The sequence below is a fragment of the Electrona antarctica genome (genome assembly GCF_951216825.1).
Source record: "Electrona antarctica genome assembly, chromosome: 12".
Lineage (NCBI taxonomy): Eukaryota > Metazoa > Chordata > Actinopteri > Myctophiformes > Myctophidae > Electrona > Electrona antarctica.
Genome location: NC_136793.1, coordinates 32,271,559 through 32,559,916, shown reverse-complemented (window position 1 = coordinate 32,559,916; position 288,358 = coordinate 32,271,559). Strand labels below are relative to the sequence as shown.

Here is a 288,358-nt window from a genome sequence, read left to right as displayed (position 1 = left end):
CTTCATTGTGCTTGCTTTTTTGTCAGTGGCAGCGTTCTTTATTATGTGTAGATAACAACAAGGAAGGGTCAGAGACTCCACACCCACTGCTGATATAGGGAACGTTCTGATAAAGTTATTATCCACAAATGGTTTTGTCATGAAATATACAGTTACATATCATATTTTCTTAAAGTTGACAGTCATTGTTAGTAGTTTACAGGGACAATTGTGTTTGGTTACTTTAGACCAGTATTTTCAGGACATACGGTTTCAGCATGGCCTCTAGCTCAGATATTACTAATAGTTTAGTAAATACTAGGGGTGCACCGATGTGGAAATTCTTGGCCGATGCTAAAAAAAACAATCTAGCCGATGGTCACAGATGCCGAACTTTGTATACCGTATTTTTCCAAATGGTAGCCCGGGCTGTTAATATGTGAAATCGATTTGGACCCCGGTTTTTATAAGGAACTAGGCTGCTATTTGCAGTAGGCCGTTATTTATTTTTGCACCGGTCTGCACCGGGCCATTATTTGGTTACAGTTCCTGTCGAGCATGTTTTTAGTGCAAAATTAAAAGGTATGATAAACATACATAGCAGGCAAAGTCTTTTTGATTTAATATGAGAATATGGGAGCTTATAGGCAGCTCCTGCTGCTTAACCCATTCTGGGCGGGAACCCCTTTTGGTGTTAGCATTATGTTATACTTTAGCTATTGAAAAATAGCAGATCTACAAGCTCAACGACTGACATAGAAACATAGCTTTTTCAGAAAACCTTTCAGGATGTAGAAGACATTTTTAGAATCTGATCTCAGGTCAAAATGGGTTAATTGATTTGACCCAGATTTGTGCAAACAGACTGATGTAATTAGTTTGGTAGCACAGCTGTGTAAAATTCTAATATTATAAAGATTTTAAAAGGCTGTCATATACTCTGAATATATTCTTTCAAATGAGGTTTGGCCTTATAGATCAAAAATACATGTGCTCAGTTTTTTAATGAATACATTTTCAACTATTTGAATAAAGGTTGTACACATCAGTGAAATTAACTTCTGGGAAAATCCCTAATTGAGAGAGTGTAGGCCTAGCAAGCGCACCACAGCTCATATAGGCTGCATGGCTAACAGGGCTTGGGCACTACCCTACCTTCTCTCTATATCATTTGATAAAGGCATATAAAAAACATGACTTGTACACCCAATGAAAATATAAACTTCACTGAATATATACCACTTCGAATTATAACAATCGGTTGAGGATTGTCTGAGTATCACACAAGTTCAAGTTTTCTTTTGCGCAACGGGCCATTGCGCTGAGGACTGGCAGTGTTTTACCTATACTTGTGAGGACCTCTGCTTGGATTCATGGTGAGTGGGGCACCGGCGATCTGTAAACTCACAACGCGCTGCATGTGGGCGCAACACTTGGAGCTTGTAGATACACGGAATGACAATAAACATTTCACAGAAAGACAGAATATATACCACGTTCCAGATCCCCAGGAACGCGCCCAGGGGGCCGGGCCGGTTCCGGCGTGCCACGCCGTGTCCGAAGCAGTTGAGAAATGACAGAGTTACCGTGTGGCAGTAATATATACAGTTAATACGTCGGCCGATGCATCGGTGCACCCCTAGTAAATACTACTAGTAATAGTGAATACTTGATAGACAAAATGTGATATACCAGTAAAACGCCTGAGGGCGAGAAGCGTCTTGCTGAAACAACAGAGCTTCTTAATATGGCACAGTTGAGAAGCAGGAGTTAAAGAACTTCTGCTGAGGTGTGGTAAGAGGTGTCTGATGCTTGAGGCCGGCGTGTGCACGCATCCGCTTGGGTGACCAGGCAGGGGATCAACTTTGACCAAAAAATGCACAATGAAAAACGGGTATGGCCAGGGTTAATTGCCTTGGGCAGGGTTCATGGCCATATATAGCGTGAGTGTAGAGGGTTTGATGATGTCAGACTGACATGCGTGATCATATATGGAGACGTGATGTCACAATGCGTGACCATAATGGAGACGTGGGTGACTAGACGAGTAGACGTGATGTCACGATACTTGACCATATATGGAGGCGTGGGGTGACGGATTGACTGACTGACTGACTGACGGGAAATGCAAGTTTTCATAGTAATGCGACTTGCGGTTGCAATAAGTCATATTCATTTGTGTAACTTTTTCAGTTAAACACTACACATCCCCCTAGTGATATACCAAATGTTGATATTTGGGTCTAGTTCTAAACGGTACCAATGGTGAAGATCCAACAACGGTGAAGTAAATGGCAGAAGCTTCCTCCTCCTGGTGAGCATTGTCAGGCTACAGCAATGAATGACACCCACTGCTGGCCAAGCTTCACTGTCTGTTGCACAATCAGCAGCACACCCCACCCAAGTCACTTATGTATCCTTCTATAGTTGTAAAAGCTCTACCTTCCTCTATAAATGTGTATATAATGCCTCTAATTCACTGTATCACAAACAGTGGGTCACGACCCATTTGTGGGTCATAGAACAATTTGTATGGGTAACGACAAAAATCCCAATTTGTCATATATGTCATATATATTTAAAAATAATTATTTTTGTATACATTTTTTATGAATTTTCAAGTTTACTAAGAAATCCCATAAATTAAATATATATATATAATTAAGAAGTAGTAAACAACAGTGATACTTGGTGGTGAAAATATGCTATTTCCGTGCTCGGACACGGGGACACGCATGGCTGTTTATAGGAGTGGTTTGCACCACTTGTAGATCTGATATTTTCAGTTTTCACTAGTTTGGGTCCCAGGCAAACGTTGAATCTCTCTTCCCGACTTTTGACCTGAAAAGTTTGAGAAATTGTGAACCACTGCTCTAATCTATCTTATTGGGTCATTTTCCCAAAATCCTCCTTGATGGGGTTCTTGATCTTCAATGGAAGATTATGTTTAGCTAGCCTGGCTTTGGCCAGACACCACCTCCCCGGTATGAGTCTGGACTTCGGCCCATAGGCAGAAAGTATGCCTATATGAGAAATCAGAAAATGATCGGGGCCAATCAGTGACTGCGTTTCAACTGCTGTGCTGTCCAACGCAACAAGTTTAAATTTCCACAGAAACGATAAAAAAAGTGCAGTTATTTCAGATATAGACTCAGACATGTATATCTGACATAGCTTGCTCATGTTTATGTAGAAAGTAGAAACTAAACGGTCCAACAGACCTTGTTTTTTAGCACGGTATCTTTCAAGCACTAGCGCTAGCACTGTCAGCTTGTTGTTATGCTGATTGGCTAGATTAGTCTGTCTGTCAAGGCAACTACTTACGGGACGAAGTCCAGACTGATACCGGGGAGGAAGCGAGAGTGAATCCACGTTATCAGTCTGACTAAAGCCAGGTATGTTTTGCCTGGTTGCCATACAAATAAAACAAACATTTAAGTAGCATCCAGTATGATTTGATCTGTCTCTAGGCAGAAGGCACATACTTTTGATGATCAAGCCATTGATCTTAATGATGTGTCAAGCCATTGACACTCTTGAATGATCATCTTGTATAGTATATATAGTATAGTTTAGTTTGTATAGTCTTCGTTCGGGGTGAGAATTGTCATAATTTCTGTTTATTTATTCAGCGATAAAAACACAACGTTTCCGCCTCTAACGGCTTTTGGCACGTGTTATTACCACTGAATGAATACATATTTTTGGGAGCATTAAAGCACAAATATAACTGCTTTTAATATTTAATATCATATTGTCTATGTCCCTCAAAGTTATTTCTAATGGTTTGAGCCTCAATCACCACTCTGATATAACCAGTCCATGACATTTCTTTCTGGACTTTGAAAGCAGTTTTAGCTGCAGTACCACAATGTCCTGAGTTGGTGGGGGTGCTGATATGCAGATTATTTAATATTTGAGTCATTATAATACTGATGCTAGATAAAACCAGGCTTATTTCCATTCCATGCCTGCTTGGAAAATCAACAATGGTGGACATTGTGAACAAATTTGGAACTGAAGACTGAAGAAGAGGAGGAATTATACAAAGTAGGGTGACATTGATGACATCACGATGAGGACAAAATCAGTTGAGCTGTTCCTGAGAGCAATTTCCATTAAAGCACCCATATGATATGAAAGCCTGATTGTTCAAAAATGGTTATTTGTGGGGATAGAAAACACATGGGAGCCCCAAAAACACAAAATAAATTGAAAAAGTTGAATTTTATGTTATAGGTCCTTTAAGACATCCTTCTCTAAAGTGTTTTCTCGAAATAGCCTACCTGCACTCTTGGACTGCTAATAATTTCTGTTTATACTTTTTCCTCTACAAAAATGTTGTTTATAGTATATAGGTTTGTAGTTCGTCACTGAATATTCCTCAGTCTTTGCATTGCTATTTATTCTTCAATCCAGTTCTTAATTACTTACTTACTTAGGCCTTTGTATTCCTTTTGGAACATAGGCCATTGATGAGTCGTTTCCACCCTCGTCTGTCTTGCGCCATCCTCTCCAGCTGTTTCCATGTCAGTCCCTTCTGTTTGACATCTAGCTCTGTGCTCCTTCTCCAGGTGTTTTTGGGTCTCCCTCTGCTACGTTTTCCTTGTGGGTTCCACGTTAGTGCCTGTTTAGTTATTGCCTGTTTAGTTATTGCCGTTTTGTTTTTTCTTAATGTGTGACCAATCCAGCTCCACTTTCTCCTTATCAGCTGTATCTCTATTGTTTCTTGTTTGGTGCGTTCCCATAGGTTGATGTTGTTGATGCGGTTTGGCCAGAAGATCCTGAGGCTGCGTCTTAGGCTTCCAATCCAGTTCTTGCATAGCCATAAACCATGATATAATACAACTGCAGGTTCAATATCAGAATGTAACAGAACTAACCGAATTGGCCCAGGTTTGTTCTTCTGTCAGTGGTTGGCTTGGCTTTTATAGCATTATAACATATGATAATGATAAGTAACATATCCTCTTCTATTTTGTGTAGTGCTGTGTTTGGTGTGTCTGCCTGGTAAACCTTGTGCAGGCCCATTTGACCTCAAGAATGCAGATTGTTTTGTTGAGACTAGCTAAACTATTGTGATAAAATGTCGTTAAGAACAGTGCACAAAGACAATGCCCTCCTCACATACAATTTTATTGCAAATTAACAGGCAATAGCATTCCTATCCAGACTGTAGACATTATGGTAACAAGACAGTTTTCATTAGCCAGTACTAAGAATCCTCCCATGGCAGGGTGACCAATAAAACGTGTTTGTTTGGATGCCGGTTTTTTCCTCAATGCAAAAGTCTTACTTGTGCTGTTCTCAGTGCCTCTTTTGATCTCTGTTAAACATATTCATGACTTAACGTCACATTTTTACTGGCAGGGGACGAGGTTGATATTGGACAAGCAATTATATTCAGGTTGTTGAGATCAGTAGTTTACAATCTTTGTTGGCTTCAGTACCCCCTTTCCTTGATTTCTGAATCCAAGTACCCCCACATTACCAACTACAATATTTTGTTCAGAAATCTGCAAGAGAAAGCCATAGCTGTCATGTGATGCTATGAATGAATGAAAACCTAACTTGTGAAAAATATAATTCAGTATTACAAAGAAGAAGAAAAATGGTGAGTGAAAGGTTTGCAATTAGGTCTTCCTCAGCATATTTATTTTAGTGGATTAGTCAGAGAGGGAGAGAGATACAATGAGTATCTGTGGCTATAACATTTCAGTTTTAACTGTTTTGATCTCAATATGTTCAAAATAATATAGGGACAAATAAGTACTGCTTTATATTCAATAACGGATGTGCTACTTAATTTGGTTTAAGACTTTACAGTTCAGCAAGTTCACAAAGTTTGTTGACGGTAAAACAAAGTCTTCCATTTTCCACTTTATCTTACGTACGCCCGTAAGTCTGTGTACCCCGAGGGGAGCACACACACGTACACCAATTTTAGAAACACTGGTTTAACAGTTGTTAACAGTTGTTCCAGACTCCTTAGTGATTTCTTGTGTTTTATGTCATGCATTTCAGTTTTCCATTATTTTCCCTGTCTATTTATTTAAAGGACTTCGACAACTACTTGCCTTCTGATACTCTAACCTTACAAGGCATAATTTGTGTTGCTGACAGTGTTTCTTTTTTTTAATGGCCATGCCTTTTTAGTTTTGACCATAACACGTTATGTTTCTTTTTTACATTCCTGTGCTGATATTTTCCTGATGTTGCTAAGCAGCAGCTCTAAGTTAGTAAACATGGCCTGGAGACCTCTTTGCAACTTGGCAGAACCATTAGCATAGTCGACTCGAGTCCGAGGCATGAGTGAGTCACGGCTTGACACTGACCAACCCAAATGCATTTTCCTGCAGTACAACCTCAGTGAGGTGAATCTTCCACAAATGACACTAAGCCATTGATGTTCTTTTGTCATTTTCTAATTTTCGCTCCTTTTACTAACTATGTCACTCTAGTGTTGCTGCGATTACATTTTTATTTTGAGACATATCGTGTTCTGTTCACTGTATTCACAAGAAAACTACAAGAGCATGAATGACAGGGGACAACGTGGTAATTTGCCAGTGGTAAAGTTTAAGTTTTTGAATAGCTTACCTTACCTTGTTTTTGAACAAGCATACCTTGTAACATTTGTGAGCATGTCTGTGACTTCAAAATGATGGAATCATTTAAGTTGAGTTTAAGTTTGTGTCGATGAGCGGCTGTATTTTTCGCAAACATAAATTACAGACCTAATAATTGGTAATATACCAATAATGAAAAGAAGAGCACAAGGAGCTTCTTTTGGTGGTATTTACTAGGCATGTAATTACTTCATTTCTGTGCAACAACTGTAAACATGCTTTCTTGTTTAGAACCTAGCTCGAGTTAACATGTAAACAAAAAAGCTTTCTTTGATGGCATTTTAGGATGGGTGTAGACCTATTTGACAGTGCAGAAACATAATTTCCTTCCTGCATGTATTAACATCAACGACTATCACCTGGGCACAGACACACACAGCTCCCCTCTGCAGGCTTCTACTACTGAAAGTGACTGCATGGAGTGACTGCATTTCTCTCCAAAAGCCCTTGAATATTATTAAATAGTAAATTTAATATCACACACATCATAATTTACTAGCCCCCCTAAAAAAAAATGTAATCGATTAATATCGGCGGGATTCACGACGATAATCGTCGGGATTAATATTGATATACGATATATCGTTACATGCCTAGTATATTTACTACAAGTAAGACGCGCGAATGCGGGAAGCGAACGCAGCTCGTAAATTTAAGTTCTCTTTTTCAGTTTTTTAAGTGTTTTTTTTAAAGATTTTTTTGGAGTGTGCGTGCGTGCGTGTGTGGTTTTTTGTAAGTTTTTTTTTTAAGTTAAGTTTTTTTTAAGTTTTGTGTGTGTGTGTGTGTGTGTGTGTGTGTGTGTGTGTGTGTGTGTGTGTGTGTGTGTGTGTGTGTGTGTGTGTGTGTGTGTGTGTGTGTGTGTGTGTGTGTGTGTGTGTGTGTGTGTGTGTGTGTGTGTGTGTGTGTGTGTGTGTGTGTGTGTGTGTGTGTGTGTGTGTGTGTGTGTGTGTGTGATACAGCTGCGCCCTCTGGTGGTGGGCGGGTGGTGTTACAGCGTGACACACAGACATGTTCTGCTAGGTCTCATAGTTAGTGCTCACTGCGTACGCAATCACTGCGTTCACAACTAAAAGCACTTGCAAGTTGGGAAGTGGAAAAAGTACAAATACTGTACACGTTCAAGTGTGAAAATAAGTGAAAAGGTGTGAAAGCGGGACAAAAGAAAAGTAGGCTTTTCAAAGGGAGACAGTCCGAGACTGTAGAGAGCAGCAAGGTGCTTGCCTGAGGTTCACTGGTTGGGTCAGGTCTTGAGCAAGCCAGGACACCTGGTCATCTGAGATTCCAGACATCACAGTGCACTGCCTGTAGTAGACCAATCTGCACAGTACACACTACACACCCAGTGTCATTTCAGTGTACCATTTTCTCTTGTAAAATATTTGTTAAAGGTACTTGTGGTTTCAGATATAGGAGTCAGGACCCGCCCTGTTGTAGGCCTAATTAAATAGCACTTAACCTTTTAAGACCTGAGGCCGATTCTATAAATGCCTTCTAAATCAGTAGTTCTCGCACTTTCAAGATCTTTCTAAAACTTTCAAAATGAGTATATGTACAAGCTTGGAGCACGGCAAAAAGTGATGCTCTGTGAGCTTGTATATCTGCTATTTTTGAATAGCCAACGCTAAAATCTAAAATTACCCGGTTTTAATAGGTTAAATAAGAGGATGATTACTTTGCTTTCTTTGGCCAGATTACCAGTCAAGGTTTTACACATTGTCTACACAAGTCTATTGTTGTGTAGTCCTTCCTTTCCCTTACTCCTCCCTTTGAGGGAACACTATACTCCAGCCAAGAGAGCATAATAGTCCCATCGGCAAACCCAGTAGCAGATAGTGCTGATTGAACACTTGAAGTGACCCTTGTTTAGCCTGTCATAGAACCACGTGCCTGTCAGACAATCAGTTTAATATTAATGCCATGGCTTGTGACGTCTAGAATTTATGTGGCAAATACTATATTTTGTCAGAAGCAGAACACTTTAAATTATTTGTGAAATTATGATTTTTGTTTTTAGAAAGATGAATTGTTAGATTTCCATGTCATATAGGTCTATGCATGCTTATTGCTTTGATTTAATGAGTGGAAATATACCCGTGTTTAATATTTTTTTAATTTTAAATACTATTACTGAAATCTGGTTGCAATGCAATCAGGGATATAATGGCAGTGTTCTCTCCTCCGCGTCATCAGCGCCCATACCCTTGGTGAGGTTGGCGAAAGGGCCTTTCTGAGAGTTTGCATTCCCCTAAAAAAAACATGCAATAATCCTGGTCTCTATACTGCCTCCCCCTGGTCAGCCTGATGGAAGGGAAAGGAACTGGTTGGAATAGCATGTTCCTTCCATGCACTACGTCCTACCGGGGATAAGAAGTGGCCGGCTCACTCCTCATGCATTGAAGAAAGCATGAGCTCAATTCGGGGCTCTCCGGGTTGGCAGAGGGAGAGTAGTGCCCAGGATTACAGTTTAGGCAATTGGCAGGTGAAAAACTGGGTTACAAAATAGTGGGATAAAAAATGTGAAAAAACAAGGCTAGTATGTGATGGATGTAACTAAGCTGACTGATGGGTGTGTGTGCGCGCCTTTCCTACACAGGGAAATCCTGGGAAAAATGTGAATAATTAAAAAATGTGTGGTAAAATTGTTCCTTTAACATAGCCAAACTGCCATGACATTTCTAAACATGTTGTTCAAGCACGTGATTTGAGACCCAGTGAGTCTCTTAACTCTAGGCTAACTGTTATCCTTGCACAGCTTCTACTACTGTAGTAGGCAGTGCTTGAGTTTCATCTCTCGTGTTAGATCTACAGCACAAGGACTGCTGGTCTCTGTAGTAGTATTCAAATTCAATAGCAAAATGTTGGCCAATGGCAACAATTATGTTGCTGGATATAGGACCAAAGGACAAAGCTAATGTAAGATAATTTAGGAGTTGAAAAGGTCAAGTGAGAAATTTTTGGAGGTTTTTGACTTGGTGTCAGTTGGCCTTTGACGTGGAGGGCAGGATTGTTGATTTAGGTGTGGGTTCACATGCAACTTCCACTGCAGCCCAGCTACCTTTGGTATATTATCTATAGTTACTGGTGGACAGTGGGTAAAACAGACCTCAGGTTGCTCAGCCCTTAACATAAAGATGTCCTCATTGAGTGTTTTCTTTCCTTAGAGACTATACTTTGATTAAGAAAGAACAAAGTACAAACCTTTCCGTGGTTGTGTTTACATGAAAACCAAACATGAGTACTGTGAACAAAGGGGAGTGGCTTGGTGAGAGGTCCTCTAAGCAGTGGCAACGAGTAGGCCTTCCAATTGTATGCTGTGCAACCAAGAGGTATTATTTATGAATTACCTTTGAACTAATTAGCCTTTCTCTCCAGTGGCATTGGTCTGCAATGGACAGAGGGTCTTTGATGCATGGGTATGATAGGAACATTTAATGTCACAAATTGATTACCTGGCCAAAATAATTGTGATTATCCCTATAATCATCATAATTTGCTTAAAAGTCTTAAAGGAGATTTCCATGCTAGAAGGCTTTCTTACCTTTATTTGTAGTTCTGTCCCCACCAAAGAGGTCCAGGTGTTATTTTGTGCATTATTGGCTATTTCCCCTAATATAAGCCCTCAATGGGGGTTGGGTTTTTGTGCTAATTCGCTTATTTCCATCGAAATAAGTAGTAAAGTGTGCCGCTTGGGAAACTATTTACATTATGAAGAGAGGATATATACACAACATTTATTTTTGAGCGATGGAAATAAGCCCCATTCAATTCAATTGAATTCAATACATTGAGGGCTTATGGTAGGGGAAATAGCCAATAATGCGCTTTTGCACAAAACCTCTTTGGTGGGGACGTAAGAACTACAACAAAAAGGTAAGAAAGCCTTCTAGCATGGAATTCTCCTTCAAAACAGTACTGAAAACGCATTACTGGTACTCCTTACATTTAGTTATAACCGGCTATATGCTTTGTCGACCGGGTTCCCCTCCTTTTTCCCCTCTACACCAAATCTTTTCACCAAAACTAGCCAATCTACAAGTTCACAAAGCGTTGCACTGTGACAAGTTTTTTTGTGAGCTTGTAGATCTGCTATTTGGCCAAATGTATCCCTATTAATAGTCTCTCAAGCAAGACAACAATTCCACAACTGAATACTATAGAGTCTGGAACAGCGCCTCCTGAGTCCTGAAAGCTGATCTATGTGTGAAGGGCTGATCTATATCAACTAGAAAAAGTGCCCTTCTGGGCACAGGTCTCACTCTCCACCAGGAGGATAGGAGTGTGTGTGATGTTTGGCAAACTGTTTAGGAGTAAAGTTGTACACAGGTCTCCACCAGGAGGACAGGAGTGTGTGTGATGTTTGGAAAACTGTTTAGGAGTAAAGTTGTACACAGATCGATGCAGTTATAGTTCAAAACAGGAATTGCCCTGTTATAGCGCCACCGTGAGGCTGATTTGGAATAATAAGTGGCATGTCGTCCTCGGCCTAGTGGAAATGTGTGTGTATAATTTCACGGAAATTGCACACTGCATTTGTGATTTGTGGCATTTTGTTTGAAACCAATCATGCGAGTTTTGGAAGCCAATCTTAGTCAACCAGGATGGGAAATGGTGCAGATCCGTGTTGATCACATGACTATATACTGAATTGTGTGATGTATGGATAAAATGTGTAATGTACGAGTAATCTACAGAAATGTGTTTTGCCTCATCGTGGCGCTATTACAGGCCGTTGTGGAACATTTGGGGCAGAGGTTCGTCGTTGGCATCCAGGGAGTGTGTGTGAGTGTGGGTGGCAGAGATTAGCTTGTAACCGACGGACGGGCGCACACACACACACGCACACGCGTGGACGTGGTTGTGGTCGTGTTTTCTACTTCTTCAATAAGGTAATCTATCTATAAATGCACCATGTGTCTGTACGTAAGTGTGTACGGCTGTAATGCACGTAACTCGAGAACCGTTATCCCAGCAAATTCGATACACGCGTTCCACACCCCCACAGGGAGTGCAGTGCCTGGTGTCGAGTCGGTCGGACCCACGGTTGTCCAGAACCGCCACAAAAGGCCTCTGCCCGGGCTCTAGACAGGGCCCCTGCCCATGCTCCATAAGTCCATATATGGAGCTGGCCTGTTCTGACACCACAACACTCGTACACTCGGGTATTGCATAGCCAGGTGGGGCATGGATCTTCAAGCACCAGAAACGGCAATATCCTCAAAGGCTTAAAAAAGGATAGATAAATAAAATAAAAAAATACAAAATAGAAACTTGTGTCTGTTCTTTAAATAAAAAATATGTGAAAACTGTATAATAGCGTATGTGTAATAAATGTGTATCTCGCACATTATATGGACAACCTACGACATCATTCATTTAACGCCTGTCATCAACATATTTGGGCAAAGTTTCAGCCTAATCCCACCTGCAATTGACTTGCAGTATAACATTTCAGTTCTAAAAAATACAAAATCTTCATAATATGTGAGGGATATTAGCCCTGGACAGACACACACACACCCCATACTGTACACACACAGACACTCTAGATGGCTTGCGTCCAAGGAGCCACACTGTAACCCGAACAACACTGTGTCATCAAACACTACTGCTAGACTTGTGGCCTAGAGAGTGAGGCATGCCAAACCTAGGTCTTTTTCAACATAGATTGAACTCATTGAAGTGAAAAAAATGTCAGCATGTTCACTTTTTATGGCTTTCTAGTTTCTGCCCACAGGCACTAAATACTAAGAATGAACACTGGTATGTTTTGAACCAGACAGCGTTTTCAAGTCACTTGTGAGGATATTCACACAAATCTGAGCATACGATCATCCCTATAATGGAAACTCACCATGATAAAATGATTGAGTGTTATTTTTAAAAATAAGATCAAATCTTATACGTATCCTCCGAATCTGCTGTGCTGTCTAAGATGAAACTCAGTTTAACTGCTTGTCTGTTCAGACCTCTGCTGGAAACTTCTCATTCAGAGATTAGCTACACAAAACATTTGCAAACCTAATGAAACAGTGGCTCAGGAAGTAGAGTGGCCTCTTGGGAATCGAAAGCTTCCTTGTTCGATCCCCAGCGCCCCCTGGGTTAGTTTCAAAGTGCCCTTGAGCAAGACACTTAACCCCTAACTACTCTCGATGAGCAGGTTCGTGCCTTGCATGCGTGCTGCATTTGATAACTTATTTCACAAAGGAAAATTGTTTAGAATGCTTGCTACAGCGCCATATCTCTACAGGATGAACTTCCTGTTTGGGATCGGATCCATCCGCACGCAGTAGGAAAAACATGCCATGCATTTCATGATTGTTCTCTATCTCTCTCTGTCTCTGTCTCAGACACCTTGAAAACCAGCAATCTGTGTCTTCCTACATCACATTTGTGAACCACAGTCAAGAGTATCAATGAGGGTTAAATGAGCTTGCCTTAACATTCATTTTAGATGAGACTGGAACTTGGTTTGGTTTTGTACACTGATCTTAAACTGCTCTTTCTTCTGTAGTTTGAGGTGGTCTGTTATTGTAGGCTGAGTAATGGCTCTTCTTGTAGCTCTTGGAATAGGATTTTTTTTGCCAAACCCCTCTTGTCTGCCAACAGATTTCTTCTTTTTTTTATGTCTGTGGATGAGAATTTCAGCAGAAACGGCAACACAGTGTAGTAGCAGGTATATTCAGCATCCGGACCCTCCGCAGTTTGCACCATTTAGCCAATTATTATAGCTTGCAGCTAGTTCAGTTTAGGTTAAGGTTATTAAGCACGGTTAGTAAAATGAAGGTTGTGCATCAGTCTGGTGGTGTGGTTATGGTTAAGGTAAAGGTATGGATTACACAGGGCCCGCAAACTTTGGAAGTCAGCCATAGTCTAAATGGAATAGGGAAAATCTTGTACCGTACATCTTGATCACCAATGACTCCAGAGATAATGTATACAGAGAGTGTGAGTTTTGAACATCATCAGTAGTAGTAGTAGCAAAAGGTGTGTTTATAAGTGGCAGAAATGACCGTGGGAGTTGAGTTGTGTGATGATTGTGATCCAAGGAATCCAGGGGATTTTATTTATATAAGAGTTTTAGGCCAAAACATGAAGCAACCTGTTAGCATCACTATGAGGCTGATTTGAGAAATCTGAGATTTGAGTTTCTTCGTTGGCCTACTGGGAGTGTACATGCACACAGGCGGATGGATGCCTGATCTTCTGATGTATTGTGGTGTTTATTTCTATATGATATTGTATTACTCGACGACACTGAAAATGAGTTTGATTACTCAGTGTAAGTTCGAGAATAAAAACTTGAATGAATGAATGGAGCAAAACCATAATCCCGGCCGCCCTCATCTGTTCTGGCCTGGTGGAGATAATATAGCATTTGCAAGCTCATTTAATTTGTATATATGGCTAACTGTTATAAAATACACTGTATTTGATCATAGCTTCATTCATTACTCATTGCTCTAATGCATACACACACTGCATTTAGTAAGTTAAATGCTTCTTGTTCGTGTATCCTGTCGATGCGTGTTGTTGAAGCAAAGCAGTGATAACCGCCCCATTCTTGCAGCTGAGCCATGTGCTAATTGGTAGCCACATTAGCTCATGTCTGCTGACAGTTGGTGGTCTGTCAGAGAGGAGAGGCAAGGGGAGCGTCTGTTACGACACAACTTTGGAGTCATAGAGCCTCAAACATCTGGATGGGGAATGTTTAACACAAAAAAGTTCACAGATGATCTCAAGCTGTAGTAGCAGCTGCAGTGCATACTGTATGTATTGGGATGTTTTGCACCCTAAAGTCTCATAAGTTGTAAACTAATTTTATTCCAGTACCCTGGGTGTGTTGCTGTTCATGTTGCAGCAGCAACACATATGTAGTAAGACTACGTTCATAGTATGTTTTGGTTTTGAAGTAGACACAACATACTGAACAGTGCTCTTCATTGATAAAAAAGGTAAAGTTTGTCAACAAACAATGCTGAATTATCCTCTCACCTCTTCTCTGCACAGATATGTTCAGACGAGTTGTTCGGGCGAGCAAATTCCGTCACGTCTTTGGCCAGGCGGTAAAGAATGACCAATGCTACGATGATATCCGGGTATCAAGGGTTACATGGGACAGCGCTTTCTGTGCAGTCAACCCCAGATTTGTTGCACTAATCATTGAGGCCAGTGGCGGTGGAGCTTTCCTCGTTCTTCCTCTTCATAAGGTAAGTTTGACCTTGTCCAATAAAGGGTTTGATAAATCATTTCATTCATAAATAATTGTTTTTGTAATTTTTATTTTGAATGTTTTTGGGATATAAGGTCACATGGCTGACTTTGGCCTACTACTGTACATTGTGTTGTTTTAACAATACCTCAGGCCTTCATAAGGTCCACATACCGTACCTGTGTGGCTTGAAATCCTATCCTGCCACTGATCCAGCACAGACAGTAATAAGACAGTCATACAATGCACTATTTAGTTAGTATTTACTGCTTTGCAGTGCACTGAGAGTTGCACAGCAGGAAATCATACATTGATCAGACATGCTGCAGTACTAATGCAAAACTAGTTACAACCTGTTGCTTATCTTGCTTACTGTATTCATTTACAAAGAGTACATTCTCCATCCATTCTTTAAAGAGCCGTGCCTCAGGTTGTGATTTAGCAGAGCTTCTAGGTGTGTGTGTGTGTGTGTCCGGTTGGTTTGCTCAGCTGTACCAGACACACAGGTGATCAGTGGACTGAGTGGAGACATGCAGAGCTTCTAGGTGTGTGTGTCCGGTTGGTTTGCTCAGCTGTACCAGACACACAGGTGATCAGTGGACTGAGTGGTCAGCTGTACCAGACACACAGGTGATCAGTGGACTGAGTGGTCAGCTGTACCAGACACACAGGTGATCAGTGGACTGAGTGGTCAGCTGTACCAGACACACAGGTGATCAGTGGACTGAGTGGTCAGCTGTACCAGACACACAGGTGATCAGTGGACTGAGTGGTCAGCTGTACCAGACACACAGGTGATCAGTGGACTGAGTGGTCAGCTGTACCAGACACACAGGTGATCAGTGGACTGAGTGGTCAGCTGTACCAGACACACAGGTGATCAGTGGACTGAGTGGAGACACACAGGTGATCAGACACACAGGTGATCAGTGGACTGAGTGGAGACATGCAGAGATTGCAGACCTGATGTGGAGTGGACTATAACCCAGGTGTGTCACCTTGTTCGCTGTGGTTTAGCAGGACATACTGTAGCAGTGTACGCTTCCTGAACAAGGTGTGTGTGTGTGTGTGTGTGTGTGTGTGTGTGTGTGTGTGTGTGTGTGTGTGTGTGTGTGTGTGTGTGTGTGTGTGTGTGTGTGTGTGTGTGTGTGTGTGTGTGTGTGTGTGTGTGTGTGTGTGTGTGTGTGTGTGTGTGTGTGTGTGTGTGTGTGTGTGTGTGTGTGTGTGTGTGTGTGTCAGGGGAAGAGAGGATGGTAGGAATAGTTTTAACTTTATAGATGGATCAGTAGAATTAATTCTAATGCAGATTGTATGTATGAGGCCTACTTTGTTATGCCTACTCCTATACACTACTTGACATGTCAGAATACGAGAACTTTGTCCCTCACAAAATTCCTAATCATGATCAAGAGATCATTCACACTTCACAGAAACGGAGATGGATAGTATACTAAACTAGCAGGCAGACAAACACAATGTGGAAGGGGGAAGATAAATAGACATGGAACAGAGAGATTCGTAGAAGTGGAAAGACACGTTTTTCACCGTTTTTCGGAAAACCGATGGAGAAACGCTGCTAAAAATCCGAAAAACGTGCTGTGTGCGCAGGGACCTTAAGGCCTTGAGACTTGCGAGGCGCACCTGAGCGAGCCTCCAGGGGAGCGAGTGTGAATGTTATGATGACCAGTGGCTATTCAATGTGTTGCTGCAGCGTCATTCAAAACCCTGATAGGGTTTGCGTAAAGACCCTGCCTGCCTCTTTGCTCCGTGGTTACCAGACAGTCCAGACTGTCCAGTGTCCTGAGGTGGAAAGTCTGGTGACACTGTCACTGATATGAGGTTACTACAAGTCCGTGGTGGGAAATATTGCTCTGTGTTGGCTCTTAATTAAAGAAAATAAGGCTATATGGGGCAACACAAAGAAACAAGCAAAACGAACTAAACCTAACCTTAAAGGTATATTCAGTGATTTCACTTAATTCAAATATCTTTTTAGTTTTTTTTTTGGATAATCCTCCCTACTATAGTGTGTGCTGACCATATAAGCCAGGAGTTCCTTCCTGTCCCCAGTTAACCCCTGGGGTCAATAAAACCGTAGGTTTCGTTTTTTGGCTAGGGTTAGCCAGCGATGAGAGGGGCCTTCCTCCAATCATGATCGAGTGGGGGAGGGCCTTGGTGCACGTGCTGTTGGCCTGTTGCGTGTCCCCCCACTGTAGAGCGTGTGCATGTGCACATCTTGTTACCGGGGTGGACCGGGGGGTTTTCCAAATCACCCAAATCACTGAATGCTCCTTTAACTCAATAACAAATACTAACTAATCCTATGAAACATGAAAAATAATGGTTACATTATGATTGTGCCTGACCAAAAGACGTTTACAAAAAGCAAGCTCAGATATTCCGCTAAATTATGCATAACATAATTCTTTTTTAAACTTAAGCATGACTCAATGTAACATTATCACTACTGAGGCAGAGAAATATCTACAACTCGGGGTGCTGCAAACTTTTAGAGTCCCAGAGTTTTGACACGGCAGCAATGCCCTGGACAGCGTGTGCACACAGTACAGACAGGCAGGGGCGGGTCTTTATACGAAACCCTATCAGGATTTTGAATGACGCGTTGCTGCACATGCACCACCAGTCCTTCACATTCAGCTCTGCTGCTAGTAGAATCAGTCAGATCAAGGCTCACAGTCAATACAGTCACTCTTACTCCCCAAAGCCTCCCCACTGAATGCCTGTTTGGCTCCAGAATGGATGACGTGTACAGTGTACTGTAATCTGATTCTGAAGTTGCTTACTTGCTTTAAAGATGAGATTGTGTTTGCTGCTCGGGGATCAAGGAGAAATTGTTTTCTGTAACTCCTTTTAAAGGCTTTGTATCACTTGCCAGAGTGACGTTCCGCATGTACTGATGCATATGCAGATGATGTAGCAGGATTACATATGGGTATTTTTGAGTGGTGCAACCACTCCAAGGAACAGCAATGTCCGTGTTAACCTATGTGTGTGACTATGAGTACCAGTAGGGGCAAAAGTGGCGCTGTTGTGCCAGAAACAGAGAGAGAGAGATAGTGCTGCACTGTTGCCTGCTAATGAGAGAGAGAGAGAGGGGGGGGGGGGGGAGGGGGCAGAACTTGAACTAACAAAATGTGGATGCATAGCATGTGACAGAGAAAGTCCCCCACCCAGCATTATAGCCAACAGAGATTTCAATTTGCTTTTGTCGTTAAGTCTTTTGTCCATGTCGATTTTGCGTACAGACTGAGACTTCTGTGAGCAGTGCTGCTGACTCTTTGAGTCCCTATATACCTTTGGTCTTAAAGATGGAGTGCCGTGATTCTTGTATTTGTTTCTAGTTTTTCATGTATTTATGAGATGACAGTACTTCGTTAGACTTTGCATTACTCTATTCCAACCACAAAGCGTGTTTGGAACAAGGCAGTGTTTATAGAGCATTGTCCTATAATCAAGTTGTTTACACCTGTTGTCATCGTAAGCAAACACCTGTTGTCATCGTAAGCAAACACCTGTTGTCATCGTAATTCGTAAGCAATGTTTTTTTTATATTCAATGGGTCAAAACTCATCATAACCACTAAGGCCTTTAACCACTCTGGACCCCCTGACACTGCTCCTAGGAAATGTTATGATGACCAATGGCAAATTGCTTGTTAGCTGCAGCAGCAGCACATTGCCAATGTCTCCGTTTGACCCCCGTGTCCCAGCGTCAAGACGCGACACCATGAGTGACACGAGTGCTTCTGTGGCGTTGACAGAGCCAACCTGGGCCTGTAATTACTGCCGTGTCATATGAGTCTGCTCTGGCACGGGGTACCGGATCCCCTGGCCTGTCATCACACAGCTTACGCCTCTCAGCACCTCACTGAATGCAGAGCCTTGTCCCAGAGTTGGAGCCGGGAGCTAGATTAGCTAGCTTCACACTCCTTCTGTCCTCCTCTCTGTGTCTCCGTCTTGGAAATGGACTGCCCTCTGCCTGACATGTCTCAGTACAGTGATGGTGTGTTCATAGAACAAAGTCTGCTTTCAGCGCTGAATTAAAAGTGGTCGGAGACTGATGTCTTTGTGTGCAAAGTAAAGCCTGTTCAATTTCCTGCAAGTGAGGCACAGAAAAAAGCTCTTGATTTTAGATCTGCCCACATACAAGCTGTCAATTTATGTATTGTATTTTCCAGGACTGAAAGCTAATTTGCCTTCAAATCTAGTCCTATATGCGCTGATTAGAGCAATGGTCACTGAGTTATGGCCATTTGAAGCGTTAAACATTGCTGTAACACTGATGTAGTGGCCCATATGATTTCTTTCTTATTTATTTTTGATTGTGCGACCAATCTAGTGTCAGACCCCTGGCCTGAACAGTGTTGGTAGCAAGTTTGGTGCGGATTCGAGCATCAGAGCACCTGTGGCCCCTTGGGTGTGACTATTCTCATGGCAGAGCCCCTGAACAGTGTTATGTCAGGTTTGGTACTAAGGATTGGAACAACGGTGTGCCTGCCCGGTGTGGCTATTGTCATGGCATTGAATGGTTTGGTGCGGATCAGACCTTACAAGTCTCGATGTTACGTTTGTGACATGCACCATCCAACCATTAGGCAATTTTAATATAAGATTGCGTACAGAATGGTATATTATTAGTATCACAGATTACGATTGAGCAAAGTATTTGCTTTTGTAAAATCAACTAAAACACAGACTTTATCGCAATTTTGGATTGAATCAAACTCTGGTATTATTATTATCTTTTTGTTCAAGGTTTCTTTATTGGTATTTTTAAAATCACATACAGGTCAATAAGACAAAAGATCTCTGGTATTGTAAGGCTTTTATTACCATGTTATCTCCAAATAACTCCTGGGTGTAATGTTTCATAAAATAAGGCAGGTCCATCTGGACATCTCTAGTGCCTATGCTGACAGTGCAGATCTCTGATTGACTGAGAGGAGAGGCTGTTCTGAAACTAGACTTCTGTTACAGATACACTGCAAGTGGTCAGTATAGTATTACAGGGTTGCCCTTCAAAAATGCAGTTCTTTAATATTTAATGTATACATGGATGTTGCACCATTGTATAGATTTGTTTCAAAAATGTATAGGATGTTTCTATGCCATGCATGTGCTTTTGTGGGATTGAACCCTGTGCCATGGTCAAATCTCTGTGCATCTCTGCAGGGCACATGGATTTCAAACCGATTATTGGGTATAGTTTTACTTTTTGTTGCAAAGACACGCAGCCCTCCCCCAGTGTGAGGGTGCATCTGGCTGGCTAGTCCATCTGCCCATGCTGTGCTGCTCTCAGCCTATGTGGGCAGCCAGCTGCTCAAGGCTTTTGTCCTACACTCGCTCCCAGCCAGGCCCTTTGTCATTGCCACACTCTGGCAGGGGGGAGGTGGAGGTACCATGCTCCTATCCCCCTGTCAGGGGGGAGGTGGAGGTACAATGCTCCTATCCCTGGCTGTCCCACACTCTGGCAGGGGGGAGGTGGAGGTACCATGCTCCTATCCCCCTGTCCCACACTCTGGCAGGGGGGAGGTGGAGGTACCATGCTCCTATCCCCCTGTCAGGGGGGAGGTGGAGGTACCATGCTCCTATCCCCCTGTCCCACACTCTGGCAGGGGGGAGGTGGAGGTGCCATGCTCCTATCCCCCTGTCCAAATGGGGGGAGGTGGAGGTACCATGCTCCTATCCCCCTGTCCACTCTGGTAGGGGGGAGGTGGAGGTACCATGCTCCTATCCCCCTGTCCAAATGGGGGGGAGGTGGAGGTACCATGCTCCTATCCCCCTGTCCAAATGCCTCACAGTATGTCAATTGTGTGGCCAAAGATTGTACAACTCTGTTCTTTTAACAATATAATGGGAGCGCAAGAACATTTGATTTCACTTTATCGAATCGTCCACAATGGGATTCTGTTTGTTTGCATACCTTTTATTATAGGCCACTGTCTGTTGTGTTTACTGTATCTCTGTCGTGTCTAGTTGGACATAGAAAGCATCTCTTGCAGGGGCAGAGGTTAATGTTGTGTGTGTGTGTGTGTGAGTCTTGCGCGTGTGAGATTGGTGTTGCAGTCCAGCATGACTCAACTCGGCTATGAGCATTGTTGCTGCCTCCTGTCAGAACACATAGGGATTTGTGGAGAGGGTGTCAGGTGTCTGGCTAAACACATGTCATGCCCTTCTCTTATGCTTTCAATCTCCCCCTTTTTTTTCCTTAGATTCGCACTAATTTATTCCCTTTATTTCCATATGAAGGAAGCTGTGGGATTGTGAATGCAGCAACTAGCAAGCATGCAGTGAGACATTCCTGCACCCCCCCCCCCCCCCCCCCCCTCTCTGTCTGGCCATAGATGGATGATAGATAGATATTATTTGATGCAGGCAAACATGACATGGTTCTGTTCTTATTTCTTGAGTATTTTCAAGTGTTAGTTACTGTGTAATATATTTAGGGCAGTATTATCTGTGGCTTCCGCTTTGGGCTTTTCTTTTTTAGATGGTCTAAAAGTATGGCCATAACACCAAATGGTGTGTATTGCGTACTGTAAAAGGCATGTTCCATGCTAGCACCTCTGACACCGCCTTCATACAAACTGGTCAATGGAATTGGAGTGTGTGTGTGTTTTATTTGGATCCATTCCCTCAATCCTCCATTCACCTTTACTCAACCTTTGGTGTAAGTAAATCCCTGGGCATGTGCATAAACACACTCTTTCTATTTCCCTCTCTCAAACATACACGGTTGGCTACTTACTAAGTCTCTCATTATACACAGAGAAGATGCACACATAAAATTAATTTACCTTGTTTAACCAACTTAAGACCTATTTACTTAGTCATACTACAAGCAAAAATACAAGCGCACAAAGTGATGAGATGCGACCCACTATAGTGAATTTGTAGATTAGCTACTTTGCTATTTTCAAAAATGTGAACGTTTTGGGACATTTTTAAAGATGTTTTGCTTATAATTAATGACATGCCCAAGATAGGGATTGCAGGGTTAAAGTGCTTAATACAAAGGGTCTTTCCCCATACTCTGCTCAATCTGTATTCCAGGACCTCTATATACTGCCTCGCTGCCTCTGCCTTCACCACTGCTGCCGCTGAGTCCTGCTGACTGCAGATTTTACCATATATGGTCATTCACTGCTCCCTGCCTGACAGCCTTCCAAGACCATTTCCTCCCTGCCTTGCCATTGGCTGCTACTAGCAGTGCCGGTACACATGTGATAATACTGGGATAGGCTGAAAGAGGAAGCGCGGCCAGGATGAGAGAAGTGTTTCTAGTGTCATGTGTTGCCTGTGTGTCACAGTCATTCACTGACTTTCAATGCCACATTATATATTCTCATTGATTTAAGTCTGTTTTCTTCTGTGAGATCTGGTAATTTGTAGGGTTAGGGTGGTCTGTGTAGTTATTTGGTGGTTTAGTGAGTTGTATATAATTTCCTTGAGCATTTTAACAGCGTATTCAGATAACCTTGTCACCCAGCAGACAGATATGCCATTGACATGTTGCACCAATATTCCCCGGCTTCAGAATATCTATTCAAATCAGTGTTTTTGTGTCCATTGCTATCATAGAATGAAACTATTTTTTTTTAAATCAAGTGTCCTTTCTTAGGGAGCAATTGTATTTTCATTCACCATTGTCCTGTGCAAATGTATAAACCAGTGGTCATCAGTAGTGTCTGTCCAAGAAAAAACACCAGCTGTCAGTCAATATTGAATACTTTCTGCTGGTTCCCAGCTGCAAAACCAGTGATGTTAGAAAAGAGAGAGACAAAGGTAGCGTATAATTAGCTGCTGCTGACTGCTAATCATCACCCTCCATGGCCCCTGACGAGTCATAACAGTGGCCTTATAGTTCTAGACACTAACTTTGTCACATTTCAAGTATGTCGTTCGACTTGTAAATACTTAATTACCATTAAGTCTGCCCCTACTGTGCTGAACTGTATTGTACTGTACTGTAGTCAGTGTGCTGTGTAGGCCGGTCCCCTATCATTCAGAAGCTGTAAATCAAATATACATTTGTAGTTGTGTGTCTGACTGGGCAACTGTTACTGTTTCAGCTGTGTGTCTCAAGGCAACAGAGGCAAAGGAAAAGTGGAAATTTCCATAGAGCAATGAAGTGTGTTCAGCCACACTTGTGTGTGTGTGTGTGTGTGTGTGTGTGTGTGTGTGTGTGTGTGTGTGTGTGTGTGTGTGTGTGTGTGTGTGTGTGTGTGTGTGTGTGTGTGTGTGTGTGTGTGTGTGTGTGTGTGTGTGTGTGTGTGTGTGTGTGTGTGTGTGTGTGTGTGTGTGTGTGTGTGTGTGTCACATGTTGAGTTGTGAGAAAGTGTCCCGGCCTATCGTGTGAGTGAAGATTTAGTTCTCTATTGCTTCAAGGGAATTGCCCTTCTTCCTTATCAATTCCTTTTTTGTATCAGACAGATTTGCTTTTAGCCTATCTCCTGCAATGATATGCATAGTATTTGTGTACAGCCTCATGAGTTGCATAGCAACAAGTGAGTATAGCTGGCTGCAGACATTCCTCACTAGGATGTGAATGTCTGTAGTATAGTCTGTAGTGTAGTTATGGACATGTTTCCCCCCCCCCCCCCCCCCCCCCCAACAACACCGGAGATATCAGTTTTCTCTGCTCTCACCTCCCTCGTCTGGTCAGAATGATGCTCACTCCTACATCTAACCACACTCCCTCTGGGCTGGTTGCCTTGGTGATGATCAGTGCTCTGCCTTTCCTTGCTTGGCTGGTTTATTCTGTTAGCAGCCTTTTTTCCAGTGTTGTGAAAGTGTCCTGTGATGTCACCCACCACCCTGCCAAGTAACCCCTTCGTTCACTTCTAAGGCCCTGATGAATGTTAATTACTGCAAGACTCTTTATCCATGTCCGAAAAACAGTAGGCTACATGGTTAATGTTTAAAGATTTATTTTATGTTTTTTTATTAATTTTTTCAGCCTTATTAAAGAAAGTAGGGATAGGAAAGTGAGGGCAGACAGAGAGGTAGACTCCAAAGTCAGAATTGAAACGGGACATTGCAGTATTACGGCCAGCAAACTAATCAGTTGGTCACTGTCTGAAGTATGTTTAATGTTGTGTATATCAACATTGGAATGGGTTTACCTGGGGGCTCGTTCCTCTCCTGCATCACATCTTCTAGTGGGATTGGTAGGACACGCAGGTAAAGGGTAGAACATTCTTTAAGGCGCGAATCAGGGTGTGAATATGCCCCTTAGGCTTCCTGGGACAGAAAACGAGTGTGGGACAGGTTGCCACAGGCCAACTTGTCTACACGGCTCTCAATGTTGATCTCATTGTAGTAAACTAGCTCAGCATTATGAACAACATCTCATATGGCCTCTGTTACAACCAGTGTTTCGTGGCTGTATAAAACCATGCATTTCTAATATGAGCTTTGTTTAATTGGCATGGTGACACCTGCTCAACATCAGAGGTGTTTTCACAGTTTGATGGTTTATTGGCTTGTGCTAACCATTACGCTTACCTCACTCCATACGAACCACATTCCTGCCTTATGTAGATTATCACACTATTGAATAATGTTTGTCCAGGCCCAGGGCAAGATCCACTTGCTCAGTCCTAGGCATTCCTAATTGTGTATATCAGACACAAACATGATTAACACCTCAAAGGGTGCTACATTTGACACCCCAGCAGCCCCCATGCTCTCATTAGTCATAGCCATACCAGAGCTGCCTGGGGCCGAGGTGTGGAATGTGAGGAACGCCTGGCTCTCTGGTGAACTGGCAGGCAGCTGCCTCAAAATGCGGCAAGAGGCCTGGCGTGCTCTCTGGTCTGGGCCGGTCAGGATGTCAGATTGCAGCGCTTCACTTTAACATTGCTGGCCTGCATGGTTCTCTCGGCCACAAAACCACCATGTACTACAGTAGGCGGTTAACTTAAAAGCTTGTGATGTGCTTACCCAACATCTAAACACCACCAGATCATGTTGTTGAAACATACAAAATGCATATGGTGAGTTTTTGGCATCGTTTTTGGCATGATGACCATGAGCAATGGAAGTCGGTACATAAATTCATGAAATGAAATGATTACTATATTTACCCAGGGTATCTGGGCTAAGCTCAAGAACTTGTTTCCAGCCAGGCCCTGCTCATAGAACATTTCATCATAGTGGTTCAATGCCTATGTTCAAGGGGCCAGGGCACTTCAGCGGTGGTAATTTTAACGTGTCGGACCGCTGATTCGAACTGGCGACCTACCGGTATCAAGACCGCTCCGCAATCCGTTCGGCCACCGCTGCCACTATATACTGTCCAAAGTTATTCAGTGTGTCACTGTCTGCTCTTGACTGGATTTTCCAAGTGAAATGTTCTAACTTCTAAGATGTTAAGATATGATGTCCTGACTGAGGTCAGAAAACTGATCAAGCACTATTGAGCTTATTTTGTTATTTTATGTATTCTTATCCATCTTCATTTGGCTCTTGACACTACTCGTACCTATCTTGTGTTTCACTCTTTAGTATTATTGCTGCTATGACACCTGAATTTCCGCCACAGGGATAAATATACATATTTATCTTATCTTGTCTTAAAGGTGTCAGGCTGTCAGCCCTGATCTCCAAAGGCTGTGTCAGTCTGCCTTCTGTGAGGATAACATTCATCAGAGGAAAATACCAGACAGACAGGAAGTTGTGTGTGTGTGTGTGTGTGCGTGCGTGCGTGCGTGAGTGCGTGTGTGTCACCAAAAATCTATCAGCCACACAGTTGTACATCTATGAAAAGAAAAAAAAGTGCAGGCATATAGTTAGTATAATACATTCTGAAATCTAGAGCTTAGGTTGTGATGCGTTTCTACCTTGCACACATTAGCAATCAACACAGACTATGACACACCCTGGTCATAGCCTGCTGTTTTACTCCCATGTCATACTTGTTCATGATGGTTATAAAGCTCTGTAGTGCAACTTAACATGTAATCACCCAGTCTGATTAAACACCAAGAGGATTTGAGAAAGTGACATAATAAGATCAACAAAATAATCCTTTGGTCCTGTCATAACACAAACTGTAGCCCTGATTAGAATGTTGCTCAAATGGTTTTGATTGAATCAGCTTATCTACACTTACTCAGTTTTCTATCTGAGCTTTTTCTGCCTTTCCTGCCTCGACTATAACTGATGATCTGTAAAGTCAGCAATTCAGCATTCTCCCTGTTTTACTTCCTTTTTAAACAGCCTAAACAGAGGGGGGTAAAGGGGTGTGTCCTCTGGTATTCGTGCACTGTCAGGTCGGCACTCGGAAGTGGGCTGGCGGAGAGGAGATAGAGCTCTCTAGTTGGCTGCTAAGAACCCTTTATAAAATGCAGTGCATTTATTTTGTCTGAATACAGCGCATGTCTATGGTATATTGTATATTGGCTGCATGTGTGCTCATAAGGCAGACAAAGTGTGAGACGTGTGCGTGCACTCACGTGGCTCATCTCAAACAAACACCAGCAGTCAGCTGTCATATTTTTTTTAAATGAAACTAAGCCGTATCTTTAACTTATAAATATCATATCAGCTCTCTGGTGCAGAATCCAAAACCTTTTTTCAACGGACTTTGATCTCCAGGCTTGAAGTTATAGTATGTGTCACAGGCTAGCCCAACTCTGCTTCAGTCAGGTGATTGCACAAGGGACAGGCCCTCTATATTACAGATATATTATTGACGTGTGGCTCATAGGCCTCCAATGAAATACTGCAGCAGGTGAAATGTTCCATTCAGTCTAAATTGACTCTGGCAACCACAGTACTGCAGGAGTGTGTTGTGCTGTGGCAGAAGACTGGAGGCGACCTCTGCTAGGCTTTGTTGTCTGCTGTAGCCCAGGCAAGGAAGTGATGCCGAAAACTGGAAATCCTGAACAACGCACTGACTCATATCCTGGACAGGCCGTCTGATATTCAGGCCCAGATCACTGTTTACAGGGTAATTTATACTATAAGTGTTTGTTTAGCTCTCTTAGATGTTTGAAGAGATCTCCTTATTCTTACATTGGCAAATTTAGATCCTTGTCTACTGGTACTGACACCTACTTGTTGAGAAGAAGCCCTGTCTGAAGCTCCTAAGCCCAATATCTCCCCTGGCCAAGACGGCATTCCATCTTGGATGAGGATCACTCCTCCGGGAGACCTGGGTTACAGTTGAAGACGGATTCTAGCTTATACTTTTAGATTCTCAGTATCCCTTTTAAACATCTAGTTCGCCTTTTCTAATCTTTGAGTTATGGTCATTTCAAAGTTCATACTCTATGGTGGTGGTGGTGGGGGGGGGGGGGGGGGGGGTGTAGCTTGATTCAGTTTTATCGAACAACATTGGTGATTGTTTTCTGCTTATTTGTTCTCAAAAGTACATGGGAAAATCTGCACTTCCAGAGCATGAGTGAATGCATAGTGCTACATCTGGCACATTGACATTATTGTCCATGTGCCGAGTCTAATGGTAGAATGACTGTGGGCAGTGAGATTTATTTTAATTTCTTTATTAGGTAACCATTATACTTTAAATGGTGCTGCAGCAGTAGCATGGATCACTGTAGCTGACATCATCTATCGGGCCCTCGTATGGCCTTGTTATGGAATCAACCGCAAAGAACGGGGCGTGTCTCATAATACTCATCCATCCATATTCAATTCATCGCTGCTTTTCTCTCTCTCTCTCTCTCTCAATCATGAAATCTTATTTCACGATATATTGTCATACAAATAATTGTGATTAGAGATTTTTGTGCATTGGAAATTGCAACATTTCTGAATACAAATTACATTTCTGTTTGCATTTTAGGCTTTGTGGAAGAAAAACAATACATTGCAAAGGGCAGATATGACAATTAACTTAACCAGTAAGACGCCTGAGGGCGAGAAGCGACCTCGCCCTAAAGGGGCAACATGGAATGAATTCTGTACTGGCCATATAAGGAGCATGTCTTGAGTGTACAGGGTTTGATGATGTCAGATCAACATAATGGAATGATGTAAGGGTGTAGCGGCCGCGGACATTCACTTGAGTGTACAGGGTTTGATGAGGGCCCAGGTAGGACCGGGCCTTAATTTCCGGGCCTCTTGAGAACTCTAGTTTTCGCCAGCTGCCGGGCTGTGGTGTGTGCACCACAGGGGGTGCACACACCACAGTTTGGGAATCCCTGGATTAGACAATTTGATGATTATACGAATTATACGATTATGCAAAATAATTGCGATTATCTCAAATAATTGTGATTAGACGATTATGTGATAATTGTGACAGGCCTAATTGGTCTCAACAGTGTGTTGAGAAAGCAGCTGATATTCCCAGCTTTTAAAGTTGAAGGTCTGTAAGGACTAGAACAGAGCAAGTCATCTAAATGAGTGGAAAAGGACTTGTCTTGACACAGTTGGGTGTGCATGTCCTTGTGTGACGGTCCTTCAGGGCGAAGTGTATTTCTGGTTGTCTGGTCCAATAGTTGTACAAGTGCATTATATAAAAGGCTCAGTAGTGGTTCATTTAGACTTACAGTGATCATTTAAGAAAGGAACGGTTGCGGAAAACTAAGCATCTGCATCTGGGTGTAACTTTCCATAGATCCCATTCTCTTAATTGTCATCCCATACTATTTTTAATTTTATCCCCCAAACGGCCTTTCCTTTTAATGTTGACATTGTATTGCAAATCTTGTCAAGTTTCTTTTTTTTTTTTTAGTTTTATGTACAGTATAGCATAAACACTTTTGTGTGTTTATCTCTGCATGTCTGCATGCCTGCTCAGTATAGCACCAATGCACCCCAAGCTTCTATATTGGCTGAAAGAAATGGTGACAAAACTAGTCCAATAGTACTGACAAATGTCGGGTAGTAATCTTTGGGTTCACACACACAAACAAACGCCCCTCTCTCAGGGACCTTCTGTTTCACAGACTGCCTCTGTGCAGTCCATTTCCCAGATTGCACATAATGCGTGAATGGACCATGTAATAAGACTAATAACGTGTAGTTAGGCTTCGTTTACAGAGCTTCATGGGTGTGTTCCGTGTTTGGGGAATAGGGCTTTTACCTTAGGGCTTGATGGTTTCCTTTTTTGAAGAGAAGCTGTTTTGGCAGTTTTGTTTTATTTTAGACAGCAAAGTGAGACAAGAAACTGATGTCAGAGAGGGATAAAGACATATCAGATGCTACGTGTTCCAGGCAGCCAGTATTGAACCATCAACAGCTACCACCAGTGCACCCCAGAAAAGTGTCATCTTGTCCAGGTCACTGCTAACAGTGCTATGGGATATTTATATACTTTGATATGAAAATGTAAATTCCGGTAATATATACCAGTAATAGAATACCTACCTATAGATAGAATTTTTTGTCAAATGATTGTATGGTGCCATCAAGGCAAATATGTATACATATTAGGGCACATTTTAGCACGGTCAAATCATCAACCACTGGACTGTGTTTTTGTGAGTTATATATAGTTTGCCATTGGGATTATACTGGTAATTGTCATGTTTCACAACTTCTTCACAATTTCCGCATGGGCTGTTGTCTAAGCAGAACCAGCAGGAGACTAATCTCGTACTTGTTTGTTTATCTTCCCCTTTACAGACAGGCCGCATTGACAAGTCCTACCCCACAGTGTGTGGTCACACAGGCCCTGTGTTAGACATCGACTGGTGTCCCCACAATGACCAGGTCATTGCCAGTGGCTCAGAGGACTGCACAGTCATGGTAAGTTTGATGTCATCCTGCACACCTTAAGTGAGACAAGTCGTTCTTGTGTAACACACACACACACACGCGCGGACATGTACACGCACACACAAATACTTCAGCTAGTAACTGACTTGAGACTACATGTTTTGGTTGCGAAAGACCAGATTTTCATAGCCCCAGGATGGGTACAAACCTCACCCTCTGGATCAGATTAGGCACAAATATGTGTCACAGGAATCAGAGCTGGGCGGTGATTTAGCTGCTTTATTGGGCTGATGTCACCGATTTGTTTGAATCCAGTGCTGTACATACTTAACTGTGTCCTTATTTGGCCCGTAAAGGGGAGCTTGGCGGGTGACAGATGCATAGATTGGGCTGCTATAACCTGCTACACTACTTGAAAGAGTCAACTTCCCTGTTTAACCTGCTCAGAGCTATAAAACTACCCAGAATTGTGAATGCATGCAGTGTTTCCACAGGCCTGTATGTTTGCAGAAGTTGACCCATTGCTTGATTTATTTTCAGCATTTAGTTTTACCTTTTGGGGATGGACAATCTGAATAGGCTCTGTCTAGTGTGTGTGTGTGTGTGTGTGTCTGTGTGTCTGTGTGTGGTATAATTAATAGTCATTACAACTAGTGTGTTTGAGTTGTATAATTAATAGTCATTCAAACTAAATCAGGTCTTTATTATGCCGACATCAAATCCTATGGATTGACTTCTAAGTCTCTGCTGCCCCCTTCTGGATCTGTGAGAGAATTGTCATCTAATAATAATATAGTTCCCCCACTCCTTTAGAGTATTTTTGGTACATTCTTTCAGTACATTAGCACATATGTGAAAATGTGTCCTCTACATTTACCCATCTACTGTCTACAGCTCCCAGGGAGCAGTTGGGGGTTAAGTGTCTTGCTCAGGAACACTGACTCATAGAGCGGGGCTGGGGGGTGAACCAGGGACCTTCTGTTTCCCACACAGTCTCTCTACCTATTCAGCCCTCGCCGAATGACTAGACAGAAGCTGTGTGTTATGTTAGTAATAATGTGTTATTGTGGACTTGTCTTGACTTAATGGCCTTCCTATAACCCAGTGGTTCCCAGACTTTCATGTCAAGGACCCCCAAATTGACACTTATTAGAAGAGATTCTCAACCGTTTAATTTCAAGGACCCCCAGTTTGACATGCATTAGTCTACGGACCTCCATTTAATGGCATTTATATCTCTGGGACCCCAATTTATATTGTAAAATCAGTGTTAATTTAACTATGATTGTACACATGGAACCAAATGGGCCCCTTAGGATCCATTTGGTTCCATTTGTACACTCTCAGAGTTACAGAACCATAAGGGTTCCATTTGGTTCCAACTATCATTTAGCTGGGGACCCCCTGGAACTCCCTCAAGGACCCCTAAGGGTCCCCGGAACCACTGCTATAACCCACACACCATACACAAAAACCTTACGGGCTCTACTATGTATAGCTCCTTGTCTGTCTTTGTTTACTGATAGTGTTTGTCTGTCATGTTTCTTGCTAGGTATGGCAGATCCCTGAGAACGGTCTGGTCACCAGTCTGGCTGAACCCGTTGTGGTCCTGGAGGGCCACTCCAAACGGGTTGGCATTATCTCATGGCACCCTACAGCACGCAACGTCCTCCTCAGTGCAGGTAAGTGCCTTCCTCCTTAGGAGGACCAAAATAACACGTCTGAAAGCTACTGGGGTATAAAATATTATGTAATCATTCATTTGTAAGCTTGCAAAGCTGAAAATTAAATACAATAATTCACATTGGCCTTTTTTGTTTGCCTGAAATAAAATAGCATACGGTAGTTGGATTTATTTTTTAAATTGTGCTGGTGTTGTGGTTCTGGTGTGCTGCGTGCTTATGTGATCAAATCAAGTAACCTGCTCAGCTTCAAAGTCAGCATAGATCTCTAGGCTAGAATCTGGAATCGGCTGTCAAGTACTGTAGCTTTTAATGTGCGCATGCTACTTCTCTTTTTCGCCAGGTTGTGACAATATGATCATCGTCTGGAACGTTGGCACAGGGGAGGCCATGATCAACCTGGAGGACATGCATCCAGACGTTATTTACAGTGCATGCTGGAACCGCAATGGCAGCCTCATCTGCACCTCCTGCAAGGACAAGGCCATCCGAGTAATCGATCCACGAAAGGAAAAGCTTGTAGCTGTGAGTGGTGTTTTTGATTTGTTCATGTTTGCCATTCTTCCGTGTAGGACAAAGCATTTCACTCAGGAGATTAGAAGGATTACTAATAAGAATAACATTTAAAGAATGGGGTAGGGGCATCCAGGGTAAAGTCCCTGCCCACTGGGGTTTGAACCACGGTGCTAGCCTGGAAACCAGACAAATCTGCCAGTCAGAAAAATAAAATCACACCCGTGTGAAGTGACTGGTGCGCTCTTATGGTGCGTACATCATCATACATCATCTCACTCCGGCCAATCACAATTTGCGTCCTCACCTTCGTCATCAATGTGTTTACACAAACACTAAAAATTGCCCATTCATTGTCAATGGCATTTAATGTATGTGTTAGGACAAGATTTGGGTTACACACACCAAAAGCTGGACATTTTGAGGGGCTATCGCCCCTCAAAATTAGCAGTGATATTAGTCTGGCCTTGCCAGGCTACCACGGTGCATCCAGCTTGGCTGGTCGCTTCATGAGCACAGTTGGCATTCTCTGTTGCTGCACTAGTGACTTCTACAGGTTGTTGAGCAGGGAGTGGAACTGGAAAGGATAGCGTGTTCCTCTGCATGCATTACGTCCTCCCAGTGAAACTCCTCACTGTTGGGTGAAAAAGAAACAGCTGGCTGGTATTAGGACTAGGAGTCATGTCCACGACCCAGATCAACAGTTGGAATCGGCAGTGACAGCCGACAGGGACTATACACATTGGGGGGAATTGACATACAGTAACTAAATTGGAAGGAAAAGTATAGGGTGCTGTTCTATTACATTTTAATCGGGATTTAGAATATGAATATTAACCAGTTGTATTTTGACCTGTAACCTATACTTCACAGGAGAAGGAAAAGGCACACGAGGGAGCGAGACCCATGAGGGCCATTTTCATGGCTGATGGCAACGTCTTCACCACAGGTTTCAGCCGCATGAGTGAGAGACAGCTAGCCCTCTGGAACCCGGTAGGTTGCAATTTCCATGGAGACATGGAATAACATCACAGCATTACTTATATGCTAAATGAAGTCAAGAGAATGCAGTAGAGGGTTCCTTTCTATTGTCTTTAAGTCTGGTTTGGCCCGATTTTATATTTTATACCTCCCACTGCATCACTCCCTTGGGTCCTCCGCGATACGCACACAGAGTTTGATGTCAGTCGGCCATGCAGTTCTCCTGGGGGGACACGTACACAAACAGATTTTGGTGCATTTATAGAAGGATTTGTTTAATTGAAAACCATACAAGCATACAGCAGATAACGCTTTCAAGTCACAAAATGTATTTTCACTTTTTCAGGCAACCAGAAAGAAAAAGCTTGCTTACATTAAATAATTCTGTACAGTACATGAAACAAACATTCCTGCTGGTATGTTTGTTCCAACTGTCCTAAAACCTCTAGAGTTGAAGCTCATCAACAAGACCACTCTGACCACATGCTTAATTTTCAGCTAGCCATGGATGAGGCCATTTCTGTTCATGAAATGGACACCAGCAATGGAGTCCTCCTGCCCTTCTATGACCCAGACACCAGTGTGGTTTATCTTTGTGGGAAGGTATGTTGTTGTCTCTAAACAATGTTCAAATGGAGTTTTAAGTCAAATCCTATGTAGCGCAATGCTGAAATAATACCACCCCTTTATATTTTGTTGGTGTTTGACAGGGTGACAGCAGCATCCGTTACTTTGAGATCACGGACGAGGCTCCGTTTGTCCACTACCTCAACACGTTCACCACCAAGGAGCCACAAAGGGGTATGGGCTACATGCCCAAGAGGGGACTCGATGTCAATAAGTGTGAAATAGCAAGGTAAGCTTGAAGAAACAAAGAGTTTAATACAGTGATTTTCAAACCTTTGAGCACACGGCTCCTCAAAGGTCACGTCAGGCCTGTATTCATATCCATGGAAAACAGCTCTTATCTCTACAAATCAATAAGACGTTTTAAATATATCTTTGAGGTTATAGAATTTGCCACACCTGAACTGGTCTTAATGCACTCCATTGTGTCCCTGCAAACCATTTGGGAACCACTGGTTTGTTTATTCACACCATATTGGCATGAAATAGTTGGGTAACCAGGTGTTACCAATGATCCTGAATACGGTTGTGTTCCATTCAGGTCAAAATGTTGCTATTGTCATGGATTAAAGATCGGCGACGGATTTCCATTATTTGGATCCCATGGAGGCCAAACGGTATATGTGATCAGTGTAGATGTAGATCCACAAAAGAGAAGAAAAGTCTACAGCAATCAAACAGGCTACCAAGCATATCAGGCTTAATTTACAGTATCTTGCATCGCAGGATGTCGCCGACCTACACACAAATAATGTGCTGCAATGCAACATGGTGTTTTTGTAGCGCTGTTCCGTTTGGAAAGCAACATTGTCGTGCAGAATCTATAGGCTAGTTGAGGCGAGAGACGTTAGGATCATTGTTTACATTTTAGTGATGTACTGTATCATTGTAGCTGAGTCCGAGCTAGCTGTTTTTTCATCAGGGGCTGTAACTGAATTAAATATTGGGCATGATTCTTGTGTACTACTGTCTGGCTGAGCATTCTGAAATGTACTGTGGCTCTGCCGCCTCCTGTGCTTATCATAGCACAGCAGCTTAGATACACAAGCCGCAGCAGCTTTCAGTGTCCTTTGCCACAGCATTGTACAAAATTAAGAATGGATTGGCACACATTCACAGTGAAGACATTAGAGACAACTTTCTCTTAATATTGACGATTCAATGAATGCGAATCTGAAGAGAATATTGAGCAACGGTATAGCCTAATCCTATGAAATTGGGATGTGCTTTCCAGGATCCACACACTTTGTTCTGTTTCTGTTTAGGAAACAGAGTGCGGGGCTTCTTTCATGCTGATTCACAAATCACAGATTGGGACTTAGACTGACATTGCATTCAATGAGGAATCCCTGTATTTTGCATGTGGCAGGAAAGCTCTGCATTAAATGGAACAGAGCCTTAATTAGTTAGTATATTTATATTGTGAAGAATATATATTTACCTGTGAAGAATGTAACCTACTATTTAATGTTAATAGAGCTCCGAAGTCTGACGTCACTTTCAGTAGAGGTCGTCAATCTCCAGGTTCATGTATTTGTTTATTTGCATTGAGATCCCCAAACGGCGATTTTAGGTCGCTTCATATAAGAACTGTGTTTGAAAAATAAACCGACCACCTCGGCGTTTCTGTCAGGGGAGTGGCTGTGCGTCGTTAATGATGTCCATTCATATTTGATACAGCCAGTTTCTAGAGAAAATGGAATTAATGTGACCGCAAAAGCCTTGAAACTACATATGTCGCTGAGCATATACGTCACGCCCAGCTGTCAACATATTGCGTTCCTGAGATTCCTCGTTGACGTAAGCTCAGCTGGTGGTGACTCGACTCGTACTAACCACGATACATTATATATCAATAAAATAAAAATAAAAATAAACGTAATTAACGTTCAGTTTCTGTTGTGCGACGGGCTGCGGGCAGAAGCAGCCTACCCGGAAATGTAGTCTCTGGGTTGTTTGGCTCGTTTCTAACGCTTATTTTGTTACTCTTTGGGTATATTTGTACATTTCCACCTTCAGTCGATGCTTCATATCCATATGAGTGAAAAGGCCGGGGTGATCGGTTTATTTTTCAAACACAGTTCTTATATGAGGCGATCTAAAATCCCCCTATGGAGAGTACAATGCTTATAAAAACATACAGGAACCTTTGCGCTCACTGCCCTCTACTGGTAGTAGAGGGCAGTGACGTCAGGACTTCGGTGCTCTATATGGCTGCTGTGGAAAATATCTACTGGGTATCATGATAACTCGGAGGGGCCATGTACTGTAGTCAAGCTCCTAACTCTCTTACAGATAATCAGCTGATGGCTCAGCTGAGAAACTCCACATCAGCTGACAGCTCAGCTGATTCTCGCACCAATCAAATTGAATTATTCGGGTCTCTCTTCATGACAAATAAGCCCTTTTACCTTTTACTAAAAGGGGCAGCAGTTGGTCAGGACATAGAGCAGCCGACTTTAAAATCGTTCGATTTCCAGCTTCTCCAGGCTTTATGTCGAGGTGTCCCTGAGCAAGTAACTGAACGTTTAATTGAGCCACGATTCCACGTGTGCTCATTTGAACAGCACACTGCTCTAATAGGCTGGGTCAAATGCAGAACCATATCCCCAAGTATATGTATTGCTTTAGTAAATAATGTTAATAATAAACGTTAACCTTGACGAGAGTGGTCCTGACTTCTGAATGAAATTGGAAATATGTTTTATCTGACGACCAGAATAAATGTTTTTGTAATAATCATGCCTGGGTACTTGTTCCTACCATCTCCACTAGGAGGCAGCACTTCTTCACAATGTAATAAGTACGCTCTCTTGGCATACTCTAGTTACAGTAAAAACCCCATGAAATTGTATGTTCTTTTAATGCATTACAGATTGGGTAATCAGCCTCTTGTGTGTTGACAGATTCTATAAACTGCATGAAAGGAAGTGTGAACCTATCATCATGACTGTACCTAGGAAGGTGAGATTAAATCCTAAACCACACACAAACTGCTATTAGGCCTCTTTTCACCTCTCTTTTCTTTATTGCTGGTGTCCATGTAAAAAGCCAGGCATGTACCTAAATGTGATGTTCATGGTGACTCTGTCTTGCTCTACCCTCCAGTCGGACTTGTTCCAGGACGACTTGTATCCGGACACAGCAGGTCCAGATGCAGTTCTGGAAGCAGAAGACTGGTTTGATGGGAAGAACGGAGACCCCGTACTTATCTCACTTAAAAACGGCTATGTCCCCGGCAAGAACCGCGACCTCAAGGTGGTAAAGAAGAACATTCTGGACAGCAAGCTGACCAAGAACGCGGAGAACGCAGCCCCCCCCAACAAGCCTGCCTCTCCAACTCCATCCATTGTGAGTCGGCTAACCCACTCTAATGTACTCTAATGTAGTGATTTGTTCCATGCTGTACCAGATTAGTCCAGTCCAGACACACCCACTACATATTGGATGATTGTTCAATGGCTGTTGCTTTTGAACAAGGATAGAAATTAATTCATAGCATAGGAATTAATTTCTATGCTTTTCTTCTTTTTTTTCTTTTTACCACTACACTGCCCTCGGCATGCCTTTTTCCATCACTGCATCTCATTAACACGATGGACGCCAAAACGCTTCGGAACCCGTCAGATGACAGGTTCAGATTTAACCCTGGAGGTCGCCGAACCGGTCAGATGGCGGGTAGTAAGGTTTATATCAATACCAAGCAGCCGAAGCTCAACACTAACCTTTCGTGCTGTCCAGGCTGCTAGACAGCACCATACCTTCTTCCCACATGAGGATTAATGCGCGCGCCTCCCATAAGGATCCACTCATTGTCGTTTATTTGTTGCTTGTTTTCTCCGAAAAATACTACAAAGTTCTGTTTTAGTCCAATCCGCCCGACGTTCAGATGTAAATAGTGATTTGATTTCTGATCGTATAGCGCCAGCCATATTACTGCTTGTGGTGAAAAAAAAAAAATGCTTGTGCTCATAAAACTTTTTGCTCAGCCTCTCATTGTATTGGGCTGTGTGGGCGGAAGTGGTTGGCGCCTATATACACAGATATACCCTGGCTGCCTGCGGTCATTTCAAATTAACACCAGGGGGCGCTGAAAGTGTTAATACCCAATTAATCCTGGATGCATCATGTTGCAGTTGAGTCTCTAGACCAACAGAGTTTGTTAGGCTTAAGATTACAAACTGAATTCATGAAGTGGTTTTTAGATGTTGTCTCTGACCCACAAACTGAGGGTCTGCTGGTGCTCTGCTCACCCAGCCACTGGGCGTCCTGCCCCATCTCGCCCACAACACAGCCGCCCTCCCTGGGACCCAGCCCATGCCTCCACTGCTCTCTGGAGATTTGGCCTATAATCATAGCTCACTGGCTCCTGAAATGCAGGCTACAGGCCTGGCCAGGCGGTACATGTTAACCCTCACAGCTCTGCCACATGGCACTTGAAGATCCAGCTGTAGGTAGTGATAAAAAAGAGGAGCTGCTGTAAAGCCCCATTTACACTGGCAGCCAAATCCAGCCTGAATCAGATCTGAGCCATATCCAGATTGGAATCTGATTTGTCTAAATGAGTCATGTGACCATTTAAACCAATCGGATTTCAATCTTGATGTGGCACAGATCTGATTCAGGCTAGATTTGTCTGCCAGTGTAAATAGGGCCTTATTGACTGTTTTGTGCACAGGAATAGGTTTGACATTAATCAGAATATGATTTGCCTTCAGCATTTGTTGAAAGATTGATAAACGTAAAATAAACATTATCATGTCATTAAATAAAATGTCATACATACGTCTTCTTTTTTCCCCACAGAAAAGTGAAGCCAGGCTGGAGGAGATCTTGAAAGAAATCAAATCCCTCAAAGACCTGGTCAGCAGTCAGGAGAAGCGAATCATCAAACTTGAAGAGCAGATGTCCAAAATTGCCATTTAAGGACCCTCCCCAACCCGCTACAATTCAGGACGTTCCATTGGCTGGGAGGTGGGCGGGACCCGTCACTGCCAATCTCAATGACAGCGTTCCGCCTGATGCCTACCTAGCAACAATCCCTAGCAACATTCCAGACAAACTTTTTTTCTTAGCTAGCCCCTAGCCCTCAGTTAACACAGATGGATTAAAGAAGGACGTGTGACAGATTCTTTTTTAATGGAAAATATTTTTTTTTCTTTTTTTTTTGTATGTTGTTGGAAGAGAAATCTATTCCTTTTAATCTGTGGCAGTCATTTGTCATTTGTCCATAGGTTGTATAAACAGTCTTAACTATCCCATTCCTTTTAAATTTATGACCAAGAAAGAATCCTGTGTGAACAGTCATGTATTGGTATACTGAAATGTTGTTTTTTCTTCTGTTTTTTCTTTTTTAAGCAGGTATCAGTATTTCCTATCCTTTATAGGCTACCCCTACTTACGCTGTTGCCAAATTTTAAGTAACTTTGTTTACACCTCCTTGACAGTACTTTTGTCTTCTTTTTGTGGGAAGATTGAAAATGCGAACGGTGAGGGACAACGCAGTAGACTGCTAATGCGAGGAGGGGAGTTCTATCAGTGAATCACTTAATGCACAATATCAATCAAGGAGAATGTGACCGTTGGTCACCATAGGCTGACAACTCAAAAACTCTGCAATTCTTGGGATTTGGGAAGAAAATCAATATTGACCGTCTATACTACTTAAGCTGCCACAGTCTTTCACATCTGCGTAAACGTATTCCTACTCTTCTTGCTTTTCTCCACTTCGCCCTCCTCCTCTCCCCCAAGCTTATCTGTTCTACTATCACTGCACACAGCAAGTCATGTAGGCATGCAGTCCTTTCATGGCTGACATAATACCATGCCTCTTGTACTAATAGGAGTATAAAATGATCAATGGCTCAGATGAATCTCATTCGTCAGTTATTGGGTGAAAACTGAAAAGCAACACTTCGTACAATCCTCGCTCTCCTCTGTCAACACGTCACTGTGGTCCATAGCGTCGACTCCGCTACAGTGGTGGGCTGTTAGTGTGACTGTGAACTTTATGAGGTTTTGTGGACTTTTTCTCCCCCCCCCCCCCCCCTGCCCCTTTGTTATGCCCTTGGAAGGACCAATGACATTGTGGATTGTCAATTTTCCAAAGAAAAGGCCTGTTCGCTCTGCTTTGTTGTCATAAGAGGTTCAGTTACCAACCTCAATGTTTTGTATGTGTGAGGTTGCTTGTGTTCCAAGACCAAGGCCTGATTTATACTTGTGTTGTGCACTAAAAATAGCTGAGCTTGTAGATCTGCTATTTTCGGTGTAACACTGGCATGCAACAAGTATAAATCAGGGTTATAAGTATAATCAAGTGTGGTGGGGACTCTCTTGCCATCATTCTAGTCCATTATATGCCACCATTGGCTCATTTGTGTTATATGAACAACCCAGAACTTGTATAGAATTTGTGCAAAAATGAAGACCAATTAATCCCCCTTGATTATAACTAGGTATTGGCTGATGATCTAAATGCAAATTGCAGTGTCAAGTGTATGTGAAAATGTGCCTGGTGTTGGCCATTCGGGTGCAATGATGTACCTACAATGTTTCATGTGCTCCTTGTTTTGTTTTGTCTTCACACAGCAAATTGTGATGAAGCGGTTGGTTATGAAATGAACTTACAGTGGAATGTGACAGACTTGCCTGTAACTACAGAGAATTGAACCGTTGATTCCTAGCTACATTGATCATTTTAGTCTCTTTCTTGCTCTGTTGTACTTGTTTCCCTCTTAACTATCACATTTTTTATGGTTATGTCTTAAATGCCCCAATTTTGTATGGCCAAGTAATTAAAGCAACCAGGAAGCATTCGGATTGTTCAGTTAAAAATATTTTCATGTGTTTGCCAACTGTGATAAATGATTGTTTGTTTTGGTTATGGATGTGTTCTAGAAGGAAGGTGAGACTGTTCAGTCTGTTGTTTGCCTTTAAAGTTTGTTACCACTGAAAAGACCAGAAAGTGCCATAGAGGTGGTGCCATGGGAGTGATGAATAGAATTGGTTTGAGTTGCATAGGAGTGACATTAGATAGGTTGACCAAGTTTCATGTTGAAGGGCTGAAGAAAGTATTCGACACAAATCGTCTCCTTAATGGACTCTGTATTTTCCTATAGCGTGTCAGTCCCCTGGATGACATCATTCAGTCTTTCCCAATCCACATTCCAGTATACTGTTTGTACTACACAGAATTTATGCTAAAATATGGTTTGATGCATTCGTAAGTCGTATCCTTTGAGTGACAGTTGAATGCACCCAAAGTTTGATTGGTTTCCACCAAAACATGAATATGGGGGGGGGACAAAGCAAATACAACCCAGGCAGCTGCTGGACACTTTCAAGGGCAACTGATTCATGTTCTGTTTCAGCACCATTTGTTCACAGACCACTAGTGAAACTAAATCTAAAACATGCTACAGAATATTTAAGGAAATGTGTCATGTTGAATCTGTACTGCCCTATCTTGTACATTAGACTGCTAGTCTTTGGTCTCCTTATAGCACTCTTGGAACAGGAGCTATGATTTATTGAATTGAATATAATGAATAGTTTTTCAAAGGGACACTGTAGGTCGGAGGAATGTGCAGTTGCAAGGTAGAAGTATTTGAAATAAAGGCCTAGCAAATTATTGAAGGCTGTGTAAATAACCTCAAATGTTTTTTGTTTTGTTTTTGCTTTATATTTGTCTTTGTTTTATTTTAATTATTTTTGTTTCTTGTGGTTGTGCTGAAGAGGGTGTTGTATGGGAGTTGGGTTATTAACCATATTCACACAGTGGCCATTTTAATCTTATTTAATTAATTACTTAATACCCAAGTATTAAATAAAACAAAATGGCTTCCTTGTGAATGTTGTCAATGGCGTGTTTTAAATGTTTCCCCTTCTCTATGTTCCTGCGCCTTGCCATAACCCGTCATGCGATTACAAAAACGTCTCCACCTTATCACAGGTATTACACATATAGAAACAAGTCAGTCACAGAAGAAAACATACCAGGATTAAGCCTCATGTGGAGGTATGCTCAGCGTTTTTGTTCATTATTCCTGCTTCAAGTATCAAACGTTGATTATAAGAAATATTAAACACATTTTAAAAAAGTGGCTTTGCTGTATAAGTTTCAATTGTTTTAAGTTGATAAAAGTTGAAAATTGTTTTAATTTATCAAAAATGCTCTCGGCGTGGATTGCTTTGCTGTCCAATCACTTCATCAGATTATTGTCTCCCTATGGCCTGCTAACAGCCACTGAGGCGCGCACACCTGACTCACCACCAGCGTCCATCCTCCTTTTCTGCATAACTTAACAGTATAAACCTACACTATTATTAATAATTACATTGTATTGGCTATATTCATTAATTAATTTGTTATCCAGGCTCCAGCAGCAGCGTGAGCTCCAGGTGACTCAAAGCAGCAGCCGTTGCATGGCAGTAGAGCTGAGAGGCGAGGGGGAGGAAAAACAGACCTTGTGAAAACTTTGCGTTGTTCAATCCATTCTATGATGTGTTTTAGGGTAAAAATGCCCTCTCTGAACAATTATGCATGTAGATCGATAGACATAACTTTTATTTGTTAATCCAGTATCTGTGTCTGTTGTATGTCTGTACATCGTTTTTTATTTTTGGTGGAGATTTGCATTGGCCTTTATCTCATGCCAGTTCAGACAGATGTGACCACTGTCATCCAAATAACGGCACGCCTCAAAGTTGCACCTTTGACCTTCATGTCACCTTCATCTTAAGTTTTCCCAGTGGAATGATCCTCTTACCTGTGCATATTTCCAGTCTCACACTTGTGTTTCAGTTTCAATCTAGGGAAATGTTACTTTTACGGATATGATGGATAGTGCAGATCCAATATCCAGTTCTATTTTTAATGGCACTCCATTGATGATATGCACACGGCTGCCATCTTGCCAGCAAAGTGCTACCTAGGTGCAACTTCCCATAGACAGCCCATTCATCCAAACAGAAAAGTCATATTTAATTGTATTAAATAACGTCAAACTCACCAACATTGCAGCTGTACGAAAAGCTTGAATTATCGTCTTACTATCTGCAAAGTGTTTGTTTCATAAAAATCCACCGTAGACATGGTATGAGCTACTTCCTGTCAAGAAATTCCTTCTTTACTTGATTATTTTTCTAAGTGTCAGAGTTTGGAAGCACTCGTTATCAGTAAAGCAACCTCCTGCTGCCTCCTGCATTATGTGCAAATTCTAAACAGGTGGCACACATGGGCTGTTGAGTGATCAACTAGCACTTCCAAACTCCAGCACTTAGGGAAAAAAATCATCTGCAAGGAATTATTAAACAAACACATTGCAGATTTAAAGAAGATAATTCAAGCTTTCCGTACAGCCGTGGGGCCCTTCTCGGCCCCACCCCTCTCTCACTGTTTATATTGTGTTTAGTTTCCAAGATGGCCGCAGCACCAGGAGGGGTTGGGGCGGAGGTGAGCGGGCGGGGTCGACATATGCCCTTACTGAGCTGCATTCAACACACTTGCCTTGTGTCTGACACCTGACTTGTGTCTGAACACAGCTTTGATGGATGTGTTCTGCCCCCTCCCCCCATTAAACAAAATGTTTGGTCAGACCATATGGGCTTCCATTGGAACTGCATTGGAGCGGCCATTAAACACAGACACAAGACAGGTGTCTTGAATGTGTGAACGCAGCCCAGTAAGGGCATATGTCAACCCCACCCGCTCACCTCCGCCCCACCCCCTCCTGGTGCTGCAGCCATCTTGGAAACTAAACACAATATAAACAATTGGAGAGGGGTGGGGCAGAGAACGACCCTTATTAAATAGTAGGGGTGTGCAGAAATATTGATATTGCGATATATATCGATACGTCCTCCTGCGATAAATAATCGATTATTAAAATATCGATATCGAGAAAAATATATATATATATATATTATTATTATTTTGAGTGGTGTAAACCACTCCTACAACTGGCTTTGTTAGGTTGTATTATATAGAAATTTCACGAAATACCTTTCGTTTATGGGTAGGTTTCCTTCAAAACCTAGCTGCAGAACATTATTTTATGTACTCCCAGGACAGAAAATTCTAGAATTTTCGCTGTCCTGGGCTCTAAGGGTGACGTAGGAAGCCACGCCTATCCCGTATAGATACCTGCGTGGCTACGTCAGCCCTCATTCAACTTTTCTTCTGCTAAGCTGCGAGAACGAACTTTAACATTCCAGTGTGTGCAGGGTAATATATCTCGCAAACTCGGCCGAGAGATTAATTCTTTAGGACCGTGAGATCTCTGGCACACTCTCGAAGCAAACAGAAGGATACTTCTCGAGAAAAAAAGCCGAACTTCGACACAAGTGAGTTCTAGGCAACTTGTTGCTACGCTAGCTTGTCGGAAAAAACAGCTCGCGCCTCTTTTTCTCTCTCGCTAAAGCTAGCGTTTGTTAGCTTAAAGCTATCGATAGTTAGCTTAGCGCTACTAGGCAGATACGCCTGTGGTCTACTATTACACGCCACGAGGAAGATAAACCTGTGGCTGTTAAGCACTCGGACTCCTCTCTCTACAAGCAACCATGTCGCTGACGAGGGAGACCCAGCCCGGGGAAAGACGCCATCGAGGACAGCCGGTGCCCGCCGACTGTCAAGAAGGCCCCAAACAAAAGACGTGCTCCACCTGGGGATGCGGGAACACGATGTCGGGCAAAGACGGGCATGACGAGTGCATGTATTGTCTCGGCCTCACCCACACCCGTGAGTCCATGGAGGAAATCGGTCCCGTTTGCCTCCATTGTGAGAAAATGGACGACGACGTCCTAAACAACAGGCTCGGACGTGTCCAAAGGTATTATGACAACTTTGCCGCCCACGGACTCCGAGAGAGGAGCCCCACTCCTCCCCCGCGACGAGCTCGCATACAACGAGCTACCCCGAGACAGAGGCTCGACTACTCGGGCAACAGAGCCCCAACCGGAGCCTCTTCTTCAAGAGCAGCACCTGCCGGTGCTAGCCGAGACAGGTACGCTACTTCAGCCTCTGCAACCAGGGCTCACGAGGCCACTGATTACGAGGCTCATGGCGCGAGGCCAAGGGATACCTTCGCACCGCGCCGCTCTTCCCCAGCTCCACGTGCTCGACAACACGTCGTGCAGGCCACCATTGAGTGCCCGCCCAGACATACAGCTAGACGCAGACAGCCTGCCGTTGCACCCAGCTATATGGTGGACCGCCTGGACCTTTCCCCAGACCGCGCAATGTCTCCCGGTCGAGAGCATTGGACTACCAGGGAGGAAGGGGAGTTTCGTGATGACGAGCTCCCTTCCTTCCAGGAGCAACTCCAGGACTACCACGTCCTGGACGAGGCCTACGCGGACGAGCGAGATGGCCATGATGACCTCTCCCCCGGGGACTACGTCAGCACCACTCGTCGCCCCTTCGACGACCTGGATGCCATGGACATACAGGAGCACCAGCAAGCCAGGGCTCCTGTCCCCCCGCCTCCTGTACCCCCCATGGATGACTCCAATATTTACGAGATATACAGGAAGGCTAGTGCACGTTGTAACCACACATGGCCTAAGTCAACTGTCAAGGTACTACCATGGGAAGGCAGGACTGATGAGTCCGCCCCCCCCCCTGCACCTAGAAGACAGAAGCTCCCTATGGCACAGGGCTTCGAGGAGGCCATGATGCACGCCTGGGACGAACCCCTCCTGAAGGTGGATTTTCCCAAGGCCAGCGCCAAGGGGCCCAACGACATACCAGATAAACAAACCCTCGCCATAGACTTCATGCCAGCTATGGACAAGGCTATAGCGGCCTACCTGGCCAACCCTGCAGCTCCTAGAGTGGATCACCACGTAAAGGAACCGCAGCTCCTGTCCAGCAGCGTGAGGGAAGCCTCAAAACTGAACAAGTGGCAGTATGCACACATGTCCTTCGTGGCGAAGGCCCTCAATGCAGGAGCACTTCTCCAGGGTTCCATGAAGAGCCTCCTCATTGAGATGGGACAGAAGTCCATTAAAGTCCAGCTAGCGGAACTGCCAGAAGACCTGGCCGAGTTACGCCGCCTGAATCACGAGATGGCCACCCTCCAGAGGGACTCCACTCTCCACAACGCCAAGGCAATGGCATGTTCCATCCTCCAGGAGAGATGGCGTTGGGTCGATCAGACCAGCGCCATCTCCCTGGAGACAAAGAAAGAGTTTGTGGCTGGAAATATCCACCCAGACAGTATGTTTAAGGACGCTCTGGCCAAGATGTCAGAGACCATCCAACAGCTCGAGTCCTCCACCAAGACGATGAAGGCGCTCGAACCGCTGGCCAACCAGGCCGCCCCGGTAGGCCGCCCCAAGGCCAAGAAGGCACCCTGGAAGGCCAAGACCGATGACAAACCCAGGTCCCAGGACCGGAGCGGAGATAGACAGCGACAGCCTGCAGGCCGAGGCAGAGCAGACCGCCGCACCTCTCCGCCGCCCTACAAGGCCAGGAGCGCTCCCAGAGGCCGAGGCCAGGGGAAGCGCAAATGACCTGCCCGGGCCGGGTCATCTTCCCCACCACACTCAGAGTTCAAGGCCAGAGGTGGGGATCACAGATCTCACCTCAGAGCCTGCGCTGAAGCGCTTAAGGGGGCCTGTACACAGTGCTGTGAGCACCGTTGTACAGACCCCCAAAATTGTTATGTGCAATTCACATGTGTATGTTTTTCCACGTTGTTCAATAAAGAAAACAAAAAAACAAAAAACACAAAAAACAATAAAACCAACTCTGAAGGGCATAGGCCCAGTGGGAAAGATAACCCACACTGTGACAGGCCGAGAACTCCACGCCAATTTTTTCCAAACTCAATACCGAAAAAATTCACTAGAGGGAGACATTTCACACAAAGTAAGTCTTCCCCTAGGCAGGCCATGCACCACGCTGACAAGCACAGGGAACCCTTTGTCACGTCATCTGTCACAATGGCGGATATCCGGGGCTTCCCCGTGGATAATCCGTACAATTCAGACAGGATACAGGCTACAGTTCGCCTCCAAACCGCCCACTTCCAGGAAAATTATTTTCTCAGAAGCGAGCGGGCAAAAGGCCGCCATTCTGCAAGAGGAAATCAATTCATTAATGCAGAAAGGCGCCATCACAGAGGTGGCCCTCGACCAATCAATGAACGGTTTTTACTCCCGCTATTTCTTGGTAAAGAAAAAGGGGGGCGGACTCCGTCCCATTCTAGACCTGAGGGCATTGAATCGTCACTTAAAAAAGCTGCGATTCAAAATGCTTACTCCACCAGTCCTCCTACGCCTAATTCGCGAAGGGGACTGGTTTACGTCGATAGACCTGCAAGACGCATATTTCCACATTCCGATTTACCCGCCGCACAGAAAATTTCTGCGCTTCGGGTTCAGAGGAAAAGTGTACGAGTACACAGTCCTTCCCTTCGGAATGTCACTGAGTCCCAGAGTCTTCATAAAGTGCACCGCGGCAGCTATCGCTCCGCTCCGACAGCAAGGGATCCGTCTCGCTACATACGTAGACGACTGGATCCTACTTGCAGACTCTCCACGAGAAGCACTGTCGCACACACATCGTGTGCTCAGCCACCTCGACTCGCTTGGGTTTATAATAAACCACGAGAAGAGCATGCTTATGCCAACACAGTCAATAGACTTTATAGGCATAACACTGAACTCAATCTCTTACACGGCCCGCCTGAGCCAAGAGAGAATAGACGCAACACTGCAGTGCGTGGCGTCATTCAAAAGGGGACGCTCGATTCCTTTTCATGCATGCCTCCGGATGGCGGGGTTAATGGCCTCTGCGGTCTATTTAATCCGCCTAGCAAGGCTACATATGAGACCTTTCCAACGATGGATAGGCTCTCTACATGTACCAATGCACCGTCGGCACCAGAAGGTAACAGTAACATCACAATGCATACTAGCCCTTCAATGGTGGTCAGACAGGAAAACCCTCTCAGAGGGCGTCCCCATGGGAAAGCCTCTGATCAGGAAAGTCATCACTACAGACGCCAGCATGACAGGCTGGGGAGCCACGATGGAAGGACTCACAGCCAGAGGTTTATGGTTGGGGCCACTACGTGCCCTTCACATAAATTACTTAGAGCTCATGGCAGTCTTCCTCGCCCTGAAATACTTCGAGCAGCGCATCCTGGGTTGCCATGTCCTAGTCAGGACAGACAACACCACGGCCATGTGCTACATCAACAGACAAGGTGGACTCAGGTCCCCTCGTCTTCATCAACTGGCTCAGAAACTGATCCTGTGGTGCAACACACGCGTCCTCTCAATAGTAGCATGTCACGTCCCAGGTCTTCTGAACACAGGGGCAGACCTGCTGTCCAGAGGACCTCTCCGCTACTCAGACTGGTCACTACACCCTCATGCAGTGGCCCAGGTCTGGAGCAGGTTTGGGAAATCCAAGGTGGATCTCTTTGCCACAGAGGAGAACACGAAGTGTCCCCTCTTCTTCGCAATCAGGGGACCATCAACGTTGGGGCTAGACGCTCTGTCACACCAATGGCCCAAAACCCTTCTCTACGCCTTTCCCCCGCTATCCCTCATCAGCCCCACTCTGGACAGAGTGAGGACTCAGGGTCTGAAGGTGCTCCTAATAGCCCCGTCGTGGGGGGTCTGGAGGTCGGAAATAACCCCTCTCCTCTACGACCAGCCGTGGAGAATTCCCCTTCGAGCGGATCTCCTCTCTCAAGCGAGGGGGGAGATCTTCCACCCTCACCCCCAGGACCTAGACCTATGGGTCTGGCCCGTCAAAGGGTGATGTTGACTGCCGTGGGTCTACCTCCGAACGTAATCGAAACGATTCAGAAAGGCAGAGCCCAGTCAACAAGGGACCGTTACGACACAGCCTGGCGCGTCTTCGAGCATTGGTGCTCACGAAGACCAGACCAAACAGTCCCCTACCAGGCCTCAGTGATCGACGTCCTGTCATTCCTGCAGGAGCTCCTAGACAACGGTCTAGGCCTCTCCTCAGTCAAGGTCCATTTGGCGGCAATCTCTGCCTGCCACCCAGGCTTTGATAACCAGACGGTGTGGAAGCACCCGCTGGTAAAACAATTCATGAAGGGTGTACGCAGGGAACATAGGACATGCAGATCCCTTGTTCCCTCGTGGGATTTGTCCCTGGTTCTAAAGGCGCTGGCTACAGCACCCTTTGAACCACTACAAACCGTGAGCCTCAAGCTCCTAACCCTGAAGGTGGCTCTCCTGATCGCACTCACGACAGCAAAAAGGGTCAGCGACCTACATGCGCTCTCGATCTCTCCAGACTGCATGAGGTTCGATGAGGGGTCAACCAAGGTCACCCTAAAGGCAAACCCCGCCTTCATTCCCAAAAATGCTCTCTCAGTGTGTGTGCCAGTGAACCTACAGGCTTTCCATCCCCCGCCGTTCTCCTCTGACGAAGACAGCAGGCTTAATTGCCTCTGCCCAGTCAGAGCCTTACGCATATACGCGGATAGACTGGCTCCCTTCAGACAAGGAAGCCAACTCTTTGTGTCCTGGGGTGCCAGGACCAAAGGAAAGCCCGTCACGAAGGTCACTATCTCTAACTGGATAGTGGAAGCCATCCGTCTGGCCTACACTAGCCAAGGCGTGGATTCCCCTCAAGCCCTGAGGGCCCACTCCACAAGAGGGGTGGCAGCTTCCTGGGCACTCTACAAGGGTGTCTCCATTCAGGAAGTCTGCACAGCAGCAAGCTGGTCTACACCCTCGACTTTCGCCACATACTATAACCTAGATGTGGCAGCGCCTTCGCTAGCGCACGCGGTCTTGGGGGCCGCTGCTCAGTAAGGCAGCAGGGCAGCATAGCGCTGCCTCCTGCCCTCCACAAGGACTAGGTTCTGGACCCAAAAGGGTCCGAGCCCCTCCCAAAAGGTTTACCTGGGACCCACTGGAAGTTCAGGTCACGGGAGTTCATAAAGTCCCATAAACGAAAGGTATTTCGTGAAATTTCTATATAATACAACGTTAAAGGTTACTTTAGTAACCACGGTTGTATATATAAATTGAACGAAATACCTTTCGTGGAACACCCTTCTGTTCTCTAAAGCAGAAGAAAAGTTCCGAATGAGGGCTGACGTAGCCACGCAGGTATCTATACGGGATAGGCGTGGCTTCCTACGTCACCCTTAGAGCCCAGGACAGCGAAAATTCTAGAATTTTCTGTCCTGGGAGTACATAAAATAATGTTCTGCAGCTAGGTTTTGAAGGAAACCTACCCATAAACGAAAGGTATTTCGTTCAATTTATATATACAACCGTGGTTACTAAAGTAACCTTTAACGTTTTTGAGTGGTGTAAACCACTCCTACAACTGGCTTTGTTAGTTTACGTGTCTGTCCGTACCAAAAAAATCACACCCGTGTGAACTGAGTGGTGTAAGGTTTTATATAGCATGATCAGCTGTGGTCTGACGTAATGTCTGACGTCCGATGTGAGGTATTATATAAGGTAAGGTATTATATAGCCTGATCAGCTCTGATCTGACGTAATGAAATCACACCCGGATGTGATTTCACAACTGGCTTTTTTTGTGCAGAAAAAATGACCATGGTTGCTACGGTCATCCAGTTCACCCGGGTGTGATTTAATTACGTCAGAAATTATTTTGAACATAGCAACCATGCTCATTTTTTTCTGCACACAAAAGCCAGTTGTAGGAGTGGTTTACACCACTCAAAAATGAGCATGGTTGCTATGGTCATCCAGTTCACACGGGTGTGAATTCATCATTGTTAGTTTACGTGTCTGTTCGTACCGAAAAATGAGCATGGTGCATTGTGATTGGCCGGAATGAGACATTACGTCAGAGACCACAGCTGATCAGGCTATATAAGACCATGCACCACTCAGTTCACACGGGTGTGATTTCTTTTTAACAACATGTTTAGAAAAGGAGGAAATGCCAGCTAAAATAAAGCCAATCCCACTCTCAGATTCCACAGCAACCAGAAGTACTGAATTACTGGATGGTGATACTGATTTGTCCAAACAGCTTTGTGGGAATACAAAATGTAGAATGCATTTCCCCAGCAGTGGACAAGTCCACTGACACCAGTGATAATGTTCAGTTGGTGGTGTTTGTGAGGTATTATGATGATACCAGTGATAATGGTTGGTGGTGTTTGTGAGGCATTATGATGATACCAGTGATAATGGTCAGTTGGTGGTGTTTGTGAGGTATCGTGATATTATCATTATTGAGGGCCTAATATCGCGATATATATCGTATCGTGAGGTACCCATATCGTCCCACCCCTATTAGATAGGACTGTTCTGTTTGGATGAATGGGCTGTCAAGGGGAAGTTGCACCTAGGTAGCACCTTGCTGGCAAGATGGCAGCCGTGTGCATATCATCAAACTTAGGGTGTCAGCCGTTTGACTTCTGTCCTCATCTTCTGTGAAATATAACTCAAGACTGGACAAATTCTCTTCAATTGTTATCTGAATTTGTCTCTGTTACGTCTTGTACTTTTTTGTTCGCTTTTCCTTTTCACTATATATCACTACTTTGATTCACACATTTTCTGTATGTCCTCTTTAATGCACGTTCCGCAGGCCACCATAATATGGTCCATAAATATAGCTCTTTACTTGAATACATAGCATCAAGGGACATTATTTTTCCAAATTAGTTTAGGAAAATATATTCAACTGTGTATGTCCGGGGTGCCCAAAAGGTAGATCGTGATCTACTACTAGATCACAAAGGCTGTGCAGGTAGATCATATGGCATGGTCCTACAAATATATTTAAACTGTGCTACTTTGATTGACATCTATAAGGGCCTGTCAGCTCAAACCCACAATGCAATACTTTGTTTTCTAGAGTGTTGTACACAAACGTCAGTAGCATTACAAAGTTATAATACAAAAAAACCCTACCAATTCTATTTTCCTCTATTTCCCATTCCAAGTGTGCTTGTCTCATGTCTTACTGTATGTAACTATTCCAAAGCCACTCAGGTACATTTTCAAATTTCAGCAATGGGATCATCATTTTTTGGTGGGTAGATCTCGTTGAGCAGGTAATTTTGAAAGTGGCTCTCAAGTCAAAAACGTGTGGGCGTATATGTATAGATTTTGAAATCTAATGTTCTTAAAACCTTTTGATTCATATGTCATTGGCCCTATTGCTTGTAAAATACAGTTACAGTATGCTGCACACACTCAAGCTTACAGTCATTGTAGGCTGGCCAGCCATAATATCAAGATCCTCTGCCAATTGTGAACAAAGTTAAACATTTTACTTGTTCCAAACAGAAGTCCTACTGTCCTGCATACGTCTAGAGATAAAAACAGCGTATATGTTCACTCTGTACTGTACATATGTTTTGGGATTAAAGGCGTGCCTACTCTCTCTTCATAGGTCTTGTATGTCCAATCGAGGCAGGCTGTAATCAAGGGAACTTAATTAGAGAGGACTCAGTGGGAGGCAGAGAAATCTAGGGACTCGCCCTGCCAAGTACAGAAATACCCGCTAACCTTCACCATAGGAGTGATGCACAAAATGTTTTTTGGGAATCTCACATGGAAATCTCAAGTGGGATGATCTTCAGTGAACATATCATTGATAAAAATAAACAATAAAGATCAATTATATTGATATGACATTCATTTTATTTTAGTTCAAGACTTAATCATGTATGAGAATGTCCAATCGCTATGATATGGTGTGTCCTTCTACAGTAGTTTAGGAAAGAATCTGGTTGAACCTGGAATAGTTCCTGGATGCGGATGGAAGAAGGGGGAGAGTATAGTCTAAGAGGGAGGAGATGATGAAAATAGAGGGATGGACATCATTTTGCAATGAACAGGCTTTTTAGAGCTCAGGGAAAAAAACTCAGTATAATTTCCAAGCAAGGGCGTATGCTTGGAAGCTCTCGTCCACCCTCAGTTTCCTCTCATTACTCTCATCTCCCCCTTATTCTCTCTTTCTCCCTATTTCATTCAAGTTGTGTTCTGCTCAGAGGACAAGCCCAAGAAATCACATGCTGTAAGTACACATACTGACATTTTGTTTCATTTTTACACTATATATATTCAGATTTTGTTACATTTAATTGAACTTTCATTTAAGAGACAAGTGAAGGCAGATATGCATACAGTATTTTGGGTGATACTGTATCCCAAGTAAGAACATTTGCATTGCTGTTCTGATGTTCAAGAGTTCCTATGCTGTGACTGGTAATTGTTATTTGGTTAAAACTAACTTTTTTTGGTTTTGTTTTTTGTATTCTGATAGTAATCACTGTTTATAGAGTTTGTTCAGTAACTCTCCAGCTCTTTAATAAACAGAAAATAGGTGGGTTGCCACTTTCAGCCAATCAGGAGGGAGTACCCATTTAGAGCGTTATTTGTGTTTGTGTGTGTGTTCCTGTGTGTCATCATTTCCAATTTCATTTGTTTAATCTACTGTATATCTTGTGTGAGTTCTCTCTTCTAATTGGATCAAATTGATTTCTCTACCTCAAAATGCATTTTCTGTTTAATAAAGAGCTGGAGAGATATGGAGACTCCTGCTACTGAACAAATCTGAATATATAGCTATTTAACACCTATTTTAACAAAGAATATCACTTACGCTACCTTTAAGTCTAAGTGTATATAATTCATTACTTTTATAAGAAAACTACCAGTTTTATTCAGTGAATAGGCCTATGTGTGTTTCAATTATTATTTTTTGCATTCCTGATTCTGGTACAAATTATTTACTTAACCTTCTATCAATACCAACCTTTAGTCTATCTATATACTGTACAGTAGGCATATGTGCATGCATGCATGCATGTTTAAGCTTGTGAAAAAGTAATACTTGCATGTTTGCCTTCTCAATGTCGTTCATCTGTGAGTGATGTGCCAGCCAATCATCTGATTTAACAGTATATAAGATTAATATTACACATAGAACAGTACCCCCACACAAGTAGACATTGGGAAATGTATTCAAGGTAAAAAGAAAAAAGGGGGAAAAAGCAGTTGATTAGTCGAGGTTCGCTCTAACATGTTGATTAGTAGCTCGACTTTTGAGTTAAGCATTGTCTAATTACATACCATGTTAAGATCTACAGTAATGACTCTGCTATAGGTGGTCCCCAGCTAAATGATGGAGAGTTGGACCCTTATTAGATCTTTAACTCTTGAGAGTGTAAAATGAAACCAAATGGATCAAGAGTTAAATTATTGTTAAACATCTGCATTACTTAATTTACAAGAAATCTACACAATTAGCGAATGTAGAATAATTGTTATTTGGACAAAATCCAATCCGACGACAACAACATTCTAAGTTTTGGGTCTAAATCTCATCAAACAGTGGTCCGTGGCTCAAATGCCAAATAAATAATGGACCCTGATGTGAAAAGGGTTGAAAACCACTGATGTAAAACATTAAAGCCAGTTAATCGGTACAATAGCAGATTGAAATCCACAACACCCTCCTTGTATCCCATGCATTAATATCTACTGCTAGTCCAGTCTTTTGTACAGCAGCTGCTGCTCTGTGTAAATATAGAGGCCACAGCCACAGGTCTCCCACGCCTCTCTGCTCCTTGAGGAATATATAGCTTCCTCTTGGCTTTGGTGTGGTGGATGGGTGGCCTCCCTACACTTTACAAATTATAAGCCCTACAGCACCAAACTCACAGTCTCCACCCCGAATAAATGATACCTAGCCTACTCACTCTGAAAATAGCTGCAGGGAGAAAAGTCGTGGATGTTTGAATTACTTTATTCTTTTCTTTCTTTTTCTTTTTTTACAAACTATAACTAAATATTTTCTGAAACATGTACCATACATTTCTATATCTTGAATGGGAAAGTATGCATCTCTGACTAAGATATGGCAGATGTGGCACCTTCTTTGTGCATTGAATCAACACAGTCTCTTGTGTTTGTAGGATTGGGAAGAGAAGATGAAGTCCCACTTTGTTTTGAACCTGACGTGCGTGGCCCTGGTCTTGCTATGGGGTCATGGAGGTCATGCCTCTCCTTTATTCTACAACATCACCATGGATGGCAGTGGTGATGGAGGGGAGCCTGAGTTCCTGTTCCCGATCGCTGTCTCTACTCGCGCCCCCGTTGACATCACCTCGACCACTGATGCTCCCACACTTGTCAACACCATCACCACCACCATGATCCGACTCAAGGACTTTGTCCTCAGCCGAGTGGTGGACTTCTTACAGGAGAATCTACTCATCATTATTGTTGTGACCTCTCTCCTCATTGTCATGGTCTTCATCATCTGCTGTGCCTCTGCCATGAGTCATAAGCGCAAGCTGGAGGCCTACAAGGCGCCTGCTAATGCCCCCAAGAAACATGTGGCAGACAAGACTGCAGGTGTCAAGAATGCAAGTGAGCTCCAGGACAGGCCGTATGCTGTCGACCACGTCAAGAAAATTCAGACACAGAGCATGGCATCACCCAAGAATCTGCGCATGCCCTCAAAGGCACTGGTGGGCGAGAGGGGCAGGGATGTCAGGTCATCTCCTCGACAGGAGGTTCGAAAAGTACAAGAGGCAGTGGAGGTGGAGAAAAGGAGGGACGAGCCCAAGTACAAGCAGAGAGAGGAGGTGCACCACAGCTCCAGTCCAAGCACCAGCTTCAGTCAGCCTGTTGTCTGCACTTGCCATCTGAAGAAGGCCAACCACTAGGTTTTATACAGTGTACCAACCACTGCTGTTGACGTAAGAGATGGTATGTTGGGGATCCAACCAGGAAGTAAATAAACAAGGAGGATTTTGTTTACTACAACACACAGACATGGGCAAAAATACCTCAAAATGTATTATAGCACAAAGTAAAATGACCATAAAATGCAATTATGACTGCTCCAAGAATTAAAATGTTATTTGTATCTTAAACAAAAACCTAAAACATTGAAAGGGTGAATATCACTAGATAGATACTGTTTAAATCTGAGGTAAAGAATAAAAGAAAGAAAAAAAGAAAAATGCAGCAGACAGAAAATGGATACGATAACAGGATGTTTCTTGTCTGCCAGACCATAGTCCCCACATTTACAAGTAATACATATTTCAAATATGCCACATGTAAAGGAATTGTTGCATATTTCTGTCAACACATTGGATTCTTCTTAAACATTATAGAATTATACTGCTGTAACCCAATGTGTCTGCTGAACTTATTAACTTGGTTTTCTACTATATTATCTTATTCTATAGCCTACTGTATGTGCATTAGTGCTCAAAATGGTGGTTGTGTGTTATTACATTTGATCTTGAAATATTGATAGTTGTGAAAGGAATATGGTGTGTGTCCATATTGCTATTTGTGAAGATGTAGTGCTAGTTTTGGATCAATCAAATATGCATTTTGGTGCTGTAAATTATGCAAAATGAAAACACATACAATATGTTATTTGAATTGAGTGGCAGAAAATATTTCCTCATATTGACATTAATATTAACTTTTAGTTTTTATTTACATATTTGTATTTCATTTTGAGAGCCTAGGTCACAAAACTTTAACATACTAAAGATAGACCTGGTTTGTCTGATAAAATATTATTTTGCGGACATTTCCATTCCTCAATATTTATTGTGAATATAATTTGGATGTGTCCCCAAAGTATTATTATTTAATTTTCTCATTAGTGCTTTTTTGAATTAGTGCTTTATGAAACAGCGATAAAAAAAAAATCATAAATGACTAATGGGCATATTTATATACAAGATAGATTTTAGCTTTAGAATTGTTTTTATCTGCAGTCAAAAACATATACTAGGACTGGAGACATTTGCTTTTCTGTTTTTCTTTTTCTTTTAACCTTTGTTGGTTAAAATGACTCATGGAGGATAATAAAGACAACTAGAAACAGTTTTCTTCTTATTTCTCCTTTACATCGTATGATGGGAAATCCATGCGAAGTTACACAATGAATGAGTCTGCAGTGAAATCTGTTTGTCCCACAATACTGTTGACTGTCTGTAGGTATGTAAGTGTGTGATATTCTGGTACTGTAACAAGGGAGGCAATTGTGCTAATAATGGAAATTATTAATATTTTTTATTTTTGTAGTTTAAATCAATTTTTTCAACTGATATTTCCTTTTTTGTATACATGCTTAATTTAAAGTTTAATAAATTGTAAATCTTGATATATCTTTCATTTTTGAATTACATGGAAGAACAAATGTCACACTGAAAGACCCAGAACTACAGTTGGCCTTAAATAGGAGACCTGAGATTACAATAGGTTAGAAACAAGGAACAAGGGTTCTTAGTAACTAGTAGTACATGTTGCGTAGAGTGACCAAACCCGGGCTCCCCCAGAGTTAGTGTCAAAGTGTCCTTGAGCAAGACTCTGAACCCCTAATTGCTCCCGATGTGCAGGTTGGTGCCTTGCATGGTTTCCTCCGGCATTGGTGTGTGAATGTGTGTGTGAATCAGTGAATGTACTGCATAATCTCTGTCTTGGATCTTGGATAAGGGCGCTATATAAATGCACCATTTACCATTTAACTGGAATCTATTATTGCAAGCTTTCAATTCAAGAATAATTATTTTTAACGCCAATGTCAGATCTATCATTTTGTGAGACACATATTTTACAGCTAATTAACATTAACTTTCTCAATAGTGTGTTCCCTGTAATGTAATGTCATACTCTAAACAAAAGAGAAGAAGGCACTTAGAGCGAGCCTAGAGATGAAGAGAGCTTTTCTCCTGCTGTTGGTTTATGATTGCAGTACTAATTGAAACATGATTGTATACATGTTTCAACAGTGGTCAACCTACCATATAGGCACAGAACATTTTGCTCCTAAACATGAACTTTCCTATTATTTCTATATATGAAATGTGTGGGTAGACACATTTGTTTTGGGATTGCTATTATTTTTTAATGATGGGTGTCTTTTGAAGTGTGGGATCACTAGTGGTTTCAGTTTGATTGATTGATTGATTGAAGTATTTATTAACAGTTTTCAGAATTACAGTACATTTCAAGCACAACTCGCATGTCTTAATGACTGTTGGTAGGGCGTTCCACATTTTGGTGGCATATGAGCGAAAATAATTTAGTCCCTTGTTTGTGCCGAATCTGGGTTGCACATGGTTTGTTGCACTCTGGTGTTGTGGACCGAATCTTGTGGACCAGACCCATTCGTCATCAACCCTAATCCATTCCAGCCTGTCAAAATGGGCAGGGGTGAGGTGGGTTTGGGGCCAAGTAGTAGCCTGACCAGTTTGTTTGTCTTGTTTTAAGGGCCTTTGAGGTGCTGTGGTACCAAGAGGTGCATGCATAGTCGAAGAAACCTTGTACGAGGGCTCCTGTTAGGGTCTTCAACCACATTTAACCACATTAATCCCTATGGGCAAATATTCAGTGAAAATAGCAGATCTACAAGCTTATGGGCTTGTAGATTGGCTATTTTCTGTTAAGATATTTGGTGTATAGTGATAAAAGGAGGGGACATAGTAGGTTCTACTGTAGAACCTACCTGGGGGACTCTGTCAACAAAGTGTGGTTAATGCTGCCCTCAAGTGAACATTCCCCAGTATTGACAGAGATTGCACCAGTTCTAACCAGATTTAAGTTGATTTTAATGTCAAAGCTATTATGTATAATTTATCCTGACATTTTAGGTATTCTGATCTTCATCTACTGAAGCATGCTTCAAAATACATTATTTATTTATTTAAATCTATAGCCGATTTATTTTAATGTTAAAAAAAGAAATGTGAAAAGAGGGGGACTGTAATTGCATTTTCTTTTAAACATACCATCTGGTCCGGTCTGGTCCAGATAACCCCCAGTGTCAACTTACCAAAGAGCAAACATCAAAGATGAAGGCAGAACAGCTCAAAAGAAGGTGTAACCTTGTAGTGGTGGAAATGTGAGCTCAGACAGGGCCCTTGCACTAGGGTCAGATTCCCTACTCTTTTGTCAATGAGGTGCTAAATAATTCTGGAAAATACTACTATTACTTTCACTCTTCCCACTTCGCGATAGAAAGGCACACAACCACAGTACCACCCAACAAGGTTCTGACAAAGCCCAGAATGCTAATACTATTAGTTCAACTTATGGACCATCAAGCCGCAGTAGCCTTTAATATGATAAGAGTTAGGGAAACTGCTGTGTTGCTTTTTGCACAGCAACTATTGGACAATTCTTTGGTACATTTTAATGTATACCTCAACAAATAACGGCAAAGTGTGCATTCAGTTTGAATGATGAAGAGGATACAGTAGGCCGATAGGTAATAGAGAACCTTAAGGGTATGATTAAATTTTGATGAGCATCTGCTTGGAATTCTGTCTAAGTGGTGGTTATCTTTAGAAACTGACACAGTCTTATGGACTCCTGGGAAACTTGCTGTCTGTATCTTAGGAGGTGCAGATGATACAAACGAAGGATAATGGTAAGTTACGATGCTTTGTATGGTATTGAATCAATCCTTTATTATGGTTAGAATGTATCTGTACTGTGATGATACACTGGATTTCACAAGTATAATCAGTACACAGGGTGTGTAAAAGTCTACAATTTGGTAAATGTTATGCTTCTACTAGTGTCATCTTGTCTTCCCTTCACAGTGTCATGCCTTGGTACCCATGCAGTATCCTACTGGCAGGCCTGGCCAAGACTCGCACGTGTGGTGGCTTATGTATTTATGTTGCGTTGATCTGGCACACAAGTAAACATTGTATCCCTTCTTGATGCTAGTTTAATATGCAGATATATCTGGCCACTTGTTTTCATGTTTTGTTTCATAGATTAGTTAGTTCTCTACCACAAATAAGAATGTTATTTAGATAGCATGTTGTTTACACAGATACTAGATTCATTGTTTGCCTGGTATCTAATACTTTAAAATGTACAGAATGTTATTTAAATAGCATGTTGTTTAGACAGATCCTAGGTTAATTCGTTACCTACAGTAAGACACTGTTCTCGCTGCACTCTAGGGGACTATTGACCTTGTTATTTATTGACTAGAGGCTACAGATCATGCTTACTCTGCTTATTCAGATTTTGCACTTGTACACTGCTCTGGATAAGCATGCTTAAATTGTAAATTGTAATGGTTCTCTATACGTCTGTCCTTTAGCTTGCTCAGTGATGTCCCTCTGTCCTGCTGGTTGCTGCTGTCCTCGTCTAGGACTTCTTGTACTTTGTGACTCTTTGGGCCTCAAGTCCCTACCTCCCTTCGTCCCACTCAACACCTCAGTCCTCTCTGTGGCTAGAAACCAGCTTTGTAACATAGACCACATACTTGGGCCCTTCTCTGGTCTGCAGGAGCTCAGGCTCAGTCATAACCAGCTGGCCCGTTTCCCTCGTGGATTACCTCCAAGCCTGGAGACCCTGCAGCTTCAAGAGAACCACATCACTTATATCACCTCTGGTGCCCTGCGGCAACTGCATAACTTAACTCGCCTGGATTTGGAGGACAACCGCATTCGTGTCATACAGCCTGGAGCACTTCAGGGACTTGGGAGGCTGCAGATCCTGACACTGAAGGGAAACAAGTTAACAAGTTTACCTTTGAATCTGCCAGCCTCCATCACCCACCTAGACGTGTCCAAAAACTGTATCAATGCGCTGGACCTGCCCTCGCTGTCCACACTGATCAACTTGCAAGTGCTGAAGATCAACAGTAACTGCCTACGTTCAGTCCCGGAGAGTGCTTTTGACAGTTTGCCTCGACTTCGATCTGTGGAACTGGCAAATAATTTGTGGGTGTGTGAGTGCGACATACTGTATCTTTATCGCTGGCTATTGAGTGGCAGGCTGAAGATGGCCACTGATCTTGTATGTACTGAACCAATTCATCTTGCACATCGTCTTCTTCTAAACCTGTCGGTCATGGCCATCTGTCCCCGGGTCCTAAAGCCAAATGAGCAAGTCCCAACGTTTGTAGTCTCTAGACTGGAGAGAAAGTTGAACTCCATAGTGGAGATCACAACACCCGATGACCAATATTCATTAGTAAATAAAAGGCATTTGGGTGGTCTGATAAATATTCCATCACAGAAAAAATCGAATGAATCGTCCACCACCTCTGAACCTCTATTAGCTCAAATTAATTATACTAACCATGATGTTCGTATGACTCATATATTATCTGAACACAACTCTTTAGACATGCTTAGCTATGAGGATTGTTTGTCTCTCAATATAACAGTCACTAACTCCACTCCTAGTTAAAACCACAACCTCTATCTCCAATGAAGAATCACCAACGTGGATAGACAACATCACAGCACAGTACCCTGTGAGGAATTCCACCATGGTTGGAACAGGGTCTTTACTTTCCACATACAAGGCTGGGTACTTGCCTACCTCCAACCCTGGACCATTCTCTCAACAGTTATCCCCAGTAGTCATAGCCCTACTGGCTGTGTTGTGTGTGCTGGTAGCGTTCCTAATATTGGGAGTGTTACTGGTGCTGAAAATGGTTCTCCTTCACCACCAGCGGGTGGCTCCACTTCAACAATCCTAAAACAACTGACTCAAGGGTAAACATAATTTTGTAAATAAGATTGATGTCAGCACAAATATATAACACAATTGTACCTCAAATTATAAATGTTTATTAATATACCAAAGAGATATGCATTATAGATTCATGATACATTTGTAAAGTGTCTCTTATCCCATTCCTGATCAGAAGTATCAATTAGAGATGACAGATTTTGCTCCAAATGTATTGTGTACTCAACTGTATTATTTATGTTCATTTTCAACAATGGTCAAATTAACCTGAAGCAACAACACTCAGAAATTATATTCTGTAAAATGGGCAACCTGTTAAATTTACTCCAGCAACAAGTTTTATTTAATTTCTATATAAAGAGGAGTATGTGGAAGCCGTAAACCCATGCACCAAACCATGCATATTTAACACATTGACACTAAATGCTGACTTCTGCAACATCCTTCTTCTTGTCCACTTGTTTGAGTCTGTAGTCTGACAGTGCTGCTTTGATGGCATCTTCAGCAAGCACTACAAATAAATGAGTGAGGTTATGAACTTCAACACGTTACTGAATTTATATGGGACAATAACCATAGCAGTACAATCTATGAATGAACTAAACAAACAATGCAGGCAAGTTTGCTTTTGTTTCATTACGAACTTACTTGAGCAATGAAGTTTGACAGGAGGAAGACAGAGTTCTTTGGCAATGTCTGTATTTTTTATCTTAAGAGCTTCGTCAACCTGCATGAAAGAATATAGAATATGAAGAAACCCAACAACACAACTGCAGCATGATATAATGGGCTTTCTAAAACGGTTAGTCCCAATAATTGATTCTGATTGGCTGGTTACCGTTGTAGGAGACCCTACTATCGTGTCGGATCTGACTACGCCTCTCAGCCATTATAAAATACCCGGTAACCTGACACCTGTGGCTTATTGCTTTAATGGTTGCTTGTAACAGGGATAAGCCCTACGCCGCCCTGATATTCCATATGTTCATGTTTTCTATAAACACAGACATAGAACACTTGGTACATTTCTATGGAGGGACTCATCTCTGGAGAATTCTAAATTCATTTGTTGTGATGTTGCATGTGAACTTACCCAATAATTAATTTCTGCACCTTTTTTGTCATTTAGTATCAGATGCATTTGAAGGTTCTAGCAGGAAACGTATTTTATAAAATATTCCCTAAGATTCACACGAATGACATTCTCTGTACACAACAGGGTCAGGATGGCTTGGATTTAACACTAAAAACATGTAAACTTCCTTCAACAATCAGCTATGGGCACAAAATGATGTGTGAGCAATTACCACACACCAACGAATCCATACTTGTCAGGTATGGATTTTGTGAGTCCATAGCTATGTGCTCATTGAAGGATTACGGTATATGCGTTTAGTGCTGCTGTGAATGATACCCCGTTGCAGAGAATGTGGTATGTGTGAATCTCGTGGGAAAAGTGGAGATATTTAACTAAATACATGCTTTCTGCTACTAGATGACAAGAACTGACTCCAAGTTGCAGCAATTAATTCTGAGTACACACATGGTACATCATGCTACAAGTTAAAATCCCTTCACAGAAATGCAATGAGTGTTCTATGGCCTTATGGCATGCAATGTATGAAATATTAGCCATTCTAGGGACAGAATAACTGAATAAGCCATACTTACAGATTTCCCCTTCACCCACTCAGTTGCTAGAGAACTGGAGGCAATAGCTGAACCACAACCGAAGGTTTTGAATCTCGCATCCACAATCTTTCCATCGTCACCCACCTGGATCTTTAGACAAACAAGAGTCACTGTTTTGTGGATGTTAACAGAAGATGAATAGTTGTGGTTTATGGGCCATAAAATAAGACTGTGTGTGGATCAGTCATCTAAGGGCACAGGCATACCTGAAGTTTCATTACATCACCACAGGCTGGTGCGCCCACTAATCCTGTCCCCACATGTTTTGAGTTTTTGTCAAGGGAACCCACATTTCTTGGGTTCTCATAGTGGTCGACCACCTTAAGACAGTGAGAGAGAGAGACAAACAGAGAGAGAGAGAGAGAGAAAGACACAGACAGAAGAATATGTTGTTGTTTAACTTGTTTCTGCTGCAGCTATGTGGCTACTGCTAGTGTTCACCGTCGACAAAAAAAACAAATACACGCAAAATAGACGTTATTCAAGGTTCATGGCATGCTTGCGAACCTAAATTGTCACAACATGATTTTAGTTACCTTTTTGTGATATTGGCAAAGCGCCTTTAGCTCCGGGAACAATAACCTTCGACCAAATACTATCAAAGAGCCACACTTTCGTAAGCACACCGACGCCATGTTGTTGACAAACGACGATTGACGGAATCGAACGACTGTACACGAACGAATATCACAGGTCAGGTGCACTTGTGCTTCCGGTCTCCTAAAAAGGCGGCCGCCTACTTCACGCAGACTTACAAGTGGCAGATCTTTCTTCTATCTTGTATTGGGCTGTTTGCTACTCTAGCTTGTAGATCTGCGCAGGATCGCAGTAGACTGCGTTTTCGGCAGTGGCACGCGACACCGTCGTACTCCTTGCAGCGTGTTGTCATCAGGCTCCTGTTACCAGGCAGACCTTCCAACATGGCAGCGGCAAGCAGCAACGCAGAGGAAACGCACTTACAAGAGATGGAGGAGGAAGACGCAAGGATGGAAAGAGAGATGGAATCGGACGACGAGGAGGGCATGGGTATCGAAAATTCAGCCGATGAAGATGAAGGCGAATCATCAGAGGACGAGAAAGAAAATGAAGCCGAAATCCAACGTCTGGAGGAGCAGGTAACGGACAACGTTAGAATGAATGAATGGGTGGTAAACACACCAGCAGCTAGCAAAAGTTAGCTGTCCTAAACAGTAAACCGAATCTGAACATAATATTTTATGCAATCTTATCAGAGCAAACCAGTGCCACTGCCTGCAAGTGCATTACAGTTGGACCCACAAGACACTGAGCGGATAACATATTAGCTTTCTAGCTAATATCAATGCTAGCCCCCGGGTCCCCACCATAGTTCCTGAACAACCACGCGCCCTTTTTGATTAAAGACTTTGGACCTTTACAGTCCAAATAAAAATACAGTAAAATCATACAGTAGCAACGTCACAAGCATTGCTATTTGTATTTAGTCAGATTGCCAGACGTACTCCCGCAGAGATTTAACCTCGTCTGATCAGACGAGGCTCCTCTTATAAGAGGACGATGGAGACGCATCTCATTGTTTACGTTTGCCTTTAACGTTGGATTTGCCAAACTGTATTGATTATTTTTTGTGTGATTTCAGTTATCCATCAATGCGTTTGACTACAACTGCCATGTGGATCTCATCAAGCTACTAAGGCAGGAGGGAGATCTGATCCCTCTGCGCAGGGCAAGGCAGAAAATGAGTGAACTTTTCCCACTCACTGAAGGTAGGTGTATATAAAGTTCACTGTCTCGACAAAGTTGACATGCAGGTCAGACCAAGTTCAGTCATATATTGGAGCGTTTACCAAACGGCCAAAGAGTAAATACATACTTCATCACATGTCTGTGCCATTCACTGAAGATAACTGATTTCGAGTTATTTCAACAAGTAACACGGTTGTGCTAGTTCATTTGGGGGAACTGTCATAAGAAATAATACTCTGCATTAAACCCATCATTCTAACTATTAGGAGTAGTGGCTAAATGCCATTAATACCACACTTGGGGAGCAGTTAGGGCCAAGTGTCTTGGACAGGGATACCTAGGGCTGGGGGGCAAACCAAGGACCTTCTGTTTCCCAGGTGGCCTCACTACACATTCAGCTATCCCACCGTCATTTAACACAAAGTATTAATTATCTTCACCCTGCAGAGATCTGGTTAGACTGGCTCAAGGATGAGATCCGCCTAACCGAGGAGGAGCCTAACCGGGAGAAAGTTTATGAACTCTTTGAGAGGGCTGTGAAGGACTACATCTGTAAGTGCTTTATAGAGTTATTACTGCTTTTGGTTTGACACTGTCACTGAACAAGCATTATATTTATTTAGTTCATTGTCTTTACCTACAGGTCCAGATATCTGGCTTGAATATGCCCAGTACTCAATAGGTGGAATGGGATTACCTGGTGGGATGAACAAAGCGAGGTCCATTTTTGAGCGGGCCCTGACAGCGGTGGGCCTTCACATGGCCAAGGGAGCGACAGTGTGGGAGGCTTACAGAGAGTTTGAGAATGCCATACTGTCCACAGTACAGGTCTGAGTTTCCTTCCTTGGCATTGATTTCACTAAGTGTTCATTCAAGCATGCTTGTTTGTTTGTTTTTTTTAAGATATTTTTTTGGCGTTTTTGTCTTTATTGGTAGGGTACAGTAATTTGACGGGAAAGGGGAGAGAGATGTGGGGAAGACATGCAGCAAAGGTCGACGGACTCGAACTCGCGACACGCCGTCAGGCTGGATTACCGGCCTAGGTGCCTGGACCGCTCAGCTGCGGTCCAGGTCAAAGCATGCTTGTTTTTGCCTACAACCTTTGCTGCATGTGTAGGTCAAATGCAAGTTGTCAGATTTTGACTTAGAAGAATCATCTCAATCAAAATCATCTGGTGCAACCACTCCAAGGAACAGCAATGTCCGTGTTAACCTATGTGACTATGAGTAGCAGTAGGGGCAAAAGTGGCGCTGTTGTGCCAGAAACCGAGAGCGAGAGATAGTGTTGCACTGTTGCCTGCTAATAAGAGAGAGAGAGGGGGGGGGGGGGGGGGGGGGCGCAGGGGGAGAGGGGAGGTGCACCACTCAGTTCACACGGGTGTGATTTTTTTTAATTTTTAGAATGAAAACAATAATGTTGTACCATGTTTTGAATTTGTGGTGGCTCACCTTTGCTTAATAATAGAATATGCTAAATTCAATGTTCACGATTGAAATCTTAGACAAAGGTATAGTACTGATATTTTTATGACTTTTTACCTTCACATAATTTCAGCCGCCCCCCGGCAGCGTTCCCTCCCATGATCAGCTGGAGCTACTGAACACTCAGCTTGAGCGCATCCATACACTGTTCCGCCGCCAGCTGGCTATCCCCTTAATGGGTATGTATTCCAACTCCTCTGGTCAGAGTGGGTGCTCTGACCAGAGCTGACTTTGGCTGTCACGATCATGCAATTTTACCTGATGATTAAATGTCATACAGATAACAATCTCTCAAGAACAGATTCCGAGCTGCACTCTGAATCCGTCGGCAGGGGCATTCAGAACGTGTATACATTGTTGTTAGTGGGAATGAAAACATAGGTGCCCCACCGAAAGAGAAGGCCTGAGGGTGGACCAAATGTCCTGTTATCCACATTTTATTGGGCCCAGAGGCAAATTCAAAACTAGAAGAAGTGCCCCTTGGGGCACAGGTCTCCACCAGAATTGATATTTGGATAAAATCTGAAGGCCTCCTGGTGGCGCTGGAAAAGGCAGAATTGAAAAATGCAGGCCAGATGTTTTTCCTTCTGCTATAGGGAGTGTGCATACAACGATTTACACAGATCGGTGCAGTTATATGTGAAGACTAGGCATGTAACGATATATCGTATATCGATATCAACACAGCAAGAGAATGAGGAACTTATGCACACACAAACGCAAAGACTTATGGGCTATATGAAAAAGGTGGATAGAGAGACTACCAATTTGCATGATGTTTGGACAAAATCTGTAGGTGTACTGTCAAAAAATGTGCTCCTGGTGGCGCTATAACAGGCCAATGTGAACACTTTGGGCCAGAGGTTCAGCTCTGGCATCCAGGGAGTGTGTGTGCAGAGTGTGGCTGCGATCAAGCCAACAGTGCCAGAGATTAGCTGTCCACAGACGCCAGAAGGACACACTGACGGACGGAGTGCAAAACATACTCTTCCCCCCATGCCTTCGGCCTGGTGGAGACAACAAACAGCAGATTGCACTGTTCTTTCCTTTTTTTGTATGATGGTTCCCAGATTGTACAGCATTTTATTTATGGCGTTGAACATTGGAACATATGAATAGAGGGTATGTGCATGCATAAAGTGAGTGGCAAATCAAGTGGCGAAGTGAGTTTAATGTCGTTTAATGCAATCAGATAGGACTTTTCTGTTTGGATGTCTGTATCTGCTGTCTAGGCCAGAAAGCTGTTTTTTGCCAACCTTAACGCATGTTCCCCAAACCCTAATCCGATCGTTTTCCGGACAAAAGTCTGCCCCCCGTTGCCTACTGCCTTTTTTGGGTCCTGCCGAATGCCTACCAGAGGTAACCTGACTCCGCCAGATTGAAGAAGTTTGCTTCACACTCGTTTCACAAACTACTTCCATCTGGTATCTCTGCAACCCAATAGCTGAAGAAGGCGGGCCCTTTTTTCAACCTACTTGGCAGGTGATTGGCAGATCCTGCCCATAGCTGCCGCTGATTGGTCCGAACCGCGGCTGGTTCGGTTCATCGCTACTGCGTCAGCGATTCCAGATGGAGGCTGTGTTGTGAACTTGTGAATCAATACCACCCCCATCTGGTGGAGTCGGGTTAACCGAACGAAACCGTCGTTCTAATTTCTGGGGAAATTTCTGGATGCCTATCTTGTTAATAACCTGTGCCAACGTTCTGGTTATAGTCACTACTTATTTACTTTATACATGCCACTGGGTGAGTTTTATAGACATGACACCAAGATAATTTGAAAATAAATGTCCACTTATGTAGGAGTCTAAACTTATGTTTGTATTTTTTATTACTAATAATAATAATTTGCATTGTGTTTATGATCTTGACATTCTTGTAGACATGGATGCCACCTATGCAGAGTATGACGAGTGGTCTGAGCAGGGGGTGCCTGAGAAGGTTTCAAAACTGTACAAAAAAGTCCTGCAACAGATGGAGAAGTACAAGCCATATGAAGATGCTCTGGTACCTATTTTATAAAAACATTTAATGTTGCCTGTTTCAAAAAAACAATGTCTTGTTAAGCATATATTAGACAGAAATCTTTATTACATTTGACTCTTAAATTATATACTATGCATTGGCATTACAATTCTTTGATATGTCAATGTCTTGCTGCAGATGGTAGCAGAGCCGCCCAAGCTGGCAGAATATCAGTCTTACATTGATTTTGAACTGAAGGAGGGTGATCCGTTACGCATCCAGATAATCTTTGAGCGGACACTGGCAGAGAACTGTCTTGTACCAGACATGTGGGCCAAATACAACACCTATCTGGTGAGTATCCCCTCCCCCACTCTAAGCTGCAGTGTGGGGCTGTGTTTCACTGTGTTCATTTTAATTACACCGACATCTATCCTGCATCTCCTGCTAAAATGTATTCATGGGATTTTTAATTGGTTTAATGGGGTGATAATGAGATGCTAACATGGAGAACGCTAAACCCAGACACGATAGCCAATAATTCATCAAGATGCCTGTCATTTTACGTGTGACTGATTGTTGGAAAGATACTTTAATTCACTGGTTCTCAACGTTAGTCCAAATTGACCCCTTACATGTCCGGTACTCAATCCACACTGTAAAATCTGCAGTGTTAATTTAACTCTTGATAGTGTACAAATGTACATTTTCAGAGTTATAGACCTGTAAGGGCCCATTTGGACCACCCTGGTGCTCCCCGTACCTGACGTTGAGAAACAGTGCTTTAATGGAATGATCATAATACATTGCACTCAGTCAGTCAGTTTCACTCTTGGATTAAGAGCCATATGGTCACATACTGTACATGGGCCCCTCTTGTATGACAAAGGTTTCTAGGCATATGATGAAAGTCTCCTACCGATTACTGGGGGAAGTAATTCAATGAATGGGAGTACAGTATTTCCTAATTGAATTGCTTTAGATTAGTAATATAGTCATATTTCAAATTAAGTTCCGGTTTATCAGGCATTTGTATAATTTATTTCTTAAATAGGAGATAGTAGAGAGACGGTAAACCAAGGACAGTGAGAGAGAAGAGACAAGCGAGACCAGGAGTGTGATTTGAACGCATGTACTCGGGCTCCCAAGGAGCACATGGTCTGAGCCACCAGACCACATTATGATCCTGTTTGAAGTGTTAGGCCATTTCTCTTTTATTTTTTGGTAAAAGATATGGCCTAGTGGCCTACATAAATAAGCTGGAACTGAGGCCCTAAGATATCCATTTTAGAAATTTGCAAGAATATGTGGAATGTTAGAAAGTATGGCAATCCACAAATGAAGTAACGTAAACAAAAGGCCATTATTCAATTTATTTAATGACCATTAAAGGGACATTTCACCACGGGAAGAAACTGCAGTCACTCAATGTTAATATTAATTGTAGTAGCTAACCGTAGCACAATTTGAAATTTGCACTCTATGGCCAGAAAGATCTGTGTGTTTGACTGGATTGCTGAATTCCTACAATGGCCATAATGCTTTAGTTTATTGCCCTCTTTGTGGAGAGCGGGAGGCTGCATGGAGGTGTGACTTTGTAGTCCAGGAAGTCAGTGAGACCACATTTTCAAGACCGGTTTTTGGTAAAAAAAAAAACATATTACACACACAAAAACCCCAGGGAAGTGTTTCTTGTGTCCTAAACATAATTAAAATAAGCTCTAGTTGCAAATGGGTGAAGTGGCCCTTTAACAGTCTTTTTGTAATTCTGTTTCCCCTGGGCTCCGTAGGACCGCCAACTGAAGATTAAAGATTTAGTGCTTTCTTCTCATGAGCGTGCTGTCAAGAACTGCCCCTGGACCATGGGTCTGTGGAAGAGCTACTTGCTAGCCCTGGAGAGGCATGATGCAGATCATCAAATTGTGTCAGGTAACCAATAATCTCTAGGGCTATCATGGTGGTACATTTTAATTATAATCAGGGATGTAGTGGTCAAACCCCTTAAAGATGTGAGTAAAAACATAAAAAAACGGTTCTCTCCAAGTTAATTTACAGCATTTCACAGAAAGACGATCATTCCTAATCTTTTTTTAGAATTCTGTAGTAATTAGGGGAGGGCGATATGGTGATAAATATCGTCGGCACGATACAATCAGAGCCATAGAGTAAGACAGAGTTACGCAAACTGTTCACTTCATGGGGCCAATCCAATGGCGGCTCTTCTTCTATGGAGCATGGGGATAACCAGAAGTTTACGGAATGCATTGGAGTCTATGGGCTTGCGCGAGTACATGAACCACGTGACCTGGCTGTTTTCTGCCCCTCAATATTGCAACTCTTCTATTAGATGGCTCTGGATGCAATGTCGCCACATCCACAATATGCCTTTTCAGAGATATCGTATATATTGTGATACAGTTAATGCACATTCTATGATTTGCAGTTCTATGCCTTAATTTATACATATATACAGTATGTAGATAGAACGACGGTTTCGTTCGCCAAAAATAAGTATTTTGGTCTAAATGGTCTGTTTGTGTTAAAATGTCTTCCACTATGTAGGCTACTATTAATTCAGTAGGCTGGTTTCTTTACAGATGTTTTTGAAAAGGCACTGAATGCTGGTTTTATACAAGCGACCGATTATGTGGACATCTGGCAAGCATACCTTGACTACCTGAGGAGGCGTGTCGATTTCAGCAAAGGTGAGAGCAAATTGACCGGAAATAATAGATCTTTTTGGGATTTTGGGATCAGTCCCTTTTCTGATGCTTCTGTTACATTTCTCAGAATCAAGTAAAGAGTTGGAGGAGTTGCGGGCAGCCTTCTCACGGTCTCTTGACTACATGAAACAAGATGTTGAAGAGAGTAGGTTTTGATGTCACATTTTAATTTTATTTCATAATTATAGTTTTGTTCACTTCATTTCACTCACTGATGTGCACTTGCAGGGTTCAGTGAAAGTGGAGATCCATCCTGTACCATAATGCAGATCTGGGCAAGGATAGAGGTAAAAAATAATAATAATACTAATAGATATCATGTGTACATTACATGGTGATATATAGTTTGCTGTATACGTTTTGATATTGTAGCAGGGAAAGTATTTTACTGCACTAAATTGATTCTTGCATATCTCTAAATTCTTCTGCCTCTGAATACAATTACAATTTGCCATTTAGCAGACGCTCTTAGCATCTGTTTAAGGCAGCAGTAAATTGGGGGTGAGTCTGCAGTTCTGACTGCAATGGGGAGTTTTAGCTTAAGTATTTGTAAATGGTACAAATAATTTTTTTTTTCTTTCCTGTACTTGCCAGGCTCTGTATTGCAAGAACATGCAAAAGGCCAGAGAACTGTGGGACAGTATCCTGACAAAAGGCAATGCCAAATATACCAACATGTGGCTGGAGTACTATAATCTTGAAAGGTCAGCCAGTGTATGTCTTGATAACTAGAAATGAAGTTGCAGAAGCATAATGTGTGAGCAATAATGTAACTAGATGCATTTGTTTGTTTTTATTTATACATAGGTCTTATGGAGATCCCATGCACTGCAGGAAGGCCCTACACCGGGCTGTCCAGTGCACTACAGACTACCCAGAGCATGTGTGTGAAGTCCTGCTCTCTTTCGAAAGAGTAGAGGGTGAGTTCAGTTTGAAGATGAAGAATGTGTTTATTCCCCAGACACATCATAATGCCAAGTAATACTATGGTATGTATACACCAAAGAAAAACAAAGCAAGTACCACCTGCACTGTTCTGGCATCAACTTCCGGTGGAAGGTCTACTCTTTTTAGCACTTTCGGACAGGGACCTGATTTCTCTTTAGTTGGTCTGTACGTCTCACAAAGATTGCAGAGAAACTTATAATACTTGATGTTAATGCTAATGTCTCAACTTGACAACAGGTTGGTTGGTTAGCACTAAAAACAGGTCAGTACTTTTTACAGGTCTTCCTCAGTGGGCACAGCTTGACAGACTTTGGGCAAGCGGTACCCTGTATGTTATAGTATGAGCTTGTAACTGACTGGATGCCTGTTTTATTACCCTTACCAGCGAATTAGCCTTTAGTATTGCTCCAAACCTTTGTTACCTCACGTCACGTAACTTCGCAAATTCGTTTTCATTCCGAACTAGAGTGATCTGGTCTAGGCTAGATAGTGGATACTAGAGTTGCGCGCAGGGGTGAAAGTAGGCCGGGGCGGTCCGGAGCTCCGACCCGGTAAGACCTGACCCCCCCCCTCAAAATACTATATTAAATAACCTGCCACTGTGCCCAGAAACGCATGTCCAAGAGGAAAACAATCAAAACATTATATACTAACGTCAGAATCGGGCAGATTAACACAAGTGTTATTAGTTGAGTTTTCTTAATGAAGTGCTTCTGAATTGTAACAGTGTGTTTATGTCAGTCAGCGATGCGATCTGTTGTTATTAATCCACCACTGCACCATAACGCACGGACTGGAGAAGTGTTTCTCTCCCTTCGGCTCGCATGACTTGCAGGGAGTACCAGTTCACTTTGCAGGTTGAACATCCGGTATAGAGCGGATACGGAAACGGACGTTCATCTGCCTAAGATATGCATATGACCGGATATAGTAGGCAGGCTCTACGACCTTAGAGTATATATACTCTAAGTCTACGACAAATTAAATTCCACCAACGTTCAAAACAGTTTCTGGTTGGCTGACAGACTGACACAGCGAAATACTTAGTTCTGATTGGTTCAGAACGAAAAAAATAAAAAGCACAGGAAACGAAATAAAAATAGCACCGGCAACTTTTGTTGAATGAGAAGCCACTCAGAAGAATGTGATTTAAACAAATAATTTAATCAAAATGGCAATGCAACGAACAATAGCTCAACTGTTTAAGAGAAAAGATAGAGTTGAAAAAGCTGATAATGTAGTTAAAGAAAAAGTTAGAAAAACAATGCCAGGGGATGAAGATGCAGAGCAAATTGAGACCATCGAGTTGCTTGAGACTGAGTGAGACAGATGGGGAAGAGGCAGAGACCTAGCCTGGCTAATAAGCCAGCAGAGACCCTGCAAGTACTGACAGCAGGAGCAGATCCAGTAGCAAGCACAGGTAATAATAATAATAATAACTAGAAATATTGTTCCTGAAGAAACAATGTGGGGTCACTGCAATCCAAAAGATTGTAGGCCTACTATAAATAGTACTTTGCAGTCAAGGTCCCCCAAAAAATGTACTACAGTATGTTTTGCTCCATTCTCAACATCTTTTGGTTTCCAAAAACAGTAATTTATTGTAAGTAAACCCAAAACAGTAAAAAGCTGTTTAATGTGTGCTTATTTTTATTTTATTTGCTTTGATGGGGAAAATAGTTATCGGATATCTGATATCTTCAGAAGAAGACATTGCACATTGCAAGAGAGTAGAGACATTTGGACTAATGATTTGTAAGACCTGTTGTGTTTGTATTGTGTTATAGGTTAAGTATACTGTGCCAAAATGCAGTTCCTATGCATTTAAGGGGTATTGGGGGGGTTTGACCCCCCAAAATGTCACGTGTGCGACATGGCAGAGATTGAGAGAAGACAGAGAGGTTGCCTTGAGGGGAGAAAAGCGAGACTCACCCATGCGTCGCAGACATACAGTATAGTTATACAACAACGACTGGATTCACAGACCCTGAAGAAAACGCAACTAAAGACCTGAGAAACTCGTTCAGGGTTGTCCACGGCACGGCGCACACACACACGCACGTGCGCCGTGGAAGTATTCACAGTCACACTGTTTTGGAATTATTGGTGAAAGGAGGAGATCAACCAGCACACCTCCACAACACTCCGGTAGGCTGCGCAAATTTCTTCCCAGGGCACGTGGCTACAACAATCATTTGTAAAATTCCATTATACATTATTTGACCTGCGGGTTACAGGTCGGCCCACGCAATACTAGTGAATACATAGTTGGGAATTAGTACCCAATTAATATCAGCAATGTTGTTCCCCCAGCGGAATGCCAAATTGAGTAGCCTAGTGTTTGTATGAGTTGGAATAAAACATGGACAGTGGCTCAGGGGTAGAGAGTGGCTGGATGGGAACAGCAAGGTTCCCACTTCGATCCAGGGCTCCCCCAGAGTTGGTGTCCTTGAGCAAGACCCCTAATTGCTCCCGATGTGCAGGTTGGTGCCTTGCATGGTTTCCTGATTTCCCTCTGCCATCTGTGTATGAATGGTGGTTGAATGGTATGCACAATCTATGTAAAGCGCTTTGGATAAAAAGCTATATAAATGCACCTTTTACGGAGATGTAAGTATGTCCATGAAGAAGAAACTGGACAGATTAATATTATTTCAGAGGTTTATGGGTAGGCCCCTACCACTATGATGCCCCTGGTTTTTTGGGGGGTAAAGGGGTATGTTCGCACTCGCTGAGTCTCACTAGACTGCATCAGAAAACTAAGTTGATCCAAGTTTACTGGTCAAGTGTTGTTGTATGAATTTAATGCAAACTAAGCACAGTTTCTGAGCAGACTGTCACCGGATGAATACAAATAAAAATGTTGTAGGATAAAGATAGTGAATACATTGATCAGAATTTCATGTGCCCTCTTTCACCTTCAGGTTCTCTGGAAGAATGGGATGCAGCAGTGCAGAAGACAGAGACTCGATTGAACAAAGTCAATGAGCAGAGAGTCAAAGTAAGCACTCTTGCGTGCACAACACTTAACAGATGCCCTTTTTTCACTGTTGCCTGCTGATATTAATCTCCTGCACCCATCACAGGTGGCTGAGAAAGAAGCCACCCTGGCATGTCAGGAGGAAGGGAAGACCGAGCAGCGGCGGAAGGTTAGGGCAGAAAAGAAGTCCCAGAAGAAGGGTCAGCAAGGAAACCGAGCTGGGGAGAAAAGGAAAGCCAAGCAGGGGGATTATCATGATGAATGGAATGAAGACTCTGGTAAAGACATAGTCTATGTTTTTCCAATTATGCATTGTTTTTTCTCTAGAAAACACATTATCAGTGGAATTGAGTGTATATTTTAGTATAACAATAATCATTGTGTGACAGAACATGCTCCTAAGAGGCACAGAGGAGATGCTGACCCAGGTACAGAGGAGCAAATGGAGACAGAGACAGGATTATTTGGGCGGAAAGGGGCCACTGGTCACAGGCCTGCACCACCTGGTGCTAAAAGGGCCCAAATGGGATCAGCAGCAGTCACTGCAAAGAAGCAACAGGATGACAAGCCTGAGCTGCGCAATGATGACTGCAGTGTATTCATCAGCAACCTGGCATACACACTGCAGGAGCCAGAAAAGAAGCTCCGGACTCTGTTCGAGCCCTGTGGTCCCATCCAGCAGGTGCGCCTCATCTTCAGCTCCAACAAGGAGAAGTTCAAAGGTTATGGTTACATACAGTTTGAATGCCAAGCATCAGTCCCTGAAGCCCTTAAGCTTGACCGACGAGATGTGGAAGGAAGACCTGTATTTGTATCACCCTGTGTGGACAAAAACGCAAATCCTAACTTCAAGGTAATGGCTGGTAAATGTTGATTGTATTTGCACTGAACATGAGGGCTGTGTACATGTTGTGCAGTAATGACTACTTGATTATCTCTATAGGTATTTAGATACAATGAGACTATGGAGAAACACAAGATCTTCATCTCAGGCCTGCCTAACTCATGCACCCAGGAGCAGTTAAAGGAGCAGTTAAAAGAGATGTGCAAGGATCATGGCACTGTCATAGATGTCCGTGTGGTCACGTATCGCTCAGGCCAACCCAAGGTGAGCTGGAAGGACTGCATGGCTCTTGACCCTGCAGTGCTCTGTTCCATGATGGATATTTGTGAACTGTTATTGTTTGTATTAGCGGTGGACCTGGCATCAGGAGTAGGAAGTCCTTTAGTCGGCACTACAGTGATGTCACTGTACATTTTAGGGGCTTTTGAAGTTGACAGCCAGTTGTACATAAATTGAAAAGTAATTGTAGGATTATAATTACACAGCTATATCTGAAAGGTGTGTGTGTGTGTGTGTGTGTGTGTGTGTGTGTGTGTGTGTGTGTGTGTGTGTGTGTGTGTGTGTGTGTGTGTGTGTGTGTGTGTGTGTGTGTGTGTGTGTGTGTGTGTGTGTGTGTGTGTGTGTGTGTGTGTGTGTGTGTGTGTGTGTGTGTGTGTGTGTGTGTGTGTGTGATGCTGTATCCATAATATTGCTGTATTGTGGATGAATGGAGGTTTATGCAGGGAGGGGTTACTGTATTTACTATTTAGCATATGTGTTTGTACTTATACAGTATATATTTTTTAATCAGCTTAAACAAATTCAAATGATATACTGGACCATTGGCAATAGCTACTGGACTCCATTGAATGATAGGACGTGTTGTGCTGTGTAACCTGCATCACATTTATTTTGCATGGTTTTACAGGGCCTGGCGTATGTTGAGTTTGCCAATGAAGCCCAGGCTTCCCATGCAGTGTTGAAGTTGGATGGTATGGTTATAGATGGCAAGACTATAGCTGTGGCCATCAGTAACCCGCCTCGAAGAAATAAGGAAGCTTCTAGTGGGCCCATGACAGCCATGAAGCCTCGCCAGATCCAGATCTATGGATCGTAAGTTTGCTTATAACACACCTCATACTAAAACCTCTTCAATACTACTACTACTATGAAGAATGAAACAGCTGTTGTAGTATGAAATCTGATTAGACTGACTGACCAAATCTGACAAAATACAATTTAATCAAACCATAAACATGCATTATAAACAGATTGAAATCATATTGCTGAAACCGAGTTGTATTTGGCAACATGATTTCATTCTGTTTATGATAGTTTATTTACTACTCAAGATGCATTTAATACCAAGTGTAAACAAGGTATTAGACTGAGCTTCATCCTCAAGTCATTAGGAATCCAGGACTGGTACTATCTATAGACATTTGCTGGAGTTAAGAGTGGTATTGTCGGGGGCACGGTGGCACAGTTGGTAGTGCTGTCGCCTCACAGCTAGAAGGTTCTGGGTTCGATTCCCGCTGGGGACGCTGTGGGCGTGTTTCCTCCTCCGCGTCATCATGTTCTCCCCGTGTCCCCTAGGGTAGGTACCCTCACAAAAAACATGCAGTAATCCTGGTCTCTAAACTGCCTCCCCCTGGCCAGCCGGGGCGCCTGATGGAGGGGAAAGGAACTGGTTGGAATAACGTGTTCCTTCCACACGCTACGTCCAACCAGTGAGACTCCCCCCTGTCAGGTGTAAAGGAGCAACTTGGACACTCAGGCATGAAGGAAGCATGAGTTCAAGTCTGTTGCTCTCCCAATGTCCCCCATATATGGGGACTAGGTTGGCGGAGGGTGTGTAGAGCCCAGGATCACATTATTAGATAATTGACACGGGTGAAAAATGGGTTACAAAATCGTGGGATAAAAATTAAGAGAAAAAAAAAAGTGATATTGTCAGTCTTGCACATGGTAATGGTATTGTGATTTACTCTATTTTTCCAGGAGAGGGAGAGGACGCACACAGCTGTCATTACTTCCTCGGTCGCTACGTCAGAGTGGGTCTGCAAACAAAGCTGCGAATGGGACTGCAGCTAAACCCATACCAGGGACAGACGGTACAGTTGTCAATGCAACTGGAGAAACTGCGGTTGAGGCACAGACAAAACCATTGTCTAATTCAGACTTTGCCAGAATGCTTCTCCAGAAGTAAAAGGATGAAGGGGAGGAGGATGATAACCTATTTTACGGAAAGCCATCTTGTGTCCTTACAGATTAGTGATGGTGATTTTACTGTATTGAGCACACACTCTGAGATGTACTCTCCACAACTATGATGCAAGAGCAAAATGGTCACCATGTAACTAAATATGGCCAATAGGTTGATTGACTTCCCTTTAATCTAGTCCTGTCCTTATGTCAGTTCCTGTGAGAAAGCCTTAATCCCACTTGATTATTTCCTATTTAGAAATTCCTTTCGACAAAGATGGGAATTCTTTTTCACCAGTATGATAGAATGTGTAATGACCAATTGTTGTTGAGCTTTTTAGGGGCAAAATATATTTTATGAAGACAAAATATTGCATAATATTTGTGTAAATATATCAAATTACACGCCTCAAGTTGCAGGGTGTATTCTTCTGTTGTGCTGACTTAGTGAAAGTTTGGCAAATCCATAGGGGAGAGTATTTTTTTAAATGTTCACAGCCAAACATGATGTATGTATGTTAAGATGTTGTATGCAAAATGTTTGATATTTCAGATGTGATGTGTGAAAAGTGGTTTTTGTGTGTATACAAGTTGTATTTATTACAATAATGTAAATAAATACTTTCAGAAAATCCTCAAAGTTGTGCAGCTTATCTTGAACCCTGAGGAAGCAGCTAACATGCAGTTGTTTTGTCAGGCAATCTATATAATTTTTTTTTCTTCATTACGTAATTTCATGTGTTACAACCTGTATGACACATTGGAAAACTGCAAAGGAGTACAGAAAAATAAGTTAAATTCCTGCCCTATGTTGTGTTTTTAAAAAATGTTTGAATCCCAGTTATTTTTGCAGTTGCATATTAAGCCAAATACATTTTTACAAAGGATTGTATTATTGCTTACTGTATGAAGCTGCTGTCCCAGTGGGTAATAAGCTTGACAGCTCTGAAATATTCTAGAAAATAGCATGATTTATTTGGTCCTGCATAGTACACAATTAGAGGAAAGAAAACTATGCAGTATTACAAGTAAAAACACCCTTCCTTTTGTCATGGAAAACTTTGTCCTTGTATTGCTACAATAGCATCCCATGTACCATGGTCAGTTAATGTCCTTTGGATCAGGAAGGATATATGTTCATTGTTGTAATTTTCAACAGGTCGCGATAGTTTTGTAAACAATTTAGAACTTTCATAAAAGGAATAAAAGCTATATGTATTGATGTTATCACCACAGTGGCCTAATTTCAAAAGTATTCTAAACATCCTATAGAAAGGTGCATTGTTTTGGAATAATTTAAAGGTCTTTTTTTTCACTTTATATGGAAAAAGAGAGCTATTTTGGCCATGAACAGCCGAACAGTTAGTATTTGATAACTTAATATACTGCTCTACCCTTTGTTATAAAATGTTGTTTCTGGTCTAAGTTTTAATAAAACAAACCTTGATCACAGTATTCTGATTCCGAGTGAGCCATTACAACTGGTCTGGAAGCTAATAAAATAGTTTATTGAATAATAAAAATAGAAATATGAAAGTGCTTGACAGTGTAATGAGAAATGATCTTTAGAGAAAACCAGGAGCCAGTCTAAATGAGTACCAACTAGCAAATACACATTTTCAATACCATGTCAGTATTGTGAAGCAGCCCAAATTAAGAATAAATATATATATATATATATCCCTCCACATTTCAGCAGCACATAATTCTATTCTGAAAATTGATAGTGTCCTGGAGATGTATTGTTCACAAACAGCAAAAATGTAATTTCAGTTTGTGGCAGGAGTGGGACAGGACACCTAATACCATGCTATGGAGGTGCCAAAAATATGCCTGTAACAGTGTCAGACTCAAAAACAAATACAAACTATTTATTAAGCATAGGCAGGTGACTGGCCAACTTAAGAAACCAAATGTGTTATTAAAGAATCTTCAGACAATAGTATGAACAACCCTGCATGCCCTATTTGATCATGATACTTTTGGCTCCATCACATTTCCAAGGTGTGTACTGGGATAGTCTGTTTGCAGTCAGGGCAGGCCTCGTGGTGACTAGCTCCTGGCAAACCCACAGCATGCTCAGTAGTAGCAATCAACAGTGTGTCCAGAGTGATCTCTGTGCATTTGGCTATGAAACGAATGAAAGGTCGGACATCGCCCTCATTGGCCGTGTCCAGAGCTGCGTAATACTCAGCCCTTTGTTCTTTGCGAATTGTAATAGGTGGGTAACGTGCCTGCATGAGTACCAGGTTCATTAGCAGTCGTGATGTACGTCCATTGCCATCGACAAAGGGGTGTACATATACCAGTTTGTAGTGGGCGAGTGCTGCATACTCGACAGGGTGCATCTGAAGGGCCTCCTCAGAGTTGAGCCACTGGACCAGTTCTTGCATGTGTCGGTCAAGATCCTGAGGGTGGGGTGGAATATGGTGGCCTACAAACACCTGGCTGGTACGCAGCCTCCCTGCCTCCACAGGGTCAGCGTAGCCAAGCACTCTTCGGTGGATCTCCACGATGTCTGTGACGGCAATGTCTCCAGCTCTAGACAGCAGGGTGGTGTTAATATATTTCATGGCTGCATCTACGCCAATGGCCTCGTTCTGCTCCTGCAGGCTCTTGCCAGGGACAGCATAGCGCGTCTCAATGATGTGGCGGATCTCCGATAGGGTCAATGTGTTGCCTTCAATGGCCACTGTGTGGTATATATGGTGGTAGTAGGTTTCCTGCATTACCCGTCTGAGGGCAGAATTACCCTTGGGAATGGACATAAGCCTGCGCACCTTACTGTCGATGATACCAAAGTGACGTTGGTCAATCTCTTCCACTAGAGGGAGGGTGCGGTCTCTGCTCACCAGAGCCCTCTCATGACAAGGTGAGATAGCCAGGGCCTTGGTATACAAGTGGTCTGCTTGAACAACATCCTTCTCCTCCTCCAGAATGGTCCCAAGCTCTGTGAGGGCATCCACAAAGTCAGGGTTCATGTTGAGGGCATGCATCAGAAGCTTGTGAGCCTTCTCTCTCTTTCCTTGTTTTTTCATCTCCAACGCCTGCTGCAGAGCTGCTTTGGACTCCAGCACAGTCTCTGTAATAAAAGCAGACGATACAATAACATTCTTGGCATTACAATATTTTAACATAGAAAAGCACGCCCCTAATTTTGGAAATCGAAGTAACTGCTTACCTTTGCTTGGTTTGGACCTAAGAGGCAGGACATCAAGGGCAGTAAAGGGAACAGTGAGACTGGTTGACTGAACAGTGGGCTTTTGGGATCTCCCCCAAAGCTGGCAGCGTAACTGGGCAATGCCCTTCAGCATGGAACAGCACTGATCTTCTACCCCTACCATTGGCATCCAGAGTGCCACCAAAGACCCAAGAAGAACACACAGAAGCGGACCCCATCCACGAAGGACACTGCAGCCGGTGTAACGCCAGATCATTATAGCAGCCATCGCCGGTTACATACATTTTCAAATGACACATACCCCATCTACTACTCCACTTTTCCAGCTGATGGTATATAATACATTGCCTGTGAGAGGGGTACAAACACATGTAACATAACAGCTGTCAAGACTTCACCATCAACTCATTACATTTCTACTAAGCTTTGTAACAAGTGACAACTGGATCGTGTCGCTGTAACCAGTGACAATTGTTTGGATCGTGTGTACATACTGTGCACACAATATGTGAAAATATTCGCTTGGTCTATTCAGCACCGGGAAAAAGAAACGTAGCGCCGATCGATCGGTCCATGTAGTTTGCGAGATTAGCCGACACAGACACGTATACCCTCTTCTAGAGGGATCGCCTTTGCAACGCACGCCGTAATAATGAAAATAAAAAAAACAACCACTGTCTTGTAAAAATTGGACGGTAATGAAATAGTGATACACTAACTAGCCCTTCTGTCGAAGTCAAGGCCGTGTACTAAAATACACATCATCAACTTCCTGGAACTGAAGGCTGGACTTGTGAACATATTGCAACATCATTGGTCAGAACCATGATGAAAGGTGTTGCGGATTGGCTGAAAACGCAGCAATACAAGCAGTCGTAGCAGTCAGTGATTGGACGTAGCTGGGAACATATCTATGGCTGGGAAGGTGGAAACGTCACTTCAGCTCAGCAAAAGTAAACCAACCAAAACACACAGTGTGTGTGTGTGTGTGTGTGTGTGTGTGTGTGTGTGTGTGCGTGTGTGCGTGTGTGCGTGTGTGCGCGTGTGCGTGTGTGCGTGTGTGCGTGCGTGCGTGTGTGTGCGACTGTGTGTGTGTGTGTGTGTGTGTGTGTGTGCGCGTGCGTGCGTGCGTGTGTTTTTTATTGATTGATTGATTGAAGTATGTTTGCAGAATTACAGTACATTTCAAGCACAACGCAATAGAAAAACTGTAAATAAAGCAACACTTGTTTACAATAGTGTGAGGATCTACCATTTTCAATTCATCAGAACATTAATTTCAGAGACATACAAATATACACTTATATTTAGCCAAAGAACAGATCAGGAATTCATCATAAAGGAGGTAAAAAGGGAAAAGAAACAAAAGGGTGGGGTGGGGGGGGATTCAGATTTTACGGGGGCCAGTTTCGAATTGTAGCCGTCCGTAGGTGCCCTTTAAGAGCGGTTTTGAAGGAGTCAAGGGATTCGCATGACTGTTAGTAGAGCGTCTGAGCGTTCCACATTTTTGTGGCATAGTGAGTGAAATGAATTTAGTCCCTTGTTTGTGCCAAATCTGGGTTGCACATGGGTTGTTGAACTCCCTCTGGTGTTGTGGCCCTGGGTGTGGACGGTGTTGACATTACGGAAGTAGACTACTACACAGAGGTACATGGGTATCACTATCTTGGTGGTGTATCGAATCTTGTGGACCAGACCCATTTCAAGATGCTATAGCCTACTCTGTCGTCAACCCTAAGCCATTCCAGCCTGTCAAATGGGCAGGGGTGAGGTGGTTTCGGGGAATGAGGCCAAGTCTGACCAGTTTGTTTTGGGAAGTCTGGAGCCTTGTTTTAAGGGCCTTTGAGGTGCTGTGGTACCAAGAGGTGTATATATGCATAGTCGAAGAAACCTTGTACGAGGGCTCCTGTTAGGGTCTTCAAGGTGTTTTTGCAGTGTTCCGTTCACCTCCACCATCTAGGATTGCATCCAGCTTTATACTGATGTGATATTCAAAACCAATTGCTTTTAGCTTGTTAACCAGTATGGAGTGGTTCACGGTGTTCAAAGCCTTTTGGAGGGCACAAACAAGGGACTAAATTATTTTCGCTCCTATGCCACCAAAATGTTGAACGCCCTACCAACAGTCATTAAGACATGCGAATCCCTTGACTCCTTCAAAACCGCTCTCAAAGGGCACCTACGGATGGCTGCAATTCGAAACTGGCCCCCGTAAAAGCAGTATTTGCCAGCATCCACCTCGTGTTTGATGTGGTCGCTCAAATAGAGGAGGCATGTGTCAGTGGAGTGGGATGTTCTGAAGCCAGATTGGAATTTGAACATTATTTTTTTGTGGCAAGATACTTTTCAACCTGTTCATAGACTCTTCATTTTTTTCCATCACTTTCGAGATAGAGCTATAAGAATAGAAATAGGGCCGTATAGTTGCCTGGGTCTAATTTGCCCCCTTTCTTGTGCATAGGAATGCACAAGAAAGACAGGCTTGTGAATACATTCCAAGCATTAGTTTTGCACAAAATGCACTCCTTGGGCTAAAAACGGCCATAGACGTCATGACAAATGTGATGAGGTCAGCACATTTTGGGCACATTTGGGCACCTACAAAAAAAATCCCGCAAATCGTTACACACTATCTCTATAGTCATGTGTTCAAGACTGATCTGTCCAATATTTCATATTCCATCCTAAATGGCTTATATTGGCTTTCAAAGTTTGCAGGATTGGCCCGTTTTGAACAAAAAGCCTCAAATCATGAACGCAGCATGCAATTTATGTGAAATCTTTCACGCACTTTCCTACTATAGGCTGAGGAATATATCCCACCCTTTTCACATTGGCCTGTTATAGTGCCACCAACAGGTAGATTTTTGTAAAACACATTTTTGGAACAAAATCTTTCACAGACGCTCCTACTTAGCCTGGCTAATAAGCCAGACTAATATCACACAACACTGTCGCGGTAGGCAATTTTTTTTTGCCAACGGCTGATTCGGTCTGGTTTATTAACCAGGCTAGCTCCTACTAGGCTGAGGAATATATCCCACCCTTTTCACATTGGCCTGTTATAGCGCCACCAACAGGAGGATTTTTGAAAAACACATTTTTGGAACAAAATGCCTCAAACCATCCAATCCAAGGCGTAAGAAGAAATGGCACCCTTTTCACATTGGCCTATTATAGCGCCACCAGGAGGCCACAACCTGCCCTGCCTTGGTGGAGACCTAGCTGTGCCCCGAGGGGCACTTTATCTAGTTTTAGTTGTAAAGGCCAAGTATAATGTTTTAAGGCATATTTGTCTTATTAGCCAGGGATCCTTTTAAATGGAATCTTTACCTTCAAACACATGAGGGCAGTATTGCACTTTTTATTTTATTTAAACTTTATTTAACCAGTTAAAACCACATTGAGACTAAAGTGTCTTTTACAAGTGTGAATCCTGAACTGGTCAAGCGAAGAGGCAAATAATGTTACACATCTCTGCCAGTACCAACGTTACAGGACAACATTTTACGATTGGCTTCTAAACTTTTCAACGCAGCGTCCGATTGCGGTGAAACTGTGCATGCATATTCCCACTACTAGGCTGAGAAAGAAATGCCACTTGATAGTTTTCAAATCAGCCTCATGGTGGCGCTACAATAGGCCAAGCCGCGTCACACACACACACACACACACACACACACACACACACACACACACACACACACACACACACACACACACACACACACACACACACACACACACACACAGCAATATGCAGTAATATGCAATGACAGTAATATGCAATATGCAGTAATATGCAATATTATGCAATATGCAGTAATATGCAATGACAGTAATATGCAATATGCAGTAATATGCAATGACAGTAATATGCAATATGCAGTAATATGCAATGACAGTAATATGCAATGACAGTAATATTCAATATGCAGTAATATGCAATGACAGTAATATGCAATGACAGTAATATGCAATATGCAGTAATATGCAATGACAGTAATATGCAATGACAGTAATATGCAATGACAGTAATATTCAATATGCAGTAATATGCAATGACAGTAATATGCAATGACAGTAATATGCAATATGCAGTAATATGCAATGACAGTAATAAGCAATGACAGTAATATGCAATGACAGTAATATGCAATATGCAGTAATATGCAATGACAGTAATATGCAATATGCAGTAATATGCAATATGCAGTAATATGCAATATGCAGTAATATGCAGTGACAGTAATATGCAATGACAGTAATATGCAATATGCAGTAATATGCAATATGCAGTAATATGCAATGACAGTAATATGCAATATGCAGTAATATGCAATGACAGTAATATGCAATATGCAGTAATATGCAATGACAGTAATATGCAATGACAGTAATATGCAATATGCAGTAATATGCAATATGCAGTAATATGCAATGACAGTAATATGCAATATGCAGTAATATGCAATGACAGTAATATGCAATATGCAGTAATATGCAATATGCAGTAATATGCAATATGCAGTAACTTTTTAGTAAATCAACCTGCCTCCTGCATTATGTGCAAATTCAAAACAGGTGGTACGCAGGGCTGTTGAGTGATATCCAACGAGCACTCCCAAACTCTGACACTTAGGAAACAAAAACTTTACAGATTGAAAGAGGATAATTCAAGCTTTCAGTATAGCTGCAATGTTGGTGAGTTTGACGTGTTTTAATACAATTAGATAGGACTTTTCTGTTTGGATGAATGGGCTGTCTATGGGAAGTTGCACCTAGGTGGCACCTTTCTGGCAAGATGGCAAGATGTCTGAATATCGTCAAAAGCCGACTATTAGTTAGGCAACTACAGATAATGGGGATAATGATGTGTGTTGCAAGGAGTTGCATTGGTGTTGCAAGGAGTTGCAAGGAGTTGCAAGGAGTGGATTGCAAGGAGTGTTGCAAGGAGTTGCATTGGGGTGGATTGACAGGAGTGTATGCCTGATTGCACCATATCTCTGACACTTTTAAATGCATTAAAGATTAAAGTAATAGTAGTAGTAATTAAGCCTTGCCGAGCCATGAGGCCCATAGGGCAGGAGCCTATCTCCTGTTTCTAAATGCATTCAAGTAAAGTGGTGTTTATTGCATTCAAGTACAGAGGTGTTTATTTTGACAAATGGACACTTTGGGGGGAAAAAACTTGTTAAATGTGACATAAGACATAATGGGTATACCTTTTACTTTTGGTACTGATGCCAACTGTTATTGCGACCACGTGTCGCAGTTACTATGAAAACCAGCAGGAAGCTGTCACGCACTTCCTGTAACAGGAAGCATGTCACGCTTTCCTGTTACGCCCACTCACTCACACACACACACACACACACACACACCGTGCTATTGCAGTTTCGAGCTAGCCTGGCTAATAAGCCAGACTAATATCACACAACACTGTCGCGGTGGCAGGCAAATTTTTTTTTGCCAACGGCTGATTCGGTCTGGTTTATTAACCAGGCTAGTTTCGAGCAGCATTGAACGTGCACTAGGCTCCGCCCACTCCAGAAAGTGTCAGCTCCGGAGTAACAGCGGAGCGCTAAGTTAAGCGATTAAACCAGGAAATGTCGCATCAGGACTTTTGCTTATTCCTTAATAATCTGTGTATATAAAATATAGATTATAAAGATCGCTTTTGTCATTTTGAATGCCCTGGACTTCCCATTCACTTCCCATAGGCTTCTGTAGAACTCCGAGAGTCCGAATTCCAAAAACTTTTTTTTAAATAGCTGCAGGTTGCGTTACAGGCGTCTCTGTTCTTTCTACGCTGCTCCATGATTCTCAATTATGCTCAAATGCACGCAAACGTGTCCGCCCCCACCATGTCTCATGCACGCCACGGCTGTCTGTATTTATGTTGACAACCCCCCACCCCACTTCCACTTGCTCCTGCGGTCGCTCCTCGCCCTAAAGGCGTCTTACTGGTTGTACTTTTAGTAAACAAGAATACAAGAACCGCCTGCCGAGCGGTCGGCGTGAGTTCTGAAGAAAACAATGAGGGCGAGCGACCCGAGTATTTTTTCATTTCATATTAATATACCATCTGAAAATATTATATAGGCCTACTATATTCTCAATTGAAAATAACAGATCTACAAGTGTTGCTGTGATTTTTTTAGACCTGCTATTTTCAAATGGCCTATGTAAAGTTCTAAAACACAGCCGCTTCTTTTGGACTTGTTTTCATAGCACTGGCCACTTGTTTCTCTTGCAAAATCTGGCAACACTGGTCACAGCACAGCAACCTGTCAGAATGAAACACAGGACAGTAGTGGCTACAGCTAAGAGGAACACTGGAGGAACCTTCACCAAATTAGGTACAAATGGCCCAGTCTACGTGTCAAAGTGTCCTTGACCAAGACACTTGACACTTAACTGCTCCCCAAGCACATACTATCGCTCACTGCTCCTATTGATAGTTATAGGATGGGTAAATGGACACATTTACAGTGACAAAAATACCCCAAAACTAATTGTTATTATCATTAAATGGTCTTGTGAGACATGTGACAATAATTCATATACCTTTGTCTGTAATTGCCTTCCAAAATCTGTGAGAAGGCCTATTTCGTACAAAAAACATAATCACATGTTGAGGGGTATAGCGTGCATCTCCAAAAGTGATTTCAATAGGGGGGATGCACAAACATCAAAAGTTGCACCATCTGTCATACAAACTCTTTCCCTCCATAGTCTTGGGCCAAAACCCCAAACCCAGCCTGGTGGACCTTTGTGCACTTTTCTAGTATAAAAATACTGCTGCTGCTGACACCTGAATAATTTCCCCCTGAGGATCATTAAAGGTTTATCTTATCTGATCTTTTTATGTAGCATACTAGCATCTAGATTTCAATTATGTGAAATGTTTTTCACTGATGTGTTTTGGAAACTAATTTCCATCAATAAAATGAAATCTATTATCTCTGACAGTGAGTGCGGTGTTATAAGTCCACAGGTTCAAAACTGTTCAATCATTTTCAAGCTCCATTCATTGGAGTAATACATAATGATATAATCCATATAATAATTATATAATACTAGTCTATACCGTTTGGGGATATAATATGAGTGCATTGGGAGTTCATTTCACCCAGGTGAAGGAGGGTCCGGGATCTGTCCTCTATTGTCCTTCCTCTGCCAGTAAAACCTACTTGAGTATAGGTTAATAGATACGTTAACCTATTTACATATTTCAGCACCAATTTCATCCTCAAATTTTGAGCACGGAATATCTGGCACTTATATACTGTACTAGACCGATGCCCGGTTGTAGGGCACAAAGTCGGTAACGATGGAAGTTGAAGATCCATGTCTATACCCGGCTATGCAATACCCGTTGTACCCGTGTCAGAGTACCCGTGTCCCTTTTATGGCCATATATGAAGATTTCTGCATCTGTCTCCTTTATTCCTATATATGGAGTTCTGTGTCAGGCATGCCCAAATATGGAGTGTTGTGTCAGAACAGGCCAGCTCCATATATGGACCCTGGGCAGGGGCCCTGTCCAGAGCCCGGACAGAGGCCTTTCCGAGGCCTGCACTCCCTGTGAGGGTGTGGAACACGTGTGTCCCCTGCGGTGTCCCCTGCGGCACACCCGTTACGCAATGTTCAGCCAATCACAGCGCAGAATGGCTCACCTTGCAGCCAATGACAACGGCCAATCACAGCACCAATTTCGGCGCCATACATGGTAATTCTTCCGTCCTCAAATTTTGAGGACATTACTAAAATTATAAGTTAAATATAGTCTAGTTATATAGTTATAGTATATAATCCTCTTAACTAACTTTAAACTTAACAATGTACGTATAATACCTATACTCTGAACCTGTTGCATTTATGTCCTGCCGTATTGGTGTCACCCATATTCAATCCAAAATCATGACAAATATTTAAATTGGGATTTGAATAATATGGTAGGACTGGGATTTAAATAAGTAGGACAATTATTATGAGAAGAACTCCTGTGTTGCCTTTCAAGTCACGCAAGCCTAAGAGGCAGCTGGGCCATGACCACTGTTATCTGACGCATAGAATTGTGGAGAAGCAAATAGCGGCGCACTGGCACCCTGATTCCATGCAGGGACTTGATGTGTGAGTGTTTCAGATGTGATGCTGGAGGGCATGTATTTGCTGTTGTATTATACTGTATATCAAGAGGCAGCTTCCATCCAGATGGGAACCTCATGCATAATTACCACATTTTGGGCTTGCAATGATTAATCAAACCATTAGATGCCCCTCATCCACCATCTGCCAGCTGCTATACAAATAATATTTATTTTTTTACATTGCATGCTGTTCAGTAATAAATCAGTGATGCTAATAGCCTGCACCCTTAGACTCACTAAATTGAGAAAGGACGCAATCATGTCACCCTCCGGGGGTCCTGGGAATTGGGATGCAATACTGTACTAGTCTAATGTCATTGGTCAAGTAGGACTCATAAAAGACCACCCCTGGGTCCGGCGACCCATTACATTGAAAACCTATTTACACCACTGATAAATTATTAAAACTATTGAGATAAAAAAATAAACACTGATGTGCCGTGACCTATGAGAATATTGCAAATAATTGTCAAAACACTAAGATTTGAATTATAATATAACACAAAATAAATATTCAAAAGAAAGAGAGAGAGGGAGAGACAGGCAGACAGACGGTGTGGACTGGCCTTAACAACTTTCATAAAAACAGAAGTAGACCTTTTGTAATGTACCGTATGTATGTCAATATATGTTGCCACTGCCAATAATAGATGAACAACTTTCCTGAAAAACATATTGTCTGAGCTTTCTCACTTTATTTCTCTGTTGAGTTGACCCATGAGCCCAGGTCCTTGAAGTCCTTAATTGACTTCCTTCAGAGCAGTGCCTTCTGTTGTTGTCAGAGGTGGATGTTCCGATGGGATGTTATAGGTGATAAATTCCACCTCTTGGCGTTCAGCTGGAGGCCAACCTAGGCACACTCTGACTCCACTCTGTTCAGGAGCTCCTGAGCTTGAAAAAAATTGTACCAAATTATCATGAGCATTTGTGAGGACCAATTATATGAGGATAGGTGAAAATGGTTGAAGTCGTCGTCTTTTAAGTACAGGTTGTTACCGCTGCTAGGTCAGATGGCTGGTAGGCTGAGAATGTGTGTGTGTGTGTGTGTGTGTGTGTGTGTGTGTGTGTGTGTGTGTGTGTGTGTGCGTGCGTGCGTGCGTGCGCGCGCGTAATGTCTGCGAGAGGAGTATTTGGGCATCCTTTTCTTCAAGTATCAATTCACTTACTGTATATCATCAGTCAGGGTATGGGAACTTATGATATTGTCGCATTTATAATAAATTCAACATAAGGTATTTTATGGGGTCAAGGTTAAGACTGGCTGGGAGAGTGACTCCAGAGTCCAGTAATCGAAATGCAGTAGTGAAAGCATCCAGAGGATGGACATATTGTGAAACTGCTGTGATCAGCTGCTTATCAAAAAGGAGATGTAATGTTGATTGACATGTTGGGGGACAACACGGCTGAGAGCATAATGTGATCCAGACAGCATCAAGTCAGCAGCACACAACGCATTACAGTAAGTATGATATTGATTTAGTTTTATTTAACTATCAAACAAAATGTTTTGATCCTGTTCAAGTACATCCTCTGGGATGACAGGCTTGTCATTTTAAACAAAATAGTTTTCTTTTTACAGGAAATTTGACTCTAATACCATACCATACCACAATACCACAATACCATTGTGGTCACCACAATGGATTATGATCCAACACTTTACGATGACTATGAATACGTCTATGATAACTCTACACCACATGAGGAAGCCGTTGTCACGCACAATGCAACATGTTTCAAGGAGACCTCATGTATCACTCTGCTGGTGATCAATGTGCTAATTTTTCTCCTGGGGATCTGTGGCAATGGTGTGGTGATCTGGATTGCTGGCTGTAAGATGAAAACGACAGTCAACACTACCTGGTACCTCAGTCTTGCAATCTCTGACTTTATTTTCTGCACCTTTCTACCGTTTAACATCACCCACATTGTAACAAAAGACTGGAAATTCGGGCTAGTCATGTGCAAGTTCTCCTCCTTCGTGATGTTCCTGAACATGTTCAGCAGCATCTTCCTGCTGGTCATCATCAGTGTTGATCGTTGTGTGTCGGTCATGTGTCCAGTGTGGGCCCAGAACCACCGCACGATTAGGAAGGCATCTGTGGCTGTTGTCTTAGCCTGGCTTGTCTCCATTGTGCTAAGCTTGCCAGCTATGTTTTTTCGGGACATTGCTCCTTTTCTGGGGAAGACGATATGCTTCAACAAATATACAGCTCATGAACACAGCCACAAGACCATCGCAGTAAGCCGCTTCATTGGAGGGTTTGTTATCCCGCTCTTCATCATCCTAATCTGCTACTCCATCATTATGGTGAGACTTCGGTCTAGTAGGATGAACAGGTCTTCCAAGCCCTTCAAAGTCATGACAGCCCTCATCGGCACGTTCGTCTTGTGTTGGCTGCCGTACCATGTATTCGTTCTACTGGAGCAGAACCCCCATTATCACAATGAGAACATTAGGATCGGACTTACAGTGGGCACATCGGTGGCTACAGCCAACAGTTTCCTGAACCCGGTACTGTATGTGTTCATGGGTGGTGATTTCAAACAGAAGTTCAAGAGTTCCGTGCTGTCTAAGATTGAAAATGCTATAGGGGAGGATGGCCGCACAACCAGCCGATATCTCTCCAGGTCGAGCTCCATGGGCGGCAGAGCTTCCACACACATCTAGTATCAAACTGGCTAAATGGGGATCTGTAGTGCTAGTGCACACAGTACATGATCCTTTGATGCTATAACAGATGTCACACATTTTGTGTGACACCAAGTGTGACACCAATACATATTCACATTATGTTTTATAGGGATTTTAGGGAAATGAGCTGCACTAGTACTACACTATGTAGTTTAGATTTGGTGATTGGATTATAAGAGAGGAAGTCATTCAGTAGTGGAATGTTTGGCTTAAAGGACAACTTTAGTTTTTTTCAGTTCATATTTTAGGTTATTATTTGACAAAGTCAAAGAGCAGTGTTATTATTATTATTATTATCTTTTTTTTCATTTACAGCCTTCATTTACACAATTTTACGGTGATTTCTTTATTATTATTTACTATACTCCTACTAGACCCCAGGAAATTACATCTGGCCACAAAAGATCACAGGATCAATTGAATGTGAAGAAGGGTGATTCATACAGTAGGCTTGTTTACCTCAGTCACTGATACTAAAATCTGATATTTTATTTTTTCTATGAACCTGTGACTTGACACCCAACACACGTTAGACGTTTAGACCCTTAGAATTTTAGAAGATTGTTTTCTTCCTATATATGTGTGTGTGTGTGCGTGCGTGCGTGCGTGCGTGCGTGCGTGCGTGCGTGCGTGCGCGAGTGTTTTTAGAAATGGCAACAAACCGCTCCATTCACATTGAAAAGCTTTGGCAGAATCCTCCACATTAACAGAATCTTAATTCACGAAGACACCAATGCAATTGAGTTTTTACATTTATCTCTTGGAAATGTCACAAGAAGAATCACTTACGGTCATTTGTAGATAATTCAAATTATACATTTTGAGAGAGAGATTTGTAATTTTTATGATGAACATGATGAATGATTGTCCATTCATGATTTGATTGATATAATTTGTATTTTGGGTAGATGTACTTGCTGTAAATGTCTTCTGGATCAGAACACACACACACACACACACACACACACACACACACACACACACACACACACACACACACACACACACACACACACACACACACACACACACACACACACACACACATACTCTGTCATGGGGTGTAATATGTTATACTGTATAACATTATAATATAATTTATGTACCATGATGATGAATGATTGTCCATTCATGATTTGATTGATATAATTTGTATTTTGGGTAGATGTACTTGCTGTAAATGTCTTCTGGATCAGAACACACACACACACACACACACACACACACACACACACACACACACACACACACACACACACACACACACACACACACACACACACACACACACACACACACACACACACACACACACACACACACACACACACACACACACACACACACACACACTGTCATGGGGTGTAATATGTTATACTGTATAACATTATAATATAATTTATGTACCATTTTGTATTCCTATTGCGGAGTGACACATTAATAAAGGTTTATCTAGCTACAGTATCTATCCATCCATTCATCCATTTCTATGTAGGCCCACTTGAAAATCTCAAATGATATCTTTGACTCCTCTGTGAACATTTGGAGGCCCATTTGCAATATCATGTCACCCCCCGGGGGTCCTGGGATGCAACACTGTACTCTGTAACAGAATCCATGTTTAAAAAGAAATCGTGGTAAAAAAAAAGAAAAGAAAAACATCCACGGACACAATCATTTTGCATTGCATCAGTCTTCAATCCTACGTTATAAACAATAAAATCCATGTATAAATTGTCGTAGAAACACGATCGGAATGATAACACACAAACACACAACGTTGTTGAAGTGGGACTCATAAAATGTCCCTGGGACCCATCTAAAAGACCACCCCTGGGACCCGGGCAACAGAAAGCAACAGAAAAAAAAGGAAATGAACTGGGGTAAAATTTGAAGAAGTAAAAAAGTATGTAAGTACAGTGACATATCCTCTTCCTGCCTTTCATTTACTACTGCATAGCCAGATCTGTTCTGAAGTGAGCGGGTCTTGTGTGAGCCGATAGGTGAGTGATTTTATTATTATTTCTGCCTTGGTGTCATCTTCCACTGGTCCATGATTGCACTTTAAATTTAATTTTAATTTTAGCTCATTAAGCATGTTTTTTAAACGGTTAGAGGTGAAAATGACACAAAATATAAATATTAACTCAGTTTATCGTTTTAGTTTTTTTTTCCTGTAGCACAAAACGTGCAACTGAAATAAACATGTTTAGTGGTGTGACAAAAATGTACATTACTTGAACATATCAATGCCTTTCCTTTTCTACAGCAGTGCACCATTACATCTGTGTCGTCACTGTTACCTACTGTACCATGACATCTGGGACATCGCAAACTCTGTTACTTACCAGTAACGACGTTGATGACACAACTGAGGATTATGATTACTCTTTATCTACAGATGGGCCTTTCAATGGGCCTTTCAATGACACTTCACCATTGTGCGAAGCTGGGTGTGTCACCATGGCTGTGATAAATGTGATCATCTTCCTGCTAGGCATTTTGGGGAATGGTGTGGTTATCTGGGTTGTTGCCTTCAAGATAAAAAAGAAGACAGTCAATACAACGTGGTACCTCAGCCTGGCCCTCTCTGACTTCATCTTCTGTGCAACTCTCCCTTTCAACATCCATTTACAAACAACAGGATCTTGGAAGTTTGGACTTTTCATGTGCAAGTTCACCTCCTTTGTTTTGTTCCTCAACATGTTCAGCAGCATCTTCCTAATGGTAATTATCAGTATTGACCGTTGTGTGATTGTTGTGCATGCAGTTTGGGCCCAAAACAATCGTACACTGAGAAAGGCTGCAGTTGCAGTTGTTGTTACCTGGCTCTTTTCTATGCTGCTGAGCATTCCTTCCTTAGTTTTTCGTGTTCTTATCCCAGACCCAGTCAATGATGTTATGAAATGCTACAACGATTACAAGGACAAGAAAAGTACCGTATTAGTCTTTCGTTTTGTTCTAGGCTTTGTATTTCCACTGATAATCATCACTGTGTGTTATATGGTTATCATTGTAAGGCTACAGAACAAATTTGCCAAGTCCACTAAGGCCTTCAAAGTTATGACTGCCCTGATAGTCACATTTGTCATCTCTTGGCTTCCATACCATATCTTTATGTTACTAGATATCAACCAGACTCACAAGACTGGAATAGCTATATCGGTGACTCTTGCAGCCGCAAACAGTTGCATGAACCCATTTCTTTATGCATTCATGGGCAAAGATGTGAAGCAGAAATTGTTTAGCTGTTTTGCTTCAAAATTGGAAAGTGCTTTCAGCGAAGACAGGTCCTCCGGAAGTAGAGCAACGGGTAGAACATCTAATTCTCAGCTTTAGAGACGAGAATATTCTCATTTGATACATCAACGTCTTGCCAATATTGTTTGTATTCTTTTATTTATTTATTTTTTACTTGAAATAATTTAGCAAACAAATATTTGCATCAAATTTAGATCACTGTATTGACAAGCAAAGTGGGAATTTTAGGTCGGCCTGATCCATTTTTGCACAGATGCTTTGAGTGATCTGGCTCTGCATTTCCTCAACAAAATCATGGCCATCAAGGAATGAGCATTATCACACTCATTTATTCAACTGTAACATGGTCTAATGAGACTATCGTCTTCATTCAGTGCATGGAAAGCTAATAGCTACAATGTTGTTATTTGGTGCACACACAAAGACATATGTATTTCACACTACACACAAGTTAAAAAATCTGGTGTAATTGCCTTTCTCCAGTAAATGCATTAAATGACACCTTATTTTATACCAAGAATTGAGATACATGTGCACAATTGCAATACAAAAATAGGCACGGCAATTGCATCATCAAATATAATTTAATAACAGGAGAAACTTGGGCATAATATTCAAGTTAATTTGACAGAATATGATGTTTTCTCTTTTGAACTACAAAGTGTGTCTTCCTCCTGGTATTGTATTTCTGGTGTTACGCAACATGCCATTGAAATTGTATTGGTATTTTATTTCTGGTGTTACGCAACATGCCATTGAAATTGTAACTACCATAAACAATATTACACTAGGTTCTTCTCTTATTTATTGGGCTGTATCACATTACATTCATTCTATATAAAATACATTCAAATGTTACTCCCGTATTCCAAAAGTGCCAGCTGTGAGAGCTAGAGTCACGAAAAGATAAAGCATGTGTCAAAAATAGAAATTATTTCTCCCATTTTCTCTTGCATTAGAATGTTGTTTTTTTAGTTTGTTTTTCATGTTTTTGCAGACATTATAAAAATATACATATATGATTCATATGGAAGTCTTTAATCTTGCATGGCTGTGTTAGCTTTTTTAAGTGTATGGCATAAAATAATCCAAATGGCACAGAGAAGGGGCCTGCACAAACAAAATTAAATGCTTCGCACTTCTATGTACTGTTATAGAACTGAATATTACGAAATGGGTATTTTTTGTATAGTTATTTTAATAAAGCAACTACCAAAAGAGAACATAGTTATGCTCATTCTATATAAGGACAAGTCATCAAAACTACGATGGAATGAATACTACTACTAGAGGTAATCTCCTATTTATTGTTATAAATTGGAATATAATGCCAAATACTTGATCTTTGGGGTAAAACTTGCACAGTGAAATGTGTTTTGGATTTCTGCAGTTAGTCCAGTGTTAAGAGAAAAAAAAATCGAGATTAGATAAATTATGTTCTTAAAATTATTTCAACCCAATGCCATAGAGGGCATTCATGAATCATCTCTGAGGGGAGTTACAAAAAGAATAGTGTTCTTTACCTTTCCAAGACTGAAAATCTAATCCTTAGATTTTAATCCTGTAAATTCAATAACTTTACATTATAGTAAAATGGTTGCATATTGCATTTTGTTTTCTACCTAGCAAAAAGGTTGAACATTAAATTCAGAAGTTTGGAGGGAATATTATTGCATACATGTACAAACGAGAGATTGATGTCTATACCTGTGATAGCAGCAGACCATTTTCCATAATTGCAATTCATATTCTGCATATAAATAAGTTCATATAACACCCGTTACAGTGTTAATACAACTTCTAGATGAGGTCCACTTTATTTAACGGCTGAAAATAATCCAGCCATAATGAGTTTAGATGTGCTTCCAAAACGAGTCACAGCTTCTTCATGTTAAGGCATGTCCACATAGTCACATACCAATACAGTACATGTGCATAGAGCAGGAAATTAAGAGTTTCTCATTAAGTCCTTAAATGACCTCCCAATCTACAGCAAGTAATTACCACTCCTATTAGAATGAGCAGGATGAAGTTGCTGTCCAAATCAATCAAAAATTACATGGGAGGGAAGAGAGAATGAATTACTGGAAAGAAAAAAAAAGCTGTTTCCCATATATCACCTTGGCTTGTACTCTTCTGGAACCCCAGACATATTCCTTTTCTTCAAGGCAGAATCGACTGTCCTGATGAGTTCGTCAATGTCAGCACGCATTTCAGGAGTATAAGGGTCATACTTGAGCTTTCGTAGGCCGGATCGCTTGAAGCTGCCATCCTTCTGACCCTCGACACAAAGCAGACGGTCCTCTGAAACCTCCAGACCTAGAAACAGGACCATTCCCTTAAGCTTGGAGAACAAGTCCCTCTTGAGGTCCTCAAAGTGAACCACAAGGACGTTCTTCCCATGGTGCAGCCAGTCCAAGGTGTGGGACGCCCACCATGGAGCATAGTTCTTCACAAACTCAGGCCACTCTGTATAACAAAAAGAAAAATGAAATTCTATAAGTGTCTTGTTTCTCATGTAACTTCTATTTCTTGTATTCATATACAGAAGAATTACAAGAAATTAATAGAATAAAATTAAAAGAAAACAGGAAAGAATATCTAGGCCTAAAAAGACAAAACGAGAAGGGCAAAAACGCGAGAAACAAAACAAAAAATAGCTAAATGTCCAGTATTAATGGAGATAAATTATATAATGTGATGTTCACAGTCATTTCTTGTGAAGTTCTTCCTCAGACAGGTCACATTGAAGTTAGACAGTTTACTGATTCATGCTTATACTTGTGCGCCGGTGTCGCGCACAATAAATAGCTGAGCTACTGATAAAATGTGTTGAGAGCTAGTAGATTGGCTATTTTTGGTGCACAACGCGGCATGCAACCAGGTCTAAATTAGACCTTAGGACCACTTCTTGGAGAACCCCACCTCACTTCGTAATTTCTTTACAATAATAATGATCCACAGGAAGTGATGGGCCATAAAAGTAATGGCCAGCGAGAATTGTGCTCCATTAGCAAGTATCTGGTATTAAAAGGGGATATTAAAACTAAGTAAAACTTAAGGGTCTGCTGAGTTAACAAATCAGCTGTCTTTACAGAATAATGAGGGAGGTATCTTTTGCGCCATCCATGGTGAGCAGAATAGAATATTGGCCAGTTTTTGAGCAATTGGATATCACACTGTTCAGTCCACCTAGTCTGGGTGGCTCTTCTTTTCCAAATATCTCACCTACAGTATGCTTGTTGTAGAATGTTATTTTTATTTTTATCATTTTTTGTCATTGCCAATTCCCCTCTTGTTTTGTACTAGAGGTTCACGCTAGAGCCCTGTATCGGGAGCAGGAGGCCTAAAGATCTTATATTCACGTTAGCAAGATATGTATATGTCTGAGGAGAACGTAATATCCCCTAATCGCAAGTGGAGTGTCTCTCTCTCTCTCTCGTTCAATCTAGTGATTGAACAGAACACAACACGGATGTTCTGGGATAATTTCTGATGTTATGCTGTGTCGAGGTTACAATATTAACGCTTCTGAAGAGAAATACACGTTTTAGACGGATGCAGTGACTAATGGCGGCTTTCAGAAATGTAAGCAGGCGCGATGCTAGGAGGATGGGGTACTGGTACTGGTTGGCAAAATTGAAGTAAATAAAAGAATGCAAGCACATTGAAGATGGTGAAAGGAGTCTATGTTGGTGCCAGAGAACATATGAGGACCAGAAAGCACAGTGGGGAACAGCAGTTTCGCCTACGTCACAGTCTATGACTTTGCAATCTGAACTGGCGCACATTTTCCATCCGTTTCAAATGTAATATAAGATAGTCAATGTTGTACAATATGGACCATACAATATACTCCACAGTGGTGGGCAGGAACTTTACCCCTGCACCAGCCGGTTGTATGTCAACGGTGGCTATATTTGAGAAAAATAAATCAGCAGAAAGAAGTTAAGATAGTTTAAAATATAATAGCGGTATAATAACGGTCAGTAGCTATATCATTCCCTGTGGCCTACAGCCTCCCTTGACAGCACTGAGTGCACAGAGATGCCTCAGCTGGGGTCTCTTACACAATGTTACACTGACTCACAACAAGCTGCTCGACAATATTACAATATGTTCTCTTCATTCTTACATCATCACATCATCGCTAGACCAATAAATAAAGAAACCAAGGGTTTCCAAGGGTCAAGTAAAGTGTGCTGCTGTTTGCTTAGCATGTGAGATGCCCTGTGCATGCATCTCTTTTTCTCTCAGGCAAAAATTGAATTAACCACAGACACAGGAAGTCTGTCGCAGCCAGCAGGAAGGCTTACTTAATACTATGGTTACTGAAATACCGTGAGAATAGAAGAGATACAGTATACTGTGTGTGTATCTATCTATCTGTGTGTGTGCATCTGTGCATGCACAGATGCAAATCTTGTATCTCCAATTGAGCTGGATGCGGGTAAAGTGGTGATAGTATAATGACACTTGCAAGTAACTTACAATAATACAAAGTCAGAATAACAACTTTGATGATGCAGTATTGCTTTGTTTTAAAAATATAAGGTTTTCTTCATTTTCTGAAAAGAATATATTTCGTTTTTTCTGAAAAATGAACATTTTGGACTGGTTTCTTAGTGACAGCAGAGATATGGGACTATGGATGGAAATGAGCTTCTGAATCTATCTCAATCCGGCATGTTTACATGAGATCACTATATGTATTGTTGAATGTTCATTAATGTGCACTGTCTCCCTACCCCCCATGACTTCATTAATGTGCACTGTCTCCCTACCCCCCATGACTTCATTAATGTGCACTGTCCCCCTACCCCCCATGACTTCAGACATGAGATCACTATATGTATTGTTGAATGTTCATTAATGTTCATGTTCATGACTTCAGAAATTCACCTTTCCCTCTCCAATGGGCCTGTGAGGCAAAGCCAATGTGCCCGCCATATTTACGATTGAATTCTGCCATGAGGGCCTTGTAAGGGCTCCGGATCATCAGGATGCTGGAGTCAAAGGTGTCGATCTCCTTCTTTCCACTCTCATGTGTCTTAATGCAGATCGTCCTCCCACTACGCCAGTGATCTCGCTCCCCTTTAAAACCTGAGGAACAATGAATTATGCAAAATAAGAAATAACTGTATAATCCAGTGCAGTACAAGAGCAAATGGCCTGTTATAAATAATAATATTATGGTCTGTTGGTCTCATGTCATGTTCCATGTTGAATAAATGGAATGGTGCGCAGTGTCTTGACTCAAAGACAAGGAAGCACAAACGATAGTGTAAACTCACAAACCTAGACTCAAGGGACCTCATTCACAACAGCGTTTACGCTCATATCGTGAGCGGAGCGTGAGCGGACGGGCATTTACGAGGATTCCCATAATACGTGGGAATTCATGGCCATCGCCTTGAACTTGACGTTGACTTCCGTTGGTCGTAAACTCCGCTCAGTTCCACGTCTGCTTAGAGGGTAGTGTACTCGTGATCAAGGCATGCGTATATTTATTCAGAAGGCTTTAGTCTTCATGCTGAATCAATTAATAGTCGCCACCTCAAATAAAATATGTAGGGTGTGTCCCCAATATTGGTCAGCACATAAAAAAATGATAGCCAATATAAAAGTCGAGTATCACTTGTATGCCTATATGCATGCATTCTAGAGGCATTGGTCAAGTTAGCCTAGAGTCCCATACAGAAACTGCCCCCGCAAACCCGACAACCTTTTATTTATTTATTAGGATATTTCTAGCATGCGGCTCACTCTCAGCAGCCTTCTAGTCGCAGTGCAACGCGTTGTAATTTTAATATGACGACATCATGAAATGAACCACTTACATCTGACGAAGAGGCTACCCGCCATATGGTTGAAATTTTAAATAGCTATGTCTACGTGGCCATGATCAGAACAAATCCATTCTCCGCATGGCATTCAGACAGATGACAGTGAGATGATATTAATCTAAAAGACGGACTTCCCCGCATGAATCAATGCAGCTCTGATAAAAAAAATCGGATATCTATTTTACCTCTGCAGGCGAGTGTGCAATTGTTCAATAGAAATGGCTCTTTATAGGTATTTGCCAAGTAGGCCTATAGGATATAGCCTTGAGCTTGAATTTAAATCAATAAATGAAAGAGTTGGTCATGAGAGTAGCCTATACTTTATAACGTTCAGTCCGTTGACATTGCTGTCAAAATTAACTGTTTTACAAGCTCATGCATCGCGGAGCACCGCGTTCACTGGATCAGTGTATTTTGCAGGCTGTAATGATGACCTATTTCAGATATATTTCCTGTTGCCTTATATGGCGTGGATGTTCCATTAAACCAGGCGACACCAGGCGAATCGCTTGGGAAAGAGGCGGAAAAGGTACACCGGGCGATCCGCACAAATGCACTGATTACACCACCTTCGCTGAATGACACGGGAGCTTATCGCAGCTTGATCGGACGGATAAATACGCGATCATTACGCATCTCTCATTTACACCTGGGCGTATTTCTGCGTTGTGAATGAGGACCAATGTATTGGTGCACAGCAGTAGTCTGCTGCAGTGCACCAAAGGACCATCAAAAGGTCCCATGTTGAAGCCTACCTTTATTATACAGTGAGCCATCAAAGTAGTAACTGCCAGTGTAGAAACCAGTAGCTAGCTCTATGAGGTGTCGAGCCCAGGTGTTTCCAGCCCCAGGGAAACTGGCGAGGGCCAGCAACTGTTTGGAACGTGTGGGAAGGAAGCGTCTGTCCATGCATCGGTTATCTGAGGGTACATAGACGCAACGCAATTCAACTCAACATCATACAATAACATTTTATATTTTTATTCTCTTATTTTCCTGTTAATGTATACATTAATTAAGGAGAGACAGGAACTTTTACTGAACAAACTCTATAGCAATGATTATTATCTGAAATTGAATTTTAGTAGTTTTTGTTTTAACTCAAAATAGTACATTCACAACACACTATGATGATCGAAGTGTGAACATGCATAATTCAATTTTAATGCGAGGAGTACTGTACGCCGGGGCCTTTAATTACCTATGCCATTTATTTTTCCTAACCACAAAATGCTTTGGAAAGACATTAGAGGGCTTTGACTCAGCCTGAGCTCTGATCATCTGATGGTGGCTTGTGGTTTTAATGATTGTGAAATATTGGCAGCTGTTTAAAAAGATAGCCTATCCTACGTCAGTGGAAGACCTTAGAAGAAAAGCTCACATTAGCTATTAGTCAGTGAGTCAGAATGAAAGTTCTCCTTTTCCATCTTCCTCTTACAATGTCTCCAGTGTTGGTTTGTTATGTACTATACTCTGTTGTTAAGAATGTGAAAGGTTAACATGTACAGCCTATGTGCACTTCTCAATTGACTAAAGGGTCTAACTCAAAAATGTCTGCATAGAATATAGTATTCACCATTCACTTATGTTTGGGTTTTTCCTGTTGCAGTCTTTAGACTTGAGTTATCAAATTTGAGATTTGTACAAGACTTTACTTGAGACTTGTATAATCAACCATGACTTGACTTGATTGTTCTGTTGAAAGACTTTTTTTTTTCAACTTATTGTTTTTTATTGTCATTGCCGGGGTAGACAATACATTTTATACATATGCATCATATATCATCATTCAGTTCTTCAATACAGAATTGTCTCCCCAAGGAGACAGCGTTGAAAGACTTTTAAAGCATGACGTCAGTCCGTTGCTCTCCCAAGCTGGCAGAGGGAGTGTAGTGCCCAGGATTACACTATTGACACTGGGTGTTTTTGTTTTTGTTACAAAAAGTTACAAAAAAAAGCAAGAAAAAAAAGCAGCTCTGCTCAGGAAGCACTGCACCAGCCACATACATGCAAGGGTAGAATTAATATATTAGCGGAAATACCAGTAGGTTACAGAAAAAGTTTCTTGTTCAACCATAATTAGGGTGTCAGAAGCTAAATTGCCAACGTGTGAACATTGTCAACAGTGCTCTTGACTGTGACTACATCCATGGAATGTGGAGACAAACCACTAAACGCCCCTAGCCACCAAACTGAGTTGTCCTGTCTATTACAGACTAATGTCAGGGGATCAGTCAGATTAAATGTCAAGGTTTACACTACATGTGTTAAAAAAGTACACCGCACACAAACAGTCAGCTGATGGTGCTGCTGTGCACCTGTGCGAGAGGAAATGGCTCCATGCCATCAGTGCTCTGCTGGGTAATTGGAATGCCCGCCTTAAAACATGCTCGCCCTAAAAAAAATCTGCCGACCTCACACCGCCCGCTCGGTGGGTCGGTTCTTGCATTTGTTTTACTGAGAATAAGAAATAAGTTTAGGAATAGGGTTAGGTTGTGGCACCGTTTTATTGAGGTTAAGGTTAGGAATAAGGTTAGGTTTAACCGCTTAGGCATAGTTTACTGAGGTTACGTTTAGGAATACCAGGCAGAGCAGTTACGCCGACTGTACGTCTGGTGCCTCAAAGAGGCGAGCGTTCTGGTATTCGTCTGCAGAAATCTGCAGTGTAATGAAAAAACGGAAGAGTTTCAGGAGGCATTGCACGTCCAAAACAGGAATTCTCAGACTACACTCTTCTGAAACCTACACGTTTATGCATCTCTCTCTCTCTTTCCCACACAGACACACAAACACGCACGCACGCACGCACGCACGCACGCACGCACGCACGCACGCACGCACGCACGCACGCATGCACGCATGCACGCATGCACGCAAATGCATCACTACAGCCATGTACACACCAGTATCATAACTGAATTACAGCTTTAACACATAGCTGCCAGTGTCCACTACCACAGAGTCTTGGGTTTTGAATCCACCGTGGCGCATTCGGCTTTCTTGAGTGTCTATATGAACACAATTGGCCCGTGTTCGGTGGAAAGGAAGGTGGGAGGGCGGGGAGGGTAATTATTGTTACTGCATGTAATCCTACGGGCTGGGGTGGTACGCAGGCCCTACGTCCTGGTGGGGCTCTACACTGGCAGTCAGTAGGTACGCAGGCCCTACGTCCTGGTGGGGCTCTACACTGGCAGTCAGTAGGTACGCAGGCCCTACGTCCTGGTGGGGCTCTACACTGGCAGTCAGTAGGTACGCAGGCCCTACGTCCTGGTGGGGCTCTACACTGGCAGTCAGTAGGTAGTAGGTACGCAGGCCCTACGTCCTGGTGGGGCTCTACACTGGCAGTCAGTAGGTACGCAGGCCCTACGTCCTGGTGGGGCTCTACACTGGCAGTCAGTAGGTAGTAGGTACGCAGGCCCTACGTCCTGGTGGGGCTCTACACTGGCAGTCAGTAGGTAGTAGGTACGCAGGCCCTACATCCTTGTGGGGCTCTACACTGGCAGTCAGTAGGTAGTAGGTACGCAGGCCCTACGTCCTGGTGGGGCTCTACACTGGCAGTCAGTAGGTAGTAGGTACGCAGGCCCTACGTCCTGGTGGGGCTCTACACTGGCAGTCAGAAGGTAGTAGGTACGCAGGCCCTACATCCTTGTGGGGCTCTACACTGGCAGTCAGTAGGTAGTAGGTACGCAGGCCCTACGTCCTGGTGGGGCTCTACACTGGCAGTCAGAAGGTAGTAGGTACGCAGGCCCTACATCCTGGTGGGGCTCTACACTGGCAGTCAGAAGGTAGTAGGTACGCAGGCCCTACATCCTTGTGGGGCTCTACACTGGCAGTCAGTAGGTACGCAGGCCCTACATCCTGGTGGGGCTCTACACTGGCAGTCAGTAGGTACGCAGGCCCTACGTCCTGGTGGGGCTCTACACTGGCAGTCAGTAGGTACGCAGGCCCTACGTCCTGGTGGGGCTCTACACTGGCAGTCAGTAGGTACGCAGGCCCTACGTCCTGGTGGGGCTCTACACTGGCAGTCAGTAGGTACGCAGGCCCTACGTCCTGGTGGGGCTCTACACTGGCAGTCAGTAGGTACGCAGGCCCTACGTCCTGGTGGGGCTCTACACTGGCAGTCAGTAGGACATATTTGTGCTTTTACCTTTTTGTACTTTTGTGGCTTCCTTATAATATTGTATTCTCACTGTGTGTTTTTAAACTTTTGGGTCCACTAATATGACTTCTCTTGTCTTTTAGATATTGAAGACCTGGATGACTTACACTGTCATATTTTCCTTTGTGCTTTAGTGATGCCCTGACCCTGATAAATGGTGTATTTTGCATTATGGGATTGCATACACCTTTTTCTTTATTTAGGGTGGGTCTAATATGGTTTTGAGGGGAGTGACAGACTCACTTATGGGTTCTGATCATCTGTCCAGCCAATGACCTGCATCTCCATGACCTTCTCACTGGGGGTGTGGTCTATAAATGTTTGGTGGTTATTGTGCCCTGTATTGTCTGTCCTGATGAAGGTCTAATCGACCGAAACGCCGACCTAATAAAGAGCAACATTGTGGCAAGTGTCTGACAGTGTGTGGGACCTTTTCTTTGTTTTTCAAAGATACCCTTTTTGAGTGGTGTAAACCACTCCTACAACTGGCTTTTGTGTGCATAAAAAAATGACCATGGTTGCTATGTTCAAAATAATTTCTGACGTAATTAAATCACACCCGGGTGAACTGGATGACCGTAGCAACCGTGGTCATTTTCTCTGCACAAAAAAAGCCAGTTGTGAAATCACATCCAGGTGTGATTTCATTACGTCAGATCAGAGCTGATCAGGCTACATAATACCTTACCTTATTTCATTACGTCAGACATTACGTCAGACCACAGCTGATCATGCTATATAAAACCTTACACCACTCAGTTCACACGGGTGTGATTTTTAATATACGCACCTGTCACTAGCTTTCTGAGGTGTGCATCGGCCTTTTGCTAAGAAAAAGTCAGTAGGACACAACAGCAGTGCCAACACACAGACATGTATATGAGGAGGAAATAATTGAAACGACGACCCAAATTGGGGAGAAAAAAGGGGTAAAAAGCAACAACAACTAAAATAACACTAATACGGTCATAACATTTACCTTGAACCTGTGTCTGGTACACTACAAAGTACTCCTCATTGCCACAGCTCTCGAACTCCTCTCCTTGGCAGCGGTGAAGGCACATGTCCTCATCCTCCAACTCGTGAAGGGAGAAGTGTTTTGTCGGAAACCCACAGTGACACTTTTCTCCAGCTAGGACAGCAATTGACTGCTCCTAGATTACCGGGAGAGGAAATGGCCATTCAGAATACATAAACACATGAATGCTTTCCCTCCTCCTTACAGCCCTCACACATGCATAGGAATTCTAATGTTATAATGAAAGTTGTTAATGTGGCGTTGGAATGTTTTTCATTTATTTAAATTTAATTATTTTTTTTATTGTCACAAAACATTCATAAAACACATTTTGTTGTGTTTGATTCAATTGTTGTGTTTGATTCTACATTCAATGTCTGAAAACCTATCTTTGAAACCTCACATTTCACTAATATCCAACATTGCAAAAATATTGGTATAATTGACAGAATTATCTCTTAAACAGAAAAGTCTCCCTTAACTTTTATTGTGGGCTCCCTAAGACGAGCACTCTACTGTAATTTATTATTATTGTATTTTTAGTACTTTTTAAGACATTTAACTTTCTATCGCTAAAAATCCCATTCATCATCTGAATGGGTAAATGCAGTGAAGCCAGATGAGAATTTTGACAAATCTTTAGTCTATAGATAATATATTCTAATCTATACATCAAACAACATTTTAACATTACTACTTTAACACTTTTAACATTACCAATACTTTAACACTATCAACACTCTTGACAGTAATAACACTTTAATGATATCAACACCCTTAACACAAATACTTAAAATTATCGACACCCTTAAAGATGGAGTGCCGTGATTTTTTTCCACCCTAAAACATGATCATCAGGTCTTATTGTTATATAAGGAGGTATACTTTTTTCAAAAAAGTGTACAGTATTTGTTAAAATGTTGTTTTTATGTGGGCACGCCCACCAGTTCATTAAGTATGCCTGGTTTGCCTGGTGGGTGGTGATGGGTGGTGATCCACCTGAACTGAAGCCGCACCCACAGCTGTAGTTGTATGATAAAGGTGGAGGGGTTAGGGGAGGGGCTGATAATGTGATATCACTATATTACTGTTTATTTAATTGGCCCGTTTGACTGTCAAGGGTTCAGCCTACAGGAAGAAACCCTAAATACAAAGTTAATACACCATTGCACATAAAAACGACTCCAGGGTGTCTAATGAAGTACTGTCACCTAATAGACACATGAAAAACTGGAAAAATACAAAAATTGTGGCACTCCATATTTAACATTAATAATAATTAACACTACCAACATTCTAACTCTATATACTGGCTACCAACATAGCGAGCCCACAGTTTCTTCAGGAACAGTATTTTCTAGTTATCATTATTTATCCCTTTATCAGTTACTGAAATATTGTTTGGGTCAGTAAAACTAGTCTAAACTGAAATCCATTCACCAATAACGCTGTAAGACTCCTAAAGAAATCCACATACCCCTATGTTGCAAACTTGGCATCCTCAATGATGATTAAACTATTCAGAATGTCTTTACCGCAAATAAACAATTTCACAACTATAGCTGCTGCACAGCAATTAGTTAAGATGAGATAAGAGCAAAATAGGATGAGGAAGTAAACTAAGTGGGGATGTACAGGAGGATCGATCAGCAGAACTGTCTGGATAAAAACCTTGAAGTCACGTGTCTTTAATTCATACAGGCAGCACATGCTTTGACTTGAGGAAACGAAAAGAGGAAGAAGATGTACTTTAAGATGTGCACCACATTGAACTCTTTAACTCAACCTTTTAAACCAATCGCATGTCATGTTGAAATACCCATAGAAAAGGGAAATTCAGACATGGCTTCACACCAACTGTAAGTAAAACTACCCTAAAGATACCTACAGTTGGAGGCCATCAATATTGTCCTTTTCTTTTTGCTGAGGTTTGCGTGATCTGCGCAAAAGGACAGTTAACCCATTTTGGGCGGGAACCCCTTTTGGTGTTTTAAACATTATGTTATAATTTAGCTATTGAAAAATAGCAGATCTACAAGCTCATAGCGCGCCACCGAGTGGCGCGCTACGAGCTTGTAGGTCTGCTATTTTTGAAAAATCGTGAAAATATTTATTTCAGAAAACTGGAGGATTTAGAAGGATTTTTTTTTATTTTGAGGTCAGGCCTAAATGGGTCAAATGATAAGGGACAATATCGGTGGCACCCAACTGTACATAAAGGTTGATGGCCTAGGTTAGGGTTAGGGCTTTCTTTCATAGAAGAGCCAATGAAGGGGGTATGCCACTCACTGAGCGGGTACTGTATGTATCCCTACAGTTACTACAGGTATCTGTTTGTGTATAACAACTGTGAGCATGTATGTATTTGTATTTATACATACTTACTTGTACAGTTATGTAATATATGTGGGTCATGCTCAAGCGAGTGGCAGCTAGCAGCTATAGAAATCCATTGGTTTTGTCTTTAATTTGCAATCAATGCAACAATTCATTCTATTTTTGACTTGTATCTGTGTCCCCATTTTTGTCTCTTATAAAATCCAAATAAAGGAATGCCATCTTTAATGAAAAAGTGTGAGAAAATCGAGACACTACAAATTGAAAATGAGGTCTTAAGGGCTCACCCTTGTTCCTCACCTTTTCTGTGCACATGTCCACACACTTGTCCACAGACATGTTCTGGATAACTGTACTGATGGGAAGAGCCAAGGTCACATTGTCAGGCCTGTGGAAACATCCTTTGAATATTGCACTCCCATCTGAAACACAGAGAGCAGAGAAAAATAGCTCTAAATGGACAATAATGTCGTTTTAATAATTGAGGGTAGTTTCTTTGATGACCCCTCCCACTCTGCTTGTGTCTCTCGTCTCTGTTCAGACTGCAGGTAAATACTATTATTTTCTCAAACCTGACTTTAGGACTGGTATTCACAAGAGACCAGGCAACATTCATTCATATTATGGTGGGCATTTTTCTCCTACTGTATGTCGTCGGTCGTACTACTTCAAACATGGGCGGGTGGGAAAACTCCACCCCACTTTAAAGTCCCTCCCTAACATTTTAGTCTAGATTTTATTTGTTCACAAAATTGTCTGTATATTTAGTCTTAGTTTTAGTCATCATAGCTTAGTTTTTATTTAGTTTCCGTCTGTGAAAAAAGGTAGTCGACGAACATTGTTAGTTTTATATTACCGGTAGTTGACAAAATCAACATTGTTACCCAGCATGTCATTAAAAATACAGCGGGGAAAAAACATGTAGTGGCTGCATGAGTATTTGCTCTGCAAATGATACAACATTTTACACCTATCATATTGCATCTCCTTTTCCATGTACTCAGCAGGGCTCACATGACAATTTGGGTAAGGGGTTAACACCCAAACATTGACAGCTATGATCAGCGTTTTTCCTCAAAAACAACAAAAAAGGGAAATGAAAACACAGTGGTTCCACGCCACTCTTAAGTAAACAAACAGCAATAAGCAGGATGACAAGGGGTCGAGGCAAGGATGTATTTGTGGTGTGAGAAGAGTTGATGAGGATGTGCACGTTACCCTGATCTGGTGGGCTTGACTTCCTTAAACACAATAGCCATGATATCCATTTCCTTTCAAAGAGACAGTAACATGGTGCTAATCTAAACAAAACCACATCCACACCAGTCTCAAACTAAAGGAGCTCGGAATTGGTGTCTTTTATTAATGAGCTGTTCCTTCCTTCCGTCATTGATCCTGGGGTAGACAAAGTGTATTTATAATGCAGACCATGGCTAGGCAGCACAGCTCTCAAGAAGTAAACACAACAGAGCGGGTCATACCTAACTGTGACTTTAATCCAAAATGAAAAATAATATTCCAAAATCTAACTATGTTCTGTATTCAGTCAATACAGTCAATCATTGGACTTTTTTGTAGTTGGTCTGTATATAGCTGGATTATACATTACAGTGCTATCTTGTGTTTTTATAACTCACAGCGTCGCGCTGACTCATGGCTCAGCTCCATCCTGAAGATGGATAGGCGGTTGGCTCCTCCGCACAAGTTGCCCCTCTCGCCTTTACACTCCATGTTGCATTCACTCTCTGAAGCATTTGGAGCCTGGATCTTGTGGCCACAGTAGCACTCTGCCCCAAACTCCAAGCCTGCATACAGGTAACCTCTGGACACAGACAGGACAGGTAGGAATGGTGAATTAGCATTCATTGGAAAGAAAATCAGAGAGACTGTGCAGTTCGACCCTTAAATAGTCATTTGGAGTTGTCATCATACAGTGTCTGACCATGTATCCTTCACAGGCCCATCCTATTATAAATGTTCGAAATCTTTGCGTATGTGCATGTGTGTATCTGTTGTTCGTGTATCTCTCAATAATGAGAACCGCACAACCGATCAACTTCAGATTTGGTATGTGTATCCGAGTGAGTGCTGTGCTGTAATTGAAGTCGGACTTGCGGTTGTCCATGGAACGTCATTCCAACCGTTATGCCCATGTGTATGGAGATCCAGTTGTCCAGATCCCAAATCCGATCAGCATGCCAATATAAGGGCAGATACTGAAGACATCAGGGATCTCCATAGGGGAATAAAAGGGACAAGGACAGCCAGATACAGAGAACTCCATGTATGGGCATAAAAGGGGCACAGACAGCCAGACGGTACAACGGGTACTCTGACCATGGGTACAAGACATTACATTTCATTGTAGGGGAATGTAGGTAATCAGAAAGTGCCACTGCCATAGCAGATGCATTGGTTAATGCTCTATATAGACGTAAAGCACAGAATATCAGATATCAATATCAGTATATCAGTAGATACACTAACATCACTTTCAGACATACATCTGTATAATAAGGGAATATAACCGTTAGAATGCAGTTAGCCTCAAGGTCAAGGTCAAGTTTCTTCATATGTCCCAAGCTGGGCACTTCGTTTTACAGCAGATAATAAAAGCTCTTAAAGACATTACAAACAGTAGAACATACATAACAACAACAGACATACGTAAACATTATCACAAGATACAGATGTTACATTAAATATAAAGTGCAACTAGACCTAAAGTGCACCGAGTGTAACTACATCTACCTCCTCCTGCTTCCCTTGTTGATGGCCCGGATGGAGGTAGATATAAATGAGAATTTGTACCTGTTGGTTTTAGTAACAGGGGTCTTTAACCATTGGCCGGATGGCAGGAATTCATATTCCCGGTATAGGGGGTGAGAGCTGTCAGCTCTTTTTTTAGCACCTGTTCATCATATATGACTTTATTTTCGTCAGTGCAAAAAATGAAAGAGGTAAACGCGTTGGCCGCTCTGGTCTAGAAGTGGGAGTCAACCCTTCCGGGTGGGCGTCGCTCCAAATTATGTGATAGTGAAATGATAGTGCTGCACTAGGGGGGGAGAGGAGGGACCGGGGCTGACGGACAGATCGGTGAACCAATCAGGGCGTGCGCAAATCTCAGCCGCGACCTGCCCCTCTAGACCAGAAACCTAGATAGCCAGCACACCTATCATACATGGTAATTGCCCATGGTTGTCAATCAAGCTTCCACCACTGCTGCAAACTGTGCTCATCTCCCTCATTTGTTTGTTTTTGTTTACCTATTCACTGCTCCGAGGAAGGAATACGAGGGCCATTAGGGAGAAGCTCAAACCGCCCCCACACTCCCCCTTTCTTTACATTTTATTCGCCTTTCTCTGTGCATCTGTGAATCGCTGGCAGGTGTAATGGGAAACATTCGATGAAGGCTTCTGTTCCTCGGGGAAGAAGTCAAAGTTCTGAGTGTGGTGGCAGGGAGAGAGAGGAAGGCATGACGTGGAGGCTTGGAGCACAGTTGCACTGAGGTCCATTGATTTCCATATCCATTCGTGTTTACATGTGCTGTAGGTTTTATTTTTGCGTTATGGTGAAAGTGATGATTAAAGGAGAGACATTTCAAAGAGAAGGTGTATACTTTTGACTGTCACAGTCGTACCTTTCTGCACAGTTGTCCTGGCAACGGAAAACAGTCATTTTCTTGTAGTCCAAGAAGGATGTACCCCTCAGTGCTCTTTTCTGTATGTTGTCTATGTAGCAGCCAATGTACTTTGCTGGAAAACATTTTTAAACAAATCACAAGTTAATACAGTACATGACACAAGCAATACACTGTGAAACTACAATACAATAACACAATTTAAAAAGAAAGATGCAAGAAGCAATGGACCCTAAAATAATAAGACAAATGGCGAGTATATTAGACCATGATATCCACTGAAAGACCTTAACGGTATATAACACACAGTGTTACACAGGACAGTTCAGTGAACAGAGCCCTAACTGGAGCAGTGTCCTAATTTATTTATAGAGATCCAACCCCTTCTAGTGGCCCGTTTCTGTAATGCAGACATTTCCCTGGCAATGGTCTGATGTGTGTGGTGGGGGAGGGATAGCGAGAGACAATGTTCCTCCTCACATAGCAAACCTACCATGCCTTTCTTTCCTGCTCATTAAACCGCTGCTCTTTTCATTGACGTTACACAGGCTCTACAATTCAAAACATCATCAAACCTCTCTCACCATCTGTGCTCTGCCATCTTCCCATTACCCCCTTAAACCTCTGTTAATAGCTAAGTGGGGGAGGGACGTAGTCTTAACCTGATGCATTATTATAATTGTAATAGTCTAAAAGGGTCTGGGGTTGAGCTGCATGTGGTGTGCTGCAGGACCTCTGATATAATCTTCCTCCTAACCATTGTTGAGCTGGGTACTAATCTGCTTTACAGAGGAAACCGATACAAATGCAGCTGCACTTTAGTTAATATTCCACATTTTCAGGTTTATGCAAATGAACTAGTTGTATGTACTTTCACCGTGGCATCCCAAAATGTTTGCTTTTTCAAAACTTCTCATAATTTCTCATAATAAAAAAAACATTTTTGATCTCAACAAAATAGCAGATACTGTATACATGTAAGCTCAGTTTGCGACGCATTGTGAGATAACATAGGGCATGAGTGGCTATTTTCATAATTTGTTTTTCATAATGGTATTGAATTCACATACAATCTGTGTATTAAATCTGTGCTCTAAAATATGTATACTTCCTAGAATAACCTCATATTATCCACTGGGTCATAATAAGTCTTGAATCAACAACCACTGTGCTAGTCTGAGTGTCTGACTACTACAGTGTATCCTTGCTAACCATGTAACCATAGCATGACCGAGTTGTGAACGCTGGGAAGCCAGCTGCAGTGCACTCTCAGAGTACTGGTGGATAGCGAGGAGAGGAGAAATGCTTTGATGCCTTTAATTGCACTTTCATCATACTCATCTGTGGTCCTGTGGGGCTACTTCAGGAAGAGAAAGAGGAAAGGGGGAAATAAATTAAGGCCTGAGGAGGGCGACGTTCTGAAGCCTGATTCATACCGATTCATACTCTGATGTGAATGTGACGCGTTGTGAGCTTGTGGTCTGCTATTCTCGGCACACAACACCTTCATACGATGGAGCATAAATTAGGCTTGATGCTGACTGGGGGGTGCGGGGGGTGCCGTGTACCCATAATCGAAAGAGTATGCTTAATACTATGTTAGCTGTGTTGAGTTTGCACGTTCTCCCCGGTCTCTATACTGCCTTCCCCTGGCCAGCCGGGGTGCCTGATGGAGGGGAAAGGAACTGGTTGGAATAACATGTTCCTTCCACACACTACGTCCTAACGGGGAAACTCCCCCGCCCCCGTCAGGTGATAAGAAGCGGCCTGCTCACTCCTCATGCATTGAAGGAAGCTGACCTCAGCTTGGGCCGTTCCTCAGGTTGGCAGGGGGAGAGTAGTGCCTAGGATTACAGCTTAGGCAATTAGCACCAGGTGAAAAATGGGTTGCAAAATCGTGGGATAAAAAATATTATTAAAAAATAATTTGAATTAGCATTCAATTTATTCCAATGTTATGAATGCAATAGCTGTAATATTATTAAATCAAATTCTGCATACTCGACTACTACTAACTCTCCTGTGTCTCTCTATCCAGGTGAGAATTCAAATGTGTTGCTGTCGCAGCCGTTCAACAATGGTCTGCAGTAGCCATGTTGACATTATTATGGGTGAGTGAAGAGAAATACCCTGACAGCCTGTGAGAGAAGTAGGCCTCTCAGTTTCCACTGCACTGATCTCTCCTGGCTCTCACTGCATATCACCAGCTGCTTCTGGGAGCCACGTGGAACCAAAACATTAAATGAGTCTCCATCATTTCACTGCAGTGCCAGCTCTTTTTCCAAGAGGTTAATTACTGCAGACAGGGTACACACACTAAGGGCCACAAAAGTGAACACAACTAAATTTTACCCAAAACTAGAGATATATCTGCTCAAAAAGCCATCTGCTTTGGAAAGCAGGCATTCAGCCGATTATCCTGCAATGCGCAACCACCATAGACTGTAGAACCACTCACAAATGTATCACCTCTGACCTTATTGTTTTTCCAAAATGTTTGTTTTTTCTTTTTTGTATATCATGAAATGTTTTTGAGGGGATAGTGTGGCTGTATTGATTATTATCATGACATCACAAATTCACATCACAAATTCAATTTTCTGTACCATCTCTGAAAAGAATGATCAATAAATAATTGTTTTATGGAGTTTATGGATTAGCGTGTCAGAATGTCTCTTTAAGTTAGTTAAAAGGTGAAAGGTCACTAACTGCCTAATTTTAAAGACATATTTGCAAGTATAGGCAGTTACTGTTCCAGGTTAAATCATACTACAGCAACTTGATCACTTTTTCACATTCAGTTATAGCACTGCAGGCAGACTCTACAGCCCCATGCATGTAACTATTAAATGTATTTTATCTTCCTATATTAATTAGCATCTATAATTTCTATATAACATATTGTTGCATCTTACCATCTATCAATGTTATATTTAACAAAACAGGTTTTAAATATTATGATTCTGAGAGAAGCACGAGGAGGCTCTGATAGCAACTCTGGGGATTTTGCCAAAATGAAATGAATACCACTGCAGTATTGCGAAAGTGCATCTAGTGTTTGCTGGCAGAGAACCATTAGCAGTACATGACCCACCTCTTCCATCATCAGTGTCTTTGGCATTACGTCCTTTGAGGGCACGGTTCCAGCTGCTGGTGTAGTCCCCCCCCCTGCCCCTGATGTCCTGGCCATTCTGTGTGGCTTTCTTCATCCATGGAGGACCATACCTCCGACCAGGTCTGCGAGTCTCCTTAATCACCCTGCTACCCATGACACCCAGCCCCCGGCTGTCTGGGGGCGATGTTCGGCCTCCTATTTCCAAAACCACTGGGCCTCCTCTGACTCCCGAAGAGCTCTCCCCAACGAAGCCAGCGTGAAGGAACACAAGGCTGCCGGCTGTCAGATACAGGAGGATGAGGGAGAAGAAGCGCACAGGTTTCCTGCGGAAATAGCGTTGTATCTTCAGCAGAGGCCTGGCCATGCTGCCTTCCCCTGCCTCTTAATCACGCATTCACACAGTAAGTGATGAAGACTCATAAAGTAGCAGACCGTAACCGCCGTGTCGCCCCCCCCTGTCCCCTTCAAAGAGGCATTGCAACTCACAGAAGGCCAATTAAAATGTAGAGAGAGCAGTAGCTGCAATATCTTAATCCAATTCTGCGTGAAGGTCACACCAAGTAGCAGTTTCTTGTGTGCCTGCTCAGGCTCATGAGGCTGAGGTCCTTATCCAAGGGTGCAGTCAGTCAGAGAGTGGTGCTAGACGACGGTGTCCTCGTTGAGTCTACGTTCCCTCTGAGAGCCCAGCCCCGAGCACTAGTCGCAGGGCCATGGCATGAAAGGTGAGTGGCTCAGAGTGAAAGATGATCACTGAACACCGCTTTCACTCCAGTCCTCAACCTACAGAGATGCCATTCCAGCTTTACTGTGGCACTTTCTCCCTCAGCTCAGATTAATGAAGGTTATATTTACTGGCTGAGCTCCCCTCGCCTTTTGCGTGACCAGCCATTCACTGGTGCAATCTGGGAGGGAGGTCATGACTCACCATCTGCAAGAATGAGAACAAGAAAAAGAATGAGAACAAGAAAAACCACAGACCTAAGTGATGTTGCAGGTGCAAAGAGAGACAAAACATAAATTCAGCTTAGTGAAAAAGTAAGTACGAAGCAACATCTGCTTTGCAACACTGCAAATGTATGGCTAAGCTTTTGTACAATATACTAACCAGTATCTTCTAACTATAAATGCAGTCTCTGTGTGTCTGTACGTCTGTACGACTGTACGACTGTAACTCGAGAACCGTTCTCCACACCGACTTCAAATTCGAAAAACGCGTTCCACCCCACCACAGGGGGTGCAGTGCCCGGTGGCGAGTCGGTCGGACCCACGGTTGTCAGAACTGCCCCAAAAGGCTCTGGACAGGGCCCCTGCCCAGTGTCCATAATGGAGCTGGCCTGTTCTGACATCATTCTGACGTCTGCATAGACTCCATATTTGGGCATGCCTGACAAAGAACTCCATATACGTATGGGCATAAAAGGGACACAGACTTAGAAGGAGGTGAGGACACTGGAGCAGCACAGATATTTTAAGCCTTTTTATTAGGTGCTGCTAGTATACAAAAACGACTAACGTTTCAACCTATGCGGTCTTCATCAGAGTCATAAAGGTGGCAGCATTTGGGGAAGTCTAAATACAGGGTAGGTAAGGGCTGGGCTATCAATGAGCCAATGACAAATGGCCATGTTACATACATACATGTTCCAAGTAAGCCAGTGCCCAACGGGCACCGCTGTAGAGGCTCCAACGTATAATATCTGGGTGGGGCATTCATTTCCAACTTGCATCATTCCAAGTATGCCAGTGCCCAACGGGCTCCCCTGTAGAGGCCCCACCGGCACCGCTCTAGTATTGAATAACATAACTTTGATGGAAGCCCAGCATTGTCTGGTATTTACTCTATTTGCTATGATATCAACAAGTTTCAGTTATCTTCATCAATTAGATCTTTCTCTAAATGAATTTGAACCAAGTTCACTTGAAGGGACAAAGGTTTAAAGAATCATCATAGAGAAGCAAAACACATCCTCATAAAGAAGCAAGAGTTTCTTATCTCATTTAGGACGGCCACGTACAGTATACTTTTATTTAATTAACAGCTTTACATTACCGTCCACAAACTTCGTCTTAAACAAACATTAAATTCCCATTGACAATGAATGGAGAGTTTTATGTCATAGTGTCTGAGCAAATAGGCATAGTGTCTATTTTACGTCATGATGATGTACGTTGATAAGAGCGGTTTTTGAGGGGCGTTTGCCCCTCCTATATATATAATGTTTGTTTTTAGTTCAAGGTTTGTTTTAAAAACGCCATTAACAATGAAGGGAAAATGTACGTCATATTTTCCCTCATTACGTCATATTGTGTCTTTATTGTTGATGGCATTTAATGTTTGTGTTGGCACCGTTTGTTTTACATCACCATTAAATACTATCGTTTTTCAGAAAGCTTAGATCAGGATTTAGAAGGCTTTTTAAAGCCCAAACCGCACCAATCCAGTCAACTCCTTACAACTGCCATTGGGGATAATGGTAGCAAGTAGTTGCACATACAGTAGTTGCATGTTGCAAGTCAAGGAGTTGCATGGTGAATCATTGGTGTGGTTTGGGCTTTAGGTCGACAAACTTTAGCAACAGGAAATAATGTTGCATTTAAAAATGTAATTATTATTATACTCAATACATTTAGTTGGAATCCCCATTCAGAATTCTCATCTCTTAATCTTCTGTAATTACTTTGAAAGGACTCTCTGTTCAAGGATAGACAAACCTGAGCGAGGGCAGGCGTAATGCAACACTTCAGGGACGTGGAATTTTCCAGAACATTCGAGGGGACACTCACCCCTGGAGTTATCTCAATCTGTCTGCCTCAGGAAAAGTCTACAAAAAAACTTTTGTTACCTGAAACTTAGCCCACCACAAGACCCAGCCAGCCCCCAGCCTGTCTCTCAGCCTGTCCATTTTACCCCCTAGAAAACCAGGAAGCATCCAAGACCCTCAAGGAGAAATGGATCATTGGCTTTTGATTAGTGCGGTTGCCTAACAGGGCAACCAGACTATTGTTATTGCCCAACTTTATTTATGGAGCAACCCCAAAAAGTTGTAGTTTTATTATTCTGCCCCTTATGGCGTCATGTGGGTCAACTCACACCAACATCATACATCATCATTAAACTGTACAGTTTAGCAATCACATTTACAGTTTCCCAGAATTGCTCATTTTCTAAACAGAAACAACCCTTTGGGCCTCATTCACACGTATCAAACACCAATCAAGCAAATGTTTGGTCGTTTTTTTGTTTTTTTAGGCCACCACAATGCTTTTCACATGGTTTGACCAAACATTTGTGTTTGATTGCTGATTGCTGGTGGTGTTATGCCCACCCACCCCCCCCCCCCCCCCCATCAAACCATGTGACTCCCATTGGAAAAGCATTGTGGTGGCCTTAAAAAAAACAAAAAAACGACCGAACATTTGTTTGATACGTGTGAATGAGGCCTGAGTCATATATATGACGAGCAGGTGCTCAAAAAAGCATAATCAATTAGAGCAGACAGCTCTCACCCCTAAACCGGGAATATGAATTCCATGAACTAAATCTAGCCTAATGTAAGTGTGTAAGTAATTCATTCTACAAATGCCTTCTAAATCAGTCTAAACGGTTATCTTTGCACACACACACACACACACACACACACACACACACACACACACACACACACACACACACACACACACACACACACACACACACACACACACACACACACACACACACACACACACACACACACACACACACACACACACACACAGTAATTTGTCTGTCCCCCTGTGGTTGAGGACCTGTGGTTTGATTGATTGAATAGTGATTGATTGGTCATTAGCAAGCATGCACAATAGATTATATATGGTGTAGCTTTTAGAGGAGTTGTAACCCTTCTCCCTCGTACAGGATCCGTTATCTGTACAGTTACAGTAGGTAGAGTTCTGTCTGTAAAAATACTAGAATTTCGCGGGCCTTCGGCCCGCTCATCCCAGAGTTGCGTTGCCCCGCGTTGCGATACAGAAGTCCACAGATACAGAAGTCCACAGTGACACGCGTTGTATGCAGCTGTTTTGTGTTGCAGCGCGTGCGCGCGCGCGCGTGTAGTGTTGTTGTTCTTATCCATAACAATAAATGGATCAAATATGCTCTATATTAGTTATGTATAGATTTAAAGCAGTGGCTGTCAAAGGTGTGATCCAGGGACCCTCATGGTTCCTTGAGGGGGTTCCAAATGGACCCATTATAGGTCTTTAACTCTGAGAGTGTACAAATGGAACCAAGTGGACCCTACAGGTCTGTAACTCTGAGAGTGTACAAATGGAACCAAATGGACTCTGTTATAACGTTTAACTGTGATACTGTACAAATGGAATCAAATGGGACTCTTATGGGTCCATTTGGTTTTACTCTCAGAGTTATGGGGGTCCTTGAAATTTAAAAGGGTTGAGAAGCTGTATGCAATGGCTTATGTCTTGTAAAAAGAGAGACCAGCCTATTCTCCAAAGCATGATATCTTATGCTTTGCTAGGTTGTACAAATTAATATTGGGTCAATATAATTTGCAGGACTCACGTGTGTGCTCTCTGTCTCTCTCGCTCTCTTCTCTCTCCTCCGTCTCTGGGGTGTGTGGGGGGGGGGGGGGGGGGGGGGGATTAGTGGCGCTGCCTGCGACAGTGCTATACTTCTCCAGCAGCGGTGCAGAACCGAGAGAGTGACACATTCTTGTGGATGTAAACTGCGCAAGTTGTAGCTTTAAAGTTCGGATTGTGTAGTCGCACCGGTGGTTCAAAGTGAATGTTACAACTCGCACGGTGATGTTGTAAGGCGCAAATGCGAGTACCTAGTCGCACTGTCGAGCCCTGTGTAGTGTAGTGGCATTTTCACTGCATCGCGAGGCGATCCAAATTCCCCCCCGCGCACGCACGCACGCACACACACACACACACACACACACTGGACGTAGCTGTGTGTTGTTGCAGCGCGCGCGTGTGCGTGTAGTGTTGTTGTTGTTCGTGTCGATATTTGCGCGTCGGTTTGTCCCGCTTGTACCACGCCAGGTTTGCACAGTGCGCTCAGTGCGATATTTCCGAACGTGGGCGTTGTGTGTGTGTGTGTGGGTGGGTGTGTGTGTGTGTGGCTGGCTGTGTTTTGTTGCGTGGGGATCGCCATGTGAGGGGGCTAGCCAATAAGGGCCCTGTGTTGCATGTGGAGAATTGTGTAGGTGAGTGTGTGTGGTGTAGCCGAACGGGGTGGTGAGGACATGAGGGGGATGTAGCACAGCAATCGGTGACCCCTACATTAAGCTGTGTTGCTCCCAAGATGCAGTGCAAATGCGTGTTGTAGCAACCGTAGCCAATGGGAAAACAGGATGCAGTGTTGCCAGGTCCGCGAATTGTAAGCGAGTTGTAAGTAGCGTGTTGAATGGCATTTTTTCTGGGCTTGTTTTCATAGACCTGGCAACAAATTAGGCGGGGGTGTCGGTGCTTGTGGCGTGTTTGTGTTTATTATTGATATTGATGTTGTTTGTGAGTGTGGACGGGAGGCGGCTGTAGTGGCAGTGCAATGACAGTTTTTACGCGGGTGTTGTTGACTGTGGGCGTGCGGCGCGACATGAGGAGATAGCCGTGGATCGACGCGGAGGGTAAGACTGTGTCGTGTTAGTGTGTTGTTGCAGTGTGTGTTGCAGCGTGTTGCAGCGTGTCAGTGACGTAGTAGCTGGTGCCTTTTGTTCCTGTGCGTGCTTTTGGGGACATGTTTTCAATTGTATATAAGGATAGATTATGGAGAAAGTTACATAGGGACTAGTCTTGCGTAGCCAGATGATCAGAGATCTCCACCTACTGATATGTCTGGTGATATCTAAATTCAATGAATCGGCTAAAACTGTGTGGAAAACTTTCAAAAAGCTCCACAGAAAGAACCAATGCAAATACTTCATGGGGATCGATAGATATGGGATCGATAGATCAGGATTGGGTTTCAAAGCAGTAGGCATTACTGCTGGTTTTCTCTGGTGTCCAATGAAATTTCCCCTGACATATCTAGGCAGAGATCTCTGATCGTCTGGCTACGCGAACACATCTGACCACACACTCTCCTTCAGACACAGGTAACAGTGTAACACATATATAGTAGACTGACAAACAGGGCTTAGTTTAATTATTTATGTGCGCTAACAAACGAAAATGAAATTGAACTCTACTCAGGACTAATTTGCAGGATCAAATAACAGCAACGTGAGTGTGTGCACACACACACACACACTTCAGAAGTTTCAGAGTAGACAGTGAGGCACAGACTGGGTTTGTATGGCTTCTTTCATCAGAGTGGAGGCCAGCATACAGGCAGCTCTCCCATAAGTCTGCAGTGCAGCACATTAAGATCAGTGGTCATAACTTCCCCATACTTGTGTTCACTGCTGACAGCAGTGCAGCTGAACTTTATGAACTTCCAGCACTGCAAAGGGAGAATTTTGGATGAAAGTCACAATGTGACATTTGAAGGGTTTTAAAATTAATAAGAAAAAGTAAGGCACACCAGGGATTGAAGGTGCTGTGGGGTTCTGGTACCCAAATCGTGGCCATTACTCAAGTGGAGCAGACGTAAACTCACTGACTGGTCATTAATTCACATTCATATTAAATGAGCCAGCAAATATTTAATCAGAGTGGATTTAGGAGGGGGTAGGTGTCAAAGTTAATCTTTGCCGGCCAGGACGACAGCCAGCTCAGCTTGCGCCATGGGCAAATAGTGCTGTGGGTCAGTCCATAAATATGCTCCATATCTACCCTGGGATTTATTGACCAGGAACAGGCCCATGCCTGCTCGGGCTACACTCACCTACGGTATGACGCACTCCCTCCCACAGGACCTGGATTGTTTCCCACCACACCAAGTGTTGTGATTTCATGACACTGAGTATGACTACTGTCAATAGTCAATAAAGAAATAACCGAATGCTAATGTACATAGCAGACACAAGAGAGGCTTTGTTTCCTCAATATATGTAAGCATCACTTGGAATAATTTGGAAGGACAAACAGGCCTTCTGTTACTGCATTACTCTAAAATATTTCTCCTTTGCAAATGTCAAGATGATACAGTATGAACACTGGAGAAGACAGATCCCAAACCCAGAATGCTATTTTCCCATGGAGAGAATGAAATATGTGGTTTGGCTTGAATTGTCCATATGTATTTAATTTCCATTCCTTTGTCGTTAGGTTGCCAAAAAAGGACCCCCTTTCACTCCTTTCAGTTCTTGAGAAACTGGGTGAGGCTTTTTAAACTTTTAGACCTTCAGCTCCCCAGCACAATTCCCTCCAGCTGAGTTACATTAGATGGACTCAAGACCCTCCCATGGCTTGTGTTGGACTTGGCAGTCGTTTTCCCAACATGACAGAGGAATACAACAGATAACAGTAAAATAACATTGCTGTGAGATGACACTGGGGGCTGGAAAGGGGAAGGTGGGCTCAACAGGCGAGTGAGGTAACTTCTGGTCTCTACTGATAGTAGTCATTAACCGTAATGGAGAGCGGAAACACACTCATTGTTGCAGCACTCAAACGTTTAGAACTCACAAGGACAAGAACAAGAGGGTATCAGGTGCTCTGGCGCCAGCTGTCAGCAGGAGAGGAAATTGTTCATGAATCTTCTGTCCTTCTCTGTCTCTCTCCAATCTTTTCACTCTCTCCAATTTCTTCTCCCTCTCTCAGTTTCTCTTCCTCACTATACTGTATGTGTGATCAGTATAGAAAATATACTACATAACATATATGAATCCTATTACTTTTTCTGCATTGAATTGATGTAATTATAAGATCATTTTGTTGTACACTTGTGTTCAATGACAAAATATAATCATCCATCCATCCATCCATCAGAGTTGAATACTGTAACAATATGGTTATGTAGACTAACAACAAGGATCCAGGTAGGTCTATTGCTGTGACAGAGACAACATAAGGGTTAATGGCGTGCTGTAGCGGCAGTGTCCTGTTTAACAACCCTGACCTTCCCCTCACCCTGGGGCCCGTCTTTCCGCTATCCTGGAGTGTTTGGCCTGCCAGTGTGCATAGCTGTGTTTGTTAAATCAAATCAAGCTAAAGATCACATTCTTCCCCCAGTGATAACACTGTCCATGTTTACGTCAGATCTACAATGAGGGGTTTGCATGTCCCCTGCTGTACGTCATGCAAACTCAGCTGATGGGACAATTTAGAGTCAGACCCTTGGAATACAGGCATCCATTTGACTGTGGGTTGATGGATTCCCTCTGATACTGGTCAGAAATAAAGCTTGTGTGTAGGTACCATTAGATTATGTATAGAGGAAAGCATTTAATCAAATATGGATTTAGCATTATACTGTGCCGCTGCATAGTAGATTATAGTATATCTGTGCGTATCATATTATTTGCATGTGAGTGAGTGAGTGAGCGAGCGAGTGAGCGAGTGAGCGAGTGAGCGAGTGAGTGAGTGAGTGAGCGAGTGAGCGAGTGAGTGAGTGAGTGAGCGAGTGAGTGAGCGAGCGAGCGAGTGAGTGAGTGAGTGAGTGAGTGAGTGAGTGAGCGAGCGAGCAAGCGAGCGAGTGAACGCTTGTGCGTGCATGTGTATGCATGTGTGTACATCACCTGTTCAGCAAATGTGCCATGATTATGTACGGTGTGTGATTTGGTGTTTCTAGAATGCGGCAGATACGTTTTTCTTCACCCCGAAAACGTGTTTTTGGGGTGTTTGTATATGTTGTGTATATTGTTTATGATTAAATACAAATGATATGCATCTCTGAGAGTAGCCTAAATGTTAGCCTCACAATGCCAAACGTCTAATGCAAAGTTTTTGAAAAAAACGAGATTGGAAGTTGCTGATATCAGGGGAATCCCCGGATGAGTTGTAACATGAGGGGTTCACCTTGCCAGCCGGCAAACTCCACAACAGCGTCTGCCCTCGATTAGCCTACGTGATTGAAGACATCAAACGTCATAATTATATTTTTTGTCGCATGGATTTTCATTTATTGTGTCCCCATGTTATCTGCTGCTATGCTATAGCATGATTGCTTGATTTGGAATATTGTGGCGAGTTGCGACTAACTGTGTGTGTGTGTGTGTGTGTGTGTGTGTGTGTGTGTGTGTGTGTGTGTGTGTGTGTGTGAAAAAAAACAATATCAGGCGATCAAGGGACCACGTGACATCGCGACACCTGTCACCTGACACCTGACTTCATATTCTGAGGAAATTGAAGGGGAAAATAAGAATTAATTAATTACCGGTAATTGATTTTTTTCAAATGTGTGCTGCGTACAAGGCCTAGCCACTAATTAAGGGAAGTTGTATTTATACAACGCAGTTTCGGGAGAAGAGGCCTCCTTCCGCTCGACCTTAACCACTCCCCCCTCCTTATCAATCACTCTCCCCTCCTTATCAAACTCACCTGCCTTTCATTATCACCTGGCCAATCCTGCCACAATCACCACAGTATAAATACAACTGTGCGCCGACATCTACCCGTTCTCACTGCCTACGTGGTCTAGAACAATACCTCCATCCACCCCTTCCACCTCCATCTCCATAATCACACTTCTCTCCTTCTCTTTCAGGAACCCGGGGCAGTTCCGGAGCAGAGACGTCCGCTCTCCGAGCGCGCATACACAGCGTCCTCTCCCGAGACTACTCCCCCACCCTGAGTCTCACCCATCCCGGGTTCCCCTCCTCCCCCCATTTATCATTCAATAAACTGTTGAGCGAAGGTGTGGTCTCTTACTAAGTGAATTCCTGCGTACGCCACTGGGCATGATCCAAACAATGAAGGCAGGCAGGAATTCCTTGACACAATATATTATTAAAACAGTATGCTATACAGATGTAGAAATGAAAATGGTCATAATGATCTATTAGATACCAAACTAACACCACACCACACTGTGATAAAACAGCAACACACCCAACACAGATGGCAGCTCTTAGATGAGTGCATGACCAGTGCTGTGTGCCACTGTGTCAATGTGCCAAACCAATTACTTCTCTTTGCTTTTGTATCTGGCCAATGTTGCCGCAACGGGTGCTGGAGCCCTGGCTTCTCAACTTCATGCCAACCATTTTAATTTGACCGGTGGCTGATCCTGGTGTGTGCCGGCTATAATGATTGGTATGGCACCCGAGACAATTAATTACTAACGACCACTCAAAGCCTCTGAATCTGGAAGCTCATCAGCGGAGACATTCTAGATAGTTGTGGGTCCTCTGAAGCTTAAACAGCAACTTCGAAAAGAGCTGGCATAGGCACTTGCTATAAAGACTTCTTTATCAGTCCGCAAACAAACATTATGCTATATTATGCACTATAGTCCATGACCATGTGCACTTCATTCTATTACAATTAGTAGTTCTATTATACGTTTCTACATAATATTGTAATGGCTTTAATTAAATGTAGAATCTGCAATAATTACTGTACATACAGTAACTGCGAAAAATGCCATCAAATCTTTTGTTGAGACAATCACATACTGTATACTCCACATATACTGTATACTAGACCCTATACCTACTGTGAACTAGTATACACACACCTGTACACTGACACAAACCTGCCTGCATGTTGATATGGCCCTGCCACTTTTAGGTAGAAAAACATATCAACTTACTGTATGGACAAACTTATTCTCCTAGAAGGTCGAAGACAAAAACTACGATAATTTATCATGTTTAAGATTGCATTAATTCTTCCATTAATACATTACAAATGTACAGAGTGCCATATTCAAGTGCCATATTCAAATCCTAATAAATAACACATTAATACTAGTTCTAACTAATGAACTTAACCAAAGTCAACCCACAACAGCACAAAAAGCATGTATTAACTGATATACATCATTACCTCCAACAACAGAGTTGGACGGGGGGTCCTCGTCCAATTCTGTTTGTCTGTCTGTTAACAGGATATCTCCAAAATGTACGAACGGATTTGCATAAAACTTTGTGGAAAGCTTTGGGCATGGATGCAAGGAAGAACTGATTAACTTTCCACGCTCAAGCCAAGGGTGTTATGCTGTCAACTTTCTAGATTGAACACATGAACCCTATACTGGGGCAAACATTCAGTGAAAAGTAGTAGATTTTACTGAAAGGTTTGGTGTAGCGGGGGAAAAAGGAGGGACCTAATATAGACCCCTGGGGGACTCCAATCAATGATGTTTATAGGGTTGAAGTTTTCTGCTCATGAGTACATCGTGTTTGTGGCCCTTGAAATGGTGCTGAAATGATGCCCCTTTAAGACTAATGTACGTATAATGTCAGATTATATATTACTTATATACATTTGTTACGAATATCTGATAATGTAATTGATAATGATGATCAAATACGCTAAATCAAATAGTTCACACCTTTATTTGAGTGGCCATTAACACAAACTCTTTTGAGTAGCTAATGCTGATAATACTTGATTTTTATCATTACTTATACTTAATATTTAATCATTAACACAACATACAGTACATTAGTTCTAAATAAAGACCAATTCACCACTTTATTTCAAGGATCACAATCATGATGAACTCATAAGTAGATAATGCCTATAACACTTAACTCATTTGCCACCGAGATCGTCTTTTGACACTTTTTTTGATTGATTACAGTTCACAACTTGTAGCCTGTATCCCTGTAACACTCCATGCCATGAAAAAATCCAGGAAAGTGAAAAGTCTGCAGGCTTATGCTGTCTATGGGAACGAAGTTCTTCTTCCAGGCTGCGTTTTTCATCAAAACAAGCTTGATTTGCTATAAACGATATGATCGCTGGTTACAAAATGTACGTTGTGGGTGAATTAAATAACATTCACGGGACATGTTACATATAATAGCAATTTTCCACTTCTTGTTTCTCCGTTTTCAAAGCTTTCAAAATAAGACGTTTAACATTGCACTGAATTAATTCATGAATGTATGCCATGTACCCTACTGTGTAACCAAAGCAAATGTGTATTTTATTCAAAAGACAAAATACATCTCTCACATTCCAAGATGAATGAATGCTGACTTTGAAGTTATGATTCATAACATTGTTAATGTGAGGAAACACTACATTATAATACTGCAACGTTATCTTCAGTTATGGACTTGTAACTTACGAGTCCGTTAAGTAGTGGCAACCACAACTTCCTCAAGCATGCAGACTTCAAAAGCGGATTACTGAAAACCCTTAGTGTATAGCTGACGTTTGGCTCTGGGGTGGGTACTATTTGCTATATCTTTGATTAATTAAATTGATGAAAACTTCCCACTTAAACAACTTTCTTTCATCCGTTTCATTCTTCATGAGAGATGAGTGTGGACTGATTAATGTTGCCAAGAAGCAAATGCTTTCATTGGCACCACCATTTTAAACTTTGCAAAGGCCTAAGGTTAATTACAAATGACCATGCATTTGGCAATGGCACACGAGAATAGTCCAATCAGAGGAAGAGGTTTTAGGCACACTGTATAAAGATTAAATATTAAGCCCAGAGTGGCAGAGCAAAATCTCATTGTAATCCTTATAATACTCAATGGTCCATTAAGCACACTGGTGACCTTTTATTCTGAAAGAGAAGACATAAATTAAAGGGACACAAAATATTGTAATCCTCTCTTTCAACCAGTGCATAGTAATGTTAAGCCATAGTGCTGTAATGAAGCAAAACTTCTTTACTGGTGAACATGAATATCTCCACAGCATATGGTGGATGGAGGAAAAGGGAGGACAATGTTAATAGCTTTCCTTTGATTGCAGAAAGTACCCAAGAGCAGAGAAGTGCAATTAGGCAGGATCAAAACAGGAGGCTGCACAGACTATTTCCACATAAGCTGAATCAGCAGTCTTTTTGTTCCACAGAATAGAGCATTAAAATTGTGTCCATGGGAGGAAGAGTGAGATGGAGAGTGGGAGAATGCCGGCAGGGCAACCCTTACACCTTCACACTTTGAGAGAGGCACAGAACAAAAACTCTCATTGACAATAAGGGATAGTTCTGTCACGCTTTTATACAGTTGGAGGCCATCGATATTGTCCTTTTCTTTTTGCTGAGGTTTGCGTGATCTGCGCAAAAGGACAGTTAACCCATTTTGGGCGGGAACCCCTTTTGGTGTTTTAAACATTGTTATAATTTAGCTATTGAAAAATAGCAGATCTACAAGCTCATAGCGCGCCACGACGCGCTACGAGCTTGTAGGTCTGCTATTTTTGAAAAATCGTGAAAATATTTATTTCAGAAAACTGGAGGATTTAGAAGGATTTTTTAAAATTTTGAGGTCAGGCCTAAATGGGTCAAATGATAAGGGACAATATCGGTGGCACCCAACTGTAACTCTACTGTATGTGCCACCATGGAGCCCTAAAATATGGAGAAATAGCTCAGATTCCATGGCTGTGTGTGTTTCAGGCCCACTCTCAATCGCCACTGCTTCCAGTTCCTGTTTGGTTATCTATTGTAGATGAACATTTGGGAAAACAATGGACTGAATTGGCCCTCTCTAATGCCTCTCTAAAAAAGAAGTAATTATTCTGCAGTTCTGCTGGATAGAGTGTGGCTGTCAATGGGAGATCGAATGATCCTCCACTGTCCAACCATACAATGATCTTCATTCAGGGCCCAGAATATCTGTATTCTTTCAAGAATCTTTCCTGCTCTCTTCCCCCCACCTCCACTAACCACAGAGCATTGCTCTACTTTAATTAAAAGAGAATGTGCCCATTTCTCCTCTGAATTTCATTGTTCTCTGCTTTTCGTCAGGATTGTATAGTCATTGAAATGGAAGACACAAGGAGGGAAATAGGAAATGCCTCTTCACATGGATTGCTCAGAAATTAAGGCAATTTTCAGCAGCACATGATTGACCATGGAACCACTATGCACTGAAAAGTGTAGAAACACTAACTCGTAAGTAGCAACTTAGAAACTCAGAAATGCAGTTATTTATTAACTGTGAAGAACCTACTTTGTTTTTCCATCTTGGACAAACAGGAAACTAAACAGTTACACACAAGAGAAGGATGCTTAACTTTGTCAAATAGTGACTGTTTACCATCATTATACAAGGATGCCTTGATGGTGTGTATAGAATGTATTTTTGAACCACTCCAATTAATAATTTACAGACCACTCACCTGTATGGGTAAATCACTAAAGTATTTATGGCCTAGAGCTACTGTACTACTGTACTGTTCACCTGGCACTGAAAACATTGACTAAAAAAAAGTCTTCTTCCTGAAATGATTACATAAACATTAAAATATAATAATAAACTATGTATTTACTTCATAACATACACATACACACACACACACACACACACACACACACACACACACACACACTTTAAACGTGGATAATATTATGCTGATATAAGGCTTAAACTTGCCAGCTGTATCTCAAGACATCAGTGTCCATAAATCTTTACTTCCCTTTGGCCAAAACCTTCCTTTCCTTGTAGCATTTATTTACAATATGGCCTTGCACTTGACCTACACAATGCATGCTCCTGTCCTTCCGAAAGGGAGTCAACTACAAATCAATCTGGGAGCCCATCGGCAAAAAACAAACAAAACAGCACCCTCTGCTGTTTGTTTTCTTTGGAATCTGTTCTTGAGAGATTAACTACAAATTGACGTCTTTCATGTCCTGACTCTCTGGACTAGTTCTGACTCTCTGGACTAGTTCGCAAAGCCTGTCTGAAACAAATCTTTTCAGATGCTGGAAGGAGACATGGGAAGGAGCATGTATTGGCCTTTAGTTACAGTTGCTCTGGATGTTGATCAGTTGAAATGGCACATTCACATTATGAATCGAATACCCGGGACCTGAATGGAAACAAGACCGCAAGGACTTTTTCCAGTGATGTCCTTTTAGAGTTTGACTGTACTCTGTACTGTTTACATTTGTGACTAATAAAGTATTCAATCAATCAAATACAATTAGCCTACTTTTTTGATTATAACACAATCCCATATACCGCATATACATGCATGTTAGACAGCTTAATGTTTTGCAGCACATTCAAATAAATAGATATGAGGGGGCCAGAGGGGCTCACCTAGTAAGAGTGCATTCAGTGTGTATACGCACGCACGCGCAAGCGTGTGAGCGCATGTGCGTGTGTTAAAAATATGGTTGTAGTCCTTCCCACAGCTACATGGGTTCGAAACCAACCCAAGGCTCTTTGTTGCATGTCATGTCCCCCCCCGTTTCTCTCCTGGAATTTCCTGTCTCTCTGTCACTGTCACTATCAGCAATAAAGCAGAAATGCTTAAATATGATGTTTAAAGTAAATAGAAATGGGAGGATTACAGCATGCACAATTGTCTGGGGAAATCCACAGTGCACCAAATGCTAGGATTACATCAAACAATACATCCTGTTAAAACATGTTGCTGTCTCAGCATGAGGCAAAGTTAGAAGCAACAGGGATTAGGAGAACATTCAGCTATTTTGTGCTCAAAAAAGAAATCAATCAATCAACTGAATTGCGCTGATTCACCTCATTCTCCAGTGGTAATACACCTGATGCCACCTTATTTTATTTGTTGTCCCAGTGCTGAAGCACACCAAACCTCTCACAATTTCCGCCCTGCAGGCGTGATGCTTGGCTTTTGATCGAGTACTGGCTTGCATATTTTAGATTATGGTATATACAATGTATTTGTCTAGATGTCAAAAGGTTTCTATCAGTATATCTGAAATGCGAGGCGGGGTATTGGTCCTGTTAACCAGATAATGATTACATAAGAGTTGTTTTTCTTTCCGTGCAGAATCATCTGAAATGCAAGGCAGAGTATTGGTCCCGTTAACCAGTGAACTGAGAGCAATTGACAGGATGCACCCATTTGACTAGTGGAAGGCAGGGATAGGGTGCACTGCAAGTATCTCTTGTAAAATGGCCACTGAAGCATGGGGTCTCATCAGCATCATGCAATTCTGGACACAAAAACAGGCATGCAGCACCAAAAGTCTCGGCACCTCTTTGCATTCACCCGTTTTAAATGCCATCAATGGATTGAAAAAGGCCAAAATCGCGTTTAATCAGAGCATTCAATGCTCCAGTAGACACGTCTACTGACTTACCAGATCTCAGTAGGCTGCATTCTGTGCGGTTGATCACATCTACCAGCGACGACACGCGTTGTCAACTGACTACGTGGCCGATTACAACTGATATGAGGTTAGGGGACTTACGTGGCCGTTAAGACTGAGGTTAGGGTTAGGGTAAGATTTAGTGTTAGGGTTATAATGTTGGACAACGTGCGTCGCAGCTGTCAAAACAATAGCCGTGATCAACGCAGAATGCAACCTCGCGGTAGGTCAGTAGATGCATCTACTGGAGCATTGAATGCTCTGATTAAACGTGATTTTGTCCCTTTCAATGCATTGATGGCATTCGAATCCGCTAAATTATGTATTTGCATCTGACTTTGTTGTAGAGTATATATTCAGACCACCGTTGTCTGTCTATGATCACCTTTAGTCTGTTCTTTCATTTCCTTTCAAACATCATGGTGAATACTATAGTTGATATTAATACCCAATAACCGGTACATTGCAAAAGAAGTGTCCTGGGCCCATCAACAACTCAATTCAACAATACAGTATCAAATTTATATTACACAGGCTATTTTTTCTCTGACTGGAAGAAAAATGAATGTGTGTACTGTATATGTTTGGCCTTAACCGCAGGCTGTTAAGGTTGCTGTTGGTTTTCATGAAACAACAAGGAAATTGGGTAAGGGACACTTCTGCATTAGCTGAGCGTACACTGGGGAATAAGATAATATATGCGCTGTGTGTGTGTGTGTGTGTGTGTGTGTGTGTGTGTGTGTGTGTGTGTGTGTGTGTGTGTGTGTGTGTGTGTGTGTGTGTGTGCGTGCGTGCGTGCGTGCGTGCGTGCGTGCGTGCGTGCGTGCGTGCGTGCGTGCGTGCGTGCGACAACAAAGAGAGGTTAATATTGTGTGTATACAGACACGTGACTGCTGGAGAAAGCAAGCCTCAGTGGTGCAGCCTTGCCTACAGTACATGAATAAAATAAGACATGCTCACAGTATTCTTGTCCTCCATTAACAACCCGTGGGAGGCCAGAGAGAGTGTGTGTGCGTGCGTGCGTGCGTGTTTGCGTGCGTGCGTGTGTGTGTGTGTAAAGATGCAAACGCAAATGAAAAAGAAAGCAATTAATAGTGACTGTGTACAGTACAATGTTGAATTCATGCTCTCAATCATCCTTCTCCCTGCAGATTATAATGCACTTCTGTCCACCAGGGCCAATGTTCCATTAAATGGAATTTAAATAAATCTTATTTAAACTTAAAACACAGATTAGGCACTTAGAGTCCGAAGCCTGATTAAAGCATTGGAAGACACAGATCCTTTTTCACCACTACTATAATCCTTCCAACCAGCCCAAGGCTGTGTTTCCCCATGACTGTAATGCTGCATAGAGAAGCTTACACAGCAGAGAATGCCACCGGTGTTTTGGCCTCAGTCTAACCTTGCAGCAAGCAAGGCCTCATGTAAATTGCTGTGATTGGCAGACAAGGGGACGCTTGAACCAGGAGTCAGTGAAGCACTGCAAAGTTTCTGGAGCTGAGTCATTGTACCCCCCCCCCCCCCCCCCCCTACAACCCAGCAAAGACACATGCAGTCACCGACAAAGGAGCTGATGAATGTTGACGTGCCATAGAGACAGACTTGTGGCTGACCGAGCGTGCCACTGCCAACCTGGAGATTCACTGGCAGATGGAGACTAGACTATTAGCCTTTGTGAAGCGGGGCCCCTATCAAAGTCTTAACCAGACTTAAACTCAGCCAATTTGATGCTTCCAGAGCTGGAGATTAAGAACTTGTAGGTCTATGTGTAATAATGGACGCCCTTACCGAAATGAACGTTATATAAATACAGTGCTTGGCTACTGCTTCACAACTTTCAGATGAAATCCCAGTAGGCATAATTATAGAGCACAGAATTATCATGGGAATGTTATGATTTAATGACTTACTCCCAGTAGGGCATATCCAAGTGTAGTTTAGTAATTTAACTCGTTCCAGTTACTTGGTGGTGATAACTGCACTGCAATAGCCTATGAGGATAATATGATGGAACAGTCTGGGATGCATCTCGATTTTGTACTTCAAATTGACACATATTTGTGGCAGCCTCATTAGGGCCCAGTAAGCATGAGGGAGATCTGAAACATGACAGACCCAGAGAGGGCTCCACTTGTACTGCCTTTATCATTCCTAGAATCCTGCTGTACTGGGAACAGGGCATATCGAAAACTATTGCCTTCCAAATCTACTTCTTCGTAATACAATCTGTATAGATGTATATAGTCACATATCACAATAACATAGAGGATGTTCTAAAAACTAGGAGATCACTATGTAATGGGACATCATGTTGATGTCAAATTCATAAACCTAAAGAAACCTTTAAAAAAAACTGCATGCCCAATGACCAAGAAAAATGTTTTGGTCATTATTCTGTGTTGCCGTATGCGCTAACCTCTGTGACATTAGGGCGGCCATCCTCACTTACTTACTTAATCTTCTTCGTCTCAATTGGGACATGGTTTTGACAATCTGCCTCCTCACAGTATTCACCTAAATAGCTGTGAATGCTGGACCCTGAATCCTGCCATGCAGAAGTCCTCGGATGGATCCATGCTACACTAGAATGCTGCATGAACTGTACACATCTAGCAGAACGAATGTTACCAACAAGCATCTGTATGGGGGGTTAAAGGTGAGTGAGAAGATTAGCATCCACAAGAATGAGGCTAGTCAGTCACCAGGACCTCCCAGTCATCAATCATGAGGGCATTTCACAGCAACGAATTGGGACATACTAAAGAAAGATGCTGTATGCTGCGGAATGTACTGGCAATCTAGCCAGATGCATGGAGGATTGAGATGACTGGAAACACCACTGGAGCGCTCGTCCAAGAGCGACCTAGAAAATAGAATATTCATAGAGCACAAAATATCAGAAGACAAAATACTCATCAAATAATATGTCTTTTCCCCTCATGCTCCAGTGTTCATCAGCCTATGAAGCTATTACTAATCACTTTAATGGCGGAATTAATTTGCAGAATGTGCTATAATTCAACTAAAATAACTGGGCTTTTAAAATTGTGGGTAAAACATCAATGGGCTTTGGTTTGGGGGCAAACATTGGCCAAAGTTAAATAACTCTCTGAGCATCACACTGGCGCCAGTAACGATGTTCTTTATCCACCAATTTAGTGAAAGCGGAGACTGTAAACTAAAAGTCTCTATTTAAAGGGATGGGAGTTGCCCTGTGGCGCCCCATTGCTAAACCATGCAGGTACAGAAAACAGAGCCCAGCCACTTAACACAAACAGAGGCCTCATTGAGCAGCTGAGATTGACTACAAGAAGGCACAAGCAAGCAAATCTACATTTCAAGTTGAGCAATTACAGTTGTGATGTTCAAACTGAAGCTGCTCTATCACAAATGCAACCATGAATCATAGGGAACGTGCCTTATCTATGTGATGTTTTTGAATGGACATTCACAGCAATGCTGTGCTTTTGTGTGTTTGTTCGATATGAAGATGCATTGGATAGCATCCATAGCAATAAGAGTCATTGGGTTCCCCAGCAAAGGAGGTGTCTGTAAACACATAAGACGCTTATGAGCTACAGTATCTACACTATCTATCTGTGGTGCCATTGTCCTTCCCACACACATACTGTACATAGACCCACCCATTCATATGCACCATGGCTAGCCCTCTGACTCCCCAGAGCTGTTAGTGTTGGACCATTTACATTGGTCTGAGAGGCATACATCTGTATACATTTGGAAGTTCAGAACTGAAGTTCAGAAGTGATGCCACACCTGGGACATTGACTGTCATTGTTCCTGAGTGTATTAAACACGCCCACCGATAAGACGGCTGGTAAATTTAACAAATGCAATTTGGGAAAAACTTTTAGTAGATACGTTTACAAACGTTTACAAAAAGACCTGTAAAGACACATCTGGTCGAGTCTACTGAAGATGAATGCATGGACAAATAACTAGCCTATTTAGAGTAGGCTGACTTTGTAAAGTGGCTGTTGAAATTTAGGCCTGTGTTAAATATTCATCACGTTTATGAGTGAAAAACAAAAGCATTCACATATGTAGACCTATAGCTATTTCACTGATTACTGTTAAAGCTAAAATCCAGGACAAAGTAAAACAATCTGTATGAGTATGTTAATACAATTTAAGTTACTAAAATCTGTGAGTACACCCCTGTACTGTGATGTCTTACTTGTGTAGCACTGCCCCTTTAAGGGTACTGCATAAAAGGTATGAGGCCAGGTTTGAGGCCTCATGTTATCAAAGGAAAATCCAAAAGAATAAAGATGATCCTGGAAGCAGCAAGGAGATTTTTGAAGGTGGATGACGTCAGTGGAGAGGCCCTGGACAATGTGTTGAGGGAGGGCGAGGGATTCATGCCTACTCCGGGACCGGAGTAAGATGACTATAACATCTAGTTATTTAGTATTTAGTATTTGTTTAGTAGTTTTTGTATTTTTGTTAGACAAAGTAAAATGTGTGGAAGCCGATAGTAAAGTAATGGCAACAGAAGGGGGCGGTAATGCAACTACTTGGATGCCAACCGCCATAAAACCCCACGAAGAAGAAGAAGAAGGCCTCATGTTTGGCCAGAAGCGGCAGAAGCCTTTGAGTGTTTGTTGTGGACCTGGAGGCTATGGGGTGTACAGCCTGGTAATAAAACCTCAAACAAATGTTGACACTTTGATAATTCAATTTGATTATACAGGGATATATATATATATATATAATTATTTTTAATGGTTTTTTTTGTGGCTTTCGCCTTTATTTTATATATTTTTTAAGACAGTAGGCTGACAGGAAAATGGGGAGAGAGACGGGGGGGGGGGGGGGGGGTGACATGCAGTAAAGGCCGTCGGGATAGGGAGTCGAGCCCGCGGCACACTGCCAGACTGGATCACCAGCCAAGGTGCCAGGACCGCTGAGCCACGGCCCAGGCCTACGGGGATATATTTCAATTAGTGACATTTTATATTCTATTGACAGAGTTCGGTGTTGAGCTGAGATGCTTTTGACATGGAGACAATGTGTGTCAACTGTCTAATGTATCCTCTGTACTTCCAGAGCCTCCAAGTTCTTTCCTTGTTTAACCACATCCACAGTGAGTATATTGTCTGCATGGGTATGTTTTGGTATATTGTCATTTTGCTATATTTTGTATAATGTAATTTGTATTGAGGGTCAACCAGATGTATTATGTGATCTATTGTAGGAGGACAACTAACCTATAACCTTCCACTGTTTTTCTCACTGTACCATATTGGCACAGAGACTGGGTTTTACCAGATTTTTGTTTGCTTTGATTACTTTAATTAATTTACTTTATTGCTTTTGGTTTTGCATATTTGTATTTTGATTGGTTTTTGCTGACTGTTTAGTTTGGAGGACCCAGTATAGGCCCTGAAGCCTCACTCTAATACCACCTGCCCTTGGGCTCAGTCCCACTTCCTGTATCAAAGAAAGAGCAGAGAGGTGCAGCCCCATGCTGTTTCACAACTCCATGCATACTGTGGAGATTGTGATAACTGAATACCTAGGTAAAAGTAAGGAGACATTTTCCAATTCCAACACCTCACTGCCCTCGTCGTCAGCTTAGTTTTTATAGCCTTGCTATTTTTATACCAGCTCTAATGAGGATCTTGGCATCCTTTCTTGATGATGATATAGGCCTATCACAAGAAAGTACACCATTCAATATACATACAGCCAGCACTATTCTGGTGTTATTTCACAGCAATGACTACCACAAGAAAATAAGCTTTAATTCCTTTAAGTCTGTGAAGCCTGTGGCCATTGATTATGATCCATGACATTGACATGTCACTGTGAGGTTGCCAAGAGGATGAAGAGATAAGGAAGGCACAAGCTCTGAAGGAACTCAAATAAAAGCCTTCTCAGTGTGCTGCTTGGTCATCCAATAGCACCAGAAGCGGCTTCATATCTGAGGCACTTTTAAGCCTCCCAGTCTACTAAGAGCTAAGTCTGTCTTTGATAATCTCATCTCAATTCCACATCAAAATTAGGACAAAAATAGCTCTTGTCTTACAATTCTGTGGCATGCTTCACAGAAAAAGCACACACCATATGGAGCATCAGACATTAATACATAATTAAATAACACAGGACATATTAGAAAACGCTGCATAATATCATGAAAGATGGCTTATGCACACGTTTGTGTGTACAAAGGGGAAATTATCACATACACAGATGAATTTGTAACTTCTTGCCACAATTACAGGCACACAGTATATGTCAGAAGTCTGTTCCCACCTTGTGGTGGTCATTTCACGGCCCAGCACACTGCTAGCACCGTTTAAAATGAATGAAAGAATCAGAAGAATCAGAATGTCATAGCCTATTTACTGCCAGATACTTGGATATATATAGCCTACACAAGGCCTACCAAGTGTGTACAGTGTTTGAAGCAGGGGAGCTGTTCTTGTGGACTAGCCCCTGCTGCCTGTTGTATATAACATACCTACTTGTGTTGAACTCATACCTGACGAAGACCCACAACGTTGTCTATTCATCAAAACCTGGGAGCTCAAGAACATATTTGTATGTACATATTTTTTGTTCAGCACCTGTAGACATTTTTTGAGATGTGCGTACTTCTCTTTGCAGCAGGTGAGCTCCCACACTTTTACCCATTAGTTATTAATGGCTTGGGTGCAACTTGCAAGGCTGCAAAACCCTAAGTACTGTTTTAACTATAGTTCTACTTGCTGCAACACCACCATATAAGTCCAGCACATCATCGACCATAATCAATGAATTTGGTTAATGATCTATTCAGCCAATGCTGTTTTAAACCCTCAACATGTTGGCTCTATTGTGCTCAGGGGAACATGCTGCTTGGATGCTGATGGGTTCCATATGGTAGGCTAGTCAGTTCAATAAAGTTATGAGCTGATGAGCTAGGAAGTTGGTTATTAAAAAAAAAGAAAAGGGTAGCCTACAGACTATATAGCCTAGCCTATATGTGTAACCTATATTTTCTTGGCTGAAATCTGCAGACAAGCATGTCTTGCCAAATCCATGCATGACCTCCCATCATCCCATGCTTACAATAATGAATATCCGTGATTTGAAAACATTCCAGTGATTTATTCTCACATTTATAGCCAGGCCTATAGGTAATTTGGTATAGCCTAGTCATATCTGCGATATCCCTGAGTTGTTGCTTTATCAAATGTGTGAAAGCTAAGAAAAACAAATCGAGGCATGCAGGTTAATTTTGCCTGTTTCCTGAGCTTGATTGGCAGCGCTGGTTTAAGCAGGAAGCTATAAAAGCTATGAAAGTCCATCACCTTCTCACTTTGGTGAGTAATAAGTGAAATGTACTGATTCGCAAGGCAAGTAACTTAGCCTAACCTATAATTTTGCTCAAGCAAGCCGTTTCAATTTAGTGAGGTTTGAGAGGCACCATACAAATTTATTACACAAACATTCTCCAAACACTCCGAATGAATAATGGCATCCTATAGTCAATACATTGTGAATCTTTCCGGACAGAATGTATAACCCGTCTTTCCAGCAGTAGCCGACAACAAACAAAAAATGGCCTGCTATCGTTTCGTTTTGTTCATAATAATTTCCAATTACAAAGATTCTCCATGTCATAAAAACAAATCGGGGTTGGTTCGGTTGATGAAAACCCGCAACGGCAGTTGAGTAGCTAATATAATTTAATTCAGCCGCCCTAAACTGTTAGCTGTGGTTGTCGAACATTAACATTTCAATGCATCTCTTAGAGAAAATATTTGGTACGATACCTTAACTTGTAGAGATCCGATTCAGCAGATGATGTGATGGTTCCAAATTCACAAAATGCAACTCAGATATCGATGGTCATCTCTCAAACATGTTTTTAATCTTCACGGCAATTCAACACATCTTCATCTTCATGATTATATAGGATCATTGCTGGTTAACTAGATTTCAAACGGTTTGCTTGAAGACTATAGTTTATCAATTCCAGTTCTATGTATTAACCCGCTGTAGGCTGTAGCGCGTCCGCGCTCCGCAGATACCACTACGTTCCCAGAGGAAAACGGAGCAATGCAGATGACAAAATTCCACACCACAAACACATGTCCCAGGCTTTAAAACGCCCCGTTAATCTATTTAGGTCAGAGTCGCAGTCGACTGTCCGATTTGATGCAGGCAGCGTGTTGCCGTGATGATCGACCTGTCTTTTCTCTCGTTCCCAAAAAGCGTCTGTCAAATCCTGCGGATATGCACCGCGCCGCACGACGCACACAAAACAGCACTGCCTGCGTTTAAAGAGACATAGCAGACGCTCGGAAAAAGGCGCAGTGACGGCACGGCATCCCCATGTGCAATTATACGGTGGCCCTGCCTTGGCCACCCACAGATGTTTGAATGGTAAATATTCCCACGGCTGTGATTTTGAAGTAGGCTAGCCTACAGTCGAACAAGACGTTCTGCAGGATAAGACTGCAGTCAGTTGCCTTTGGTCAGGCAATTTCTAAAATGTGAATAACTTCAACTCAATTGTTTTGTTTTTAACTCTTCACAAAATGCACTTGGTTATGCTTGACACATGGATACATACATGGTGGCACATGGGCTAATTGAGAGACACTTTAGTGAAAGTTGGTGCTATTAGGCTAGCTCTGGTCAGGACAGGATTAAAACCTCTGAGGGCCCCTGGGCACTGAAGCTGGAAGGGCCCCCCTGCACATGCAAAATGTGGCCGTTTTGGGGCAGTTTTATGCCGTTATATTGGCCTATTCCCGTCCGCACCTAACCTGACTTCCAGATTGCGGCAGTATTGAGTTCACAAGTTCCCTCCTCCTGCCTACACATGAAATGAAATGATTACTATATTTACCCAGGGTATCTGCTAAGATCAAGAACTTGTTTCCAGCCAGGCCCTGCTCATAGAACATTTCATCGTAGTGGTTCAATGCCTTGTTCAAGGGCACTTCAGCGGTGGTAATTTTAACGTGTCGGACCGCTGATTCGAACTGGCGACCTTCCGGTATCAAGACCGCTCCGCAATCCGTTCGGCCACCTGGGCTCTCTCAAGCAGAAACGATGAACCGGAAGCAGCGGGACAAAAATCTGATAGCTCCATAATAATTTCGAGTTGTAGTCTTGTTAGGTTGTTTACATTTGCGCTGTGGCACCGCTTCAATAATGTCATAAGTCTCGCGTTGATCCCGCCTATAGCGGCTGCATATTGCTCCGACTAGGGATGTGTAAATGTGTCCAAAATGAAAATCGATTTGTATAATTCAATATTAACGAATAATCGATCAATCGTTTGGGGGGGTGGGGGGGCTTCTTTTTTTTTTAAGATTTTTGTTTTTTTAATGAACCCTACAAATAAAAAAAATCATCCCCCCAAGGGGTACCTAAGTTTGGGAACCCCTGATGTAGATTAACAATAATTTTAACTCTTGAGAGTTAATAAGGGTCCATTTGGTTACTAACTCCATCTTTTGAATGAGGACCACTGGTGGTCCCTAGACCAGTGTTGAGCCAATTGATCACCATAGCAACCCCAGCCTAGGCCTGATTAGATAAATTCCCAACACCTGCTAAATCCTCCAAACCTGTATCTTGATTGGAATCAATCTCCACTCACACTCCTCTCAGTCATGCAGCTACACAGACACATCCCAGGCACACTTTGGTAGGCCTATAGCCCTGTCCTGTTTGGATGACAATATTGCCTTTCCAACAGATTTTCATAAAAAAAAAAAAAAAAACAATTATTAATTTTCATAATCGATTTCGGGTCCTATTAACGATTATCGATTAATCGATTAATCGGACCCATCCCTAACTCCGACTAGAATTGGTTCGGAGGACATCGTCTCTGCCCGAGAGAGACCAGACTCTCCCTTCTGGCAGAATGCAAATGTTGTCCAGCAGGGGGAGTGGTTCCACCAGGCTAGGCCACGCCCAGAGTGACAGTCAGGCAGTAACAAGCACATTATTTTTATCTGACCCACATAGTAAGCAAATTTGTGAGAGAATCCGCCAGTGCCAGTGTATTTCAGTGTTTTTACTTTTTTTTTGTCGAGCCACCTGACGCGCTATGCATGCAGAATGAAAACAAAGCAATGGTGGACATCACATCTTTTATTCCACCAAAATCACCTCACACCTCACACAGCCCAGTGGGCCCACCCACCTTGAACAGCTTTACACACAATTGCACTTTTCAGCTGCATTCTCAGCAACAATAAAACACTACATGATTAGTGATTAGTGGGGAAATTTTGAAGTCTTCAACAACAAATAATCAATCAATGAGTCAAATAAAAATGGTGTAGTTTTCCCCAAAAAAGTAAATGTCTGAAAATAATCTAACAATAGCAAAGATATATAAACAAACAAACAAAAGCATTTGATTCACAAATAACTAATGATATAGTGCTGATGCTGATAGTAAAATGAGGCTATATGCAATCATTCATTCATTTTGCTGTTGCCAAACCAGGAAGTGATGGAGGTAATTTGAATAGTTTCAATTTTGCCATGGTTAAAGAAAGATGGTGGCTGGGGTGCATAGGGAGGTCCGATCTCATAAATCTGCAGAGGGGCAGAAGCTGCTGTTGGGCCAAATGGGCCCTGTTGATGGTAGTGGTGGTGCTTTTTGAAGGTCTGGTCATCAGACAGTCAGCAACACCCCCAGGAAGTTGACAATCATGTCATCTCCTTGGTTTTGTCAGTATTGAGGGTGATATTATGTTTTTTACACCAGACTAGTATCAGCTGCTCCACCATTTTGTAAGCAGACTCATCATCTGATGAGGCCTAGCACTGTGGTGTCATCTGTAAACTTTATGATGTGATTGCTGTTAATTTAGCAGAGCAAGTACACAGCCTTCAGGCAATTCATTGTGTGCTCATCAGAGTTGATTTTGACGTGTTGCTGCCAAATCTGACAGTTTGCCGTCTGTGTCGGGAATCCAAGATCCAGTTGCACATCCCCAGCCTCAGCTTCTCCACCAGCTGCTGTGGTATAATCATGTAATCATGTTGAAAGCAGAGCTTAAGTCAATGAACAGGATCCTGGCGTAGGTGTTCTTCTTTTCCAGATGGACAGGGTCAGCTGGAGCATGTTGTCTACGGAAGAACAGCATCTTCCGTAGACCGGTTTACTCTATATGCAAACTGGAAGGGATCTAGCACCGCAGTGAGGCCTGTCTGTATGTAGCATGACATGCTGCTCAAAGCATTCGAGTTGGGGCACAGGCGTTGTTCTGACGTGCAAGCCCGACACATGCGTGACTGGTTAAGACTCCCGACATGCGAATTTAGCCCAATGAGTGTTTTTTTGTGCAAAACTAATGCTTGGAATGGATTCAGAATCATGAATCAGGCCAATATGCCTTTAAGAATGTCTAATGTGCTCAGTAGATGTAAAATGTGCACTGTTCAGATCTTATACAGCCCATCTATGGTAGCTTGGCTAATAAGCCAGACTCAAATCACACTGTCATGTGGTATTTGAGTCTGGAGATGCTGTGTATGGATCTTGTTTCCTGGGGGGCGGGTTCAAACATTTTCTCTTTGACGCAATTGGTCAGAGCTACTGTCAGTCAAAGGTCTCAAGCATTGAACGTCACTGTACCAAAGCCCGCCCATATTGCATACCGTGTCCCGATTGGCCACACCAGTTCTCTGGTGTAGGAAATGGGCGTACAATTGAGCCTCTCCAGACCGTAATCCGCCGGCAGGCAATTTTTTTTTGCCAACAGCTGATTCGGTCTGGCTTATTAGCCAGGCTACATCTATGGTCCTCGTAGAGGACCAGATAAAACTATGTTTTGTATTAATTGCTCGCTTTTATCCTTTTCCCATGTTGTTTGTTTTTTTGTACGTTGATCTTATGTGATATGGACTCCTGTCTGAAATAAAGATTATATATATTAGATCAAAGGGCAACCAAAAGCTCACCTTCCCTCTTTCTATTTGGCAGGTGAAGTCAGGTGAAGGTTGTAAAAAAGTTTAAATGCCTGGGGCACATAATCAGGGATGATCTCTGTGATGACGATGATGTACATACAGTGCCAGTGCTGTAAGCTATGGGCAAGCCAACATGCTGGCACGAAAGTTTCAGACAATGTTAAAATAGCACTTTTTAAAACCTACTGCACTCCACTATATACGGCTCGGTGCCGATATAGCAGTGCGAAAATGAAAACACTTCAGGTGGTATATAATGATGCTTTTCGAATCTTCCTGAAACTTCCAAGATGGACCAGTGCAAGTGTAATGTTTGTGACTAGTAATGTACCCACCTTTCATGCTGTACTGAGGAATTTTATGTTTAGATTCATGTGTAGACCCTTAACAGGGATCACACAGAGTGATACAATCTTTTCCTCATGCTTCTGGAAACACTGGAGGCAATGTTTATAATTGATAAGGACTGTCTGGAGTGAAAATAGTCTGTTACATAGACTATCTCTATGTTTTTTTTTATTGTGTCTTGTTTTTCCCTGAAATAAAGTTTTCAATTCAATTCAATATAATATGCCGAGTCACCAGCTCTAAAAGCAGCATCTCCGATCCTTATGAGCAGACCTCCCCCGTCTGCCAGGGTTGCTGATTTAGCATGTGTCTTGTGATTTGAATTAGTCATGCCATCTATTCATTTCTTTAAACCTGTCACAGTGCATTCTTGTAGATCTGTAACACCCTCATGCTGTGAAAAACTTTATGTAACATTGTTAGTTGCAATAATTTAATCTCTGCCATCCAATACTGCTAAGACAAACTAAAGTTAGACACCAACAGGCGTTTTAGGCTCCAATATTGATTGAATACTTTATTAACAGTTTGCAAATACAAGCACAGGAGAGTATACAGTTACAATACAAGGTCTGGTAGGATTTTAAACCTAAAGAAAGCACTATGGCTTGTTTCCATTGGGGTCTTTTGTTTTGATTGATTGACATTTTTATTTCACAGTATGTAGAATGGATACATTTCAAACTAAAGCACAAAGTCAATACAAAAACTGCTACTTTGAGGACGAAACCATGAAGAGCACTTGTTTACATCAGGGTCCTGAAAAACAGGAAATCATCATATAGAAAGTAAAAAATCACACCTGTGTGAAGTGAGGGGCGCTCTTATCATCTAACTCATGTTGCTATGATTAGGTGATGTAATGATGATGTAAACCAAATGGTGACAAAACAAACATTAAATTCTCTTTATTGTCAATGGCGTTTTTAAAACAAACATTGAACTAAAAACAAACATTAAACCTGTATATAGGAGGGGCTATAGCGCCCCTCAAAAAGGGGGAAAACATGTACAGTATGGGGGGGAAAAACGAGTGGGGGGACTTATTTTTGGGGGCCAGTTTCGAATTGCAGCCTTCCGTAGGTCCTCTTTGAGAGCGGTTTTGAAGGAGTCAAGGGATTCACATTTCTTAATGGCTGTTGGTAGGGCGTTCCACATTTGAGTGCCATAGGAGCTAAATTAATTGAATCCCTTGTTTGAGCCGAATCTGGGTTGCACGTGGTTTGTTGAACTCCCTCTGGTGTTGTGCGTGTGGACTTGGTTGACATTAAGGTATTTAAAGTATTTATTTAGACGGGTATGGGTATCTTGGTGGTATAGTGAATCTTATAGACCAGGTGTCGTCAACCCTAAGTCATTCCAGCCTATCAAAATGGGCAGGAGTGAGGTGGGTTCTGGGAGTGAGGCCAAGTAGTAGCCTGACCAGCTTGTTTTGGGAAGTCTGGAGCCTTGTTTTAATGGCCTTTGAGGTGCTGTGGTACCAAGAGGTGCACGCATGGTTGAAGAAACCTTGTACAGTATGTGAGAGCTCCTGTTAGGGTCTTCAAGGTGTTTTTGTTCACCAGTGAGGAGATCCTGTAAAGGAATCTTGTTCTTTGGTTGATGTTTTTGATTACATTGATGGCCATTTTATCACCGGAAAGATTTGTCTCCAGGATGGAACCTAGGTAGGTAATATCATCTTTTTGTGTGATAATATTGTCACACACTTTAACTGAGAAGTCGCCGGCCTTGCTGAGATTACTATTTGATCCGTTTGTTCCGTTCACCTCCACCATCTGTTCTCTGCCCTCCAGGTACAACACCTAATCTAGTAAAAAAACATTAAACGCATATAAGCCTACGCCTGTACAGAGTAATCTATACAATTCTGACTTATCCAGTCATTTTAACCACACAATGTTATACTATATAACAAGTGCATGCGTCCAACAACTTGCATAATGCTTTTTGGGATGAATCGGTTGATGCCATGCCACACATAAGTGTCATTTTACAGGACTGGGTAAGCCACCTGGCCTACTGGGGCTATGCGCTTCGCTGAGTACCCCCTTCTAGTGGTTTTGTAAAACTGTACGGATCACAGGGCTTAGTACATTATAGAGGAGAATTAGTACATTATACCATTGTTTGTGGTATAAATCCATATGAGTTACATAGCACTATATAACCATTAGATTACACATTATTATTGTTATTATCCTTATTCACATTACCCTCATTACATTTAAATAAACTTTTAAGAAGTTATTTTCCCGGGGAGACATCACATTTCTCTTTTTGGTCTCGAGCTAAAACACTTGGGAATCACTGCATTATACATAGAATAGAATAGATACAGTAGGCCTAGTAATACATTTTGGTGTTTGCTAGGAATTAATTCCTTGCTGAAGGTTTGTAAGGGCAGACACATTTGAATAAAGATCCAAGTTCTAATGTTCAAACAATAATACATTCACAGCTCTTATTTTAAAATGGTGTTGCTATAGTGTCCTTGATTGACCCCTCTCACATTAATGTCCAGATGTCTCATTTATATGCAGAGGGATTTCTTATGTCACTGCTTGTCACATTGACATGATGACTTTATGTCATAATGATGACATTATGTCACTGCTTGTCACATTGACATGATGACTTTATGTCATAATGATGACATTATGTCACTGCTTGTCACATTGACATGATGACTTTATGTCATAATGATGACATTATGTCACTGCTTGTCACATTGACATGATGACTATCCTTTCTAATCACCAGCAAAGCTTCTCTTTGATCGGCTTTATCATTCTACCCCTACATATGTTGACATTGAATTAATTGTATTATACAATTAGTGTTTTACACAGATCTTTAACCCATTTAGACCTGAGCTTGATTCTACAAATGTCTTCTAAATCATGACAGTTTTCTGAAAGTCCCATGTTTCTATGTCAGTGGTGCTCAAACTATTTCACGTCAAGGTCCCCAAGAATTATATGTATTAGGCCGCTGACCCCCATCTGAAAATATGTTGTTCCAGGGCCCCCCCAGAAGCAAAGATTTGAGTTAAAAATGTTCGCTCTGAAAGAATATATATTCCAAATTTGCGCCACATTTTTAAAAAAACAGATCTACAAGCTCGTAGCGTGGCACTCTGTGCCCCACCATGAGCTTGTAGATCTGCTATTTTCAATAGCTAAAGTAAAACATAATGCTTAAAACACCAAAAGGAGTTCCTGTTCAGGTCTGCTGGTCTGCTAGACTTCACACAAATAGCCGTATGGCAACATTCACAGGCAACTCAGCATGTACAGTAACTGCTCATGAAAGTCACAGTAATTACAAATTACTGTATCATGAAATTGTGTATTGTGTAAAATGTGATATGTGCTGATAACCAGAGACATGGACCATTCATGCAAGATATATTCTGATTAACAGTTATTCGTTGACTGGAAAATTCTGTCCATGATGCATAAAATAAAATAAAAAACAAGCATGTAAGATGCAACCAGCTCTTGGGTTTCACACAGTCAGTGTGCTTGCGTGGTTGCAGCTAAAAGATCTTGGTGGTCATAATTCTATGATATTATATATTCTATTATTAGATATTATACCATTAGTGGAGGTATTATATTTAACTGGATATGAATGAGAATGTGATATGCCCCTCTATAAAGTTAAAGCTTGTTATCGTCTACTTCAGCCCCTCTGGCGCCAAGACTTACGTACAGTATAGTTGAATAACCAACACAGTGATTACTGACTTACTGCTGGCCTGTCATTAAAGAGTAGTGTCTAGCACAATGTAGATGACACAACAGAATTCAAGCAGCATCATGTCAGGGGAGTTTGTGAGTTGTCTTTGCTGTGGCCCACAGTCACCTAGGTACCATTGCCATCCCATTTCACCGTGGTTCAAAAGACTGGCTCCAAATTGCATATGTAGTTGAATAATTTTCACCTTACCACTGACACTCCAGAATTATGCACACTGAATCATGTGGACAGTGTTTTGCCATTTTTCAAACAACAACATTGTACAATTTGAGGTAGGCAAGAGCTTTTTCTTTGGGGGGGGGGGGCATACAGTGTATTTATTGCGACCGAAGGTGCAGCCACGCCCGGCAGCTGGCGAAAACTAGAGTTTTCAACAGGCCCGAAAATACCAGCGCTCGCCCAGCAGTCTGCTGTCACCTAGGCAGATATGTTGATCTGACCCCCGCCCCATTCCAAAGCGCCAGCGCTCGCCCAGCTTCTCTCAGCATTTAGAGGTCATGAACAGCATGACGATGGCCAAAGGTCACAAGTGGCAACTAAATCATGCTACGCTGGAGATGAGACCTGCTCTGAGCAGCTTGGTATCCACCCCTACGGGTTCAGAGAATATACATCATAAACCTGGTGTGTGTGTGTGCGTGCGTGCATGCGTGCGTGCGTGCGTGCGTGCGTGCGTGCGTGCGTGCGTGCGTGCGTGCGTGCGTGCGTGCGTGCGTGCGTGCGTGCGTGGGGCTTGTTATTCCCCTCGCATGCAAAGAGAGGAGTAAACAGATGATAAAGTGGTCATTGTGTAAAAGACCTGCTCTTTCATGGGATTATGTTGGCGAGGGGTGGGGGTGGTGGAATGGAGAGGGCTAGAGAGAATGTTCTTAGTCTAGCTTTTGTGTGGTAACGTGTTTCTCGTGAGAAATGTATCGGGGCAGTTACAGTGGAGCCGCAATATAGATATAATCCAACTATGTTGGTGTGTTCCCATGTGAATTAGAAAGGCTACCTCATCTGTCACACCATGCATGCCTTTCACAGCATAGCAGGAAAACGGGAATCAACCTCATACATACAATACAACCTCAAAGCCGCTGTGATGATAGCAATACTTTCAGCCTAGGTGTCAACGTTGCACGTGAGGCTGTGGCGACCTAATATTTATGTGTGAACAGTAAACGCCACTGACTGGTATTATCTAGTTTAGTTTTCTTAACACAGCCTGTCACGAAATGAAAACACCCAAAGGTTTCAAAACACTATTGTCAATGGGTCATTGTGCTTGTTAAGAATGTTTTGAAGCGGTAAGCCTCTATTAATTGTCACATGGGATGAGATCGACTCAGGTGCACCTGTTTGGTGGGAACCTCAATGTAGCCTGCAGTGTTTCCCAAAACAATGAGATGTCAGTGGTGTAATCCTACCTCGTCACATTGCATGAAATCGACACAGTTATGCTGTAAAACTTCAAAGCAGGTGTCTTATCGATAGTAGTCAGCGTCTCATCCATGTTTCCAACAGTCAGCCTCAAACTTCACCCTAAAATTACTACTATAAATAATTATTGAATATATATATATATATATATATATCCTCCACGGTCATCAGTCATTTCACTAGTCGGAATAAACACACCATTGGCAGGTTTAAGGGATTTATTGACAGTGAGGAAATGGAGGGATGGAGGAAGGATGAATGAATGCAGATGTGTAGGTTCCGGGGGGGGGGGGGGGGGGTCGCCGACCCTGGAGTCTTTGGGGAGGAGGTCGTATGGCACTAGTCGTGTGGCGTTCGTCGTAAGGCGTTCGTCTTACGGTGCGCATGGACGATATCCCCCAGCAGGAACCTGAGAAGGAGAGGAGAGAGTTTTGTTTTTAATCGTTTGATCCACTTTTGGCAAGGTGAATGTAGTGGTTCTAGTGCCGGAAAAGCTCCTTTGGGGGGAGCGGGGAGAGAAGCTGCTGTGGAGGTGAAGGGGTGGGGGTGGGTTGCGAGAAGCCTGTGGGAAGGCGGCTAGTGTGCGACGCAGCGAGGCGGGCGAAAACATGGAGGATTCTGGGTGGTACTGGGCAGGTATAAATGGGGACAGGTAGATTGACGTGGAGGGCGGAGAGTGGCATGAAGGCAGGGCCAATGTGCGTTTCTCCTCCTCCTGAACATCTGTTGTTTCAACTCCATTTAATTTATATGTTGGTAGGAGGGGAAAGATACAGAAAAGCGAGACATTGCCAAAGCAACCCAGCCAAAACCGTTGAGAACCCCTGGTATAATATGTTAGGATATTGCTTCGCAACACAGAACACAAATTACAATTAAAATACTTTTTCGGCACAAAATGCACATATTCAACAAAATAAATGAATTAGCCAATTCAGGTCAGTACACAATACATTGTCGCCACTCACCAAAATACTCCAACTGAGGTTAATGAGTTTTTCTTCTGCTGGGATATAGATTACTGTGGAAGTCAGTTATTGATGTCAATGGGCTGATAGCCTGATAATCACATGTCATGTATATTGATCTGAGGTGTGATTTATTGCATCTCTGCTATTATCCCTTGCTGGGACCAGAGATCCACACTGTGATAAACATTAAAACTTTCCAATTTGCCACTTTTTATTTGGCCCCATTTAAATACAGAATGAGCAATCTTGTTTGAGCACATTTGCACGTGTTCCTTCTGGAATACGTTTAATTGATTTGACATTTAAATGTCATTAGAAACAGTTGGAACTCTCACAATTTTCCTCAGTTGGCGCAGTGGTAATAGTCAGAGAAGTTTGTCAGAATAATGTCAAATCTGGGAATACATTTCTTACCAAGAAATGTCTTCACCAATGTGTTTGTAAAGGCGTCTAGTGTCTACTAACATATCCCACATTGGGATTCTATTCAGCCACCCTAGGGGAATTTTTGACAGCTGCTGAAAGTTGGGATACAAATGGCCATAGCCGTCATCACAAATGTGATGAGGTCAGCACATTTGGGCAAGTGGATATGGCCGAATTTAGCCCAAGGAGTGTTTTTCGTGCAAAACTAATGCTTGGAATGGGTTCGGATTTTCGGAATCATGAAAACTCCCTACTTTGACACGTCACATGCTACTTAAAGTATAATGAAATTTAGAACATTTTGCCTTATATTGGTTACCCCAACTTTCAGCAGCTGTCAAACATTCCCCTAGGGTGGCTGAATTACCAATGTCTTGGTAAGAGATTTATTCCCAGATTTGATTAATATCCCCTGACTATTAAAGCACCTGCCCATAGGTTTGACTTTAAATCCACAGAGGTGTATCTGGCTTTATCGAGCTTCTGTCTGAACACAATTGGCCCATCTTCAGGGGAGGGAAGCCAGGCGTGGACAGTGATTAAAGGTAGGGTAAGTGATTTTCTTTGGATTAAATAAGTGTTAAAAAGCTCTATATTGTGGTAGTACTCATTGCTATAGAGTGTTTGTTCTCCAGCTCTTAATTAAACAAAAATTCATTTTCAGGTCAGGATACCAATTGTATCCAATCAGGATAGAGAACGCAGTTAGGATACAGATTAAACAAGTGGAATTGTTAGTGATGACACAAAGAAATGAGGCGACAAAATTGGAACTGGAACACTATAAAAATAAAGCTGATGATGGCTACACTAAAATGTTGTCACCTACCTGAAAATGTATTTTCTGTTAAAGAGCTGGAGACAAACACTCTATAGCAATGATTACTATCAGAATATTGTGATTTAACCTTTTAACAAAACTTTGTTTTAACCAAAATATATCACTTACCCTACCTTTAACATATTCCTACATGCTTGGGCGGCATCTGTCAGCACTGGCAGGGAGTGTTGGGTGGGAGGAGTAGAAGGAATGCTTTAGTCCTCCCGATGGGGGCTCCACACAGGCAGGTGAGTCAGAAGGATACAACAGCAGTGACAACACACACATGAGTGTGGGTAGGAATTAATTGGCATAACGAATGTTACATTTGGGAGAAAAAGGGGTAAAAGCAAAATAACTAATAATGTTGCTTGCGTTACCAGAGGTATAGTGTTAATGTGGTAATTATGGTTAGAATTTCTTTATACATTTTCTACACTGATATATATATTATATAATATTCATGCCGATATCATGAACAACATACCACACAGCTCATGGACCACACATAACATTAAACTACACTCTGCATGTTAGCATCTCAAAAAGCAGTAATGTACATATAACAGCTAAAATAAATCATCCTATTTTATGCTAACCCTTGCTTGTTATGACACCCTTTTAAATGTCAAGGGGAGAGTTTGTAACATTAAAATGTAAAGATGCAGTTACCAGACTGTTGAGCAATGCATGAGGTGCAAATGCTAACTGTTTACATATAGATGCTGTTAATGGATCCTCTATTGATAGAGCAGACCAAACATTGACGCTTGTTAACGTCAAGGCAATTATTGCACTGTCAAATGGGTCTACATCTATTCTAAGGTAGCATATACCTGTATGACTATAGACGTACTGTATTATCCTGCTGCTGTGCACAAAGCGTGCACACTGTGCGGCCCCACACATTCATTCTACAGTTGTGGCCCCTTGCCTAATCTGGTTGATTACCCCATGGTATAGAGGTAAAATGCACACTGGGATTACAGCTAAACCTTTCCTGGTTCCAGTATGAAAAAAAAGAAAAAGTAAAGCTATATAGCCTATCCTTGCATAAATGTTGTCACTTTAGAGATTGTAAACTGATTTGAGAGTATCTTATGTAAAGTAAAATGAATGGTCCCTCGTGACAGCCATGCCACATAAACATACAGCAGGCCTGGAGAACACCGTGAAACCTTATTCATACTGTTAAACAGCACATGACATATTGGGATAGCACAACATATATTAATGATGAGCTGCCCACAAAGTGACATCAATGTCATACTCGGTGAACAAGGGCTTGGTGTCAAAGAAAATAGTTTTAGTGATTCTTATTAGGTGCTTGAATAGGAGCTTTAGCTGAAATATAGCTATGCTCTTTTATCAAACCTGGTAAATGCTGTTAGCATGAATAATTCAACAGCCTTCTCAAAAAATAGACCCTGCATTATTAAGGCAGGGGCACAATGAATTAATTAGTAGGAATATGAATTGTTAATGGGATTATTTTAAGAATTCAGCATGAATCCAACAGACAAATCTTTCCTTTTTGTTTTTACACAGAAATATTGTGTTGCTGGGCAGTCTAAAATTGTGGCTCCAACCAAATAATTGACTTTCAGCCTCAAAGTTGCTATATGGTTAAGTTTCTGGAGTAGCTCTATCTCTCATCACTATGAAACAAGATTGTGATTAATTTGATCATGTAATTCGTTTGATCATTTTGATCAAATAACCCTAACCATTACCCATTTCCGTAGTTTTGTTCATGAAGATTAGGAATTTAGGAAGATCACGATCTGTTTAAAGACAAGCCTACTGGAAACCACCAACTTCTTTTTAATATGTAGGACTCGAGACACATTTCAAATCACAACCTTTGATTCACTGGTGATAGAAACATAATTGACACAAGGCATTAACAATCAGACTTTGTGGATTTACTTTTAAATAAGAATGATATAAATGTGAGAGAAAGATGGAGGAAGGTAGAGTAGACCATGAGTATGTTTGAGAAAGACATGGAGGCAGCGAGAGTGGTGTATAAATGGTAATCACATACTGCTCTATTTTCATTGCTATTCACTGCATACTATACAATGCTATTATTAGGGATTTGCGTTCTACTGAGCGCACCTTTCTAGTGCCCCCCCCCCCTAAAACATGATCATCAGGTACTATAACTATACTAGCCCGGTCGATGCCACATTTGGTACACACACTCCCTGGGTGCCAACGACGAACCTCTGCCCCACATTTTCCAGAACGGCCTGTTATAGCGCCACCACAATTTTACCTATATCTGCACCGATCTGTGTGAAACGTTGAATGCACACTCCCTACAGGCCAAGGAAAAACCTTTGCACTTTTCACATCTGCCTTTTATAACGCCACCAAGAGGCCGACTTTTGTAAAACATTTTTTTTTATATTACTCCTCCAGATCCAGCACATCGTTACACACTACACAGTATCTCTATAGTAATTTGCTCAAGACGGATCTGTCCGATATTTCATATTCCATCCTAATTGGCTTCTAAATTAAACATTGCCTTCTAAATTTTGCAGGATTGGCCCGTTTTGAACAAAAAGCCTCAAATGCAACGCAGCGTGCAATTTACGTGAAATATTTCACACACTTTCCTACTAGGCTGAGGAATAAATCCCACCCTTTTCATTTCAAGTATGAAATGTCGTGTCCTGTGAATGAACTATGTGAATGGTTATCTAATTCATTACAGATGTGCATGTCTGGTGAAGAGCACAGAACTCACATTACTGTGCCTAGTTAAATAAAGGATGCATATGTGAAACAACAGATGTTCCATCTCTGTTGTTTGAGCAGCAGCATCAAAAGATCATGCTTCCGGCTTTTTATGCTGTAGTCTTTTAAAGATCAGAAGCATCGAAATATGATAATAAGAGCCACACACATTCATCACGGTGTAAGATATGGCTCTGTCTGTTAGGTCTGCGTTCTTTAGGACAGCTGGTTGTCTGGTTGATGGTGTGCCAAAAGAGAGATATCTGAAGCTTGTGTATTTAATATTAGTCCCTATCAAGAGTAGGGGTAATTTGTAAGATTATTGTTTCTGGAAATATTAGTAAAACTGATCCTGAGTTAGATGGGGTTGCATTTGATTAATCACTATGTCAATCTTGCAACAATTCCATTGGGTGAGGTAGCTAATAATATGTAATAAATGATATTATGTCAAGGCTTTGAATTAAATACAGATCAGGATTATGCTCCCATTCAATTGTCACACTGTCAACGTGTTGTCTCCACCAGGCCGAAGGCATGGCGAGAGAGTTTTGCACTCCGTCCGTGTGTGTGTGTGTCTGTCTGTCCGTCTGTGTACAGCTAATCTCCGGCACCGTTAACCTGGTCGATGCCAAATTTTGCACACACACTCCCTGCCAACGATGAACCTCTGCCCCAAATTTTCCAGAACGGCCTGTTATAGCGCCACCAGGAGGCCGACTTTTGAAAAACACATTTTTTGATATTACTCCTCCAGATTCTGTCCAAGAATCCCGCAAATTGTTACACACTATCTCTATAGTCATGTGTTCAAGACGGATCTGTCTGATATTTCATATTCCATCCTAATTGGCTAACATTGGCTTTCCAAGTTTGCAGGATTGGCCCGTTTTAAACAAAAATCCTCAAATCATGAACGCAGCGTGCGATTTACGTGAAATCTTTCACAGACTTTCCTAGGCTGAGGAATATATCCCACCCTTTTCACATTGGCCTGTTACAGCGCCACCAACAGGTGGATTTTTGCAAAACCCATTTTTGGAACAAAATGCCTCAAATCATTCAATTGCCATCCAAGGCGTAAGAAGAAATGGCACCCTTTTCACTTTGGCCTATCATAGCACCACCAGGAGGCCACAACCTGACCTGCCCTGGTGGAGACCTGTGCCCCGAGGGGCACTTTATCTAGTTGTGCTCGTAACTACTTGATTTCATTTTGAAATCATTGGCATTTTTCTGTTTTTGAGTGGTGCAAACCACTCCAACAACTGGCTTTGTACCCGTGTCCTGTGTACCCGTGTTTGTTCGTACCAAAAAAACGAGCATGGTTGCTATGGTTAGTATGTGACGTCACTGACATAGCTGATCAGACTATATAAGACCTTGCACCACTCAGTTCACACGGGTGTGATTTTTGATATATATACAGGTTAGATGTTTGTTTTTAGTTTCAATGTACGTCATCTTGTCCCTAACACAAACATTAAATGCCATTAACAAGAAATAGAATTTAATGTTTGTGTTGGCACCGTTTGTTTTACATCACCATTACATAACCTAATCAACATGAGTTAGACTTTAATATATTAGCGCCCCTCACTTCACACAGGTGTGATTTTTTCATATACATTTTACATACAGTTATTCATGACATTTTAAACATTATTTTTATATTAATATTATCATTGTTTTGCCAATTCATTGGAGGCCAGGACCACTTTGAATATCCTCTGGGCCCACTGGTGGCCAGAGGTTGAGAATCACTGCATTAAGACACATTATTAACCCGGTCTCTAAACAAACTGCCTCCCCCTGGCCAGCCGGGGCGCCTGATGGAGGGGAAAGGAACTGGTTGGAATAACGTGTTCCTTCCACGCGCTACGTCCAACCAGGGAAACTCCCCCCTGTCACGTGTAAAGGAGCAACTTGGACACTCAGGCAGGAAGGAAGCATGAGTTCAAGTCCGTTGCTCTCCCCATGTCCCCCATATATGCATGGCAAATGGCTTTTCTCTGGTTGTTTCCAGATGTCACTCACACACGCACGCACGCACGCACGCACGCACGCACGCACGCACGCACGCACGCACGCACGCACACACACACACACACACACACACACACACACACACACACACACACACACACACACACACGTTTTTTATTCTTATATATTTCAGTAACAACTAGTTCATTTGGTTGTCTAAAGTATAAATGCTACAAATTCAGTCAGTCCAAGGCCTCATTCACACGTACCAAACACCAATCAAGCAATGTTTGGTCGTTTTTTAGTTTTTTTGGGCCACCACAATGCTTTTCCAATGGGAGTCACATGGTTTGATCAAACATTTGTGTTTGATTGCTGATTGCTAATTGCTCCCACCTCATCAAACAAAAATGTTTGGTCAAACCATGTGACTCCCATTGAAAATGAATTGGAGCAGCAATCAAACAGCAATCAGACATCACACACGGACCGAACATTTGTTGTGTAGGTGTGTACGAAGCCCAAGTCAGCACAGCTGGTCCGTTATGTGTGATCATCAATTCTGATCATGCCCAAGAGAATTATTATGACTCACTTCATGGTCGAATGAGTCCCAGTGATTAGCTCTCTCACTGTGTCACCTTCTGTCTCTTCCTGCCACCATCTAGGTTGGGTAAGCTTAAACCTTGCAAAAGGCTGCCTATTATGAATTTGGTTTCTCCTTGCATAGGCCTATTTAGTTTTCTGATGTTTTGAAACTGTAATGATCAATCCCAGGTTTAAAGTTTTTGTAAAAACAATCTCAAAGGATTAGCTGTTAGCCTGTCACTAAGAACCTGTGAGAAATGTTCTGGATTGAACCAATGAAAACAGTGTTATTTCCTATCTAAAAAGGAACCTGCCTTGTAATTGTGTGAGTTCCTCAATGTTCAAGACCAAAATCCTGCAGGACAAAAAGACCAAAATCCTGCAGGACAAAAGGAGATATTTTTTCATGCCTCATCCACAATCATCGTCATTCTTCCCCATTGGAGAAACCTCTTTTGATGTCTAGACGCCCACCTGCTCTTTTCATGTCATTCCTCTTTGAGCACATATCAAGAGTGACACGGCCTGGGCCGTGGCTCAGCGGTCCAGGCACCTTGGCTGGTAATTCAGTCTGGCAGTGTGCCACGGGTTCGACTCCCGATCCCGACAGCCTTCACTGCATGTCACCCCCCCATCTCTCTCCCCATTTCCTGTCACCCTACTGTCTGTCCCTCCATAAAAAAAATAAAGGCGAAAGCCACAAAAAAAACATAAAAATTACACCTACACTTCCTAGAAGTTCATATTGGAAACCATCCATTCTGGCCCACAGAGTTCATTGGCCCACAGAGTTCTGCCAATTTTTCCATCTGTGTACGTGTATATGTAATCCAGAATTTAGGTGGGATGAATACCTTACACCGAGAAAATATTGATTGTACAACTGTAGGAGTTGTACAATTGTATAACAATTGTAGGAGTGACTAAGCTCAAATATTCTCATAGGCTAAGTATAACAGAATGCTGTATAAAAACGAAAATACATCACATGGATGCACCTGGGACGTATCCTCAGTGATGTATCCCAAGGTCATCAGGGTTTCGGGTCTCGCGAACATCATACCCCTAACTCGGGTGACCCAGCCGGGGTGATCAAGTCCCGACATACGTCCCAGTAGCTACCCTCGATCAGACCCACTAGGGAAAGACCAGGGCCACACAATCCGTTGGAACTACTCCGGAACTACTCTGCTGGGACTGGGAGGCACCATTCTGGTAGCCTGGCTTGGCCAGCCTCATAGCGGGGATTCAGCGGGGAAGAATCTTCAGTGAATCCCCGCTATGAGGCTGGCCAAGCCAGGCTACCATTCTGGTGCATGTAAGGACTAGGCTCTGTGGGTTGACTCCTGTCCTAGCCCCTCTTACATCTCACCAGGTCCACTCCTGCTCTCACCAAGTGCAGGACCTGTGCGTTGCACCAGACTCCCAGCACCAGACACTTCATTCAGTAGTGGTGTATTCTTGGTTCTGCTGGCTCCAAAAGATTAACTATGACATACATAAAGTCTAGTTTATTGTATATTCCATATAGTTTATATTCACATTAAATAGTTTTGGACTGTGAAAACAAACCATGACAAACAAATACAATTATTGAGGGTAACGGCCTCCCTGTATTCTTCTTGAAAACTGACAATTCATATCTTGGAGAAAGGCCAACTGATGCCATGACCTGGCGTCCGCATCAGTAGGAGGTGAGATTGATGGATCAATCCATCCATCCATCTATCGTTCCATCTATCTGGAAAACAAATATTAATACTGAATGAAAGCTGTATGAGAAATACCATATAATCTTTTGAACAGGCTGAACATACTGCTACTCGTGGTCCCATAGTATTCGACTAAAAGTGAAATTTGCTCAGGCGAATTTCATATCATTCAGAATTCTATTCCGATTTGCTATGATTGCATTCAGGATTTTGCACAACTGGCCCATTTCATTTGAGTTCATAGTTGGAATTGGCTAGATGAATGAGGCGCTATAGAGTCTCTTTCCAAGGATCGTGGGTGATAGTTCATTTGAGTTGCATCATACAGAACAAGATGGCACCAGGCAGTATCGCACAACAAGTTATGTGCCGTATTGTATTGTCTTTTCATGACCGGACGATATGAGAAATGGAACATAGCATCTGTTGTATTCCTACTAGGAATACAATACGTTCCTACTAGGAATACAACAGATGTATCATTGTTCACAGGCGTCGGCCTATCTGATAATGCCGTTGATAACGTAACAGTATATTCATAATGCTTAGTAATGTTATAAAGATGAATGCATGTCATGTTTTCAATAAATGGCTGGCATACATTATACATGACAGATCCGTCTTGATTACATGACTATGAAGATCAGCATTAATTGTTCCTCAACGTAGTGGAAATGTGCGTGCAAAGTTTCACAGAAATTGGTCGCTGCGTTCATGATGTGAGGTATTTTGTTCCAAACGGACCACACCTGCAAACTTCAGATGTCAATCTTGGCCAGCTACAATAGAATATAAAAAAAATCACACAGCTCTATCTTGATCACATGAAAGGTCATGTCTCACCTAGACGCAAACTAGCTTTATGCCCCACGTTGGGCAGGACTTATAGTTACTTGCGCAAGCAGAGCATGCAAGTACTGCGATCGGCTGGGTATGTATAGCCTGGTTAATAAACCAGACCGAATCAGCCGTTGGCAAAAAAAAAAAAAAAAATTGCCTGCCAGCGGATTAGGGTCTGGCGAGGCTCAGTAGCACGCCTCTTTCCTACAACCGAGAACAGGTCGGGCCAATCGGGACACGGTATGCAATATGGGCGGGCTTTGGTACAGTGACGTTCAATGCTTGAGACCTTTGACTGACAGTAGCTCTGACCAATTGCGTCGAAGAGAAAATGTTTGAACCCGCCCCCCGGGAAATGAAATCCAAGTGGAGCCAGCCCAGACTAATATACCGCGACAGTGTTGTGTGATATTAGTCTGGTTTATTAGCCAGGCTAGGGTATGTATGCATGTATGTATGTGTGTCGGTGTCCTCAACAGCCAATAAGGGACCACCATTCTTGGTGACGTAACTACAGTACGATTCAAGGTTGGTATAAGGTCAGCAGCAGTCGTATCCAGACAGCAGAGAGACAGCTATAGGGACTCAGAGCAGCAGTTGTTGCTGTGATGCCAGTGGTGAGCGTACCTCATGACGCAAGTTGGAAGAGTGCATTTTTAGACTGCAGCGGCGGGGTGCCGTCTCAAGCAAACTTGAGCCACGAGAGACACCACCACACTAAAGCGAGCGAGTTGCCGTTGCAAAGTTCGCTTGAACCGACTCAGCCCTGTCCGAGTTGCGACCCGATAGGCACCCCCCTCCTTCCAGCCCCTCCCACCTCAGGGCAGAAAAAGGGGTCGCGTCCTAGACACAGGATCTGACACAAATTTTGACCTGAAGATCAAGATTCAACTTATCCCCCGTCTAAGCAAGCAGCCAGGCTCTATTAGCTCAATGGTAAAAATATCAGCACACCGGGGTAGAAAAGGAAAGTTACATAGTGATTGATCATGGAAAATATAAACTCCAATGCCCATGTAAGATCGTGCTTCAATTGGTGATGCTTGTTTGCTCTTAAGTAAAACAAACGTACACAGAGAATTTCACTTGAGAAAGCATTGTTCGTATTTACTTTGTTGTTGGTATCAATAACAATAGATGATAACAACAGATGTAGATGTCTGTAAAATATGCACTAAAATGCTATTACATGGCACACAAATTGGATGTTATTCACACCATGTACAGTACCAAGGGATGTTATTCACACCATGTACAGTACCAAGGGATGTTATTCACACCATGTACAGTACCAAGCATGTTTTTTCCAGCTCAGTAATTTTTTTAATTTCCTGTTATTGCGCTGTGCAGTCTAATTTCTCACAGGCATCAGTGAACCCTCTTGAACACACAAACATTGTTGTTATCAGATTTTCTTGCAGTTGTCTGAAAGAGCCAATGGACTAAGAGTGGATGTATTGAGCTTCTCTGTTAAATTACATGTATAATTACCGTATACATGCCTCCACAAGACCCCCTATTCTTGTCTTGTTGAGTTGCCATCTCTTATGTTTTTGTTGTACACGTTAATGTAGATTTAATGATAGACAGTGACCCATCACCCCCTTTCATTTCCAATTCAGACGTATGCTGTCTGTCACCCTGTCATGCCTAGCCATTCATGTATTGCCCCCTGGGCCGCAAAGTCCATGATTATTGATCTAACAGCGCTTCATGTGGTCATTTAGTGCTCATGATCTGTCACGAGGGGGGCAGGGTGAGAATATTGATCACAGCAGAGTAGTTGCTTTTCATGGTAGGCCTACTACTCAACCAGTCTTTTTTTCTTCTTTTTTTAAAAATAAATTTGTATTTTGTCCAATCTGTTAGATTATGTTTATATAAGATTATATAACTAAATACCTTTTACAATTGGGGTGGTTGTAAATGTAAAGAATGCTCACTTGCGCAGGAGACCAGGGTTCAAATCTAGGGTAGAACAGGAACGTAATTGTAGCTTTAACTTAGTAAGATTTAAAATCTAATTCTGTCATTTTTCTTGTCTCCCTGTGTATAGAATATCTTTAGCCTGTCAAGAGCATGCAAGTAAATATCTCTCTCCAAGATGATGGAAGATGATTAGATGATTATAAATTAGTATTAGCAGCCTAATAATGCATTCAAATAACAGCAAATTATAAAATTACAGTAGGTTACCAATGCAATACTAGGAACACTAATCTCAGGAATTAATGAGTGTGTTTTATACTCTTGATCGACAGAGGATGAGGTTGAAGTATAATTGTAAAAGAGAAATACATCTACAACAGTGAAATGTGGACGATGTTGATAATGCTGATAATCCTCTCGCGCTTTCTCCTGTGTTATACTACCACCTAGTGCTCCTTCTGAGGCATCCATTGACACAATGCTTGTGAGTTAAACTGACAGCACAACAAATTACATTACTCAATTCCCCCCCCCCCCCCCCCCCCCCAACTTGCCAACTTGTGCGCAAGCAGAGCGTGCCATGAAGTGCGCTCACCACTGGCATCACCAGCAATACTGGTCCCTCATTGCCTGTTAATAATGATGTTGCCAGAGATGCTGGTCCCTGATTGGGCTACGGTCTTAAACAAGAGAGGACACCGACATACAGTACATGTATACCCCGACATACACATGGTATGTCATGCCCACTCTCTACTTTGAGTGCTACTAACTATAATGTCTAATGTCTTATACCAACCTTGAAACGTACCTTAGTTACGTTTATTGGCTGTTGATGGTGACGTATAACCATAGGCTATACGGTCTTAAACAAGAGAGGACACATACATACATACATACACACACACACACACACACACACACACACACACACACACACACACACACACACACACACACACATACATACATACATACATACATACATACATACCCAGCCGATCGCAGTACTTGCGCGCTCTGCATGCACAAGTAATAAGTGCACTTGCAACCCAACAGGGAGTATGTTAATACAATATAACTTATACAATTGGGGTGGTTGTTTTGGTCTCCCTGCTCTTCTATTGAGACATTTAGATCCTGTGTTTGGTTAGAAATGACCATTGACACGATCCTGTTTCTGGTTTGACATAAATTGTGACCCGAAGGTCAAAATAAAAATGCACCCCAATCAAGCAAGTTGGCAGGCTCTATAGCTCAGTGGTAAAAATGCATCTGCACAGGAGACCTGAGTACAGTCCTGGATGGAACAGGAAATGTACATAGTGCAGCTTTGATTTAATTGAAGAAATGGTAGCACAGATAATTTAAAACATTTTTATTGTAAACTTTTGTTAAAAGGTGAACAATTGGACTCTTGGCCATTGTTCACTTTTAATCCAACGTTGTCAATATTGATCACTGCTGTTCTTACTACTGTGAAAACAAAATCATTAAAGTTTTTGCTCTGAAGTCCAGATAAGAGCTGAAATAAGAATAAAAAAAATAAAAAATAAAAAAATAACAATATATATATATAAAACCAGCCATTGTAGCAATATCCTAGAAATAATAAAACAAAACTATAGGCTAGGCCTAACTTAGCAAATAAAACAATGTTTACAAACAAATCTTTCAATAAATTCCGATGTGACTCGGTGTACAGTACAGATAGGCAGTTTAATGGTTTGTAGCTTCAGTGGTCCTTGGTTGAATATGAGGAAATTGAAGGCTTTCCATTATTGTTAAAAACTTGAGAGAACTGTAAAATCACAACAGCATAATGTGGCTGCTGGGCAGAAACCTTGTAGGCCTATACATTCCATCTTTTTTATATTTATATATGAAAAAGCTCAGCTTAGATATACTATTTTCTGTATTTTTGAAAAATGTTGAAACTTTTTTTTTAACGACAGGTTGAAAGTGGTTAAGTCTGTGTGTGGGTTTTATAAATAGTTCACCAATGAAATGTATTAACAAGAGCTAAACAACAACATTGTATCCATTGAACATTTTTTCCCTCGATTTCTTGAAAAGTAACGGGTTAAAGTAAAGGGTTAAGAAAGACATACAAGGTTTCTGCACTATAGCGATTATAAATGATGTTGCATGTAATAAAACACAATTAAACAGTGGGATATGGATCTCATGAGTGGATGCCCGATTGTTCTACAGTTGTTCTAACAGAGACATCATTACTTTTGAACATAAACCTTTGTTAAGACAAAATAGATAATTATGTTAATAGCTTAATATGGTTAGTCATTTTTGGTCAAAATAGTAATTACAGGTATATTATTCAAAGAATGAGAAAAGCGTAAACAGTGACCTACATTGTATCACTTTTTCTACATTAAATCACCTTCAGATAATCACACGTACCATTCAAAATAATGTGAAACAAAATAAGATACAATAAAATAAAAAAGCTGCTTCTAAACATTTGTAGAATAATCTCATATATCTTTGGGTTGCCTCATCAGTCATCAAGTACTAATTATCTAAAATAACAGTTTTTGATGCCGGGCACATGAAAAATGTTCGACAAATTGCTGCTGGTCAGGTGAAAGCCTTGTATCTAAAGTTTAAAGGGTTTCTTATGTAAAATTCTTGACCATGACAATGTAATATGTCAACTCAAGACATCAAAACATGAAAGTCACATAAAACGAAAATAGTTTTCGGGTACGGTCACACTGCACTCTACCCATGAGGGCGGATTCTGCCAATGCGTTTCAATGGGAATGGAGCTTTTAAAATTTTTTTTTTATAGAAATCTGTAAATGGCAGAAAACTGCTCCATTCCTATTGAAATGTATTGGCAGAATTCAGCCTCATAGTAGAATAAAAGTGCAGTGTGGCCGTGCCCCTAGGCAATTTTCATCTGACAATAGCAGTATGTTGATGAACCACTATACCTCTATATAGCAGAGATTCTTTGTTGCATCATTTGTAAATATTGAAGTGCCATTAGCATTTAATTTCAGTGCAGGTTTTCAGCATATCTGACAAAAGGCACTATTGGTGTAGGAGAGCACTTACAGTAAATAAGGAGAGGCAGGAGAGGCCAAGAGTTTACCAGAACATGACATAAAATAACTCAAATTGTCATGTAACTAATGTATACAAGACCTTGTGTGAAGTCTCCCTCCTTAATAATACAAAATAATTCAATTTAAATTGTGTAAGTAGTGAAGCACCAACGTAGAAAAACACTGGCTGATTACAGAAAGCTTTAACAATGTGTACTAACCGCAATATGGCGGTCATCCAGAATACACAGAACCGTAGTTACATAGTGAACTCAGCCAATAGTGATGGTTGATCATGTAAATTTGACCTTAAGTTTACTGGCCGGTATGGATCTAGTACCTGCGACAGCCTTCGTGACATTTTTCAGTCTGTTACAATCTTGAAAGTGTAAAATAATTACATTGACCATGGTTAACTACTTTTATATTGACACTGATGACGTAATTTCATTGAAGACGAAACATATAAAGCATACAGTATGTGTGTGTGTGTGTGTGTGTGTGTGTGTGTGTGTGTGTGTGTGTGTGTGTGTGTGTGTGTGTGTGTGTGTGTGTGTGTGTGTGTGTGTGTGTGTGTGTGTGTGTGTCACATCACATGTCACATCACATTGGACATTTTATCCTTGGTCACGCCAATGATGTAAATAAGGCTTCTGACTCTGGGTTGTTCTCTTCTTGTTTCTCCAGCAAGTGATCTTTGACATCAAAATCTATTGTGGTAACCATTGCGGTTTTGACTCTCTGTGGGTTAGATAGGATAAAATGCATGAAAAACCTCCTTCCAGGGTTGATTTTATATTTTAGTTTTTTATAGTTCCAATACAGATTGAGGTGCTGCACAGAAGTTATACCTATTGTTAATTTTCACATTGTAATTAAAATATCCAGCTTAGATTATCATGCAAAACTCCAATACTCTACATACAGTATATGAAAGTACAACAAAAAAGCACTTAGCCAGGACACTGTGTAGTTTATGTTTATGTGTAGTTTACCTTATTCTCATTCAATTTCGTTCAATTCAATTCAAAGAGCTAAACGTTTACAAAGCCAAATACTCACCTCAATAAATGAGCCTTTGTTGTTATAGATCTCTTGAATGGCTCCAAGCGGGATCCACACAATGGAAAACAGTGAAATGGCCCAGCCCATCACTTCTGCCCAAACTGGGTATTTATACTTCCCGTAGCGAGCAGGAGTGTACTGGACAATGCTGGCGATGAGGATAGTCTATAGAAGGAATAAATTAACCATATAAGGGTATATTTGTTCATCAAGAATTTCAGTGATCATGTATTAATAGCAGTTTTATATGAAATGACAATAAACTAGATAAAGTGCCCCTCGGGGCACAGGTCTCCACCAGGGCAGGTCAGTTTGTGGCCTCCTGGTGGCGCTATAATGGGCTAATGTGAAAAGGGTGACAATTAGATGATTTGAGGCATTTTGTTCCAAAAATGTGTTTTTTAAAAATCCACCTGTTGGTGGCACTATAACAGGCCAATGTGAAAAGGATGGGATATATTCCTCAGCCTAGTAGAAACGTCTGTGAAAGATTTCACGTAAATTGCACACTGCGTTCATGATTTGAGGCATTTTGTTCCAAAAATGTGTTTTGCAAAAATCCACCTGTTGGTGGCGCTATAACAGGCCAATGTGAAAAGGGTGGGATATATTCCTCAGCCTATTAGGAAAGTGCGTGAAAGATTTCACGTAAATTGCACGCTGCGTTCATGATTTGAGGCTTTTTGTTCAAAACGGGCCAATCCTGCAAACTTTGAAAGGCAATGCTATAACAGGCCGCTCTGGAAAATTTGGGGCAGAGGTTCATTGTTGGCATCCAGGGAGTGTGTGTGCAAAATTTGGCATCAACCGGGTTAACGGTGCCGGAGATTAGCTGTTAACGGACGGACACACGGACACACACACACACACACACACACACACACACACACACACACACACACACACACACACACACACACACACACACACACACACACACACACACACACAGAATTAAGTAAAATGCATAGCTTGTATCATCCATGTCAGATCCCATGTACCCACTCACCAGCACCAGCAGGGGAGAGAACACCAACCAACAGAGGCGGAAGTACACATTAGGAGGCCTTCCGAGCATCCTCTTTATCATAATTGAGATATTTTGTATTCCTGAGGGGAGAAGGATGCACTTATAAAAAGGTCATACTTAAAATACTTAATAAAGACCATTTCATTTAATTTCAACACTTGTGTGTTGGAGAGGAATTGTTTTATTGCAATATAGGATATTGCAATAAAAAAAATGATATTCACTGTTCATACACATAATGAATATGTGACAATTAGTCTTTTAATATTTGAGTATTCATTCTAGACTAATCTTATGCAAGAAATTGCATTAAATGTTAAAGAAAACAACAACTTCCTACCAAAAATCCAGCAGAATGCTAGAACTTCAAAGAAAGCCAGGAACATGAGGGAGACCACAGCTGTGTAGTGGTCCATTAGTTGGAACACATATATGCCCCCCTGGTTGAAAATAGAAAGGCAAGGGCTCAGCATCCCAATATGAACAGGACAAACCAGGTTGAACTGTGTTCAAAAGGGCAAACACTAAAGCCTAATTTATACTCAATCGCACAATGGTGTCACTCACCGAAAATAAGTTATTCTCGGCAAGCAATACTGTTGTGCAATGAATAAATCAAGCATAACATTCAAACTGTGTACTCAGTTTTGTCTGGCTGACCTGTCAGCAGGTCTTCACTGGTTGCCACTTACCTTAGTAATGTGTGGAATCCCCAGGAGAAAGCCAATTAAGCATACAACCAGGACAACCCACTCTTGTCTCTTTAGGAAATGTAGGGCCTTGCCACCAAAACCATCCATGATGAATGTCACAGCCACCTCCACCATGGCAAACTGTGGCACAGAGATTTGGCTATTACTGTATATCAGTACTTAATTTAATACTTGAGCAGTTAAGTAGCATGTGCCATACTAGTGTGGATTTGATCATAAACTCATACCGAACCTGAGCCATGTCATACTCTACAATAGACAAGGCAAGGTATGGACAAATAATTGTATATCACATTTCAAACAAAAAATACAATTGCCTTTGTGTTATTAGGCAGTATAGGTGAGGGCATATATGAAAAAAAGGCACCTTACCCTAAAAAAATTGCAACAGAAGGTTTCTCAACTGTTTTGTGTAGTATTAGGTGTCCTTAATAACATACTAAAAGTTTACCAAAGTTTGACCATGCGAAAGGTGTTATTTTCAAGATGGCGTCCAAGATGGCCAAAGAATCATTAAAATAGCCTAACTCCTTCATTATTTATCGTAGACAAGTATTTTTTGTGTCTAACTCTATGTTTTTGAGGCCTGTGAATCCATTGGACTTGTCAAAATGGCAGAGATAGAATCAGATCATTGTGAAATCCAATATTTTATATTTGACTCTATTAAAACTCTGAAATGGACACCCATTTCAAGTTAAAAGGATATACCCAGGGGGCAAAGGGGGTTGACCTGCATTTGTCATAACATACAAAGTTGTCCACCAGAAATAATATCTATGACCCCCTAGGATCACAACCTATATGGACAAATCGGTCAATTTTGTTGCGAAAGTCCAATAATGGCCGCCCCCAATATTAGCCCCTATTAGTTATAATGGGGGGTGAATAGGGCAACATTTTAAACTGAGAGATATTTCCACGAAACTTCTCAGGTTGATCAATGATATGAATACGAACATTCTTTGTATTGCAAGTTTCCATGAAATCCAATATGGCCGCCACAATATGGCCGCCACAATATTAGCACCAAGAAAATAGGTTTTGGATCTAACTTCTGAACCAGATGAGCTAGAAATGCAAACTCGGTGTCTATTTCATGGTTTCTGACCATGAGAGACTCAATGGAATACCTATTTTTATTATTGGGTGTGTCTGGACCCTTATTGTGCATATTTACAAGATGGTGGCTACCCGAAATAGTGCTTTACCATGATTTCTACCATGATTGTTGACTGTTTTGGCAAACACAAGCAATATTAATCCATTGGCTAAGATTCATGGCACAGAAGGAACATATTTTCTTGAGCTTGCATATTGTCAAAATGGCTGCAAACATGAAAAAGAAAAGAGACATTACATTTCCTGTCAGATCCTATTACCCAGGATCAAAGGTTGTCCACCAGAAATATCTATGACCCAATAGAATCACAACCTATATGGACACACCGGTCAATTTCTTTGCTGGAAATCCAATATGGCCACCACAATATTAACCCCCTTTAGCCTATAATGCGGGTGAATAGGGCAACATTTTTAACTGAGGGATATTTCCACGAAACTTCACAGGTTGATCAATGATATGAATACCATAATGGTTTGTATTGGAAGTTTCCATGATATCCAATATGGCCACCACAATACTAGCACCCAGAAAATAGGTTTGGCTCTAAATTCTGAACCAGATGAGCTATAAATACAAACTCGTGGTTTCTAACCACGAGAGATATATACTGTAAATATTTTAGCCATAATTTCCCTCTATTAAGTATTATTGTTCTGGGGTGTTTCTTTGCAGAAAGACATCCCTCTGGCTGTATTTTGGTTTTGTTCTACTGTTTCTGTTGGCATTTCCTCTGTTTATGTTGACAATCATCCCTGGCAGGGACGTGCATCGCCAAGCCGGACATCCCTTCACTGAGTATGGATGGTCTCTCAGTGATGGTCCCCTGTCCATCTAGAGCCAGCCTGGCCTATGCCAGAAAATCTGTTCATGTGCCAGGGACTGGAGACAAGATGCAGCAGGAGCTTCACTCCATTCCTGACTGGGGATGCATCACCATTATCTTGGACTCTGGCTGGCATCCTGTCATGAAAGGACGCGATGAGAGAGATCAATGTCCCTGGACAGCCAAACTTGCCAGGGATCTGCCACAGGCCCTCATGATTGACTGTGTGAATGGCCTTGGTGAGGTCGACAAACACCATATAGAGACCCTTCTGCTCTCTGCACTTTTCTTGCAGCTGGCAAATGGAAAAGATCATGTTACAGGTACCTCTGCCTCCGTGGAAACCACATTGGGATCCAGGGACAACATTCTCAGCATGGCTGATTAGCCGGTTGAGGATGATTCTTGCTAAGATCTTTACTGTGATGTTCAGGACTCAGGAGGGCTATACCATGATGGTTATCGCAGTATGCCCTGTCCCCTTTCCTCTTGTAAACATGCACTATGGATGCGTCCTTGAAGTCTGGAGGGACTTCCCCCTATCCAGATTACCTGGTACAGGTGCCATGCCTCCATTCTTGTAGATATCTGCAGGCAACCCATCACCTCCTGGTGCCTTTCCAGAAGTGGGTTGTTGGAGTGCTTTCACTGTCTCTGCACTGGTGGGGGGGGTCAGCCAGATCAGCTTTGATTGGCAGCTGGGGTATCGTGGCAATATCCTCTTTGGAAATTGAGGACTCTCAACACCTCACTGAAGTGCTCTTCCCAGTGTGCTAGGATGTCACTCTTGTCAGTGAGCAGGACACTTGTCAGAGGAGTGGACTGGAGTTGAGCCAGTGGTTTTGGGCCCATAAAGAGCACACAGAATGATGCATGCATCTGAGACATTCCCAGTCAGGAATGGAGTGAAGCTCCTGCTGCATCTTGTCTCCAGTCCCTGGCACATGAACAGATTTTCTGGCAGCCTTTGATACAGCTACATGATATTGTCTTGTTCATTGACATAGGCCAGGCTGGCTCTGTAGATGGACAGGGGACTGCATTCCCGTCACTGAGAGACCATCCATACTCAGTGATGCACGTCCCTGCCAGGGATGATTGTCAACATAAACAGAGGCAATTCCAACAAACAGTAGAACAAAACCAAAATACAGCCAGAGGGATGTCTTTCTGCAAAGAAACACCCCAGAACAATAATATCTTTCGTGGTTAGAAACCATGAGTTTGTATTTATAGCTCATCTGGTTCAGAAGCCAAACCTATTTTCTGGGTGCTAGTATTGTGGTGGCCATATTGGATATCATGGAAACTTCCAATACAAACCATTATGGTATTCATATCATTGATCAACCTGTGAAGTTTCGTGGAAATATCCCTCAGTTAAAAATGTTGCCCTATTCACCTGCATTATAGGCTAATGGGGGCTAATATTGTGGTGGCCATATTGCATTTCCAGCAAAGAAATTGACCGGTGTGTCCATATAGGTTGTGATTCTATTGGGTCATAGATATTTCTGGTGGTCAACCTTTGATGTTATGGCAAATGCAGGTATCCAAAAAGGGGTGGTTTGCCCCCCTGGGTAATAGGATCTGACAGGAAATGTAATGTCTCTTTTCTTTTTCATGTTTGCAGCCATTTTGACAATATGCAAGCTCAAGAAAATATATTCCTTCTGTGCCATGAATCTTAGCCAATGGATTAATATTGCTTGTGTTTGCCAAAACAGTCAACAATCATGGTAGAAATCATGGTAAAGCACTATTTCGGGTAGCCACCATCTTGTAAATATGCACAATAAGGGTCCAGACACACCCAATAATAAAAATAGGTATTCCATTGAGTCTCTCATGGTCAGAAACCATGAAATAGAACGGTGTAGTATGAAAAAAGCAAAAAAAAAAATAGGGGTTAGCGGTACTGAGCCTTCACGTGGCGGCCCTGTTTTGACTAATTTCACAGTACCACACAGTAATAATGCATTTATTCCTTAAGTAAATTGTTGAAAGCTTCAACATAATTTGAATTACAAGTAAAATCACCAATGATGGGCATTATGGCACGTGGAAAAAGGATAAATGTAAATTTATATTGGAAAGCGTTCATTTTGAACCTTTAAAACCACTTATAACCACCTTATAACCACTTTTTCAAATACACTAGTTATTATAATCATAACTCTAATTTATATAAGCTAATTGGATTCCTACATAACTAAAACATAGGGTTAGACACCAAAATTACTTGTCTAGGATGAATAATGGATGAGTAATGGTCTTTTAAGAACTGGCGGCGGCCATCTTGAAAATGACACCTTTCGCATGGTCAAACTTTGGTAAACTTTTAGTATGTTATTAAGGACACCTAATACTACACAAAACAGTTGAGAAACCTTCTGTTGCAATTTTTTTAGGGTCAAACCATAATTGCACCTGTCTAGTAGGCAATGCCTGAATGATGCACGTTCGGCACACATCCTCCGCTTATGCAAAACCTGTAGTCATTATTATCATAGTACTTCGAGGCCAGCCTATGACAGTACTGTGAAGTCATTGTGGCATCAGGGAGTTCTCTTTATTTAGATTTTTACTTCATCCAAAATAGTCTCCTAATTAACTTACAGTGAAACAGTTCTCTTTTATCACAAATTAACGCAAACAAAGCAGTTTCTGCCAATATATAAAATCACAATCTCAGCCCTTTTCTTTTCTTCCTGGCGTATGGCCAGTTTTGTCCTAACAAACATTTAGGGCTATATCTTGCGCCACCCCTTAACCATTATCCCTAAACGTATTTGCCATTTTTTTACTATTTTAAAAAACCTTTTAAAATAGTTCAAATATCTGATCTACATGCTCACAACGTGTAGATGTAGATGTAGATGTAGATGTAGATGTAGATGTAGATGATAATGGTACCCCAACTTTCAGCAGCTGTCACAAAGTTTCCCAAGGGAGTTGGGTTGGAACAAATTTATGTGTGATTGTAGACACCTTTATGAAGAAAGCTGCAGATTTGCCACAACTTAAGCTAACTTTACCTAACTATAGGAAGAAGTTACGTTTAAAATGTTCAACTTCCTGGAATGGAAGCTTATTGCAGGCGAGAGTGCAATAAGCGTTTAACCAATTTGCCATTGAGGTTAACTGACTCAATACTAACCTCAAGTGATGTGTCACTGACCTAACAGTTGCTTCATCACATTCAGCAATCTCATTGGATGCCACCTGGCACCTGTCAGAGCCATCTAATAGAAGATTGCGATATTGAGGGGGCAGAAAACAGCCCGGTCACGTGGTTCATGTACTCGCGCGAGCCCATAGACTCCAATGCATTCCGCAAACTTCCGGTTGTCCCCATTCAATACTTCCGGTTGTCCCCATTCAATAGAAGTCTATGTAGAAGAGCCGCCATTGGACTGGCCCCATGAAGTGAACGGAGTTTGCGTAACTCTGTCTTACTCTATGGCTCTGGCACCTGTTGGACGCATGCAAGACTGCCACAGAATAGGAATGTGTGGTACCCTCTGAATCTACTTGATTGAATAGTTTGAATAGTTTATTTCGGTACTTACATTTTCATGTTTAAAAGACAGTTGTGTTACATGATCAGGTTTAGCACCAAAAAGGTGTAGGCTGAAGCCAAAGCTTATTATGCCTACCCTTTAACTTGCATAAGGAGCATAATATTCAAATGTAAATACTCATTTTAGAGATTGCGTCCTCAGAATGTGTCATCAGAATGTGTGGACAGAATGCGTTCTTACACTGTCTGTGGCATTGCAGATTTTCTTTCAACTTCAAAGTGTAATATAACATGAATACAGCTGTTTCTTTATATTAGCAGAATTTACATTATTCCCATTTCTAATGTGCTAAAAGTGTGATTTTGAAACCATGCAATTAAACAGAATAGGAAGAGAAATAAAATACCATTATGCATTCGCCACTCATGGAGCACAGAAACAACAGTGTCATCATGACTGAGACTTTGTGCCTCATTCCTGGTCTAGGTTTTGTATTCCTATGTGTATTATGTTTCCTGGATTAGTTTTCTTACTTATCGTTTCCTGTCTGCCCAGACAATCCTCATTGTTGTGTGCTGTGTCAAGTTTATGTTAGAGAGCGCCTTTGTTCACCTGTGTCTTAGGTTTTGATCTCCTCCTGTCTTTCTGCACATTTTGGGTCCTCACCACACCAATGTGTAACAAACAGTAAAAGAGGATTGGTGGCGGAAGTGAACGGAACACTACACCACCAAGATACCCATGTACCTCTAAATACTTCCTTAATGTCAACGAAGAGGGAGTTCAACAAACCATGTGCAACCCAGATTCGACAAACAAGGGACTAAAATAATTTCGCTCCTATGCCACCAAAATTATGGAACGCCCTACGCTAGCTATCCCCTCCTACAGGTTTAATGTTTGTTTTTAGTTCAATGTTTGTTTTAAAAACGCCATTGACAATGAAGGGAAAATCATCTTGTCCCTAACACAAACATTTAATGCCATTAACAATAAAGAGAATTTAATGTTTGTTTTACATCACCACATGAAGAGTCACTTTTACATCACCTAATCATCATAGCAACATGAGTTAGACTTTAATATATTAGCACCCCTCACTTCACACAGGTGTGATTTTTATTTTTATTTGTAAACCAGTGTAATGCTTTATCAGTGTGTCGTCAACAGTCTTTGTATTGAGTTGTGCTTTCATGTGAAATGTACCCATTCTGCAAAATGTTATTAAATACTTCAATCAATCAAACATAATTTGGACTTATATCATCATGTGCATATAGCTATACCACTCTATGTAACACAAAAGGTTACATAAAGAAATTGTTGAATTACACCACCATTCTAAGTAACAACAGTGTAGTGAAGTAGATAAGGTCCAAAGATGTGGGGTGAAATAATGGATAGAATAGATGCTGTGTGGATTGAGTAGCCTATACCTTATTTAGAAATAAGAGAAGGAGGGTCTGGTGTAGAATGTCTTGGTGGCGGTGTGGTGGGGGAGCTTGATATGGGAACAGTCATGAGCAACAACCCTAACCCTCTATAGCAGCAGGGACTCTGAGGATATTGTGTTTGGTGACGTTGATGGCAGCAATGCTCTTGTGTCACACTGTACTTAGTTGAAATTGCTGTTATAGCTTTACTGCAAACAGCCTGTAGAGGGCAGCAGAGGAGCCTACTTTCAGGATTGTCTCAAACTGTACAGTAATTATGGGGACCAGACACATTGCTCTTCAGTTCCCTGGAATTTTCTACAATCCATTGTTTAAGTTAGAGGCAAAATGTTTGAGAACAACAATTAGTTATCAAGCAGTTGCAATGTGAGAAATGTTATGTTTATAGTATTTTCTTGAAATTTGTGAGCAGTACAATGTGCAATACTGGTGATGGTTGACCAGTAAGGTGGCGCTGTTAATAAGTGCAGTGTTTGTATTCTGTGTAAGTATGCCTTTATTCATTTTTACATATTTGTTTTGTCATCCAGATTTCCAATGGTTTAACACATTTTACCAAAGCTATGATTTGAGGAAGGAGGAGGAGTATATTATTGAAAGTCACCAATTACAATAATACAGGGATATTATTGTAATTGGTGACTTTCAATAATATACTAGGAATGTTCTACAGAAGTACTGCACCTTTAAGTCACATGACTGGGTTCTTCACAGCTGCTATCTGATGAATGATTACTATATACAATTTGATTGGTTGTCTAAACCTACTGTTGTGTATTTAATGAATGTCAGCCTATTCTCAAACTATGCCTGAAGAAGGCCGAAACGTTGCTATATGACTCTTTAAAATAAAGTTCTTGAACCAGAAAGTGGCAGTGTGTGGGTCTCTCCTCCTTCCTCATAACGTTTGCTGTACTGCCAGGACCCATATGCACCTGCTATAAAACTGAACCGGGTGTGCGGAAGTCATCCCTCGAACCAAAGCTATGATTAAACTTGTCAGTAGAAGTGTATAGTCTCCAAATCAATGTTTTGTTCTTTTTTTTGTTAGGAGAGTTTTTGTTGGGAGAGTGTAGAAAGACAGGATGTTGAGGGTGGAAAGGGGAACAACATGTAACATATGTCTCTGACCAGAATTAAGACGGCAACGTTGCAACTATATGTGGTCAATACACTATCCGGTTATCCATCAGTGTGTTATCTCTGTGTGTGTCTTAATTTCCACAGTAAAGCTCCACACCTAATCTTGTATACTGCTAGGGCCTGCCAATCAGCAAATTTCTTGAGCACGCCAACAACATTGAGCTATATTATAACTGGAGAGGGCACCGAAAATCCCCACCCACTGATTTCAATGAACGTTGCTCACCCAGAGCATACTGCCCTGGAAGTACAAGCTCCTTTCAGATTTGTGTCAGTCTCCTTTTATAGTTTAGACTAGAGTGCCAACTCTTATTTTCTGCATGACAAAGAGACATGGAGCTACAGAGATAGAAAATAGAGATGTTTCATACCTGACTATCCAGACCCAGACAAAGAAGCATGAAGAAGAAGAGGGGGGCCCACAGTTGCGAGACAGGCATGGTTGAGAAGACTTCAGGGTATATGACAAAGACTAAGCCAGGGCCTGAAATAGACAAGGATAATTTAATAATGCACCACAAATGCAATGAAAGACACACGAGAACAAACAAACAACCTGTCACCTGGCACATGTGCTGAGACACCACAGCAAAAGACACAATGTGGAGCTCTTCAACCCATGAATAATGAATGGTTAGGCCAACTTGAGGAAGGCAGAAGAGAAATGGAACAAAGGACACCTTTTACTTAATAATTAAGAATTTCATCCACACATTGCTCTAGCAAGTTTTGCCCACAGATAAATGTTTTAAAACCTTGGAATTAAATAAGTTAAAATAACTTTGACCATATATTTTCTATACATATTATTAGAAACAACTGGTGACAGGCACAACTATCTCTGCCCCCTTAAACAGAACTAATACTACAGTAATGCAAGTGAGCACTTGCTTTTCTCCTAGGTGGTGACGTGGGCCAAACCTGGCTTACTTTAACCCACTAGCGTCAGACCCAGCTCTGCAAGTCATGCCTCACCCTTGAGATTTGCATACCATTGCAGGATTAAGAAAGGGCCCAGTAAAATGGCTGTGTGCATAGACATATATAAAGGCTAGATGACGCAAGGCAGAGTCTCCACCATCGTTCACCGGCGTCCGGCCATCTTGCTACTGTGAACTTTTCTGGTACATTCTATGGTAGCTGGTGATCTGCTCAAACAAAAATACTCGCTGAAATCTTGACGGATTCACAAAGGGAGGCATACTTTGGTTAGACATAGCAACATGGTGAGGGGTGCGTTAAGGGTTGGTCTAACCAAAAGCATGCACCCATTACGTTATCAACGTGGCTATTTACAAATGGTTTGGTTTATTACAAACGTTATCAACATGGCTATGATTCAGGATGCTTATCTGCTTAATGTTATTTTTATATAAAAGTCCATTATAAGCATGCTGACGTCTCTCACATTTATAACAAACCAAAACGAAAATCGGTTGAAAATTGAGCAAGTCATGGTTATTTAAGTGCAGATTCAGACTATGGTCCCAGGTGCGCACTCGGGACCACTTAGCGTCGTAATGTAAATGCTGCATACCGTTCCCGGGAGCGGATCACCCAACCATTCCCGAGACTGCATCGGGACTGATTGAAGTGTACTCGGATACGGATCGCTGCAATGTGAAAGCCACCATTACAGTTGAATGAAGTGTACTCGGGTGCATCATCAAGGCCAATGTGAATCATGGCCAGTGGGGACCAGGCAATCATATCCGGGAACAGTTCGAATTAATCAATCAGACTCAGTGTGAATCTGCCCTAAAAAGTATATGCCCCATAAACACAATGTTATGAGTGGGCGAACTACCTGTAGCAAGATGGTCGCCATGTGACGACATCGCTCTCCATTGGCCAGTAGCGCGAGGCCGCGAGCGAGCCATCTAGCCTTCTATGGCTGTGTGACCCCCCCCCCCCACGCCTCCCTTGGTGTGGTACCTAAGAGGAGGGCTTTTCAACTGGTGGTCTGTGGACCACTGGTGGTCCATGAAGTTATTGCATGTGTACATTATGCATTTAATGTAGGAAAGTGGGACAGGCATGCATTAATGACGATAAAGAAAACCCTCTCGTGTAATATTGCTTAATTCAGTCTTCAGCCATTGATCACACCTGCTGTCAGCTGGTAATGTGTCAAAATCAAATGACTGACAGCTGTCACAGTTTGGTACAGACTGCGACTGCCATGTTCAAAATTCACATGTGTGTATGTGGCAGCTCCGCCCACAGAGGTTGTCGTATTTAAAAAAAGATATAATGAGGGGGAGGTGCGTGTGTGCGTGCGATAGTTATACGTCACACTATCAGTGTTTATTTCATTGGCCCGTTTGACTGTCAAGGGTTCAGCCTCCAGGAAGAAACCCTAAATACAAAGGGAATATACCATTGCACATAAGAACGACTCCAGGGGGTCTAATGAAGTACTGTCACCTCATAAACACATGAAAAACTGTGGCACTCCATCTTTAAATTATGGCCCAAATCGATTTTGACGTTTGACCTCAACCAAGTTACTTCCAACATTTTAACAGGTGTTTCTCTTACAGTAGTTCTACAGTATATTCTGGTCTGCTTGTATGCTCTTCTTTGGCAGGTCCTTTTGTATGTCAAACTGATATGCATAAATGGCAGAGAGAACTATTCCATGACCCTGTCTTGTTCCTTTGTTCAATACAAAGGCAAACAGAAAAGATAATAAATAAACCCCAGGAAGCACAAAGCCCTTACCATCTGTAGCTATGTTGTCCACAGGGAGGTTATGGATATGAGCCATGTAACCAATTGCTGAGAAGATGACAAAGCCCGCCAAGACACTAGTGGCTGAGTTAGTTAGGGATACAATTAAAGTGTCCCTGAAGAAAAAAAATGAAAAAGTAAACAATGATTTCCCATGACCACCGAACTCACAATAAAACACATAAAGTCCACTTGTTCCCAGAACTGCCATTTTAAAACAATTTGGTTGCCACTGACATGTAAACAAACAGGCAATTGGATAGAATTCTTTGTTGCCTATCATAATGTCTTGGAGCAATACAAATACAAACATTGTAAACAGTTATACATAGAAATACAAAATCATTACCTGAGGATGTTGTTGTTAAACTTGTTGTAACTGGACATCGAAATCATGCTGCCAAATCCTATTCCAAGGGAGTTGAAAACTTGGGCAGCAGCATTAACCCATACCTATGTTGATAAGACACAAAGTAAGAGATATTTGTAGTTACTGAAAGTCTAAAGTGCAGTTCACTTTTTTAGATTTAGCTCTACTTTGTTGTGCTAGATATCATGTTGTGTCACACACCTTGAAAGGGTATCTTGAAAGACACCGGAGCATAATCATTAATTATTTTAAGTGCCGTATACGTAACTTAAAAAACTTAACATTACTGCCAACCATTTTTCAAAGCTAAATTATATATATATTTTTAATATTGGAATAATTATCCAATTTCCCAACATTTTTATTTATTCATAAAATGTGTGTCTCTGGCATGACCATTTGAATAAAGTTAGGTTAAATATTAATAAACTGAAATTATATAACAGGTTGTTTAGAGGAAGCAATCTGATTGGTTGGAGCAGCCATTTAGCCGTGCTTAAACGAGCATGATGGATCACATGGTTATGTGATCCATCATGCTCGTACCCAATATAAAAAATCACACCCGTGTGAAGTGAAGGTCGCTCTTATCATCATACATCATCTACATCACATTCCGTGCTCAGCCAATCAAATCATCACAAATGTCATTCCGGCCAATCACAATTTGCATCTTCACTTTTATGTCCTCACTTTTGTCTTCAATGTTTGTCTTTACACAAACGGTGGGCATATGAGGGGCTAGCGCCCATCAAAAATCGCTGTGATGAGTCTCGCTGCTCTCCCAGAGCAGAGCTCTCTGGGTGGCTAGGCTAGGGATTTTCTTGGTACATTTTCAGTCATAGTGGCTCCAACCCGGTCTCACCCAAACAAATACTTGCGTGCCATTAATGACGGTAAAGCATACCCTCTTATGTAATATTGCTTAATTAAACTACTGGATTCCTGCATGGTAGGAAAACACAGTTTGAACATTAACTAAATATGGCCTATTACAGGCACCTCTTCTTCTTTGTATCATCATGTGTTAATTCGTTTTCAGTGTCTCTCTCAATAATGCAATTATGTCTCTGTCCCTGAACTTCTGGTTCAGGGCTTTTTCACTATTCGCCAATAGAAGGCTATGTAGAACTTAGAAGACCTGGCCTCTCCTTAAATGACTCTGGTGTGTCCTGAACTGCAGTAATGGTGAAAGCCCCCCTTCCCCGAGCAAAGAACAGCGGACTCCCTGCTCGGCAGCAGCTGTGATTTGTGTTGTGGTTGCTTCATCATTTATGTCCTTTGTACATGCAGGTTTATAGATTAAATTTGGATTGATACATTTAACAAGAACAGACAAGACATTTGACATTTGCTTATAAGTAAGGCAGGCAGGCAGTGCTGAACAAAAGTTTAGCACTGCATGACATTCCGTGCTCATACTGTACCATTGAAGCATACTCCTGGCCAGCGCTATGACTCAGACATGTACATAAACAAACCCAATAATCCACCCATATAGGCATGTCAATATAACTCAGATGGTTGTCCATCCGGTTAAACCATATGCCCACTACAAGGAATTGGGCTAAGGGGTGCCCCGCCCTGCACATAGAAACACACAGACAGACACACACATTAAAACCTGGGAGCTGACCTGTCTTATACTGTTGGCCACTAAGCAGCTCCACTGGAGCAGTTGGGGGTTCAGTGCCTTGCTCAAGGGCATTTCAGCGGTGTTGGGTGAGTGATGACCAATCACTTCCCGACCCAGATTTTTCCTGCCCGTCCGGGGAATCGAACCGGCAACCTTTCGGCAACAAGGGCGCTCCTCTAACTCTTAGGCCACCGGTGCCCAATTAGTACTAAATTAGTGCCTAAAAGTACCCACTCCAGGGTGGGTCTGAGCTGGGCTAAGCGGGGCCACATCATAATGCCTGATCAATAGATTATATTGTATTACAATAAATCACTCTATTTTAGTGAATTATAATTATCATAGTTGTAATACATTATAATACTTTATATTGTATTATAATCACAGTTATAATCCATTATAGTGTATTATCATAGTTGTAATACATCATTATAGTTTATATTGTATTTTAATTATCACAGTTGTAATATATTATAATCATTTACATTGTATTATAATCACAGTTATAAGGGTCCATTTGGTTACTCGTCTCCTGTGCACTCATCTACATTACATTGTTAGGCAAGAAACAATGATCTCCAACTCCTAAGGGGGCGTTGATTCCCCCAAGGGGAGGAGGGGGTACTTTATTTGAATGGAAACGGTAGATATGTTGATGCGGTGTGGTGTGGTGTGGTGTGGTGTGGTGTGGTGTGGTGTGGTGTGGTGCTAAAGCTGTAGTCGAAATCAGGCTAAAGTGACTAGGGGGTCAAGATGGTCCAATTAAGGGGTCAATGACCCACTTTGACCGCCTTGGCGGGCCTGCATATGCCCATATGCCAACTGTATTAAACTGTAAATATAAATATGGTCATATTCTGATGACACCAGGGCTCTTCATATATGGGCATAAAGAGACAAGGACTGACTGACTGATACAGAGATCTCCATAAAAGGGACACAGGTAGACAGATACAGAGATATCCATATATGGGCACAAAAGGGACACAACGGGGACTCTGACAAAGCCCCTGACACTGCCATCGCCTGGTGGTAAAATCTGAGAATGCAATACTTCCGGCAGACTTCTGAGTGCCTGATCTAGTTATTACATAATTGTCTGATGTAATTATTTGAGCTAATCACAATTATTTTTGCATAACCATTACAAAAAATCTATTCAACTGTCATCATAAAAATAGCTGGGTGAAATAAACAGAAATATTATAATTCCATAAGTTCCATTATTATCGTCCACCCTCTTCCACTCTCAACCCGATTTCGGGCATCTGGGGCAAGAAACAAATATACGTTGAAATTAATAAATAATATGTAACCTGTTTTTTAACATTAGCTATTTATTTTTGTTATTGTCATTGTCATTGTCAGTCTTATTTCAACAATAGGCTTTGTATAGGCTATTTGTTGAAATATAGTATTGATCTTTTTTTTTGGAGTGGATCCTCACAAACAGCCTACCTATTGGCTTATTAACTATTAACTGTGACGACACCTACAGTATTTAGTTCTGACCTATTTAAGTATTCCAATGCTATACCCATGTAACTTGAGGAAGCCCGGAGGGGCGAAACGTTGTTTGGTTGAAATAAAGAGAGGACGGGGAGCAAACATATCGTGTGCGGACACTCCCCATTTTTGTCTCCACCCAGGCCGAAGGCATGGGGAGAGAGTATGTTTTGCACTCCGTCCGTGTAATCTCCGGCACCGTTAACCCGGTCGATGCCAAACTTTGCACACACACTCCCTGGATGCCAACGATGAACCTCTGCCCCACATTTTCCAGAACGGCCTGTTATAGCGCCACCATGAGGCAGCTTTTGTAAAACACATTTTTTTATATTACTCCTCCAGATTCTGTCCAAAAATCTCACAAATCGTTACACAGTATCTCTATGGTCATGTGCTCAAGTCGGATCTGTCCGATATTTCATATTCCATCCTAATTGGCTATAATTGGCTTTCACAGTTTGCAAGATTGCCCCGTTTTGAACAAAAGCGTGAACGCAGCATGCAATTTACGTGAAATCTTTCACACATTTTCTTACTAGGCTGAGGAATATATCCCACCCTTTTCACATTGACCTGTTATAGCGCCACCAACAGGTTAATTTTTGCAAAATGCCTTAAATCATCCAATTGCCATCAAAGGCGTATGAAGAAATGGCACCCTTTTCACATTGGCCTATTATAGCGCCACCAGGAGGCCACAACCTGACCTGCCCTGGTGGAGACCTGTGCCCCGAGGGGCACTTTTTCTAGTTTCTTCTGTTTTGGCCATAGCACATTATTTATTTTGGTTATTGTTAAAGGTCATTGTCAGTCTTTTCTTATTTCAACAATAGGCTTTGTATAAGCTATTTGATTTATTTTTTCCTGTGCATGTTTTTGTTTACAAAGCTTAAAAGGCAAACAGAAACATACTTTTAATGATGTTATAATGTTCAAAAGGACATGCACAGTACTTTCTTTAGAATTTTTCCTTTTGCTATGTGTAGGAGAGGAGAGGTACAGTTCCATCTGACGCCACAGTGATCTGACGTGCGTGTGCGTCGGCTACAATGCTTCTGACGCACATGCGTTAATGTACCCTATGTTCATGCAAGAGAGCCAATAAAAACATTTGAAGTGTTCAAAGTCGGCATATTGACATTTAAGATGGGTTATTGATTCATGGCATCAACTCATGCATTGAGTAACATGCAAGAAAACATTCCACCTTAAAAGTTGTCAGTAGCTGCCAGTAGCCTTGGGCTCAGAGACACATGCGCTTCAGCCAACGCACATGGTGATGAGTCGGACACTTCCCGTTCTGATATTCCAAATCACGCGTCGTTAAAGGACCACTTCACCACTTTTCAACTTCTCTTCCTATAATTGGTCCTAACTAATGTTCATGATAAAATACCATTTTTTCCTACTCAGTCTGTGTCTCATAGGAAGGCTGTGGGCAGTTCAGAAACCCGTCCACCAGTGACATCATCGGTGGTGAATCCAAGCTAATAGAAACGGCAGGCTTTATTTTCCTGAAAAGTTGCAATGCAAAAGTTGAAGCCATCATTCTCACGATAATAAAAATCTAAATATATTTTAAAACAAATCTTGTTTAAAAAAAAATGCTGCCCAAAGCCCTCCTATGAGACACAGACTGAGTAGGAAAAAATGGTGGTGATCATGAACAATTATATGAAGAGATGTTGAAAAGTGGTGAAGTGGTCCTTTAACATGCAGGAATAGGACGCTCCACCTCTTTTCTCCTATAATAGAAGTGAACAGAACGGGGAAGCTGCCATGTCTGACGTGTCTGAACTTGCGTATGTGTCTGGGCCCTTTGTGTGGCCCTGAACTTGTTTTTCCTGACAGCATATTAACATTAAGTAGTAAAAGCTAGCAATTTCGCAAACCATGCTTCTATTTTTGGAACAGCTATTAAAACAACATTACAATGGCCCCTTTTCCACTGGTTGGGAACCAGTTCAGTTCTATTTGGTTCTTAGTCCATGAGCCAGAGCTCCAAAATTGGAGTGTGCAAAACCATACCTATATTAAATTGTCTAGGGTCAATATAAGTAAATAAATATATGATAACCCTTCCACAGGAGTAGCTTTTTCACTCATTTATCACACATTTTGTAATTTTCACCTACAGTAGGCCTATACGACGTGATAGGTGAATAGGTACATTTAATGAATAGTTATCATCATGAAACTTCCCCAGTTTGATTACTTACATGAATACAATGATTTATTGTAATGAAATTGTACATTTAAATATGCATGCAAATTATGCATTATATAGGAAAATATGCAAAAAATAGAAAATGTGAAAAAGCTACTACTGTGGAAGGGTTATCATATATTCATTTACTTATATTGATCCTATAAACATCTAGCGATAAAGGGCCCCTGGGCCACCAACATGCAAAGCCCCCCCTCCCCCCTTGTTTTTGGAGATCTCCCTCTGGAAGCCTTATGGATAAACTGAGGGTTTAAACACTTGCAGTAACATGTATCATATGATGGTTTAGGACAGGGGTTTTCAACAGGTATTGCATGTGGTCCCTGACCATGCATTTAGTAATGTAGGATTTGTAGATTTTCTTTCTACTAGTTGAGAAACAGTGAACTGAATGACCTGGTGACATTGATGACCGTCCATGCAGTCATTTACTGCGGTTTATGAACACATGGCTGCTGTACTTTAAACCTCATACTAAGCATTTAAAGTATGAGGTATAAAGTACCTCTGCTTGTGGCTCCTTGTGTGTTCACGTTCAGCCCCACCAAAACGTGATTTTTTTTAATGGAAATAGTGAACACCCAGTTGTGTAACTTGAAACACTGGACTTGTAAACACTGGAGTGTTTTTCTTTTTGCTGCCCTTGATTTATTATCTGTGGAAATTCCTGCACAAAGGAATGTAGTTATGTCATTGAGAGTCTAGTCGACATGTGTATTAACTAAACACAATCTTTGAATTAGAGTGACATGACATTAATCAAACTAGAAAAAGTGCCCTTCTGGGCACAGGTCTCCACCAGGAGGATAGGAGTGTGAGTGTGATGTTTGGCCTGGCTTGGCCTGTTGTAGCGCCACCATGAGGCTGATTTGAAAACTGTCAAGTGGCATTTCTTCCAAAGCCTAGTGGGAATATGCATGCACAGTTTCACCACAATCGGACGCTGCGTTGAGTAGTTGTGGCGATTTGTACAAAACGGGTACAAAGCGGGCTACTCCTGAAAAGTTTAGAAGCCAATCGTAGCCAATGAGGGTGGATTATGAGAAATCAAACAAACCCGTCTTGATCACATGACTATGGAGAGCGTGTACCGATTTGCGTGAAATTTGGATAAAATCTGAAGGAGTAATATTAGAAAATGTGTTTTACATGTCGGCCTCCTGGTGGCGCTATAAAGAGCAGATGTGAAAAATCCAGGCAAAGGTTTTTCCTTGGCCTCTAGGGAGTTGGCATACAAAGTTATCCACAGATCCGTGCAGTTAGAGGTAAAAACACTTGAGGCATGAGGCTGAGTTTAAAATGTTCATGTGGCATTTCTTCCTCTGCCTAGTGGGAATGTGCGTGCACAATTTCACGGAAATCACACGATGTGTTCATGATTTGCAGCATTTTGTTTGAAACTGAGCACTCCTGCTTGCTTTGGAAGCCAATCTTAGCCAATCAGGATGGAGTCTGAGAAATCTGAAAGACCCGTTTCGTTGAATGGCTCTAGAGAGACTGTGTACCAATTTGCGTGATGTTTGGACAAAATCTGTAGGTGTACTGTCCAAAAACTTGTTTTGCACAAAGCGGCCTCCTGGTGGCGCTATAACAGGCCGTTCTGGAAATTTTGGGGCAGAGGTTCATCGTTGGCATCCAGGGAGTGTGTGTGCAAAATTTGGCATCGACCGGGTTAACGGTGCCGGAGATTAGCTGATCACAGACGGACGGACGGACACACGGACACACACACGGACAGACGGACGGACGGACGGAGTGCAAAACATACTCTCTCCCCATGCCTTCGGCCTGGTGGAGACAATAAAAGAAGACATATAACCTGAACCTTGAAGGTTGCAGTAATTCAAAGATAGTATTTATTCATACACTTGTCCACTCGGCTCTCGTTAACCTTTCTCCATCAAACTTTGTGTCTCCAAGTAAGAACGTGACGTGTTTGACGTGTTCCTTCTTTACATAAGCTTGTGTAGGAGGCGGTCAGACTGACAAGAGGTGTCAGGAGGATGAGCTACACGAAACTGAGCAAACTGGAATGACTTCTCTCTCTCTCTCGCCATTACTAACTCTGCATGTCCGTCTAAAGTGCACGCAGGTGTTTTCAGCCCTCCACCGTCTAAAGTAAAGTATTTCTGTTCAGAAGCGTTAATATTGTCACCGTGACGCAGCAGAAATCAGAAATGATCCCAGAACGTCTGCGGTCTGTTCAATCACCACAGATGCAGCCTACATTCAGAGAAGAAAATGGGTTTAAAATGGTGCAGAAACAGGACGTGGATGGCTGTGTTCTCTTCTTCTGCTTGGCTAACACGGGCATCGATGTAGCACACTGCGCAAGCCAAGGCATATTGGAGTTACATGAACCACTTTCACTTGCGTGCTATGCGGCCCTCACACCTCCACATGGAGAATCCCTGATGTCAGCTAGACCAGTATATGGAGATCTCTGTATCTATCAGTCCATGTCCCTTTTATGCCCATATTATGGAGACATGTTGGACAGGGGACAGGCACCCAGAGTTGAACTGGGGACCTCTTGATCTGCAGTCAAATGCTCTACCACTGACTGATAATATTATCTTTATCCTTGTCCCTTTTATGCCCATATGGGCATGCCCCTATTTGTGCCCATATATGGAGCTGAGTGAATTGTTTGCACCTGATGCCATGACGACACATTGAGTTTAGACAACACATTCCATATTTGGGCGTAGCTGCATTGAGAACTCCTTATGTGCATGGCTAACGCCGGGGCTCCACCGGACGCGTTGCGTCTCCGTCGCGTGCGTCAAAAAACGAACCGGGGCAATTTTAATGCAGTCACGCAACACAACGCAACGCAGGCAGTGGAGCCACCCTTCATTGATTAAAAGGGGAACATTCCCTGATGGTGACGGAGACGCGACACTGACAAGCCCGGTGGAGCCCCGGTGTGAGTCATGGTGATAAAAGAGGTCCGCCGGCCTGTCCGCCCTTAAGCCAATTTTAATACATTTTGTTTTACTTTCATCCATGATTACTTGTGTGGTTTTGTCTGGACATTGAGTTCGTTCACGACAATTGCACTACAAGCAGTAACACTTTGAAAGAATTGTTGGCGTTAATGTTAAGTATACATATGGCTACACAAGTCATTAACAGGGGTATTTACCATATTTACAGCAATTACCTCAGTTACAAGCACCCCAATGGAAACAAGACATAGGCTTTCTTAGGTTTAAATCCTCTTAGCAGACCTTGTATTGAACTGTACTTTCCTGTCAATCAATCAATCAATCAATCAATCAATCAATCAATCAATCAATCAATCAATCAATCAATCAATCAATCAATCAATCCATGCTTTGACATAAAAAGCACAATCCATTTTACCTTAACTTCAAGGAGTTTACTCCACACTGGTGTCACAAAGTAGAGGATGCCATCTTTTGCTCCAGGAAGCTGCACATTATTGATCAGTAGGGCAAACAGGATGAAGTATGGGAATACAGCTGTAAAATACACAACCTGCAGGGCACAAATAAAGAAAAAGAGCCATCAATGAGAGCATTTTGTTGAATGATTTTTCCCCCCGTTTTTTTCAGTTTTACTTTTATTTGATACTTAGTGTAGAGAGACAGGAAACAGGGAGAGAAAGTAGGGGAGTGACATGCAGCAAATGGTCCACCTGGCCTGGCAAGTACAATTCAGGCATTTAGCAGACGTTCTTAATCCAGAGAGATTTACAGTAAGCAAGAACAACACATGGTAATACATAAAATACATAGAAATAGTCATCAAGGATCATAAGCAAGCTAAGAATCTAACATCCGTCTAACTAAATTACATACATTTAGCCTTGATCAATGGCCTGTAAGGTCATCAAGGTTAGTGCTGCGGCCTGCGGGCTAAGATGGAGTCTGAAGAGGTGAGTTTTCAGTCTACGGCGGAAGATTGGGAGTGAGTCTGCATTCTGATTGCAATGGGAAGTTCATTCCATAGTTTGGAGCCAGAAGGGAGAAGAGAGCGATCAAACATGCCAGCCTTGCCATGCAGGCCAAACATGCTGTCAGACATCAGAGTCTAACTAAGGGCCCTAACCATTCGGCTATTCGGTCATTCTCATTCTGGGGTACAGGAGAGTACTGTATACACTCCATCAAACTTCATATTGAATGACAGCTGGCTGGTATAAAGGTTAACCAAGTTAATAGTGTGGTTGCCACAGACTATAGTAATTTCCCGACTTTATTTATAGAGCGAGCAAGCCCAAAAGTTTTAGTTTTATTATTCTGCCCCTTGTGACGTCATGTGGATCAATACATCATCATCATACATACATCAAAATCATACTGTTCTTCAGCAACCACACTTGCAATTTCCCAGAATTGCAAAGTTATATTTTCATACAGTGCAATTGTACTAATACTACTCATCGATCCATGAACAAATATTAATGTGGTTTCTCTAACCTTTCCAGTGGATTTGACACCTTTAAATATGCAGAAATACACAATGGTCCAGGCCATCAGGAGAAGGCCAAGGAGTTCCCAACGAAGTCCACCAGATTCCTCAATGCCACTGGTTATCTCCAGAAGTCTATGACTGGGAGAATATGGATACAATGTATGAAATTAGAAATACAATGAATTTCATTACTGCATCCAAATATTGACTTAAAAGCTGTGAAGCCTGTGATATACAATTGAAATTAATCCTATTATTCAGCTATTTCACTTTTTGTCCCCATTAAAGGGATTGTGATTTTTCTTAATTGTTTTAGGTTTTCTGAGCTCAATTACACGCAAAAAAGCTGAACTTTTAACATTCAGTAGATTTTCTGTGTTTTTTCTGGCTCAAACAAGTGCTCTGTTTTTCCTGCTGTTTGTGATGTAAGAGCCAGCAAATCCCATATATGTTAATGGCATTTGCCAGCAGATGTCACTGTTTTCACTGTTTTGCCTGTTTTCATTGCAGCTCAAAAGGCTTCCAACACCCAGAGAAAACTCCACACCACAGAAAATCTACTGAATGTTCAAAGTGTCATTGAGGTCATAAAACCTAAAAGAAAAACGAAAAATAAAAATAAATGAAAATTAATGTCATGAAACCTTTAATGACAGTATTGTATTGTATAGTTAACATTGTTTTACAGGGTGTTGAATATTCCTTACTCAAAGAACTGCTGACTTGCAGAGTACAGGTGCGTCACATTACCAGGGAAACCACTGGAGCAGTTGCCAATGGCATTCCAAGTGTTGTTACAGGACTGCCAGGGGAGGGGGGCTTCAAATGAGTTGAAGAAGTAGTACAATGCCCAGGACATTATCACATTGTAGTAAGTGCTGAGCACAAAGGAGATGACAACTGTTGCCATGCCAACACCTGCAGAGTAACATGGAGTGAAAAAGGCACGAATCAGAGTCCTTTTCTGCAGCAGTCATGCATGAGCAGTGCACAGTGGTGGATGCTGCACTGCATTCTCTTCTGGTGATGTGTGAATAACAATTAATTCCTAATGTTAAGTGAATCTGTGGAGGGCACAGTCTGGAATGTTAGTGCCCACATTACTTTATTATGTAACCTGTTCATGACGTGACATTTCAAGTTGATAACTCAAGAACGGTCGTTTGGAGCGGTGAGGGGGTAAAAGTGCAAAAGTCAGCTGCATCAGCTATATTACATAAAATATAATGCCTGCAACCGGTATGGATTTACATATTTAGTTAATGAATATGTAGTTCTGCTGTTAAAAATAACAGCCACCAGATTCCCATTAATACACTTTAGTTGACTCAACTTGACTGTAATATGCTGTACACTATTTACACCTTCAAAAGTATTATTATATTCAACTAACTATATTTAAGTTAATATTATAGCAAATTATAACTAATTATCCTAAAAATATATATTGTCTGCCCCCTTCCAGAGGGAGATAAGACGACAGAGTCAGTGAATGAAAATAGTTTTTAGCTGGCCATTTGGACAGACTGAATATCTTTCTTAGGGGCTTGTGTTCACTACTTTGCATCAACCAATACTAATGTGAGCTTACCATAATCACATAAATCCATAATCATATTCCATCATATTCAAGGGCTTTTGGAGAGAAATGAGACAGACTTCACTTTCAGTAGTGCACTGCAGAGGGGAGCTGTGTGTGATGCTGATGCTCGTTGACACGTGTTAATGCATCAAGGAAGGTAATTATGTTGCTGCACTGTCAAATAGGTCTACATCTATTCTAAGATATAGATATAATAAAAGTTGTGAAAATATAGTAGCATGTTGTCAAGTGTACATATGAGATTAATAACTTGTGGCGGCGAACCCCTTGGGTTTCTGACAATGCATCCAGATATATATAAGAAAGGCTAGATGGCTCACCCACGCTGCTGACCAATGGACAGCGACGTTGCTACGTGGCGGCCATCTTACTGGGGTGCAGCATAACAGTGTGTCTATGGGGCATGTGGTTTTTAAATAACCATAACTTACTAAATGTTCAACCGTTTGGTTTGTTATAAACGTCAGATGTCTGCATACTTATATGCTTTTATATGACGTTCATATAAAAATAACATTAAGCATATAAGCATCCTGAATCATAGCCACGTTGATAATGTTTGTAATAAACCAACCCGTTTGTAAATCCGTCAAGACTTGAGCGAGTTATGAGTATTTTTGTTTGAGCTGCCATATCATACTGTACTGTAGCACCTCAGCAAGATGGCCTATACGTCGGAGACTCCACCTTGAGCCATCTAGCCTTTATATAATGTGGCCCCTTGAACAATTTCGTTGAATAGCCCTGCTGTACACACATGCGCACACATGCACACATGCACACACACACACACGCGTGCGCGCACACACACACACACACACACACACACACACACACACACACACACACACACACACACAGAAAAAGTTAGCAATGCATTTGCCATCAGTAACCTACATTCATGGGTCGCCCGCTGGCCTAGCGGTCCAGGCGCATACCCCCTATATTATAGACGCATGGCTGACAGCGTGTCGCGGCTTCGAGTCACGATCCCGACGACCTTTGCTGTGTGTCATTCCCAGTCTCTCTCTCCCTGTTTCCTGTCTATCTTCACTATGTCCTATCAATAAAGGCAGAAAATCCCCAAAAGTATCTTTAAAAAAAAGAAAGTAACCTACATTCATTTTGTAAATCACTATACAATGGTCTCGGTAAACCTTAAGCCACCTGATGGGTTATCCATTCCCAAAGCATGTCTTTGACATACTGTATAAAACACAGACAACAGACATTATTTAAAAATCACACCTGTGTGAACTGAGCGGTGCAACTATACGTACTGTACTGTAGTACTCGTACTACTTGTACTGTACTACTCATACTGTACCGTGCTGTACTGTACTGTACTACGAGTACTGTACTGTGCCGTAGGCCTAGTCTACTGTAATAGTCTCACTGTACCGTACTGTAGTACTTATACTGTACCGTACTGTAGTACTCTTACTGTACCGTACTGTAGTACTCGTACTGTATCATACTGTACTGTAGTACTCGTGCTGTACTACTTGTACTGTACCATACTGTACTCTATACTGCACTTTACTGTACTCTGTACTGTACTATACTCTGTACTGTACTCTACTGTAATGTACACTGTACTGCACTCTGCACTGTAATCTACTGTACTGCACGCTATGTATATATATATTGATGTCACCAGACCTTTAACACAATACATGACAGAACCTGAGAATCTTGGGTTTAATCCTCCTGTGCCAAACCCGAGAATCTGATTTCTATTAATCCAGAATTAATACATTGGTGTAATGTCATTGTAATCCAAAAATGTTTTCCAGCGTTTTCTCGGAATTGAGGCTAAGATTGCACTGTACTCTGTACTGTACTTTACTGTACTCTGCACTGTACTACTCTGTACTGTACTGTGCTCAGCACTGCACTCTACTGTACTGCATTGTACTCTGTATTCTATACTCTGTAAACTGTACTGTACTGTACTGTACTGTACTGTACTGTACTGTACTGTACTGTACTGTACTGTACTGTACTGTACCGTACCGTACTGTACTGTACTGTACTGTACTGTAGTGGCTCACACGGCCATGCTGCCCAACGGTGCCACCCCAGGCTAGGCAGTGTTACTGTAGCTGTCTGTAATTAAATGGACATACATACGGACGGACGGACGGACAGACAGACACATAGCTGTGAGTTGGAGCGGTTAGGCACAGCTCAAAAACAAAAAACAAACATGATATAATGTTTTTCTATAGAGTCCTAAAAAATGTGCCCCCTCGCCAGAGATCGGATGGAATGCTCTGCTTCAATGGCTCTTATCTCCCTAGCTGGTAAATACCTAGGGAGAGGCAGCTGAAAAACACCTCTGAGTCAACACAATGACAGAGTCCAGTGAAAATCCCTCTGAGCTCAGAGATCAGTTAGAACCACTGGCCATACTCCATGTTAAGCTCCTCTGCTATTGTTGTCATACTGTGCTTGTTGTTTCATCTAGTTAAAATGGCTGTTCGCTCCATTGGCTGACCACATACACTGCAAGTAGCTCATGATGTTTCAGTTCTCCCTGTCAAGTCGTATCAATCCGCAGAATTCAAAAACAAGCCAGCACAGTGAAGCTATGGGAAGGCCTCAGTGTTAAGAGGAACTGTCTAAAACCTATTTCACAAAGATGTAAGATTAATTGAAATGTGGATAGTTAATGATGCTTAATAGTCAAATGTAGATCTAATATCTGAATGGAATAAAACAAATAAACAAATCAATCCAAAACAATTAACACAGAAAATAAGTAAAAATTAAGTTAACGTAACTTAACATGTCATAACAGCATAATGGCCTGTAGTGACACTAGAGTACATGGGAGGTCATTATATTTCACCATTTATCCCAGTCATGTCATCAAAAATATTGTAATAAAATTAAGGTTTAATCTGAATCAAAGTATCTGTAAAACATTCCTGTGGTTTCCGAGGCATGTAATATGTTTGTTCTCAAAGTTACAGGCCCAAAGATGAGATGCCACTGTGACTATACAATCAATCTCCTTATTAGACAATGCACATATGTAATGCATATCTTTCACTTTATCACAACTGTATACGCAGCACACAGCCTGTTCCTGTCTTGGTCTATCTCTATCAGTCATAACTCATATCTTCAAGCCATCTCTGCAAATAGTCTACATGATGTGCTTAATCAACTTTAGAACTTTAGAATGCTTTAGAATGGTATCATCTTGTTCTCTGAGCTGGCTGATGAACTGTACTGAATCATTCATTATTGACCAGCCTTACTTAGAGGAAAACTCTCTGCAGTTGTGGTCCTAAGAGTTTAAGACCCCATGAGGTCTACTAAATTCAGAGTGTTAGCAATTTGGTCAAAACAAGTCTACTGTCAAGTTAGAAGCTAAACTACACAAACTCCAGGAAACTAAGGAGAGAATCAGTTCAAGTTATTATCATATGTTTGCTATTAGGATATTAGTTTCTTCCTGGTGTTCATAACACAGTAACATCCCCAGTGTTCATCTATCCATTTGGGTTGTTTAAAGAAAAATATTATTATTTTTGTTCGATAAAGACAGTGAGAGAGAGATACAGGAAAAGTGGACAGAGAGAAAGGGACTGAAACACAGCAAACAGTCCAGCTGACCGGGAGACAGAAATTTGTAATATTAAGTAGTAATATAAAAATTTACTATAGCCGATATCTTACACAAGCAGATGATTAAGCTACTTTACAATTCACCCATTTTGTGTGTGCGCGCATAATGGTTTCTCAACAAAATGATGAATCATCTATTTGTTTATTACATTAATTATTATAACTCATTTTCTTCAGAATAGAGGGTATGTGCGTGACATCATCATCAAACCAGGAAGTTATGCAGGAACGCCTACTGAGTGGCAAAAAACTACTTTCTGGCCTTGACAGCCCACACATCCACACAGAAAAGTCCTATCTGATTGCATTAAACAACATTAAACAATGTTAAACTCACTTTGCATGTTGCTTTGCCACTCGATTTGCCACTTGATGTGCCATTCACTTTAAGCATGCGCATACCCTCTATAATGACTGAAAGGGTACTGTACAAAAATAGGCACTTCAGAAAAATTATGGCAACATAATAGTCTATTCAGTGGTGGGTAATGTCCATGTGTCTGAGGTTAGATTTTTTGTTCCTTCCACACAGAACTACTCATATGTGACAATCTCTCCATCGTGTGTGTGTGTGTGTGTGTGTGTGTGTGTGTGTGTGTGTGTGTGTGTGTGTGTGTGTGTGTGTGTGTGTGTGTGTGTGTGTGTGTGTGTGTGTGTGTGTGTGTGTGTGTGTGTGTGTGTGTGTGTGTGTGTGAGTGTGAAAGAGAGAAAGAGACAAAGAGAGAGGGACTTGTGAAGGTACAGAGGATTTGCAATTTGTCTGATTGGAGGTGATAATAATGAATTGTCATGTTGTTGTTTTATTACCGGACAGGATGTCTGGATGGATTTGTATTTTCTGGCTGTTTGACCGTAAATTACTTGCATAATGCGATCTCTGGCCCCAATATATCTATTTGTAACTCTGACAGTGTACAAATGAAACCAAATGAACCCGTCAATTTAACGGGTTCCTCAGCGTTCAGTTTAACTGAACGCTGAGGATTTTACTGTACACTGAAATAAGGCTCTTATTAAAATGAGAAAGAGTGGGGGAGGGGGGGAGGGAGGGGGGGGGGATTACTCACAAAAGATATCACATTCTACTGCACCAAGTGGAATAGAATTATCAAGCAGAAGAATATGTAGAGAGAACTACCTGCTTTTGCCCCTCTCTTAGCACAGAGCATTAACCAGGCAGAAATGAGCGATAAATCAAGTGATGGCCCATATGTTTTGACCGGGTAGACTATCTCTGTCTTTGAGGAGATAAAAAACTATGGAGAAAAGCCGTAAGTTAGAACAGGACACAGAAAAGCCTTTGCAAATCAGACCCAAGAGAGGTGACTGTTGATGGCTGGGCTCTTGCTTTTGAACAGAAATTGATTAGAGTGTATGTAAAATATTATTGATAAATTCCCACTATTTTTGTGAAATTATCTTAATACAATACATTTAATACATCAATGAATTCAATCCAATTCTGGCATTGACTCTGAATTTGTTAACAAGTTCTCAGCCATCAACTGTGTTTGTAAAGCAATTTTATGAAGTAAAAAAGAACACTAACAATCAGTTAAACTGCACAAAAATATATAAAAATAAAAAAAACACACACACGCACGCACGCACGCACGCACGCACGCACGCACGCACGCACGCACGCACACACACACACACACACACACACACACACACACACACACACACACACCTTTGTTTAAGACAATATTACAGGCCAATACATTGACAAATGAACATAATACAAGATAGAATACTATACATAATTATAGTTGTGTTTGAACTGTGTTCAGTTGTGTAAGTTTTGTCTTACACAACTGTTTCATGAAACAAAAAAACAACAAATACCCAATCTTACAGTCATACAACAATTATTGTGTATAGTATATTATGAAGTTGTTGCTTAAAATAGTAACTAATGTAACTCAAAGCTTAAATAAGCAGGAGATTATATTAATTGGATGAACACAGAATTCATAAAACTGAAAATAAATAAATAATCAATCTACATCTCTCTCTGTGCTCAATGTCAACAAAACAATCTCTGTACTTATATGTACTTATATTATTTATTTTGGTTGTTTGAAGTGGGTCCAAATTGTTCATGCCCTGTGGAATGGGTATTGCATTTAATTACATTTTTGTCACAGACACAGGAACCTGTTTGTGTTGTACAGTGTTTACTGTACAAGATTGAGCTCATGGCTAATCATGTTTGACATAGTAATTCATGTGCCAGGCTTTGTGCATATGTAGCCACTCTATACTAGACCCTTTCCTCTTTTCAGGACTGTTTCCGATCAACTAATATACAAAACAGAGTCAACACTGTTAACTTATCTATTTGCAACTCTGAGAGTGTACAAATGGAACCTCATGGGTCCCTTTGTTTACATTTGTACTTTCTCAGAATGATATCAACTCTATGCTTTATTTAATTTTATTGTGAATGCATTAAAAACCAGTCATTCAGATGATTGCTCTCTGTGCATGTGGGAAACCATTTTCTGTAAAGTTACTCACCTTTTAACAAGGGACAGACTTTCTCAAGGGCATGTACCGGTCCTAAACGGGTATACTGCCCAATAGTAAACTCCAGGAAGAGCAGAGGGATGCCACACAAGAACAGCATTGTAAGGTAGGGAATCAGAAATGCACCTGAAACAGGAGAAATATCAGAGAAGACAGATAGATTTCAACAAGCATCTCCTTTTTTATGTCCCTATGTCATAGTCACACAGTACACAGTCAAATCCTAACTCTGAGAGTACACATTCAAAGTTAGAGGATTTTACAGTGTATAAATGTCAGTTACAATTTTTCCATTCTGGAATCAATATAGTTATTAGTTATTAGAGCTCATTATAAACACAAGGCAGCATGAAACCATGTGTAAATAAAAATATTTACACTCTCCTGTTCATTATGTTGTATGATAAATACAATGTTCAATCTAAACTAAATATATTGAAAATTTGGTCCCAAGGGGCATTTTGGTTGATACAAAAAGCACCAGTGGTTTTCACTGTCTGGAAATAGTGCTATCTCACCATCCTAGGAAAACGGCAAAGTATTTTGTGCCATAAAAGGTTGCCCACCCCTAATGTAGGTTATGAGCTCCATATGAGTCACAGCCCTCAAGAAATCCCCTTTATATTACATATTTAATTTGGCAATATGAAAGGGATATTTCAAAAGTTCTACAAACAATACTTTGAGATAAAGTGCAAAAACTAATACAAACTGTGCAGGAGAGACAAAGAAAGACCAAAGGGGTTTAAAAACCTGAACTTTATTCAAAATCTGAACTTTACCTTGGTGGGCCAAAGATTTGTGGCTGCCTAGACGATTTACAAGATGTACCATATTCAGTCAAAAGAAAGCTTGCCTAGGGCACAAATTGGCCTAGATTCTCGCTTGTCTGTTTGTTTTAAGTTTACTTTAGCATTATAGTCAGGGAGCCAGTCACCCAAAATTTGAGAGGACCTGTGATGTCATGACATACTTTTTATTTGTGTTTTTTCACAGAATGAGAGGCCGGCCTGCTCTGCCGGAAACATCGCAGAAAAAGTTATGGCCATTTTCGTATAATTATGTGTGATGTGTGATATGAACTAGTTTTTTTTTCATTTACGTCCTCAGTAGGTTGTGTAGGCTGTCAATAAATGATTGACAGCCTAAATGATTTTTAATTTATATTGTGTATCCTATCCATTGCTGTATATTATTTATGTTAGATTAAAGGATTTATTTGTTTATATTTGTTTAGTGGTTAATTGTGTGATTTTTTTTGTCATTCATTTTTACGTTTATTAATAAATCACTATCCCTGTTTTTTATGCAACCATGGTTATCCTTTCCTTTTTCCTCCCTGCTTTTTGTCTCCACCAGCCGAAGGCATGGGGAGAGTATGTTTTTCACTCTGTCCGTGTGTCCGTCCGTCTGTTACCAGCTAATCTCCGGCACCGTCAACCCGGTCGATGCCAAACTTTACACACACTCCCTCGATGCCAATGATGAGCCCCAAATTTTCCAGAACGGCCTGTTATTGCGCCACCATGAGGCAGCTTTTCACCTTTTAAAAAACAAAAATATGTTACACCACTCACCCCCTGGTTCCAACTTTGGGTCGTAACAGATGTGCTGAAGAAATGCAAGGGCATACAGGTTCGCCAACACCCAACAAAAAAAGGGGTAAAATTGTGACAAGAAAAATGGTACTTCCCACGTACTGCATGGGAAGTATGGTAATAATGGTGTATATATATATATATAGCCCTATACATACAGGATTTGATTACAAATTGATCAAATATGTTTACAAAATATTAATATGTGACATATGCCATTCTTAATTCACAATGTCTACAGATTTGAATTTAAATGATGGAACTTCAGACATTTCTTGACTGATTTTTTGTCTGTTGGCAACCTGTGTATTATTCTCGCTTGAGAGAAAGTTTGTACCACAAAAGAAAGAAAACGAATGACTGAAGCCATTGTTCTGTGAATTCCTGCCCTCTGTATCAGTCATCCTCCACATGACTGTTCGTAAATAGCTATAGTCTTTAAATGTCATGAGCTTTAGAAACTATATTTAATTGAGCATGGGACACTTTCAACATATGTCTCTCGAAGTCAACTAAACTCAGTTCAAACTTTGTCCTATAGTCTGCTTCTCAATTACACCAGACATTTGTTGCACCTTAGTACCTTGCAAGAGGCAGACAATTGGTATTTACAATGCTATAAACTTTCACTCCTTGACATTTCATATTATAGGGTACTTTTGACTCCAAGTATATAATAGCTGATCAGCAAGCTCACAACACACTGTATAACAATGTGCTGTGAGCTTGTAGATCTGCTATTTTCACAATTATTAATATATATTTTTTACATTATCTAGAAAATCTTTGCATTTTGAAAACGTCTGAATTTCAATACAGCAATGTAGGCCTATTAATATTAAGAAAAAACATTGTTTAGTACTAGATTTTAGATTTATTTTTGGGCTTTTATGCCTTTATTATAGATAGGACAGTACGCTGACACGCAGCAAAGGCCGTCTGGATCGGGACTTGAACCTGCGACACGCTGTCAGGCTACATTGTAGCCTAGAGAGATGGGGAGTGACATGCAGCAAACTTTGAGCAAAGGCAGTCTGGATTAGGACTCGAACCTGTGACACGCTGTCAGGCTACATTGTAGCCTAGGTAAAATGTCTAGATTTGACTTAGCAGCTATCATTTGTATTGGAGCAATATTTGACCAGGGCTATCTATACTACAGGGCAAGCTCAATCGAGTAAAACATGGGTTTGTCAGCAGCTTGATAATGGCATTCTGGGAAATTCAGTATACATAACAAATACATTTAGTTTGAGCATATAGGTACTGCCTATACATGTCACCATCATCCGACATTTGATCTGCCACAGATCAAAGTGCCCCAGACAGATAAAACAGATTGTGCCCTTTTGTTCATATCATGAGAACAACACTCTTTTAGGTTAGGCCCAAATTGCTATAATGACTTGGATGTAGGGTAATTAGGGTGTTATTACCAAAATCAGAGCCAGTGATATGCAGTTATACCAGTATATCCCCATTTCACCTGTTCAGGCCAGGATTCTTCATCATGCAGCCTTTATCATCATCATATCTCCTGCTTGGGTGTGGTACCATGCATAGAGCAAATCAGATTCACCATTCTCCATTCTGGATAGGTTGGTCCCATGCTAAGGGCTCGGCTTTGGCCAGCGACAGGCAGCGACCATAGAAATCAGGTATCCGAATGTACATCTAGAAGATTGCTGACGCGATTATATGTTTATGTACGTCACTGCCAAGGAATGGGTCGCAAAACCTTGCTTACCTGTGCTACATATTTAATCTGCTAAAAGATCTCTGGTACTTCAGGGGTGAGTGGCAACTGTATTTAAGTTGGCAGATAAAGTGGCTGCATTCAACGTAAAACTGGAACAATGACATAGCTTTGCTGTCAGTGGAGTTCAATGAATAAGGAACAAACCAGTGAAATTATTTTTCTAATCTAAGCTATGACAATTTGCAGTTACAAAATGAATCCAGGGACCAGGGCTGTGTCAGTCATCTGGTGCAACAGTCAAGACACAAGGAAGCTGCGGGGGATAATTGAGTTTGTACGACAGGCGGTGCAATTGTTCACGCTTGTTGTGGCCAGGATGGATAGAACAAAGCTGTTTTGAAGAGGCCCTTCAAAACATGATAAATTTGATTGTATAACTTATATGGTTCAAGAGATATAGGCCAACACCATGCAGCTGATTAGAAATATGTCTGTCTATGGTCTGTTAGAACTGCAAGTCCCAGATGTCTGTTTGAAAATAAAAGATGGAAGCCCTTATATGGGCCATATAAGGATGACTGATGACTTCTCTATATGGCCAAACCGCACCAATGCAACTAGTAGTAATCGCAACTCCTTGCAACAAGTTCAACCGCACCAATCCAACCTCCTTGCAACTGCCATGATTGGGGATAATGGTTGCAAGTAATTGCATGTTTCAAGGAGTTGCATGGCGAATTATTGGTGGAGTGGCTTTAGAGAAGTTGTCAAAATACACATTTGTGGATTGTTTTTTTTATTTATTTTTAATGCATAAATATCTTATGCAATAGAATATACCTTTCCAAATACATCCTTAATATCAACGAAGTCCACACTCACAACACCAGAGGGAGCCACATGCAACAAAGATTCGGCTCAAACAAGGGATTAAATTAATTTAGCTCCTATTCCACTAAAATGTGGAAGCCCTACCAACAGCCATTAAGACATGTGAATTCCTTATCTCTTTCAAAACCGCTCTCAAAGAGCACCTACGGACAGCTGCAATTCGAAACTGGCCCCCGTAAATAAAGTCTGAGTCCCCCCACCCCTTTTTCTCCATACTGTACATGTTTATCCCTTTTTTGCTTTCTTTATATGATTTCCATTTTTTTTAATGAATTGAAAATGGTGGACCCTGTTGTAAACATGTCTTAGTGCTTTATCATGGTGTCGTCCACAAAGTAACAGTTTTTGAATTGACTTGTGCTTTCTTTGAAATGTACCCATTCTACATACAGTGAAATAAAAATGTCAATCAATCAATCAATCAATCAATCAAAGTATTTAAACAGTATGTAAACAGGCATTTAAAGTTTACATATTTCTATGTACAAAACAGACTGTATCTCTCTCTCCTGCTACTACAGATATGTCTACTGAATTCTGTAACCGTTTTCGAGTCAAACAAATAATCTAGGCAGCAACACCTTCAAAGGTGTGGTTCTCATATCTATCATTGGGATCTGAACAACAATTTTATATTTCCCAGCATGAGCAGACATATTTAAGCCTTAATTTGATGCTGAGTGACTTCAGATGTGGTGGTGAATAGGGATGGAGTAGATGGGAAATGTATTTTATTGCATATTCAAAATACAATACTTACTACAATACAGTATTTTCTACTTTATTTTGATACGTTTGAGGTATACTATACTATGCCCTATGCCTGCTAAAAATGCACTTTAAAATACTTCAATTTAGATTATAAGATTGTATTGGTTAATCTTAGCTCTGGTCTCTCTCTTGTCCCCAGTTACATATAACAGTTAACCCCTTAAGATCTGGAATGTTTCTTCTGGTGTCTTTTTAGTTGTTCCAAGGACTTGGCTTACAGGAAATTATTATCTGGGCTTTGCTAAAGCTCTATAGGCTTTATGTTTGTTTGTATTTTGGATCCCTATTTTGGGCAAGTCATTATCGGCAAAAGGTATATCTATAAGCTTGGCTATTCTTTTACTATTGACTGTCCATTTAATGATTTGATAATTAACCTGTTCAGTAAATATATAGAATAGGCCTATCCTCTGATTAACAATGATGGACAAGAGTTTTCTGTTTCATACAAATGGTATATAGCACAGCAGCTGAGCAGAATTATAAGATAGAGCAAAATAAGAGTAAACTAAATTTATTACAGAGCCTGCAGGGGGTGCAACATGAATACTATTTCAGTCGTCTACTGTATGGTGTACAGTATTTCATTTATGTTTGATTAGCCTATACTTTAAGCTATTGTAAGCTTAGAGTATAAGGTTGTAGCTAAGTCCATATGGTGTGGGCATCTGTAGGGCTATGGCTATATATATATATATATATATATATATATATATATATATATAGCCTACAAAAAATCTGATGTGTTATTTATCTATTATCTATATAGGCCTGCCGGTTGAATAATTGAAATGGAAATTATTATCAGCCACAACACCGAGTGTACAAAATGTAACCAAATGGACCCGTTTATACACTCAGAGAGAGAGAGAGGGAGAGAGAGTAACATTAATTTAACACTGACTGGGAAATGTACATTCTAAGCCCAAATGGCTAATGAGCATCCTTACCGCCACCGCTCCTATAGCACAGGTATGGGAATCTCCAGACATTCCCAAGTCCCACCGCGTACCCCACCGATGCCAGGATGAACTCCAGCCGCCGACCCCATGTCGCTCGTGGTGCCCCGACCTCCCCTACGCTACTGGGGGTCGACTGGTCTAGGGACGATTTCAGAGCAATAATCCCCCTCTTGTCACTATACGCTGCTTCACAGTGACTGGTGAATGGTATCTTCAAAGTCGATGTGTCGTTTTCAGCCCCGACTCCCATTGCAGCCTTTTGTAATAGACTAATAATGTATCTTATTTGCTTATCAAGGTAGCGTACACAATGTAAATGTTGTGTAAGACAGTAAGACAAGATCAAATACCGGTAGCTCAAGATGACAAAACCGTTAAGTCGAGAGATGCGTTTCAGTTATCATTCCCGACGATTCCCTACATTTAATACGAATAATTAGATACCCAGATACAGCCTCTTGGATAGCAACCCTAATACAGTTCCATGTGAAAACGACACACTTCCTTCCTCAAATACATGCAGACATGCTACTTAGGAAAACAACTGTTTTGTCATGTCATTGTGCCATACAAAGAAGACCTACGTATACTATGCATTTTGAGTAACCGGCGACCGCTATCATGTGACCCGCAAACGCACGCTCTCAATCTATAACCTCCAGTCCTGATTTCGCATGTTATGTCACGTCTTTACCGGCGGCGACGGTCTCATGTTGTGTGTGGAGTGGAGTGGACAGTCATTGCCCACTGTGGTGTCCACCCCACTGAGCGGGTCCACACCGGGCCTTCTGATTGGCCACAGGATAATTCATTTGATTGGTGGGTGGGCGAGTAATTTTCCTTCACTATGTTTTTTTCTATGCCCTCCTTGATATTTTACTAATTTTGTAGGCTGAAGTCTACACATTAATGTTTATCTCTCTGCATGATTTGCATCATGAACATAATGCAAAGGATAAACTAGTCATTTATTTCTGGTGACAAAATCATGCCTATGCAGCCTAACAATTTCAAATAGCTTCACTGATTTCGACATGACAAAATCGTGACATGGAGGACCAACCTTAATAACTTCTTTGTTCTTTAAACTCGTGGTCGTACGCTTTCACTAGTTTACTCTGCCATCTAGCGACAACAACGGTCGTGACAGGAGAGTTCCGCTATCTATGACAGTAGTGCGCTCAAATGGGCAGTAGATGGAGCCAGTGGTTCGGCTCTGTGTGTACGGTTGTTTTCTTTGCTTCTAGTGTGCTCCCAGGTGCTGCAGTTCGATCCCTTCCGCTCTCCGTACAGGAATGTAGAATGCATTACGTCAGTTCTCCTGCCAACAGGAAAAGTTGGACTGAAGGAGTCGCTTTTCACTGTTGAGATTTGGACCGACGTGTGTTTTATTTCGTACTACTTTAACTAGCTGTCTGCTCTGCACCGTAGATTATTGGATGGACGGTGGGGTAGAAATGAAACAATCAAATGCCCATCATCGTCCGATCGTTACAGTATGAGAACTTTTTAAAAGGACACACATATCGACGACGAAATCCAGCAATTAGATGGAGAAACTGGAAGGTGAGACATTTCATTTCTTTCCGTCTCTAAACTCAGGGGTTCCATTAGCCCGTCTCCGGACCCCCGGGTTGAGCTCCTTTGGACCTACCAAGTCATCAGAATGTCAGAAACTTTAACGTAGGGTTCCGAAAGGAGCTAGGGTTCCATTAGTCTGATGATGCGGGATATGGCCTTTGTTAGCGGCATAATTGACCATTGAATTGGAAGAGGGAGACATGTTTCTTTTGTTGATGTGATTCTACATTTATCTAAAGTGGTTCTGCAGTGCAAGTCAAATTATCCTTTGCAAATGAACGTTACGGGGTAGCAGCCTAGCAGGCTAAAAGTGTTATGATCTACATTGATAATACATCAAATGGTTTATGACGTTAGATGTATTTGAGCATAGTAAACTTTAAAGGATGCATGCTGGAAGAATGATACATCATGTGTGTTCCAGGTACAGATGGACATCGCTGTGCGGGTTGTGGGGACACAATTCAGGACTCCTTTCACAAGAAGGTTCTTCAAGACACCTGGCACAACGCCTGCTTTCAGTAAGTGTTATAATTTATCAACCACTTTAATACTGTTTGCCTCCGAGATATTTGTTATTATTTTTCCTTAGAGAGTGCCTATGTATTTAGGGGGAACGTTTTGTTTCTGCTGAAAGAGGAAATGAATTGCATTGAAATGTAGACAATTGGTTCTGTTAGTCAACGTGCCACCCTTTTCTCGGGCATTCTGTTTTGTAAAGCGTGTGCTCTTAAGAGCCAAAAACACAGCTATATACGACCGTATCTATTATACTGTAGGATACATTTTGTGCCTTTTTAACCAAATGCCTAAACTGAGGTGTTCTTATTCTGTTGCTGCCTGCCTGTCACATAAAGTATCAGTCTCACTCTCAGCTGGCCGGTCAAATAGTTCCTATATCTTGACGGACTTTGCTCGGGGATTAAAAAAAAGGTCAAAGGTTTAATGATTATATGACTGGTCTGGAGCTGACATGAGCTGTCCAGCAGCATCCTCATCATGACACATAGCCGTCTCCGGACCCCCGGGTTGAGCTCCTTTGGACCCCTACCACGTAGGGTCCGGTATCACCGGCTTCAAGCGACATGGGATGCAATCTGATTTACCCTGACTTAGCCCTGTGCTGCGGTGTGGGTGTCACGCTGACATATTCCAAACGAAGCATATGAACGCTATAGGAGACAACAAACCATCTGACCCCCCCCCCCCCGCGAACGGCTCAGAAGCCGTTAAGTATTTTTAATGTTTGTACGACCGTTTTGGCAGCTCTGAAATTCTCTCTTGTTGACATCCCATTGTACCGCCTCCAGCATCTCGGTTGGCTAGCAGCGCCTCCCTACGCGCCTCGTAGGCGCAGCTAGCCAACCGAGATGTCAACAAGGAGGGACCGAAGAGAGAATTTCAGAGCTGCCAAAACGGTCGTACAAACATTAAAAATACTTAACGGCTTCTGAGCCGTTCGCGGGGGGGGGGTCAGATGGTTCGTTGTCTCCTATAGCGTTCATATGCTTCGTTTGGAATATGTCAGCGTGACACCCACACCGCAGCACAGGGCTAAGTCAGGGTAAATCAGATTGCATCCCATGTCGCTTGAAGCCGGTGATACCGGACCCTACGTGGTAGGGGTCCAAAGGAGCTCAACCCGGGGGGTCCGGAGACGGGCTACATGACACATGAAAGTACACTAATGCCATGAGATACTGTTGATGAACACAGATTTCTTTAGGGCTGAAACTATCCATTCTCTTCTTAGTGATTATACTCTAGCTACATTTTCAAATAATGTTTTTTATATATATTGTGATTACCCACTTAATCCCTGCCTGGCTATTTTATACATAAATAAAACTCTTTTATATCATGCTAAAATAGCCTAAATGTACACCTATAGATATAGATATATATATATAATATACACCTTCGAATAGGCTAACTTGCACCCCTACAAAATGTATTCATTTGTCAAGACTCATAACCTTCAAATATTTATTTCTGTCACTGACAATGTTCTTGAGTCATCTTATTTCTCAGACAGTGTGAGATAAGATGACTCCGTCAGACTCAAAATATCAGTTTTCAGTTTTGGGGTATATGACACATCTAAACTGTACCAGTTCTGTTCTGTCACATCAATGCATGATTGATTGGATGTCACATAATGGTTTCTGTCATGAGGTTGGAGTAGAGGCTAGGGTCTTGACGGCTCTGTTAATGACAGTCTCCATGGTCGCTCTGCAAAATTGAGCCTGACAGTTCCATGACAGTGGATAAAAATAGAGTAGTTGGATCTGGGTGTAAAAAAAGAGGTTGGTTTGCCAATATTTTTAAAGACAGGAATTTGGCTATGGGTTATTTGAGGCAATTCTGAGACTAAAGTTCATATAACATAGTCGTCCATACCATGTCTGTTTTTGGTTTAATGTTTGTCTTTAGTTCAATGTTGCAACTGAAACAGCTGCAACTTGTGAATTTTGAGAAGCCTAAATCTTTTTAGCAGTACCTTGTCCTTGCATAACCCCATATTTTATTTCCTTCTATAATTGGCTCCTTTTATAGCACTATGACTACGTCACATTTTCTTTCTTTTAATTTTTTTCAGTTGAAGTGCTGTATATTACTTGGACTACTGTGCTGTCTGTCAGCCAAGTGTGCTGCATTTCAGTCCACTGCGGCCAATCCCGCTGGCCTAAAATCACCTATCCTGACAGGTGTTGGAATACTAACATTCAGTAGTAATTAGACACTTTTCAGGTTTTTCTTTTACAGTGTTAATTTTGCATACAGAGAATGGAATCTCTGCATTCCATTTGGAGTACAAGACCGACTAAAACGGCTTCCTTGTAAATGCTACCCCCTGTGTTGCTATTGTCCATTGTCCACATCATGCCCTCCTTGTACTGGTACCTTCTGTATCATGCTTATAGGCTGATGTCATTCATGTTCCAATAAACCTGGCAGTGTCTTAGGGGCCTATAGGTAAGAGCAGACACTTCTCTGCTCACCACTGCTGCATTCCTAGACAGCGATTCAGAGATGTGGGTTCGACATCCCAGACACTGACTGCAGAATCCTTTGTTTTTCTCTCAAGAAAGCTGGCTCCCAGGTTGCTCCAAATAAGGATCAGAATTGGCAGAGAGCTGCTGCAGCAGTATACATCTTTAATTTATGATATTGGAATTCCACATTTTTGGCAACGTACAGACACTAGAGTATTGTTAAAGGACCACTTCACCACTTTTCAACCTATCTTCATATAATAGGTCCTCATTAATAATCATGAAAAAATGGTGCAATTTTTTTCTACTCTGTCTGTGTCTCATAGGAGGGCTGGGGTAAGTTCAGAAACCCAGCCTCCAGTGACATCATCGATGGGGAATACAAGCTAATAGAAACTGCAGGCTTTCTAGTCCTGAAAAGTTGCAATGCGAAAATGGAAGCCATCGTTCTCACGATAATGAAAATCTAAAAAAAATCTTGTTAAAAAATAAATCTGCCTAATGATGTCACTGGAGGATGGGTTTCTGAACTGCCCACAGCCCTCCTATGAGACACAGACTGAGTAGAAACAATCGTACCATTTTATCATGATTATTAGTGAGGACCTATTATATGAAGATAGGTTGAAAAGTGGTGAAGTGGTCCTTTAATTCAATAGTAGTTATTCAATAGTATATATATTTTTTTTAATTATTATTATTTTTGCGGCTATGGAATCTGTTGTCACAGTAATGCTCATGGGCTCTCTTGTCATGGTTACAGCTCCACAGACTGGGATCTCTAGCCACTGTCTAGACTTGGCTTATACACACACACACACAGTCACACACACACAGTCACACAGTCACACAGTCACACACACACACACACACATAGTCACACACACACACACACACAGCAACAGAACCCACAGATTGCAATTAACAATGTAATTGTTTTTGTCGTTGAACACTGAGGCATGTGAACAAAAATGACATTTCTGTTTGGCTATTAGTCTTTGAGGATTAGACGATGATGTAATAATTGTGACAGGCCTATTTAGAGCGTATTTTATGAGCGAGAGAGTGCTTTGGATATCATCTCCAAAGCACTAGCATGCAGATTGATAAGTGCAATGTTTGAATCCAGATTTTTTTTTGCACACACACACAGCTTAGCTGAAACAGCATAAATAAACATCAACTTCTCATGGTTGTGAGCGGCAACGATTCCACGTCGGGTTGTAAATGATCGGGGTAGGGCCCCTTTTAAAGTTGTCGGAGTCATCAGAAGTATTTGATATTACAGGAGTCTCTTTTTTAAATCGGTGGTCAATGGTCATTATATCTGGTTTTCACACTAAACGATTGATCGCAGATAAGGGATCACACATTGCAAGAGTTCACCATGAAGATGTGATCCAGACCTGATACATAGGCTACATTTGTTTTTGAGCGGTGCCTAACCGCTCCATTACACAGCTATGTGTGTATGTATGTATGTCCGAGCATGGAAAGCTGCAACACGGTAACTCTGGCATTTCTTGACTGTTTCGGACACGGGGCGGCTCACCAGAACCAGGCCGCCCCCCTGGACGCGTTCCTGGGGGTCTGGATGTTGACCCCCACACAGTACAGTTGCACCGCTCACTTCACACAGGTGTAATTTCTGATTCCAATTCTTTATTTCTTTTTGATGTCATGTACATGATACATGCACGAGCACGACACAGGATGCCTCTCTCTCTCTCTGCGCGCACGCACACACAAACAAACAGGGCGAAACGTATGTGATGGCCTACGTGCGCTAGATTGAGACAGAACGCTACATTTAGATTTTCATTAAATAATTCTGTGGCTCTCTCCGTATATGCGTGCGCCCACACACACACGCACAGCGCACATGGTCAAATGTTTGTGCTGCTGCATAGATTCCGACGCCGTTTTATCAACATTATTCAAGTGAGATGTGTTGGTAGGACTATTTAACAACAATATGAGGCTAATATAGCTACCAATATGTATGACAGTTGGGTTTTCCCAAGGAATAAGTATGACACCTGAATTTTCCCCGAAGGTTATATCCATCTATCGATACAGACAGTGCTTTCATTGGCTGTAATACGGACCTTCTCGGGGTGCAGTCGCAAACCCATAGGCGTTCATACTGTATGTCCTGTCGGCAAGAGAGCCACATATCAAACCTGCTAGATATTCAGAAACGCTCAGGAAGGCATCGGCTAGCGTTTATCGGCACTTCTCGCAAAGCCTTTCACACACAGCGACAACCTCTGCGATCAACGCCAGATCTTGCGTCAGATTGGGGGGGGGGGGGGGGGGGGGGGGGGGTTGTCGGCGAGCGCTAAAAAAGCTCCCAGACAGCATAATCGGAGAAAATATCGTGCAGTGTGTACTGTGTAGGGGCCATTACAGACCCCACATACCAACAGGATTAAATCACCAGCGCTCCTGTCCAAAACCTAAACTATGCATATCGAGCTCATAACCCAAATGTCTGCATATAGTTTGGCTGCGCACATGGGGTATGCTCTCGTACATCACATCGTACATCTGAGTCATGGCAGTGTTTTGGGTTACATTTTTTTGTATTTGTTTGTGTGTATACATGCATGCATACATACATACATATATATATATATATATATATATATATATATATATATATATATATATATATATATATATATATACACACATACATATAGTATAAGTAGTCTTAAATTCAATATGCAACATGTGTTCATACACACACTTTGTAGACACACACCGTTTTGATTTGTGGTAAAAAGTCAAACACTCCCCCTCTGTCTTCCAAGGCCAGTACCATAGACCCTCCCAGACCAGTTTGTTACTACTATACTCCAACACAGGAATTCATTCCCCTTGGAATGTGGATCCGAGGAAATGAGTGTTGTTTACCTTTCATGTTTGTGTAGGCAGGACTTGCATTGTTAGGATAACCACCTGAGTTTGGTGCCCCCCCCCCCCCCCCCCACACACACTGACCAGTTCCTATGTTACAGGCAGGAGGAAGTCATGCACTTTAGGATCTGTCGGATGTTGTTTTGTTTTGTTGTGTAATACCTCTGCGTATTTTACTATACTTGTCAGTTGTTTTTGTCTGCTGAGACAATTTGTTCAAGGATGGGATGCACTCTGAAAGGGTCCCTGCCAAGGATGCTCTGAGCTGCTCCGTAGCATATGATGGTCGCGATATCGCAGTCGGAACGCTCGGTCTTTGCCTGTGCAGATGAGGTGTTATGTGCAGACACGTAGCGTGGAAAAAAAGCTGACCACAATCCAGCTCTCCGCATGTGCGCGATAATGTTGCCCGCGGCGCTTGCGTCTCCGCCACTTAATTTCTCGCAGGTGTTCTCACCTGGATCAGCGAAACGTCTGGTCATGAGGGGTGTTGGACGTGTACCGTGAAACGAGCAGGCACGTGAAAATGTCACGGGTCCACTTGCCCCAACGCCCCTCAACTTCTGCCCCAACGCCCCTCAACTTCTCCGCACGTCCAAAATAAACGCACAGGTCTCTTTGAAAATGAATTACCAAGGTGCGTCAGTTGCTCACCGTCTGAAACGGCCTTAACACTAAATGGTAAATGGTGCATTTATATAGCGCCTTTATCCAAGCCGCTTTACATAGATTGTGCATCAATTCACCCATTCACACGCACACATTCATACACCGATGGTGGAGGAAACCATGCAAGGCACCAACCAGCACATCAGGAGCAATTTGGGGTTCAGTATCTTGCTCAAGGACACTTCGACAGATCTGGGGGAGCCCGGGTTCGAACAGGCAACCTTGCGGTTACCATCCAGTCACTCTACCCCTGAGCCACCGCCGCCCCAACACTGCATTTCACAGCAAAATGAAAGAGGATTTCAACAAACACAAATTTGAAATCAATTTGCAGGTGAAAGTTTAATGTTTGAGAACATTCAACTTTTTAGTTAACAAATACAAATAAGCACAGTCAAATACCTTTTTGATAGATAAAGTATATAAACTTCTTTATGAAAAGTAGTATAAAAGTATAAAATACAGACAAACATACATTTATTTTATTTAACACTTAAACCCTGTTTTACATCTACAAGCTCACAATGCATCGGATTTGGGGTGCCACGTTGAAACTTGAAAGTGGGTAAAAATCGGATTGGATAAAATGCTGATGCCAATGTCGTCAAAAAAGTCAAATAACCAATATATTGGCCAAACCAATATATCGGTCGGCCTCTAATACAAATACCATGACTGCTGATGTTAATGAAATCAAACACTACTGTGTGTACCCAAAGATCGTTGTACCACAGACCATAACTTCCTGCCTATTCTCATGTCCTTCCAACTATATCAATAGAGAAAGGCACATGTGGTCTGTCCACATGTTGCCACTGCCAAGGAGCTTTTTAATCTCTGGGATCATCTGTTCCAATGTTTAAAAGCCTAGATAAACTATAGCCTACCTGCTGCACTGCAGAGACCACTACAATGCATGGGTCTGAGTGTTTTCGGAGTGTTCACATAATGCAATAAAGGTTCAAGGTTCACTTTATTTGTCATTTCACATGTTTGCACATATAAAACGTAAATCATACTCTGGACCAGCAGTATATATTTAAAACCTATCAATAAAAGAATAAGCATAAAATCCCAAAGTGCAGTGCATTAAAACTGAGCAGCATATTAAAAAATATATTAAAAACAAGCTAAAGTGCATTTTATTTGACTTAAGAGTTCAGTAGCCTGACAGTCCCCGGATAGAAGCTGCGTTTGAGCCTTTCAGTCCTGGCTTTGATGGAGCGCAGCCTCCTCCCTCCATAATGCGAGCCGCAGTGCTCTTGCACCTGCTGGTGTAGATGGAAGGGAGACTGCTGTGGATGATGATCTAGGTGTTTTTCACCACCCTCTGCAGCAGAGCAGTTCCCATACCAGGTGGTGATGGAGAATGTGAGCGTGCTCTCCACCACACACCTGTAGAACGCCTCCCGCACTGAGGTATTAAGGCCAGCTTGTCTCAGCCTCCTGAGGAAGTAGAGTCGCTGGTGGGCCTTCTTTAAGATGTTTGAGGTGTTTGTGGTCCACTTCAAGTCCTCTGAAATGTGCACCCCGGGGTACTTGAAGCTAGGGACCCTTTCCACCATAGCTCCATTTATGAACAGGGGGAGGGGAGGGGCATGGTCTCTTCTTCTAAAGTCCGCAACCATCTCCTTTGTTTTCCCCACGTTGATACAGAGGCTATTCTCTGCACACCAGTCCACTAGGTCTTTCACCTCCTGCCTGTACGACGACTCATCGTTGTGGGATTTCTGTCCCACTACAACTGTGTCGTCTGCAAATTTCACTATGACTGCCCGGTTGTTTTGCTGAGCAGTCATGTGTGAACAGTGTGTATAACAGGGGGCTCAGGACACAGCCTTGGGGGGAACCGGTGTTGAGGATGAAGGGAGATGACGAGGTGCTGTGGATCCTGACGGACTGCGGCCGGTGAGTCAGGAAGTCCAGGACTCAGTTGCAGAGGTTTGGTGTTAATCCAGCAGCAGCTTGTTGGCAAGAGTCTGCGGAATGATGGTGTTAAATGCAGAACTGAAATCCAGAAAGAGCAGCCTGACATACAAGTCCCCCCCCCCCTCCAAATGGTGAGAGCAGTGTGTATGACAGACGACACTGCAGTAAAGTAGAGCGGCTCTTCCTGTAGGCATACTGGTGCGGGTCCACATTACTGGCGATGTTATCCCTTCCATGCTCAAAACATTTCATGACTATCGGTGTGAGAGCCACTGGCCGAAAGTCATTCATGCTCTTTGCTGCTGCACTTTTGGGCACCGGGATGATGTAGAAGTCTTAAGACACACCGGTACCACCGCCTGGGAGAGTGAGATATTAAAAATATCTGTCCAGACTTCTGAGTTCCTGAGCACATATAGCTGAGTAATGGTTTTCATTTTGTTCCTAGTCTGCCGACCCTGCTCACCAATGCCATTTTGCATAACCAGGTCAGCTAGTTGAAGACGCATCATAGTCTGCAGGTGCTCCCTGCTCTGCTGATAACTTGCAAACATTCCATCTCCGTTGTTCACTTCAGGACTAAATCGAGGAGAAATCCTTGATTTAGTTGATGAGACAGGACTTGTATCATTCCGTTAAAGTATAAACTCAACATGCATCACTGCCATTTTGTATTCCTCTGTGGAATTACTTAAACCTTGATTTAAAAGAATAACAACTCAATGGAAAGTCAGTAAAGCATGCAAAAACAAACATTAAGCAAAACTCAATCTCACTAATCCTGGACTAGTTTACCCGGGCAGACTTTTTCCTTTCCTTCTTTTACGAATCCATACATAGTTGTCAAAGTTCATTATCTCTGTAACAACTGTGTTATTTTAAAATTCTGGAATGTGGCAAATGGTGCAGATTTTTATGTTGGTAGTTTGTAAATTTGTAATAACCATACATACTCATTCATTGCTGGTATTCATAGTAATCTGCGACCGTATTATGAAAACCTGTCCTGTCAGTCAGTCAGTTCACGCCTCCATATATGGTTGTCAGTCCATTCGCCTCGTGACATCACTCGCCTCCATATATGGTTGTCAGTCCATTACGCCTCGTGACATCACTCGCCTCCATATATGGTTGTCAGTCCATTCGCCTCGTGACATCACTCGCCTCCATATATGGTTGTCAGTCCATTACGCCTCGTGACATCACGCGCCTCCATATATGGTTGTCAGTCCATTACGCCTCGTGACATCACGCGTCATGAGACGTCACACCACCATATATGGCCGTCAGTCCATCACGCCTCGTGACACGCTCCATATATGGCCGTCTCCATATGAAGATCACGACACTGACCTCATCAAACCCTGGTTAGCATACATGAAGAAGACTGGATCATCACCTAGATCTGCATATATGGAGCCGGCCAGCAACTGTACATCTGACCTCAAACCTCAAACCCTTAGATCTCCACTAGGCCCGAAAATTAAGGCCCGGCCCTACCTGGGCCCTCATCAAAACCTGTACACTGAAGACACTACCTCCGCTGCCACCCTTAGATCTCCATATAGCTGACCTGTTCTGACATTCCAGATGTTGATCTGACCTCAACAAAACCCTGTACACTCAAGACACGCTCCATATATGGCAATTACAGAATTCATTCCATATGTTGATCTGACCCCCCATGCCAAAGTGCCAGCGCTCGCCCAGCAGTCTGCCGTCACCCAGGTGGATGCGTGCACGTGACCTCAGGGCGTCTTACTGGTATAGATTATAGTCAGTATGTCAAATGTAAGGACTGCAGTCTCTGAATCTCACTGTTCTTTATATTTATTTTGAATGGGTGTCTAACTAGGCAACTGGGAATTTCAGGGGGTGACTAATATCCAGTTTGATTTTGTCTTTAACTCTGAGTTGCTGGGGTGTATTTTCTTAAGTGTGCAAAATGAGGGCACTTGGGTGGTGCAGAGTTAAAGTACCTGTTTACCAACATGGAGACCATGGGTTCAAATCCACTGATATGCATCTGGTTTGGCTGAGCGTCTATTCTAGTCTATACAAACCCATGTTCGGGAGAGAGGCGGGAGGTGCAAAGTGAAGGCTAAGACCAAAAGTCCTAGTGTATTCTGCATTCTGCTATTACCTCTGCCTATCGGATTTATTTTGCTGTGAATTGTATAACTGCAGCTTCAGGTAGTTCTTCCTGATATATGACCTATAGTTCAGCAGCTTACAAGCAAGACCTAGCATGTCTCAGAAACAAGCAGCTTCTAATACATTTACCTTCATGAACGCAGACAAAGTACATGCTGTCATCCAAGAGAAAGGGCCTCCAGCTAATGTTCCACTCCTGTCTAACTTGGGAGGAGAAAGTATCATGTTCAGCAATGATTGATGCTTTCTGCAGCACCATCTCCCTTCTTATTGTTGAAATCCTTTTACTAGTCTGTAATATAAGGTATGTTTGAAGAAAAATTTACTAAAATGTCAAGTTTGGGCATTGATCCAGGCCTTTTCAGTTTTTTTTATGGCTGGTTTCTTTGGCTTTTCCCCCGTAAAAGTATTTGGAGTAGGGTTTTTAAATGACTCTGGTCAATCAATGAGATTCTTTGTCAAGGCTCGACACGGGTATCGTTCAGATATTGAGTGGCAGCGGTGGCGGTGGCCGAACGGATAGCGGCGCGGTCTAGATACCGGAAGGTTCCCAGTTCGAACCAGCCGTCCGACACGTTAAAATTACCACTGCTGAAATGCCCTTGAACAAGGCATCAACCACTACGATGAAATGTGTTCTATGAGCAGGGCCTGGCTGGAAACAAGTTCTTGAGCTTAGCCCAGATACCCTGGGTAAATATAGATTTCATTTCATTTCATTACTCGGATATACCTTTGCAGTTGTCAACATGCCTTTGAAATTATACGCAGAGCTCTCGGCCTCTGGCATATCACCTTGAAGTAGACCCGTTTGCTGGTTGGAAAATCCTCTGCTAAAAGACACCATCTATTCACTCTTTTCCCTTTACTTCCTTTATTTCCTGTGTATAAGTGTATTGTTTTCCTCTCTCTACAGGTGTTCTGTGTGCTGTGACCACCTGACTAACTGGTACTATGAGAAGGATGGCAAGCTGTACTGCCGCAAACACTACTGGGAGAAGTTTGGGGAGATCTGTCATGGCTGTTCTCTGCTAATGACGGGTCCTGCCATGGTGAGTTTAATTGATTGATTAAAAATTGTATTCACAGTATGTAGAATGGGTACATTTCAACGAAAGTACAGGTCAATACAAAAACTGCTACGAGGATAAAAACCAGCAAAAGCACTAAGACTTATTTACATCAGGGTCCTCTATTTTCAATTCATCAGAACATTTAAAGACGTACAAATATGCACTCCATACTGTATGGACTGTAATGGAAAAAATCACACCCGTGTGAACTGAGTGGTGCAACTCCCCTCTCCCCCTGCCCCCCTCTCTCTCTCTCTCTCTGTAATTAGCAGGCAACAGTGCAACACTCTCTCTCTCTGTTTCTGGCACAACAGTGCCACTTTTGCCCCTACTGGTACTCTAAACATAGTCACATAGGTTAGGACGGACATTGCTGTTCCTTGGAGTGGTTGCACCACTCAAAAAGGGAGAGGAGAGAGGGACTTGTAGCCACCCTTAAGTGCTCTTTGAGAGCGGTTTTAAAGGAGTCTAGGGATTCACATTTCTTAACGGCTATTGGTAGGGCGTTCCACATTTTAGTGGCATAGGAGCGAAATGAAAGTCTGTTGTAAATGTACATTCTGACTTAATGCCTTTTGCACAAAGACTATTACTTATTCATGCCTTGTACCCATTTCAGTTCCTGTTCTAATAAACATTGGCCTAAAACACTAACCATGTTAAGTGCATGACTAGGTTACAATACACAGTAAAATCCTGTGTTAATTTAGCCATTGAAGAAAGTTTCAAGAGTTACAGCGTTATATCAACACACCATACACACATGACTTTATTGTGTAGGCCTTTGGTCCCAAACAGTGTGCCATGAGACAAGTCTAGGTGTGCCGTGGAATTCTTTCGACAACCCCACATTTTGCAATATATACAACTTTACAAAAAGTCATAAATTATCTTTTAATTTACTATCATTATTTTTACTGAGTATTTTGTGTGTACTCAAATGTACGATATGTATCTCGGGTCCACATGAGAGCAGCCAGCGACCAGCCTGTGATGTTAGCCTGTGATGTTATCTCATGGCACACTGTTTGGGACCAAAGGCCTACAGGCACAATTGATTTCCATCCATTATGCAATGAAAGTTCATTATTTTATTTGAAAATGTATAAAACGTGAAAAAACATTGTATATAGTAATGGTACTTATGTGGCCTACTGGCAGTGTGCACAAGACATTTGGTGCTTATTGGTTCAGTGGTTTGCAAGATTATCTCCCTGGAGGAGTCGGGACACAGACAGACAACATAGACACACAACCAACCCTTTTATATAGAGAGCTAGCCTTGTGCAGAGCCACACCCTGAAAATACTTCTTCCCGGAGTCCCTATTTTCGGCATGTCATATTAGGCTCAAAGACGCAACACGTTGTGAGGTTGTAGATTATAGGCTATTTTTGCTATGTGTTTTTGTGGTTCAACTTATTATTTGGCATGTGGAGGCATGCACATTTGTCAGCTTTTGGCAGGATTAATCAGAAATAGATAAGCTATTTTGTGCATTCATGAATTTTATTTTTAGGTTTTTTTAGGGGGTGTGATGGATGCCTGTACTTGAAACGGCACGAATAAACTATAAAAACAAGTTACTGTACAGTTAGGCCCTCATTTATCAATTGAGTGTAAAAATCATTCCCAGCAGTGATAAATGTGACGGCTGAAATCAATCTGGCACGCCCTATGAAATCAAGCCTCACCGTCGTTTTTGCGACATGAACAACTGCAATACGACCACACATCGTACGTATGGAAACCATGGTTACATGATGGAAAAAGCCAATAAAAATGTTTCCCCCGCTTGCCTTGCTGCCTGCCGCACCCCCCGCACCCCCCCCTCCATCTCATACACAGACGCACGCACGCACACGCAACTTGCAAGCCCAACTGGTGTGTTGTATCTTAAATAAATAAAGAACGAACACCTGCATGAATTAAATAAAGCTGTAGGCCCTGTCTGTTTCTCCTCTCGCCTCGCTTGCCTTGCTGCCCGCCTCACCCCCCGCACGCGCATATCTCAACTTGTAAGGAACTGTCACTGTGTGTTGTTAGTTGTATATTAAATTGTTAAAGTCTTTTTAATTTAATATACAACAAGATATATTAGTGAACGAAAACCTGAACCAGTGAACCATGAATTAAATAACAAATAGGCACACACACGCTGCTGTTTTGCAAATAGGTGCATCTCCTCCTGTCCTGTCTGTCTGTCTGTCTCTATCACTGTGGTCCGTCCGTGACACCGTGACCAACTGACCATGCACGTTCATGACGTCTATTTAGATTGCCTCGCTAGTCGCTGCAGTACGTGGCTGGGCTGTCAACTGTCAATTATATGAATGTGCAGCCAAAACCCTAGCCTCATGTGGCACTGGTGGTGGTGGGCTGGCTGGGTTAGCCTACCTATACCGATGCGGTCCCCACTTGCGCTGGCACGGCACATTTGGCATTCGAGCGACGCGTCGGGTTTATTAAACGAGTAGGAGATTGCACATACCGTAACTCCAGAAAGACATCGGCCTGCTGTAGATTAGGCTACAGTAGGCTACCCATGTTCGGACTCTCTGCAGCTGCAGCAGTTCACTCTGCACTATACTCTCCAACGTCCCGTCATGGAAATATTCCAGCACAGGCAGCCCAAATTTTCACATGTGTATGTGCTCATGCAAAACACGTTTAAATGGCTTAAGCATCTAACTTGCAACATTGTTTTTAATTGCGCGATTTTAATTGCTTGTAAAGTTGGAAATCTCAGACACATCGTTGATGTATTCCTTTACTTACTTTAGTTTTTATTCTTTTTACATGTAGCCCATATACATACAGTTTTATATAAACATTTTAGGAGTGAATACATATGTTGACATGATGCCTGTGACAGACTGTCAGCTGGTCAGTCAATGCTGCTCCGCTTTTCTACGACAGAAAAACAGCTGAGGACAAAGCCTACGACAGCTCCCGACCTGACGTGATTTTTGTCCTGGTGCACATTCAAGTTCAAGGTTTTGTAGAAAGTCTGTCATAATGACACAGCCACTAGCCTTCTACCCAGAGAGAGACAGCACATAGATACTGTCCCCCCCAGTCCCTGATAACAGCTGTGTCTTTCCCCTGCATCCTTTCACCTTTTTTTTGTTTGACCTCTAGGCTCTAACCAGTCTGTATTAGTAAAAAAGAAAAAGAAAAACCGATAACACAAGTTATTGAGGTTATTTTGCACATAATATGAATACAAGTGTGAGTTTTTTACTTGACCATTGGTGTGTCATGGGCACAAAAAGTTTGAAATCCACTGGTATAGGGAGGCTGTACTATAAGGTTAGGTTCTGTACTAATCTGTAGTGCTGTGTCATTGATTGCATGTATTCATGAAGACATTGCCAATGTTTCCCTTTAACTCAACATACCAGACCCCCTAGAAAGAGTGGTTCAAAGCTCTCCATGTTCCAGTTCCTCCTCGGTGATTGAGATCAATGCTAACTAACATTCATAAAAATATCATGCAGGCTGGTTTTGTGGTGACTGATGAGCGATGCTGTACACTGAACTGCTGTGGAACAAAGCAGCTTGGGCCTTTGTCCTCATATGTGTATTAGCTACCCCCCCTGCTTGCCTCGAGGCCTGCTCTGTTCTCTTTACAGAAGTCCTTCACAGTTCATTTCTACAAGTATAGACTGGACCTAGTGGGGACCTGGAGAGGGAAGAACACAAGTTGGTTTGGAGGGCTTCCATTACCTAGCTTAAGTCCACCACAGTGGGATGGCTGTAGACGCAGTACTAGCTCATCTACCACCATCACCACAGTGTTTATTGATATATTTTTTTTCAGGGTGTAATTACATGTTATTACAGGGAAATAGCTATTTTCATTTTTGGTTAATTTCCTTTGTATTGTTTATATGTTTCACTATAATTGAGCATTTTCTAGTTGATGACACACACTGTGGGATAAATACAAGCTGTGAGTTTCAACAAACTAATGGTCCTTTAAACTCATTGATTCCGAAGCGAATTATTCAGGATCCTTTCACTTGTCATAGCTTTTCCTTTACATTATCAGGAAAACTTAACGAAAAAATCACACCTGTGTGAAGTGAGGGGTGCTCTTATCATCATACATCATCTCATTCTTTCCAATCACAATTTGCGTCCTCACTTTTATCTTCAATATGTACTTTGCTCAGCCAATCAAATCATCGCTATGGGGGTGATCAGCAAATTACAAGCCGATGTTTGTTTTTACACAAACCCGGAAAGCTGGGAATAGGAGGGGCTAGCGCCCCTCAAAAATAAAGGAGCTGCTCTGTTCAACGGCTGACATGATGAAGGTCTGTCAATGAGACGAGAGATATTTAATGAAGACTGAAATAGAACAGAGTTTAATGAATAACAGAAGGAGGCACCCGATCCACAAACATTGGGTTATGCATTAAACAGTAGTGCAGGAGAGTTTTAATAAAGTTACAATGATCGGGAAAACAGCTAACAATTCTTGGGTGAAAAAGGGAAGTTTAGAATGCTTAAGCGAGCCTGTCTTTATCAAATAAGTGTTTATCCCAGTATTGGAAAATGAGATCTATGGGTTTAGTATGGAAAGAGAAGTTCAGAGTTGGTATTAATTAATGCATTTCTTTCTTTATTTCATATTGTACTTGAATATGGTCCCCATACACTGTGTTTGAGAGGCATTAAAATAAAATGTTACATATTTTTCATTATTTTGTATCTATGAAGTCTAAACAAAATAGTAATGGTTGATGGTATCATCCCTCACTGGTCACATGCAGGGTTATTTTGCTTTAGTTAGTTAGTTTAGTTTAACTAATTTTGCTTTAACTGGTCTAATGTGGAGTCTAAACCGAAGGGTTCTGTGCCACCAAACTAAACACATAATGAACCTCTTTCTGTTTAGTCTTGGCATCTCACTTTACTAGTCCATGTAGCCAAGCATTTTGGCAGGCTTGAGTTGGCAGCCACTTACCAAGCAACAGAACCATCACGGGCCCTCAGCTGGGACAAGCCATGCAAAGCTATTTCTGCTAGTTGTGAGTGCTGTGGTATTTGAAAGGCTTCTACTGTGCAGATTGTACTGAAGCAAACAGTGTTTTATTCCACTTTGGGAATTATCTTTTAGTGGGTGCTGTGACATTTTACTGTTCTCTGTCACATTGTAAATGGTCTATGACTCTATGTTAATCATCTATGTACTAGTAAATGGTCTATGTTAAAATTAAACTGCTTTGATAATCAAAGTTTTTTCTGCTTAGAGGGGAAAATGTACAGCAACAAACTCTAGTATAGTATGTCCTGGGGTACTGTATATATTAAGAAAAACACCCCATTCTTTAAAAAAGAGGCATGCGTTTTCACACCTAGTGAAAACTGCAGTATTCCTTCCCTGTTTCCCAACATTGCCACTAGTGTGCGTGGGCATGTTGAAGCTTGTTGTGACTGGGGTCAGTGATGTTGTTCTTGCCTTGCAGCCAGGGAGTCACAGCCAGACTACTTGAAGGTTGCACTCATTTGGCTTACATCACCCAATGCTTACCGTAGTAGGAGGAGGGAATCCTTTCTCGGCACTCTGATTCACAGTCCACGTGGGGGGGTTCTCGTTGAAATTGTGTACATTCATTCATTGAATTTTCCCTCATTAAATTCTGTGTTTCAAAGTGATTCCTGCAGTATCTACCTTTGAGTATGTCTTCTAATGTACCACTTGAAGGCCATCTATCTATCAAAATATAGTTCTGTCTAGTTCAAATAATCTCCACATTTCTAATACCTCTGAGCTTAATATGTAGAGTCTAAATATTAAGATTGGTGCATGTGTAGAAAACTTTGTATTGGTGTGTATTGTAGACTAATAAGAGACTTGTCTGCATTGTAGACTAATGACTAAAAATCCAGAAATGAATCTAGCGTCGCTTTTTCACAAACATGGCTGACATAATTCCACTTCCACTTTTTTCTCACCTTTACCAGCAATGTTAAGAAAACAACGTCCTGTCACCTCTGATTCTGTCCGTAAACACATTTTGTGTTTCAATGTTGCCTATAATATGGTACAGGTGTCCATTGACATATCTTTCTGTTTTTGTTACCAGACACAACTATAAGCCTTGGTTAGCTAGTTGTCTCCACCAGGCCGAAGGCATGGGGAGAGAGTATGTTTTGCACTCCGTCCGTCCGTCTGTGTGTCCGTCCGTCCGTGTGTCCGTCTGTGAACAGCTAATCTCTGGCACCGTTCGCTTGATCGCAGCCATACTCTGCACACACACTCCCTGGATGCCAGAGCTGAACCTCTGCTCCAAAGTTTTCACATTGGCCTGTTATAGCGCCACCAGGAGACCGCTTTGTGCAAAACAAATGTTTTGACAGTACACCTACAGATTTTGTCCAAACATTACGCAAATTGGTACACAGTCTCTCTAGAGCCATTCAACGAAACGGGTCTTTCAGATTTTTCAGACTCCATCCTGATTGGCTACGATTGGCTTCCAAAGTTCGCAGGAGTGCTCCGTTTCAAACAAAATGCTGCAAATCATGAACACATCGTGTGATTTCCGTGAAATTTTGCACGCACATTCCCACTAGGCCGAGAAAGAAATGCCACTTGAATATTTTCAACTCAGCCTCATGGTGGCGCTATTACTGGCCGATTTGTGTTTTTACCTATAACTGCACCGATCTGTGTAAAACCATGTATGCACACTCCCTAGAGGCCAAGGAAAAACCTTTGCCTGGAATTTTTCACATCTGCTCTTTATAGCGCCACCAGGAGGCCGACATATGTAAAACACATTTTCTAATATTACTCCTTCAGATTGTATCCAGATTTCACGCAAATCGGTACACATTACATTACATTACAGTCATTTAGCAGACGCTTTTATCCAAAGCGACTTACAATAAGTGTATTCAACATAGGTAGGGAACAAAAACTACTAATCACCAGAAGTCTTTAGTGCATTTTCTGCAAAAACAAGCAACCAAGACTATACCTAGCGCTAAGGTAAAAGTGCAATATATCAGCTACCTATTTCCTTAAACAGATGAGACAAAATAGCTAAATCAAATGAGCATGAGCTAAAACAATTAAGTGTATCGATCCATAGTCATGTGATCATGTGATTTGTTTGATTTCTCATAATTATCCATCCTGATTGGCTACGATTGGCTTCTAAAGTTTTCAGGAGTAGCCCGTTTTGTACCCGTTTTGTACAAATCGCCACAACTCCTCAACGCAGCGTCCGATTGCGGTGAAACTGTGCATGCCTATTCCCACTAATAGGCTGAGGAAGAAATGCCACTTGACAGTTTTCAAATCGGCCTCCTGGTGGCGCTACAACAGGCCAAGTCGTGTCACACACACACACACACACACACACACACACACACACACACAAAACCCAAATAAACATGTTTATATTACTCCTAAACATTTTTCCAAACATCACACACACTCCTATCCTCCTGGTGGAGACCTGTGCCCAGAAGGGCACTTTTTCTAGTTAGAATTGTGTTACCTTCGAGCAAATCACTTTGAGAAATGAAATCTAACCCTACTGTTAAGTTGAAGCAGAAGTACATCAGCCGTGTTTGTGAGACAGATCAGGGCTCCCCACCTGGTAGAGGGTACGATACGGTATGAAGGCTAAGTCCTTGCTGTACTGTACTGTACTGTATGTCATTCTCTCCCTCTCTCAGTCCTGCCTTTCCTGTCTTTCTTTTCACAGTCAAATAAAGCCACATGCCTAAACAGTTGTTAAAAAAAGTCTATAATTTAGCATTATGTGTTCATGAATTTTCTTGCCACATTGCTCTTTGATACCTATAGAGGAGATGTTGTCATCTTGCATGCGAGGGAGAGAGAAAGAACAGCTGGTTGGGAGTGTAAGATAACTCATAGAAAGGGAAAGGGAACTGTCATTAAGGCGGTGTGTTCGTGAGAACATGATCGTGAGAACAAGATCGGGGAGAGTGTGAGCTGGCAATGGGAGGTGTGACGAGAACATTGGAGCAGTGAGTTGCCTAGGACTGTATAGGTAGTGACATCATAGCAGATTCCAGACAGGTGGAGAGGTAAGCAGGTGTTACTGAATGTGTCATACTCAACGAGAAGAGGAGGGTTGCATGCACCACAGTATATCATAACCCACTTCTCCTCCCGAAGAGCAGAGCTCGGTGCAGCACAGAATGCTCACCTTCGACATAGTACTGCGTCCTTCTCTGAGGATATACCCTGACTGTAACATGAAGGTCAATCCAATGCATTTGTCCTCCCAGGTGGCTGGAGAATACAAGTATCACCCAGAGTGCTTTGTGTGTCTAAGCTGCAAGGTGGTGATTGAGGACAGGGATACATACGCCTTGGTGGAACATTCCAAACTGTACTGGTAAGACCTTTTATTATTATTAATAATATATATTTTTTTTAATGTTGCTGCAGATGTTTATAGTGTTTAGGCATTCTCTGAAAACAGAATCTTACACCCAATCCTTGGGTATTTGTTTGGTGAAGAAACTGATGAAATACAAATGCAGATACTGTACCGTACATTAAAGATTAATAGTTAAGAGGACATTGTCTCTATTGTCTCTATATTAACTAGTTCTCGGAGGAGCAGTGAGCTCTGCATCTTATAGTCTCATCAGCGATTACCAATAGTTTTTAACTTAGATCACAAGTTGTAGCCTTAATATTATTGCACTTTTGTTGTGATGCATAATCATTTGAAGGTGGACATTAGCTCAATTATTACACCTTGGTAATATTCAGTTACTTTTCATTTGGGACCATACATTACTAACACCTACACTTGAACACAAGTAGTGATTCACACTCTCTTCACTTGTGTGCAGCGGAAAATGCTACAAGCAGGTGATTCTCACACCCATGTTGGAGAAGTGTTCATCTGACTCGGTCCTAGACTCCCTTCCACACACCGTAACTCTCATCTCCATGCCTTCTGCTGCCAATGGCAAGAGGGGGTTTTCCGTCAAAGTGGTGAGGGACGTGACCAGCGGCTCAGCCAGTGTCCAAGTCAAAGAGTAAGTGTTGCACTGCAGAGACCGTATGCGTAATGCGGAATTACGTGACACTGATTATAGGCTTTCTAAATAACAGGATGCAAGTGTGTGTCGGTCTCACTGAATACATTGCATTATGCTTGTAATTGATTCTTTAAAACTTGTTGATGCAACCTTTACCAGCTCAAATATATGCACACTGTCATTGATCGCAGACACTGTCCTATGTTGTTCATGTCTGTAGTTACTGGCCGAATAACAGACATGAGCTTCTTTGAAAACAATTAAGATTAACAACCCATTATATTCTTTATGTGCATAAAATACAACTACTGGTGCTGTGTTTCTCCAGGGTTCGGGGGATGCTTATAAGTCCAGAGATTCGGAATGCGATCCATGTTGGAGACAGGATTCTGGAGATCAATGGCCTTCCAGTGGGGGCCTTGATGGAGGAGGAGGTGAGTTTGTACCTCAGCATGTGAAATGCCCCATATGTAAAGTTCTATGTTTATGAATGTGCATGTTGTATGAATAAACATATTGTAATCCATAAACTGTTACTAAAGTATATTACAGTACATGTCATGAGATCCTGTTGAGATTCCACACGTTCCTCCATCATTTACACATTCTTTAGCAGGGAGAGTAGGGTATCTGGCATGGCTCCAGTAGCTCGTTCTCATAACCTCACCATAGCATACATTCCATTTCTGCCTTCATTCACTTCTTAAAAACCTTCCTTCCCACCTATCCTGTTTCCCCTGAGGTGCATTCCAATAATAATTTCTCTGCTGCAGTGAAATGTAATTAGAATTCTTAAGCTACGAGAGTCCTGTTGTACAAATGAATTTGATAACTAACCTAACCTACGACGTGCCAGTCTTATTTTTTTTGCTAACCCATCCAACAGTTATGCCCGTTATGACATTTTGTTCAAAAAGATGCTTCACTTTCATTGGGCATGTTCAGGTTGATGACCTTATCCATCAAACTAGCCATACACTGCACCTGCTGATAGAGTATGATCCAGTCAGGCAGCGTTTGGACAGGCTCAGGCTAGGCTCCTCACAGAACCAGATGGGAGTTCCCGCCACCTCACGCATGCGCCTTTCTTCACCCTCCGATGCTGTTCTAGAGAGGACAGATGTGACTGATGATGGCACTCTGAAGCGAAGATCATTAAGGTACATTACAGTTGGCCAAGCAGCCAACACAACATAATGCTTATAGAACAAAAAATATAATGATTGTGATGGACATAATTTTTCAGTTTAGGAATCCTTCAAAGGTTTTGCCTTTGTGTGTTTTATACTGAATTGCTCACCACACTGTTCTCCATTATAGGCGCAGTAGCAGCATATGTAAGTCGCCAGGGCCAGCTTCTCCAAAAGAGCACCCTAGTCTCACACGGGATATTGGGCGCTCTGAATCCTTGCGATCCTCCAATAGCTGCTCTCATCGCATATTTCGGCCCTGTGACCTCATCCATGGTGAAGTGCTTGGAAAAGGCTTCTTTGGACAGGCCATCAAGGTTAGCATCTAACTGACCACATCCTGCCATCCAAGAGTTTGCACTGTTTTTATCAGTTTTGTTTCTATTTATCATTTATCATTTATCATTCATACCAATGCGATATCTGTAGTTGACTGCTTCTCATGTCTGTACTTCAACTTTGCATTTGTTTTGTGTGCACCCCAAAAGGTGACCCACAAAGCCACAGGAGAAGTCATGGTGATGAAGGAGCTAATCCGTTGTGATGAGGAGACCCAGAAAACCTTCTTGAAAGAGGTAAAGGAGGTCTAGATTTCCTAGCAAAGCTATCAGCTATGATTTATTATACCAACAACTGTATAAATATTCTACGTTTTGCCTCTATGTACATTTTATACAAGGTTTTATTCTAGTCCTCAACGGATTTGTTTATGCACAAAAGCAATTTCACCAGCTTAGAACTTGGATTCCATTCATTACCTTCTTGAAATGGCAATAGTTGCATGATCTTTTCTAACACTCCTTCTCTGTCACTCTCTCAATTGCTCCTTAGGTCAAGGTAATGCGGTGCCTGGAGCATACCCATGTTTTGAAGTTCATCGGTGTGCTATATAAGGACAAGAGGCTGAATTTGATAACCGAATTTATTGAGGGAGGCACGTTGAAGGATTTCATTAGAGATACGGTGCGTTAAGCTAGTTGATTCACTTAACTCCCTCCCTTTCTTGTCCCACAGCACAGTACCAAAATAAACGTTAGTGGCCATAGAATGTCCTGTGTTGTACTTGGTCCTGTGTGGGATGGAGCTGCCCTGGAGTAAACTCTACTAAGGGCTCTTGACTCTATAGTGGGCGGGCTGGCTGGCTGGCTGGCTGGCTGGCTGGCAGAGCTGTGGAATGAGGGTAGAAAGTGTTCCCAGGTGAAAATTCCACACCTCCCACCACTGACTCAAGAGTTCAGGACAACATATGGTCTACAATTCCTTTTCTGACTTCTTTTTTTTTTTTTTACTGTTTTGATCATTTAACAACAAAACCTTTAACAATATTTATAGAGCTCCGGTTTTGTATATGAATGTTGTAACAGTGATCAGTTTCTTTCACCATTTGAGTAGCATCTATTATTCATTTATCCTTTTGTTTTCTTCCATGGGGCCTAACAGGACCCGTTTCCATGGGAGCAGAGGGTGAGCTTTGCAAGGAGCATTGCTTCTGGAATGGTGAGTTGGCCTCTTGCAAACTGCAAAGACATTAACATTCATGAAAAGAAAAGCATACAGTATCCTTTTAGCTCTTGTGGGCATCTGTATTGCATAATACAAAATCAGTGTACTCCATCAGTACTGAAGCATATTTACTTACATCAAAGGTTTATTGCAGATTATATCATTACTCTTTAAATGCCTTTTTATGCATTTTAATTGCCTCTGTGAAGGAAATGGGCTATACAAATAAACGTCTGTGTTACCTACAGTATTTATTGCAAACTATAACTGTATAATCTTTGTTTTCAGGCTTACCTTCATTCAATGAGCATCATACACAGAGATCTGAATTCTTATAATTGCCTGGTTAAACTGGTAGGTAACAATCAGTAATACTGTATGCTTCTTAGCCCTGATCTATATGAAAATAGACAATCTACAAGCTTGTGAGCTTGTAGATCTGCTATTCTCGCTGCCCAAGACTGTCTATACAAGCAAGAGCAAGAGTCTAAAGTAAAATGTTCAAGATCTTGGATTTTGTCACGAATCCCTCAGCTTATGCCTTTTTATATTAAGAACTTTACTCCAGCAATGCCTTCAGCTAAATAATTAGGTATTTTATGGTTCTACCGTTTTTTTAGAACATACCTATTTACACGCACCTCGACAGTGGGTGCAGGCAGGGCCAATAAGGCAAGTATGGAAGGAGGTAGGGCCCGCACACCATTCTTTTGGTAAAGAATGACTTTATTGAATAAATAAACAACGTTTCGATCTTGACAGATCTTCGTCAGGTCAGTATACAGATGCACACATGTTTCATCACTTTTATCCAGTTCCCTCAGATTGAGTCTCTCCCCCTACCGTTTTTTTACACATGCATTACCAGCCTTGGTTTGTTTGACCCACTTTTCCCACAATTGATTGCATCGTATAAATATATTCATCATGTGTTCAACAGGACAACACAGTGGTGGTTGCTGACTTTGGACTTTCCAGGCTCATAGTAGAGGACAAAGTTAAACCCCCATCTGAAAAGCCTACCTCTAAGAAGAGAGTCTTCAGACGCATTGACCGCAAGAAGCGCTATACTGTAGTGGGGAACCCTTACTGGATGGCTCCAGAGATGCTCAATGGTGAGCAACGCATGCCAGAATAATACACAGGATGCTTACTCTATCTTATTCCAAAAACTAAACAAAATTCCTTCATTCATTATATTTTTATTGTGGTGTCTCTGGCACCTGAATATCCCCTGCGGGATTAATAAAGGTATCTTATCTATCTCAGGTAAACGCTATGATGAGAAGGTGGACATTTTCTCCTATGGGATTGTGCTTTGCGAGGTAAGACCACTGTTATACATTAGGACATCTACTGTGTATACAAACAAGCAAAGCATGGGTTGACTATTATGTCCATGGTCCTGTGTTTCAGATTATCGGGCAGGTGTCTGCAGACCCCGAGTGCCTTCCCAGGACGATGGACTTTGGCCTGAATGTTGAGAAATTTTTAGAAAAGTTCCTCCCAGATGACTGCCCACCAGCTTTCTTTCCATTGGCTGTGGCCTGTTGTGATCTCATACCAGAGAACCGGTGGGTCTTCAGTGTTGCTGAACACCCAAGTCACAAAACTGTTGGGGGTGGATACTGGATAGTCAGTTGTCGGATGGTGTTGTTAACGGAATCGCTATTACGTCTCTGGGTGCTCCTTATCCCATCTTTAATCACATAAAAACACATGAACTTGTCTAACAATAAATTTAAGTACTAAGTTACTAACATACACAGTATAAACTCAACCAGGTGCAAGCTATAGCCTCCAACCAATCAAAATATGTTGATCACGGTGGGTGTAGAGGCTGAATATCCACTAGTTTCGACTATTTTGTTTGAACAGTTTTCTTCTGTTTTTGTGTCTGGTTGATTACAGGTTAAACAAATGTGAAATAAGCCAAAAAGTGGAATAAGATGGCTATTAATTTAGGTAACATGTTAACATGGTAACATGTTAGGAGAAATTCAGGTTGTAAAGCAGGCTACATGTGGGAAAATTCTCCAGCTTCACCCTGTGTGACATTATCCAGGCTGTTTTGTAGACTCTGTAGAACCAGTGAAAAAACAACCTTCAGATACAATCTCAGTGCTGCATGTGCAAGGGGAACGCCTCCACCGCCAGATTGCTTCCTCATGTTCTCTCTCACCTCATTCAGCCTGGGTTTAACCTCTAACCCTCCCATGTGTTCATCCCCCAGGCCACCCTTCCAGAAACTGGAGGACTGTTTCGAAGCTCTGGCCTTCAACCAGGAAATGGGCATCCCCCTGCCTGCTGGACTGGATGAACTGCACCAAAGTCTGTGTCGACTTCACGGCCGCAAAACCGGTTCATTGTCTCGGAGCTCAGACCCGGCAACACCAACAGTAGCTTCTCCAGATGGATCTAGTGTTACTGGCAATGGTACCTAGCACCAGTGCCTCTTTGGCCTGTTTGAACTGCTGCAACTACAGTATACAGTCGATGGGGAGAAGAGAAAAAAAAATAACTATGACGTTATGGAAACTGGATCACCTGAGGTAGCTGGACCAGTCTCCTTCCTATTCTAGAGGTCTGCATTGTGATGAAACAAGGAAGGAGCTGCATTTCAAGAAGAAAAAAAAAATCTAGTTTAGTTTTTCTGTTACAGCAGGTCACATGATGTACACACACCAGGAAATGCAGGGTTATGTTTTATGTTTACCGTGTATTACAGAAACATTTGAAATAGTTTGAGGCCCTGTGCCTGACAAAGGAGGAGTCCTAATCTTGTGGACGATCTTTGGTCTATATTTAATACAAGCCTCCTTGTGAAAGTGGATTTGTTTCACGTGGCTTGTTTCTATCTTTCCATTTGGCTCTGGAGTTATTGCCTGCTATGTGTGGAATGCAGAGACCAGTCCTCTGGAGTTATTGTCTGCTATGTGTGGAATGCAGAGACCAGTCCTTGAGACCAGAGACCAGTCCTCTGGAGTTATTGTCTGCTATGTGTGGAATGCAGAGACCAGTCCTTGCCCACGAGAAGCCTCACTTCACCACAAGAGCAAAGAAAACAGATTTGTGAATCAACCTGGCTGATTGACATGTCAGAGTAAATAGACGACAGGACTTTAGCGGAAACTTTATTTACCGCCTTGTGTAGAATTGGAAGCCAAACGCTAAGTAGCCCCCAAGTCAACACACCTAGGTTCAGAGAGGTGTGAAGTAAGACATCAGAAGAATGTTATTATTTTATTGACCAAGGAGAAACCTATTTTTCATGCTACCTTTACATTTTGTGTAACTATTTTTCTTATTTTTTATTTTAAATATATTATAATATTTTCTACCTAGAGACCACTGATTTACTTCACGTGTTGGTCGAGTATGTAGTGTTGTTGTTATTTTGTAAATCACAATGCTAATGTTAATTAGGTTTAACGTGACAGATCTACAGTTCTTTAGATGATTGGCTTATTAATTTTTCATATTTTAAACCATTGACTGCGCACAGTTGTGATTAGTCTGTTTTCCTATTTTGGTAACTGACTAGCTTGTTTTCAATGAAAATTGCAGTTGGTCTAATTGTACATCACACATACAGGGGAGTGTTAAACTGCTGCTCTTCATTCATGTGATCCTGCTTTGTGTTCAACAGGGCTGAGCTTTCCAAGACATTGCAACTTACTAAAAAGTTTACTTGTACAGACAAAACTGGATTTGTATATTTTTCTTATTAAGAACTGTATAGAAATATGTATATATTCTGGCTCTAATTGGATGTCCTTTCTAATGGGAATCATGGATTTGTAGATTTTAAGACATTTTGTATAATAAAGATTGTAAAAGGTTTTTCTTCTTTTGCTAGCATTATCTAAGGTACTGACAACTACTAGTTGTAACCACTATTAATTGTATCACTGTAGTGTTTCATAAATAAAGAGTCTTTTTAAAACATTTCTCTCCTGTCATCCTGCAATATTACCTGTAATATGGTATCTGCCCACTTTGACAGGCTGGAATGGCTTAGGGTCGACGACAGAGTACAGGGTAATGGGTCTGGTCCACAAGATTCGATACACCACCAAGATACCCATGTACCTGTCTAGATACTTCCTTAATGTTAACAAAGTACACACCCACAACACCAGAGGGAGTGCAACGAATCATGTACAACCCAGATTCACAACAAACATTATTTTCGCTCCTATACCACCAAAATGTGGAACGCCCTACCAACAGTCATTAAGACATGCGAATCCCTTGACTCCTTCAAAACCGCTCTCAAAGGGCACCTACGGACGGCTGCAATTCGAAACTGGCCCCCGTAAAATCTGAATCCCCCCCACCGCCCCCCGCACCCTTTTCCCCTCACTATGTTTCTTTTCCCTTTTTACCTCCTTTATGATGAATTCCTGTTCTGTTCTTTGACTATATAGAATTGTCTATTTGTACGTCCCTAAATGTTTTGATGAATTAAACATGGTGGACCCTCTTGTAAACAAGTGTAATGCTTAATTTGGTCGTCCACTCACAGTTAACAGTCTTTGTATTGAGTTTGTGCTTGAAATGTACTGTAATTCTACAAACTGTTAATAAATCAATCAATCAATCAATATTCTCATATCTCTCGGTCCTCAGTTTTCTCTCTCTCGCTCTCTCTCTCTCTCATATATATATAAATCACACCTGTGTGAAGTGAGGGGCGCCCACTGTATTTATATCGGCCACATGGCGGCTTACATCGTCATTTAGTGCCCTGGCCTAAACAAATATTAAAGTCCATAGACTTGGCTGGCAAACGATCTATCTCAAGTGCTCTAAACAAAAAAAATCACACCCGTGTGAAGTGAGGGGTGCTAATATATTAAAGTCTAACTCATGTTGATTAGGTGATGTAAAACAAACATTAATGTTTGTGTTAGGGACAAGATGACGTACATTTTACCTTCATTGTCAATGGCGTTTTTAAAACATGAACTAAAACAAACATTAAACCTGTATATAGAAGGGGCTAGCTCCCCTCAAAAAGTAAAGTCCATAGACTTGGCCGCCACATGACGTAATCTTCAAAAGCCATGCATTGGAAGGGCTAGCGCCCTCAAAAAAGTACAGTTGGACCCTAGAATCAAGGGGCCATTATCTGGGATTCATGAAGGTACACAAAGAATCCATGGCAATCCAGACAGTATATTTTTGGAGATGTCAAATTAAGTATTACTGTGGGAAATACTAAGGAGTGGACTTGACACAGATATATGCAGTATGCAGCATCAAATATAGAAGCACATATGGCCACAAAAAAGTATCATTCAAAATGTATTTTGTATGATCTAAACTCTAAAGGCACTCACTTGAAATTAGAGAACATTTAAAATGGCAAAAGTTGTTTATTTTGTTTTATTTATTTTTTTGTTTTGTTTTTTGATAGCATTATGCCAGTTTGTCATGTTTTTTCTGCTTTGAAAAATAAAAAACAGTGCTGTAGTAACCACCAGAGGGAGACCATGTGTGCACTGACTGTAGCCTGATAAAACCCTGCAGACAGTCTGGATAGAGAGACCTTTAAGTTGCTTACTGGGATGTTAAACATGGTTTCTTTGTTTTAGAAAGGCATTGCAGAACCAATCTGTGTTTTAGATTAATAGTATTATGTATGATTCGTTTTTTCTCCAAATTATTTTATTTCAGTCACTGAAATGCAGGGCTGAGATTGTATCTGCCCATCATACAAATTAGATTACTAATTTCAAATGATGATCACAGTACTGTGACATGTTGCATATATGAAAAAGATAACAATCATTATAGCCATCAGTTACATGGAAATAATGAAGCAGCAGCTTCAAAGCTAACCATAGCTTAAGTGATACATACCCCAAAACTATATACTTACGCACAAATGAGACTCACTGTAGTGATGCAATATTTATCATCAGAGAATCACTATTCACTGAACAAAATAGACATGATCTATGTACGATGATAAGAGTGCCCCTCACTTAACATGGGTGTGGTTTTTAATCAGGCATTTTGTTTCCAACTACAATTGTCATTTAATAGTTGTAATGTAAAATGGCTCCAAAAGATTAAAGCCATAGGCAACCATATTCGTGCATTCATTGTTTATTTATCGTTCATTTCATTGATCATTATTTTGTTGATTTCTTTTCAACACAAAGCTTTGGACTGGCTTCTACTGCTCTGTTCCTTTCCTTACCCTGAAGCATGGAGTGCATAACTCAATGGTCCGAATCTAATCTAAGCACCAGGTGCCAACAACACTTCACAGAGTACACTGTTCTTTTCTTTCCTTGCTCACTGAAAATAACTAATTTGCTGTGCGAGCAGACAGCTACGTTGACAAAGTCCAGTGTCGCCGCCCTAGATCACAGACCCAGTCTGATCTGTTTCGATGTCGTGGCAGTGTTGTTTTGTCCTGAGGACTAACTACTATCATTGGTTATTTAAAAAGAGCAGCCTGTATTCCTGTCACTTCTTAACCTGTGTAAATAAAACATGTCAAGATAGACATCTGTCAATGACTACCTTCATATTCTCAACTTCAATGCAAAATTGCAAATATATATATTTTGGCAAATATATATTCTCGCTTCCATTTCAACACTATCTCTCAAGACAAAGTAGACTCTGTATTTATGTATACACCTTGTCATGACTTTCCTTCATCACATCGGGTCAGCCAGTGAGTCAGTATAACTTGCAAGCATGCTTGTAATGGAACACAGCCTGCATCTCTGAAAACATTGTAATTTAAACAAAATTAAGTAGAAAACAAGAGAAAGGCTGTAAAGGACCAACATTCCAAACACTGTGTTTTTAACAAGAACATTAAATCACACACTATCATAAACATTGATTGGTCAACATCCCATTCAATAGATCTATACTGCAGTTACCGGGTGGAGCCCATGACCATATTATCTTGGAATATCATGTGTTGGTCAGCGAGCATGGCCCTGACATGCACACTTTTACTGTACAGTACCATCCAAGATTTGCCTTTTCTGTTTCCATCAATATCGCCTCAGTTGTATCCATTGTGTGTCAATTTATCGTCCTGCTTGTAACACAGGTGTGTTACACCCATGTGAAGTAAGTGGTGCAACTCCTTGTGGGGGTCCCTGGGGGGGAGGTCCATACCCACAGGAACGCACCCAGGGTGCCGGCCCGATTCCGGCGAGCCGCCCCGCGTCCGAAATGGTTGAGAAATGACAGAGTTACTGTGTGGGGGTCCCTCTACTGTACCCTCTACTGTACTGTACTGTCACTGTACTCTACTGGCACACCTGAAATCACCATATATACAGTTAATATGTGTGTGTGTGTTTGTGTGTGTGTTAGGTTGCGCACAGGTGGTGAAAAACAACCATGCTGTTTTCGTGCTCATACCCAGGCAGCCAGCCAGCCAGCTACCCACACACATAGTCACTTAAGGAAGTGGTTTGCACCACTTAAAAACAGGAGAGAAAAAACTGACACAAAGTCAAGTCTCTGGAGCTCAACACTGCTTTCCTTCTCCATTAAAGGCTTCAAAACAGTGGTTACTTGGGGGCTGGAGAGGGTGGTGTGAGCATTTCGGTCCAACGAAATTCAGAATTTGCCATGATTTCCCGTGAAGACAATACTCAATCTCAGGCTCCAGGGGTACCGGCCTGCTGGCCCATGAGAGGGTCACCACCCTCCATTGTGTCCTGCTCATTCTCCGCTGTGATGACTATGGTGTTCTCGTCTACGAGCTCACAGGTGGGGTTGGAGAAGGCAGACAGGGGCAGGGTGATCCTCTGCATCTCCCGCTCATACACATGCTGATCATGATGTTTCTTTAAGTCCCGAGCCCTACAGCAAAAACATAAAACAAACGGTACACTATTCATTATTGTAAAACTGGAGGCAGCCCTCGTTCAGCAATACATTTTTTGTCAGCCCTCATGTATAAGAGCATTTCAAAAGTTTCCATTACCATTACCCTCAGGGCTATAAGTAGGGAAATTGTAGACTTACGCCATCTGCTGGTTGCGTTAAAAGATTATTGAATCATCATTGTTTAAATAAAATAATCTGTTAAAGCATGCACAGCAAGCACACCCTAACCCTGATATTTTAATAAACTAAGCTACAAATAAGATGCTCTGCACAAATTAACTATTCTATTTAATCAAAACACAGTAGATATTCAGCCATTGGATAGCAATCCAATCCAATCCACTTCATTTATAAAGCACATTTTACAACTCAAGGTTTACAAAGTGCTGCGAATCTATCATGGTTAAAATGGAGTTTGAAGTTGCAATGGGTTTGCTATTTTCATAGCATTGCTAAATAATTGCTATTAAGCCATCAGTAGTCCCGTGAGCCAGACTGTTGATGATCAATGATCCATTAATAATAATATTTAAAAAATAAAAGCACCGCTTTGCAAGCTTGTAGATATTTTCACTAGTTTGGGTCCTGGGCAAACGTCTATAATCTCTCTATTGTGTCTTGACCTGAAAAGTTTGGGAACCGCTGCTAGTATAGCATTCGGAGATTGTGGAATAGTTGTCTGGCTACGCGAGACTAGTATAAGCCGTCAGCCACTGTGAACACCAACCTAAATTTAAAGGAGCTACACCCATTTTCAACCTTATCTTTATATCATTGGTCCTGACTAATGATCATTAGAAAATAGCACAATTTGTATACTCACTCTGCGTCTCAATGGTGGGCTATGGACAGTTCAGAAACCTGCCTACTTTATCGATTGGGACTCCAACTTCCAAGCTAATAGAAACTACATATTTTCTCTTGTTGGAAACTCCCCTGAGACACAGACTATAGACAGAAATGGTACAATCTTATAATAAGCCTTAGTGAGGACCAATTATATGAAGATAGGTTGAAAATGTGTGAAGTGGTCCTTTAACCTCACCAAACCCATGCCTAAACATACAGTAACAATACTGTCACTAAGTAGTATGTAGGTTTTTAAGTAAGCAAGTATATTATTGTCAGTAAGCACTAGGCAGTATGAGGCCTGTTCTCTGCTGATATACAGGGAACATACAAACTGCTTTCTGCCAGCCTACATTGTCATTTTAGAACTAATTTCCCTCATTCCCTCTAGCATTACTGCAGGTTGTAGCTTTTGCTTATCTCCTTCTCAAAATAGATAACAAGGGCCCAGCTAATCAGATTGAACAGCCAACCACAGATCTACATGGGTATCTGGTGCTGCAGTGGATTTACGATACCGTCCACAATTGCTTTTCTCTCTGGAATATTACACAAGGATGCTTAAAATAGGCACATGCTGTATGCTTTTCTGAAGCATACCCCCACCCATGTTCTGTTGTGGTTGCTGTGACACGGGCATCATCACATTAGTGTGCCACAAAAGAAAGCTGACTGGAGAACCGAAATAATAGCAGCTGATGCTCTCCGCTCGACAGATCCGTAACAGTATTTCTCTTGAGAAATGTAATTGTGTGTCACTGGACATGACAGTTGCCATTATTGTAATATTATTATCACATATGTAGCACTTCCCATTTAATGGGTAGTGCATAAAAAGAGTGGCCAGGTTTAAGGCCTCATGTTTGCCAGAAGCCTGATTTGAGTGTTTGTTGGGGACCTGTAGGCATGAGGTGTACATCGGTACAGCCTAGTACTTGGTAAAATAGGAGTATGAATCGGCCCTAACAGAGAAGACTGTTTTACCAAACACACTACGTCTGGTTGGTACTTCGCAGTCCCCTCTGGTAGTTGCCCTGGTTGTTCTGGCACCACTGTCCCTTCGATCTATACATTGTTTCAGTGGTGCAAGTCTTAAACGTGAGACAAGCATCTGCAAAATGTTTAAACTTTAAAGCTATCAAAATTAAATAAGTTGTACTTTTCGACTATATGGCAATGGTTGTAACGGTTGGGCTTTTGGTCCAGTGTTTTTAGTGTCTGTTTGTACAGTGACTCTATGGGTTTTAAAGTTGTCAGATTTGTCTGTGACCAGGTTGTGAAACAGTATGTTATGTGTGAGAAGATCATAGCATGCATGAAGAGTTTAGCTGCGTCTGTTGTTAAATATTGTCTTATGTGTCTGAAGTTAGATCAATTGAATTTGATTTAGTTGGCTACATTTTTATCGTGTTTTTTAAATTCAAATTTGAGTCTTCAAATTCTTATTAAAAAAATCACACCCGTGTGAACTGAGTGGTGTAAGGTTTTATATAGCCTGATCAGCTCTGATCTGACGTAATGAAATCACACCCGGATGTGATTTCACAACTGGCTTTTTTTGTGCAGAAAAAATGAGCATGGTTGCTACGGTCATCCAGTTCACCCGGGTGTGATTTAATTACGTCAGAAATTATTTTGAACATAGCAACCATGCTAATTTTTTCTGCACAAAAAAGCCAGTTGTAGGAGTGGTTTACACCACTCAAAAAATAGAAACACAGAGGGCGCAGCCAGCATTTAAGGTAAAACAATGTATAGGTTACACCAGGTCTAAATGGGTTAAGAGGGTTTTTGACATGGGGACAATGTTAGTCAACTGGTGAAGCATTCACCATACAGTATATCACCTACCCTGAGGCTCAGTCCCACTTTTAGGAGCATGATTTCCCAGCTATAATAACCCATACCAAATTGTGGAACCTTACCATCATAGTATATGGTTAATGTTATGGTTAATGTGTTTGTAGGATCCATCTCTCCTATTTGTAAGGGTGGTGTAGTCATATCATAATATAGCCCTGCTACACATAGATACTATTAGATAATATACTATCACACTACTAGACCATTACATTTAGTTGAGGAGCCGTGCATTTGGATGCTCTAATTTACTATATTCACACAGCAGCTTATGTCATACTTGGCAGGGTTTCCCCAAAATGAGACAAAAGTAAATTGGCTGCCATGTGAATGTGGTCAATTACTGACTAATATGTGCACAGAAGGAATTTACTGTGAAACCAAAACATGATTAGAGCCCCAATTCTCAAGATCCACAGCATACTGGTCTATCAATAAAACACAACATTTTGTTGGTGACTGATGCTGGCAGTTTTTGGCATAGACATATAAAGGTAGACGCCCCTTTTGGCTCTGGAGCGTATGTGCTCAAGGGAGGGCAAAACATTTCCCCGAAGTCTGATAAGTCCCGGAAAAGATGCACTGTGATTGGCCAGTCCACTCTTTCCGTCCACTCTTTCGGCGTACCAGTGTAAATTCTTCCACCCTCCCGTCAACACACATCGCTCTAACGAACTGCAGCAGCCAATGAGGCATCTATTTTTTTAATATCTATGGTTTTTGGTGCACTCATTAATTTCTGCCTATCACTGTTGGTCAGCTACTCGTGCATTGCATATTCTCTCACGCAGCCAGACGATCAGAGATCTCTGCCTACTGATGTCGGGTGACACATAAATTCAGTGAATGTGCTAAAACTGGTAACATTACAAAAATGAACAGCTTCAAAGAACAAATGCTTGACTTTAGGGTGGTCCTTCATATTGGGATGGTATCAAGATTGGTTTTCAAAGCAGTGAGTGTGCATAGCTCTCTTATGGCTGGTTTTCTCCGGCGTTCAAGCCCTTTCTTTGAATTTAGATTGCCAAAGATGAGTGCGAATGCATTGTTTTCATATTTGTCATGTTTTTGCACTTTGGGCAAAACCAATTCCTGTATGTCCTACCTACAAACTGCTCACACCTTGTCTGACTCTTCACATATTTCTATTTTCTAAATGTTGTCACTGTCTGCATGAATTTTGAATGATTCAGACACTGACCTCTTGTAGAAGTAGCCCATAGTGATGCCGACACCAAGAAGGATTATAACGGTCATCATGAAGATGCCAAGGACATAGCCTGAGATGCAAAGGCAGAATACACATAAACAGAGCACATTAATACATCACAAGCAAATCAACTTCACTTTACAATCTACAATATCAACAAAATGCCTTTATTGATAGTATCAAGTGAAGATAGACAGGAAGAGGGACGAGAGAGAGAAGGGGAGAGACATGCAAGGTCGTCATGAATGGGACTCGAACACACAGCGCGCTGTCAGGCCAAAGCCTATGGCCCTCATTTATCAATTGAGTGTAAAATCTGCCTCAAATTCGAGTGTAGATTTTGGAGTACACTCACGTCGGCATGACATTTATGAAGTGATCGCAAACAGCTGATCCTTCCTTAACTTCATTCCTAGCAGTGATAAATGTGACGGCTGAAATCAATCTGGCACGCCCTATAAAATCAAGCCTCGCCCTCGTTTTTGCAACATTAACAACTGCAATACGACCAAACAACGTATGGAAACCATAGTTACATGATGGCAAAAGCCAATCAAAACGTTTCGGCAGCCTTGCTGCCTGCTGATTTTAGGAGTGAATACATATGTTTAGATGCCTGTGACAGAAAAACAGTTGAGGACAAAGCCTACGACAGCTCCCGACCTGACGTGATTTTTGTCCTGGCGCACGTTCAAGTTCAAGGTTTTGCGGAAATGATAAATGCCCAAAATTGGTAATTCCGGCGTGCACCCATATTTTGGCGTACGCCGCGTTGATAAATGAGGGCCTATGTGGCATGCGCCTGGACCACTTGGTCAGCGGGCGCCCGTGCTATATATTGTTTTAGAAAGCTACTTCATCTGGAACATACCAATAGTGCCCAGGTCTTTTTTCTTCTTTGGTCCTGTGTGTACTCTCTGACTGATGCCCATCACATCTCCTGGAGCACGACCTGATTTAGCTGGTTGGAAGATCCGCATCTCAGGTGCAGTGGATGTTGGTTTGAGGGTGCCGGCTGTGGCTGCCACCGTGGTATCTTGTTCTGAAGACGGAATCAATCCTAAGTTTTACTTATGAACATGCTGTGTGTAGTGCTATAATTGAGATAATAATGGAAACCCTCCAATTTCATTTACACATGAGGCAAAGGTGTGTTTTGCATCATGTGTAATTGTAATTATAGTGTTTTTGCACCAACAGTGTTTACTCTGTTGACTATTTGATAATATATTATCATGTTTGGTTGATTGATTCTATTCTATTGCTTTATGGATACTTCTGAGACGTACTGTATAATAGACTGACCAGGTGTCTACCCAATTCTTGTTTGTTATAGCAAAGCTTTTTCCCCCACTGACACTGTTAATGGGATTACCATTGCTATTACATGACACAAATCTATATGACAAGAGCATGAGAAATTCCTTGAGACTGCTCTTCTTTGGTTGTGGGACCATAAATCAAAGTATTACTTAAGCCTCAAGGTAAAAGTGTAAAATGGTGGATCTCACGTGGCTCAAGAGACATGATGGTGCAGCTGCACACATCAACATGTGTTTCTGTGAGGAGAGTTGGTTCAACCTGGGACTACCTCTTTCCCAGAGCTTTCTACCTGATGGCTGTGGTTATATGCCTAACCTTAATCTCACAAAAACTAAGCCTACACCTAACCCTAACCTCACAAACACTGTGCCTAACTTTAACGTTAACCTCACAGAATAATAACCTCAAAGCTCCAGGAAAGAGTGAGTCTCGATTCAACCCTCTCCAAAGAAAAGTTGTTTACCAACTCTGCTGGAGTTAGAGGGCATGAGGTCATAGAGGGTAGCAGCCAATTGCGGGCCGTCTCTAAGGGAAGAGTGTTCCTTTCGTCCAATGACTTGAGTTGTTGGGTGTGGCCTATGCCTTTCCTGAGGCAACTGAGGCAAGATTTAGGGCTGTTTAAAACTTCAGTTTGCAGACAAAGCTTTATTGTTTGACTTGGCTTTACTCTGAGATGGAGGAACAAAGGGCAAGGTGGATGAATCCTCCTAGTGGCTCAACTCTGTCCAACTGAGCTACTCTACTATTAGGTTCTTGACTGGAATAAATACATCTGAAGACAAAATAATTACCATCCATTAGTCTATAATAATCACCTGCATATAAGGTGTACAGTACATGCTTGTAAACTCTGAAGAGAGTTTGATAGGAACTTCTGACTGTGATTATTTTGGTTGTCTAACAGTGCCTCTGAGACCCCTTTCCACCAGTTGGAACCGGTTCAGTTCAGAACCAGTTTTTTGTTCATGAGCCAGACCTCCAAAATTGGAACGTTAATTATGAATTAAGTGTGCAAAACCATACTTATATTACATTGTTTATAGGATTAATATAAGTAAATGAGTACATGATAACCCTTCCACAGTAGTAGCCTTTGCATATTTTAATTGTTTTGCATATTTTCCTATATAATGCCTAATTTACATATTTAATTCTTTTAAGATTTGGAAAACAATAAATCATTGTCTTTGTGTAAGTAATCAACTGGGGAAGTTTCATGGTGATAACAATTTAATATAGGTATGGTTTTGCACAGAGCTCTTGGTCATGGACTAAGAACCAAAAAGAACTGAAGCGGTTCCTAACCGGTGGAAAAGGGGCTTATAGTGAATTCTGATTTGAGAGGTTGCTGCTACTGCTCTGTGGACTAATTAGACCATTACATAACTGCAACATTGTCCTCCTTATAGTTTGCTGAAAATACCCCAACTGCATTAATGAGATCTCCTCTGTGGGAGCAAACCTACAGTAGCCAGCCAAGGGCCAATCATTATTTAGAAAAATACAGGACATAAATAACAATAACAAGAGGCTGCAATCCCACTGCATTTTACTGGCTATATTCTGGATGTTTGGATATTTATTTGAGGCACTAATTTTTGTCTGCTATGCATTGCATGCATGCATATATGCATTTATAATTTGAATGATGGACTGGTTGTGTGCATATCCCTAGTTCACTGCAGCCATGAACACAACCTTCATCATTTTTATGCTACCTTTGCATGTGTCGATGGAACAGGATTGTCTTTGGACCTCTCCATCTGGGCCAACAATATAGCACCAAGTCCTGTCGGAAGAGTCTGGGTTACGGCAGTAATTGTGGTCCCCGACACCTAGGAAATAAACGCAGAAATATGACATGTGAGAACCATACTATGAGACTACAAAATACTATCTGTGTCTTAGCAAGTCCCTTGATTCAATAAACATTAACACATCTTCATCACACTACGATGAACAAATCAGCATTATCACAAAGAATAGAATCAGCAACCATTTTTTATACATCCATATTGTATCAAAATAAAATATTTAAAATATGTTGAAAACAATTTATGTATTTAATATCACTCAAGCACTTAGGGTCCAGCCTACTGTGCACAACACATTATATAACTATCACTGTATCATGAAACATTAAAACAAAAATGAAAGAGCCATATATGGCAGCTATCAATCATGCCTCACTCAACAAAGTTGTTGCACATAATAACACCAGTGACATTTCAAACCAACCCTCTTCTGTAAACATGTCTCAGAGACAACTTAGACAAGTAACATAACCCTTGGCAATATGTACAGTGTTTCGTCATGCCATTTGAACGGAATGACAAATAGCAGGGAATCACTGTCTCATATTGATTTGGTGGGATGCTAAACTGAGCTCTGATTTGTTGCAGGTGGGATGCTAAACTGAGCTCTGATTTGTTGCAGGCTCCAGTTTGCTCAGTTTCCACAGAGCAGAAATCTCCTTACCTGTCTTAGAATCAGTATGGCTTCTGACATCATAGTCTCTGGTGATATTGGTCCATATCAGACAGATTAGTCCTGAAGAGGAGCTGTGTTGCTCTCCTCTGTAGTCCAATCCATTTGATCTCATACAGTCTAAACAAAATAATTAATCAAAGCAAGCACGATAAATACATGCTTGTTCCACACATGTTTGTGTTTAGCAAAGAAAAGTAGGCCTAGTTAAATGAGCAATCAATCATGTTATATTGTTATTAATTGTTATAACAAAACATGTTGAAATTGATGAAATACTTAAAATTATAGCATACAATGGAATATATTTTACAACAATAGAAACAATTAAACTCTTAGTCTGAACAATAGTCTGACAAACAAAATCAATTTCTATCAAATTACCTTCAGCCTTTGATGCACTGCTTTCCACAAAAGCCACACTCAGCAAAACAAAGTGCAAAGAAAAAAACATTTTGCATAAGTGATGTGATGAATAAAAATAGATTCTAAACATAATGCAATGTGGTGCTATTTTCGAAAAAAATAAGAAGAGCCTATGCTGAATGGATCAGTCAAACTGCTCCCTTCGCTCGAGTCACAGCCCTTGTTTTTGTCGAAGCGACAGATCTCAGCTTTCTTGTAAACAGCCGAGCCTCTCCTCTCTGGGAGAAGGAACTCCCCGTTGCAGTAGAAAACGTCAAGGTCCTAAAGCCTCACTTGTTCCTACGAATCATCGAAGGGAGCTAAAGCTGAGCCAACAACGCAACGCGGGTGGCACGTGGCAGGCAGTTGGAGCCCCATAGAAATGTATGAAGTATGAAGGTGAACGCCTGCAGTTTACCAGAACGTGTATTATTATTATTATTAATATATAATAATCAGCTGTGTAACTGATTCGTTCTAGTTCTTTACAGCACATACACTGGGGAATGGGGAGTAATTGAAAACAGTTAAAATTCCTTAATATGCCTGAATATATTTGTACCTACTGTATCTGTAGACCGATCTGCAGATACAGATAGATATGCACCCCTTAGCTCGGTCGTTCACCCATATGAAAATCCCTGGCAGGACTATGGAGTATAATTGCCTGTAGTGGATGTGGATGCCTGGACCATCCTAGCCAGGGCCATCCAGTATGGTCAAAGGAAAGAAGCCACCTGTGACCTGTCATTCTGGACTGACCAATAGGAGCAGGCAGTGCAACCAGTAGCACATGACTCAGTCTGTCAACATTCACTCTCCCATGTCCCTTTTCAAATAGGCCTTCCCTGGCTGCTTTCAGGCCATTACTAGAACAAACACATAGCCTACAACTCTGGCACTCTCTGTCCCATTCCATAATGGCTTATGTTCTGTCTGAACAAGGCAGAATGAATTAATCCATGAATGGTATTGTGAAGTACAAAAGATGGGCAGCTTTGCCACTACCTGCATTTGTCATCCCTTATTCTCTGCTGTGTATTTTGAACATGGCGGTGTGGGGGGAAAAGATAATATAATTTGTTACATGATAACTTTCAGGGTAGTATTGTCTTAAACTGTAAAAACAATATGGTACGTAATGCAGGGTGCTTCTGAATGTACTGTATGTAAGGTACAGTACAGAGCATCCTGACTGATGCATCACATGGGATGGGAACTCATGTATTGACCTCAAAGGCAAGGCAATGCAAAGTGTCAACAGACAGCTGAGCACATCAGTGGATGTGAACTTCCCTCCCTCCAAGACCTTTATGAGGAATGCAGTGTCAGCAAAGCTTGCAGAATCAAAGATCGTATAGTTACGCCAACCACAGATTGTTTCAGTTGATGCCACATGGAAAATGGCTCCGTAAGGCCACTGGCAGTAAATTGTCAAAGGGTTTTTGCTCCTACACAACCAGGCACCTGAATGAGCCTGAATGAGCCGAGAGTAAAGAAAAATACATTTTGGAAATACCCCACCCCCAACGTCCCCCCCCCAGCCAGAAATCAGTTTTATGTATTTTCATACATTTGATATATTTTATCCCAAAAAGGCAGCTATACCGGTAATTCTCTTTGATTTGTTGCGATACATCAGTGGAAAGGCACATTCTTTATGCCCAATATGATGTGTGCAGTGTGCACACACAAATGCATCTGCACGTCCACATCCACCTTATAAAAGCTTGAGGCGATTACGTGGCCTTAGTGCCATGGTTAATTATTTCATTAACCACACACAGGCTTTCTGAAAGAGAGGCTGTAACATTTGAGTCCCACTAGGATACAGCAGCAAAAGCTTTTACCAGGCCAGATGGTCATGCTTTTCAGCTTCATACATACACAGCCTAAACAGACTCCATTTTATTCCCTTTGCAGATCTTCCAAAGTAGAAGAAAACGGCAACATAAAATGCTGTCGGTGTATGCAATGCACATATACTTTTTTGCACTATTTGAGTGGTGCAACCACTCCTATAGACAGCTATGTGTGTGGCTGGGTCTGTCCCTGTGTCCGAGCACGAAAATAGCGTTATAGCGTTTGTTCACCACCAAGTGTCACTGTTGCACAGCCTAACACAGACACACACAGGGCAGGGAGGCTTGTACAGCACAGTACAGTACAGTACAGCACCACTCACTTCAGACTGGTCTGATTTTTTATTATGTGTGGTTGCCCTAACAGGGCTAGTAACCATACTAGTAATTGTTGCCCAACTTTATTATTCTTTATAGTTACAGATAATGCTGCTGCATTGTCTGAAGGAAAACATTCTTATGTACTGTACCTGTACACAAGATGTAACAATAAAGGACAACCTTGAACATAGCCTACATGTGATTCGTAATGAGACTATAAGGAACAAATGGTAAAAGCATGCTTCTACTAAATTACTAAATAACCTTGTTATTTCGGTGAACAAATTGTCAAGGACAAGTCGCAAAAAATATCCAGTTTTCCCTTTTTTACGTAATTTCAAAGAAACCTCCACTATGTTAACACATTTGAGAAACAAATATAAATCCAGTGAACCTGTAATAAAAATGACAGTGACAAACAAGCATGTTTTTCTACATTTCTTTGGGAGGCATTGGGATAACAAAATAAAATAAATGAGTGTGATAAACTTTCTGTTCCCTCGTATTAAAGGTTTGCCTGATGCTAATGGGTGCACTTCTCAAACAAAATAACTGTTTGGGACATTATGATGAGGTCAGCCTTCTGTAGTGGGTGGTCTGTTGCAGAGCAACCACCAGCTTGCCATCATGGCCAGTCAATCATCTTCAGCCTTTATGCAGTTGGAAAATGGACACTTATCCAAGCAGAATACCTCTAATGGATCATTACAGTAAACCGTAACATTCCCTAGTGGGCACCAAGCCGCTCATCTCTCCAGCGGCTGTTGCATTGCATCAATATATTTTTCTGAACTGTTATTGGTGGTGATTGTGCAGATGAAACTCAGTAAGACTTGGCAAAGAGAGAGATATATATATATATGTTCTCTTATACTTGAGTATTGTGATAAAACAGAGCCTTTCAGATCAGTACACTGTATAGTACAGCTCTCATATAACCTTGTCCCCAACTCTGCATACATAGCTTGTACTAGTGACATATGTGGTAACAGGTAATGTGATCATGCATTCAGCTGTCTACAGTCAGTGGTCTCTTACATAAGTCATCTATGTCCAGAGCTACTGTACTGCAGAATCAGCAGCTGTACAGATTCATGACCCATTCTGGTTGTTATAGATTCCATAGGCTTTCCTGGAACATCCAGACACATCTGATATCAACATGAACAGCTTTATTCATTGAGCACTGAGCATACAAAAATGGAATGGAGGCACATACTCCATTTCCTTAAACTGGCAAGTCTCGAGCCACAGCAGCAGTAAAGACATCAGAAAACTGGACCCCATTCTGATCGAGCCGATTTAAAATATCTTGCACATTTGTCTGTAGGGTCAAAGGGTCACAAAGGTATCGTACATCATCAGAAATATCCAACAGCCTGAGAAGGAAAGCAGCCCTGGTCAAGACGCCACATAGGGTGCCATGGAAATTAGAATCCACAAGAAGTGCCAGCCATGCCGGGCTCAGGGTCTCACCTACAGAGAATAAAGAACATGTACTGTGTATCATAGCTGCTTATAGACCGATTATGATTTCCATTTGCATATTAATATCTACAGTATAAAAAAGGACCATACCAGTGGTTTGGCATGTTTAGCACATAGGCTACGTCTCACTGTAAATAAGACATTATTGCTGACTATTTTTCAAAGCATACTAGCGTTTGTAAAAAAGAAAGAAAAGGAAAAATATAATGGTGACAGAATTGTCACTATTCTGTCTCAAGCAAGTCTTTGCAAGTTGATTTTCAGACCGTACTGAGACAAACTAGAAAATTGCCCTCATATCACATATATATGTCTCTTGGTGATTTTATTGGGTTTTATATAGGGTTTAAGTGGTTAAATTAAGGCATTTCTTTACCTGGTTCAAAGTCTTTGCAGACTGCAAGGTTCTCTAGGATCTGCGTAACATTTTCCTCTGCCCACAATCTGAGGCTCTCTGCCAAGGCAGCAGACTGACTGTATTTGTTTGCAATCTGCAGCAGGTAAGGAAGCAGACATGCAGACAACACGGAGGGCTCTGCAAACATATTGGCTTGATCTTGCTCATACAGACTGGCACACCTGTTGAAAAATAACAATTAAGCAATATAAGAAGAATCTGACATAATATGAATGTTGTCTAAAGGAGAGTACAGACTGGATGTAACTCACCCCATCTCATTGGCTTCTTTCAAAACAGTTCCAAGGTTAGGCTCAGGCAGATGACAAAGCAGCACCTCCAATGTCCCAGGACTATCCCAGTATTTGTCCACTAGCAGATCCAACAAGAAGGGCACTGCCTGATTAACCTGCATGAGGTATATGTTTCTCTGGCCTGCTCCTCTTCTGGCATGGTAGAGCATGGAAGTGAAACAAGCTGCCTTCATCCTTACCTGCTGGCTCTCATCCTGCAACAGGCAAATGGCTGTGTTGATCAACCTGCACAATACAAAATAGACATTTATCCCTCAAAGGATGCAGCACAGAGATCATGAGATCTAAGACACGGTTTTACACCTCAGTACCTGGTGTTGATAGCTAGGAATGTGTGGTTCTCTGTCAGGGCTCGTGTCATTAAAGGAGCTCCAGCCAGACACAGAGCCTGAGCACAAGCCATCCTGAGAGCTTCGGGAGCTGCTGGGTCCCGGTGGACCTCCAACATGCTGCACAAGCGCTGGAACATGGAAATCTGAAGGCTGATGTACGTACAGATAAGAAAGAAATTAGGAAGGTGGAGTTGATTGTCTCAAAGTAATTTGTTTCCACACAGAAGTAGGAAACAATGACATACATAAAATGGAGAGGCCAACCTCTGGGAAAGCAGCAGGCTGGTAGCACAAAGGACACAGGACAGGAACTCTGGTCCACCCTTCTGGTCTTCCAAGTAACCGAGCAACAACTCCAGGCATTCCAGCAGGATGGGCCCATCCAACACAGTTGACATAGAAGAATGTTGGGGTAAGACGGACTGACATGCAGAGGTCATCACTGCTACCAGGGCTGCTAGGTAGGTCCTACGGTACTCCACACTGTGACCCAACAGTGCCTCCCTCAGGTTGAGCTGGGCAGAGAGAACACATCACTGACCATGGACATTGTATCCATAAATTATGACTGCAATTGATTAGGGGGAACATCTGAAAGATAAGGGTATATTCACCCACAGGGCACAACCAGATTATCTCATGGTTGAATAACAATACAGCACTTTCAAAAGCAATGTTATAACAAGTGCAAAATGTATGTCAGTTCTTAGTTCTATATCCTCACAGGCTCACGCTATTATAACAGAATGAGCACTGTATGTTTTCTGAAATGTCAATCTGGGCAACATGCAGTATATCTTTCTAAAACAGGTATCTTCTGATAAAGGGTGACTAATACTAGTGGAATTTAAAGCCAAAAACAAAAGGTGATAGCTAAAAAGGCATTCATTACACAATGCAGAGAATGCTGCAGTTTGCTTGTACAAGTGAGCCAATGAGAACTTTATGACACAGCACAGAAAGAAAGACCTTAACTGTGTAGGTTCAAGTATTCAAAATGATAGAATATAATAGCTCATACACACACATTTCTTGCGGAAGGGGAAAATAAGATCTCCAGGCTGATTTAACTCAAATAGCATTATATTCAAGCCTATCTTTGCGTCCTTAATTTCCTTATAGTGTTCTAGCAAAGTCATGTTGTGCTGAAAGCTGTTGGACGGGTTTTGAAAACAGGCTTTTGCAGTAACCTATTTGACAGACGGAATCATGTCTTACCTGCAGTACTCTCTGGATCACCTGTTGCAAACTAGCCTCTTGTAAGTCACACCCATCCATCACATAAGTGACCAGTGTGAACTTCAAATCAGGGCTTGCTGTAGAAAAACCTTCCCATATTTGACATGCCTGCATTATGTCTGCACACAAAAAGTGAATGGCTTTTTGATGGAACGACGATGACCCAACCTGTAGGGTTGACATAAGGGGTTTATCAAAATCTGTGGTTTGTTCAAAATCTGTGGTGTGTGTGTGTGTGTGTGTGTGTGTGTGTGTGTGTGTGTGTGTGTGTGTGTGTGTGTCCAGGTGCCACCCAATTACCCATTGTGTGCATTTGGAAATATGCCCCAAGGAATGAATCCAGGGTGCGCCGCAGAATGAAAATTCATAGCACTGACTGACAAAACAACAATGTAGTACTCACAAATGCACACTGTTGCCACATGTTGCCTTTGTGTATTTATCTTTTAATCTCGCAAGACTGTCATGTAATGATTTGTCTGAACATGGAAAAAGTATTTTATAAAGATTAATGCTAGTCCATTGCATGTGTGCATTCGCGCACACGTGCGCCTGTGTGTACGCATGCAATCAACAAAGTCTGGCACACCACTGAATCTGTGGTTTGTGTGTGCGTGCGTGCGTGCGTGTGTGATGAAGAGAGTATAGCAAAGTATACCTGAAGTCTATGCTGTGGTGTATGTAGCTCACGCTGAAGTGTGTCACTGATCTTGTGCAGGAAGGCCTCAGAGCAGTATCTTCTCAGTGAGTGTGCTACTCCAAGGTAGGCCTCTCTCACTATGGGACAGTGCTGAGCCCCAGTCGACAGCCACAACAAGGCTTCCACTCTGCTTACCACCTCACACAGATCAGCTGAAGCGGCCCTACAACTAATGACACAGCGTTTGATGGATTATTTTTTTAATGAATCTGCCATTCAACAACACATAGTCAACATGTGCCATTTTATCATGCCACCATGGTCTGAAATCAAGTCATGTCATGTCAGATTGTTAAAGTCGGAGCCTCGTGCTCTGTTAGTAGCAGCCATTTCTGATAGCGCTGTCTTTGTTTTGTAAGCCCTGAGTATTTTCCTCTCTTGGAGAAAATGTTTTGGCTAAAATACCACCTGAAAGCTGCAGTATGGTTGTTTCCTGATATCGGCTTTGAGATAAAGAGATGTTATGGAGGAAGATGTCATGAGAAACCTCACATCCAGTGGGGGTGCTGTTATTATTGTAAGCCAAGCCATGGTACTGTAGGCTATATGTTGTTTTTTTTCCCACTGTACAGTATATGTTTGGTTTTTTACTTTTTTGCCTCCTCTATGACGATTTCCTGTTTTTGGCTATATAGAGTATATTTGTACGTCTCTAATTGTTATGATGAATTGAACATGGTAGGCCCTATTGTAAACAAATCTAATACTGTATGGTGTCGTCCACAGTTAACAGTTTTGTATTGAGTTGTGCTTGAAATGTACTGTAATTCTCCAATCTGTTAATAAATTCATCAATCAATCAATGGTACGTGGCCATGGTGACGGGTTTCTGATAATACTGCTATAAAACTGTCATTCAACTTCTCCTTTGTTGGGGAGAACTTTGTGAATGCTTTTGTAACCTGTACTGTCTGTGGATGTGGACCTCATCTGATCTCCCCAATACAGCGAAATATTTTCTATACATACTGACTGGTTGGTGTGTAATTTATTTAGCTTATCAGTCTCTATTGTACTGGGTTACAGTAGGTTTTTTAATCAAATTGGTCCTTTAAGACAATTCTTTTGTATAAATAACTTTCAAAGTGTTTACCACAGCCAGGTGTTGATGACCATGCATGCTACAAATTACAATTTAGGCATTTAGCAGACGCTCTTAATCCAGAGCGATTTACAATAAGCAAGAACAGAAAGCATGGTAAAGTAGTTATCATGAAACATGCGTAAGCTAAGAACGTAACAGTGGAATATCTATATAATGAAACTATACATGTAAACTATACATACTATACCATTTCGAATGTGTTCTTACCTGTCTGTGCTTAGAGCTCTGTCTAGAATGGCTTTGATCTGTAATAGCTGTCCATGGAGTCGGTTGTGACTAGAGGTTTTCTGGGAGCGGAGCAGCTCAGCTGTCAATTGGAGGATGCTGTTCATGTATTCTGACGGAGGAGTCATGGCAACCAAGGCCTTGGAGGACATCACTCTGACACTATAGATGGGGCTGGCAGCCAAATGGAGTAAAGGAGCCAGGAAGTCTGACAGAGCTCTGGGAAAGAAAGACCAGACGAGCGAATCAGTCTGGAACCCAGACTAGGGGAGACGAGTTGTACTATGTTGGTTATTAACCCATGAGACAGTGAGGAGACAAGGTGCAACAGCTGATTAGATTTATATTAAGATAAATTAAGACCTACCTTGCCTAATTAAAAAATCACACCCGTGTGAACTGAGTGGTGTAATATAGCCTGTCTGACGTAATGAAATCATGTCTGACGTAATGAAATCACACCCGGGTGAACAGGGTGAACATAGCAACCATGCTCATTTTTTCTACACAGACTAACAAAGCCAGTTGTAGGAGTGGTTTACACCACTCAAAAATCATGTCTGACGTAATGAAATCACACCCGGGTGAACAGGGTGAACATAGCAACCATGCTCATTTTTTCTGCACTAACAAAGCCAGTTGTAGGAGTGGTTTACACCACTCAAAAATATATACAGAAGAGTAAACTAAAGGATGATCTAGCCAGCGCAAGTTACATAATGATGTGCAAACAACAATCACCCTGTTATGTCTGGGATGCCAGGCTGGAGTTTGGCTAATAATGTGAGGACAGGGTAGAGGGAAGGGTGGATGTATAGCCTGGCCTCCCCGGATGGTCCCTGGAGGTCTTGTGCTGCCCCCTTTAGCTCTTGCAGAAGGAAGGGCTGCAGTCCAGGGTAGTGGATGAAGAAGGCAGGGGGAGACATGGCATGCAGCGTAGAGCCTTCCTCACCCCCAGGCTGCTGGCCAACCATTCGTGAGCACAGAGAACCTATAATCAAGTGAGTTCGAACATCAGAATCTGACTAGAAAGTAAAAAGGGTGGGTACATCAAATAAAAACATGTTTATCGTATTGGAAACTGTAGCTCCAACTCATGCTCCAGACACACCCAGGTTAATGAACGTCTTACTGTACAACTGTAGGGCAGCATTCCTCATCGCCCAGCAAGGAGAACTAAGCAGAGTGAGGGACAGGATGGCTATATCAGGGGCAAACTGAAGGATGGCCACTCCCAGTCCAGAGCAACGCACCAAAGCCTGCAGAGTGTGGACTGCACTCACCTAGGTACAATGGAGATTGGAGAGGATATGAGCTTGTAGTCTGTCAAACATGTGTATTTATCTATATGCGTGTCTCTCTTTGTATGTATAGGAATGTGACAATATTTATTTTTTATTTCTTATATTTCATCCATGCCATTTTTACCTGAGGCAGGTCCAGTGTTTGGTCCCAGTTCTGAGGTAGAGGAGTTCTAGCTGTCTCCAGTAAGGTGTGTATGCTGTGGGCCAGCAGGGGCCGGGATTTGCTAGCCTCCTCTGCAGACACTACACACAGGATAAGCATGGGAAGCCCTGCCGCTCGCCGTGTCACTGATGTACAGCGTGGAGACTGCAAAACATGCAGCCCCTGGAAAGTGGAAATCAGAGAGGAAGGATGAAATTAACCTGTCAAGCAGCAGTCTGAAGGGTGGATCGTTAAATAACCCATGGGGACACTTTTGACAGCTTACTTGTTTCAGCATTTGGGCTGGGATGTCCCTAAACTCCAGATTATTACTGCTCAAGAGAGAGGCACATAATTTGGTGAAGCCCACACAGCAACCTTCCACTGCCCCCTGGTGGAGAGAACCACATTTGTTGTTTTTACAGGATGAGGATGAAAAGTGATCTGTATGCCTTGGGCTGGACGAGTCCATCTTTCTTACCCAATGGCGACATTTGAGCAGAATGTCTTTGAATACTTTTGATGCCCTTTTTAGCTCCTCCACGGTTAGGAGTGACAGAGCTGTTTTGGATTCAGCAAGTATTCTCTCCACTAGAGATCCTAAAAAAAAACCTATTTCCTAGAGAAGAATAGAAAATACATTTATCTACAATATATATACAGGAAGGATTCATATCTGTGGTGTCAGATGGTGTTTCAAACTTTCAATAATCTCTATAGTTTATAATTGGCATGCATTCTATTTTACCTTGAGTGTTACCCAGCAGCAGGTTAGAACCAAGCTGTGTTCTTCAGACAGCAGAACACACTCCTCTCCACGGCTCTCTACATCCGCTTGGGCTATCAGAGAACTGATTGCATTCCCCATGTCACAGAAAGATGGGGGCACATCTGTCAAAGAATGTAGTGATTTAAGGGTACTAGTCCATACTCACATTTCCATCAAATCCACCAACTGATTTTTGCAGGCTAACCTAGTAGCTACAGGGATAAATAAGCTCTGTAACAAAGGCTTATAGTCCCATTTTGTCACAATCTCCACTTTTACACACACACACACACACACACACACACACACACACACACACACACACACACACACACACACACACACACACACACACACACACACACACACACACACACACACACACACACACACACACACACACACACACACACACACACACACACACACACGTAAGTATCTCAGGGTTTTGTTCTCGAGTGAGGGAAGCATGAAGCGTGAGATCAGCCAGAGAATCGGAGCAGCGGGAACAGTATTGCATTCACCGTTGAAGAGATAGCTGAATCAGAAGGTAAGCTTTCCTACTCATCTAGGGTCATGAAATGTGGATTATGTACCAACCAATCTGGGAACCAAGATTTGGATACCAAAAATTGCAGATACTATTGTACCAATACATGTTTTTATTTGTATTTCTTTTAGGTGGCTAACATCGTCCTTAGGGGTAGGGTGAGATGCTCAGTCATCTGTGAGGGATGCACCTCAACTGAGTCCTTTCCGTAGAAAGGACACATTTGAGGTTGTTCGGCATGTAGTAAGGACCTTCTGGTCGCCTCCCCAAGGTGGCTTTCCAGACACACCCAGCTGGGAAGAATTAACAACGCAGACCTTTAACAACCTTGAACCTTGACCGAGGCACAAGCAGAGCATATCTCCATGCTGGCCTGGGAGTGCCCCAGTCAGTTTGCTAACATGGCCATGGAAAGGGATGTCTGGGATTTTCTGCTAGACTTCAGATAAGCGGTTGAAGATGGATGGATGGGTGGATGGATGGACGGACGGACGGACGGACGCACAGACATTACCATTCTGGTCAACAGTGTTGTCCTGGGCAGTACACCCATACAGTACACCAAGTAGAAGCAGAGACGTGTTCTCCAGCAGGCCCAGTAGCTCAACGGTCAACTTAATGTCGATGACGTCACACAGAACGCCGGGCACCTCAAGCAAACACCTCTCAAGGGCACTCAAAATACCTGGAACACAATTCATAACAACAAGGTCTTACACTGTATCTTACAACAGATTAAGAATGGAAATCTGTCAGAATATGGCATGAGTGTGAAATGGCTGCCATGTGATTATGAGCTCAGGACTCACCGTGTATAGGTTTGGTCCTTGCAGCGAGCATCAGATCAGCCTTAGCAGCCAGGTAGTGCTGCGCCAGTTCATTCACAAGGTATCTGGCCATGCCAGAGGCCCTGGGGTCACTTAAACTGCTGTCATCAACATAATTACTGTTTATCCAGAGATCCTGACACTGGCCTTGAGATCTACAGATGAAAGAGTTCACAAAAGCTTAGCCCTCACTAGCACAGCAGCAGACTTTATTCTGAGAACACTGCATACGCTGGAAGTGAAGCTTACTTCTGGAGAAGCACCTTCATCATCAGGGCTCCCATCTGAGCCTCCTGTACCCGAGGACTACAGAGGAGCTGCTTGGTTCGCCTGAACAACACAGGGGTGATGTCATCTGAAAAACTGAGTGGGAAGAATCTCAACAGCAACCCTGCAGAGAGCTCTCGGATCTGGAAAAGATTAAAACGTTTAAAAGTTATCATTCCATACATCTGTTTTTTGATTCTAAACATGGATTGTGAAGCACTAGTAGTACCTCATTGGTTGAATCTTCTAAACAGCCAATGAGGACCAACTGTTTTGATCTGCAGAAGAAGTTCCACAGTCCTCTTTGCCTGGCCCAATTAATAAGAGTTGCCATGTTCACTGCAAAAACAGTTTCATGAAAAAGCCATCATATTAAAGCCACACTAGTAATGTATGATACACCTGGCTTTTCCATTCCGGCTCTTAAACGAACCTGGAGGCTGCCCCTTCTTTTTTTCTGGACTCCACGTGTCTGTACAGGTTTCCAGAACTGCAGAAAGCAGCAGCAATACAGTCTTCTTCCTCTGATAACTGTGTCCTGGTGCCAGATAGGAATATGGGAGCTGGCCCAACCAATCCACAAATCCTAAACAAAATAAGAATTCTCCATCAACCTGTCCCAAAGAACAGCTTTATTATGTAAGTACGTTTTTATTTCTCTCACCAACTCCCTGGCTCAGTAACAGCTCTGCTTCCTTGGCAAGGCTGGTATCTCCATTGTTTTGGCCCCTTGGTCCTTTGATATTGGCCAGGCAGCAGTCTCTGATACGAACCAGGAACCTCTTTACTCGTGCCTGTAAATGTTGCCGGAAAGGTGAGGATTCACAATTCATATTTTGAGTAATAAATGACTTCATCAGGGACAGCTCCTCTGAAGTTGGTGCATCCTTTGTCTTTGATGAACAACACAGGACATTGAGGGCAGCAAGACGGACTTTGTCATCTGCAGTCCCGAGAGCCAACTGGAGGGTCACCAGGGCTGAGTCACCTTGGAGTGCCAAATGTGAAACACCACATGTGGCCCGGTAGGAACTCATGATGCAGGCCCAGGCATGGAGGTGGCCTGGGGTGGCCGGCTCTAAAAAGGCCAAAAGAGGTTCTGCAGCAGAAGGGAACACTCGTAAGGTGCAGGGTAATATGTTGCTTGAGCTGTTGTTCTGAAGAAGGGTCACCTCAGAGGTCAAAGCCTCAAGAAGGGTAGACCTCCAACGCAATGCCCACTGATTGGCAAGATACAGCTCAGTGGGTGGGGAATCCTTTGGTGGGGCATCACACAATTCCCTCCTCTGCTGCTGGATCAGGCATTTGTAAAGCTCAGAGGCACATGGTGACAGATGATTGGTGGAGAGGCACTTCAGGAGATGATTGGGAATTTCAGTATATCTATCCAGCACCTGTGTTGTTGAGGAGACGTGAGTCAAAGTCAGCATTGTTGCATCTGAATTTCCCAAAATGAAATAAAGGTCTATCTTGTCCTTCTATTGGTCATTCTGTCTACATTGTAGTAAAATAACTATTTAACTCACCATGTCAGTACCCAAGTATGGGAGTAGAGCACAAAGAGGCGAATATTTGGCTTTTGCCTCCCAAGGGAGTTTGATTACACGTTGAAGTAGAGCAGAATAAAGACTTTTCTTTTCGTCTCCAAATCGTTGACAGTCCATCTCATAGATCTCCAACAAAAGACAAAAGGCACAGTGCACAAACTCTTGCACCCCATCCACCTGCCATAAAATAGCTCAATTTAATAATGATGATTTTACCACAGGACATTTTTTTATTTAGAGCAATCTAACAAAGTCATTCACACTCACTGGGCTCTCTGCATTATCCCAGATAACTTTAACTAGCTCCGATTGTAGACTGCAGTCTTCAGCTAGTAGGCGAACACCTGTCATGTCCAGGATGTCAGCCAGACTCTCTTTCACTTTCTTCAACCATAGTATCAATGCTGTAATGACAACAGTCCTAACAGTTCATTTTTAAATGTACAGTATACAATTATGTGCAGTGCACATGACTAAATCAACTGTACATATATATTATATTCTCACCTTCAAAGACATAGTAGTGACAGCCCGACTTCTCCTCACACAGAGCAGAGATGAGAGGAAACAAACCTCCCAGGAGTAAACACAACTGGAATAGAAACATTTTTTTTTTATTCCATTGATGAAGGGACGCGCAAGAGACAAAACGTCAAGAATGCTATACTTGGAAACAGTTTGAATGATTTGGATATACCTCTGTAGTGTCCACACGGGAACTGAGCAGTATCTGGCCCCGGCTGCAGGTCAATAGCCCCCTACTCACAGCTAGCCTGTCTACTCCATCTTGCCCAATAGAGTTGCACTGCACACAAAGCTCACCAACAGTTAGCATCCAAGGACCTAACAGATGCATTATATATCAATATATCAGGTTCATGAATCATCACATTGGTCTATCTCAGCAGATTCATTTTCAAAGAACCTTTTACAGTATTGTCTTCCCTTTGGGCACTTATAGAACAGGGATGACACAAACTCAATGCATTTCTTTCCCCAAAATGTATTTGCCCAGATGTAATATTCTACAATACGTTCAGAATACTTAAAAAAGAAGAAGAAAAAAAAGAATGATACTCAACCTTACTCAAAATAATATCCAATACAATTTGCATGAACTTAGTTTCCATGGATGTAGTAAATGGAGCACTACATGGAGCACTACATCTCAAAACGTCACTGATTTTCATGTAAACAGGCTGATAGTTTTGTACCTAAACGAGAGACTTGCAGCAGACTCCAAGCTGCCTCTCCTCCAGCTGCACTGTCTGGTGCCGTGTTGATCAGCATGGCCACAGCGGTACCTGCCAACAGCCGCGTGTCCCTATTGGAGCACTGCAATGCGAACGCAGAGAACAGAAGAAGAAATCTAATAAGGCAACAGTCGATACTTCAAGTTAACCCATGAGACCAGATTCTACAAATGTCTTCTTAAATCCTATTCTATAGGAAACCTAGGTTTCTATATCAGTGGTCAAACTTTTTCATGTCAAGAAACCGTAGAATTATATGTAGTTGGCCCTCGACCTCTATCTCAAAATATGTTGTTCCAGGGACCATCAAGAAGCAAAGATTTGAGTTAAAAACGTTCACTGGGAAAGAATATTATATTCAAAGATTTGCACACGTTTTCATTGTTTTTCAAAAATACCAGATCTACAAGCTTGTGATTGTATGAGCTTGTATATCTGCTAATTCTCAATAGAAGTATAACATAATGGTTAAAAGTGGTTAAAAGCTGAAGTGACATGGATGAGTTCCAGGTCTGGCTTAAGACAGACCTTTCCCAGGATTATGTCCATGAGGGCCAGCAGGATACTCTGGACTGCTGGACTCCCCTGTTCCTTTACCCACACCAGAGGAGCTACCTCACCAGGCAAGAGCTGAAACACCTGCAAACAAACCTATGGAGATCACAGGTTTCACATCAGTAACAACAATCACCTGTGATAAATACTCTACTCAGTCACTTGTGGTTCTCAAACCTTTTCATGTCAAGGACCCCCAAATGAATATGTATTTGACCATGTTACCCCATCTGACAATATTTTGTGCCAAGGACCCCCATACAAGATTTCTTGGCAACAGCAGAGCTACAAGCTCACAATGCAGCTATTTTCAAATAGACAATGTACAGTATATAGGGTTAAAGAGGTTGAACTGATTTTTGTACTATATTAACTACTTTTGCTGGGTACCCCATCGAACCCCCTCAAGGACCCCTGGGGTTCCCGGACACCACTTTGAGAACCACTGACATACAGTTGCTGTGTATTAACTACCTTAACTGCAGCATAGCACATGGGTCCATTTCTCAATGCTTCCTCTTGTAGTATAACAGGGAACAGCTCAGCCAGCTTTTTTAACAAGGAGGGGCAGATCTCTCGCCACACAGTACGGCCAATAGTGCTGTCCTCCAGGAACATGCAGGCTGAAAATGTTAAATCATGTAGTTGTAAAGTTAATTATGAATGCAATTATATTTACAAACAGCAATATTATACATAACATAATCATCATCATAAACCTATACCAACCTCTCTGCAGATCCTCAATTGATATCTGAAAAGAACATGGTGAAAGTTAACGCCAATGCAATGATGAATAGATTTGACAAACAAGGATCAACTGAATATTCGGTACCTGATCAATGTGGACTATGGAGTGCAAACAGATATGGGTTTCTTTAAAAACTAGTTGGTGATCCACCTTAGCCAGATGTTGCAACATCTGCAAAAAGAAATGGAGACTCGATCATTAAGATGCACTTTGTTGACTAAGCTACACAACAAATCTACATTCTAGAATCTAAGCCTGACCTGGTCCAGTTTACGACTGGCTGTAGAGATGTTAATCATTTGTAATTGCATGGAGATGAGGAGCTTCACTAGAAGCAGCAGGTGACTCTTATCCAAAGAATGTAGCTCTGCCTCTGGTATCTTTCTCAACAGCTGAGTGGCCTCCTCCAAACATCTCTCCTTGCATCTCTTCACACCACTCCTGTTAAACGTTAAGCATGTCACATTCATTCGCGCCTTTATAAATTGACAGCCCTCGCCAGGATATGATATTGGCCTGTGCCCAGCTGTAAATATTGTATACCCCACCTGGAACATTCACCAAGTTTAATGACAAGGAGTTCGAGGGTTTTGCTGACATCTGTGGCTGTTGTGATTATGCCGTCTTGCAGACTCGCCATCAGATCTTCAGTCGACAACATCTTTCCCTTTAAATTCCAAATAGCCTGGCTGTTGTTACTGTACAGTCACAGTGTACACGTTTACAAAAGTAATGGTACCTCGAGTCGTTCTTCGCAGAACTCGTGTGACCAAATCTTCTATTCTTCTACTACGTGAAACCGGTCATATAACTAGAACAACAGGGAGTGCTGCCATCTTGTGGCATTGTGGTCGTGTGCGTACTGCGTAGCCTAGGAAATACCGTAGCCTCAGTAGCAGAGTAGCAGACAGTGTGAACTTGTGAACAAATCAATTTGGCATTTTATGAGTCAATAGAGACGTGGAATATGATATGAAATGAAATGTGAAGGTCAAGTAAGTGTTTTACCATGTTGTAGTGTAGGCTATACGGCGTATACCATGTGTAGTACAACCCCAATCCAGCTGGTGTCTCTATTTATCTTTAGACTGTCAGCGTGTTTCTTATGGGTCCAAGAGAACAAGCATTCCTCTAGATTGTGATTGGTTCAGGATTCGTTGCCAAGACATCCCAAACAAGTTTACAAATAGGCTATGGCGGCTCCCTGATTTGAAATGAACAAATGGCTAAAGCATACTGTTCTCCTAACACTTATTTTCGTTGTATGTGCGTTTTAGTGTTGTTTTTCTTCTTCTCGCATACGGAAAGTACCCTCGGTAAGGCCTAATTTTATACTTTTTCAAATGAATGCCAAAAAGCTTAGACGACGCGTTAGCCAGCTTGCGAATGTGATAATCCTTCTTGTCTTTAACACATTTCGATCGATACAAATCTATACAAACATTGCAATAATTAAAGTGAACTTATTAAATATCGTTGCCTACTATGTATTCTATGCAATCAATGACATGTGCTTACAAATTGTATTCAACAGTTTTTCAGCCTTCTTATCTAATTGCTACTGGATCCACGATCACAACATTCTTGCTCGGAAACGCGTCGCAGGACATATCTCTGAAGCTTAGGACTACATCGCCATCCAATACCACAGGTAGATAACGCACCCATAGTCTAGAGAAATTGGTGCCTCTCATCTAGATGGTGTATATTATGTTATATCATGTAAAAAAAAAAAAAAAACATACATTACTTACATGGGACATTGGGAATACATAATGTATGTAAGAACACAGGCATTATTTCTCTCTTCTTTCTAAAAGAAGAAATACAAAATACAAAAGGGTTATCACACATCACACATTTTGATGAATTGAACGAAATGGTGGACCCTGTTGTAAACAAGTGTAATGCTTAATTGGGTCGTCCACTCACAGTTAACAGCCTTTGTATTGAGTTTGTGCTTGAAATGTACTGTAATTCTGCAAACTGTTAATACAATTTTCAATCAATCAATCAAGATGTCAGTTGATTTGCTGAGTTTAGCTACAATTTACAGGAAACCTTTCACCACCATCATGTGTAGAGGAGACAACGCAGTGGAATGTCACAATGGAACAGGTGGGAAAGGTAAGAAGCATTCATTATAATTAAAGTGGTTAAATATTATAATCAAAGTGGTTAAAAAAAAGGAAAAAAATGATTTGTTTTAAAAGTTAAAGATCTATATGTTCTATACATTTCTAAAAGTTCTGTGTGTGGCATATATAACGCCAGTTTTCTACCTCTGGTCTGCTTTGAGGCAGGATTCCAGAGAAGAAGGGAAGATATAACCTCATTGTCAGCTCTGTAGCAGTTTAATATAATAATAATAATAATAATAATATATGGTATATTTATTTTGCATTCACAGTTAAATGAGGCATCTGCTTTTAACCCATCCTAAGTAACAGGGGCAATGGGTGGTACAGGGGCAGCGCCTCCGGCAGCAGTTTGTCTTTCAGCTTATACTTTTTAATGTTCCGTTTCAAAATGTGTCTGCTCATTTTATTTTGTTAAATTACTTGCAATTTCACTTTTTTATTCTGTATCCTGTATGAGTTCTCTCTCCTGATAGGATACAATTGGTATCCTTTACTAGAGAGCTGGAGAGACAAGGAGACGACTGTTATTGAACAAACACTTTTGCTATTGTTATATCAACTTTTATATACAGTACTCAAGTGAGTTTCCTAATGCTGCCATCTTTGTCTCCTCTTTGGGGCCTCAGACCATAGCACGGGTCCATCTCAGATTGAACCGAAGTCTGGATTTGTGTGGTGATAATGAGACCGATTCAGACTGCTGTCCCAAACCACTTTGTGTTTTGGAGACTCTTCAGTTGTCTGCCTGTCGTGGAGGCACACCTCAGGCCTTACTACTCATCCAGGTCAAGATCTATTCCCTTTTGCTTCCCTCTGGCCCTCTGTCTGGTAAGTCCAATACATTTTGGTTCAGTTTACACTGAACTTTAATAATTGTAATAATTTAGTGCCTAAAGGTTATGTCTAGCTAACAATGCTAAACCAAAAATGGCACTCTTTATTTCAGATAAGAAAACAGTAATACCCAATCAAGTGTACCATCCGCTGGGCTCCTGTCCCTGTGACCTTACTCCCACAGCATGTGATACACACTGTTGTTGTGACACGGTATTTGACTTCCACATAATTACATATTCTGAAATAATAGCTAAAAACATGTTTGGACCGTTTACATTGTATTTGTTCATGTTATCTTTGAATTTGCCTTCACAGGACTGCTCCCTTGATGATTTGAAGCTATTTGAATCCCACTGTTTCTCTGGGCCGTTTGGTGGGAACATATCTCCTACTCCAGACTATCAGTGCTATGCACAATCAGCTGAAAACTCCCCTGATTGGTTTCCATTTCTATGTGTTAACTCCCCACCTGAAAACAATCCATACCTTGGACTTTTTTATCAGGGCGAAACTATGTAAGAGACAAATGTAACAATATTAATCCATTGTATGACTTGATTATATACATTTAATAATGTAATAACATGTAATAAATGTGTTTTGATTGATTAAGTTATTTCTTGACAAATCACATGTACAATTAGTACACAATTGTCAAAAGGATAAACACAACAAAGCTCAGGATCTTATTTGTGTCACAAACCTTGTAGAAGTAATTAATCACTAGAGGTGACATTCCTGATTTACCTTGGAGATAACTTTGAGTGCCATCATTTCTCCAGATAGCTCATTATCTGGTGTGCAGCCTAAATTCTTGTTTTAACTTGGCATTTGACCAAAAGTGCATGGACTCTGTTTTGCCTTGGAGAAGTGACAGCTTGTTGTCTGCCAACCATACACAGATATTAAAAAGTATTTTTTTAGTCACATGCTGGTTTCACACCATTATTGTATAATAAAAAGAAAATGGGTCTGAGATCATAATACTCAATACTACAATGTAGGGGTGGCGGTGGCTCAGGGGTAGAGTGGCTGGATCGCAACCGCAAGGCTGCCAGTTCGAACCCGGGCTCCCCCAGAGTTGGTGTCGAAGCAAGTGTCCTTGAGCAAGACACTGAACCCCTAATTGCTCCTGATGCGCTGGTTGGTGCCTTGCATGGTTTCTGCCGCCATCGGTGTATGAATGTGTGTGTGAATGGGTGAATGTAATGCACAATCTATGTAAAGCGCCTTGGATGAAGGCGCTATATAAATGCACCATTTTGATTTACTAATACCTGTATGAAAATGTACCATATTCAGCACACCAAACCCTGGGCCCTCCTTCCAAGCATCTGTGTTGTCAGCACCAATTTCCACTGATGACTATCGCCAAGGAAGTCCTATTTTCACCTTAAAGGATCAATACTTCACTATACCTCAGGTTAGTTTTTATTTTATTGTATTTTTATTTGATGGTTTATGAAATCCACATTCCTACAAGGTGTGTGTGTGTGTGTGTGTGTGTGTGTGTGTGTGTGTGTGTGTGTGTGTGTGTGTGTGTGTGTGTGTGTGTGTGTGTGTGTGTGTGTGTGTGTGTGTGTGTGTGTGTGTGTGTGTGTGTGTGTGTGTGTGTGTGTGTGTGTGTGTGTGTGTGTGTGTGTGTGTGTGTGTGTGTGTGTGTGTCCACAGCATTCTCTCCTAGGTCAGTGTACAGACAATGCTCCTGTGGCATTCTTGAAAAACTTCCAAGAAAACTGTGTGACCCTTCTCCGCTCCTGCCCATATCAACCTCCTTTACAGACTACGGCAACTGATTTGAGGGTTCAAGTGAAGGATGGTCAAGGAGGTACAGTATGTTTTTATTTGGTAATCATAATTGTATATTTCTTTCTTTGACAATTTAAAAATAAGGCCACGTACACAATGTGATCATGATTTAAAACAGTTTTTTTGTATATTTTGTTAATGATTATGTGTACTTTTGTAGTTCTATGTACTATAGCCTTTTGGATAGCATTCCAGCTAGCGCCTCCTTGTACAGTGTGTAGACTGGCTGAAGGCCAGTTGCATTATTTAGTCAACAGCCATCTATTTGAATGGATTAGATGCTAGGGGAGATTTACGCTATTTTTGCACGAGCAAAGTATAAAACTGGCTTCAAGTGGTTAATCAGACCAATCGATTATTAAAAAATCTATTGGAATTAGTTAACATTCATTGATATAAACTTTATATCAATGAATGTTAACTAATTCCAATAGATTTTTTTCAAAATCAAAAATCAAAACACGCTTCAAGATTATTTGATTAATGGAAAAGTAATCTACAGAATAATAAAGAAAATTATCAATTGTTGGCCTAGTAAGGAGAAGTGCAATTTCTGAGGTTTTTCTGTATGTACATGTGACTTTTTCACAGTCACATATTAAACATTACGGATATTAAATGCAGAGTAGGAACCCATGGTTTCATGCGGTTATGATGTGCAATGATTGCACCATTTGCAATCATTCACATTCTGCTATTTACAATCAAGTCCCTAATATTTTAGTGGAATATATTTCAGGTGTGGTTACAGTGGACATGGTGGATGAAGTTGCTGGTGACCTTAGTCACTATGTCTTGAGCACAGACCCTACTGCTCCCACAAGTATGGATATTTCCCTAAATCAGAAACAATCCCTAAGATTGTTTCTGATTTATTTTATTTTCCCCAAAACATTCTGTCATTACATAACTTGTTGCTGATGAAGAGATGTACTTTTGTGAGAATGTGACCGTGGCATTGGATTACAAACTCTTCTGGCGCGGAAACAGCCTTATGAATATCACGCTAACACGCACTGTTGGGAATTTCGCCTTCAATGATAGTAGTAAGGGTCTCCAACTAATTTTTGCCAACTTATTATAACATTAAAACATTATAGTGTTATGTTTGATGAATACTGACCTAATTTGTTGTACTCTTGTCTTTTCAACAGTGCATTTGACTACACGGTACTCTTCTGTGTTTCTGAACGGAGAATTTACAGGCCAGCAAAATTCAGGGAACCCAGGTTAGTGCAAGTTAAGAATCCATACTGCATCTATGCACACACAGGTTTGGCAGTAGTTTATTTCCCACCACTAAACTCAATGTGTCTTGCATTGGTGGGGTGCCGCCGCCGGTATGTTCATCTTAGCTTATCTATTCAGTATTTAAGTCCGACGTAATATTTTGTACCAGTGTCCATGACAAAGAAAATATATGATGTGGAGACAATAAAGACTATTATTATCATTATTATTGAAGGTGGTAACAGTCCATTTGCTCAGTACAATATTTCGGGGGCATATTTAGAATGTGTGCAGGCTTGAGTATGTTGAATCTAGTTTGCAATTAATGAGGATTTAGTTGGCGATAGTATTCCGTGTGGGGCAGACGGCCTGTCACAGCCAGATTTGGGAGAGCAGCAGCTTTGTTGTTGCGAGGAAAGCGGTAAAATTAGACTTTCGTGGTTGTTTTCGTCTCAGATTTAGTCCGACTGCATCACAGTAGCCTATAGCTCTATGGGGACACAAAAGCGACACAAAAGTAGGACCTGGAAGTATCTCTGGAGGGGGCGCTCATGTCACGGCTAAAATACTGAATTTGTTTTCCACTGGTTTACTGGCAAATATTTTATATATAATATATCTATATATTTCAGGGTATCAGGTGGAAAGGCCTGTTATTGGAGGATTTGTGGACACTTCAGAGAACAATACAGGATTCATAGAGAGAACATCAATCAATATTTGGAAGCCAGGTAATATTTTTTTCTTCCATCTAAGAAGACAGTAAAATATTGGCATTGCTGCAGCAATAACATCATGAAATAATGTATATGTTGTGGTGTTATGTATAAACTTAAACTTATCAATTACATTTTTCAACAGTAAGTGGTGGGCTCTGTTACACTGCTGAGATTAGGCCAGTTCTGTATGGGGAGAACTCAACAGCAGGATGTCTGCTACCGGTCAGCCTACAGAATATGACTCAATGTAACATTCTGAGGTGAGTCACTGAGTCTGAGCTCAAGTTTGATGTATGCCATCATTATTTGTGTGTAAAATGTCATATTTTTGTCTCTTTTAGAGAGAATGTTGCCTCTCTCCAGGGTGCTCTGGTTACAGCCACACATGTGGCAAAGAGTGGAGACCCAGATTCCCTAAGCCTGGCAGACTGGGCAAACATTACCTGTAAGTACATCATTATTACTTATGGTATAAACAAATACGTTTAAAATGGCTATTATCTCACACTTGGGGGTCAGGGTGGAGTTTCCCATCCCCCGGATGTGACAGAAGACTAAAATGCGTCTCAGTATCTAATCATGCCTTTCTGAATACCTCACTACACATTCTAGTTGTAACACTGAACTCAAGCAATCCTGTGGAAGACTCCACAAGTTCATGCTCTGGGATTCCGTCGCATTTGCACATCCATGTGAGCAGTGTTGTCACAGGGGTGATAGATGGTATTCATCAAAAGGAGATCCACAGCCTTCAAGTCAGGTATACTGTAATGCTCATTAATCTATATGCCCTCTCCTCAAACAGATACAAATGGTTAAGACTATAAGGATTAATGAGTCATTAGATGGGTGAAAGATTATGTCTCTATAAGTGGCTCTTTTACAGTTACAGTGAGTCTACTTGGAGAATGGAGTGTGGAGGAGGTGACTCCTCTCCATGCATGAACCAAATGGAGACTCAGTCATTCCCGGTCACCTCCTCAATCACCTTCACTGACATCCCCATCAACATTGGACCACCGAAAACAAGGTGCCCTCTCAAATGATACAAAGTTAGCAATAAAGCTTAATATAATAGTTACATTGAATTGTGTAAATTTCCCCTTGAGCTGTCTGATGGTGATATTGCCCCCTTTGACCCCTCGTTTTTTCCTAGGTTTCAAATCAACTTCACTGAGTATGATTGTGACCGAAATGATGTGTGCTGGCCTGAGCTAGCGTTCCCCATCACCAGATATTATACAGGTGAGACTTTGATATGTCCCACAGAGGCTGTGTTGAATTGGTGTTCCAAATAGCATAATGGCAGTAGCATTACTGATTTATCTGTTCTTTTCCTCTTTCAGGGGAGCCATATTCCCAGTCACTGGCCAAGGGTCTCATAGTAGTGTTCTTCTTCATTGCTGCCTCATTTCTTGGAAATCCATGGAGACAAATCCGACAGGCGTGGAACAATTCCTCTCACTGAAACATACAAGTTCTAATTAATTAAAGACCTAAGTGGATTGATAATGTGGTGGACCCACTGTAGAGCTTATTTATTTGACATACTGTAGGTCCTCCTGATCAAGATGAGAGACAGGCAGTGGTGGAAAAAGTATTCATGATTTTTACTTAAGTAATAGTATTCATTGTGCAATATAGAATTACCCTGTTGCAAGTAAAAGTCCAGAATTCAAAATGTACTTGAGTAAAAGTACAGAAATATTGGCATCAAAATGTACTTAAAGTACCAAAAGTACTCATTTGCAGAATGGTCCATTTCAAGTTTTCAAATGTACACAAATCTTTTGAAAATATCCGATCTAGGCCTGGGCTGTGGCTCAGCGGTCCAGGCACCTTGGCCGGTAGCCTGAGTCTGGCAGTGTGCTGCAGGTCGACTCCCGATCCTGACTGCCTTTACTGCATGTCACCCCCCCCCATCTCTCTTCCCATTTCCTGTCAGTCTACTGTCTGTCCCTCTATAAAAAATATAAAATAAAGGCGATCTACAAGCTCACAATGTGTTGCTTGTGAAAATGTATAGGAGTTTTGTAATGTTAGTCCAAATCTACAAAAAACAGAATACATTGCATGGATGCACCTGGGACGTATCGTCAGTGATCTATCCTAAGGTCGTCGGTCTCTCAACATCATACCCCTCACTCAGGTGACCCAGCCGGGGGTGATCAAGTCCCGACTTACGTCCCAGTAGCTACCCTCGATCAGTCCCATTAGGGAAAGATAGGGCCACACAATCCGATGCTCCGGAACTACTCTGCCGGAACTGGGAGTGAAAGGAACTGGTGCGTGGACGGACTATAGGCTCTGTGGGTTGACTCCTGTCCGGGCCCCTCCTACGTCTCACCAGGTCCATTCCTGCTCTCACCAGGTCCAGGACCGCAATGGTTCTGCATGGTGGTGTTGCACCAAAATTATAAAATGTTATAGCAATTTATTTTTTTATTATTTACTATAGTCCTACTAGACCTCAAGAAATTACATCTGGCCACAGAAGATCACAGGATCTACTGAATGTGAAGGAGGCCTACTGGGGGGAAGCCACACTGTGTCATAGGCTCAATATCTCAAGTTGACACATTCAATAGATCCCGTGATCTTTTGTGGCCAGATGTAATTTGGGGGTCTAGTAGGACTATAGTAAATAATAAAAAAAGAAATCGCTATAACATTTTGTGGGAAAAAAATACATATTTAGCCCCATGCTCGAATGCCCCCTGTCAAAAACAGATAAAATCCCTAAAACGAAAGAAAGCAGCAAATGGAAAAAAAATAACACTCATCTTTTACTTTGTCTAATAACCTAAAACATGAACCTTGGTTGAAAAAAAGTACAGTACTTAAGTACCGGTAAATGTACTTTACAGTTACATTCCGCCACTGGAAACAGGGATAATGGAGTGTTGTATTGCCCTGTGGACAATTTCATTTCAGAGGATACTTAATATGATGTATCATAGTGTAAATAAAAATATGTTGCTGAATCGAGAAAAAAATATATATGTATATGTAATTTTTTTTCCTCCTTTGGGCGGTATGCGCAGAATCCAGGGGCGGTGGTGATTGGCCAATCAAGCTGCTAAGATTCACTGTCATGTAAGGACTCTGAATGACGCTCTGACAGTGAGTGAGATATGACGTGGAGACTGGATTATTACCTTGTTAGCTAGTGTTTGATGGAACTTCGTTTCTTATGAGATCATTATAATTTACACAATTTGGGATTATGCGAGCAAAGAACCAACGTTAACATTCGAAATGAACTGGCCAGTGTCCAAGTGTTTCGGCCAGACGGAATAAGCTGTTCTCACCACGGAAGCAACTTGTCGCCGGCTAGCTAGCAGACTACACCGACGTTAGCGTCAACATTGAGAAACAATTGACATCAAAACGGACCCGGAATAACGCAGAAGTTAACGAAGAGCTCAAATGGAGGCTCATAAGGGTCATAACATTGGCTAACAAGACTGCAGCTAGCTACTATAGCTAATATTAGCGCATCTGTCTGTTGAAAGGACCTGTCAAAATGGGCTCGTTGTTCCGAAGTGAGGAGATGTGTTTGGCCCAGTTGTTTCTGCAGTCTGGATCCGCATACGACTGTATCAGTGAACTGGGAGAAATGGGACTGGTAGAATTCAGAGACGTAAGTTTACCACGATTGAGCGAGGTGCTGCTAACCTTTAGCAGCTAACGTGTTGTAAAAACTTCAGTCAAAGTTAATATGAAGTGGATAACAGCAAAGCACAAGTACACTATGGTTTATACACTGAGTTGCGTACCATACGGACTGACAACTATTGCATTTGACACCCTTTTCACCTGAACACAATAGTGGTACTGCTTTAATTTACAACCGAGGGCTTATTTTCCTTGCAAATTTATACTTTAAATTTGACCTATACATGTTTTTCACATTGTACCTTTCAGCTCAATCCCAGTGTCAACACTTTTCAACGAAAATTTGTCAGTGAGATTAAAAGATGCGAAGAGATGGAGAGGATTCTTGGTAAGGATACACAATATACACCGCTAACCGCTTCACTTCTATACGCCTGGATGCCTTTTAGCCAATGATCTGGCTGGTCAACGAGGCAGAAGGGTGGTTTAATTGGAGGCCATTCGCAGGAGATTAAATTCTGGGCCCAAATAAAGTGGAACTAGGCAGCTTGTGATAGGATTGAGAATTCTATCCAAGATGTGCCAAGCCAGGCCAACCTAGATTGGTTCTAATCGTACCCCCTGAGGCAGTGGTTCTCAAAACATAAAATAATCAATGATCCCCGGGTCCATTTCGGAACCCCCTTAAGGAACACTGACTGTCCCAGACAGTGGACCACACTGAGAACCACTGCTCTGAGGTTCTTCATTCAATTGAGGACCAATGACCCTCGGGCCTAGAGTTTGGATACAGATTAGGCTCAGCAGTATCATTCCTATCCTTACTCTCTTATCTGTATTTTCAGTGATAACAGGATTACCTTTATGTCGACAACTTGACTATCTTTTACAGGATACCTTCTGAGGGAAATCAAAAAAGCTGATATACCACTTCCAGAAGGAGATGTGAACCCTGTTGCTCCACTGCCCAAGCATGTCATGGTTATAATGGTAAGCTTCTGAACATATTTTTATTTGTTTTTGCTATCTCTCTATCATACTGTAAGTTGCTTATTCCTACTCTATATTTATTACATGTTCATAAAACAGTCCACACTAGGCAGAGTTTGTGAGTGGTGGTCTGTAGTGTAGTAATGAACACTATTTTATTCTTATTTCATATTTTACCTTTAGTTAAAAGCACACTTATAGGGGCACGGTGGCCTGGTCTCTAAACTGCCTCCCCCTGGCCAGCCGGGGCGCCTGATGGAGGGGAAAGGAACTGGTTGGAATAACGTGTTCCTTCCACGCGCTACGTCCAACCAGGGAAACTCCCCCATGTCAGGTGTAAAGGAGCAACTTGGACACTCATGCATGAAGGAAGTTCAAGTCCGTTGCTTTCCCTTGTCCCCCATATATGGGGACTAGGTTGGTGGAGGATGTGTAGAGCCCAGGATCACATTAGATAATTGACGCAGGGGTGAAAATGGGTTACAAAATCATGGGATAAAAAAAAAAGAAAGCACACTTCTATCAAGATAAACAAAATATTGAAGTAAAGCACTTTGCTCATTACTGTGGGATCTTTGTGCATGTCTCTGTTCTACAGGAGCAGCTGCAGAGGCTGGAAGTGGAGTTGAGCGAGGTCACCAGAAACAAAGAGAAGCTACAAAAGAATCTTCTGGAACTGACAGAGTACACGCACATGCTGCGTATCACACGCAACTTCATTCAGCGAAGCACAGAGGTTAGCATCTTGGCAATCTGGGAACCCATTTGTTTTTTGCCACTGGGGGCATCGGGCGCCATGGATTTGTTTTTTGGGGGGGGAATTTCACAATAGAGCCATGCAATCCTCTGAGCTCCCACTTGTTTGTATCTACAATGTGTGCCGGATTTTCATGAAGTGACCGGACACATACAGACCCCCACCTCCCCAGCCCACCCCACCCAACATTCCCTCACCTTGGCCCACCTTTGCCCACCGCCACCTTGTAGCCCCCAAAGTTGATATTGTCTTTGTCTGTCATGGTCAGGATGTCCGTGACCAATGGTCATGTTGCCGTCGCGCAGAGTAAACCGTTGACCCCTCTTGAGAATCATTGGGTGGCGGAGTGTCAGATTCAACGAAGTGTCCTCCCCAGGCATCACCATCTCCTGATCAGCTGGCAGGGTCACACTAACCACCATGTCCCAAGTTAGAGAGAACATAACGGGCATGAAATTGCTGACAAATGGCCTATGTCTGCCTCCTTCTTCCTTACTCGGAATATAAACCTGTGCCTGGACCTTCTGGTGTGGCATGGATGATCCTGGTTTGCTCATCACCATGCCTCTCCTCACATCCTCTCGTTTCAGACCTCGGGCCAGAATGCCCACACTGTCTCCTGCCTCTGCCCGATCCAGAGACTTATGGAACATCTCAAGGCCTGTGACCACAGACTTGAAAGTGAGATTATGCCCCATAAACTCACAATCATCTCCCTTCTTGATAACTCCCCTGCAATGTTCCAGTAACAACAGTGCCCCTGCGTGGGATTGAGTGGACCCCTTCAATGGGCAGCAGGAAAGGCTTTTCCAGTTCTCTCTTGGGCAGAGGAACATAGTTATCCATGATCTCCAGCAGATTCAGTATGGCATTCGCTCCAATTTGTTCTCCAGTGCGCAGAGGGCGGAGCCGATGACGACTGGTGTTTTCTCGCCTTCATAGCCAAACTCGGTGAGCAGCTCTCGGATCTCCAGCTCCACAAGCTCCAGCATCTCCTTGTCATCCACAGCGTCGGCCTTGTTGATGAACACCACAACATGCTCCACGCCAATCTGCCGCGCCAGCAGCAGGTGCTCGCGAGTCTGTGGCATTGGGCCGTCGGTGGCAGCCACCACCAGGATGCAGCTGTCCATATGTGCTGTGCCTGTGATCATGTTCTAACATAGTCCGCATGTCCAGGACAGTCTGTGTGAGCATAGTGCCTATTGTCTGTGGTGTACTCCACATTAGAGGCATTGATGGTGATTCCTCTGAGTTTCTCCTCAGGGGCGTTGTCAATGTCCTCATACTTCTTAAAGCTTGCTCCACCATTTTCTGCCAACACTTTGGTGCTGGCTGCAATCAGGGTGGTCTTGCCATGATCAACGTGCTCAATTGTTCCAGTGTTTACATGGGTTTTTTCTCGAGTGTACGTCTTCTTAGCTACTGCAGCAAATGTCCACTGACTCAGGGGTACAGCACACAGTTTGCGCAGGAACTGCACAGGAGGCTTGGCGAGGAAATCTTGAAAACAGGGCAACATCCACGCAACCACAAAAGCCCTGCCATTTTGAACTCCTTGAGAGATCTCAGTATATGTTAGTCTTTGTCTGCCAATATATACAGTAAGTATATGCACATATATGGGCTTGCCCCTTTTGAGCTGGCTGATTTCTTTGAGCCTGCTGCCATGATGGTACCATGACTCAGGTTAGACAACTCCATAATATTATGTACATATATTAGACTCCATATTTGGGTGTAGCATCATTGGGAACTCCTTATGGTCACAACCATATAAGGAGTCAGAGGTCTGCCGACCGGACTGCTGTCTGTCAAAAAAGTTTAATTAATAGTTGTCCTTTCCCCATCTGTCTTGCAGCGTGAGCCCTTACAAGTGCAGTATGAAGAGTTTCCCTTCTTGGAAAAGGACACAATGATGGACTACAACAGCATGCAGAGGCTTGGAGCCAAACTGGGGTGAGGGACTATCCTACTATAATTTGTCTGTCATATCTGTCACCCCGCTTTGCTCCTCACTGCCTTGACCAGTTGATCTGCATTTGCACACAGGCATTGGCTATTATTATCTCGATTCCCTTTTTTCAATTTAACATTGAACACTGTTTATTAGCGTTTTTCGCCAATTCTGTTCACACTGCATTTTAGTGCACAGTGCATTTCTGCTTGTGGCAACTGCCATGGCAGATTTTACAAGAACAACAAGCTAGATGACAAGAGCAGTGATGGAGATGCCAGGAAGTTGGAAGAGTAGAGATAGTTGTATGTTTATTCATATTTGTATTTATTGTTTACAAAAGCATACTTTCTTTTTAGCACCATAGTTTTTTGTTATGTGTTGATCTTTTTATATAATGATATAGAGCCATATTTTGTTTATTTATTAATGAACTGAAAGTCTGAAGAGCCCTGGCAAATTAATTTCACCCTTATTTTACTGTTCATTATTTTTAAGGTGTGACAATAAAGTCTTTCTTATTCTGAAAAGAATAAATCGGCTAAAGATTGTTGTTTTGTCCATCTGCCAACACTTTCTCTTTCAACAGTTAGTTTCAATTAAGATGCATTTGTGATATATTAATGATCTTTATATAATAATATGTCTGTCTGTCTGTCTGTCCGTCCGTCCCCACACACACCCAACCCACAAACAGAAAAGAAAACATCCATTGACATATGCATAACATGGCATATTAGTTATTACGCATGTCTGGGACATACAAAAGCAGCCAATTTTATGGCCAGGGAGTAATTTTTACTGAAAGGTAATGGCTGGAACGAATTCAGCACCCCAAAAAAAACCTTTTTTCATACCTCAGAAGCTCATATTGGCAAATTTGACATTGTCCTGCATTTATCCTAGGCCCTCCGGGTACCCCAACTTTGATTGGCTCCCACAAAGTTTCCCAAGGGAGATGGCTTGGAACATTTTTTTCTGTGATAGTAGACACCTTTATGAATATAAACACATCTGTGAAGAAAGCTAGTGGTAAGCATTTTTTTTCCAGATTTGCCACAACTTAAGCTAATTTTCCCTAACTTAAGAGGCGGGATCAAACCTAATCTTTTGATGTTTTTTCATAAATGAATTCCCTTTTTTTTATGTCATGAAAAGTAGTGAAAATTGCTGATCTACAAACTCATAATGCATCACAAGACGCAAGCTTGTAGATCTGATTTCGTTACGAATTTGGAACATAAGCCTTGAATAACATGCCAAAATAGGGACGCCAGATGGAAGGTGGTTAAGTTTGCCTCTGGGTTTTATAAATATTTAACCAATGAAACATAGCAAACAAGAGGTTATAGCTGCTAGAATTGGATCTGTTGGACCACAGGTTCTTTTTTCCATTTCCTGAAAAATTACGTTTTCTTTTATATACAGTACATACAGGTCAGGTAGGTTTAGGCCCAACAGCAACGATATGTTGGTGCACACATGCTTTTTAAAATGTTTGCCTCTCCATTCCCCCAGTTTTATCTCAGGCCTGATACATAGGACAAAGATAGAGGCCTTTGAGCGGATGCTGTGGAGAGTGTGTAAAGGCTACACCATCCTCAGCTACTCAGAGATTGATGAGTATATTGAAGACCCTGATACGGTATGTCCCCCTGAGTTAATATTGGCTGGGTTTCCCAAAGGAAATATGAATAGTAGTGGCCTGAGGCCTGGTATGCTAGGCCTGAGGCCTATATTGGTAGGCCTGAGGCCTACCATACCGGCCTGACCGGTCAATAAAAGAATGCTGAATTAACTAGCTTGTATTGGTAACTTTGACTGCACAATAGCCTCCCATTTAACCTCCTTGTCTAGGCCTATATTTATTAACCCACAATCAAATGTTATTCAATTTAATTCACTTGCACAATGGGACAGTAGTGTTTTCATATAGGCCTACGTTTACCTTGCCGACATCACTTTGCCTCTGAAATGCCTCTGAAATATTTGGACAGCTGACAGTAGGCTCTCTTCACTCTTAAAAATGATATATATATATATATGGCAATTTAATTTCTTTGATGCTGAAGTAGGCCTAAACATGTTTGTTTAATTTCAAAGTTTTTATATTTAAATGAGATGAAGAAAGTCACCACTCGCATCACACATTTCTCTGCGAATGGTTTTACTACTGCCACATGTCGACAGGTGTGTGTAGGCTAAAGAGGCTTTAGGGAAACCGGTTTGCTTCTACATGTATTCATGCTTGAGGCCTTACGTGCGCAATGAGGACAGGTATGGCTGTGCTCTAGTCTAGTCAGTGTTTCCCAAAATAGAACATAGTCTCTGATTGGCTGCCATGCCGCCAGTTTGGCCGCACACAGGCTTCTGTTTGCGGCCTAGAGGGGTGTGTTCAAGCTACGTGCAGCACAAAATCTATTTGGGAAACCCAACCATTGTCCTTACCAATTCCCTGCATTTCAGAGTGAGATTTAATGAGCAGCAGTAAAAGAGAAAATCACACCCGTGTGAAGTGAGGGGCGCTCTTTTCATTACAAAAGTAATTCTGGCCAATCACTTGTTCTGGCGTCTTTGCTTTTCTGCCCTCACTTTTATCTTCAATATGTACATTTCTCAGCCAATCAACTCATCGCTAAGTATGGGGTGATCAGCCAATCACAAGCCAATGTTTGTGTTCACACAGACCCGGAAAGCTGGACATAGGAGGGGCTAGCGCCCCTCAAAAACAACAGTCCCTTTTTGAGGAGCGCTAGCGAGTGATTTCACTTCTACCCGCAGGGTACAAATGGTACAGATGTCACTGTTTGTAGCAGTCAAACAAAAAACGGCGCACATCCTCATCCACTTTTAAATGCTCCAATTTTTATTTCTGCTGTAAATAAAACAATTAGCATTTAAAAGTTAGTTGCAAGACCCCCTCTTGTTTTTCACAGTTTGTAGCAGTAACATGACTCCCTATGGCCTATTTATTACACCATTAACCCATTATGTGAACACAACATCCAATTACAAAATTGGGAATTGCATGTTGATGGGCCTCACCTCCAGAATCGGCGAATCGCTTTCACTTTTGCCCATTTCAATTCAATTCAATTTTATTAAAGTGTCAAATCACAACAAGTTGTCTCAAGACACTTTACAACCAACAAAGATCCACCCAGAGCAAGCAATATTGCGACAATGGTAACGAAAAACTCCCCTTTAGGAAGAAACGTCAGGCAGAACCCAACTCTAGGGTGGGCGGCCATCTGCCTCGACCGTGTCGGGGGGAGGGTAGAGGGAATAGGAAGAAAGAATAGAAGAGAGATAGACAGGGTGGGCTCCATGGAGGGGCCTGGTCCACATCTGGTCCAGGTCGTGCACTGTGAGGCCGGGTCCACGGTAACACTTGGGCTCCATGAAGTGGCCTGGTCCACGATCACACTCGGCAGTCAGTTGGGGGTTAATATTAGAGGTCCACGGAACTGCGAAGTGGAGGACAAAAAGAGACTCCGGGGAAGGATTCCCCGGATGTTGGGTTAGTGGCAGGCCTTACTGGAGCCTATACAGTGTATATTACAAGCACTGCTGGGAGACTGCTGGGCTCCATGAAGTGGCCTGGTCCACGGTCACACTCGGCAGTCAGTTGGGGGTTAATATTAGAGGTCCACGGAACTGCGAAGTGGAGGACAAAAAGAGACTCCGGGGAAGGATTCCCCGGATGTTGGGTTAGTGGCAGACCTTACTGGAGCCTATACAGTGTATATTACAAGCACTGCTGGGAGACAAACCCACACAAACAATGTACAATTATGGTATTTAGCAGACACACAACACAGGTGCGGGGTTTGGTGGGAGGTTCCCCTTACTCAGTTCTCACCCTTATGACTTTATCGGGTGAGCGAGTACTGGGGACAAGTCTAGCTATAGGCTTTGTCGTAGAGAAAGGTTTTCAACCTAGTCTTGAATGTGCAGAGCGTGTCAGCCCCACGGACCGAAGCCGGGAGAAGGTTCCACAGCTGAGGTGCCTGGGACCTAAACGCCCTGCCTCCTATTGTAACTTTTGATATTTTTGGGACAGTAAGCATTTTTGCATACTGTAAACGCACTGGTGTTCTAGTTGGTTTGTAGGGGTTGATGAGTTCTTTGAGATATTGTGGTGCCTGACCATTGAGAGCTTTGTAGGTGAGGAGAAGAATTTTGAACTCTATTCTGTATTTAACCGGGAGCCAGTGTAGAGAGGCCAGTGAAGGAGTGATATGGTCTCTTCTTCTGGTACCTGTCAGCACACACGCCGCAGCATTTTGAACTAGCTGTAGGCCTTTCAGAGACTTACTTGGGCAGCCTGACAATAGCGAGTTGCAGTAATCCAGCCTTGAGGTAACAAATGCGTGGACAAGTTTTTCTGCGTCATTTTTGGACAGGATGTGCCTAACCTTTGCAATATTACGCAGGTGAAAAAAGGCAGTCTTTGTTTCCAACTCGCTGAGCCTCGCCTCCAGCACCGCAAACAGGCTGCACTTGTTACACACGTCCGAAGCAACAAAGGCGTCAGGGGTGTAACTATACATATTGCATACGGCGCAGGAGAGAGGGCATAGGGGGTGCCACCAACACGAACAGTCTGTTGTACAAATTGTATTTCCCCCGCACCCTTCTTGTTTCAGCCTGGTGGATATCTGCGCTTTAAGTAGTGCACTTTTATAATTTGATTCTTATTTGGTCATGTAAGTTTTATTTCAGGTATTGTGAATGATTCCATGTCCAGTGGCTTGAAGTATGTTCATGTACTCTACTCCTGTATGTAGGCCATCATGCCTGTGATCTCTTGAACAACATGAGCAAGAATACAAATTAGTGTCTATTATTGTGTAGTTAAAATAATTTCACTTGAAAAGTTGGTCCTGGTGGCTTGGATATACAACGTTTCCTGTTATTTCCTTTACAGGGTGAACCTGCTAAAAGTGTGGTGTTCCTGATCTCTTATTGGGGGGAACAAATCGGCCAGAAGGTCAAGAAGATCTGTGACTGGTAATGATTTTTCTTAGTTTGTATCCCTCCGCCGGTAATAGCCTTGGCCACAGGCATTATCTTCTTCTTCGTCTCACTATGGTAACGTGGCCAAAGTTTGTACGTATGTACTAGGGCATTGGTTCCCAACCCTTTTATACTGATTTGATTTTGGCAAAGCTGCAAAAAGAATGCTTACCACTAGCTTTCTTCACGATTATGTTCATAGTCATAAATATGTCTACTATCACACATCAATTTGTTCCAAACCAACTCCCTTGGGAAACTTTGTGACAGCTGCTGAAAGTTGGGGTACCATAACCATTAAAAAATGTAATTATACTTTAAGTGGCATGTGACGTGTCAAACTAGGGGTTTTTCATGATTCTGAATCCATTGCAAGCATTAGGTTTGCACGAAAAACACTCCTTCAGCTAAAAATGGCCATAGCCGTCACGAGGTCAGCACATTTGGGCAAGTGGCTATGGCCGAATTTAGCCCAACCTGGGCCTTGAGCCTTTTCAACCTGCAGTTTGTTCCTCTCTGAGACCAGCAGTGCTGAGTCATCTGCGAACAGGAACAAGTTGCAGTCACAAGCTGATGTCATGTCGTTTACATATATTACTAACTACATTTTAAAATTTGTCCAGAGAGAAAGAAACACGATAGGAGAAATCACTATGCTTGCATGGCGTACAGACAGAAATTGCAACTAAGGCATACAACAGTGTCTTGTTTGTGTCTTGTCACTGTTTAGCATTGCTTATCTGACTTGGATAACAATTTTTTTTGTTTCTCCCCAGCTATCACTGTCACTTGTATCCATATCCCAATAGCAATGAGGAGCGAAATGATGTTGTAGAAGGACTTAGAACCCGCATTCAGGACCTGCACACAGTATGTCTATATTTTTTCATTCAAAAGGTTTTTGTTGCATCTATACTTCAGGTCACAGAAAAGTAGTTAAACATGTATACCGGTAGTTTGCTTTCACAGCTAAAATTGTGACTTCTTCACCGACTAATGGATTACTTGGAAGATTGTTTTGCTGTCATTTGCTGGTTAAAATATAATCTGCTTAGGTGTTCTGACTAGATTGGAACATATCATGTATTCATTATATCCCAGCAAGGGTAACCCTTGTACCAGTCTTTTGTGGAATGATAATAGTTTGAGGTCATTTTCAGTTACAAAATAACAGTTTCTGTAACATGAATGAGCTTTTCATTTCCTTTGGGAGCCACTATTGGCAGCTGTGCTAGGGTAGCTATCCGAAGGAGCATTGCTCCAGGAATTACATTAGCTTCCTGTAGCACATGATCTACATGAGACTTTTTCCTCCCCTTGTCTTAACCCCCTCTATAAACGTATTGTCTTTGCCAGGCCGAAGGCATCTAAAGTTTGCAGGAGTGGTTCGCTTTGAACAAAATGTCTGAAATAATGAACAACACAACAATATATTTGTTTCTTCATATGGGTGTGGAATGAATATTTGTTCATAATGTGAAACACCAGAGACATATGTTTAACTGTTCATCTCCTCAGGTGCTCTACAGGACAGAGGACTATCTGAAACAGGTTCTGAACAAGGCATCAGAGTCATATGTTTAACTGTTCATCTCCTCAGGTGCTCTACAGGACAGAGGACTATCTGAAACAGGTTCTGAACAAGGCATCAGAGTCATATGTTTAACTGTTCATCTCCTCAGGTGCTCTACAGGACAGAGGACTATCTGAAACAGGTTCTGAACAAGGCATCAGAGTCTGTCTACACTTGGGTCATCCAAGTCAAAAAGATGAAATCCATCTACTATATCCTCAACATGTGTAGCTTTGATGTCACAAACAAGTGTTTGATCGCTGAAGTGTGGTGTCCTGTCGGTGACCTTCCCACCCTGCGGATGGCGCTAGAGGAAGGCTCGGTGAGAAAACTGTACACAATACACATGATGTGGTTGCTTGCTTCTTGAAGTGGAACATTGTTATTATTGAGAGAAGGATGCAACTACAATGTGAAGTATAAAGTGCATGCTATGTTTCGTGTTTGCAACATAAGGATGCAACCATAAGATATTCCCACATGAAATGAATGAGATTCTGTGTGTAGAGGGCGGTGTAAGGGAGCCTTAATCCTCTATGTGCTGCTTTGACTATTTTCCAGTCCAGCCGATCACCTGTTTGTCTTTAATGTACATACTAGTTTTGGCCGCTTCGCAACCCTCACACTTATCGTCACACTGCTGATCCGACCAATATCTTTGGGTCATAGTGTTGTCAGAGTACCCATTATACCCAACTGTCTATGTCCCTTTTGTGTCCATATATGGAGATGTCTGTATCTGTCGGTCCTTGTCCCTTTTTTGCTCATATATGGAGACCCCTCTAGTGACATCTTTGTCACTGTTCGCCAATAGAAGGCTCTGTAGTAGAAGACTGGCCCGATGAAGTGACCGGTGGTGACGCAACTCTCCTTATATGGCTCTGGGTCGGATCAGTGTCTCTGGACAACCGGATCTCTGTATCTGTCAGTCCTTGTTAAGGGTGTGTGCACCTTTTATATTCGGATATTTGGCACAGCTTTGTGTGTATGTGTGTCGGAATGAGCACGGAATGTACTCCACTGATTGGCTGAGCACAGAATGCACCGCTCAGTTCACACAAGTGTGATTTTAAAAAATATATAAAATTAGGTTCTTTATTACACATTTCCATTTTGCACACATATTACTGTCATGTCTTTAATAAAATGTTGCTTTATAACAAATAAAATAAGCAAGTAATGCCTAGGTTAATTTGCTGGTCAGTGGCCACATACTGTAGACAACATATAAACGTAGACACCCGTTCCGGCTCTGGAGCGTATGTGCTCAAGGGAGGGCAAATCTTTCCCGAGATTCATTGCGAAGCCCCGTGGAAGCATGAGCGTGTGTCACAGAGTGAATGTTCGGGAAAGATGCGCTGTGATTGGAAAGTAATCACTTGAGTGGCAGCGTGACGTAACGTGCCTTCCACACTTCCGGCATACTTCCTCTCCCAGTGTAAATTCTTCCGCCCCTCCTTCAACACACATCGCTCCAACGAACTGCAGCGGCCAATGAGGCATCTATTTTTTTTTTATATCGATGAGTGGCCACCTAGACTGCTGCCTGGCATCATAATCGTTCACTTCCTAGTGCACTCTGCAGCGAGGGATCTAGCACAGGGGTTTGCAACGTTTATGGCTGGGGACCCCCAAAAATGCTTTGGCCATGTCTCGTGACCCCCACCCCGCCCTCTCCCCACCAGGTTGAGAACCCCTGATCTAGCAGTGCTTACTCTTAATGCTTACAGACACTGGTCGGATTGAAAAAAGTTTGTGTGAGTACTGTAATGATAGGAAAGTGTCACAATGGAGAAATCACATCCAATATAAACTGAACACCCAGTCACCCACTGGATGATCACTCGTTAGTTACCTCGTACTGCCAGCTGCCACTGCCGCTCGGTTTGAAGAATGAATCATAAGGTTTGTGTGAAGAAGATCCAATACCACGTGTCATAGTTTAAAAATTTAAAAAAAATCCCAGTGTGAACAAGCAGGGCTATTATTCCAGTGCATGCTTGGGTTTTTGAAGACATTAAAAATCTATCCTTGTTCACAGAGGAAGAGTGGTGCAACAGTTCCGTCTTTTGTCAACCGCATCCCCAGCAACGACACCCCCCCTACACTAATAAGGACCAACAAATTCACTTCTGGTTTCCAGAACATTGTGGATGCCTATGGTGTGGGCAGCTACAGAGAGGTTAACCCAGGTATGTATGTGGTCACTACTCGTACTTCGCTTTTCTGCCCTCAATTTTATCTTCAATATGTACTTTGCAGAGTTTGCGCAGCCAATTAAATCATCACTATGGGGGGGGGGCACACAGTGCTGGCTTTAGCTGCCATGGGTCCACAGCTGTCTTATTGACGTTCTGCCATTTGGTCTTTAGCGCCTTACACAATCATCACCTTCCCTTTCCTGTTTGCTGTGATGTTTGGGGACCTGGGTCATGGCATGATCATGGCTTTGTTCGGTTTCTGGATGGTGTTCTATGAGAACGATCGCAAACTGAAACGCACCAGGAATGAGGTGAATAAGTCGATCAATCCACTCCAGAAATAGACTCAAACATTGTTCACAAGCAGACTTGGTACATAATACTGTAAGTCTTTGCCATTTACCTGTTTTTTTTGTGTGATCTGATGTTTATGTGCAGATTTGGAACACATTCTTTGAGGGCCGTTACATCATTCTCATGATGGGCCTGTTCTCAATCTATACTGGTCTCATCTACAATGACTGCTTCTCCAAGTCCCTTAACATCTTTGGTTCTGGCTGGAGTGTCCGTGCCATGACGAAAGCTGGAGTTTGGACGTGAGTACTTCATAACCCCACAAATACTGTAGGACAGTGGTTCTCAACCTTTTTGGCTGGCGACCCCCATAAAAATAAAAAGCTAATATGAGGCTATGTGCTTGCATAAAGTGAGTGGCAAAGTGAGTTTAACATTGTTTAATTCAATCAGACTTTTCTGTTTGGATGTATGAGCTGTCGAGGCCAGAAATGTTGTCTTATGTTTAATAAACTCCACTGGTTTATCAATGTGATTTTAGATGTTTGGCATAAGCAATGTTATAAGCAATGTTTTCTTACATACAACTATTTGCTGTTGACATATTTGATGGAGCAAGTTAAGTTTATTGTCCAAAAATAAGGAGTGAGTATTGGCTGCTGATTAGAGTGCAGAGTCACTCAGTACAGTATGTGTGCCCAGACATGCATACAGGCTTGAGTGCAGGGCAGACACAATGCACAAAGACATGGCACAGAAACTTCCTCAATTGCTCTCTCTTCCTCATCAAATATTGCCTGCTAGTTAAGAAGAAGTAGGTCGGGTGGCTTATTGTCGGTATCAGCCGGTAACACGTGGGAGTCTGACCCCGTAGCAATGCGCTAGACTAGACCCCTGGGAGGTGGAGCGCCACACCTACCATCAGCTCCCAGTACTTCCTGCACGACTTGCCGCACTAGCCATGCTACTCATACGCTGAGTTGGAGGTGCCCGGGATCGAACCCATGAAGGCGAGAGCTCTACCGACTGAGCTACCCGGACACTGTAAAATACACTGCTAGTTAAATATTATTGTTTGCACTTTTACTGAAATATTAACAGAGAAAGCTGAAAATGATGAATGTTGTTTTTAAATCCATCCATCTTCAGCTGCTTATCCGGAGTCGGGTCGCAGGGGCAACAGTTCCAGCAGAGATTATCTCCAGCCTACCCTCTCCAGAGCAACATTAGCAACTTACTTATTTTTTTCTTTTTTCTTAGCACATTCAGAAAAGCGCACACTCTAAATTATTTACCACCCCCTTGGAAGGCCACGACCCCCAGGTTGAGAACCATTGCTGTAGGAAAGTGTAGAACCATTAAACGGCCAAATTCACATTCAATTCACAAGTCATATTTCTACATATTTTCTGGTTGTTTATAGTGAATGTCATCTAATGAGAATTTCTAATTCTGTTTCAAGTTTTATGACCAAGAAGACAAATCTATGTATGGACAATGAAATGGTTTTGGATATGTTTTCTAATATTTTGTTGTATCCGACAGTGATGCAGATATCAGGGCCAATCGTTTTCTAAGTCTGGATCCAAATATTACAGGAGTCTTCACAGGACCCTACCCGCTGGGAATCGACCCGGTGAATGTTTCTTATTGTCGGATAAATAAACATCATGCATGACATAAATGATCAATGTTACTTTATATTAATCACTCAAATGTGGGTTAGTAATATCTCCTTCATCTCTTGTCTTTTCCTTGGGAAGATCTGGAACCTGGCATCCAACCGCCTCACTTTCCTAAACTCATATAAGATGAAGATGTCAGTAACCGTGGGCGTCATACACATGAGTTTTGGGGTCATACTCGGTATCTTTAACCACTTGTAAGTAACCATGTCTTCATTTGACGTTAGAGCTTGTATTGACAGAATTAACTGGATTTTGTGGAGCATAACTACATCTTATTTATGTCAACACCCACATAGGCACTTTAGGAAGAAATACAACCTCTACTTGGTATTTCTTCCCGAAATCCTGTTCCTGCTGTGTCTGTTTGGCTACCTGGTGTTCATGATACTCTACAAGTGGCTGGCCTTCTCTGCTCAGGACTCCAAGCACGCCCCCAGCATCCTCATCCACTTCATAAACATGTTCCTCATGCAGGGCGATGATGTACAGCCCCTCTACCCAGGACAGGTGAGAATGTACAGATGTAAAACCCCGCCACATGTGGGTTGTGTGTTGGCAATACACTATCGAGGGATTAATTAATGCTGGCGGGAATTGTGTTTTAATAGTCAAATCCTTTATAAACACAGAGTTGAACCTAATTGGCTCAATACCGGTATGCAATGAATAAAGGTCATACAACATTGTGCAGTATACTTTAGGCTTACCATCAAAATGCATTATATGCACCATTTTCCATTCAAAATATAATGTTAATCAAATATAATCCCAAATCTGCCAATGTTTAAGACTGAAAGTTGAATGTAATTTCTGAGTTCAGTTGTCAGCATTAACGCAGAGCGAAAGAAAAAAAGAATGATGCTCTAGGACTGTTTAATTGTGATGTTTTCTGCTTTGATTTTGGGAGTGGCAGGTAGAAAGTTACCTGCCACATACAGTAGCTCTGATGCTGGTTCTACTGCAGAGGTCACATCATGAATATGAATTGATCGACACTGAACAGATAAAATCCACTTCATTTTAAGCTGGTTATTGCCACTGAGGCAGAAGATAATGAGAAGGTTATGCACATGTCTCCTGTGTTTCATCTAGACTGGACTACAGGTGTTCCTAGTGGTCATTGCCTTGCTCTCTGTGCCTGTTTTACTGCTGGGAAAACCGCTTTACCTTTATTGGCTTCACAATGGAGGCCGCCACCTAAGAATGTACAGGGTAAGTCTTGTTTTTTGTGTGTGCTCTTGCCTTTTGTATGCGTGTTGATAGACATATTAGTCAATAGACGATTAGTCATGTGCCTAAATATTTGTGTCACTAACCCCCTTAGGGGTATGAGCGTGTTCGACGCAGCAGCGAGGAGGAACTCTCCCTTATGAGGGCTCATGACATGGAGGAGGGAAGCAGTCACAGTGACCTCTCCACCAGCAGAGAGCATCAGACGGAGGAGGTTGGCACGACAACACCATTGTCTGCTCAGCTAGAATCCAGTGATTCTCAACCTTTGGGCCATGATGATACTGCAAGTTGGCCCCCAAATAATCAGGAAAACATTACGTTTTTAGTAATAATATAACGAAATGAATTGAGATTCAAGCAGGAACACGATTGGTATACAAAACAAATAACCTGATCTGCACATGCACTTGATGGGCCCTGATCAAGAAAAGGTTGAGAACCACTGAGCTAGTCATATTATGTTAACACGCAAAAAAAACACAATCATGTGACATCAGTGGCAGATTTCTGCCCCCAACCAAGAAGTAACGATTATTGTTTTTCTCTTTTGAAAGTTTGACTTTGCAGATGAATTCCTTCACCAGGCCATCCACACAATAGAATATTGCTTAGGTTGCGTCTCCAACACAGCCTCTTACTTAAGGCTCTGGGCTCTGAGTCTGGCACATGCCCGTGAGTATCCTCCTTGTGAAATTCACAGACCCTCAGTCAACACATTTATGCCATTTCTTTGTTTTAAAAAAAAGCCAAATCAACTGCAAGAACATACTGCAACAAAGAGTTCTTCCACTACTGTAGTGTAAAAAGGCAATGTATATATATTTCTTGTTTCTCCTCTCAAATATCACTCGACTGAATGTTTCCTTGCCTCTGCTCTCACAGAGCTGTCTGAGGTGCTGTGGACTATGGTGATGCGTGTGGGGCTACGGATGGACACCAGTCTGGGCATCATGTTCTTGGTCCCTGTGTTTGGCCTGTTTGCTGTTCTCACAGTGTCTATCCTCCTGGTAATGGAGGGACTGTCTGCCTTCCTTCATGCCCTTAGGCTGCACTGGTAAGATGCATGCCCCCAACTACAATGATTTCCTTTTATTATTTATTTATTTGGACTATATATATATATATATATATATATATATATATATATATATATATATATATATATATATATATATATATATATAATGTGTATATATCCCCTTGATAAATTGATTCAACAAGGATGTGTCACTCAGAATGACTGGCAATACAAATGAAAATGTTTATCTAATGCAGTTAATATAATGTCAGAAGAGAAAGTGGGTACATAATAAATTACATATCATATCAATAAAACAAAGGTGTTTGCATGATACACAGCAAATGAATACACAACATGAACAGATTTAAAATGGAAAATACCAGTTTACTTATGTTTTTATTGCGATAGCTGTTCCTGTGGTTATACATTTGTTTTCCTTCTCAGGGTGGAGTTCCAGAATAAATTCTACAGTGGAACTGGGATCAAGTTTTCTCCCTTTTCCTTCTCCCTCCTGCCATCCAGCTTTGAGCATGATGGCTTGCTATGAAAGGACAAGCAGGTTGTCGTTGTCCAGTAGTAAACACAGCCAAAATGTGCCAGCAGAGATCAGTTGTGCTAAAGCCCACCTAGATATAGGATTGGCTTCCTAAAGCCTTACAAGGCAGTCTGAAAAGTGTAACTTCCTACAAGCCCAACAATGCCTAAGACTTTGTATCTAATGATGACCTCTTCATGCCTACAGACAGCACAATTTTTTAGCCAGGGATTATCATTTTGTCACTCATCTCATGTGCTCACTGAGCCTTCTGTATCAGTTTGACACTTGCAGCTTCATTCATATTTATGTTGCACAGAGTAATTGAACATGGCTAAAGCAGAAATTGTTGGATGTTCAACATGTCAAGCTCAAGAATCAAGTGCATCATCCGCATGGTAAACAAATGATTTGCTTTAAATGTTAGAGTTTTTCTGAGGTCACTGGGAGGAGTGGAATGCAAAAGTTCATTTTCACAGTTTATTTTATACTTTTTCTTGCACTGACTGCCTTACAGAAGTCCAACCAAATGAATGAGCATATCTATTTTTCATATTTTGGGGCTATCAAAACATTGCAAAGGGTATTTTACTTGTCTTTATTGAAAACTGTTTTGACATGAATGTGATAAGAGATGTATATACTTTTATAGAGCAATTGTTTAAATTATTACTATTATTTTGTTTTTGGAATCATAGTGCATCAATTTGAACGTTGAATGCTTGTCCCATGCTGTGATTATGCTTCTTGAAGATGTGTATTTACAATGTTGTTTGTGCCCCCATCACCTTGTGAGAAACATTTCACATTCCACTGAAAGCTTCACATGCTTTTATGTTTTAGCTGCTCTAGAGCCATGGAATGAGTTGGCAATAGGGCAGTAAAAGTACTACACAGTAAGTATTGATTTAACTGAGTTAAATTAACACAGTGGATTTTACTGTGTAGACTGGAAAGATGTGTGAAGCCTTATTCTAATACAATACTTTAGTATGTACCGTATGTATATGATTTAAGAAATTATTTTAGCTGTACTAAAATCTAACTTGTGTTTTAACTTATGTTTCTAGTTTTACTTGTAATTGGAAATATTAAATCTGGCCAGTTTTATTTGATCATTATGCTGAACATGATGGGGCCATCTCCATGTTCCTAGTGTCTAGTATGTTCCCAGGGTCCGGTTAAGTGTAGTGTCCATGGATATTTTAATCCGAAGATCCAACTGGTTGGATTTCTGCAGAGCAAAAGAGTGAGTTGCAAGCCTCCTTTTTCAAATTCATCCCACTGTGTTCTACTGGTTAGGCCAGCACCAATGCAGGCGTGCTATACTGTATGTGCATGAATTTGATCACAAAATGGTGGATATTGGGAACATGAGACCCAGGGAACATAATATGCTCCCAACATTATGGGAGTGCTTGGACCTCCTCAATCGCAATTTATCTTTCTGTGGTTTTAAAACACCAAATGCTTTTCAGCTTATGAGTGTTTCATTTTTGAAGGGTGTGGCCTTTGATATTGGAACAAGATTCAAAACTTGGTAAAATATCCAGACAACCACTGTATTGTATGGGTGTGTACTATGATGTGTTTGCTTTGACATTCTTTAATTACTGATGACATTCACATGGGGGTGGTTCTTCTACATGTCATTTCTTCTAATGTAGCCCCAGATCTTGTCTGTTTTTAGAATGAGAATGGGTTTCAAAAGGAATTGCATTGAAGAAGAAAAAAACATTGTACTAATACATTCCTGTTTTTATTTTCTATTTGTTTATGTTGACGATTGTAATAAATTGTATTTGATTGAATTGTACATTTTCTAATTAATATTCTTTGTAGACTGATTTAATTGAGCCAAGGCTGAAATCAGAACTCGATGCAGTGACAGTATGGTTAGAGATAGGATAAGTGATTTTAGTCAAAAACTATACAAAAAATAAATGAATGAATAATTGATTGGATTTGTTAACGTGTTCAAAGGATTGAAAGACTAGCGATCTATGTACATTATGCGTTTGTTATTGTTTTGTTCTTTGTTTATCTTAACATTTTGTTGCATATAAGAAAGAGAAATCCGTGTGAAGTGATGTATTTTGTGTTAACACAAAATAGCCGATTTCCTCAGACACATATGATGTAAATTCTCCATTTATTGTCGATGGCATTTAATGTTTGTTAGGACAAAAATCTACACTAGCTGAATATAGGAGGGGCTAGCGCCCCTCAGAAATGTGGATGGATAGGCATCAATAAGCTACAAGCTTAGATTTTACGTCAGACACCACGCATGGTGTTTTGAGCATCAGCTTTTCATCGGGCTAAGGAGAGAACGGACTGATCTGGTCATAACTGCAGTCCAAGACTGATATAGCCCTTCATAGACCTTCATAGTGTCTCAGTGGTATTTCAGGGTGTTGTTGGGTGGATAGAAATTAACAGTAGCCTACACAATGTACACTGCTAGTAATATTGGTGCCCTCTTCTTAAATGTTGAAAGAGCTAAGATAGTGGTCACAGACACTATGGGTGACTTAAACGTCCCTGGTGCCTTCTTCCTACAGTAGGTACATGAAAGGTTTCAAAGAGTCTCACCGTCTTCTGCTGGACCTGAAGAACGAGGCCCTCCCGAGTCTGGTTAGTATATAACCATAGAGTATATATATAAGTATATAACCAATGAGCCTTCAAAAGAGGAAGTAGAATACTAAAATGCCTATGTTAATGGAATTAAGTCTGTCAGTCATATGATCAAACACAATGG

The 288,358-nt window shown here is 41.9% G+C and overlaps 14 protein-coding genes and 1 pseudogene across 21 annotated transcripts in view; 8 read left to right on the top strand and 7 right to left on the bottom strand.

Moving 5' to 3' along the window:
* coro1ca (coronin, actin binding protein, 1Ca) overlaps window positions 1–40,628 on the top strand; it is a 52,409-nt gene extending 11,781 nt beyond the window's left edge. Inside the window, exons 2-11 of the mRNA XM_079515872.1 lie at window positions 14,616–14,815; window positions 29,436–29,558; window positions 31,081–31,210; window positions 31,554–31,735; window positions 32,597–32,716; window positions 33,203–33,307; window positions 33,415–33,560; window positions 36,238–36,295; window positions 36,440–36,682; window positions 38,138–40,628. Of these exons, the coding sequence (XP_079371998.1) occupies window positions 14,618–14,815; window positions 29,436–29,558; window positions 31,081–31,210; window positions 31,554–31,735; window positions 32,597–32,716; window positions 33,203–33,307; window positions 33,415–33,560; window positions 36,238–36,295; window positions 36,440–36,682; window positions 38,138–38,257 (1,425 nt within the window). The 5' untranslated portion in view covers window positions 14,616–14,617 and the 3' untranslated portion in view covers window positions 38,258–40,628. The remainder of the gene's footprint in view (window positions 1–14,615; window positions 14,816–29,435; window positions 29,559–31,080; window positions 31,211–31,553; window positions 31,736–32,596; window positions 32,717–33,202; window positions 33,308–33,414; window positions 33,561–36,237; window positions 36,296–36,439; window positions 36,683–38,137) is intronic.
* An 11,689-nt stretch (window positions 40,629–52,317) lies between these two features.
* tmem119a (transmembrane protein 119a) lies at window positions 52,318–56,189 on the top strand. The gene is made up of 2 exons (XM_079516332.1): window positions 52,318–52,343; window positions 54,247–56,189. Exon 2 carries the CDS (start codon window positions 54,262–54,264, stop codon window positions 55,000–55,002), a length of 741 nt encoding a protein of 246 aa, XP_079372458.1. The 5' UTR covers window positions 52,318–52,343; window positions 54,247–54,261; the 3' UTR covers window positions 55,003–56,189.
* Window positions 56,190–60,886: 4,697 nt separating this feature from the next.
* Window positions 60,887–63,232, bottom strand: iscua (iron-sulfur cluster assembly enzyme a). Its single transcript, XM_079517192.1, has 5 exons — window positions 63,040–63,232; window positions 62,710–62,823; window positions 62,483–62,593; window positions 61,460–61,538; window positions 60,887–61,322 (listed from the first exon to the last, which is right to left on the bottom strand). The coding sequence occupies exons 1-5, from the start codon at window positions 63,136–63,138 to the stop codon at window positions 61,231–61,233; spliced, it is 495 nt and encodes a 164-aa protein (XP_079373318.1). The 5' UTR covers window positions 63,139–63,232; the 3' UTR covers window positions 60,887–61,230.
* Window positions 63,233–63,284: 52 nt separating this feature from the next.
* sart3 (spliceosome associated factor 3, U4/U6 recycling protein) lies at window positions 63,285–78,676 on the top strand. Its single transcript, XM_079517188.1, has 19 exons — window positions 63,285–63,618; window positions 64,122–64,248; window positions 64,676–64,780; window positions 64,872–65,056; window positions 65,784–65,889; window positions 67,593–67,717; window positions 67,874–68,029; window positions 69,466–69,604; window positions 70,273–70,380; window positions 70,466–70,543; window positions 70,627–70,685; window positions 70,993–71,102; window positions 71,206–71,318; window positions 74,271–74,347; window positions 74,433–74,604; window positions 74,716–75,179; window positions 75,270–75,434; window positions 76,078–76,262; window positions 77,151–78,676. Exons 1-19 carry the CDS (start codon window positions 63,424–63,426, stop codon window positions 77,356–77,358), a joined length of 2,877 nt encoding a protein of 958 aa, XP_079373314.1. The 5' UTR covers window positions 63,285–63,423; the 3' UTR covers window positions 77,359–78,676.
* A 165-nt stretch (window positions 78,677–78,841) lies between these two features.
* Window positions 78,842–81,346, bottom strand: ficd (FIC domain protein adenylyltransferase). Its single transcript, XM_079517189.1, has 2 exons — window positions 80,536–81,346; window positions 78,842–80,436 (listed from the first exon to the last, which is right to left on the bottom strand). Exons 1-2 carry the CDS (start codon window positions 80,801–80,803, stop codon window positions 79,346–79,348), a joined length of 1,359 nt encoding a protein of 452 aa, XP_079373315.1. The 5' UTR covers window positions 80,804–81,346; the 3' UTR covers window positions 78,842–79,345.
* An 8,754-nt stretch (window positions 81,347–90,100) lies between these two features.
* Window positions 90,101–91,807, top strand: LOC306934076 (chemerin-like receptor 1). Its single transcript, XM_079516538.1, has 2 exons — window positions 90,101–90,150; window positions 90,271–91,807. Exon 2 carries the CDS (start codon window positions 90,331–90,333, stop codon window positions 91,360–91,362), a length of 1,032 nt encoding a protein of 343 aa, XP_079372664.1. The 5' UTR covers window positions 90,101–90,150; window positions 90,271–90,330; the 3' UTR covers window positions 91,363–91,807.
* A 1,532-nt stretch (window positions 91,808–93,339) lies between these two features.
* Window positions 93,340–95,177, top strand: LOC306934077 (chemerin-like receptor 1). Its single transcript, XM_079516539.1, has 2 exons — window positions 93,340–93,389; window positions 93,656–95,177. Exon 2 carries the CDS (start codon window positions 93,700–93,702, stop codon window positions 94,723–94,725), a length of 1,026 nt encoding a protein of 341 aa, XP_079372665.1. The 5' UTR covers window positions 93,340–93,389; window positions 93,656–93,699; the 3' UTR covers window positions 94,726–95,177.
* Window positions 95,178–95,212: 35 nt separating this feature from the next.
* wscd2 (WSC domain containing 2) lies at window positions 95,213–139,110 on the bottom strand. The gene is made up of 9 exons (XM_079516537.1): window positions 138,658–139,110; window positions 114,742–115,690; window positions 111,648–111,762; window positions 109,645–109,829; window positions 108,308–108,429; window positions 105,632–105,806; window positions 101,249–101,413; window positions 99,550–99,750; window positions 95,213–97,116 (listed from the first exon to the last, which is right to left on the bottom strand). The coding sequence occupies exons 2-9, from the start codon at window positions 115,124–115,126 to the stop codon at window positions 96,764–96,766; spliced, it is 1,701 nt and encodes a 566-aa protein (XP_079372663.1). The 5' UTR covers window positions 115,127–115,690; window positions 138,658–139,110; the 3' UTR covers window positions 95,213–96,763.
* Window positions 139,111–161,751: 22,641 nt separating this feature from the next.
* Window positions 161,752–201,624, bottom strand: LOC306933590 (sodium- and chloride-dependent GABA transporter ine). 3 transcript variants are annotated; one of them, XR_013791247.1, is made up of 14 exons: window positions 200,937–201,624; window positions 195,019–195,153; window positions 187,961–188,171; window positions 187,259–187,391; window positions 186,180–186,314; window positions 177,418–177,521; window positions 177,060–177,184; window positions 174,707–174,819; window positions 166,245–166,385; window positions 165,893–165,992; window positions 165,532–165,632; window positions 164,520–164,687; window positions 161,952–164,198; window positions 161,752–161,891 (listed from the first exon to the last, which is right to left on the bottom strand). XR_013791247.1 is itself a non-coding variant. In XM_079515870.1 (13 exons), the coding sequence occupies exons 1-13, from the start codon at window positions 201,196–201,198 to the stop codon at window positions 164,085–164,087; spliced, it is 1,842 nt and encodes a 613-aa protein (XP_079371996.1). In that variant the 5' UTR covers window positions 201,199–201,624; the 3' UTR covers window positions 161,752–164,084. The 3 variants fall into 3 exon arrangements, 2 of the variants coding, with proteins under 2 accessions (XP_079371996.1, XP_079371997.1); XM_079515870.1 differs by having other exon boundaries at window positions 161,752–164,198; XM_079515871.1 differs by lacking the exons at window positions 195,019–195,153; window positions 200,937–201,624 and adding an exon at window positions 193,634–193,811 and having other exon boundaries at window positions 161,752–164,198.
* Window positions 201,625–202,204: 580 nt separating this feature from the next.
* Window positions 202,205–229,960, top strand: limk2 (LIM domain kinase 2). 2 transcript variants are annotated; one of them, XM_079517335.1, is made up of 16 exons: window positions 202,205–202,514; window positions 202,960–203,050; window positions 214,116–214,251; window positions 222,552–222,661; window positions 223,128–223,316; window positions 223,648–223,753; window positions 224,265–224,479; window positions 224,640–224,826; window positions 224,998–225,084; window positions 225,341–225,472; window positions 225,950–226,006; window positions 226,301–226,366; window positions 226,953–227,127; window positions 227,282–227,337; window positions 227,429–227,586; window positions 228,246–229,960. In XM_079517335.1, exons 1-16 carry the CDS (start codon window positions 202,499–202,501, stop codon window positions 228,454–228,456), a joined length of 1,992 nt encoding a protein of 663 aa, XP_079373461.1. In that variant the 5' UTR covers window positions 202,205–202,498; the 3' UTR covers window positions 228,457–229,960. The 2 variants fall into 2 exon arrangements, with proteins under 2 accessions (XP_079373461.1, XP_079373460.1); XM_079517334.1 differs by having other exon boundaries at window positions 202,206–202,514; window positions 202,954–203,050.
* A 1,424-nt stretch (window positions 229,961–231,384) lies between these two features.
* pik3ip1 (phosphoinositide-3-kinase interacting protein 1) lies at window positions 231,385–242,243 on the bottom strand. Its single transcript, XM_079515425.1, has 6 exons — window positions 242,004–242,243; window positions 241,611–241,739; window positions 240,851–240,967; window positions 238,681–238,851; window positions 237,801–237,879; window positions 231,385–233,863 (listed from the first exon to the last, which is right to left on the bottom strand). Exons 1-6 carry the CDS (start codon window positions 242,113–242,115, stop codon window positions 233,659–233,661), a joined length of 813 nt encoding a protein of 270 aa, XP_079371551.1. The 5' UTR covers window positions 242,116–242,243; the 3' UTR covers window positions 231,385–233,658.
* Window positions 242,244–245,364: 3,121 nt separating this feature from the next.
* On the bottom strand, window positions 245,365–258,771 carry LOC306933465 (tRNA (32-2'-O)-methyltransferase regulator THADA). Of its 3 annotated transcripts, XM_079515701.1 has the most exons (31): window positions 258,521–258,771; window positions 258,233–258,413; window positions 258,057–258,143; window positions 257,951–257,975; window positions 257,696–257,844; window positions 257,195–257,317; window positions 256,628–256,748; window positions 256,111–256,256; window positions 255,921–256,005; window positions 255,681–255,817; window positions 255,393–255,590; window positions 254,531–255,260; window positions 254,300–254,452; window positions 254,096–254,205; window positions 253,849–254,009; window positions 253,582–253,754; window positions 253,287–253,457; window positions 252,202–252,344; window positions 251,935–252,072; window positions 251,740–251,844; window positions 251,436–251,636; window positions 251,140–251,290; window positions 250,749–250,998; window positions 249,990–250,226; window positions 248,636–248,846; window positions 247,957–248,145; window positions 247,003–247,253; window positions 246,718–246,888; window positions 246,365–246,631; window positions 246,072–246,274; window positions 245,365–245,683 (listed from the first exon to the last, which is right to left on the bottom strand). In XM_079515701.1, exons 1-31 carry the CDS (start codon window positions 258,631–258,633, stop codon window positions 245,436–245,438), a joined length of 5,628 nt encoding a protein of 1,875 aa, XP_079371827.1. In that variant the 5' UTR covers window positions 258,634–258,771; the 3' UTR covers window positions 245,365–245,435. The 3 variants fall into 3 exon arrangements, with proteins under 3 accessions (XP_079371827.1, XP_079371829.1, XP_079371828.1); XM_079515703.1 differs by lacking the exon at window positions 255,393–255,590 and having other exon boundaries at window positions 254,531–254,660; XM_079515702.1 differs by lacking the exons at window positions 245,365–245,683; window positions 246,072–246,274 and having other exon boundaries at window positions 246,437–246,600.
* A 299-nt stretch (window positions 258,772–259,070) lies between these two features.
* On the top strand, window positions 259,071–266,690 carry tctn2 (tectonic family member 2). 2 transcript variants are annotated; one of them, XM_079515763.1, is made up of 18 exons: window positions 259,071–259,288; window positions 259,507–259,623; window positions 260,029–260,099; window positions 260,740–260,941; window positions 261,060–261,160; window positions 261,266–261,465; window positions 262,253–262,373; window positions 262,622–262,778; window positions 263,499–263,582; window positions 263,686–263,805; window positions 263,914–263,988; window positions 264,622–264,720; window positions 264,851–264,968; window positions 265,050–265,153; window positions 265,321–265,468; window positions 265,595–265,738; window positions 265,865–265,953; window positions 266,055–266,690. In XM_079515763.1, exons 1-18 carry the CDS (start codon window positions 259,195–259,197, stop codon window positions 266,174–266,176), a joined length of 2,166 nt encoding a protein of 721 aa, XP_079371889.1. In that variant the 5' UTR covers window positions 259,071–259,194; the 3' UTR covers window positions 266,177–266,690. The 2 variants fall into 2 exon arrangements, with proteins under 2 accessions (XP_079371889.1, XP_079371890.1); XM_079515764.1 differs by lacking the exon at window positions 263,499–263,582.
* A 1,109-nt stretch (window positions 266,691–267,799) lies between these two features.
* Window positions 267,800–287,410, top strand: atp6v0a2b (ATPase H+ transporting V0 subunit a2b). The gene is made up of 20 exons (XM_079515866.1): window positions 267,800–268,351; window positions 268,636–268,714; window positions 269,219–269,316; window positions 269,915–270,052; window positions 271,935–272,032; window positions 273,549–273,675; window positions 276,961–277,043; window positions 277,826–277,919; window positions 278,732–278,944; window positions 280,664–280,814; window positions 280,995–281,134; window positions 281,262–281,419; window positions 282,663–282,753; window positions 282,881–282,999; window positions 283,102–283,312; window positions 283,898–284,017; window positions 284,130–284,249; window positions 284,593–284,710; window positions 284,921–285,092; window positions 285,504–287,410. The coding sequence occupies exons 1-20, from the start codon at window positions 268,235–268,237 to the stop codon at window positions 285,604–285,606; spliced, it is 2,550 nt and encodes an 849-aa protein (XP_079371992.1). The 5' UTR covers window positions 267,800–268,234; the 3' UTR covers window positions 285,607–287,410.
* Window positions 270,267–271,621, bottom strand: LOC306933660 (elongation factor Tu, mitochondrial-like; annotated as a pseudogene). The gene has a single exon. The product of its transcript is annotated as an elongation factor Tu, mitochondrial-like (transcript).
* Window positions 287,411–288,358: the final 948 nt, after the last annotated feature.

Coding starts and splice junctions, on each gene's coding strand:
- sart3 (XM_079517188.1), top strand. CDS start 63,424: ATGGCAGCGGCAAGCAGCAACGCAGAGGAAACGCACTTACAAGAGATG. Junction 65,890..67,592: donor GCTGGCTATCCCCTTAATGG/GTATGTATTCCA, acceptor ACATTCTTGTAG/ACATGGATGCCACCTATGCA. Junction 75,435..76,077: donor ATCGCTCAGGCCAACCCAAG/GTGAGCTGGAAG, acceptor ATGGTTTTACAG/GGCCTGGCGTATGTTGAGTT.
- tmem119a (XM_079516332.1), top strand. CDS start 54,262: ATGAAGTCCCACTTTGTTTTGAACCTGACGTGCGTGGCCCTGGTCTTG.
- ficd (XM_079517189.1), bottom strand. CDS start 80,803: ATGGCTGCTATAATGATCTGGCGTTACACCGGCTGCAGTGTCCTTCGT. Junction 80,437..80,535: donor TAGGTCCAAACCAAGCAAAG/GTAAGCAGTTAC, acceptor CTTTTATTACAG/AGACTGTGCTGGAGTCCAAA.
- limk2 (XM_079517334.1), top strand. Junction 224,827..224,997: donor TCTTTGGACAGGCCATCAAG/GTTAGCATCTAA, acceptor GCACCCCAAAAG/GTGACCCACAAAGCCACAGG. Junction 226,007..226,300: donor GGAGCATTGCTTCTGGAATG/GTGAGTTGGCCT, acceptor CTTTGTTTTCAG/GCTTACCTTCATTCAATGAG.
- iscua (XM_079517192.1), bottom strand. CDS start 63,138: ATGGCGTCGGTGTGCTTACGAAAGTGTGGCTCTTTGATAGTATTTGGT. Junction 62,824..63,039: donor TTTGCCAATATCACAAAAAG/GTAACTAAAATC, acceptor CACTGTCTTAAG/GTGGTCGACCACTATGAGAA. Junction 61,323..61,459: donor TGTCAAACTTCATTGCTCAA/GTAAGTTCGTAA, acceptor ATTTATTTGTAG/TGCTTGCTGAAGATGCCATC.
- tctn2 (XM_079515763.1), top strand. CDS start 259,195: ATGGCTAAAGCATACTGTTCTCCTAACACTTATTTTCGTTGTATGTGC. Junction 264,969..265,049: donor ACTCAATGTAACATTCTGAG/GTGAGTCACTGA, acceptor TGTCTCTTTTAG/AGAGAATGTTGCCTCTCTCC. Junction 265,154..265,320: donor AGACTGGGCAAACATTACCT/GTAAGTACATCA, acceptor TACACATTCTAG/TTGTAACACTGAACTCAAGC.
- LOC306934076 (XM_079516538.1), top strand. CDS start 90,331: ATGGATTATGATCCAACACTTTACGATGACTATGAATACGTCTATGAT.
- LOC306933465 (XM_079515701.1), bottom strand. CDS start 258,633: ATGTTGTCGACTGAAGATCTGATGGCGAGTCTGCAAGACGGCATAATC. Junction 250,227..250,748: donor GGCATCCCAGACATAACAGG/GTGATTGTTGTT, acceptor TTTCTTTCCCAG/AGCTCTGTCAGACTTCCTGG. Junction 247,254..247,956: donor TGATCCAGAGAGTACTGCAG/GTAAGACATGAT, acceptor CTCTCTGCCCAG/CTCAACCTGAGGGAGGCACT.
- wscd2 (XM_079516537.1), bottom strand. CDS start 115,126: ATGGCCAGGCCTCTGCTGAAGATACAACGCTATTTCCGCAGGAAACCT. Junction 111,763..114,741: donor AGACACTGATGATGGAAGAG/GTGGGTCATGTA, acceptor AATGTTTTCCAG/CAAAGTACATTGGCTGCTAC. Junction 109,830..111,647: donor CAGGACAACTGTGCAGAAAG/GTACGACTGTGA, acceptor GTCTGTGTCCAG/AGGTTACCTGTATGCAGGCT.
- LOC306934077 (XM_079516539.1), top strand. CDS start 93,700: ATGACATCTGGGACATCGCAAACTCTGTTACTTACCAGTAACGACGTT.
- atp6v0a2b (XM_079515866.1), top strand. CDS start 268,235: ATGGGCTCGTTGTTCCGAAGTGAGGAGATGTGTTTGGCCCAGTTGTTT. Junction 273,676..276,960: donor ATATTGAAGACCCTGATACG/GTATGTCCCCCT, acceptor TTTCCTTTACAG/GGTGAACCTGCTAAAAGTGT. Junction 281,135..281,261: donor TGAAACGCACCAGGAATGAG/GTGAATAAGTCG, acceptor GTTTATGTGCAG/ATTTGGAACACATTCTTTGA.
- LOC306933590 (XM_079515870.1), bottom strand. CDS start 201,198: ATGGGAGTCGGGGCTGAAAACGACACATCGACTTTGAAGATACCATTC. Junction 177,185..177,417: donor TTTAACAACAACATCCTCAG/GTAATGATTTTG, acceptor TTTTTTCTTCAG/GGACACTTTAATTGTATCCC. Junction 164,688..165,531: donor TCTCTCCCCTGCTGGTGCTG/GTGAGTGGGTAC, acceptor TTCCTTCTATAG/ACTATCCTCATCGCCAGCAT.
- pik3ip1 (XM_079515425.1), bottom strand. CDS start 242,115: ATGTTTAGAATCTATTTTTATTCATCACATCACTTATGCAAAATGTTT. Junction 241,740..242,003: donor CAGTGCATCAAAGGCTGAAG/GTAATTTGATAG, acceptor TATTTTGTTTAG/ACTGTATGAGATCAAATGGA. Junction 237,880..238,680: donor AAAAGACCTGGGCACTATTG/GTATGTTCCAGA, acceptor TTTGCATCTCAG/GCTATGTCCTTGGCATCTTC.